We start from the raw sequence: 286,610 nt of genomic DNA on the forward strand, positions 1-286,610 counted from the left end.
TTCTCGAGCTGTTTTTCCTTCCACTGTGCTGGGGACCAAATAACACAGCTTATTTCTTCAATTGACATGCAAATAAGCATTTTATTTTCTAAAACCCTGACCCTTCTCCTTTCTAACCCCAAGTTATAAATGTCTTTGTTAAACATCAGACTTTCAGGATAAAAACAGCGCATCAAAACTGTGAATGTGTTCTTTGTTTGAGTGTGAAAAAGTAACCTTGAGAAGGTAGGGCAGGAAGCATGGACTTTTCATCTTACCAGGTGCCTGGGCCATGTTCAGATGTTTCAATTAGAAACTTGTTTGTTATATTGCATATTAAACATTAACTTTAAGCCAGGTATAGTGGGTCACACCTTTAACCCTAGCACTTGGGAGGCAGAGGCAGGTGGATCTCTGTGAGTTCGCAGCCAGCCTGGTTTACAGAGCTAGTTCCAGACCAGCCAGAGCTATATAATGAGACAATGTCTTAAGAAAAGAAAAGAAAAGAAAAGAAAAGAAAAGAAAAGAAAAGAAAAGAAAAGAAAAGAAAAGAAAAGAAAAGAAAAGAGAAGAGAAGAAAAGAAAAAAGCCTTGTCTCCTAACTGTCCTTTATAACAACTAATCATAACTTTCAAAAGACTTACTAGAGAGGAGAGTCCAACAGATTTTTAAATTACTCTGGCTGGCCTGGTACTCAGTATGTAGACCAGGCCTATCTCAAACTCACAGAGAGCTGCGTGCCTCTCCCTCCTGAGTTCTGAAATTAAAGGTGTACCCACCATGCCTAACTAGGGGGTACAGTTCTTATATGATATTTCTGTGCACACCAAATGTCCCAAATTTTTGCAATTCATATCACAGACAAGAGCAGATTTTCTAAACTATTAAATGTCCCTCCAAATAATTAAGAAACTTGGAGTCTTGAGATGGCCTGGCAACTGCTATGCAAGCCTGACAGCCTGCTCCATGCGAAAGTGGAAGTAGAAAACCAGCCCCACCACGTTCTCTGACCTTCACGTGAGCACCATGGCACAGGAGTCCACACATCATGCACACTCATACACAATAATAATCAATGCATTTTTTAAAAAATAGAAAACAAACCAACGATAGAAAATAATCTCCCAAAGTGTGACTAGTCCTCAGGAAAAAGAGAGAGAGAGGGAGAGGGAGAAATGGGTCATCTACAAATGAAAACATGTTCAACTTCATCCTAAGTCAAATGACCTGGGTGTTATGGCACATGCTTATAACACCAGCTCTTGGGAAGTGGTGACGGAGGATTGTGAGTGAAGGCCAGTCTGGGCTATGATAGCAAGACCCTGCCTCATACAAAAACAGAAAGAAGTGACATTTTTAAGAGAATGGATTATTATATTTACTTATAGATTGGTAGAGCTCTAAAAGCTTGCTGACATTGAGTTTCACAAGGCTGCAGGAAGAAGTCTCAGACGCTGCTGGTGCAAGTGTGAGCTGGTGCTACTCCTTGTTAGGAAAACACTCATCAAAATCACGGTCTGAAGATACTGATACACATAGCCAAACTTTGGGCAGAGTGCCGGAATCCTCATGGAAGAAGAGGGAGACAGAAAGTCCTGGAGGGGACAGGAACTCCACAAGGAGAACAGAGCCAAAATACCTGGGCCCAGGGGGTCCTGTAGAGACCACTACTCCAACTAAGTACCATGCATGGAGAGGACCTAGATTCCCTGTTCAAAGGAAGCCCATTGGCTGCTCAGCCTCCAAGTGGGTTGCCCAAGTAGGGAGTACAGGGGCTGTCTCTGACATGAACTTAGTGGCTGGCTCTTTGATCACCTCCCCCTGGGGCATGCAGCCTTGTCAGGCCACAGAGGAAGATAATGCAGCCAGCCTTAATGAGACCTAATAAGAGAGGGTCAGATAGAAGGGGAGGAGGACCTCCCCTATCAGGGGACTAAGGAAAAGGTATAGGGGGGAGAAGGAGGGTGGGTGTGACCGAGAGAGACAAGGGAGGGAGCTGTAGTGGGGATACAAAGTGAATAAATTGTAAAATATATATATATAATTAAATTTTAAAAAATGACTGGGTCTGGGCTGGAGGTGAAGCTCAGTGGTAAATGCTTGCTTAGCATGGGTAAAGCCCTGAGTTCACTCCCAGCAAATTATAAAGTTTGGCTATGTGTATACAGGTTTGTTCAAATGTACACTAAAAAAAATCTTTTAAGTAAATTACACCTTGATTTTTAAAAATGAAAAAGTTAATGCTGATATCTTGAAATAAATGTCATAATGACTTTAAAGAGAATGAATTTGATCTACCAGTATTATGGTATATAATGAATGTTCAGATATAGTAAATTAAAAAACTGAGGGTGAATACATAGATCTGGACATAGTGGCACCAATCTGTGATCCACTTGGGAGGCCACGGCAAAAGGATCAAAGTCAGCCTGAGCTACCCAGTAAGTTCCAGGCAAGCTTGGCTTTATAGTGAGATCCTGTTATAAAACTACTAACTAAATAAACTAATAAATGAAAACTTGAGGGCACAGAATGCCATATGAGGCATGTTCCTTTTAGCAAAACCAAGAGCTGTCATATACATAGTCATATATACATGTCTTTATATATTCATGCATTATGTGTAGAATTATGCACACAGTGATGACCTTTGGGGGGAAGCCTAGGAGACAGTGGGTCAGAGGATGGACTTTCCCTGTAATGTTTATATTCTGTACATATTAATTATGGTATGCATTGTTTTTCAAATATAATAAAACTTTAAAACTTGCGGAGAGGCCAAGCATAGTGGTTCTTTAATCCCAGCACTCAGGAAGCAAAGGCAAGTAGATCTCTGTGAGTGTGAGGCCATCCTGCTCTATGCAACAGGTTCCAGACCAGCCATCTCAATAAACAAACAAACAAGAATCTTAGAGAGAAAATTCAAACATATATACCCTTTGTACAGGAAAATAACTCCACTTGTACACATTTATTTCAAATATACACTCAAGGGCTGGGATGTATCGAAGTGTTAGAGCCCTTGCCTCGCATGCAGGAGGTCTGAGGTTCTGTCTTCAGCACTGAAAGAAATAAATAAGATGATGACACACCCAAGGTCAGATTGACATATGTACAGGTTTGTTTATGATAACATTGTTTATAATTGCCAAGTTTGGAGTCAATCAAAATACTCACAGTAGGACGCTGTCGAAACCATGTATTATGAAACTCTGACATCCTGAGAGGTGGCCAAAAGGAAGGAGGAAGCTCCGTAGGCATGAAGACGGAAGTGAGTCCAAGTCTCCTTCAGTGGGCCTTGAGAAATGGCTCAGCAGGAAAATCACTTGCTGTGCAAGTGTGAGGATCAGTTTGGACCTACAGAACCTACACAAAAGCTGGGCAGGTGTGCCAACCACCTAAAACCCTAGCACTTAAGAGTCAGACACAGGGGATCCTTAGGGCAGGCTGCCGAGAGACTCTGCTTCAAAATATAAAAGTGTTGAGCAAGTGAAGAAAATACCCCACATCAGCATCTGGCCTCCAAATGCACCTGCATGCACACTCCCACGCACACTCCCACACATGAGCACAAACATACACACATGCATATGTGTATCTACCATGCACACATGCAAATAACACACAGAGCGAGAATCTTCAGTGAAGAGTGAGCTGTCCCATTGCTGAGGTAAGCGGGAAGGTAACATTTACTCATGTTTGATTATTTTGGGAGGATGCACCAAGGGATGAAAATGGAGCCAGGTATGATGGCACACACCTCTAATCCTAGAACTAGAGAGGCAGAGGTAGGCAGATCTTTGAGTCAAGGCCAGCCTGATCTACAAGATGTCTTAGTTGCTTGCCCATTGCAGTGACAAAACACCATGCCCAGGGAAATTTAGAAAAGCATTTAATTCAGGAAGCATTCAGTTTGTGGCTCCTGATTCCAGAGGGTTATAGTCCATGGGCATCACGTTACGGAGCATGGCAGCAGGCAGGCAAGGCACTGGGGCAGGGCCTGAGGGCTCCATCTTAATTCACGAGCATGAGGCAGAGAGAGAGGTGGGGGGGAAGGGTGGGCCAACTGGGAATGACAAGGGCTTTTGAAACCTCAAAGCTCACTGCCTCCCCCACCCCGCCATGACATACCTCCTTCAATAAGGCCATACCAATCCTTCCCAAAGAGTTTCACCAACTGAGGAACCACGTATTCAAATGTATGAGCTTGTGGGGGGCCATTCTCATTCTCATTCATACCTGGCTCAAAAAAAGAAAAAGAAAAAAAAATCCTGTGCTGGCTAGTTTTCATGGCAACTTGGCACAGCTAGAATCATCTGAAATGAGAGACCCTCAAATGAGAAAAGGTTTCCACAAGATAGGGTTGTAGACAAACCTGTAGGACACTTTCTTAATGAGTGATTGATGGAGGAGGGCTCAGCCCATTGTGGTGGTTGTCATCCCTGGGCTGGTGGTCCTGGGTTCTATAAGAAAGCAGGCTGAGCAAGCCATGATGGCCCAGTCAGTAAGTAGCACCCCCTCCATGGCCTCTGCCTCGCCCTCCCCCTCCCAGCTTCTTGCCCAGTTTGAGTCCCTACGCTGACTTCCTTCCATGATGAACAGTGGTGCAGAAGTGGAATCAGAATAAACCTTTTCCTCCCCAAGTTGTTTTGGTCCCTGTGCTGCCTACTTTTATGTCAACTTGACACAAGCTAAAGTCATCTGAAGAGAGGGAAACTCAATTGAGGAAATGCCTCCATAAGATGCAGCTGTAGGATACTTTCTTAATTAGTGAGTGATGGGGAGGACCCAGACAATTGTGGGTGGGACCACCCCCTCCTCCCCATCCCCACCCAAGCTGAGCAGGCCATGAAGAGCAAGCCAGTGAGCTTGCTCTCCTCCATGGCCTCCGCATCAGCTCTTGCCTCCAGATTCCTGCCCTGTTTGAGTTCCTGCCCTGACTTCCTTTGCAAAGGACCACAAATGAAGGCATGAGCCAAACAGACCCTTCCCTCCAGCTTGCTTTTGGCCATGGTACTGTATCACAGCATCACAACAACGGAACCCTAAGACAGATCCCCTCCGGGCAGAAGAACTGCATTTATAGAGGTTGGAAATGAGAGGAGACTTTATGCCTTTGACTCTAGAGGCCTGTGAACAATTATGTATTAAAAAGAAAACTCTGTCTGGGTGTGTGGCACACACCTTTGATCCCAGGCAGAGGCAGGTAGATCTCTGAGTTCAAGTCCAGCCTGGTCTACAAAATGAGTTCTGGACAGTCAGGATTGTTACACAGAGAAGCCCTGTCTTGAAAGATAGATAGATAGATAGATAGATAGATAGATAGATAGATAGATAGATAGACAGACAGACAGACAGACAGACAGACAGATAGATAGATAGATAAAACTCTGTGTCCTGGTGCAGCCCTGTTAATACAGTTGTATGATATTCAACAGAGGAGTTGTCTATGAAGATAACTTTAACCAATAGTGTGGTCAATGTGCCTTTCAGTGCCATAAAAAGACAGAAATTGTTGTATGTTTTCCATTGTGCATAAAAGATAAACTAGAAGGCCAGGCAGTGGTGATGGCACATGCCTTTAATCCCAGCACTTGGGAGGCAGAGGCAGGTGGATCTCTGAGTTTGAAGCCAGCCTGGTCTACAGAATGAGTTCCAGGATAGCCAGAGCTAAAACAGAGAAACCCTGTCTCGAAAATCCAAATAATAACAACAATAATAATATAAACTAGAAGCAGGGCTGGAGAGGGGGTATAGCAGCTGAGTGTACTGGTTGCTCTTCTAGAGGACCCAGGTTCCATTCCCAGCTCCCACATCATGGCTCATAACTGCCCATAATTCTATAACTACTTAATAGTCCCAGTGGATCTGATAGCTATTCTGATCTCCATGGGCACGGCAATGTTAGTAGGGCACAGACACACATACGGGCACAACACACATGCATATAAAAACAAAAACAACAACAAGCAAACTGGGCCTGTTTCTGGTTATCAGTGCAGGTGGATAAACTGGTTATAGCCACTAGCCTTATCCTGTATCATCATGGCCTGCCACAAAAGTGTTCTTACAGTTCTTCCTGGGAGCTGAGGACTGAACCCAGGACCTCCTGCTTGCTAAGAAGCACTCTACTGCTGAGCAAAATCCCCAACCCCTCTTTTGGGGGCCAGGAAGTGCAGGGGTGTCACCAAGGGGAAAGCTGGCAGCACTGACTTGAGAACTTTTCTGCAGAGAAGGATTTCTCCACAATCCTGTAGACTCAAATGGCCCTCAGCCAGGCTCGGAGAGAGTGTGGCAGCTGTGGCAGCCTGCTGTGCCTGTTCCCACAAGGGTGCTGTTGGAGCAGAACGAATGGCCAGGGAACTTAAGACTCACACTCTAAGATAACTTCAGAGTGAGAGGTTTATGTATGCCAATAACTTGTCAGTATTTCTAGATATGGCCAACATTATCTTATTGCATGGTATTGAGAAATTATTTTGATTCAAAAAGAAACAAATGTTCATGCCCTGTCTTGAAAAAACTGCTCCTATGGCACATTGTCATTGCAAAGATTCGATTGCATTAAACATATACTATTAACTTAGACTCTTCTATGACAAGTGGGAATTACTACTTAGTGAGGTGGACTAAAAATTTTTGGACATTGAGCTGGGCGCGGTGGCGCACACCTGTAATCCCAGCACTCAGGGAAGCAGAGGCAGGCAGATCTTTGTGAGTTGGAGGCCAGCCTGGTCTACAAAGCAAGTCTAAGAAAGCCAAGACCACACAGAGAAACCCTGTTTTGAAAAAAAAATTTTTTTCTGGACATTAGTTATAAATATTTTGTTCCAGGTGGTGGTGGTGCAAACCTTTAATCCCAGCACTTGGGAGGCAGAGGAGGAGCTCTAAGTTTGAGGTCAGCCTGCTCTACAAAGCAAGTTCCAGGACAACCAGGGCTACACAGAAAAACCCTGTCCTGATTGATAAATAAATAGTTCCCAACTCGTTTTCTATATTAACATGAAATATTCAGTTTCTGACAATTTTCTTGTATAAATTAGAACTCTCTTAATCACGTGTAAGAAAACACAAACAGAGGCTTAAGCAAAACCAGGGTTTTCTGGATTATGTAACAAAGACAAGTCCGGGGCTTCCTCTCCTGCTTCCTCCTCTCAGTTTTGTTTACTGCTGGTTCCCACTCAAACCATCAATTTTTCCGTAGCACTTCCCAGGCTCACAATCGCTCAGGAAAAGCTGTAGCAGGACAAGGGCTGAGTGGTGTCGGGTTCCAGCATCCACCACCAGTCTCCCCAGATGAGCAGGGCCATCACTCCCACCGGAAGCCCTGTGCCGGAGCCCGGAGGGGGGGGGAGCCCCGACGAGCCCACACTGGGGAGGCAAGGGTTCCCACAGAAGCACAGAAGCGGGGCCGTGGCGGGGGACAGTGAGAACAGCTGTTTGGGCAGCTGTAGCTTGGGATAATTGGTGTGCAGTGGAGATCTAGCAGGAGTGAGGATCGGCCAAAACAAGCGAGGGCCACTGAAGGAGAGTGGGAAGGGTACAAGAGAGGCCTTCCCCAATCTCTCGTGTTAGTATTTTAAGGAAGTCCATGTTTCTGGACTTGACATGTAGTTTCAAAAGGAAAGAATAATTGCTTTATTCTTCAGAACTTAAAAAAAAAACCCTCCATAAAATAAGCTTTAAAAAGAAAATTTGATCCTGAGTCGCTGGGAATATGATTACTCTTCTAAAAGCATGTCAGACATAAAAGACGCGCTGGGACCTAGCTACTGTCAGTTCTGGGTGGAATGTCTAGTTTGAAAATGAGTTATTCTCCATGTAAGGTTCTCTCTCTTCTGTAATATGGAAATTGGAGGTGATTCGTACAACCCAATGAGAGCTAGAGTAAGAAGTTTGGCTTAGAAGCAAAGACTTTTAAAAATAGTTTTATTGTTAATCTCTATATTCATCAAGTCTCTGATGGAAGGAAATTCGGTTCAATCATTTGTCTAAGTCACCGCAAAGAATAAGTAATTATCAAAGGAAGAAAAAGCATTTCTGAATCGGCCTTGGCTCACACGATAACGTGAGGTAGAAAATCTGGCATGTGCGATTTTTTTTTTTCCTGAGCCCCTCTGGCAGGCACTATCTGTAACCTAATCCAATAGCTCTTTCCCACATCTTTCTTGATTAAAACAACAACAAACAAAAACGCTAAATATGTAAATAAGCCTTATTTGCTCAAAAGTGCAAACCACGAGCTTAGCTGCACCGTCGTGGTAGACCATGACGCTCCGTTTTCTCTCTGCCACTAAAAAGAGCCATGTGATGAAGTTGCCCATGAATTCTGCGGGGAGCCTCCATTTTTCTTTCTACTTAGGGAGACTTAAAACCAAGAGAAAGCCTCTTTGCTCGCCTTCCTTCCTTCTAGCGTAGCTCTCTGAAGCGATACTTTGAGCATTGGCGCCATCTTGTGGCAGGAACAGGAAAGCTATGCGAAGAGCTCAGTGCTTCTAGACATCTTAGATAAATGGCATATTATGGGTGGGGCTGAGCCACCTTTAGCTGCACATTTTGATACTTCTAACCCAAACAGTCCCGAAATGGCGTCTTCTCGAATTTTTTACTTGAGGCTGACATACTAAATTTAACATAGATAAAATCTGAGGTTATATACTTGCCTTGTAAAAGCTTTAAAAAAGTATCAACTCAGTCTTGAACAGGTGTTTAAGATTTCACAAATGTATATAATGTATTTGGATCTCGTTGTCTTCTCTCGTACCTTCCCTCCCCCACTGGACCCCTTAGTCTTCTTTTCTAGGGCCCCTCTGACTTTGATGTGAGATTAACTAGGGTTGCTAGAATGAGCCTACGCGGAGGGTTCTTTACCAGAGCGCAGGCTAGGAATAGCTCTTCAAGGAGGGGACGGCTGGAAGAAGTCCCTCGCCTACCCATGCTGGAATGCTGATGGGCCTGATCTTGTGCAGGTCTTTCGCAGGTGCTGGTGCTGGGAGGGTCAAATCCAGAAGACTGGCTTACATTCTTTCCACTCTCTCTTCTTTGATGTTCTCTGAGCCTTGAGGCGCGGGGGTCTCACTTAGGGCTGAGGGCTCAGCGGTCTCTGACTCTCAGCACCTGAACCAGTTGTGAGTCTCTGAAGTAGCCATCACCCACTGCAAAAATAAGCTTCTCTGACCAAGGCTGACAGTAGCACTGCTCCATGGACATAAACATAAATATTTAAAGGGCAGTTTGGTGGGCACGACAGGTCCACTTAGTAATCAACAGTCATAACTTCCTTGCTTAGGGCCTGTGGTCTCCTTGGCCACGGTCTACTGATCCGTTTTATAATACCATGCATGGACTCCTTCCAGACTGCAAACAGAGAGCAGTTGGTTACCCTGAAGACAGTCATGCCATTATTACAACATTGGGCACATCTTGCCTGGCAAGTTGTAGCTTGCAGGCCCTACAGCTGGGTAAGATCAAGTTTTTCTTTCCCCGTCACCCGGATTTTGCCTCTGTTGGCACTTTGAAAGCTAGCTAGCAGGGAGGAAGTGCCCATCTTAGTTCCCTTACTTTCTCTCCATCCTACAAGCAAAGCATGTGTACTCTTAGCATCAGGTGTGACCATCTTGTTCTTGTGTGCAACCTCAAGAGTAGCATCAATAGCTGGATTGTTTTGGGGGCCAGGGATCTCTTTGACCAACAACCCATCCCTGGCCCTGGGATTTTCATTTAAAACCTACAGCTTTCTCTGAGAGCAATAGTAACCACCCATGTAGGGCACCTCCATTCAAATACCTTTTAAAAAATAGTTTACAAAGCAGTACAGGCTTTTTCATACATTCTGAATTTTGGTTAACCATCTCCCCCTACTTCCATCTCTCTCCCAGACTCCTGCCTCCTCCTCAACAGCTGTTTTTCCAACTATCCTAGTCATTTAAATTTGATCTCAGAGTAAAAAAAAAAAAATTGAGTTAGAGTCTTTTTATCATTTCCTTTGGAATGCCATTAAATAGGTTTATTAGTAAGAGAACACTCCCTCACAGCTGACACATGTTCTCCTGTCTTAACTATGACAACCAGTGAAATCTGAGGGGGCTTATGATAAAGAATTTTCACTAAAATGTAATCTAGTTTTAAAAAATTGACTCATACATGAAACCATTAAAGTAGCACACAAGCATTGTTTGATACATTTAATGCACTAAGTAATGTTTCAATAAGATTGAACATACTTAGCTCATTAAATACTTAGCTTTCCTTTAGGGTGAATAGTTTCATAAATGCATCTAGCTTTTTGGAATGCAGAATACATTGTTAGCAATTATGCAAGAAAGAAAATTTATCAGATGGGATTCAGAACAGAGGGTCTCTATGCTTTCCTTCAACTTTTCAATTTTAAAGGTTGAAAATCTGTGTGTCCACAAATCTTAAAAATTGAAAAACAATTTCTGATTATGCAAAATGATTTTTATTATCACCATTTTCCTTAAAGGCTCGATATTTTCCCCTCCTCCCTACTCCTCATCCTTCATGCCATCCACCCTGAATTCTACTCTCACCTTAGTGGGGAGAATGTTCTTAGTTTACTACTTGACTTGAGGTTCAAGCCAAACCCAACACATTTTTTTTAACTCTATATCTTCCTTGGGCTTTGATCCAGAATGTGTTTTCCAAATAGAAACATTCCCTCACTTCTACAACATTCTAAGAATTTGTGTTTTGTTTGTTTGTTTTGTTTTGTTTTCTCCTTTGGTGTGCAATCTTAGTATAATGAATCCTTATAGGGTTGTGGGACTTTTTATAATTCTGCACGTCCAAGCTCTGTTACAAGAATTCTGGTTCAGTGGATCAAATATGGGGTATCTTTGACCAACAACCTATGATTTTAGGATTTACCTTTTCTTTAATACCTTCTCTCATCAATTTTATTTTATAATTAGAAACAAAGAGGGAAATGGATGCTGGTTAGACCACCAACTTCTGTTCAAGGATTTTATTTTTATTTACTGTAGTGATGGGGGAAGGGAGCCACATCCAAAGAATATATGTGGAGATCAGAGGAAAACTTGTGAGAGCTGGTTCTCTCTTTCTACCATGTGCAGCCTGGGGATTGAAATCAGGCTTGCCTTTATCCACTGAGCTACCTCAATGGATCCTAAACCTGGATTTTAAAATAATGAGAAATATGTGCAGCCCAAGACTAGACCCTTACACACACACACACACACACACACACACACACAGTTAAAGGGCTGGCATATTTGTTAAAATGTGGTCAAAGAAGAACCTCTCAATGGGAAGGGTTTTAAAGGAAAAGAATAAGAAGTTCTGTTCTACCTGTGTTAAAATTAGTATCATGTTTATCAAGACCCTATCCAGAAAGGAAAAGCAAATTAGAGAGTGGAAATCATAAATACTACTGAATCTAGAATGTGATTTTAAAAACGTGTAACAAGTCAGGCACACACCTTTAATTCCAGAACTTAAAAGGCAGAAGCAGGTGCCAGCCTGGTCTACGTACTGAGTTCCAGGACAGCCAACAGCTACATAGTGAGACCCTGTCTCAAACAAACAAACAAACAAACAAAAACAAAGCCCAAAATGCAGAAACAAACCCCAAACCCTCTTACCAGTAAATTTAAAAAAAATGCGTATTGATGAATTATGCAAACTCCCTTTCAGAGGGCCTTTTTCAAAAACGATCTTTCAAAAAGTTCACGTCAGCCACCTGAGACCTTTCTTAAGGTGGCTTCTTTCTGCACCGATTCTCACTTCAGTTTTTTTCAATTTGCATTCTAATATTCTAATCCTAGGTTTATTCAGCACAATCCTTTCGCTCACAAGTACAAACTCAACCTTATCTAAAATGCTATGAAATTATGAAACTCAAAGGAAATGTTGTAGTACTGACTGCACAATAAAAGCAAAAAGAGGCACTGTACTCGCTGCCAAAGTTAACCTGCAGCATCACCATGAATGGCAAGTGATGATGGGGTATCCTGGCTCCTTGAATTACTAACAGAGAACATGAGGCTAGGATGGCAGCAGAGGAGGGGGAAAGCTCTGCAGGATTACCCACAGCAGAAAGCCTAAGAGGAATCGTGCGTGCCTATCATGCTAGCACTTGGAGGGGAATCAGAGGTTCAAGATCATAAAAAAAAAAAAAAAAAAAAAAAAAAAGCAATACACAGATTTGTGCTTCCCCACGAGGGAAGGCATTTACTTACTAAAATGAATCTGGTTCCGGTGTTTTGAGTGGATTTTCACTGGATATATAACTCTAAGCTGACATCAACACATAAAGGGCCCTTGTTTGGTATTTTGGCTGCTCAGAAGTTGGCAATCAAACTATTCCTTCTGGAAATAGACAGCGGAAGTGGCTGAGGAGAAGGAACAAGGTAGGAGAGGGAGCACAGAAAGAAAGGAGCATGAAGATCAGACTGGGGGGAGGGCCTGCAGAGAGAAGAGAAACCGTGGATGGGAGCATCTCTGTGCCAAGCTGGAGACTACGACAGGGTAGGCCTCTGGGAGGATATGGGGGTGACTCTAGTTGAGACTCCTGCTAGCAGGGGTCATGGCTACTGACGTGGACACCCTCTAATGAGACAGGACTCCACCTGGTGGAGGGAAGGGAACACCAATTCACCCACAAAAACTTCCACCCAAAATATACCCTGCCTACAAGACGTGCAGGGATAAAGGTAGAGCAGAGATTGAGGGAATGACCAACCAATGCCTGGCCCAACCTGAGACCAACCCCATGGGAGAGAGCCAACCCCTGACACTATTAACGATACTCTGCTATGTTTGCAGACAGGAGCCTAGCATAGCTGTCCTCTGAGAGCCTCCATCCAGCGGCAGATCGAAACAGATGGGGAGAGTCACAGCCAAATACTGGGCCAAGTGTAAAGGAGTCTTGTGGAAAAGTGGGGGAAGAATAGAAGGATCTGAAGGTGACAGGAGCTCCACAAGACCAACAGAGTTAACCAGCCAGGGTTCAGAGGGTCTTATGGAGACTGAAGCACCAATCAAGGACCATGCATGGACTGGAACCAATGTAGCCAATGGACAGCTTGTTCTTCATGTGGGTTCCCTAGTATGGGGAGCAGGAGCTGTCTCCGACATGGACTCTATTGCCTACTTTTGATCACTTCCCCCTAGCAGGGCTGCCTTGCCAGGCCACAGGGGAAGAGGACACACTCAGCCCTGATTCAAGTTGATGAGCTGCGGTGTGTTGGTGTGTGTGGCAGTGCTCCCCTCATCTGACAAATAGAGGATGGGGGAAAGAGGGATGGAGAGAGGGACTGGGAGGAGAGAAGGTAGGTGGTTAGATGGGGATGTTAAGTGAATAAATAAATTAATGAATTGAAAAAAAAAATGCTCCTTCCACGAAGGGAAACATTTTGCTTTGGTTACCCTCAGTACCTTCAGTAAGTCTTTGGCTCATTTCCCTGCAGTGTTTCTGTGTGTGGCTTCCTTCTTGAGTGTTCCTGTGATTCACTTGTCTCCTTGAGTTTATGAGCTGATACCTAGAACTGAAGAGCTTTCAAGGGATATCTCATTAAACACTGCTCCCGCCTCGTTCTCTTGGTCTTTGGGAAAGACAAGTCAACATACTAGACACTCCCCATACTTCGTTCAAATCTTGAACTACATATAATTTGCTCTTAAACTCTACGTTAGAAAATGTTTATCTTATGCCCGAGTGTGAGTACCGTGTATGCACCAGAGAAGGACTTTGTGTATCCTGTTCTCTTGTTCTCTACCTTACTCCCTTGAGATAGGATCTCTCACAGAATCTGGCACTCTGGCTACCATCCTGCAAGCCCCTGGAAATCCTCTGGCCCTACCCTTCACAGCACTGGAGTTAAAGGCACCATGCAGCCACCTCCAGCTTTCCACATGGATGTGGAGATCTGAACTCTGTTCCTTAAGGCTGCACAGCAGCTCTCTTAACCCACGGAACTATCTCTCCAGCTGTTCATCAGTTAAAGGGCATCTCTTTAAAATTTCACTTGTTTATGTGTGTGTGCCCGAGTGTATGTATGTATACCACATGCGTGCAGGGGCCTATGGAGCTCAGAAGGCTGATCCCCTGGAACTAAAGTTACAGCTGTGTGTGAGTCACCATGTTGGTTCCTTGGATTCAAATCCAGTCTTCTGAAGATCAGCCAGTGCTTTTAAGCACAGAGCCATCTCTCCAGCCCCATAAGTGTGTTTGTTTGTTTGTCATTTCTATGATTAGAATTCCTAATTCTAAATTTAATTCTGCTAGGCATTCATTTATTTATATATGAGGACGGATGCAGAGGACCAAACCCAGGTCTTCAAGCATAAAAGGTAAGAACTGCAGCACTGAGCTATACTCTCTCCCTGTGGGTGTGGGACCATGTGGAGTTAATACTTTATAGTTAGTCATCTACCAAAATAGCCAAGCTTAGACTTAATGTGCCAGGGTGGCTTGGTACCCATGGAGGACTTCCCTCTCCGCTGAGGAGGACAGGGGAGAATGGGGCATGCGAGGGAGGGGTCTGGGAAGAGGGGTGGGGGCTTTGATCAGGATGTAAAGTGAATGAATAAATTAAATTTAAAAAACAGTCAAGCTTAGCTGGGTGTAGTGGGACATGCCTTTATTCCCAGCACTGGAAGCAGAGACAGGGTGGAGACATAGACAGATGGATCTTTGAGTTCGAGGCCAGCATGGTCTACAGAGTGAGTTCTGGGACAGCCAGGGCTATGCAGAGAAATCCTGTCTTAAAACAAACAAGCAAACAAAACCAAAAACATGGGGAAAAATTTAATTTCCATCCTTGGAAATGAAAGTCTAATTTCAACTTTTCATCTCTTCCTCTGAGCAATTCTCTACCCTTTACAGACATTAAAGACACAGATGAAAAAAGTATAAGTTGAGTTTCGGTATTGATTTCTACAGATTTTTTGTTGTTGTTGTATATTTTTGAGCAAATTATCGAACTTCTTATTTTCAATTCTGTGGGAACAAATTAAAATTAAATTCCTTGCCTTTAGAGAAATTAATGGAAAACGTAAGTTACCACTTGGTTCTGGGGGGGGGGGCACTGTGTTATTCTCCATACTGTCTTGGTCTATGTGATAAAGAAAATGGATTTATACCTTTTAAACTAGAGAAAAATAATTTTGATCATCCAGTTGTTCAGTATTCCTACATAAGAATAAGTCTGGCTATGTTGCATGTTAATCATAGCTGACATATTTTTCTTTGCACTCTTTTCTCACTAATGATGGAAAAAAATACCTTTGCTGTAAAACAAATTTCAACAAGAGCTATTTTGCTCACAGAAATGGCAACTGTTCCAATCTGTATGAATGTCTAATGTCACAGACATGGTGACTGTAATAGATAATGATGTCAAACGCTAGCTGGGATAGACTGTTTTCTTACAGTAGTAAATAATCCCCAAAACTTACTGGTTCGCTCACTTGAATATAGTTCTCACTCACTCAAAGTTAGCTGCAGGAGCCTGCATCAACTTCGAGACACATCTCTTCTGAGCTGGTTGGTTGCCATGGCAGGGAAGAAAGACAGGCTTCGAGGAACTAACGAGTGCTTTGTCCCAGAAGTGACAAATGTCACTTCCACTCTCGGATCATGTGTCATAACTCCTCACACAGACCCATCTAACAGCAAGGGAGCTGGGAAATGTGAGGGAGTGCATGGATATTCAACGACTAATAAATTATAATAAATTATTTTGCTTCAGATGTAATTGAACTTACAATGAACCCCTTGAAGTTTTTTTCCAACTAAAAGTTATTTCCAAAACAACATAACAACCTTCATGTGTGCTCCAGTGTTTGGAGAAGCAGACCCAGTGCTGTCGGCCCCCCGCAGTGGCTAATTTTTAAAGAGGTTCTTACAGCTCCAAAACATAAAACCCAGCATGGAGCTTCTTTTCTTCTTGGATAGTTGCCTTGCATTCAAAGTGAAGGAACTGGGCTGAATGGTTTTAATGCCACTTAAGAACCCTTAAAATTAACTACCCAAACTAGTTTTATTATTATTATTATTATTATTTTAACTTAAAAATGCCTCCCTCCCCTCAGAATTTGGAGTTTTTAACCAAAACTGAAATTATACACTACAAGTTCCAGCCCTTAAAGCAAACTATTGAGGGCAGGAGAGCTGGCTCCATTGGTAGAATGCTTGCCAGACATGTGTGAGCTGCTGAATTCAGATCCTCAGCACCACAGGACGACCGAGGCACCACACCTTGTGGTCTTAGCACTGAGAAGGCACAGACAGGTGGTCCCAGAGCTGTGAGCTCCAGGCTCAGTGAGAGACCCTTTTTCAAAAAAAATTAAGTGACGAAGAAATTAAGAAATAGGTACAATGTCAACATCTGGCCTCTAGACATGTGTGCACACACACACACAATGAAAAACACAAAATTAAAAATTTAAATTATTTTTAATAAAAATAAATAATGATTATTAAAATAAAATATAATAAAAGGTAAATAATAAATAAATAAAAGATAAATGGAAGAGCTGTATCTATAGCTCTTAAGATGCATAGTCTCACTCTGGTGCCTTAACTTTACTTAGAAGAGATCTTATTATTGAACAGAAAAATTTTATAAAACTATGTATGATTCAAAGCATACCTTTGTATGTATTCCTCAATTAAAAAATAAAGACTAACATCACCCACAGGGCTTTCTCTGATCCCACTCACTCACTCACTCCCTTCCTTTTTCTCTTCCTTCCTTCCTTCCTTCCTTCCTTCCTTCCTTCCTTCCTTCCTTTCTTTTTTTCTTTCTTTCTTTCTTCTTCTTCTTCTTCTTCTTCTTCTTCTTCTTCTTCTTCTTCTTCTTCTTCTTCTTCTTCTTTTCTCTCTCTCTCTCTCTCTCTCTCTCTCTCTCTCTCTCTCAAGAAATAACTACCAGAGAATAAGACAGGAGTCTATGACAGGGGGCCGTTGAAAGACTTTACCTAGCAAGGTATCGAAGGAGATGCTGAAACTCATAGCCAAACTTTGGACAGAGTGCAGGGAATCTTATGAAAGAAAGGGGAGATAGGAAGACCTGGAGGGGTCAGGAGCTCCACAAGGAGAGCAACAGATCAAAAAATTCTTGGCACAGAGGTCTTTTCTGAGACTGATACTTCAACCAAGGGGGATGGGACAGCCTTACTAGGCCACAGAAGAAGACAATTCAGCTAGTCCTGATGAGACCTGATAGACTAGGGTCAGAGGAAAGGAGAAGAGGACTTCCCCTATCAGTGGACTTGGGGGGGGAGAGGGAGCATAGGAGGAGATGAAGGAGGGAGGGTGGGATTGGGAGGAGATAAGGGAAGGGCTACAGCAGAGATACAAAGTTAATAAACTGTAAGTTCTAAAAATATAAATAAAAATTTAAAAAGTGAAAGAAAAAAATAAAGCACTACCATGGGCTGAATAGATGACTCAGCAGTTAAGAGAACTCGTTGCTCTTGCAGAGGCACAGGGTTCAGTTCCCGGCACCCACAGGACAGGTCACAACCATCTATAACCCAGTTCCAGGGGATCCAAAGCCTCTTTCAGTCTGCACAGGCAGCAATCACACATGCAGTGCACATATATACATGCAAGCACACACTTACACACATAAGGTAAATAAATCCAAAAAGGATTTTAAGAGAAATAAACACCATTCTACATTCTACATCATCTTTATATCCTTAGGGTTTAAACATCTCTTTAAAAAAATTATTTATTTATTATGCATAGTATTCTGCCTGCATGTATGCCTGCATGCCAGAAGAGGGCACCAGATCTCATTCTAGATGGTTGTGAGCCACCATGTAACCACATAGGAATTGAACTCAGGACTTTTGGAAGAAAAACCTCTGAGCCATCTCTCCAGCCCAGGGTTTAAACATCTTATACAGCGTATTTTTAGTTTTACACCCCTTTAAATTCATTTGAATGAAATAATATACTATGTACCCTGTGACGTGCTTCTTCTCATTCAATATTACATTCCTGAGATTTGTCCATACTGTTGCAGCATCACTGTTCCTAGCATTCCATTGTATTAATTATGCTGTAACCCATCATTTGACTAATGCTGGACACTGGTGCTGCTTCCAATTTTATGCTATTATAATTGCTGCCACTGTCACCTGGGACATGTCTTAGTGATAAAGTTCTCGCTTAGCTCAATCTTCAGCGCCCCCCCCCAAATTTAAAAACACTGCAACTGTGAATTGGTTTGTTCCCCCGATGCACATTTTTCAGTTTCTTTAGGATGCTAACTCGGAAGTGGGGATGTTGTGTTACATCACCTTCTACTTGACCAGCCAATGCTGTCTTTCAAGTTATTGTCTCATTTTATGCTCCTACTGGCAGAGCGTTAAGAGTTTTTATTTCTCCACATAACTGCCAAAATTCAGTGTTATTGCTAGCTTGGTTAATATAAAATCTTACCTATTTTCTTCACTTTTTGTTTTTGAGATAGGGCCTCATTCTGGTACCCAAGCTGGTCTGGAACTCGCCATCCACATGCCTCAGTCTTCCAAGTGTCCAGTGTACAGTTGTCTTACTGGATCACCTCCCTTATCATTGGATGTGGCTGAGCGTTTGTCCTTGTGTTAATTATGCAACTGTGTTGCTTCCATCGATAAATATGTTAGTCAACATTTAGTAATGTGATAAAATGCCTGAGGTGATAAACTTAGAAAGAGGAAAGGGTTATTTTTGTCTCCGTTTTGGAGGTTTCAATCCATGGCTGATTGGCCCTGTTGTTCTGGGCTTGTGACACACAGTGGCAGAGGCCGCAGAAGAAGCAAATTCATTTCAGAGCAAATGAGCAAAGGGGAAAGAGATCAAATCCCACAGCTTCCTTAGAGGCCATGCCCCCACCGACCCAAGGATGAATTCTTAATACCTGAGCCACTGGGAGACTTTCTTTGTCTACACCACAGCACCGAGTTTACATACTAGCCTTTACTCCTACTGCTTTCATTTCATAGTTCTTATTTTAATGTTTACATTAATTTGTGTGTGTGTGTGTGTGTGTGTGTGTGTGTGTGCTCGCACACACATATCTGTGCAACTGTGCATGAATGGTGGTCAGAGGACAACTTGCAGGAACCATTTCTCTCCTTCCACCATGTGGGTTCTGGGAATCAAATTTGTCAGGTTTAGTGGCAAGCAACTTTACCTACTGGATTATCTGACTGGCCCTAGGTTATTACTTTGCATATGCTGAACTTGTAATCAGGATATAAAAATTTATTCAAACAACTCATATTGTCAGAGTTTCTTGCTTCTTCCATTCCCAGTCTCCCTTGAGCTCCACTTTTCTGGGAAGATAGTATGGTGGGATCACAGGAGACTCCTGGAGGAGAAAAGCTTCAGACAAAACCAAATATCATGGCTGGAACCAGGTGAGGCTGAATAAAAAGCAGCTGACAAAAGGAATGTCCCTTCTGTGCCTGCTTTCCTGCCAGGTGGAGGACAAAGGTCAACGCAGACAACCGCAAAGTATCAGCATACACATAACAATAACTCAATCCTGGCACAGATACATAGTTGTTTTATGAATATGGGCAGCTAGTTCTAAATCTAAAAGGGTCTAAAGAGGGCAAATCACCAAAATAACTAAACGGGGTGGGGGGGTTGCCTCATCAGTTAAGAGTGATGGCTGCTTTTGCACCAGGGGTTGGTTCCCAGCAGCCTGTGGCGGCTCAAAACCATCTGTAGATCTAGTTCCAAGAGACCTGATGCCTTCTTGTAGCCTCTTATGAGCACTGCACACATGTGGTGCACAGACACACAGGAAAGAAAACATTCATACACATAAATTAGAAATATTAGAAACTAATTAACCTAAATTAAAATTTTAAATAAAGGAATAAATATATGGCACATGCCCCTAATCTCAGTACCCAGGAGACAGAGGAGGGAAGATTAGGAGTTCAAGCCCATCTTTGACTACATAGCAAGTTTGAGGTCAGCCTGGACTACATGAGACCCTGTCTCAAACGAAACAAGAGCATCCCTACCCCACAGAAAAAGAAGGAAAATGAAGGACCATTGTTGTTTCCAATTTTACTAAAGAAGACTCAGCAGCCAGATATTGGGGTGTAAGCCTACTAGCTCAGAGAGGCAGAGACAGCACCAGCTGACCTTCCTGCTCAGCTCACATCCCAGAAGGAAAAAGTCCATTCTCCATGCTCTGTTAAATACCCTTCACTTCAACGTCCCTTCTTTCTACTTCCTATGCATCTCTCTGTCCATCCTCTGGATTTCTTCTCACTCTCTATGGCTTCTTCCCATGTTCACTTTATGTCAACTGGTTGCTTGCTCCACCTCTTGACGCAGGGTTAACTTTATTTAATCCTGTTTGCAGAAATCTCTTAGGGATGAACCATACCACAACTTGAAACAGGTTTTTCCAGATCATATTCTCAGGGTTCACAATGAGATCAAATATCCTGCAACAAACCACACTATCTATTTTTGTCTTTTGTGACAGGGTCTCACCATGTAGCCTAGGCTACATGTAGAACTCTAAGTAGATGAGGCTGGCCTTGAACTCATAAGTGTCTGCCTGCCTCTGCCATCTGAATATAGCTTTCAAAGACTGTAACACTACTTAATTTTCAGACCCATTATAAAGTAATCAATATAGCTACCAAAAAAAGGTAGAGCTTTTTAAAGATAAAAGTTGTCATTTATTTATTTATGTGCATATTGCCCCACCTGATTGCTAAATACAGAAGAAGTTGCCTTTCCAACAGAAGTACAGCACTGAAGAAATAAAAAATAGGAGTGAAACTGAGTCTGCAACTAATCTATAACCATGCAAACCATGAGATCCTCACCCCCTTACAAATACAAAGTTAACTAATGACTTCTTGACAGCTTTGACCTAAGTTCCAACAGTCCGTGAGCCTCTAGCCCTGGCCATAGTTAAACTTAGAATTGTTTTTAAGTTGTACCACAGCCTGACTAACAATGGGCTCCAACCCCAACCCAACATCCTCAGAAGCCATCCTTATCACCTCCTCCCACTGCTCTCCATCTAGGATTTGCTGGTATCAGACAGGTTTTCACAGTCTCACGTGTCTCAAGATCTGTTCGTTTGCATTTTGTTTGCATTCAGGCTCGCTCAGTCTTTTCCTTGGGTTCATCTCCCCACAGACAAGCCTTCTAGACTATTGAGGGGATTAGTTGATTTTTTTTTTTTAATTTTGTGGTTGTGGGCGGAGACCTTCCACTGAAACACTGAGAACTGCATCGGGACTGGGTACTTCACCCTCTCCTGCAGGATGGGGTTTTCATAGACATTTGCTGGCACCAAGCTTCTTTTCTTCAGAAGAGGTTCTTGAAGGGCCTTGCTGTATTTCTTGATCAGTAAGTTTTGCCACGGTTTCTTGATTGGAGCAATAACTATGGAATGCGTTATATATTTTTCTCTTCATGGCAACTTTATGAATATTTGGAAAGTTTTTAGGAGCCAACACCTCATAGCTAGTAAGACTTAGTGCTTTCATGTGAGGGAAGGTGTCTCATGCGTTTCTTTCAGCCGCCTGATGGTTCATTTAAAAGAGCTGTCTTAGCACCTACACCTAGGAGCATGGCTTCTCCAGACAGTCCACTCTCAATGAATGATTCAATAAGCATGAAAGAAGTCATGCCAGCATATGCTGCAGTCATTTAGAGAAGAACTATAAAAGCACAACCAGTTGGGCCCAATGCATCATCTTGCCCATGAGCTGGGAATGTATCAAGAAAGACAGTATCAAGTTCATAGTGAGACAACCACGGAGCAGCAGCTCTGAAGGCCTCAGTGAACACTGGATCATAGTCAGTGAGCGGAGGTTGAACTCCTGGCTTTACAGTGGAACTGGCAAGAGATCTGCTGCAATAGGTTTTGTTGTGGCTATCCAATTGTGTGATACACAACTCGCAAAGCCATCTTAATTACAAGATGCCTGTATCTGGGTATGGCCCCAGGGTGCAGGGTTTCCAGTCTTCTGGAGTATAGCGCCTCTGTTTGGAGACCTGATGCAGCCTAGGACTGCTCTTGCTCTGTCATAGAACTGAGAAAGCCTGAGACCTTATAAAGCAAGCTGTTGCCCTTGTCATATTGTTTGAGTAGTGGCACTACTGCCACTTCGATGTGTGACGTGATGTGGCACAACTGCTCCATCTCGTGGTGAAAGGGCCATTATGACATCAGGCGGGTTGTTCAACTCAAGCGGTCAAACTGTATCATCCCTATTTTATCACTCCAGAATTTAGGAATGAGGTTCTCAAGAACTTACTACAAGAGCTGCAGACAAACTTAGGAATGGACTTGATAAGCACTGGCTAGTGAGCTGCAGCCAGAAGGAAGGGCAGGAGAGGGAGTTCTCAGAGAAGATTTTCCCACGTCTTGTTGGACGGGCATGTGACATCATTGGTCCTGGGGCTTGGGTTCATCGTGTGTAGCAATTTCCTTGGAATGGAAACACTCCTTACCAGAAGGAAGAAAGACTCCTGAGACTCGTGAGACTTGAGAAGGGAAGAAACCTCACAAATCTGGGAAAGCTGAAATTTACGAGGTGCCCAAGGCCCCTCCCAAAGTCACAACAGCCATGAAACAACTCCAGTTTTCCCATGGCCAAGCTGCCTGGTGACTTGCCAACGTGCAGGGGCCTAGAAGTGTGCAGGAGTACCAAGGATGCTGCCCTCAGGAACCAGCCGTGCTGGGACAGGCTTCGGCGACACAGCCGTCTTTGAGTCATTATGCCTCCTGTGAGTAAGCTCTCTCCTACACACTTGTAAGTAACACATTTTGTAAGTACCGCCATCACTTTGGCTCCCCAAGTTGGATTCTGATGGAATTGTTACTTTGGTCTGGGTTAGGTCATGTTTCTCTAGGAAAAATCACACAACAGGCATGACCAAAGGGTGTGCCAGGGACTGCTAGGAAAAGTTCCTTCACTCTTAAGAATGCCTTGGGATAGACTGGCAAGATGGCTCATTGGGTAAAAACACCTGACCCAAAGCCTGATGATTTGAATTCAAGTCCCAGGACCCACAAGATGGAAGAAGAGAACTGAGAACTGATTCCTACAAACTGTCCTTTGATCTGTGTTCACATGCTCGTGTAGACACAGACACGCATACACACACACACATGCACATATACACTACTAAGTAAGTGGAGGGAGAGAGAGAACAAGAATAAGCACCTCAGGAAGTGCTGGTTTCCTCTCTGGACACCGTGCAGAGCAGTGAGGCTGAGCTACAGTCAGGGGATTGATCAAATACACAAAAGAAGACAAATATAATAGACTAGTAAGAAGGAAATGGAGCCAGAGTCCCCAAATTAAGTTAATCTCAAATCCTACCTGTGTCTTTATTTCTAGTTTTCTATGCTAACACTATGTTATTTAAGTCAGTTGGAGTTTGGCAGTTAATTTGAAGAAAAGAGTCTAAAATAGTGTTCTCTGATGGCCTCCTTTAAACTTACTGAACCTGTTACCAGAGACCTGGATAAAGACATGGTTCTGGGGGTCCCAACAGTTTGCCCTGGTTACTCATCTCTGCAATGTTGAAGACAGGGAAGGGTTTATTTTCAGTGTAGATGTACAAGGAAGCATAAAGACTCTAGTGACCTAAGATCTGCCTTTGTGGTGTACGCAGCAGCTTTGTGGCTATATATAGACGGGAGCCAAAGTCTAGCGGATTTGCACAGCTAGTAATCCTCGTGAGACTGTGGTCTGGTTTGTTATTATCTTGGGACTGGTCACTGCCATGGAAATTCCTGCTACTTGGAGGACAGTTTCAGTTTCTGTCACATCTGTGATCCTAGAATTTAAGATAAACCAGGAGAGAGTAACTTAGAGAACAGGACAGAGAGGGAGACACAGAATCAGGCCAGTGGCTGGGTCTTCTTCACATATGCCCCTAGCAGAATCTCCTCCAGGTTTGTTACTTATGAAAGGTACCCCCATTAGTGTGGTCTTATTCTTTTATTTTAGAAGCTTGATTTTAACTGTGGGAGTTAGAGGCTCGGACGTCACAATCTTATTTTATTGTGGTTTTAGAGACTGAACCCAGGGCATCACACGTGCCAGGTGGGCCCTCTTCCAGTGCGTTACACTGCAGCCCTGAGGTGCTCCTGGTTGGCTTGTCATACAAAAGCTCTTAGTGTTTATATCTTAAAATTCCACCATTTTGTCCCTTTGTGGTTTCTCTTTTTATTTATTGACCAAATGCTATGGAAAGTTTAATCTAATTTTTTTCTTTTAATTTATTTATTTGTTTGTTTGTTTAGGGGTTAGGTTTGAGACAGGGTTTTCCTGTGTAGCCTTGGCTGTCCTGGACTTGCTTTGTAGACCAGGCTGGCCTCTTGAATTTAAAGAGATCCACCTGCCTCTGCCTCCTAAGTGCTGGGATTAAAAGCATGTGCCACCATGTCCAGCTTTCCTGTTTATTTATTTAATCACTTTACAGCGTGATCCTAGCCCCCTCCCTCCTCTCTTCCCAGTCCCACTCTCATCCTCCCTTTCCCCATGCCCCCTTCTTCTCAAAGAAGAAAAGGCGACCGAGAGGTATTAACCCACCCTGGCATCTTAAGTCGCAACTTGGACTTAGCTCATCCTCTCCTACTGAGGCCAGACAGGGCAGCCCAGCTAGGGGACAGGGATCCAAAGGCATGCAACAGAGTCAGAGACTACACCCATTGTTAGGGGGACCCACATGTTAACCAGGCTGCACATCTGTTACATATGTGTAGAGGGTCTAGGTGAAGCCCATGCATGCCCTTTGGTTGGTGGTTCAGTCTCTGTGAACCCCCATGGGCCCAGGTAAGTTTACTCTGTAGGTCTTCTTGTGATATCCTTGACCCCTCCTGCTCCCTCTATCCTTTCTCTTACTCTTCCACAGAACTCCCTGAGCCTGGCCTGTTGTTTGGCTATGGGTCTCTACATCTGTTTCCAACAGCTGGTGGATGAAGCCTCTCAGAAGACCGTTATGCCTGGCTCCTATCTGCAAGCATGGCAGAATATCATTAATACTGACAGGGTTTGGCTCTCTTTCATGGGGTGGGTCCCATGTTGTGCTAGTTATTGGTTTGCCACACCCTCAATCTTATTTCTACACTTCTCATAGGCAGGACAAATTGAGGGTTGAAGGTTTTATGGGTGAGTTGGTGTTGCCCACCCTCTACTTGAAGTCCCACCTGGCTACAGGATGTGGTGACTCAGGCTCCTTAACCACCACTGCTAGGAGTCTCAGCTAGTCTATGGTCATCCCCATAGACTCCTGGGAGCCTCCCCTATCCCAGAGATACACCCCAACCAATTTGTTCTCTTTCCCAGTGCTGCCCTCCAACCTCCAACTCCTGTTACCCTCCCCATCCCTCTCCCATCCAGTTCTCTCCCTCCATCTACTTCATCTATTTCCTCTTGAGATTCAAGCATCCTCCCTTAGGCCCTCCTTCTTTGTGTCTGTTACTGTAGTATAGTTGTCCTGTACTTTATGGCTAATATCTACTTATAAGTGAGTACATATCATGTGTGTCTTTCTGGGTCTGGGTACTTCTCTCTTCTGGTTCCATCCATTTGCCTTCTGTATTTGCTTGTACAGTGGTTGCTTGGGGCCTGGAAGGGACAGGGTCTCATTTACTCCAGGATGTCCTTGAACTCTCTGACCATCCAGCCTCCACCTCTGAAGTGTTGATATTTGTCTTAGTTAAGTTTCATTGCTGTGAAGAGACACCATGATCACAGCAACTCTTATAAAAGAAATCATTTAATTGGGGCTGGCTTACTGTTTCAGAGATTTAGTCTATTATCATTGTCAGGGAGCATGGCAGTGTTCAGGAAGACATGGTGCTGGAGGAGCTGAGAGTTCTATGTCCTGATTTATAGGCAGAAGGAGACTGTGTAAAACACTGGAGCCTAGCTTGAGCATACATAAGACCCCAAAGCCTGCCTCCACAGTGACACACTTCCTCCAAGAAGACCACACCTACTCTAATAAGGCCACACCTCCTAATAGTGCCGCTCCCTCTGGGCCAAGCATCAAACCCATGAGTCTATGGGGGCTATTCCTATTCAAACCAGCACAGTATTAAATGTGTGGCTCCTTGTAATAGTTTTTATGTCTTTATCTCAGAATTTAAGTGTCTCGGCTGCAGGTGGTTCACACAAATTTTAAAATTTTATATATGTGAATGTGTATACAGTGTATATATGCACATGTGTATGTTTGGAGGCCAGAGGTCAACATCAGCTGTCTTCCTCAGTTGCTCTTCTTTGTTTCTCTCTCTCTCTTCTCTCTCTCTCTTTCTTTCTTTTAAGACAGGGTCGGTCACTCACTGAACCTAGAACTCCACAATCAGCTAGCCCAGTTGGCCAGTGAGTCCGAAGGATCCACCTCTTTCTCTGTCTTCCCAGTGCTGGAATTATCAGGTATAAAACTGTGCTTGGCTTTTTTATGTAGGTTCTGGGACATCACACTTAGGTCTTCATGGCAAGCACCTTATCAAATAAGCCATCTCATTTGGTTAAGGAGCCTGAAGTCATCTCAGCCCCTATGAGTGCATAAAATTTAACTAAAAACACAAATACCATGGAGATAACTTGGAACCACTGCACAGATATAGGCCATGGCAGCTCAGTGTCCAAGTGGGTGCCCTAGTAAGGGGAAGAATAGGGACTGTCTCTGACATGAACTGATTGGCCTGCTCTTTGATCACCTCCCCCTAATGGGGGAGCAGCCTTACCAGACCACAGAGGGAGACAATGCAGCCAGTCCTGATGAGACCTAATTGACTAGGATCAGAAGGAAGGAAAAGAAGACCTCCCCTATCAGTGGACTGAGGGAGGGGCATAGGAGAAGAGGGAGAGAGGGTGGGATTGGGAGGTGAGGAGGGAGGGGGCTACAGCTGGGATACAAAGTGAATAAACTGTAATTAATAAAAAAATAATTTTTTAAAAAAGGAAAAAATTTAAAAACACTAATACATAAATAATTCCCACATGGAAGTTTAATTATTTCCCAATACTTAGCCAGTTGTTACAGCAATGTCCCTGGTGTTCTGTAGCTATAGTGATGGACTTTCGGTCATCAATCCAGATGGTTTACCATCCTGGTGAAGCTGAAATATCAATCTTAATTTCTCCTGTTCAAGGATATCCAGTGTGTTTCTGCTCATGTATCAGATCTCAAACAATTGAGAGTGGCTACTTTAAATTGCCTTGGGACATATCTGAAGGTCCAGTTTGTACTGATATGTAAGGAACAGATGTCCTCTGTAGACAGCGAGAGAGCGTGAGGGCTTGTTTGGAGGTTCTGTCAGGGGAATATCTGTGTGCCCTTGCCAGGAGACTGGTCCTCCTCTCTTCCGGGAAAGTCGTCCTCACCCACTGAGCCAGCAGCTTAGGAGAGAGGCACGGGGGTCAGTGAGAAAGGAAGGGGACACCCACCTAGCCAGCCAGATCATTTGAATCAACCCTGACAATCAACGCGGTGACAGATGTTGCAACAGATAGCCCTCTTGCTCATGGATGGGTAGGATTAACATAGTAAAAATGGCAGTCTTACCAAAGTAATCTACAGATTCAATGCAATTCCCATCAGAATCACAACACAATTCTTTATAGACCTTGAAAAGACAGCATTCAACTTCTTATTGAAAAAAAAAAAAAACAACCCAGGATAGCTAAAACAAACATATACAATAAAATAACTTCTGGAAGTATCATCATCTCTGATTCAAGTAATAAAATCCACATGCTATTGGCATGAAAACAGATAAATTGATCAATGGAATCAAATTGAAGATCCAGAAGTAAATCTACACACCCATGGACACCTGGTTTCTTATAAAGAAAGCAGAAATATACAATGGAAAAAAAGTGCATCTTCAACAAATGTTGCTGGTCTTAGTGGATGTCTGCATGTAGAAATAGATATCTGCAAATAGATCCATGTCTATCACCCTTCACAAAACTCAAGTCCAAGTGGATCAAAGACATCAACATAAAACTAGATACACTGAACCTGATAGAAGAGAAAATGGGGAAGAGCCTTGAGCACATTGGCACAGGAGGCAACTTCCTGAGCAGAGCAAGAATAGTGAAGGCACTGAGGTCAACAATTAACAAATAGGATCTCAGGAAACGGAAAAGCTTTTGCAAGGCAAAGAACGCCATCAATAGGACAAAACTATAGGCTACAGAATGGAAAGAGATTTTTCACTAGCTCCATATCTGACAGAGGGCTAATATCTAAACTATATAAAGAACTGAAAACACTAAACATCAACAAACCAAATAGTCCAATTTAAAAAAAAAATGGCTGAGAAACACCTAAAGAAATGTTCAACATCCTTAGTTATCAGGGAAGTGCAAATCAAAACGACTTTGAGATTCAATTTTACACCTGTCAGAATGACTAAGATGAAAAACACAAGTGACAGCTCATGCTGGTGAGGATGTGGAGGAAGGGGAACAGTCCTCCATTGCTGCAAGAGGGCAAAACTGTACTGCCACTTTAGAAATCAATATGACAGTATCTCAGAAAATTGGAACTCGATCTACCTCAAGATCCAGCTATACCACTCCTGAACATATACCTAAAGGACACTCTAAACTACCATGAGGGCACTTACTCACCTATTCATAACAGCTTTACTTGTAATAGCCAGAAACTGGAAACAACTTAAGATGTTCGTGAACTGAAGAATAAAGAAAATGTGGTACATTTACATAAAGGAATATTGCTCAGCTATTTAAAAAAATGACATCAAGAAAGCTGCATGTAAATAAATAGAACCAGAAAAAAAATCAACCTGAGTGAGGTAACCCAGATCCAGAAAGACAAACATCATATGTACTCTCTTGTAAGTGGATATTAGCTGTACAAGATAATCATGCTATAATCCACAGATACGGAGAAGCTAAGTAACAAGTAGGGTTCAAGAAAGGACACAAGGACCTAAAGGAGAAACAGATTTTGCAGGTAGACTGAGGGCAGGTGGAAATGGGAACAGGAGGGATCAGATATTAGGGGGGGATGGTGGTGAAGGGAGAGTACTGGGAAAGAGGGCTGGAATTGCGGGGGAGGGAAAGAAAGATTTCAGGGGCAAGGTAGAAACCTAGTGCAATGGAAACTTCCTGGAATCATCCTAGTAATAAGGACAGAGAGCATGAACCAGCCAGCTTCTGTAACCAGGCAAGACTTCCAGTGGAGAGATCATGACACCAACTCAGCCACAAAACCTTCGACCTACAAATTTGTCCTGCCTGCAGGAGGTGCTGAGGTAAAGGTAGCACAGAACTTGTGGGAGTGGCCTGGTCCAGCTTGAGACTCACATCAAGGAGAGGGAGCCCATGCCTGAGAGTGCCTGCAGGGCCAGGAACCAGAGTCTGGATAGACCAGAGTCCAGGATAGAACCAAACACAACTGGCAAAATAAAATAAAACAAGTCAATGAAAAGACTCCTAATGATATTCTGCTACACTGGTAGACTGAAGCCTAGCATGGTCATCATGAGAGGCTTCTCATCAACTGACAGGAGCAGATGCAGAGACCCACAGCCAAACGTTAGGTAGAGTTCAAGAGTCCCTCAAAAGAGAGGAAGAAAGGGTCATAGGAGTCAGGAGGAGTCAAGGACACCACCAGAACACAGCCCACAAAATCAACTAACCAGGGCTCATAGGGGCTCACAGAGACTGAATTGGTAATGAGGAAGCCTGTATGGGTCTGACCTAGGTCCTCTGCATATGTTATGGTTGTGTAGCTTATTGTTCATGTGGGACTCCTAACAGTGATCGAGGATCTGTCTCGGACTCTTCTGCCAGCTTTGGGAACCCTTTTTCTCCAACTGGGTTGCCTTGTCCAGCCTTGATCTGAGGTTGTGTACCTAGTCTTATTGTAACTTGATATGCCATGTTTTGTTGGTATCTCTCGGAGGCCTGATCTTTCCTGAAAGGAAAAGGAGGAGTGGATCTGGGGAAGGGAGGAGGTGGGGATAGGAACTGGAGAGGAGGGGAAATTACCATCAGGATGTAATATATGAAAGAATAAAAAAGAAAAATACAATACTGAGAGAAAAGGTGTGAAATTACAACTTCTGTTCTACTTATATATCACTCTAACTCTACTATCTTTCTTCATATTAACTTCAAATACTTGTAGTTTGTAAGTTCTGTGTGGATTTGGTTGTACAGCATTCTAGAAACATTATGCTTGTTAGGAAAGTCTGACATATAAGACAGTAGTTATTAAGATATCATTGAAGAGATCTGGAATAGAGCTTACTTGGAGGACCATTTGCCTGATGTGTACCAAGCCTTGGGTTACATCCTCATCCCCGAATAAAACTGGGTGTGGTGGCGTGAGCCTGGAATTACAGCACTTAGGAAGTAGAAGCAGGAGGATCATAACTCAAGGTCATTCTTGAGTTCAAAGCCAGTCTCGGATACATGGGATCCTACCTCAAACAAAACAAAGACCTGCAAAAATCTCCTGGCCACCTGTATCAGAATCACCAAGTTGGGATGCTTGATAAAATATAGGTTTCTCACACCAATCAAAACTACCAAAGCAAAAGGTCTGGGGATGCGTTCTTTGAATGGGCAGTTTAAACATACTTCCAAAGAGAAATTATACTTAAATTCAGTGGTGGTCTTTATGTACAATTAGTTCAACTTTACATACTTTTAAAGAAGGGGTAGTTAGGGTGGGAGAAATGGTTCAGCAGTTAAGAGCAACGGCTGATCTGGCAGATGACCTGGTTTCTATTCCTAGCACCCAAATGACAGCTAACCACCATTTGCAACTCCAGGCCCAGGGACCTGACACTCTCTCTTGACCCTGTGGGCACCACACACACATGGTGCTCAGACGTACACACAGGCAAAACACTCATACATGTAAAATAAAATATAAATAAATCTTTAAAATGTTTATTTGTTTTGTTTTGAGACAGGTTTTCTCTGTGTAGTCCTGGCTGTACTGGAACTTGCTCTGTATACCAGGCTGGCCACAAACTCAGATATCCTCGAGCCTCTGCCTCGGAATGCTGGGATCAAAAGGTGTATGACACCATACCTGGCATAAATACTTTCTTAAAAAAAAAAAAAAAGAAGGAAAGAAAGAAAGAAAGAAAAGAAAAGAAAGAAAGAAAAGAAAGAAAGGATTTATGTCGGGAATGCTGTCATACACCTTTTGACCCATTGGCTTCCCAGAATCAGAGACTGACATTAGATCAAGCAGCCCACTTGATACACTTCTATCTAGACAAAATAAAAGAAGGTAGATAAGGAAGACAAGTTTTTAAAGCATATTCAAGGATCTAGATTGAAAAAAGAAGGGTGTTTGTCAGGTTTGTGGTCAGGATGCAACATCTATGTTCAGGGAGAATGACTAGAAGGTATATTGGGCTTGTGGATAAAATCCTGTCTAATGAGCTTGATTCATTGCTTTGCAGTTTTCAATGAGATATGGATTGGAATAATGTCCTCAAGTGGTTCTCACACCTTAATATGTGTAAGAATTGCATCTCTCCCAAGGTGCTGGGGCAGGGTCCAGAAATCTTTATTCAAACAAACACAGCAGGATATTTTCTGCAGGTGCTACACAGAATACATTTGGAGAACCACTTTTTTGTTGTTTTACTTGACAGAAAGTTCTGTTGGAGTCGCTGGCTCCCTGGGTATAACATCAAAGCATACTTCAAAAATGGGTTTGACGGCCCATCTAAGCAAGAACTGAGAAAACAGCTGCTCAAAGGCAGGACATTTCTAATCCTCTGCTAGTTTCCTGGAGACAGAAAATGAAATTCCAGCTTTAGTTAAAAGCAACAAGACACCATACACAGTTGGTTCCATATCCATTCTAACCTCTAGGGGGAGTACAAGGATTTGCTTAAAAAAAAAAACAAAAAACAAAAAACAAGAATTTGCTTACACAAACTCCACTGCTGGGCGAGGGGTGGGGGGAATGGGGAGTTGCTTTATACGGGTCAAGGACACACGGGTTTTATTGCTAAGGGTGGTGCTCAGAATGGAAGGTGCTAAGCAGTAAAAAGCATTTGCCTAGCCATGTAATGGCCTTCCCGGCTGCCTCCTATTTAAGTCTTTAGATTTTAAAAAATGGTTCTCTGTGGTAACCTGGACTGGATTTGTTAAGATTATTAAAGAAAAAAAAAATATATAACAATTGTTTAAAAAAAATAGGTAGATTTTATTCTGAGGGAATACCACAATGCTGTCTTGCAGTGAGTGAAGCAATCTGTCTTAACCCTGAACACAATATGGACAGATAGGCATTGGCAGCCTCTGAGAAGGAAGGGTGTCAGTGGATAAAAACTTTCCAAGAATTACTAAGAAATGACATGATTTTTTTGTGTGGGGTAGGGTAGGTGGGGTCTATTTGCATACCCCTAACTGTCATGTAACTCACTATGTGCGGCAGGCTGGCCTCAAGCTCACAAAGATCTGCCTGCCTCTGCCTCTGGTCTGTACTGCCACACCCAGCTTTTTGTTGCTTTACTAAGTGGATTTGATAGGACTCTTACCGAAGGAAGCTGAAGACTCAAACACAAGGCTGGAGGATAAAGAATTTGATCAGATACAACTCACTTAGCAAGATTCTTGCTAACCTGGGCTAGTCAGGCCCAGCGAGGATGGACACCAAGGTAAAGACCTGCTGTAAAAGAGGGGAAAGGGAGTTTAACTAAAGTTGGTGAAGGAGACAGTCCTGTTAGGGCTAAAGGGGAAGGGTTCTTTTTCCTTTGGTTCTATTTCCTGTTCTTTCAGAACATAGTTAAGGTGTAGCCCTGAGGGCAAAGGACCCAGGGGACCTGCTTAAACTTGAAGACCTGCTCATTTTGCAGATTGTTATAGGGATGAGGGTCACGTTACTAGCCTGAAGAACAACAAACAGAACAAAACAGAACAGTAAGTAACATCTATACCCTCTATTCAAATAAGAGAGCTGTCTCCATGGGGGGGGGGGGGTAAAATATTCAGGGGTTAAGGATCCAAACTCTCTTTCACACATATGCCAACCTAGATGATACAAGCATTCCTGGATTTACAATGGTGTCATGTCCCAATAAACCCTTAATAATTTGAAATATCATATCAAAATATATTTAATGTGATTAGGCTTCCAAACATTGTAGTATGGCAACACAGCACACTCTAAAATATTGGCTGCTAAAAGCTGTGGCTTCCTGCTACTGCCCAGCAATGTGAGACAGTACCATACTGCACATACCTAGCCTGAGGAAACTTGAAGCATGGTGTCTGCTGAAGGTTAAGGCTGCTACACCATTGTAAAGCAGAAAACCCCCACACCAAATCATTATAAATTTGGAGCTGTAAAGTGTAAACACGGACATCTACACACATTCTGATTTAGAAAGTATGTGTCTAAATTCTGACCCTTCAGTTTATTATTACAGACCTAGGAAGTAAATTTAGTAACAAGGCCAAATTTAATAAGAATTCCTAGAATGGGTTTCAAACAAACTAACCCTGAAATACCTACAAGTCTGCCCTGTGGTTTCATTGCCCATCGGTGTATGAGTCGAGCAGACCCAAGTTGCCCAAGGACTGTATAAGCTGACCCAGTGTTTGAAACAAACTTACAAAGGAGAATGTAGGGCTCCTTCAGGAATGAAAAAGACTCAGAAAGCTGAAATAACCTGTCTAAGACAAAACTGCTGGAAAAGCAGAATCAGGAATTTAAATGAGGTCTAAAGGTGAACCTTCAAAATCATTTCTCTCATTTTAAAGAGATACACTTTAAACTTAAAATGAAATCATAGCAATGCTTTATAGCCCATTTTCCCCATATGTTGAACTTATCAAAAGTACTTCCAAAAGTTATTTTTTTAAAATAAAGATTTTATTCTTCTATTTCAAGCCTGGAAACATTGTGACTGATTAGCTAGTACCAAAGGTCTATACGAGTCATGTTACCATAAAAATCACTTTGCCTATAGTACCCATTGCAATAAGTACTATCATCTTACCTTTAGTGATTCAGTGTTGCCTCCTGGCCCCTCTACTCTGGGGCCCAATCAAGCCCACTACATTTAATCCATCCAAATGAGCAGCAGCATCTCCAGCCCTAAGATCTGGCACAATGAAAAGGGTAATGACAACAAAACTCTTCAGATGTGCTGGTGTTCCTCTCACCATTTTGTGTCTTATAGGACCAGTGAGGGGCATGTGCTCTGGGCCTCCCACTGTAGAAGATTAGGTTTTACATGTGGTGCCCAACTCCTTTTTAGTAGGCCCTCTTTTGACAAACACCTTTTTTTTTTTTTTAACTGTTTGAGCTTCTGTACTGAACCTAGAATCTCCACTCAGTGGGCTTTTAGTGTTCTCCAAGCTTCTAGGAGAGGCTTCAGTAAATAACTATAGTTGCTGGCACATTGGAACATTTGTTCCAGATACTTTAAAGATCCATTCTTATACTTCTGTTGCTCTAAAATCACTTAGTACCAAAACTTGGGTTAGTCAGGGTTCTAACCATCCATAGAGAAAATTTTGCTCTTCACCACTGGACTATCTTTCCAGCCCCTATGTCAAGCTTTTAAAAAGGCAAGCTTTAGCACATGTCTGTGATCCTAGCACCTGGGAGGCTTAGGAGCCTTCTGGGGCTACAAAGCCAAGATTAAGCCAGCCAGGGCTACAAAGAAAGATGCTGTCTCAGCCCCTCCTCCACCACCAAAAACAAGAGAAAGAAGGCAAGGTACAAAACTGCATTATGGTAAAACTCCATTTTTGTAATATATATATATTTGTACATATTTACTAAAATTACCCAGAGTATGTATATACTAAAATATTAACAAAATTTTCTCTATGGATGGTTATTTGTTCATTTTGTATGTGTACACACACACGTACATAAATAATTTTAAACATATATTTTCCATTTCCAGGGATTGATCCCAGGCCTTTGCACATGCTAAACCAGTGTTCTACCACTGGGCTAAACCCTTAGCTTACCCTGAAAATTTTTCTTAAATTAGTGTATATAATAATAGGTTGATATGGATAAATTTTTGAAAGTTGAAAAATCTTAGATTATGTGATTTTTTAAAAAATTAATTACAAAATGAGGTTACAATTATAGAATGGGCTTTAATAGTAAGGATTGTTAGTGCAGATAAATCAGCCTCTGCTGGGGCCAGGCCTTGGGCTGCAAACTGAGGACGGAGAAGAACTAGATACAGCCTGCCTCCAGCAGAGTAAAGGGCACATTCCTTGCTAGTATTCCTTGGTTCGAAGCCTTCTTGTCTCCAAAACCCCATTTGTCAGCCCACTTGAGAGTATATCATCACAGAGGCTGATGAACAAACTGGGAAAATGCATTTACTTGTACTCAAAGTCACCACATCATCCTAGGCCAGCCTAGTAAGCTCCATCAGCATTTTCTTCCTATGAAGTCACCTACATAAAGAACCAAATTATGAGGATAGAGGGATGGCTCGGTGGTTAAAGACATTGCTGCTCTGCAGAGGATGCAGGCTCAGTTCCCAGTACCCACACTGTGGCTCATAACCACCTGTAATTCCAGTTCTAGGAAATCTGATGTCTTCTTCTCAAGTCCACAGGCCCCAGCATGCATGTGGTATACTTACAAACATGCAGGCAAAATACTCATACACACAAAATAAAATAAATCTAAAAAGAACTTTCAAAAAAAGAGCCAAATTAAGATTAGAACATGCCTGCTCAGTCTAGGGCAGGCAGTACCTTAAAAAGTGTAAAAGATAAAAATATAAAGGGTAAAATACAGGTACTATCTCTCTGCTAAACACAGCTTTGCCGAGTGTGAGTTTTTAAATTTTTCCTCTCAGACTAGTAACTGGAAGGTGTAAGGAAAAATAAATAAATAAAACCAACTCAGTTTCTCTGCCTACCTTCTCACAGTGAAAAACAATTGTGCCACCCTGCACACCCCAGCCAATGCATTCTGCCGTAGATTCTCCAGGGAACACCCGCAGGAAGCCTCTGATTCTCTTCAGAATTCTGGCCTGGTCTACCTGGAAGCAGTAGTGTTGGGTTCCACAGGGCAAGGCTCAGCCCCATAAGAACGCTCCCCTTTTCCAGTACAGGTTTGCACCTTCTGATCAACTGTGATTATAAATTAAGATTCCAAAGATTTCCTTCTCCAGATCTCAAGAAAATACTTTATTTATAATTACCCATTTTAAATATTTTTTTTTTTTTTTTTTTTTTTTTTTTGAGGCAGGGTTTATCCGTGTAGCCCTAGCTACCCAGAAACTAGCTCTGTAAACCAGGCTGGCCTTGATTCATAGAGACCCACCTGTCCCTGCTAGGATTAAGGGTTAGGGTGTGTACTGGCGCTACCACCTGCTGCCTGACCAATCAATTATCCATTTGTAAGTACTGAGCCCCAGCCTACGAGACAGAAGACACTGTGTGCAGCTCTCTCATTGGAGGTGCTCACAGAGGTGTTGGTGCCTGAGCTGCTTCTGCTGCTGCCACCTTTCCTTCTCAGCCCACGAAGTCCAAGTCCACACACTTTTGGCAACACTCTGAAGAACACCGAGATTATCCAAGAGGCAGCTGAAGATGTTCCTATGGCAGTAGCAAAGAGAGGGTGCCTTCAGTGTAAGCGCGTCTGCATGTATTACACACGTGGCTGCACATCCACACATCTGCATGAATAGATATTTGGAAATCATTCAACATTTGAGCTTTAAAAACAAACAAACCAGCAAACAACAACAAGACGCCTTTAATCCCAGCACTTGGGAGGCAGAGGCAGGCCTGGTCTATAAAGTAAGTTCCAGCACAGCCAAAGAAACAAAACCAAAAATCCAACTGGTATTGAAATAGCTATAATGTACCAGGCTGTGATGATGCACACCTTTAATCCCAGCACTCCAGAGGCAGAGGCAGGCAGATCTCTGTGAGTTCAAGGCCAGCCTGGTCTACAAAGTGAGTTCTAGGACAACCAAGGCTAAAACAGGGAAACTCTGTCTCAAAAAAACAAAACAAAATTTTTTTTTAAATTTAGAAATAGTCATAATGCAAAGTTATGAAACAAACAAATTATAGAACTTGCTAGATTTACTGATAGTCATTTTAAGATATAATGAATTTCAAGATTTTGTTTTTTTAAACTACAAACATGGGTGCTTTAAGTGTTTGGAGACTCTAAACTCTTAGCTGACGTTTGTGACGTTAATTCGAGAGTTTCTACTGCTCTTCCATTAAAACCAAAGCATTCATGCTCATCAGGCAATTCTACTTACATATTACATATTTCAACATGTCTCAAGCACAGGATAAATTTCTGACTCCTTCTATGAAGCCGTAAAGCATTTCACATCTCACTTTCAACAGATACCAAAATAGCTCTTAAAGTTAATTATACTTAGAGTCATGGTTTTATGCCAAACACCCAATGCCTAACCATTAATTATTATTTTCCAAGAACTGAAAGTACAGTAGAAGCTGTTGAGTACATGTTAAAACCTGGTCTCTGCCTCAAGGCCTACTCTATAAAACCAAATCAATTTAGATTACACAGTACATCAAATTAAGAGCAAGGATAAACTTGAAAGGTATTAAGTTCATGGACCTTTCCGTAAATCTCTAAGGAGTCACAACAAGTCTTACCAGAACATGTTGGTATTAGAGTAGAATTTTGTGTTTCTGTTTAAATCTTCTAACAATCCTATTGCTCCTATCCTAAGACAGAACACACAAATCAAGAGAATGCTACAGGAAACAGCTGTCCCAGTCTGGGTACAGGGACAAAGAAAATGAAGTCAGTGTACAAAACCTGTGTATCCATGAATAATGCAACACCATTCTAGTCACAGCACCTAAAATGAAGACCTCCATGCCCATCAGCAGATAAAAAAAGAAAGAAAAATAAATGAACAGTGTATGTACACAATGAGGTAGTATTCATCCATAAAGAAGAAAAGTTTGTCAATTGCAACAACATGCATGGATGGATCTGGAGGACATAATGTTAAGCAAAATAAACTAGTCATAGGGTGACAAGTATCACACATTCTCTATCATTTCTGGAAACTTAAAAAAAAAAAATAAAAGTTGGGCCTTGCAAGATGGCTCAGTGGATAAAAGCACTTGCTGCTCAAGCCTGAAAACACGAGTTTGATCCTCAGAACACATAATGGAAAAGAGAACCAACTTCCCAAACTTGTCCTCTAAACACACACACACACACACACACACACACACACACATCCTTGCACATTAATAAACTTAAAATACTTTTTAAAATATTTAAAAATATTTAAGAAGACCAGAAAGTATAAAATTTCTAGGGACTACAAATGGTGCTAGGGAGAGAAGTCGGGGAGGGTAGAATCATGCGGGATATCATGCTGGATATGATTACTGGGTACTATAGTCATTTATAGAAAAATCATAGTCTATTTTATTAACTTTTACAATTTCTATATTTTAATAATGACAGAGCTGAGTATGGTGGTGCATACCAATAATCACAGCCCCAGAGTAATGTTATTAGTATTTATAGAAAACAGAAATTTGTTAAAAACAAAGAAACAAACACCTAATGATAATAACAACAACACCTATAATTTGGATCAGGTAAGAAACTGTAGAAACTTCCTTAGGGCTCCAGTCATTTGTTAGCCTTGCTGAAATACAGATAAAATTATCTTCTGTCACCATGCTGATTTTTTTCATTCCTCGGTTGCATTTACTGAATACCCAGTGGAGCCACAATCACTGTGATTGATCATGGCCTTTTCATTGAACATATTGCCAGGACATAAGATGCTACTATCAATTGGATTATTTTAGATGAGCAAATTGATTTCAAAAGAAAATGAATCCTTGTTTCTTGTAAGTAGATAATAAAATAATCTGTAAATTGAGAGACAACAGATAACAGATGATTTTAAAACACCCTTCTGAAGACTGGAGGGCTGCTTCAGTGGTTAAGAGCTTATTCTGCTCTTCAGAAGGCCTGGAGGTCAGGCCCCAGCACCTATGTCAGGTGATTTACAACTGCATGTAGCTCTAGCTCTAAGGTTTCTGAATACCTTCTTATGGCCTCTGTGGACCCCCTTCCTATGTATATACAAATAAATGAAAAATGAATGAATTATAAAATAAAATAAGCCTTTCTGAGTATATTACATAAAGAACTCATGTGAATTGATAAAACAGGAATATTAAGATAGGGGATGGAGAGATGGTTTAGTGGTTAAGAGCACATGCTGGTCTTCCAGAAGACCTGAACTTGATTTCCAGCACCCACATTAGACTGTCCACATCACCTGTATTGCCAGCTCAAGGGGCATCCAATACCTCTGGCTTCTGTGAGCACCTGTATACACATCCAAGTACATATATACTCATAATGAATAATAATAATAATAATAATAATAATAATAGATATTTTTTAAAAAAGAAAACCCATTTGGACACTGAGCTAACATGGGCTATATCTGAGCAGGGGTTCTAGGTTATATCCATACATGGTCCTTGGTTGGAGAAACAGTCTTATGAAAGGCCCCTGTGCCCTGATATATTTGGTCCTTGTGGTGCTCCTGTCCTCTCCAGGTCTTACTAACTCCCCCTTCTATCATATGATTCCCTGCACTCTGCCGAAGGTTTGGTTATAAGTCTTAATATCTGCTTTGATACACTGATAGGTAGAGTCTTTAGGAGGCCCTCTGTGGTAGGCTCCTGTCCTGTTACTTGTTTTCCTCCTATCTCCAATGTCCATCCCATTTGTCTTTCTAAGTGAGGATTGATCATCTTACCCCGAGTCCTCTTTCTTGTTTATCTTTTTAGGTGTATAGATTTCAGTATATTTATCCTATATTATAGGTCTGTATAAGTGAGTATATGCCATGTGTGTCTTTCTGCTTTTGAGATATCTCACTCAGGATGATCGTTTCTAGGTCCCACCATTTGCCTGCAAATTTCATGATTTCCTCACTTTTAATTGCTGAGTAGTATCACCCCCGAGGGAGGAACAGCCTTGCTAGGCCACAGAAGAGGACATTGCAACCAGTCCTGAAGCAACTTGATAAGCTAGAGTCAGATGGAAGGGGAGGAGGTCCTCCCCTATTAGTGGACTTGGAAAGGGGCAGGGAGAAAATGAGGAAGGGAGGATGGGATTGGGAGGGAATGAGGGAGGAGGCTACAGCTGGGATACAAAGTAAATAACCTGTGATTAACATAAAAAATAAATAAATTAAAAAAAGAAATACTACAATATATATGTGGATAGTGATTTGATCTGCCTTGAGTTGCCATAATAAAATAACACAAACTAGTTAGTGTAAAAAGTACAGGATATTCTCAGTTCTGGGTTGGGAACTCCAACATCAAGGTGCTTGCTGATTTAGTATGTGGTGATTTTGCTTAACAGTTTCCTCTGAGACTGAAATATTCCATACTGTAGGGAAGTTCCTTAAGCAGGAAGGCAAACAACTCAAAAGAGCTTCAGGAAGTTCCTGAAACCAATCAGATTCACTAGGCCCCTCCCTGTCAGAGAAAACAATAAAAAATGGGAGTCCCTCTCAGATTGAATAGTGGGCTGCAAAGAAGACTCTGAAATGGTATCAGCTACCTGGAAGAAACAGAAACCAGCTGAGCTGCCTAGAAGTTTACAGCAACAGAGAGAACTGGGAAGTACACTCTCCAACCTGGTGAGCTGCCTACTGTGTGCTTCAGGTTCCCAACTTTGTGAGTGGTCACCTGTGCTGGGGTGGCCTTTAGTCTTTGAGTAATTTCTGCTTCTGTAAGTAACCTATCACCCATATTCCTGTAACCTCAATAAAACTCATGGATCACCAAGTTGGTCTTTGATAGTATCTCTACTTCGGTCTTTTGTGTGTTCCCAGTCTAGGGTGAGTAGACATGTATAATGCTTCTCCTCAGAAAATGATCTGTCATCCAACAGGTGAGGATCTACATTTTGGTACACATGTACTATGGTCTAGCTGAGTCATTACATGGGTAAAGGCACAGAGCTTTCCCTGAGGTCTCCTTATAGAGGCACTAATCTTATTTGTGGTTAAATTATTTTAAAATCATCTCAGAAATCTCACTTCCCAAAACTATCATTTAGGGACTTAGGGTTTCAGCACACAAAATCTGAAGGAATACAACACTCAGATCATAGTAGAAAGAGTATATGAATACTTCATTGAACAAAATTATTACTAAAATATAATTTTGTTATTTAACAAAAATAATTTTAAAATGATGATCATCAGTGGATAGAAGGAAAACAAGTGAAATTTTAAAATAATTTTAATTAGCAAAAGTTTAAATAATATAAAACATAACTGAGGAGGGGACAGTAGAAGTAGTATATTCTAATACTGCTATGGTAGATTAATATACTTTTATAGAAACTATTAATAATTATTTTCACTCACTGATTAAGGTTTTGAAAGTTAATCCAAAGAATAGGCACCAAACGATGGTAATTAATCAGCCTTCCATCTCTGTGATAGCAGAAATAATCAGCCTAAAAAGAGACAAGTTTTATTTATTTATTAATTTTTAAGATAATATACAAAGTAATGGGTTTTATTATGGCAGCGTCATACATATGCAAATATTTATTTTGGCTTATAGTTGTATAGATTTCAGCTTACGGTTTCAGGGCCTAATGACAACACCAGTAGATCACATAACAAAAAGTTCACCCATGGAGGAATGGCTTTGAGGCTAAATCAATCTGCAAGTAGTCCATTTCTGCTCTTTCTTGTTTTCCTCCATGGGTCTACTGATTTAGGCAGTTCTACATTATAATAGCTACAGAAGATTTACCAATTGAATGCATTCAACAAGAAAGGAAGAAATCAGAATGGCAAATAGCACCAAACATCCACACCATAGTTACCACTAGAGTTCCCCAGCAGAAAACTCCTGATCCAGCAGCTCCTCCCCAGCCAGGGGGAGGACATGACCAGCTTCACATTGCTGATTCTAGTTTGGGCTGTAATTTCATAGCTTGGATTTTATTTTCATAAGTGAAGTCAAGACAGGGCAAGTCTAAAGGCCTATCATTTTTTAAAATACCAAGTTCAGCTTCACACTTACCTGTGTTTCCCCCTGCTACAGTGTTAGCGTTTGGGATACTTTGTGCCTACCCACCACCACTCCTGTTTTTGTTCTGTTTCCCTCACTTCCTCTCCTTCCTTTCTGAGAGTGTTTTGTAGCCAAGGCTAGCCCCAAATTTGTGACCTTCTTGTCTCAATCTTTAAAGAACTAGTAATAACACAGACATGTATCCCCCAACTCTTTCTCCCCTCTTCTTTCCCTGCCTTTCCTTGTCTTCCCTCCCATCTCCTTTCTCCCCTGCCCATTCTCTTTTGAGACAGTCTTGTTGCAGTACTCAGGCAGGCCTTAAATCCGCTGTGTAGCCCCAACAAACCCTAACCCTGTGAACCCGCCTCAGCTTTCCAGGTGGCTGGAATTACAGGCATGTACCCCAGGTCTAGCAGTTATCATTATTAAAATTCATCTCAAATAAAAAAGGAAAAAAAAAACTCTAACACTAGAAACAAAAGTTTGTTTGGTCACTCTGGATCATGCAGTGCCAAAGGATCTAATCTACTACATGCTTTAAATTAAAACACTGCTATCTGAATGCAGAAGAGCAATATCTTTTCTAGATAAAGGGGCAAAAGAAAATAAAAACTAGGCCTGAGAAAATTCTCAAACATAAGGTGAGGCCTGATTTTTACCTCTCCTTTTTACATCAATCAAGTTTAGCTGATCACAACAGAAATTTAATTCTCAACTTTGTTGCAAAAATTAACTAATTTTTTTACAAATCAGGAGCTGATAGCACAGCTCTGTGACATAACAAATGTTTAGTATGCATAAAACCCTGGGTTCCATTTGTAGCACCACAAAAATGAACAATAAAAAGGTAAAAAAACAAATGCCCTGTCTAGTGTAAAAACCTCTATTATTAGCTAGATTATTACAATAAGTGAACTGGTATCTGCTTTGTCTGCAGAGAATTACGATGACATAAGCTGAGAGCCAGGGATACACGCCAGACGGGAAGCATGTCTGACTCTTGAATGCAGGCTGGATTCCCATTTGCTGAGCTACACCTGCCAGACTGGAAGCCCCTGGTGCTTCAGTCATGAATGAGCACATCCTGTTCAGGGCTTTTGGGCCTTAGGAAGCAGGCCTTTGGCTCCACCCTGCAGTGCTGGCACAGAACCAAGTCTGGGCTGACTCCCTCCCCAGCTTGCCTGGCACTGCCTTTCCAGTACCATCTGGCTTCAAGCCAGAGTCTCAAGTTATATGCCACACCAGCAGCCTGAAAGTGGTAATACTCCTCCCATGCTAGAGTTGCAGATTCCCTTCCCACCCCTTACCCTGAGTGACTCCTGCATCCACTACTGTGCACCACACTCTAGAAAAGGGATTGTAAGGTCGAGGAAAACCCAAGAATCAGCATGTCCCACAGTCCGTGGTTATGAACTAGCAACATATGAGGTTCTGAGTAACTTCTAACTTCATGGAAACAAAGGATTCACTCAGTGACTTGACAAAGACATGTCACTGAAGGCCTAGACCTTTTCTTGGTCCTTGAACCCCTGCCCTGACCTACTTTTCATCATACATATGATCCTTATGATAAAATACTAGGGCAACCTCAACCTGGTTTCCTAGATTGAGCTGACTTTAGAGCTTCAGGTGTTAATCACTATTGTCAGTAGTTTGTTCTAAGTTTAGAGAGGAAAAAGGAACAGAGGAAGGGAAAACTCTACTTTTCACCTGTTTCTCAGAAGAGAGAGAGAAACACACACACACAGATTCTTATAAGCCACTAGAATAGATACCCTGGCTGACAGTAGACAAAAACAAGCTCCTACCAAAGAAGGTCGAAGAAGCACAACTTTAAAAAGCTCATTTCCCCAGTATTCCTATCCTCAGATGTCCTGTACACAGAGGAGAGAAAGGCCAGGGCTTTTGGTATTCCATAGTGGAACATTGTTACACTGTTGGTGCATTCCTAATGAGGTCATCAAAGACTTAAATATACATGTCAGAGGAGGACAGTGAAGCAGGAGAAGGTATTTGAAGGGATATTGAGTGATATTTTTAAAAAATTCAGTGAAAGACAGATATTTGAAGACATGAGATTCATGAAGCTGAACAAACAGAAAAGTCCATGTTGGTGTATGTCATAGCCAAATTGCTGAAAGCAAAGATACAATGCAAATTTTGAACGCTGTGAAGAAAAATAATATATGATTATAACAAACCTATCTGATCAACAGCTCACTTCTAGCCTTGTAGAAGAGAATTGAAAAACATCATTAAAATACTGAAAATAAAAAACAAATAAAACCTAGTAACTCAGAATTTTTATATTCTATTTTACATGTACTTATTATACATGGATATGCACATGTCATGGTGCATGTCTGGAAGTGACAGGGCAACTTGTGGGCACTGATTTTCTCCTTCCATCTGTGGGGTCCATAGAGCAAACTCAAGTCAGGCATGGCAGTAGGTGCCTTTATTCACTGGGCCATCTCATTGGACTTAACTCAGTATTTTACAACCATGTAAATCTACCTTCAAATATGAGAGTTGAATGTAAATTTACATTCAAACATAAAAACAAATAACATTTAAATTTTCTTATAAAACATAATAACTTATGGCCAACAGACCTGTAGTATAGCTTTAAACACTAAAGGAAGTTATTTAGAGGAAATTATAAATGGAATCTCTGGTGCTCAAGAAATAATACAGAACACCAGATGTAACAAATATCTGGGCATATCTGGACGATTTCTATAGACCATAGCCCCTTAATTTCTTTATAAATTAATTATTTAAAATTAAGATTATAGCATTGCCATAGCCAGTCTATTAATGCTAAAGGTCTTATGTAAAAGACAAGCCCCAAGTTCTCATGTCTTCTTATATGATAACATATTTTTCTTAGGGGATGGTTGAAATCTGGACATTTTACTTCTGTCTGTTCTAGCCTGTTCTTACCACAATAGTTTTGTTTTGAGGCTAGACTTGGGTAGGTTTTTAGATAAAGAATTGGATCTTTGAAAACTACAAAAGGAGAAGTTGGGAGAAAATAGGATCTATATGGCTGAGAAGAGCATGGAAGAAAAAAAGCTCGTGATTAGATGTATAAACCATTTATAAACCATGGTGAAACCTTGGTTTATAGAAATAAGCCTAAAAACATATCCTAGATTTTGGCAGAAGGGGAGAAATAAGATATGCATAGTTTACTTCCCGATTTCCCAAATTTTTCACTGCTGATCTTTTCTAGAACCAACAAGAATGTCTATGACTTAGACAGGACTTGTTATTTCATCTCCGGTCTATGCTAGTGATGAACAATTTGGGAAATTCTGAGGGAATTCACAGGCACAGTTTCAAGATCAGCCCTTGAGTGGAGGAAGTTAAAGAACTGGGAGGGAGGATGCATCACCTACCAATCACGAATTCCTAAGGCCGAAGGATGATGAGAGCTCTGGGTGGGGAGGACTGACTGACTGCTTCAGGTGCCAAAGTAGATACTGAGTGCCCTGGAATTTGGCTAAAGATATAAGAAGAGAAGAAGGGTGTTACTGGAGTTGTAAGCCTCAAAAGAAAGAACTTTTTTTTTTTTTTTTTTGGCATATGAGTGGGCAAAGATGGAGAAGCAGCAAGAACATTTCTTGGGTAGCTTCTGTGTTTGCCTCCCAAATGCCATTCTTTAGGTTGTTGAACAGAACTACTGTGGGCAAACCCTGCTCGGGAATCTGAGAATCCTTCACTTCTTTTCCTGTCATTACTCACACCTAACCACTAAATGCTAAACAGTCCAGGTTTATTCCAGAATCACATATGTAAGTATAAGAGAAGCTAGGCTATTGGAGGCCTTCATACTCCATGTTGTGATAGGAGAGATTGGTCTAAAATTCTGAAGAGAAACCTAAGTTGTCAGCATTCCAGCAGGCAGATCTCTGAGTTTGAGGCCAGACTGGTCAACAGAATGAGTTCCAGGAAGCCAGGACTACAGAAAGAAACCCTGTCTCAAAAAAAAAAAAAACAAAACCAGAGAAAAACAGGTGTGGTGGCACACACCTGTGATCCCAGCACCGGGGGAGGCAGAGGCAGACAGATCTCTGTGAGTTGGAGACCAGCCTGGTCTACAAAGCAAGTCCAGGATAGCCAAGGCTGCACAGAGAAACCCTGCCTCAAAAACCCAAAACAACTCAAAACAGGAAAAAAAAAAAAAAGAAAGAAAATAAAAAAAGAAAGAAGGAAGGAAGGAAGAAAAGAAAAGCAAGCAAGAAAGAAACGTGAGTTGTTGATTTAGTGCTTAGGATGCTGGAGGCAGAGGCATACAGAACCCCCGTTCCCGTCAGAGGTTGTCAGTTTTGCAGCCTTTTTAAGGGAGAATTTTAAATGCTCCCCCACTTCCCTGTCCTCCTCCTCCCAAGCATCGGGCAGCTTCTTCAACAGAAAGACAAGGTGAATGTCACCAAGTCCAGAACACCAAATCCAAGTGACACTTGTTAGTGAGGGGAATGAATGGAGATTAACTGTCTGCCCATGAGGAATAAAGTCAGTTTTATAGGTCAACTCCCTGCAGGACTGTGGGGAGAAGGATTCTGAGGCTTAGACCCTTCCGTATGGGCATGGGAAGGCAGCATGGGGGTGGATATGAAAGCAGATGCTTAAGAGTGCTTGTTTAAGAGACTTGTTTGGAGGCAGAGAAGTTTTATCTGGTCCCTCACCCAGGAAGTAAGGGACCTCCTAGACTGATAACAAGGAGTATTGTGTCTCTGTGTCAGTGAAGCTCAGGACCTGTCTGTCAGGTCTTAGTCAAGTCCTAATCAAAGAGTTAAGAAAAACAACATGAGAGCAAGAAAAGCCTGTTTATCACCATTGACATTTTTAGGCCTGAGCATTTCAGCCTTTTCTTTTAAGTCAGACTTGCTGCCTTCATCTGCCCCAACTGGTAAGAAATGAAGTCTGGTCTTTTCTGAGACTGATACTCCAACCAAGGACCATTCATGGAGATAACCTAGAACCCCTGCACAGATGCAGCCTGTGGCAGCTCAGTCTCCAAATGGGCTTTCTAGTAAGGGGAACAGGGGCCGTCTGGGACATGAACTCAGTGGCTGGCTCTTTGATCACCTCCCCCTTAAGGGGTAGGGTGGGGGCTGCAGCCTTACCAGGCCACAGAGGAAGACAATGTAGCCAGCCCTGATGAGACCTGATAGACTAGGGTCAGAGAGAAGGGGAGGAGGACTTCCCCTATCAGTGGACTGGGGAACGGGCATGGGAGGAGATGAGGGAGGGAGGGCAGGATTGGAAGGGGATGAAGGTGGGGGCTACAGCTGGGATACAAAGTGAATAAATTGTAATAAATAAAAATTATATTAAAAAATGAAGCCTGAGGTCATGTGATATACACAGACCTCTCACATTTTAACAAGAAGCAAAGGGATATGATATTTAAAAAAATTCATTTAGCTAGGCATGGTGGCACACACCTGTAATCCCAGGACTCCGGGAGGCAGAGGCAGGTGGATCTCTGTGAGTTCGAGGCCAGCCTGGTCTACAAAAGCGCGTCCAGGATAGCCAAGCCTATACAGAGAAAACCTGTCTCGAAAAACCAAAATCCAAAAACCAAAAAACCCCCAAACCTCAAACCGATCAATTTATTTGTGGGTTTTTGGAAACGGTTTATGTAGAGCCTAGACTGACCTCAAATTCATGATTCTTCTCACCAGTCAGATCTGGCTTTCTCTTGAGTGTGCGCAGGGATTACAGCCATGCATCCATTCAGGTTATGAGGTTTGCATCTCAGCAAAGGCCCCTCAACCGAAATTTTGAGTCTTAGACCTCCATTTCGCTCATGAGGAACCCATCATTTCTTCACCCCAATCCAAAGAAAGCCTTTTTGTCAAGGGAGTGTTGCTGCCTTTGTCAAATATGTTATGGTGACCTGAGGCTGGTCTTTCTGAGGAGTCCATATAATAGAAAGAGGTAACAGAGAGAAATTCTGAGTTTCAGTTTCTCCTGTAGGATGAGCAAGAATGCTTAGCTTCTGCAGGCAGCAAAGACTGCTGGGGAGGTCTTCCTGTGAGGAGCTTGCCCTTGCATGTGAACAGGGTTAGGGGATGGATGCTCCTTGCTGGACGACTCTCTCTCTGTCTCTCGCTTTGTCTCCCTCTGTGTCTGTCTCTGTTTCTCTGTTTGTATGTGTAAAAGGGAGACGCGGTGAAGAATAATGGGTGTGGTTCAATCCTTTAGGAGAATTCTTGAGAAGGGTCTGCCACAACAGTGGAGGCTACTCCTTCGCACCTCTAGCTTCCCCCTTCTCAGGAAATTCTTGCCCCCCTATTAACGACGAGACCATCAGCGAATAAGAAGGTTCGAGAGCGAGAGAGAGCAAGATCCACGTGTGGTCCAACAAGGATGTCCGGGACATCTCTCGGCCCTTTCCAGAAACCTTGGGGTCCAGTGTTGCAGGAAACGTCCCACCCTTGTCACCTCGAAGAGGAGGAGCCAGGTGGGTCGCAGCAGCTCCTGGAAGCGCTTGTCGGCTCCGGAGCTGCGGGACCTCGCGGGAGGAGAAGCGCCTCAGCTCACGCCTTCTCCGCCTCACGGTTCCCGGGGTGAGGAGGAGGAGGAGGGTGGAGGGTCACGCAGCGCTGCGCTCCCCACGGCGGGGCGTCCGTGCCCCGCGGCCAGGCCGGGCGGACGGGCGGGCGGGCCGTCCCTGCCCTCTCGTCGCTCGCCTCCCCGCCCCCCCGGCTTCCTGCGGAGGCCGCGGCCGCCATGTTGTTGTGGGGCTGAGGCGGCGCCGGCGGAGCCCAGCGGCCGTGACAGGCTGCGCAACAGGTCTGCTGCGGCCCGGCCTGACGACTGACCCGGCGGCAGCGGCGGCGGCACAGCAGGGTCTCGCCCGCGCCTGGGCCGCGCCCGCGCGCCGGGGCCGAGGAGCGCGCGGGGTCGCGCCGTGACGCGCGCGTGGCGCCAGGTGGGTGAAGCCGCGCGGCTGCGGGGCAGGTGCGGGCGCCGCCGCCCACGGGCTCCCGCGGGCCGCGCAGAGGGGGCCGCGCGCCGCCTGCCGCCCGCTCCGGCCCTCGCCCGCGCGAGCGGCCCCCGCCCTAGGCCCCGGCCGAGCGGCGGCGCCCCGGGCGGAAACCTCCGGCCCCGGGGTTCCTGGCCCCCCGCTCGTCTCCGAGGCCGGGACGGCGGGACCCTCCGCGGCCTCGCCTGGCAGGTGACGGCCGCCGCCTATTACTGGGGGCGACCTGGGTGCGCGTTGCCTTGGGGACCGGTTTTATTTGGCTTGGTTGATTTTTCTTTTCTTTCTTTCTTTCTTTTTTTTTTCCTTCTTGGTCAGGGTTGGTGCAGAGTGTCAGGTGAGCCGCATCCCGGTGCGTCAAAGTAGCCCGAGTCACGAGAGGACGGTGGGTGGATGCCTGGCGTCCGCTGGCTCGCCTTAGAACAGCCAAAGTTGAGAAATGTGAAGCGTTGGTTTCTGCGTTATGCACTTCCAGGGTGTATAGGAAGGCACGGCGAGAAGGGATCTCTGTAGCCAGAGTAAAGTTCATTGCCTATTTAAGGAAAGGAGGGAAGACGCTTGCAAGTGCATAGTGAATGGGGAAACCGAGGCTGCAAGTGCAGATGGCTTTCGTTCTGCAGAAAAGTCGCTGTGTTTGCATGTATCGATCATGCGCCGTGTTGTTCAGTGATTGCCCGTGGCGAATATGTTCGTTTGAAACTTGGATTCGTAATGAATAGGAACATTTTGGCTAGAGCCAGCTACTTTATGATAGGAATTCAAGGTAGCACAGAAATTACTGCCTTACTACATCCTGTTTGTCTGTTCCACAGTGTTCATTGCTTACTCAGGGGAGGCAAGATGTCACTTAGAATTTTGTGTTGTTAGCTTAATTTAGATAGCACAGAGTGGAGGCCGACCTAGCCGTTTACACGTCTGAGAAACTGCTAACTTCCCTCTGAAGGTTTGCAATATTGCCAACCAGTGATAAAACCTACAAGCAACCTAGAAACATCGCCTGCAGCCTTTACACCAATTGATGGGAGACCTGCACAAGTCAAAGTTACATGCTTACCTTTAGGTTGGGGTTATTCCTACGATTGCCTTGTAATTAAGCAAAGTGGAACCTTTTTTATTTTTATTTTTTAAGGATGAAAAAAACTGTGTTGAAAATATGTGAAGAAAAACAATGTGTGTTGCTGCCGTTTGATTTAATATTGATTTGCAGTTGAAAAATCTGTGAGTTTGTAACCATTTAATGTAGTCCTAAGCATCCCCTTTGCTCATCTTCATGATGAAAGGTAGATGGTTAATGAAAACTGGACCAGTATTTAATTATTGACTAGAAAAATGCCATTGTTCAACACAGCTCAAGGCTCAAATCCTGATTTCTCCTGAATGTGAAGAAATAGGTTATGTGTGTTCAGAGGATTGGATTTGTTCTTTTAAAAAAATGGGTTTTTTACAAAAATAGAATAGCATACACACCCATCACCCAAACTTATAAGCTTTCAAGATTTTTTTTATTTTAGTCATTTCATCCTGTAGTTACTCTATCTGTATTACAAAGCTGAAATTTCCTTATGTAATCTTAGAACTCTTAGAGGTGTGTGTGTGTTTGTGTGTGTGTGTGAATGTGTATTAGGGGGTGAACCAACCATTTCACTCATTCTGAGCATGCTGTCTGTCATCAGGGTGCATACAGTTTCAAGATATTTTGTTTTAATCTATCTTTAATGTAAAGTTTCACAGAGTTCCACCCTTTTAATAAGAGAAAATGTATTGTCCACCCTCACCTAAACTTCCTTTAGTATTACAGCATGTCTCCCATGGTGGTCATTTATAGAGCACTTAATAGCATTAGAGCCTATGCTCAGTGTTTCATATAATTATTTAAAGCACATCGAAGGCCTTGCAATAATTAATGTCCTCTAGTCAGCTAGGTAAGCGAAATGTTAAATTAGAGTTTAACTGACTGCTCTAGGTCTCAGAGCTAATGCTAATAAGTATGAGTGACCTTCAGCACCAATGCTCATGTACACACACACACACACACACACACACACACATCTCCTAAATATGGAGACACATATATGTATCTCTCTGTGTATGTATGGGCTGCCTTGGCCAGGGTTTGTGGCTTTCCTGGGTGCTTTCCAAACTGCAGTGTTTACCACCAAGCTGCAGCTCAAGTTCTGGGTTTACACAGCCAGAGTCTCATTATTTAGCACAGACAGGCCTCGAACTTATGATTCTTCTGCCTCATTCTACCCACTGTTGTATCACATGTGCACCTTCACACCTAGCACGGAAGTTTTACATGTTTATTTGTAAAACATTTACATTGGTCCCTACACATTATTAAGGATAATTATGTTACTAAAATATGGTATATTATCTAACCACCTGTTTTGGAAAAATTTTTGTATTTTAAATACTTACGGAAAAATTTTTGAAAATATTTTGCAAAAAAGGCTAAACAAGGGAAAAGTTTTTGGTATGTTAATTGTTAAAAGCAGATTCCAAGTATGAAGTGAAAAACCAAGAACATTTCAATTATCTCTGCATTTGCTTAGCTCTAAAGCTGAACACACATCAGAAATGCATTTTCTACTTGCCTCTTTAGTGTTAAGTCTGCACTATCCTACAGTGGTTGCACACGGACAAATCTTACCATTCTCTGGGCCAAAGTGTGCATATAGGTATTCTTGAGAAAGAGGAACTGAACTGGCCTTAAAGGATATGAGGCAGAGAGGAAATGGGGGAGGAAGGGAGGAAACCAAGCAGAAATAGGACAGTGAACAGACCAAGAAATAATGTATTTTTGTAACTTTAAGAATGCAACGTATTTTGTTTGCAGTGTTTTGAGAGATTCAATCAAAATGTAATTTCACAGCCATGTCAAGACAGTGCATAACTTTGTTATGTACCATGCAGCTATTCAACCATCATTATGGCAGACATGTAGGGGTCTACTACCAGATGGTAGACATTTAACTTGTTTTTTGTTTTCTGTATCCTTTTCATTGTGAATATATATTCATTTAAGAAAAGGTCTGGTTTAATAAAAATTGCATGTATATTTATAACTGTTAGATAAAAGTATAGGCTCTGTCTCTAATTAGGCCTCCCACTCTAGCTCCAGTTCCAAATAGTTGTATGATCGTAAGTTTCTTTAAATCTCTAATTTCTGTTTCTTCTTCATCTATAAAACAGGGATAACAATAGAACCCATTTAACCCATTTTTCATAGTGTTGTATACGATATAAAGTGCTTAGTGACTGTGCTTAGCGCAAGTGCCCAGTAAATAACCTGTTACCGTTCCAACTTGCCTCAGTGAGAAATTTCAAGCTAATTAGTTTGTCCTTCTCCCTGTCTCTCTCGCTCTCACTCTTGCTCTTGCTCTGGTTTGCGATTTATCCTAATAACTATAAAAAATAGCCTTTTCTTTTGGTGCTCAATTTCTAAACAGCATCAAAATGAGACACATAAGAAAGCTAGAAAATAGATTACAAGATCTGACCTTCAGTTCAATCTAACTAAGATTCTGCCCTTTAGTTCCCTTAATTTCTACTTTGCATTATCAGGTCAGAGCCTTTGAGTTCAGGTGGTTAAATTCCGTGCAGTGTGAAGTGGACGTAACTAGGAAGAGGCTGGTGTTGAGAGAGAACAGTGACAGGCGAAGGTTCCAAATAGACAAGGCACCTGCACATTTTGTACTGGTCATTAGGAAGGAGCAGCGTTTGCTTTGCCATTTTCTTTCTGCTGTTTGGAGTCTGTCCTCCTTTCTCAACCTTCTATCTAATATGCTTTTGTGCATTTGTAAAAAAGTTACTAAGCCTCATAATTTGTGTAACATTTGGTGGCATTGCTTTTTAGTAATCATGAAATAACTAATCCCTTCCAGGATTATTGACACCTTCTGTTAGTTGCTTTTCTTGTTGCTGTAACAAAATACTTGAGAAGAGGCAACTTGAGGAAGGGCCTGTTTTGACACACGGGTTGAGGGTGTAGTCCATCACAGCAGGGAAAGGAGACAGGTAGTCAGGTGCAGAGAGACATGAACTACCGTGCTTGGCCGGTTTTTTCCTCTGTATGTGGTCCATGGAATAACAGTCCATATTCTGGGTGGGTCTTCCCACTCTGTTAACCTAATCCAGATAATCCTGCACAGGCAAAGCCAAAGGCTTGCCTCCTACATTGTAGATTTTGCCAGGTTGACCTTCAGTATTAACCATCCGTTTGTATAGGAATCAGGGTTGTGTAGGAATACAAAGTAGCATTGCTTCTCTAAACCATTCTCAATAGGATCTGAAAATCCGAGTGGTAGAAGAGAAACCTTCTCACATTCTAGGTTTTCCACTGTTAAATTTTTAGTGAAACGCTTATAAATTGGTTTTCGTCTTGCTGCAGAGACAACCTGTATTGGAGTTTTCCTTGCCTTCCCCTCATTCACTCCAGTGATTCTGACTTGGAGTTTACTTCCTCATTCTAACGTCCAGGTTCCTGCAGGGTTGCCCAGGGGTTCAGAGAACTGAGTAACTTGCATGACTGAGATAAAAAGAGCCACTGGATGAGATTTGAGTAACCACAAGCTTTTCCTGATGGTACTTTCCAGGACCTGGGCTTTCTAGCTTTTTTTAAAATTTTCTATTTATTTTAATTTTATGTGCATTGGTGTTCTGCCTGCATGTATGCCTGTGTGAGGGTGTTGGATCCACTGGAACTGTTACAGACAGTTCTGAGCTGCCATGTGGTTGCTGGAGATTGAACCCTAGTCCTCTGAAGAGCAGCTGGTGCTCTTAACCATTGAACATCTCTCTAGCCCCACTTTCTAGTTTTTATATTAGCATGATGCCGACCCTCTCTTACAGAGCATTGCTGCTCAGTCTTGTGTCCACCCTAGACCTTCTCTTCTCTGGAGTAATGTTTCTTTATCGTTTTCTTTCTCTACATTCTTCATCAGCTTTCTTTCTTTTTTTGTTAAAATACATTATTATTTTTTATACATACAGTGTTCTGCTGGCATGTATGCCTGTGTGCCAGAAGAGGACACCATTAGAGGATGAGGATCTCAATTATAGATGGTTGAGCTACCATGTGGTTTCTGGGAATTGAACTCAGCACCTCTGGAAGAGCAGCCTGTGCTCATAACCATTGAGCCATCTCTCCAGCCCCAGCTTTCTTTTCGTTATTCCCAGCCACTGTCTCCTCTCTTTGAAAGTTGAGGAAAACAGAAATTACTCATCATTCAAAGCATGGAATTCATATTTTCATTTCATCATTTTGTAAATATTGCATGATTTCTTGCAAGAAATGTCCAATATACTGCTTATATAACCAGTGAATAAAATATATAACCCTGTCCTGCCATAATGTCACTTAAATTCAGGAAGGAAAGGAGAAGAAAGACAATAAAATGTCTTGAATTTAGAATTTGCCACATACTGTAGAGAAGATTAAGGCAGAAAATAGATGTCTGGAGTGTGTATGTGTGTGGAGTAATTGGGAGAAGTAAATTTTCTACATTTAGAATTATCAAGGAACCCAAGACTAAAGAAAGTCTGTGGTGTACATTTACAAGTAAATAGATGGTAGCTTTAATAAATAAATGTATTCATATTTCAGGGTACCATATTTAAGATGGTTTTATTTTTGTTGTTGTTGTTGTTGATTTGGTTGGTACCTACCAGACCTCTTCATACTTTTTCTAGTTACTGAAACCAGAAAAAAAACCTTCCCCAACATAGTGTATGCTTAAAGATGAGATTTGCCAAATGGTTTAGAATGGGCACTTAATTTGATTTTTCCTAAAAGTACTGTATTGTTTGGTTTAAAATTTTATTGACTTTATGTGTACTATTTTTATTATGATGAATAATAAATGCTCTGTGTAGAAAATTGGAACACTACAGGGAAATACAAAGACCATGATAACTTTCCAGACATAGCCAGTGCTCATGTTTTGGTAGATATCTCCTTAGAGTTTTGTCTTTGCAGATGATAGACTTATGTTGTTATAATTTAACGTGTTTTTTTGTTTGTTTGTTTGTTTGTTTTGCTTTTGTTTTTTTCTGGTGTACTGGTATGGATCCTGAGCATGTTAGACAAGTGCTTTTCCATTGAACTAGATGCCCAGTTCCTGTTCTGTGAGTCTTCTTTTTAGGTTATTAATATTTATCAAAACAATTGATAAATTGCTCTATTTTTACTATGTACTTATCCATAATACGCTTTTATTGGTGAATAATATGTCCATACTACTGAATATTAGTAATAATGTCTAATACTAATACAGCAATAGCTATATATTAGTTATTTGGGGGAAACTTTATATAAATTTATTTAGTCTTTAGTCTCCCTATAATAACTTTATAGTTGAGGAATGTGAGCAAGTATAATAATTTCCCCAAAGTCACATAAGCAGTAAGCGGGAGACATAGGTTATGCATTTGACTTTGATCTTCCACTTTTAATTGCTATCTCATTGCTTCTGTAGACCAAGGTTGTTTATAATTTTTTCTTAATATCATGCTATAGTTCGCATCCTTGTAGCTGTATTTATGTTCATGATTGTAAGCATTTTCCCAGAATAAATTTCAAGTGGTACACATTGGATCAAAGGGTGTAAGTACTTCTCAGTGCCCATGTAAGCATACTATCAGGTGCCCTTACAGGAAAATCCATTAGTATCAATGTGTGAATGGAATCAGTCTTATTTCCCCACACCCTTGAAAGCATTACCTTTTAAAAATATGCTAACTGTGGCTGGAGAGATGGCTTAGGGTAAGAGCACCCTGGCTGTGCTTCCAGAAGACCCAGGTTCAATTCCCAGCACCCACATGGCAGATCCCAAATGTCTAACACCTGTTCCAGGGGAATCTGACATCCTCACATAAACAAACATGCATTCAAACATCAATGTATATAAAATAAAAATAAATTAATTAAAAATATGCTAACTTATTAAAACTACTTTTCCTCCATTTTTCTTAAAAATGTTCATTTTCGCTTCTTTCTCACTTTCTTGGCATGTTTACTTTTTCTGTTGTTTCTTCCTTTTCTGTCCTCTTCCCTCCCCTCTCCTTTCTTTGTTTCTAATCTGTTTTGACAGGAGTCTCATATAGCCTTTCCTGGCCTCAGATGTACTGCATAGCCAGTGATAATAGAAGGAGCTGAAACTTCTAATCCACCTACCTCCACCTCCTGAATGCTGGGATTGCAGACATCTGCCACTACCCCTGGTTTATGTGGCCTTAGGGAACAAGCCTAAAGCTTTGTGCATGGTAGACAATCATTCTACCAGCTGAACATCACCAGCCTTCTTATTTGTTCCTAAGAGTCTTTGTATATTAAGAAAAGTATATCTTCCAAATAGTTCTACATTTTTCCAAGCTTGTTTATAGCTTTATTTATGGATTTAAGATAAATTATAACGATGGTAGTTAATATCTTTGTGCATTTCTCAAGTACACATATATTGTATATGCTAAATGTTTGTTATTTAATAACTAATTTAATTTTTACAGCATCATCTAAGATAGTGCTGTTATTAGCTCTTTTGATATGGTCTTTTTTTTTTTTTTAATTGAGACAGGGTCTTACTTTGTAGCCCTGGCCCTCCTGGAACTTTCTATATAGACTAAGCTGGCCCTTTCACTAGTAGAGATCCACCTGCCTCCCAAGTGCTGGGCTTAACGGCATGGTGCCTTGACATTGTCTTTTTTTTTTTTTTCAATGCAGTTTATTCAGGAACATTGAACAATCCTCGGACCCCGGGAAAGCCAGCCCACAGCTTAAATAGCCTCTGGGTAGCCAACCCAGGCATGCCATGGGGGCAATGCAGATAGGTCCACATACATGGAAGCAAGCCAGATCCTCAGCCTTAGCCAAATGTGGAATTGTTCATGACAGAGAGCACTCACCATCGGGAAGGTGGAAGGCGGAAACCAGCTCCATCTTTAAGGCACAGCATTCCGCAGCTCTCTACAGTTCCCCCTTTTTGTTTTAGACGCATCAGGCAAGAGTAGAGGTCTGATCTCTGATATTAGAAATAAATTGGGACTTTGTACAGATGTTCATTTAGGTGTCATCCACCCAAAGAGCATCAGACCCGTCCGATACCTTTTTCTCCCCTGGGGGCAATGGTCTCCTGAACCTACTCAGACCTCGGACACCACCACTGCTAGTTCTAGAACTGACGCAGGATGTTCCAACGAGGGGTTAAGGCTTCTCATAATATTTCCTATAAGCCCACACCTGTTTGACATTGTCTTTTAAAGTCTTGATTTTTCTTCTGTGCCTTTGCCTATTTCTGTTCTCAATTCCTGAAAATTACCCTACTCCCAATCACCTGCTGCCTGAAACCTGTTGTTTAATACACATTACTCAATTTAGGAGTCATTTCCTTTGGGATTACTCATCTAATAAAGTTCTAGTTTCTCATGGCAAAGTAAGGTACTCATCTTGTTTTCATTCCCACAATCCTTACATGGAATTCTAAGATTTGGAATTCTTTTTCATTCTCTCTTCTTATCCATCTAATGACTGGACAGATACAATGAGTTGATTTAAAGATGCTCATGATGCTGGTGGTGTCCAGAAGTGAAAGGCTGGGAGATGACCCAGTTGATAAAGGGTTTGCTCCACAAGCATGGGACCTGAGTTTGAATCCCAGCACCCGAATAAAAAGCTAAGTGCTGTGCACACACATACATGCCTGTATACACCCTCCTCTACCCTCCCCGTAACCCGCAAACACAAAAGAAGTCATTTCTCTTTCAAAGTAGAAACCTGAACTGAGGAAGTAACATTGAAACTGATCTGAAAGCTAGTAGGGAAAAGAGCAGAAGTCCAGAGACTAAGACTGAGCAAAAACACAAATGGTGATTTCCCATTAATGTGCAGTGAGTTGTTTAGAATGGTTTTGAGTATTACACATCTGGTTTTTGGGAAAGTCTAAGGAATAAGGCCCCGTTTGCCCCAGTATTTGTTTGTGGGCATGGATGTAGGTTTTTTGCTTTGGGGGATTGTGGGGTTTGTTTTTGTTTTGTTGTGTTTGCCTTTAGAAAGGGTCTTATGGTGTTGCTCAGGTTGTTTACAAATCGCTGGCTACAAGTAAGTTCCCCCAGCCCCACCCCTCTTGACACCTTCCCAGTAGCTGGGATCACAAGCACACACTGCTCCAGCTGACCCCCGTATACTGTTGAGAACGTTGTCTTCCTTCCAGAGTTCTACAGAACAGGGGACGATTTGTTTGCTGACTTACATCTTTTACCAAGATAGTGAAGAACCTGGAGAGTGTTGACATCTTGCTAAGATTCTGAAATGCTCATGGAATTTTGATAAACTGGAAGCCTTTGCCAGAAGTCCCAGAGAAAAACCCTGAGCTCTTGCCTGTGGATCATTTGCTCCAGTCGTGGTTTTCCTTGGTTAGTGCATAGACCAGCCTTGATTTATGCTTCTGATTTCTGTTTTGCTATCTTGGATAAGAGACATTCTATTCTTAATTTTTTTTAGTTTAATTTTGAGGTATTCCAATGGCTGGTCCTGAAAGAGGCTAAGGACTCTATAGCTATGTTAACAATTTAGCTTATATCATTTGACAGAAATACTTTTCCAAGTATTTAAACTTCTTAAGGTTAACTTTGCTTCTCAGTAGGTAACTTAGAGTCCTTCTCTGGATATGTGTGTGTATATCAGGTGCCCCAGATGTTGGAGTTGAGAACACAGATTTTGTTGTTTAGGATTTAGATTGTTAGCTTTGTAAGTGTAACAGTATCATTAATACTGCATTTTCTTTTCCTTAAAAAGTAGAGATTTGCCAGATATGGTGGTATATGCCTTTAATCCCAGCATTTAGGAGGCAGAGGCAGGCAGATTATTATGAGTTCAATGGCCAGTCTGGTCTAGACAACAAGTTCCAGAACAGGCAGCCAAGGGTAAAAAGGAAAGCCTGTATTAAGAAAAAAAGAAAAGAAAAAAGGTATTTTTTGGTTTTTCCAAGACAGGGTTTTTCTGTGTGTAGTGTTGGCTGACCTGGAACTCTGTAAACCAAGCTGGCCTTGAACTCTTTGAGATCCATCTGCCTCTGCCTCTGCCTCCCGAGTGCTGGGATTAAAAGCTAAAAGGTAGATATTTTATGTAATAGTTATGTATAGGGCTATAAAGACGAAGAGGTAACATATAGTTACTATCACTCTCTCTTGATAAACATAGCAGTCATAGTCAGCCCTGTCTTTGGTAGGTTTAATGAAGGTCTGCTGCTCTGCTTAGTAGGACTACTTAGAATGAGGGAGCAGGTAGGGCAACAGCATGTTCTCTTTTTTTGAAATAATTAAAATTTATTTTGCTTTAACATTCACAAGGGGCTTATGAAAATATAGTAAAGTCTTCTTTAAAATATAATTAAACAAATCAAAACAAACCCCAAAAGTTGACTTATCTTGGCTAGCCTCAAGGTTGTTGAGTATATGTGAGCCTGAGACCCCTAGAATGGTCCTTGAAATGGTGGCATCACTGATAACAAGGTAATCATGGTAACATAAAAACATAGTAAAGGGTCTGGCACCTTCATATTTCTAAAGTTAATTTTTAGTTGAAATACAAAGTAATGAGTTTCATAATTTCTTCATACATTTCATTATATATTTTTTGTTTCCTCCCACTGTCCTCTTCTATACCTCTCCCTCCCTCTAGCTGTTTCCCTTTCTTACCCTGGTTAGTTCTCTGCTGCTATTCTGTTGCATATGTTCCTTCACCTGCTTGCTACCTCCTTTAAGATATCTTCTCCTGCTCTCTAGCTATATATAAATACACATATATATGTGTACATATATGTGTGTATATAAATTATGTGTTTTCTATATATGAAAGAAATATGCAGTATTTGTCTGAGTTTGTTGTATTTTTTACTTAAATGATTTCACATTGCACCTGTTTTCCTGCATGTGAAGTTGATTTTGAGTGGCAGCATAACACTCAGTTCCATGGTATAGTGTTATCAGTGTGACGCTGTCTCCATGATTGCTAATGCTTCTGTGAACATCTTTGTAAAGAAGGATTTGTTGTTGTTCTTAGTGCTGCTTCCTATGACAGCTCCCTGAAGTGAAATTACTGACATAGATGTATGGATATTGGTAGGATTTTTGATGTATATTTCAGGTGCCTTGTGAAAAGCTATATATATCACTTGTACTCCCAGAGGCTGTGCCTGCACCCAGTTCTTAATGTTTTCTAGCTCGGGTGTTAGCTAGGACAAGGGATGGGATTTTGTTTTTGCTTGGTAAGATTATGAGTAGAAACAATGCAAAATGTAAATTTTCTCTCCCCCTCCCCTTTCTGTTTAGCCCTGGCTGTCTTGGAACTCTCTCTGTAGACCTAAAACTGACCTAAAACTCAGTTATCTGCCTGCCTCTGTCTCCAGAGTGCTGGGATTAAAGGAATGTGCTACCACATCTGGCTAATTTTTGTTTTCTTCATTATTAGCTAGGTTAACATTTATTAGTCAGGGTTTAAAAAAATTATTTGAAGGCTTTGTGTTTTCATTATCAAATCTTATTTATTTATTTATCTATTTATTTTTTAGGCAGGGTTTTTCTGTGTAGCCATAACTGTTCTGGATTTACTTTGTAGACCATGCTTTCCTCAAATCTGCGTGTTTCCTGTTTCCTGATGCTGGGATTATGGGTGTGTGCTACTGCATCTGGCACCTTATCAATTTTTATAACCCACTATACATTAAATAATATTAACTGGTTATCTTCTGTGTGTGATTTCCCTCACTTGATTACCTTTTACTTAATTTTTTTTTAAATAGTTACTCTACTTATTCTTTCCTTTGTGTTTTCTTTCTTCCTTTCTTTATTTTTATTTTATGTGTATTGGAGTCTTGCTTGCATGCATGTCTGTGAGAGAGTGCCAAATCACCTTGTGGCAGGATTATAGACAGTTGTGGGCTGCCATGTAGGTGCTGGGAATTGAACTTAAGTCCTCTGGCAGAGCAGCCAGTGCTTTTAGCCACTGAACCATCTCTTTGGCACCCCTCTTTGTGTTTTCTTACAAAGGTTTAAAACTTTGAAAATTAAATTGTTTCAAAGAAATTACATTTTACTTGAAAGCCAAGTATATTCTTCAGGTTTTTCCCTGCATACATTTTATTCAACCCAAGTAAATAGGTTTGTTTAAATATTTACTCTTTGTAGGAGACAAATGAGCATATAGTGCAGAGCTACCGGTTCCTCACCCTCCTTTGGGGCAGAGGCTGAGTCACAGGCTATTCTTAGGTGTGTTTCCCCTGTTGTGTTGGTGAATTGTCTTGTTCACAGTTGTTGACTGAGTCTTCTTAAATTGGTTTAAAGCCTTAGTATGAATTTGGATACCAACTCAGTATTAGTTCATCATTTCTAATCTTTATGCCCTCTGACTTCTTGTTTGTTTGTTAGTTAAACTTAACACTTATAAACACTGAAGTGAAGCCAGGCTTGGTGGCCCACGCCTGTAATGCCAGCACTCTGGGAGGCACAGGCAGGCGGATCACTGTGAATTCGAGGCCAGCCTGGTTTACAAAGTCAGTCCAGGACAGCCAAGGCTACACAGAAACCCTGTCTCAAAAAACCAAAAAAACAAAAAAAAAAAAAAAACCCTAAAAACAAAAAACAAACAAATAAAAACCACTGACATGTATACTTTATGTTTTTTGTTTTGTTTTGCTTTGCTTTGTTTTTTTTGAGACAGGGCTTCTTGGTATACCAAGCTTTCCTGGAACTCACAGAGGTCTGCCTGCTTCTGCCTCCCGAGTGCTGGGATTAACCGTGAGCACCACCACTGCCCATGTATTTTATGTTTAAACATTTTTAACTGAAGAAAGTAATTTTCCAGAACTAGAATTACAGTTTGTATTAAGAGGCTTTTAGGGATCAAAATGTTTTGAGTATTTGGAGTAAAAAACATACTCTTTTTATTAATACTGGACATAACTAATTTGTTTCAATGAAATAAAGTTGAGGAATAACTTGTAATGTTAGTAGTTACAATAGCTAATATATATATGGATATTCTATGTGCCGCACGTTTTACAGATATGACGTTAGCCTTAAAATAACCGTATCCTTTGGTACAGTTACCCACATGGATTAGAAAATTCTGTCTATGTTGTGAATAAGGCCACAGACCTGTAGAGTACATGTACTGGAATTTAACTCAAGTTAGGTGATCTGTTTTCAAAGTAACTTTAGCCTGCTTGTCCAATGTGCAGTTGAAAGTATGCTAATCTTTTAGGAGTTTGTTCTTAAAGACTATTTTAGTATCTACCTTATGGCTGAAAGCTGGACATTAGGTATATGAAAATGAAGAGATAATCACAGAGGTTGACAATCTTTAGAAGTGAGCAAATATGAAAACAAGTTACAATACTAGATGTTATATGCAAGTAGAAATGGAAGTGAAAGGAAGCTTTCATAAGTAGAAATAGAGACCCCCCTTTAAGCTTTTTATTGATGTTTTTTTGCAGCCCAGTCCCATTAATCTTCCCATCCCTTCTTACCTGCTTTCCGCCCTTGCAACCTCTCCCCAATAAGAAAATAAAAAACAAAAACGGAACAAAACTGAACCAAAACAAAACAAAGCCTCGTCATGGAAACTATAGTGTGTCACACTGTGTCCCACAGAATACCCTTTGTCTACACTTCTTTACTTGTAAATGTTCATTGCAGTGAGTCATTGGTCTGGTTTGAGGCCTCTGGCTTCTGCTACACTGTCAATAATGGATCCTCACCGGACTCCTCTTGGCTATCTTGTTGTTGCTCTGTAAATGCTTGTGAAACAAGCATTTTACCCACAGAATTATCTCCTCAGCCCAGTGTACCGTGCTCTTGTCATTACATTTGTTAGGTAAGGAAGTTTAGTTAAGAGATAAGAGCTTGGAGATTCTAAATGATTTTCTGGATTAAACCAGAGTTAGGGGTTTGTATTTAAGCCCCATCTTATTGGAATTATTCCATCCTGCCATAGTGAAAGACTTTATAGATGAAGTCCAATTTAAGGTAATTGGTAATGTCTATTTAAATTGCAACATCCAAACATTCTAACCCACTATTCATGCGTAGTATTTATCTTTGGAAATGTCACAGAAGTGTGCACATATTTATATTTGATACATACATTAAGAATGTTTTCTTTGTTGGGGCTGAGAGGTGGCTCAGCAGTTAAGATTGTATATTGCTCTTGCAGAGGTCCTAGGTTTGTTTCCCAGAACCCATGTTAGGCAGCTCACAACCATTTGTAACTCCAATGTTAGGGGAACTGATGCCTCTGGCCTCTAAGGCCATCTGCATTTGTGTGCACATACCCACATGTAGGCACACACACACACAATCAAAATTAAAGTAAATTAAAAAAACATTTTAGAAAATAAGAGGTTTATTATAGTGTTATTTGTGATGGCAAAAAATTGGTCACATGAAAAAATAGGTTGCAGAGCAATGAAATATGATCCTTCCAGCACCCCGTCCCTTCCTTTTAAACGTTTGAGACATAACAGGTTGCACAGGCTAGCCTGAACTCACTCTGTAGTTCAGGCAATCATCGAATTCTGACACTTCTGCTTCATCTTCCACAGTAGTTAAGATTATATTTATGGGCCACTGGGCCCAGCTAGCTAGCTTCCTTCTTCTCTCTTTTTTTTTTTCTTTCTTTCTTTCTTTCTTTCTTTCTTTCTTTCTCTCTCTCTCTCTCTCTCTCTCTCTCTCTCTCTCTCTTATAAAACTAGTGTTTCCTAGTATATAAGCAAGAAAATATCTGGAAAAATCTATTCAAATCTATTAATGATTGTTATCTTGATATTGGATTTTCATTTTAAAACTGTGTGAGGATATATATATGGTTTTTAAGCTAATTTTTTTCTTATAAAATACATGTTTTATTTCTATTTGACAAGCCTTTTTTTAATATCATTTATTACAATTAATTCAACTTGTATCTGGGCTGTGTCTCCCTCCCTTGTCTCCTCCCAATCCCACCCTCCCTGCCTCTTCTCCCTCAATGCCTCTTCCCTAGTCCACTGATAGGGGAGGACCTTCTCTTCTATTTGACCCTATCCTACCAAGTCTTATCTGGACTGTAGCCTGGCAAGGCTACACCCCCTAGCGGGAGGTGATCAGAGATTAAGCTTCTTTTTAGAAAGTGTTTATTTATATTTGTATCGTTAGGTTTTGGTCCCTTACATTGTGTTGTTATTATCAAATGTGAATAAGTTATCTTTTATTTTCTCAGACGACAGGACTCATCCATATTGCTTACCTACCTTCATTTACACGATCTTCCCCTTGTTCGTTCATTTAAGAAATGTCTGACAGTGTAGGGCTAAGGTCTCTTTGAATGTACACATGTTTACCTAATTCTTGGGAACTGATTTATATATGACTTTTCCTTTTTCTATCTCAGAAAGGAAATTTTCACTTAGACACTAGAAATCCCAAGAAATTAGTCTTCAGCTCTTCCTTTAAAAGAGAGGGAGAAAAAAAAGAAAAAAGAGTGGCAGAAAAGAAACCTGTTTTTCTCTGAACCTATTTGTCTGCTTCCAGTCTTGTGAATGTCCATATTCATCTCTGTTGCCGTATCTGAACTTTATTCCCAGAGCCAAGGGCATCTGTCCTATGGTGTAACTTTGTGCTCAAGAGCTAATTCCACTTATAGATAATTTTCTTTTCACTCCTTTTGGAGATTTTCATTTTCTCTAGAAAAGTAGTTTTGTTTCCCTGTCTAAAAAGTAGATACAGTATTCTTAACTCATGCCTCAGCTGGGCGTGGTGGGTGATGCAGGCCTCTACTCCCAGCGTTCTGGGAGGCACAGGCAGGCGAATCTTTGTGAGTTCAAGGCCAGCCTGATCTACAGAGTGAGTCTAGAACAGCCAAGGCTATACAGAGAAATCCTGTCTCAAAAAATAAACAAAAATGCATGCCTCTCCTCCCACCCTCTCCTTCCGTTCACAACATACCTCTTTGTGTTGTTTTGTTTTTGAGATAGGCTCTCACTATGTAGCACTGGCTGTCCTGGAGCTCACTCCATAAACCAGAGTTGGTCTCAAACTCACAGAGATTCTCCTGCCTCTGCCTCCTGAATGCTGGGATTAAAAGACATGTGCCACCATGCCCAGCAACTACATATTTCTTGAATCAGAAACACTCACTTTTCTTTACTGCATAATCCACTTCCATTTGACTTTTGAACTGTACTTGTTTTGGAACTGAACTTGACAGGTTCCTGAGACTAATAGCTTAGCCTTTATTTGTGTATCATTTGGCAATGATAACCCCTCCTCAGTTGGCTCAGTGGGTGAAGGCACCTACTTCGAAGCCTAACAGCCTGAGTTTGCTCACCTGGACCCATATAGTGGAAGAAGAGAAATAACTCTAGAGTGTTGTCCTCTGACCTCTACTTGTCTGCCTTTGTGTGTACACACCCATGTCCACACACATAAACAGACAGGTTTACAAACTAAAGGATAGTCTAATAAAAAATTTAAAATATATACCTTCAGGAACTATATTACGCTTTTGAATGCCAGGCCTTCAGTCAAATTTATTTAAACTATTATTATTCAAAGTAGAGCTGAAAAATCCACACTTCCTTCTGTACTCAAAATTAAAAAGGCTTTGGAATTTAGTGAGTAATAAATAAACTTTTAGCTCTAAAAGTATATTTAAAAGAAAAAAAAAAAGAAATCCCAACCAGTTGTAGAAGAGCCACATTGTAGGGGACAATATGGTTGATAGCAATATCCCTGATCCCTGGAGGATCAAGGGGGCAGTTCAGAGCCTGCTCTGCTTTCCTACCAGATCTCCTCTATATAGTCAGTCTTTAAAATTTTATTTTATTATTAGTGTGTATGTGTGTGCATGCACAAATATATTTATGGTATGTGTTTGTATGTCGGTGTGGGAGCATGCATGCCAGGGCATGCTTATTACAGTCAGATGACAGCTTTTTGGGGGTTGGTCTCCCCTATGATGGACTCTGGGGATTACCGTACATGTCTTACATGGCAAGTGTTTCCACCCTGTCTCTCCAGTCTGATGTGTTCAGGTTGGCATTGCCTCCCTGCTTCCTTTTGCTGCTTTCTTTTTGGTTGTTTGTAGTGTTCATTTGTTTCTATTGAGCCATATTATTTATTTACCAAATTAATTTGTTCAGCAAGTATGTAAAAGTATTTTCTCTGAGAGATTTGGTTTAAGAACTAGGCATACCAAACTAAATAAAAATGACCTGTGCCCAGGGCATGTGACACAGTTAAACAAGGGTAATGTGAAATTGAAGTGCAGTATGATAAAAGAGATTATTGTGTTTGAACAATGTTACAGACATATGTAGGAGATAGTAATTAACTCTCAAGGAAGATGAGAAGCCAGCATGGTGTCTGTGACAGACACCACTTCTTTATGAAGGAACAAGGCAGAAAAAAAGCATCCCTATTTCAAGAAAGGTTGATACCCACGTCTTTCACCGTGGGGTGATAGGTAAAGTAGGTTGGATTAAAGTTCTGAAAGGCCCCAAATTTCACCCACAAACTTTAGACCCTAACTTGTAAGTACTGGGATAGTTTAAACAGGAGTAGAACACTAGTGAGTTTGGGGGAGGGGAGACCAAAACTAGTAGCTGTGTGAGCACATTTCAGGGGTGGAGAACTGTTCTAGAAGGTTCTCCTAATGCACATAGTGACATGCTACTGATTCACAGTCTCAAGTGATGATTCCAGATGTCTGTTGAATCTTCAAAGTTCCCAGTGATCTACTTGGTCAGGTTAGGGAACTATTTTACAAACAGAACTCTGGACTGGAGGTATGTGTTTCTAGGTCCATTTTTGCTTACTAACTTGTGGGCTTGTACACTCTTTTAGTTTTCCTATCTTGAAAATTGTGGCCTTTATACTAAATGGCTATAATTTTTCCTTTCTATAATTGTGTGCTTCTAAACAAACAAAGCTTCCAACCTTTACTGAGCCACTCTTAATTTAAAATGGCTATAATTTTTTCCTGGGTCCTAAAGACCCATTATAGAAGTGTCTATGACTGTAGGTCTAGCAGTCCTACTTTTTTCTCTCTTCAGGATCGTATATTCCAATCCCAAAATTATATTTGGTGACATCTCCAGATTGCATTTGGATTAAATCCAACCAAATGAGTCTTGGCCTGATACCTGTTACCTACCAGGTAGGGTTTCTCCAGTGCTTCTCAGGAGTAAAAATCAGTTCAAATCATCACTGCAAACTGCCCGTTGTTACACATTATCCTCTCCACATGTAGAGCAGGGTATTTGTTGGACACCCACGAATCGTGTAACTGAGGAGGTGCTGGTTAGTTACTTTCCCTTCAGAGTTTTATGCCAAGAAGCCAGAAACAGTCAGTACTCCTAATTTATTTGATGTAGCCTTGGGTGCTGTGAGCCTAGACAGGCTTTTCTTCTTCCTTAAAATGTATCAACATTACTTCACTGCTGCCTGTATGAACATATGACCTTGCCATCATCATTATATTCATTTAGGATAGGAAAAAGCTACATAGAATCAAAGGGAGAAGTTCACAGGCTTTACAATGACAGAGGCTTGGACTCTCATTGTTTCATGGCATTGCATTTGGGCAAGTAATTTAGGCTCTCCATCCCTTCATCTGTGAGATGAGTAAGATATCTGCCTTGCAAGGTTTTTTCAGGAGTAATTACAGTATACCTAGCACCTGGGCATCTGAAGCTCCATGTGCAGAACTGGGATGTTGGATTCTAATGAAATTATATTTGGTGACATCTCCAGATTGCATTTGGATTAAATCCAACCAAATGAGTCTTTGCTTGATACCTGTTATCTACCAGGTAGATAATGTTCTGATTGAACATGATACATGGTAGCTGATTAATTGAAGTGTATTGAATTAATAGATAACATTAAGCAAATGTTAGCAATTATTTTAAAAATATGAAACAGACTTATGTGGTCTGTCATCTTTTTGAAAATTTCAATTATAATTATTTCTTGTGCAGCACTAGGGATTAAAACCAAGGCCTTGTGTATGCTAGACAAGCACACTATTTATGAGCTCCGTCTCCAGCCCAGTTATTAGTATTTCTGCCCAAGTCTGCTAGTAAACCATGTTAATTTAAGCATGCTGCAATCAGTGATTCTAAGATGAGACAGAAAATTAATGTAACTAAAACAGATGCAGTGGTATACTTTAAAAGCTTATTGATTTCAACAAATGTACTATATACCATAATCAGATATACCATAATATACAAATATACCATAATCAGATGGTACCAGAAGCAACTGAATGGTATATATGTGTATAAATGCTGCAGTATGGTGCTTACATACATGAATAGGTAAATTCCACATATGAGGTGGAAAAGATCTATAATACTAGTACTTTTAGCTTAGCCCAGGAGGCTTGCCCTTCCTTTTCATTGTATTATTAGGTTATTTTCTAATTTTATTTCAGGATTATAAATGTGATAATTGAGTATTCACCACATGGCATTTTGTTATCTTCACAAAATACCTGATACTCAGCCAAAAGTTCTAGACAGGTGGTTTGTAAGTTTAGACCTTAACTAATTAAAAGCTTTCTGTCTGTGTGGGATTCTGTTCTCCGTTGGTCTTTCTGTTATCTCAGCCACCATTGATACTGTGTTTGTTGCTTTAGATAATTACATAGCATGTTATATATAATGCTGTAGATGGTGACATAGTGTGTTATAGATAACGCTTTGGACAACTGTCTCCCATGTTTAAAAATTGTCTATTACAGGAGTCTAGTAAGACAGAGGTGTTTGATGCTATACTTCTAAGTGGATAAGCAACTTTCAGGCATGAATGTTATTTTTCTTTTATGTTGCTATGATCATTTACATGGAAGAAGTAAAATGTGTTGGTAGAATTGTTCTGTATTTAAGGAAATTATAGTCATAAAAAGTTGGTGAGTTCCTTTGCATTAACTTTTTTATCTGGTCATCCCAACTTAACATTATATAATTCTGAGAGTTGTCTCTCTGTTTCCTTTTATTACATAGTCACCCATTTCCAGAGAACCAGTGAGTTCTGCTTCTTTTGAACCCTGTACTGTTTTTCTAGCTTACCTTATCTCTTCCAGCTGCCTCTGTGGATACCAGGTTTTGTTTCAACTTGCCCTGGTTTCTTCATAATAGATTATCTATGTTAAATGAGATGTATGTTCCTTTCTCAAAACACTTTTAAAACTGATGCAGTTAAATTTAAGATTTTTTAAAAAAAAATTGTTTGTTTTTGTTTTTTGAGACAGGGTTTCTCTGTGTAGCCTTGGCTATCCTGGACTCACTTTGTAGACTAGACTGGCTTCAAACTCACAAAGATCTGACTGCCTCTGCCTACCAGAATGCTGGGATTCAGGCTTGTGCCACTGCGCCCAGCTAAATTCAAGATTTTTAACCTTATAATTAGAACTAATTCTTACTCATCCTGTAAGGCTCAAGACTGTACCTTCTATAGGCGTTCCGGTCACTCTACCAGAGTTTGGACATTAATTTTCTGTCAATAACTCCAATACTTGGAGTTTATCTTTTTAAAGAAAGGAATGAAGAAAACTAACAAGTTCATGATAAATTTTCTCCTACCCAAAAAAGCATAAGAGGTTTATAGTCCACTGCCATAAAGCTCATTGTCAGCTAAGGATGAGCATGTACTTTGACAGGAGGATAGACGTATAGAGCAAAATTGCCAGTGCCATCTCAAGCCTTTGTGGAGGTTTACCCATTCCACTGGCTGTCCTGGCTTTCTTTATTGTGTGGATGGATGCTTTTTGCCATTAATCATTCTAATCACTTATCCTTTTGCTCACCACATAATATGGCTAACATTTAATACATGAATTGGTTTGCTCTGTAGGAGGAAAGGCAGCTGTCAATTTTTTTGTAAATAAATTATTTGGATTTGTGTACCAGTTTTTTTTGTTTTGTTTTGTTTTTTTTGTCGCTACAAATCACTAAATAAACATGAAATGGAACCATATTTATCTAAGTCATTAGAGGATTGGATCCTCGGTAGCATAGGATGCTGGCTAGCATAGTGAAATCATTAATGTAATGGTACCGTGAAACAGCACATTTTGACAGTTCATCAGCCAGTTTTTCTGGTGATAGCTTCACGTGAAGCATTCCTGATTGCTTTGTTTAAAATCACCTAAGTATTTTTCTGAGACTCATAAAACTATTAATGATTAAATGATTTAGATAGATAGATAAGGTACTAAGTAGTCTTTTAACTGTTCCTGACTAATTCTATCTTCAAGATTCTTGAAACAAATTTTGAATTGTGCATTTATTTATAGTCAAAATGATACTTCACTTTCTCTGGATGTTTAAAAAATAGCAGTCATTTACTGAATACACACTATATATCAGGCAGTGTACTAGGTTATGTAATACTTTGACAGAGGGCTAATAGTCAGAATATATAAAGAACTCAAGAAGTTAAAAAGCAACAAATCAAGTAATCCAATTAAAAAATGGGGTACAGAGCTAAACAGAGAATTCTCAATAGAGGACTATCAAATGGTAGAGGAACACATAAAAAATGTTCAACATCCTTAGTCATCAGGGAAATGCAAATCAAAACGACCCTGAGATTTCACCTTACACCCATGAGAATGGCTAAGATCAAAAACTCAAGTGACAACACATGCTGGAGAGAATGTGGAGAAAGGGGAACCCTCCTCCATTGCTGGTGGGAATGTAAACTTGTACAACCACTTTGGAAATCTATCTGGTGCTTTCTCAGACAATTAGGAATAGTGCTTCCTCAAGATCCAGCTATATCACTTGTAGGCATATATCCAAAAGATGCTCAAGTATACAACAAGGACATTTGCTCAACCATGTTTGTAGCAGCTCTATTTTTAATAACCAGAATCTGGAAACAACACATATGTCCCTCAACTGAGGAGTGGATACAGAAATTGTGGTACATTTACACAATGGAATACTACTCAGCAATTAAAAACAAGGAAATCATGAAATTTACAGGCAAATGGTGGGAATTAGAAAAGATCATCCTGAGTGAGGTATCCCAGAAGCAGAAAGACACACATGGTATATACTCACTTATAAGTGGAGATTAAACATATAATATAGGATAAACATACTAAAATCTGCATACCTAAAGAAGCTAAGCAAGGAGGACTCTGGCTAAGATGATCAATCCTCACTCAGAATGGCAAACAGGATGGACATTGGAAGAGGGAGAAAACAGAGAACAAGATAGGAGCCTACCCCAAAGGGCCTCTGAAAGACTCTACCCAGCAAGGTATCAAGGCAGATGCTGAGACTAGTGGCCAAACTTTGGGCAGAGTGCAGGGAATCTTACGAAAGAAGGGAGAGATAGAAAGACCTGGAGGGGACATGAGCTCCACAAGGAGAGCAACAGAACAACAACAACAACAACAACAACAAAAAACTGGGCACAGGGGTCTTTTTGACTGATATTCTATCCAAGGACCATGCATGGAGATAAGCTAGAACCCCTGCACAGATGTAGCCCATGGCAGCTCAGTCTCTAAGTGTGGTCCTAGTAAGGGGAACAGGGACTGTCTCTGATATGAACTCAGTGGCTGGCTCTTTGATGACCTGAGGGGGGAGCAGCCTTACCAGGCCACAGAAGAAGACAATGTAGCCAGTCCTGATGAGACCTGATAGGCTAGGGTCAGATGGAAGAGGAGGACCTCCCCTATCAGGGACTGGGGGAGGGGCATGGGAGGAGATGAGGGAGGGAGGGTGGGATTGGGAGGGAATGAGGGAAGGGAATGAGAGCAGGGATGCAAAGTGAATAAATTGTAATTAATAAAAGAATAAATAAATTAAAAAATACTGATCCAGAGTATTCTAGACAAGCAATCTAAGACCTGAAAAAAGTTAAAACAACAACAACAACAAACCCCTTTTCTATAATCACCGTTAGGAATAGAGCCAGGTAGCTCTAAACCTAGAGCTGTTATCTACAAAGACCCTTCTCTTACTAGTGTACTATTTAAATAAACATGTAGTTTAATAATTGTGATGCTTTTTGGTAATTACTGTTAAACTTTATGTATGTGTCTGTACACTTTGCAATATACTCTTAAGACTTTTTTAAGCCTCTAGAGCTTAATTAAAAAGCAGTAGTATATTTATTTTGGATACAGTTCTTGATGGGGATTAAAGAAGAATATTATGGATTTCCATGTTATCCTTAGTATACTTACTTCATGCAGTTGGTTTCCTTAAGTCAGTCCTTGCCTAGTCATAACAGCTCTCTCTCTCCTGAGTTTATTTCTACAAAAATACTGGTTAATGCCAAGGGTTCCTGGATTTCACATTGGCTGTTGCACATACTGTTCTTTTAGATGGCCATGTACTGAAGGCAGCACTGTTGCCAGCAGAGTCCCCTCTCCATCCCCACCATGCATTCTGCCTGTTCAGCAGCAGCAGGAGCTCCGTGGTGGTTTTTGCTGGGCGTGTGTGCTAACGGGGCCAGACAGTGCTCTAAGCTGCCCTTGTGTTAATGGCATCATGTCCTCATGTTGCAGATGGCTGAGAGCTGCAGGAAAAATTCAGGACCATGATGGCTCAGTTTCCCACAGCTATGAATGGTAAGTAACTGCATGGTAGGATGAGAGGATGTGGGCTTTGCCGTGGTGGTGAGCCTGTTGTTTGAAATATTTTTGTAGATAATTTTGACTTTTCAATTGTAAAACTTGCAAGTATTCTGATTGAAAACACAGAGCATTTTAGAGCAATACATGTATTTTCTTACTGCTATGCAGTAAATTCCAAATTTCTGTTGAAGCATTTTTGGTAGTATCTGGGATATGTGCTTTCCATTGCACATTGAGAATAACTTAAAGGTATATTCTACTTGATTCATGGACTGCAGGACAAAAGCTGGGTGCCCTTAAGTCAGTGGTTAAGGGTGTTTTTAGTTGACAGATGATTGTAAATAGATCAGGATAACAAGATTGATTTAGTAATGCAAATAGAAGATTACATTTTTCTTTATGAATATTTATATTATTTAGTGTTTATAGTGTGTAATTATTTAACTTAACAACCTGTGTTTGATATCTGAGATCTATATGGTAGGAGAGAAGTGACTCCTACAAGTTGCCTTCTAACCTCACACTGCCTAACTTGTACCTCTCCCTATCAATTAATACATGTAATTTAAAACTTTGTAAGATTAAAGTGAATATTGTTTCCATTGTGGAAATGATGTAGAATTATAGGGATTGATGCTACAGACATTTTTAAAATTAAATAATTATTATTTTTCTATAGTGAGTGATATATAAGTTTAAGATTAAGACAGCAATGCTCTATCCAGGTTTGAGGATTTCTGTGCTCATATGAAAAAAGTTTTTGCTAAACTCAGTTTACTTACAAACTTCAACCAGCATATTAGTGAGGTTTGCAAATCAAATAAACACATAAGCAATATAATCCCAGTCTTTATTTCAATCCATAAATATTTGTGTATTATGTAGCCCATTATATTATATATGAAAATGATTAAAAACAAACAAAATATTCAGTGACAAAAAATGCAAGAATTGTATTAACTGTTTAAAAATTTGCTTTGAATCACATACATTTTCTGAATTTTTTTATTTTGAGGTTAACTAATTTCTAGAAATTCTTGGTATATTAATATTTTAAATTTTAAAGTGGTCCTTTGTTTTGAAAGTTATTTGAACATGATTTAACTTATTCCATGTCCTAACTCACTTACTGAATGTTTCTATTTGCAGATAATGTTAATCAGAGTAAAAGTGACTATTGTTTGTGATTTTCTTAGTGGTAGAGTCTTAAATATTAAAAAGGCTGTGAGCACCTTCAAAAAGGGGTTCATGTATTTGTTTTTGTTCTCTTTATTGAGTGAGTAAATATGAAGGGGTCATGATTGTTGCTTGGAGTCATGAGGAATTAAGCAACAAATATTAACAGGCTGCTTGAGTTTACTACTCTGAAGACAAATATCCAAGAAAAGTTGTACAGATAGTTGTATATAAAAGAGCACTGTAGCCAGGCATGGTGGTGCACAGCTGTAATCTCAGGCAGAGACATGTGGAATTCTGTTGAGTTTGAGGCCACTTCATCTACATAGCAAGTTCCAAGCCAACCAGGGCTACCTGGTGAGACTTTTTTTCCCCCATTTTTTAAAAAAAATTTAATTAGTTTTTTTAGGTTAGCATACAAAAAAGTGAGTTTTTTTAAATGAAATTTTTATATTTTTATATGTGTATGTCATTATACTTTGTGTTGTTATTCCTCAGTCATTATTTTATTGTAGGTATGTTGCATATTCCATGTGGTCTCTGTAGAAACCCTTTGAGCCAAGGTATGCCTAGGCTACAGAGGTGACTGCTATAGTACAGAGAGTTGGAGCATCTTGTCATGCTGGAGCTCATATAGTTTAGGGAGTTCAGGCTACCCCAGATCTAACCTCAGTTCCTATGTGGTTGAGTTTTGTTTTTGTGTTTTTCTCATGCTGGCATCCAAATCCAAGGCCTTGTGCAGGCTAGCCACACACTCTTCCACTGAGCTAATCCTCGGCTATCCAAGTTCTAATCTCAGTTCTGCTACTTACTGTATTATCTCAAACATTACTTTTTCACCATTACTTTTAGTTTCCTTCTCCATAGTAGTACCCTAATTTATAGTGTGCTGTTGTGGTTAATGAACTACTGCATAGAAATACATGACATCATCAGGGCTCACAGCTGTTCTCATCTTTTGTTGTCACTTTCAACTTTTTAATCAGTGTTTTCCCAAAATTATACATAGTAAATAAAACTTATGTTCTATAATACATAGTTGTCTTTCTCATCACAGGACAGTTTTTTAAATGGAATTTTTACACGTGTGTATCATTCTATTTGTTCTTAGTCATTTGTCCCCACACACTGGCCTTCTCTGTGTACTTGGTTTATTTTGCTAATATTAAAAGGTGAAAGATGATGTTTAGAGTTATGTTATTGTAGGTATATTACATATACAGGGATAAGATGCTCAGTTTCTCTGATAGTAAGCTGATAAGACCAGGAAAGTGTTACTACACATGCGTTTACTTCAGAAGTGCACGGGTTTAGCTGTTTAGATCCTTAGATCTTCAGCATATTAGTTTCTTTGTTTTTAACTCTAACTCTTCTTTTTATAGTTTTTTAAATTTAGTCATTTAGGGCTAAGAAAAATGTGTTATCAAATCAGTTTTAGCATCATCTAAAATTAGAGTAGGCCTTTCAGTGATAAATGTTTCTTGAAAATTGCCATTGTAACAGTGATTTTTTTTACTCAGTGTGGACAGTGTGTGTGTGTGTGTGTGTGTGTGAGAGAGAGAGAGAGAGAGAGAGAGAGAGAGAGAGTTTATGTATGTAAATACACATGGTTGTTGACAGATGATGAGTGAAGAGAGAGTAGCAGAAGTGATGTATAGGTGATTATCAGCCAAGGTGAATGTACAAAGCTTTCCAGTCTCCTCCAGAAGCTGCCAGTGATTGTATGTGAAGGGCAGGCAGCAAAAGGGTGAGTTTGTGAATGTTGTGTTCCCTCCAGCCTGATCTATGTAGTAGACACTTTTTTTTTCTCTGTTGATCCTTTTATAGAATCAGACAGTTTTTTTCTGAATCTTTTCTGAGTACTCCACTGGTTCTTGGAATGGAAAGGTAAACATGCAAAACCCCTGTTCCCAGGCCTCAGAGTCTGTAGAGCAGATGGTCTTCAGACAGCATCTGCAAAAGCATGGTCTCTCTCTTGAGAACGTGCAAGAGAGAAAGCAATTGTTGTCATCTAGAGATACCAGGTCCTCCTGACATCTGCCCTGACCTTGAGAGAGAGTCTAAAATGGAGGATAGGGTTATAGCTTGGTGGTAGGCATCTTACCTAGGCCAGGGAGGCCTTAGGTTCAGTCCCCAGTGATGAAGGAAAAAAAAAATGATCCTTTGCAATTAATCTAGACTAGTTATTTCCTGCCACTTTCTGTTCTCACATGCTTCCTTAGCTGGTAGTAGCCTCTTTGGTGCACTTGAAGCATCTTGCACATCCCAAATCACATCTTTTTTGTGTGAGGGAAGTGTTCTTATACTACCACGGCACATGGCAAAATGCCAAAGCTTCTGACCTCTGCTTTGGTCTTAATCTTTCCTGTTATCTCACTTCTAATGTTTCTAACTTAGACTTCCACAGCTTTTGTCATACTTCTGCTTAGGGTCTTTCATAGTTAACACAGTAAATGGTGGTACTTGTTTTCTGGGTATGAATTCTTTGAAAGTGAGAAAAATATTGTAATCTTTTTATTGCCAGTATTTACCTCATCCTTGTGAATGGTTTGCAGTTATTTTTCAATTGATGTTAACTGAGTGAGTAACTGAAAAGCCTTAGGGTTGCTGTATGTAGTTGATAGAATTCTATTTTTTATGTCCTTCAGACCTTAAATAGTTTCACCAAACAAATGGGTGCTTAATATTCATATTTGCATGCTAGAATTTTGCAATCTTACGGACATACTATTTTGAGCAGGCTCGTGTATATACTGTATGAAATACCTTGCCCTTTCATATATGTTTTAGGAGGGCCAAATATGTGGGCTATTACATCTGAAGAACGCACTAAGCATGACAAACAGTTTGATAACCTCAAGCCTTCAGGAGGTTTCATAACAGGTTTGTGTTTATCCTTTGTTATACTATTTATTGTAAATTATGTTTCTGTTCATGTATCTTATAGTTAGTTTTAATAACTGCCATGGAATTTGTATTAAGTAATAAAATCCGTATGTATCAAAACTTTAGAATTAAAAAAAATACTTTAAAAATTAAACTGTCTTAATTTGTTGATTCAGTTTGGCATATGGGAGTTCTTTTCTTGAATTCTAAATGGTGGTCAGGAATCTGATTATTTCAAGAATTTTTTTTTTTTCTTATAACATATATTTCCCAGAGATTTCCCCCCTACCTCCTGGAAACTTTTTAAATTTTGTATTTATTTAGGCTCTGTTGTTTGTTTATTGTTTTGGGAAAGGGTCTTGCTGTATAGCTTAGACTAGCCTTTCAACATGTTATCCTCCTGCCTCAGCCTCTTCCATGTGCTTGGATTGCAGGCATGTGGCATCCCAAAGCGCTGGAATCTGTTTCCATAATGCTATCTCCCTGTCTTTTGAGCCTTGTTAAATATTAATTGTTGGTGTTAACACTTGTTTTGTAGAAAGACCACCAACACAAACAAACAAACAAACAAACAAACAAACGTGATGATTTGGGTTTCATTTGTTTTTTTCCATTTCTGTGCTGCTGCATCTTAATATTTTATATATAACAGTTGTCACAGTAATGACTCTGCACCATTTGTCGACTTTGTACTATGCATTACTACATGTCATCTTTGCAGCACCCCTGTGAGGCAGAGAGTGTGTTCGTCTGTTCACACAGGGTAAAGCCTAGACTGAGACATGATATGAAATTTGCCCAAGGCTCTCATGATGACTACTGCTGATACTTTTCAGGCTGACTTTGGAATCTCTTCTCTTATTCATTATAGTCTGATGTCATTTGTATTCCTGCTATACATTACCTGCTGTCAGAGTTTGACTCTTTTGCCTCTAAGCTAATAATGACCAGTTATCATCCATGGCTACTAGAAGATCTGAGATTCCCGAATCAGGACTTTACCACTAACAGCACAGCTGGCAGCGTGGCTGTGGCCCTGTTTCTGTTGGTTTCCTCTGTTCCCTGAGTCTGACCAGGATAATACAGAGTGTCAGAAAGATACTCTGCATGCTGTGGGTGCTGCAGGAGAACACTGAGCTTGGAAAAGCTATCATTCTGTAGCAAGTTTGCTCTTTGTTCCAGTGGGAGACATAATTACTTCAGTCTTCAAGAGTTTTCATTTACAAGCCTGGTTCTGAAAACCCAAGCAAAGAGGAATTGGGTTTTATGTCTTGATGTGTACAGCAAGCATGCATAAAAAATATGGGGAAACCCATGAGGGGGATGTTTCCTTAGCACTGGGCAGTTTTAATTATAGAACTTCTTTAGGGTGAAAAATGAAAGATGAATAATAAACTATTTCTTCACTGATTAATACAATGTTAGTGGTGACTTACATTGCTCTAAAATATAAATAACCTGTATATATATTTGTAACACATATTTTTTAATGATTAGAGCTAAATCAACAGTTGGCATTTGTCAACTGTTATTATTCGTAAGTATTGGAATAATTCTATTTACTAATGTACCACTTGGCTTTTGTGTTTGTTACTTTCAGGTGATCAAGCCCGTACTTTTTTCTTACAGTCAGGTCTGCCGGCCCCAGTGTTAGCTGAAATATGGTAAAACACTTTCCTTTATAAATGCGCTTAAATTTCTGGTGGGCTGTTATTGTTTTTTAAATAATACATTGTTACCATAAAAAATTTTCATATTGTGAAAAAAGAATATTTTTATTTCATCTATTGTTAATAAGAATGTTTCTTTAGCTTTTTGAGAAGTAAATAATACTGAATAAATGATTGAAAAAAATTTGAAATTTTGGTCTATAGGACAAATTTCTAATTTCATTAGAACTCAAGAAAGAATGTATGAATTTTCACTGAAAATATTTCTGTATAATTGACAAAATCTTAAATTAATTTTTCTTTTATTTTGTTGTAGTTTTGTTTATTTTCGTTATTTGTAAACCTTAAAGTAGCCATCCCTTTCTTTGCTCTTACTTAAAAAATATTCTAGAGGGGCAGCAGAGATGATCAGTGGCTAAGAGCACTGGCTGCTCTTGCAGGGCCCCTGGGTTCAGTTCCCAGCACTCACAGGGCAGCTCACAACCATCTGTAACTCCAGTTCCAGGAGATCTGACAGCCTTTTCTGACTTCTGTGGGCACCAGGCACACATGCTGCACATACACATACGTGTAGGCAAAAGACTCATGCCCATAAAGAAATAATAAATCTTTAAAATATTCTAGAGTATCTGGGGTTGTATTTTTAAAATGTTTTTATAATAAATAATAACTTCTACCCCATTTTTTTACTTACAGAACATTTGTATGCTTGATAGAATACTAGTCACAAACATTTTCAATTATTTGAACAAGTAAATAAGTTGAATTTAGAATTTATGTACCTACATAAATATGGTAGCCTTTAGCCTTGAATGTCCTAAAACTCACTCTGTAGACTAGGCTGGCCTACAACTTGGAACAATCCTTTTATCTCTACCTCCATAATGGCTGGGATTTTAGAGGTGTGCTTTCATTCCTGGCTTATGATTATACTATATTTGAATGATTATTTTTTTGTATCTGCATCATTGGAAAGCCTCTCCAAACTGTCTAGATTCTGTATAGTGTGTGAGCCTTTTGTTAGCTACTATCTCTGGCTATTATTTCTTACTGTGGAGGTTTTCTGTTATTCATATATATATGTATATTTAATTAAGTGATGGTCTTAATGTGAATGCTTTGTCATTGTTTCTTTTTTCTCAACCTCAATAGTAATCTGTATTTCCTCACATACCACCCCACATACCAATCTGTTTACCTCATTCTCCTCCTAGGGCCTTATCAGATCTGAACAAGGATGGGAAGATGGACCAGCAAGAGTTCTCCATAGCTATGAAACTCATCAAATTAAAGCTCCAAGGCCAACAGCTGCCTGTAGTTCTCCCCCCGGTCATGAAACAACCCCCTATGTTCTCTCCACTAATCTCTGCTCGTTTCGGTATGTGTTTATTAATTTAGCAGCTCTATTTGATTGGTAAGCTTGATTCCTTAGGGATCAAGAAAGGGTTTATTAGCACAAAATGACAACCCAGACTTAGGGTTAAGTATCATGCCTTTAAGAGAAAAAAAATCTTAAATGTACTGCCATAGGTAAGTGTCTGTGTCTGCTCTGCCTGAAGCTTCTGTCACAGTTCCTTGTCATGAAATGAATTATCTGCCTCCTTAGTTGTAACTGACTCTAAATGCTATTCCTATCAGTCTCTTCTGTCTCCCATGAAAGGAGAAAGCTAATTACTAGAAGCTACAGAAGGGAGCTTAGTAGGGGGCGGAGAGGGTCAAGGAGAAACAGTCAATGGGTACAAAATTATGGTTGGGGGGAGAAATAAATTCTGGTGTTCTGTTGAAGGTAGGGTGACTATTGTTAACAACCATAACTAGACTAGTCTCCTAACAGAGGGAAGAGAACACAAACCCATCCACAAAAACTTGGAATCAAAATTTACCCTCAGTACAAGATGTACAGGGATGCAGATAGAGCAGAGAAAGAGAGAATGTCCAACCAATGCCTGGCTCAACCAAAGTCCCATCCTATGGGAGAGTGCCAACCCCTGACACTATGAATGATACTCTGCTAAACTTACAGAAAGGAACCTAACAGAGTTGTCCTTTAAAACACGCTACCCAGCAGCGCCTCAAAATAGGTGCCTAGACTCTCAACCAAACATTGGGCTATGCATAGGGAGTCTTGTGGAAAAGTGGGAGGAAAGAGAAAAGGACCTGGAGGTGACAGGAGCTCCACAAGAAGACCAACAGAGCCAACTAACCAGGGCCCAGAGGGGCTTGCTGAGAGTGTAGCATCAACCAAGGACCAAGCATGAACTGGACCTAGGCTCCCTACAAAGATGTAGCAGATGGGCAGCCTCATGTGGGTTCTCTAGTAAGGAAAGTGGGGGTTGCATCAGAGGACAAGCACTCACTTCATAGCTCTTTGATCACTTTCCGCTGGCGGGACTGCCTTGCCAGGCCACAGGGGAAGAGGATACACTCAGTCCTGATACAACTTGATGAGATGGGGTGAATGGGAAAGGGAGCTCCCTTTTTCTGAGGAAAAGGGGAAGGGAGAAGGGAAAAAAAGGGAGGGTGGTACTGGGAGGAGAGAAGGGATGGGGCTACAACAAAGATGTAAAATGAATTTTTAAAAAAATTAAAAATACTTGTAGCAGTGAAAAAAGAATGATGCTGAATTAGGAAAAAAAAAAAAAAGGAAAACTGTGTTCTTTTTTATCTTTAGGGATGGGAAGCATGCCCAATCTGTCCATTCATCAGCCATTGCCTCCAGTTGCACCTATAGCAGCACCCTTGTCTTCTGCAACTTCAGGGACCAGTATTCCTCCCCTAATGATGCCTGCTCCCCTAGTGCCTTCTGTTAGTACATCTTCATTACCAAATGGAACCGCCAGTCTCATTCAGCCTTTATCCATTCCTTATTCTTCTTCAAGTAAGTGTGTAGTGAGTCAGATGTGTAAGAAGAAACTATTATTTTTGTTGCTCAGATCTTTCCTTTGTGAAATTGCCTAGTACCAGTCTTTTCCCTTTTATCTTTTTTTTTTTTTCCTCAGCATTGCCTCATGGATCATCTTATAGCCTAATTATGGGAGGATTTGGTGGTGCTAGTATCCAGAAGGCCCAGTCTCTGATTGATTTAGGATCTAGTAGGTATGAATACTTAACACACAACTCTCTGCTTTCAATGTGGGTTTTTCTATTTCATAAGCCCTGGGCTTATCCAGGTTGTTCTTTGTAATAGAAATACTTAAGATAAGTTTTCTTTTTGTTGTTGTTTTCAGAAGCACGGTTTCCACGTGTAGCCCTGGCTGTCCTGGAACTCACTCTGTAGACCATGCTATCCTTGAACTTAAAGAGATCTGCCTGCCTCTGCCTCCCAACTGCTGAGATCAAAGGCGTACACCACCATACTTGGATGAAGTGGTAGTTTTTAAATATTAGAAAACACAAAAATATCGTTTATTACCTGCCATAGAAATCATCATAGTCTCTTCAAAGTGGTGTACAAAGAGTTAACCAATCATCCAGAAAAATATTATATTGTAACTGATTATTAAAACTGATTTTTGTGACCTTTTTTTCCTTAATATCCCTGAACCATAGTTTAACAAAGTAAAAAATGTATACAATATCTTTTAAGTATGCTTGGAAGAAAAGAAATGCCATTTATAAAGGCCTTGGCCAGTAAAATGCCTGGAATTATAGGTTCTTAATAGATGGAGTTGTATGTGTCTATTGCCATCATATTGTACATCGATTCTTAATGTCTTTGTCTTATAAAGTTTAATTAGGTGTGTTTTATTTAGTAACAACATTTTAAATATATTTTATTATAGCTCAACTTCCTCAACTGCTTCCCTATCAGGAAACTCACCCAAGACTGGGACCTCAGAGTGGGCAGTTCCTCAGCCTTCAAGATTAAAGTATCGGCAAAAATTTAATAGTCTAGACAAAAGCATGAGTGGATACCTCTCAGGTAATTGTTGTATAGTGGTTATAATGCTCTAATGTATAGAGCATTAGTGGTTTATGTAAACTTCTTTTGAAAAACCGTTACTTGAACTTGTATCTTATGTCTTATCTAAAGTTCTAACATTGAAGGCATTTCATACATAAGAATATTGTAAGTGTGTAGTTATTGAAAGATTGATTCATCTTGTTTGCTTTCTTCAGATTCTTATGCCAAGTCAAGTATAAGGGGTATACACCCACTTTTTGGAAAACCATCTCTCAGAAAGATCATAATTCATCTTGTAAGCTTAGCAGTGAATAAAACCTCCAAACCAGGGGACACGGTAGTGGCAGCAGTAAGCCTTATTAGCTTTCGAGAGAAAACGCATTTTCCTCCACTTGCCCTTTTCACTGCTCATGCTTTACACTCTAACTCAAATGTGTCTGTAGAACATTTGAGTTCAGCTTAGAATATTATGTAAATTTACGGAGGATGGGGAAGTGGTTATGCACAAGATGGATACTTGTAATAGGCAAGTATATTCAACCTTCTAACTAACTTTCACACTTCCTCTTCTCTCAGAAAAGATTCCTTATGTAGGACAAGGTGAATAACGGATGAAAGAAAAAGGGTCAGGAAAAACTTTGTGATTTCTGTCTTCAGAAATGGCATGGATAGTAATAGTAATGCAATTTGTAGAGGAGAGAGTGATTTGGAGTAAAAATTGAGAGGGGGACATGATGGAGACAAAAGTTTTAGACATACTTTTTTTTTTTTGAGGTGCTCATGAAACATGTAGGTTTTTGGTTGGACATAGGAGTATAAATATAGAGGTGAGGTTTGGGTTGCAGATGTGCTTGTAGGGGCATCAGGCTTTAGATGCTTGTTGAAAACAGAAAAGTGTGTTCAGGAGTCCTCGGAGGAATGTCAGCCTTCATAGATCATGCAGGAAGAGAGAAGGTGAAGACAGAGAACAAAGGAAGAGCTTTTGGGAAGGGAGGTGTGTGGGAGGTCAAGGCTGGAGGTCACCTCTCCACACCTGTGGCTTGCTGGAAGGACACGGAGGAGCACTCATCCTCACCAACTCTGAACCCTTTGCAGCGGACTATTTGATTCCCATAGAATGCCTCATACCTGGCCCTGGTGCAAACATTTTGATAGTAAATGTTCCAAGAAAGCAGCAGTATTATTTTCATGACTTAAAAGGGAATAAAGAAGTTTCTCTTCATGGTTTTCTCACTCAGGTTTTCAAGCTAGAAATGCCCTTCTTCAGTCAAATCTTTCTCAAACTCAGCTAGCTACTATTTGGTAAGTCTGCACATTAATGATTTCAAACTGTAAATTCTCTCTTATAAGAAATCTTCCTGGAAAACCAAACAGAAAATCATCATTTCTGTGAAAATTTGTGACTCAAGCATGCTTCATAAGAGTGGGCATTTGAAAGTTATATTCAGCTGGGCATGATGGTGCATGCCTGCAGTCCCAGCAGTCAGAGAGGCAGACAGATGGATCTCTGTGAGGCCTGGTCTACAAAGTGAGTCCAGGACAGCCAAGGCTGCACAGAGAAACCCTGCCTTGAAGAATAAATAAATAAATAGAGTTATATTCACTTAGGAAGCATATGTTCTTCAGAACCTAACCTTTATTTTATAAGTAACACTGTAGTTTTCTTTTCTATAATGACTTAGGTTGCAGTCCAGAGATTATCTTATTGTAATATAGTGAACTGAACATGAAATACAGAAAAATCACCTTCTCAGAGTGGGCATTTGCTATGATGACTCAGTGTCTTCCTTTTCTTTTGGGCTGTGAAAATGAAGGGCAAAAATTGACAAATTTTTTTATATGTTTAGATTTTACTAAAATATCTTAACTTAGCATTTATACTGTCATTATTCATAAAAAAACAAACTATACTCTTAAGATAGTTAAAACCTCTCAGTGGACTTTGTAAATTGTGAATTTTCACATTTTCTTTAGGACTTTGGCTGACATTGATGGTGACGGACAGTTGAAGGCTGAAGAGTTTATCCTGGCGATGCATCTCACTGACATGGCCAAAGCTGGACAGCCGCTGCCACTGACGTTACCTCCTGAGCTCGTCCCTCCATCTTTCAGGTGTGTCTCCGCAGAGCTATGCTTTCATCACTTAGGTGTCATTTTTACTTGGGAATTTGTTGAAGCCTCTGCTTTAGTTTAGAGGAGAGTTAAATATTTGCTCTGCCCTTCGATTTTCATACTCAATGAGTCATGCTGGGAAGTAGATAACAGAAGTTGTTTTTAACACGTGATGGAGAAGGAAAAGTTTAACGGAAGAGCAATGAGCTGAATCCGGATCTCTCTTAAGTACCCAAGTACTTTGTACATTATTACTAATGGCCATATGGTGTTTTAAATATCCCTAGAACTATATTTTAAATATTAAGTTGCTTTAATTATTGCTTATCTGTATTTTTTTAGTCTGAAAATTCTCAGAATTTGTGATGCTTTTTGTTGTTTGTTCTTCCTAGAGGGGGGAAACAAATTGATTCCATTAATGGAACTCTGCCTTCATATCAGAAAACACAAGAAGAAGAACCTCAGAAGAAATTGCCAGGTGTTAATTTTACACTTATAATTCATTCATGTATTTTAAAATCAAAATTAATTGAATTTACTTTTAAGTTCTAATTTCTGAAGTATAAACAAATATTTAGAGTGTTTATAGACTTAAAAATTATATGCTGTATGAAAAAAAATTAATGGGTGGGATTTGTGTCTTATGTGTGTATATATTACTGGGGATCAAATGCATGGCCTTAATGTCAACCATCCAAGCATTTCTGTCCCTGAGCTGTGTCACCAGATCATTGGGATATTTTTTAATTATTTATTCATTTTAATAAAGAGTAAAACTGAAAATGGTGATGGAGGAGGGGAGCATGTGTATATTTGGAAAATTAGTGTTTCTTCCACTTTAGGGAGAATCAGATCAAGCTCTATAATGAAATCTTTAGCTTTGAAAAAAAGTTTTAAATATTCATTGGAAGAATGCACACATGATTACTTTAAATTATTTAAAAGTTAGTGAAAAAACTGGGGTTACAGCTCAATAGTAGAATGTTTGGCCAGCACTAAGTTTGATCCTCAGCACTGAAAACCAAACTAAACAAAAACTCACCTTCTTCAAAAAAATCAATGACATATAAACAGATAAAACACAACCTTGGTTATTTGAAGAAGGCACTGAGGAAAGATAAGCGAGTATTTTTATTGGCTTGGATAGTCAGAGAATGTTTGAATAGATTCAAATGTAGCAAACTGTGTGTTTTTAAGTGAATATTTTTATGGAAAAGTAAATCTCTCCTAGTTACATTTAAGATAAAAGTATCCTTAGGGGAAATAAGAACACTCAAATGACTACCAAACCACGAAGTAGATAAGTAGATGGGAGATTCTGTAGGCTGTGGGAGAAGAATACAGCCCTTCCTTCCTTTCTCTTTCTTTCTCTCTCTCTCTCTCTCTCTCTCTCTCTCTCTCTCTCTCTTTCTTCCCTTTTAGTTACTTTTGAGGACAAACGGAAAGCCAACTATGAGCGAGGAAACATGGAACTGGAGAAGCGACGCCAAGCCTTGATGGAGCAGCAGCAGAGGGAGGCTGAACGTAAAGCCCAGAAAGAAAAGGAAGAATGGGAGCGAAAACAGAGAGAATTACAAGAACAAGAATGGAAGAAGCAACTGGAATTGGAAAAGCGCTTGGAGAAACAGAGAGAACTGGAAAGACAGCGTGAGGAAGAGAGGAGAAAAGAGATAGAAAGACGAGAGGTAATTTTCAAGTTATTTCCTAAGAAAATCACTGATTTAATAAATGAGTACATTTCATTTAAGAATATGCTGGTCTTTTTACTCCTATTGTGCTTTTCTGTCTGTATCATGTCACTCTTCTTTCACCTGTCCAGAATGAGTCTCCCTTCCCTTGATGAGGGAAAGAGGATCTTTGTGCATGAGGACTGTAAGGCTTCATGGTGCAGAGTTGTGGAAGCCTATATTATATGCATGTGAGGCCCCAATCAGAGGAGGACTGATTAAACAGTGGAGCTGAGTGAGGAGCTGCAGTTAATTGGACAGCAGAAAGTCAGGCAAAGGAGGTCACTGTGTGCAGGCAGGCTTAGGACTCAGATTTACAGTCAGAAGAATCGAAGGCCAGACTTAAAAGCATAGGGAGGTGAAGATACAGAGAGGAATCAAGAAGTCTGTCTAGAATTATACAAGGTTCCAAGAAACACTGGTTGTATTTTAAAGGGCCATAAACAGAGCACAGTGAATTATAGTGCTCTGAAAAATTGTAAATGGAATTGTTTCTCTGCTGATACCAGAATAAAGGGATAATTATTTCTCTTGCTTTTTATACTTATGAAGTCATCCTCTAACTTATTAAAAGAAGAATGACCATAACAAAAAGATGGTTGAACAATGAATAAAAGCCACTTTTGTGGCTATCTTAAGGCCCCTTGAGGAAACTAGATTTTCTCACCTACCCTTAGGCACTATGGGCACTCAGTTCTAAACACTGTCATCCCATGAGGTTTTGGATAATGCAGATTTTGTAAATTTAGAAGTGAATATTAATTTGTTAATTTTAGGCAGCAAAACAGGAGCTTGAAAGACAGCGTCGTTTAGAATGGGAAAGAATCCGTCGACAGGAGCTTCTCAATCAAAAGAATAGAGAACAAGAAGAAATCGTCAGGCTGAACTCTAAAAAAAAGAGTCTTCATCTTGAGCTGGAAGCAGTGGTATGGCTAAAGTTTGCATGGACTTTATCTGAACAGTGCTGCCATTTTCTCTCCAGAGTTTGCTTGAATAGAAAGGGTTCAATTGCTAAACAGAAAAAAACAAACAAATTGTGTGCCTAAATGATCTCTTACCATTTCTTTCTATTTGAAAAACTAATTTCTAACTAATATTAGTCATTCTACTTAACTGACTTTTATATATCAAATGTTAGAGTGTCAGGTTCTATGAAATGAGAAGATAAAAAGATCTAGAATCCTATAAGCCTAGCCTTGCTAGAATGGCAAGATTTCGCATGATGAATGTGTACTTATGTGCTAGAACCAAATTTAGATCTTATGCAGTGGCAGCTTAATTTTTTTTTGAGGGGGGTTGTGTGTGGCTCGAATTGCATTTAAATTATTTTTAAAAATAAAGCATCATAATGTCTTTAGTCTGAAAGATGCTATATTATGGCTTTAGATTAATTTGTATATATATACTATGATTATTAATCATGCCACTGTGCTACAACAGAGGTCTAAAACCTTGAGCTTTTGTGTGCTATATAGATGTCTTAGAACCATCATTTTGATGGTGTATTTTTTTCTTAAAAACAGGAGAAAGTGGTCTGGCCAGGCAGCTCAACAGGTGAAGGCGCTTGTTGCCATAGCTGCCAAGCTGAGATTAGACTCTGGGTCCCATAGTGCCAGGAGAAAACTGGCTCTCACCAATTGTCCTATGACCTCTGTGCACGCCCACACATACACACACAAAACAAATAAATGTAAAAAATAATTAATATAGAAAGATCTTAACATTGCCTGGTTTTCCCTAAGGTTTAGAGTAACACAACGGCACAATAACGTGGGTCAGTATCTGGAGAGGTTCTGTGTGCATTAACACATGGTGAAGATAATATGAGCTCTAGAGGTTATGTAACGTAGTCCTTTTAGTGGGTATTTTTAAATTGTAAGACATGATCTAGTCAAACTTTCATCAGTGATAACTCATTTTCTTCACCCACTGCCCTGTTGCTAGAGCCATAATAACAAAATGCCCCAGGCTGAGAAGCCAAATGGCAGAAATGCTCACACTTCCGGAGGCTGGAAGTTAAGGCTTGGTTCCCGGTGAGGCCTCACTCTGTGCTCATGTCTTTCTCTGCACATGTGCATTTCTAAGATCTTTTCTGTCTGTTTCTTCTTGTTACAATCTATTTTCTAGTTAGATTGGATTGGGCTGTTCCAAACACTTTCTTGTTTTCACCCTAATTGCCTCTTTAAAGTGTTTCTCTGAGTGTTAGACAAATTTGTCTTGGAGGGTGAAGTGGCAGTCCACTCTTTTAACACCCACTTCCCCCCTCTTTAGACCTTATTGAAAATTTCTGTTCTCTGTTTTTTGGGGTTTTTTTTGCCTCCTTCTGGAGACTGTTTAACTAAAGGAGATTAGAAAATAACATTGAAGATAGTAAAAGTAGCTAGAGAAGGAGAGACTAATGCCAAATATCACGTGTAAACATTTAAAGAATAAATTAAATATGTTTTGAGATTGTTTATGGTATTTACACATAATCCAGGAGAAAATTCAGTGTGTTGTATTTGTGCTTTTTCATCATAACATATGGGATCCTCCTCTCTGAGAATGATTTGTTTCTTGCTAATAACTCTTCACATAAATGAACGCTAAGTGTTTCCCACTGGATCATAGCCCATCACGTCAGACTGACTATGAATCGTAAATGTCATCTGAGATTTAAGTAAATAAAAATAATTTCTCCTGAAGGAAACATGCCCTCATAGCACTTATTTTTTATTATATATGTGCATATGGTCTTCCTATAGAATGGGAAACATCAGCAGATCTTAGGCAGACTTCAAGATGTCCGAATCAGAAAGCAAACACAAAAGACTGAGCTAGAAGTTTTGGATAAACAGTGTGACCTGGAAATTATGGAAATCAAACAACTTCAACAGGAACTTCAGGTACGCCTTTTGCGGCTGAATGATCTGTAAACACGCGCAGTCCTCTGCAGTTCTTCCTGTAGGTAGTGCGCTTTGGGAATGGTGAGCTCCTCAGTTTCTGGCAGTCCTGTGATAGAAAAGATCAGAAAGTCCATAAATTGCTTAAAACTGGGCTTAGGTTCTGCTTAATTTATACATAAATACTCACCACTTTGAACTTTAATAAAAATATCTTTATATATTGTTTTTGTCCATTTGCAGATCAAGGCACTAATACTGACTGGCAGGTTTACTCCACCACAAAAGCAGCATCTTCTTGCTGTGCTCTCATAGGCCAAATGAGCAAGGCAGGAACAAATACCCTTAATGAGTAACAGTCCTCATGGTTTAATTACACCCTCCAGCCTCACCCCTTAGCACTATAGTGCTGGGAGTCATGTATCAGCACTGGAATTAGGCAGGACACCTGAATTCATGCCACATTTTACATTGCAATAAAGTTGTTGCCATTCATTTTAGGAAATTTTGATTAGAAGTTTCCCTTTCAGCACTGTGTTATGAGAATATCAAGTGTTACAGAAACCTGGTACTTCTTTACTTGTGAAGTAGAGTCTGGTTCAGTTATTGCTCTTTGAGAGTAGGGACATTAGAAGTATTCTCCACCTGCAGAGTCCTCTTGTGTAACTCCTTTTACTGCAAGAATGGCCGATCAGTTTTCCCCTCGTCACAGCAAAGCCATTTATTACGTGGTTTGAAACGGCTTCCCTGTTTCTCCCCAGGATCCCAGCCCCTCTTTGATGTATACATATGTATTATGGAGTGTCATGGCCCGTTTGCACATGCTATCTAGTACATGGACACCCTCTCATTCTTTGCCAGCTGTCATCCATTGCAGTGCAAAAAAGTTTAGGTCTCTACACACTCATTGCTGAAGGCATTCTTGATTGGCTATATATTTCAGCCAGCCATTCCTAATTATTTGCTTAAATACTTTCTTTTTATATTCTATATAATTCTACACTACAACCATGTAATATTTCTATTCTGTGTAAAAGTCATATTTTAAAATATTCTTAGACATTATATTGTTTTAATCAGATTCTAATTTTCTTTTTAAAAGGAATATCAAAATAAGCTTATCTATCTGGTACCTGAAAAGCAACTATTAAATGAAAGAATTAAAAACATGCAGCTCAATAACACACCTGGTAAGTATCTAGGTTTTGTTTTGTTTCTTTTCTAAATAATTTTAATACATTATTATTTTTAAATGGCATTATTTTATTAAAATCCTTTGCCTATAAGTTAAAATTTTCAGAATAATAGGAAAAAATATTATCATAAATTGTATTAGCTACATATTTCATAGTTGTAACCAGATACCTGACAAGAAATAACTAAAGAAAGGAAAAGTTATTTTTAACTCACAGTTTAGACAAAGGTACCAAGTAATCAAAGAGAAAGCATGATCTCATATGTGAATAGTGTAAGGAAAAGTGGATAACCACATGCAAAACATTAAAATTAGCCCCGATCTTATCCCAGACATGGAAACCAACTGAAAATGAATTAAAGACCTAAGTTTGGGAATAGTAATTCATGCCTGTCCTAGCACTTGGTAGATAACTGAGGTAAGAGAATTGTCATGAATTTGAGACCAGTCTGGGCTGCATAGCGAATTCCATGTCAGCCTGGGCTGAAGAATGAAACCCTACCTCAAAACGAACAACAAAAATAGATTAAGAGCTAATATAAGATACAAGCTATAAAGCTTCCAAAAGAGAACAGATGAAACTACCTTGACATCTTTTGTGACCATTTTTAATATATTTTATTAATTCTTTGAGAATGTTATGCAGTATATTTTGATCATATTTACTTCATGCTTCTTCCAACTCCTCTCAGATCCACACCTACCTCCCCATCTCACCTTTAATTTCATAACCTCTTTTTTGTTTTAGAAGGCTTTTTAAATTTTCTGTTATGTGTTTTGGTGTTTTATCTGCTTTATCTGAGCACTACACGTGTGTGGTGCCTAAGGTAGCCAGGAAAGGTCATTAGATCTGTAAAATTGGACATACAGCTGTGAGCTACCATATGGGTGGTGGGAATCAGTGTCTGGAGGAGCAGCCACTACTCTTAACCACTGAGCCATCTCTTCAGCCCCATTAACAGTTTTTTTATATCACCAAAATTTAAATAGAAATAGGAAATTGTTATACAAGTGATTTTTTTAAAATATTATAAAAAGCTCAAGAAATATGAAAGAAGTCATTCTATATCAAAGTAAAAGGTTTCTGCACATCCAAGGAAATGCCCAAGATGACAATGCCACCCACAGACTTAGAGAAATTATCTGTATCTGTTAGGTGTTTGATATATAAAGAATTCACACAACCCAATTAAAAAAATCTCCCAAACAGAAAAACTCCACATGGCACAATTGAAAAACAAGCAGAAGACTTAAATAGACATTTTCTCCTAAAAAGATAAAAATGACTATCAAGTGTTTGAAAGGTGGTCACTGTTGTTAATCGCTGAATTATCCCCTGATACCTTTAGGATAGATGTTATCAGAAAGGTAAGAAATTTGTGTTGGAGAGAAAGAAAAGGAAAATCTGGCACACCATTGGTGGGTAGGTAAATCAGAACAGATATTATAGAAAATAGGCAGATTCTTACATAATTAGAAATTAGACTGCCACATGACCCACATCTGAATATGGATCTGAAAGAAGCAAATTGCTGTCTCAATGGCATGTGAACTCACACGTTCATTGCTCATCTTCACAACAGGGTGGAAACAGGTGTCCATCAATAGGAAAGCATATGCACACATACAAAATGGAATGTTCTACCTAACAAGAGAAAGGAAGACTGCTGTATGTGACATCCTGAGTAATCCGGACTGTAGACTCAGTAAACAAGTTAGCAATGAAGTTCAAAAAGTTCATGGTTTCACATGTCAACTCTCAACAAGTTGAGCTCAGAGAAACAGAGTAGAATGATGCTTGCCATGAAAGGGAATTTTTACCATAGAAAGGGATTAGTTACTTTTAAATGGAATAGCCATAATGTAGGCCACTGTGGAAATGGAACTAGATCTGCATGTCCTAATTGATAAAATATATTGTTAAATTTAAAACAACCTAAAGCTGGGTTTGTGGCTCAGTGGTAGAGCACACTCACCTTGAATGTATACATGAGGCCTGGTTCAATCTCTACTATCACCAAAATATAAGTAAATAAAGGCATGTATGTTATAGAATGCCATAGATACTCTGAGTCTAGTAAGTAAAAGTTAAATGAATATACATATATGTAAGTGTACATTCACTCATAACAAATGCTTAAAAGGAGAAGTTAGGGTTTCAGATGTGGGAGGACTTTTTGCTCTATATGTTAAATTTTATTCAAATTCTATACTTGATTCTGTACCCTAAAAATACAAAATTTTAGGATATGAATTTAGATGGTAGTGTTACTACTTCATTTTAAGGTAAAACTATCTTTATACCTAGTTTCTTAATCCTTGTGTAAATTAAAAAAAATCATGTACAGCAAGCCCTCTCTTTTTACCTCTTAACGTGTTATTAAATAATCCTGTTAATAATGCTTATTGGGTCCTTGCTGTGAGTGATCCTTTGTTCTTGAGCTCATTATGGGTATGTACAAAACTATTTTAACAGCACGTCCTGTTAACTGAGTACTTACTCTGAGTCACACTTTTTGCCATGGATTTTTATTCACTTCATTTAATGAGGTAGATGCTAACATGCCCATTGCATTTGGTAAAACACCTTTTCTGATGTGGAGGTTTTCAGTTAGAACCAATTCTTATATCCATTCCCTTTGAGGACCTTTACAAGATATTATCTGGGAATAAAAAGTAGTGTCTTTTCTACTCACCTATGTAATAATGTATACATTTTGTGTTTCTTTAGTTACATCGTTTTTGACCAGACAGGAAAGGACATGAACTTCTGCCAAATGTGAACTGACTTGATATTTTTGTATTTCAGATTCAGGGATCAGTTTACTTCATAAAAAATCATTGGAAAAGGAAGAATTATGCCAAAGACTTAAAGAACAATTAGATGCTCTTGAAAAAGAAACTGCATCTAAGCTTTCAGAAATGGATTCATTTAACAATCAACTGAAGGTATTTATCTTCTATTATCCTCATGTCTTTATAGCTGCTTCTTGCTTTAAAAGCTACTGTTAGCACACGTATTACATTTTCATAATTGATTATACCACAACTACTAAGACCATAAAATTGTCGTTAATGTTTTCTAAAACTTAGTAAATATTGTGTCATAAGATTAAATATTTTCCCCAAAGTTTCCAGATTTTGAGGACTATATGCTCCTCAAAAACAACTGCCGTTGTCAGGACTTCAAAAGCATTCTGAATAGAAAACAGGCTGGGCATGATGGTGCATACCTGTAAATCCCAGACGTTGGAGGGTGACACACAAGGATCAGAATTCAAGGTCATTTCTCAGCAACCTAGAGAATTTAAGACCATCCTGGGCTACATGAGCCCCTGTCTCAAAAGGGGGAGGAGGAGTGAACAGGGAAATTTCAAAATTGCTCTGATGGTAGATCTTCTTCTAGCATACTAAATTCTTTTTCTTGTTTGTTTGTCTCTTTGCTCGAATATAATTAATCTTTGAGAAACAACAAAATACTTAGTGAAATATAAAGTAAGTCTGAGACTATTAACTTCATACAAAAAGTAAAGCTCATGGTTCATGATTCATTGTTTGCTGCTGTGGCAGAGCCAATGCCCAAACACAATGTTTTCTCTATGGGGCACTGGTAATTGAATAGTGAAACCATATGAATGGAGATAATAAAATGTTAGTTGGATACTGAAGCTATGACTAGAGGTAATAAAAGCTAATCCCTAGACAAATGGCACTTCATTCTGCTGTGGGAGTGGTCTCAGTTCATCCTTTGCTAACTGTGTATAACATTATCAGAGCATGCAGTGTTATATAGTGATTCTTTAAGAAAGCTGTTTCTTCATATGGTTTTTATCTTTTTGACTTAGAGTAACATTAGCAGCAATTGCAGAATAAACGGCATGGTAAAGAAAAGGCATCATGGTGGTTTCAGTTAAGCACATAAGTTGAGAATAATGCTGATAATGTCCATTTCACAAAGGTAGAGTCTTTAGAAAAGTTATAACATGATCATTTGTCATTGGTGGTCAAACAAGCCAGTCAAGTTACCTTCCTTAAATTATTTTTTAAAATCTGTACACAGTTTAACTGGCCTTTTGTCTGCCTTATCTTACAGTGTGGGAATATGGATGACTCTCTTCTTCAGTGCCTTTTGTCTCTGCTAAGCTGTCTCAACAACCTCTTCCTCTTACTTAAGGTTATTTTCTAATATCTAGCTTCTTTTTTTTTAAGTTACTTTACTGTTTTTTTTTTTTTTAAACTGGACCATTCTTTGTTTTTATCTGATTGTCTTTGTTTGGAATAACGTATACAATAAAATCTTTTTTTTCCTTCTGTTTGCTCTAATATCCTTCTGCTGTCTAATTGCCTGTTTGAGTCAAATGCCTGAAATCAGGAAAACTGTCCACATTGCCCTCCTTCAAGAGGAACCCAACTAGTTCCCTTACATTTTCCCTGTGGACTGGGTTAACTAGTGGTGTGATTCAGGAGAAAACTAAGGGACTGTGAGATTAAATTACCCATATTCCTTAAAGCCATTGCCTAAGTTTTTACTTGCTGCAGTCTAGGGCAGGTTCATGCCTCATGTATACCAGGCTGCTTCCTAGTTCGACCATAGGGAAAATTTAAAGAATCGGTAATGCTAGGGTATCATTACTTACCAGGCTAGGTATTCTGACATACTTGCACTTGAAGTAAAATTTAATATGTGTAAATCATACATTTTGTCGTGTGTAATACACAGACTATTCAAAAATATTCAGTGAATTTCTCCTTTAATGTAGTTTAAAGAAAAGTGATTTATGTTAATCACTTGCCTACCCCACTACTCAGTGCTAAAATGTATGCAATAGGAGGTTCCACATATATTCCACAGTAACTACACCCCAGCTCCTTGAAAAGGTAAGGCAGATTGCAAAGGTAGCAGCAGCAGGGACCCAAATGTTGATCTATAGGATTAGAACACGACTGACCAGGTTATCTGGTCCTAGAATTTTATAGAGACTGAAGTATGAGTTTTTTCATGGTACAATAAGGTTCAGTGCAGATTTGTGGACTGTACTCAGCACAGAATAGTCTGATTCTTCCAGTCAGCATTGATTCTCTACAGGCCAGCAGACTATTCTGTATTGCTTTACTTTCTTCCTTCTGCTTCCTGCCTTCTGGTTTTTCACTGCTTATTGATACTTTCATCAGAGGCGATTTTGGACACTAAAGGGGTGTGAAATCTGTAAGTCAGTGGTTAGGAAACTTGACCGAGGTTACAGGGTGCAAGAAAAGAAATCTTTGTGTTCATTGCTGTAAGGTGATTCAGAGTTCACTTAACGCAGTGCTGAGAAATTCCATTGACTCTGGTATCTCCTCCAAGGGCTCCTGAAAGTGCCATTTCAGTTGAGCAGTAAGCAGAAGCTGGGTGCAGTGGGTCAGCAGTGAAATGAAGACGTGTTTAAATGTCTATGAACAACTCTTACTCAAAAGAGAGTAAGAAGGCATGAGGCTGACAGGTATTAAATGAAGGGACAAAAGAAAACTCAAAGTAGACAACAGAGAGGATGCGAGAGGAAGAGATTATAAATAAGTATGATAATTGATAAATCACAGCCCCTGGTTAAATGTCTGCCATGCATAGGGCCTATGTAAAAAAGCCAAATGTGGCACACCCTTGTGATCCCAGTGCTAGGGAGACTAAAAGACCCTACCCCCAATAAAAGGTGGATGCTGTGTCAACCTGCCTGGAGCAGGGCAGGCCCCATGCCTGGGTGTCGTCAGCCAACACAAACTGGACTCTATAGGGTGTTTGTTTGCTTTGTTTGTTTTCTTTGGTTTTAAAAGAGAAGGAGAACTGAAAGAGAAGTTGGGTGGATAGGGAGTTAGGGGAGAAGTTGGGGGAGGGGGAAATTTTTTCAAAGAATAAATAAAAGCATTAAAAGTAAGGTGGGGGCTGGGCAGTGGTGGCACACACTTTTAATCCTAGCACTAGGGAGGCAGAGGCATTCAGATCTTTGCGAGTTCATGACCAGCCTGGTCTACAGAGTGAGTTCCAGGACAGCCAGGGCTACACAGAGAAACCTTGTCTCAAAAAAATAAAAAATAAAAAATAGCCAGGCATGGTGGCACATACCTGTAATCCCAGTACTCTGGGAGGCAGAGGCAGGTGGATCTTTGTGAGTTCAAGGCCAGCCAAGGCTACACAGAGAAACCCTGTCTTGGCAGAAAAACAAACAAACAAACAATTGAATTAAATTTAAAAATAAAAAATAAGGGGGAAAACAATTGAGGAAGACATTTGATGTTGAACTCTGGCCTACACATGTATATGCATATACACCCAAAAAAAAGAAGGAAGATTTAAAAAAAGAAAAAAATCCAGAGCATAGATTAAAGAATTTCTTTTAAGAGAAAATTTTCAGATGCTAGATAGATCAGCAGGAGTTCTAATTGTCGGTGAGGTTTTTAGGGAAAAGAGTGTATGGGATATTCAAGACAGAGAGAGAGAGACATCAGCCTAAAGTAGATGCCTTGTGGGCGGGAGTGGGTGAGTACAAGCATGAGAGAAGAAAACAATGTGTTGAGCAATGTTAAATGCCTATTTCATTCCAGGTCATGAGTTTAAGTTGAAGATTGCATGCCTAATTATATAATTTTCCTTCAGTAATTTTCAGTTGCACAGAGATGGCTAGTGAAATAGGTTCATGGCATCATATAGGTTTGGGATTTTAGCAGGCCAAGATGGAAGGGAAGGGGAGTTAAAAATCATAACGTGAGAATTATGATAAAGATAATCTCTGAAATAGGGACTGGGTATAAAAGGACCACAGAGGAAGAGGTGCTGATGAAGAAAAGGAATGATAACGTCAACAGAGTGAGGGTCTCAGTGAAGCTGAGAAACCCTTGAAGTGGCAAAGGCTCAGAGGCTTATGTGTGAAGAATAGGATATGTAGCCAGTGGTTGTTCTTGTTTTAATGATAATAGAACTCAAGGCATACTAGTAGGAATAGTCCCATTAAGAAGCATTTGAAAGGTTTGACCTCAGAGTTAGGTTTTGATTGAACCATCAGTACAGAGGTCAAAGAATAATATGAGAACTGAATAAATGAGAATCGATGACCTGGTGATCAACAGGTGATGATGAAATAGCATACACACACAGACACAGGGTGGGATACTTTGTGAACCCCATGTGCTATACAAATAATTTTGTTGTTCTTATCAGGGAAAGAGTAGCCTGTGGTAGCTCAGTAACCAATTGGTTTCCCAAAGTGAGGGGAACAGGGACTATTTCTTACAGGAACTCAATGACTGGCTCTTTGGTCTCCCCACCCCCGAAGGGAGGAGCAGTCCTGTTAGGCCACAGAGGAGGGCTTTGCAGCCAGTCCTGAAGATACCTGATAAAACAGGATCAGATGAATGGGGAGGAGGTCCCCCCATCAGTGGACTTGGAAAGGGGCACGGTGGAGATGAGGGAGGGAGGGAGGGAGGGACTGGGAGGGAATGAGGGATCGGGACATGGCTGGGATACAGAGTTAATAAAATGTAACTGATAAAAAAAAATAAAATAAAATAAAAAAAGAAAAAAAAAAAAGAATTACGCTTAAATGCTTAGTGTGATAAAAAAGCATCACATTGACTCTCCATAGTAACTGAGGCAGTGCTTTTCCACAGAAGGAAACCAGAATCTGCCAACACCAGAATTGTTAGTGGTACCCTCCAGGTGGCAAGGGGTAATTTGGGTGTCAGGTTTACATCTTCTCTCCAAGATGAGGTATAATAGCAGGAAATGTGGAAATGAAGAATTGCTGCCAGGCATGTGATAGGAACTTTGGTTTCTGAAGCAAAGCATCTTATCCATGTTTATGCTGTGGACTCCTCTCTAGAGTTCATCTCACAGTATTTTACATGAGGGGCTGGGCTGTAACTCAGTGTTAGAGCACTTGCCTAACATGCACTTAGCCCTAGTTCTAAGTCCCAATACTACCAAATATATTTTTAATAAGTTATCAAATATAGAAGTTCAAGTATATGTGATTCTATGTTTATGAAGTAAATAAAATCTAGTGACAGGTATACCATCTTTAAGTAAGATATCAAGTAATCTAGAACTATACTTTTTATATAGTAATATATAGTAACCATATTCAGTTTGCTTTTGAAAACATCATAAATATGAGTAATATCATGGTGGTTTATTGCTTTCACTTGACATTGATGGAAATGCTGGATTTTAGAAAAAAGCTAGTGAAAATAAAAATCAGTTTTGTTCCTGGCCATGTCATGGAATTCTGTACTCTACTAAAAATAATTTTAAAACCTTAGACGTGCATTGGTCCTCGAGTTAAAAGCTGTTGCCCCAGTGTGAAGGCAAAGTGGTTTGATGTGCTCATTTCCTGTCTGCTTTTATCGCTCAGTTATAGAGGTTGGGATGATAGGATGCTCCACTTTGATGAGTATCTGTCTTCTTAAATTTTGTTACTTTGTTACTTACAGACCTTGAAGCTATGTTGCTAGTGTGAGTAGATTTACAATTGTTGTAGTTTACTGGTGCATAGGTCCATTTGTCATGATGTCCCCTCTAGAGATGCTTCTTGCCTTAAGGACTAGTTTTTCAACCTGTAATCTCAGATTGGACAGGAGGGCTGCAAATCCTAGGCCACGTCGGGGACATAGCTCACTTGGCAAAGTGCTGGTTATGCAAGCACGAAAACCCAAATTCAATCCCAACTATCCACAGAAAAGTCTGGTCATAGTGGTATGCTTATACTCCCCGTGAAGGAAGTACTAGATACAGTGTGGGAGGGGAGGCAGACACAGGGTTATCCCTGGGGCAGTCTGGCTAGCCAGCATATCCTAATTGGTGAGCCCCAGGTCCCAGAGAGGCCCTGGCTCAAAACTAAGGTAGAGAGTCCTGAGGAAACATAGTCAAGACTGCCATCTGCCTGCAAGCCTGTGTTCATGCATATGTACAGGAGCATGCACGCATACACATACAAACTTTTTCAAAGATAACATTTCCTGATATAGTAGTCTAACTGTGCTGGCCTTCATTCACATTTTATCTTTTAAGTAACATAGTTATGGTTTATAATTTCAGCTTAATATTTAATCAGAGTAGTTGGTCTGTTTAATATATTTACTGATAAATTTGGACTGAAAAATGTATTTTTTCCCTTCTGTTATTTATTTTGTGTTTCTTTTTCTTACCTTGGCCTTTTTTAGTACATTTATTTGTTTGTTTGTTTATAGTTTCACGCACATATATTAATGTACTTTGAGCATAGCTTCCCACGATCATCCTTCTTATCTTTACTAAAAAGTCTTCTTCCTCCTTGTGCTTTTAAAAGCCTAGTTCATTTAATTAGTATTCTGCCTGAGCATGGGTGGGGAGTTATTTACTTAAGCTATGGCAGTTTAACAATGGCTACACCCACCCCTGCCGCAGCGACCATTAACTGTCTGTAGTTCCTTCAGGGAAGGATGGCAACTGAGCATTATTTCTGTTGAGCTCTACTTCTTCCTTCCCTGTTAACCTTGTTATGCCTTCTTTTATTTTTCTGGTAGTGGGTATCCTCAGGTCATAATTTGCATCCTTGATTTATTTATTGTCAATGTTAATTTGCTAATGTATATACTCTGTATATGCCCAGTGCCTGCAGAGTCCAGAAGAGGGTGTTAGATCCTCTGCAACTGGAGTTGCACATGATTGTGAGCTGTTGTGTAGGTGCTGGGAGTCAAACCTGAGTCTTCTGGAAGAGCAGCCTTAACTGCTGAGACATCTCTCCAGCCCTTTTTCTTAGTTCATTGACTTTTGGTACACTTCATAATTTTTTTGTTAAATTCCACCCAAGCTTTTTATATGAAAAAAAAAGCACAGACATAATTTGGATATTCATTTGTAATTTGATAAACAAGCTCATCTTCATTCCAGCGGCAATTTTCTTTTGCTTCTGGCAAACAAAATAGAACAAATTACCTTAATTCAATTACTGGCTGAGCTGATTGAAAGTGGGACTGCTATACCTCTGTGGTGGTTTGAACGAGAATGGCCCTCATAGGTTCCTATATTTAAATGCTTGGTCCTCAGTTGGTAGGACAGTTTGGGAAGGATTAGGATGTGTGTCCATCTTAGAGGAGGTGTGTCACTGGAGGTAGGCTTTGAGGTTTCGAAAGCCCACACCATTCCCAGTTAGCTCTCCATGCCTCACACTTGTAGATCAGATGTATGTTCTCAGCTACTGTGTTCCATACAATGATGGGCACAGACTGTAGCTCTCTGGCACCCAGAGGTGGATGTTCTGCTTAGCTCCATAGCCACTGCTTTCTTTCTCTCACCTTCTCAATTGGATGCGTGCCTGGAAGGAGAAAGTACTGGGTGTCAGGTGTCTTTCTCAGCCTCTCTGGTTTCCTCTCTTCAGGCTCTTAACATCTCCGGTGCCTTGACAGTGTTCCAATACATGTAAATAAGTAGTTTTATATCTATTCAACTTCCTAGTTTTTGGCAGAACTTGAAACTGTAAGAATTACTCAGACCCTAGTTACTAGACTTTTTGCCCTGGGTCAGCCATTGGAAGAAGAACCATTCAAGGACTCGGGGCTTGAAATAAAAATCTCCCTGCAAAGTTATTGCAGCTCAATCTTAAAGGACGAGCTGGAGAGCTAATGTCATACAGGTTAAGATCAGACATTAGTTGGTTCCTCTTTATACTCCCTCCAGATGTAATATTCTCCTAGTCCTGGCTCCTGCCACTAGTAATAGCTAATATTTACTGAGAATCTAAGTATGTAGCATGCAATACTGTAAGCATTTTCCCTGAGTTAATTCATTTTACCCACATAGCAGCTCTGTGAGACACATTCAGATAAGGAAACTGAACTTTGCTGAGATTATTGACAGAACCTTCCTCACACTTCTGTGGACTTCTCCTAGAGGCATGCTTCTTAACATTAAACCAGCCTGCTTCTGCATATAACCATCATGGTCTTTTGCTTTTCAGTTGAATTTAGAGGCAAAAATAACAAGTAAAATCTTGGACGCTAAGCCCTGTGTGAGACTAAGCCTACACAGCATTTGTGTAAGTCCCAGATACTTGGACAGTCTCAGTCACCACACTACCCTTTGGCCAGGTATATAGCTCAGTCAGTTTACCTGTGGCTTAGCTACAGTCTGGAAATATACAGGTTGGCCTGGTTTGGGTGTAGAGTTTTGTGACTAGAATGGTGAGAAGACATCATACACTAAAAACAAAACAAAGAAACAAAAAAAACTATGTTCAGATATTATCTAGCTCCCTCATTTGCTATTATTTTTTTATTGTGTTAAGGTTTTCCCCTTTATTTTATTTTCTTTCTCTTTTTTGTTTGTTTGTTGTTGTTTTTTGCTAATTAGTTGGTTGTTCTTAGTTTTATCTTTCCTTCAAATTTGTTTTCTTTTTGTCTGTTTGTTTGTTTCCTTTTTTTCCTACTCTTGTTAATTATTCTGTAGATTCCAAGGGAAAGAAAACCAATTCAAAGTGGTGGCTGTTGAAAGGATACCACGATGAGTGAGTGGAAGGATGGCAGCTGGAAAAGGGCATTCCTACAACACTGAGCAATGGAGTTGAAGACTGGGTTTCTCTAGTCCTCTTCTCTACCTCTGTCTCTCATCTTTAATTCTCTGCTTTATATGGACTTCATTCCTGTCACTTCTGGTACCACTTAGTAGTAAGGGAGCCAGATTTAGTTTATCTCAGTTTAATGAGCCAGGGAAGTTTCTCTTTACCTAATCAAGATATCTGTATCCAGGAAAAAGTTCTGACCCAGCTTGGATCATATGTATGTTCTTTTGACTAGTCATTCTGAGAAGGGAAATAAAGTTCTGTGATTGTTTATACCAAGAGAAATGATTGCTTCTGAATGGAAATACTAGGAACACTGAGACCTGCAAAACCCACATGTGGGGAAAAAAAAAAAAAAAAAAAGGCCATTGTGTATACTTGTGATCCCAGCACTGGGAAGGTGGAGATGGACAGATCCTTGAGGCTCCATAGCCAGCCAGCCCAAACTACTAGGCAAGTTTCAGGCCAATGAGAGATTCTATTGAAAAAGCAAGGAATTTGGTGCCTGAGAAATGATATCCAAGGTTGACCTAGGCCTCTGGCCTACACCATACACACTCACACACACACACACACACACACACACCCCTACACATATACACTTCACAAAAATTTTTCTTTAAATGTTATCATAATCAATTTTTTTTCTTATTTTAATGAATTGCATTTCTATTAAAAATAACACTTCAGATAATTGGTTTATTAAATTTTTATGTTCTATATGAACTGCTGTGAAAATAGGTGAATTTAGCATGTATTTTCTTAGTAGATGCATGAAGTACTTATTGTATTTTAAGACTTATATTATTTAAATAGATCTTTTAAACTTTTAAATCTTTTAACTATACTTGTCTTAGTAATTTTTAATGCAAATGCTACATTATTAAATATGATTAAAATATTTAAGTGTTGACTTACTTGTATTTTATCCTTAGGAACTAAGAGAAAGCTATAATACACAACAATTAGCCCTTGAACAACTTCATAAAATCAAACGTGACAAATTGAAGGAAATTGAAAGAAAAAGATTAGAGCAAATTCAAAAAAAGAAACTGGAAGATGAGGCTGCAAGGTAATTAAAATAACCTTGTATTATACTATATTATTATTATATGAATGTATTGTACTATATTGCTATTAAAATTCTGCTGGGCAGTGATGGCACATGCCTTTAATCCCAGCACTCAGGTAGAGACAGGATTTCTATGAGTTATATATAGGCCAGCCTGGTCTACAGAGCAAGTTCCAGGTCAGCCACTGCTACACATAGAAACCTTCTCTCTGTAAAAAATGTGGAACAGAGTTAAACAGAGAATTCTCGACAGAGGAATATCGAATGGCAGAGAAACACTTAAAGAAATGTTCAACCTCATTAGCCATCAGGGAAATGCAAATCAAAACGGCCCTGAGATTCCATCTTACACCCATCAGAATGGCCAAGATGAAAAACTCAAGCGATAACACATGCTGGAGAGGATGTGGAGAAAGGGGAACCCTCCTCCACTGCTGGTGGGAATGTAAACTGGTACAACCACTCTGGAAATCTATCTGGCGCTTTCTAAGACAATTAGGAATAGTGCTTCCTCAAGATCCAGCTATACCACTGCTAGGTATGTACCCAAAGTTTGTTCAACTTTGGGAGTATAAAGAGCAACCAACTAATGTCTGATCTTAACCTGTGTGACATTAGCTCTCCAACTCGTCCTTTAAGATTGAGCTGCAATAACTTTGCAGGGAGATTTTATTTCAAGCCCGAGTCCTTGAATGGTTCTTCTTCCAATGGCTGACCCAGGGCAAAAAGTCTAGTAACTGGGGTCTGAGTAATTCTTACAAAAGGGATACTTGCTCAACCATGTTTGTTTTTTTTTTTTTTTTTTTTTTTCCAGGGACTTTATTTTTTTATTTTTTTATTTTCAATGCAGTTTATTCAGGAACATTGAACAATCCTCGGACCCCGGGGAAAGCCAGCCCACAGCTTAAATAGCCTCTGGGTAGCCAACCCAGGCGTGCCACGGGGGCAATGCAGATAGGTCCACATACATGGAAGCAAGCCAGATCCTCGGCCTTAGCCAAATGTGGAGTTGTTCGTGACAGAGAGCACTCACCATCGGGAAGGTGGAAGGCAGAAACCAGCTCCATCTTTAAGGCATAGCATTCCGCAGCTCTCTACAGTTCCCCCTTTTTGTTTTAGACGCATCAGGCAAGAGTAGAGGTCTGATCTCTGATATTAGAAATAAATTGGGACTTTGTACAGATGTTCATTTAGGTGTCATCCACCCAAAGAGCATCGGACCCGTCCGATACCTTTTTCTCAGAGGCGGGACCTGGCCTTCAACCATGTTTATAGCAGCTTTATTTTTAATAGCCAGAACCTGGAAACAACCCAGATATCCATCAACAGAGGAATGGGTACAGAAATTGTGGTATTTTTACACAATGGAATACTACTCAGCAATCAAAAAGGAGGAAATCATGAAATTTACAGGCAAATGGTGGGATCTAGAAAAGATCATTCTGAGTGAAATATCCCAGAAGGAGAAAGACAAACTCAGTATATACTCACTTATATAGCCCTATAAGATATGATAAACATAGTGAAATCTATACACCTAAAAAAGATAATCAAGAGAGTGGACATGGGGTAAGATGATCAATCCTCGTTTAGAAAGACAGGTGGGATGTGCATTGAATGTATGACACGAGTCTACTGAGCGCATCTGAAAGTCTCTTAACTAGCAGTGTTGTCAAAGCAAAGACTCATGACCAAACCTTTGGCAGAGTACAGGGAATCATAAGAAAGAAGGGGAGTTAGTCTGATGGGGAAAGGATAGGAGCTCCACAAGGACCAAATATATCTGGGCACAGGGTCTTTTCTGAGACTGACATTCAACCAAGGACCATGTATGGATATAACCTAGAACCTCCGCTCAGATGTAGCCTGTGGTAGCTCAGTAACCAATTGGTTTCCCAAAGTGAGGGGAACAAGGACTAGTTCTAACAGGAACTCAATGACTGGCTTTTTGGCCTCCCCACCCCCAAGGGAAGAGCAGTCCTGTTAGGCCACAGAGGAGGGCTTTACAGCCAGTCCTGAAGATACCTGATAAAACAGGATCAGGTGAATGGGGAGGAGGTCCCCCCTATCAGTGGACTTGGAAAGAGGCATGGTGGAGATGAGGGAGAGAGGGAGGGACTGGGAGGGAATAAGGGAGCGGGACACGGCTGGGATACAGAGTTAATAAAATGTAACTGATAAGAAAAAAATAAAATTCAAAAAAAAAGAAATAAAAAAAGAAACCTCTCTAAATAAATAAATAAAATTTTAGCTTTGTTGCATATTACTTTTTTATGAAAATTTACATACTAATAAGATTCTAACTTTTATTAATTCAATTCTCCTTTTAGGTATTGAGTTTTCATTAATCAAGTATATGGCTTATTAATGAAAGAAAAGGACATGGGAGTCAGATCTGGATTGGGATTCTTAGTCTTCCCCTTACTCTCTGAGGAACCCTAGCAAGCAGACCATTTATCTTTCTAAACCTTGGTTTCTCTATTTGAAAAACAAAAATTACCCTTTACCTCATCGATAATTGTAGTCTCTAAACAAATAATGCAGCTGGAATCATGTATAGCTTTCACATAACACATAATAAACCCTCATTAGTTCTCTATCTTGCTAATAAGTCTGTTGTTCATTGGAAGATCATTTAAAAAAAAACATAAAATGATTTTACTTTTTAAAGAGACTATCACATGCTGCTGATGCAGTTTTGTGTTTGCCACTGAGATATATTGAATATCTCCATTTAGAGCAGAGGGAAGAGGGCCAGGACATCTGACACATAGACCTTTCCCTTAGAAGCTGTATGTAGCTTGTTTGGTTTTTTTTTACTTTTGTCAGTAAAATCTTTTGTTTCTCCCAAGTTCTCCAGTGTCAGAAATTAGTGTAACTAGTAAACAAGTATTAATGAGCCAGTAATTCTCTTCCCTAGTAAAGAGCAGATGCTAACATCTGTGGAGTAGCTAACAGACACTGTGGAGGTAAGAATCACATCCCCGCTTAGCCTCCATCCTTAATGACCACTGTCAGGCTTGTTTGTGGAGTGATACAAATCCACCCAGGATTCCTCCTCCTCCTGGATTCCTCATTTATGTAGTTGTGGGGTCACACAGTTAAAGAGCTTACCATCATTCAAGGTACCTATATCCATGACCTCCTAGCCAGAAAGCATAAAATAATGCAGAAGGGAGGGCCTCAGTCAGTAAAGGGCTTGCCTTGCAAGTATAATAATTCAAATTTGATCCCCATAGTTTAGGTAAAATTGTGGTGACACATAGTTCCAACTCACTGGCCAGCCAATCTAGCCTAATTGGTGATTTCCAAGCCAATGAATGACAGTGGCTTAAAGGAAGTGGACAGGGTTTTTGAGTATGACACCTGAAGTTGTCCTCTGGCTCCTACCTGCACACATACAGGCATAAGCACCTGAAAACATATATGCATGAGAACATACACATACAAGCATGATCACACACATACATAAATGAGCATTTGTGCATATACATGCATGAGTAGACATACATGGATGCATGAATACATACACATAAATGCATTAGCACACATAAGGGCATAAGCGCACACATAATACCATGAGCACACACACATATCAGCATGAGCATACACCTGCATTTTTAAAAAGAATAATATAGAAATACAGACAGTGAAGCTCTTCATTTGACACTGACATTATATCATTTAACACACTGAACAGGAGATCAAAGCAATGGTCACACAGTCATTGGATAAGAGTTTTCTGTTGATACATGCATCTCACAGTTCCTTACAGATTAGAATTCTTATTAGTAATACATATTCTCATTTTGTTCACCTTTGTACATTTTGTCTTACTGTAGTAAACCAAAGAAACCAAAGATAATACAAGTATTGTAGGATCTTCTCAGTTCAGAGCTTTATGTTATTGCTGCAGCCTGAGTTTTGGCCATTTGCCTAGGTGCGTTCCTCTTCTTCTTCCAAGCTATTAGTAATAGTAGGGCTTCACATTGTAGAGGAGGTATCACCTGTTTCTGGGCTAGCTTTTTATTCACTCGCTAGCCTAAGACGACTTACCAGAATTTAATGAATTTTCTGGAGTTGTTTATGATAATGTGGTATAATCAAACAAGGTCAGTAGGTCATCCCTGGCTTTGTAGTCACACCATCATATCTAGTCCCCATTTAGGGCATTAAGTCACGGCTGTGGATAGGAGAAAATGCTTCTAGAAAGGTAACTTATTATCACACCAGAAGTCTTTATAGTCACCTAGACAGCAGCATTTTCCTTCACTTCTAGCCATGTTTCTATGACATGACAGTTGAGTATTGGAACTAATATATATTATAGTTCTCTCAAATACATTTTTATGACCACATTCAGAGAAAGAGTTGTTACTACTACATTTAGTATCTTCCCCAAACCTCAGCTCTGTCAAAATAGCAGAGATTGTGGCTAGATACATCTCTGGGATTGCACCCCATCACAGTGGAAACTTTCGCTTATTTTGAGGTCTCTATTCCTTAATTGCTGAAGAAATTTAAAAATTCTGGGTAATTAAAAACCTAGAAGGCTCTTAAATTGCTTTATACTTCATTTTCCTGGTTCATTATCCTGAATGCAAATCTCACTCAAAGTTGTGTAAAACTTCTAGAGGAAGCATGCTGTGATGGGACAGAGGTTGAAGGGTTTGAAAACATTGAAAGAAAGCTGGTCCAAGGGTTCTGTCTATCTGCAGTCTCTCTTAGTCTAAGGCTTAGGGAGTACAAGCCACAGGGAGGATCTGTGGAGAGTCTAGACAGGAAGAAGTTTTAGATTTGCTGTAATAGTTCCTTCCTCCTTTTTTCTGGAATTTAGAGGGAGTTTGAAGTCTGGAGTGTTGTCATTTGTGCTTTCCAGCTCACCTCAGTCAAAGGTTTCTCTTTGGCTAACTGGTTTCCCCTTCCCCATCCTCAACCCCTCTTTCCCCATCCCTCAGCACTCCCTTGCTAGTTCTCCAGCCAGTGGGAACCAGATCTTCCAGTATGCATGCTAGTTTGTTTCGGTTTGGGTGTTCCACGTATTCAGATATTATGTAAACTCTTCGTTTCTCTTATTTAAAGGAAAGCAAAGCAAGGGAAAGAAAACTTGTGGAGAGAAAGTATTAGAAAGGAAGAAGAAGAAAAACAAAAGCGGCTTCAGGAAGAAAAATCACAGGAGAAAACTCAAGAAGAGGAACGAAAAGCTGAAGCAAAGCAAAGTAAGAATATGGGTAGATCTGCTGAGAGCAAATGAAATAAAAGTAATAAACAGAAAGATACTCATTGTAAATGTGGGTGAAGAATGTATAGACACGTGAGAACTGACTGAGGGTAGAAACCTTACATAAGACAAAGAGGATAGTTTAACTGACTAACATGAAAGATCTGCTATGCTTCTCGGGGTTGATGTAATCTTAAATGTTTATGTTACTTAGCCAGCACAGCTGACCTACTCATTTGAGTGAAGCAGCAATAAAAATATGTCTTTTATCACATCAACCTTTTCTCGGAAGACATGTTTCCTTTTACAGCTTAGAGTCCATTCCTAGCTTCAGTAGTACATCTGCTTTAGATGAGTAGACTTTTGGATCCATAATAATGACGCATGCAGTGTGTTCAGATTTTTAACAAAATAGTTACCAACTTACCAAGTCCAATATATCTGTGAGTCCTTCTGTTTTCCCTTTAGAACAAACTAGTAAATCTATAGATGTTTCTTCATCCAATACTTTTCACTCCCTAGTCTCATTTGTGGCTTCCCCTGTGTACATCACTTCTCTGCTCCAGTCTCACCTCCACAGGTTTAACCATGTCTCTCTCCCTGCTTCGATGCCTTCCACCGCACATGGCTTGGTCTGCCTGACTCCCACACCTTCCCTTGGATTCATGTGCTCATGTCAGTCTGTGAGGCCTCACTTTGTTTAGCTGCACCCTTCCTCACTTAAGATGAACATTCTTCTTTGCTTTATATTGACTCTATGATGAGTCAAGATATTTGGATCCTAACAAGACTAAATCAAGCAGATTTTCATTATACTGTTTGATGCTCCTTTTTTCTTTTAGATTTTAGGAGCTCTTTATTGAGTCATAATAAAGATGTGTATACTCAAAAGTAGCAAATTATGAGAATTATCTTTTCTTCAGGTGAGACAGCTAGTGCTTTGGTGAATTATAGAGCTTTGTATCCCTTTGAAGCAAGGAACCATGATGAGATGAGTTTCAATTCTGGGGATGTAATTCAGGTAAGAAAAGAAGCCTTTTTTTTGCTCATGAGTAAGCTAATCACAATACATTGTGCTGTGTTTTCTATAATATTAGCTCTGATTTTTATATACTTCTAAAAATGTTTTTGTCACTCAGAGCTGCACAGAGCAATAATTACTACCATAATACTACCACTAAAGAAAACTTACATTCAGACAATTATAATTGTCAGCCAGCCAGTGACAGAGTGGAAGGAAAGTATGTCTTTTGGTTCTGAGTCCAGTGTTCTTTCTATTCTGCCATATAAGTTCATATCATAAAAGATGGTACCACTTGAAATGTTTTAATAAGTGAACTGTAGGATTTTGAGGGGCTAATTATTTTCTAGAAACTGTTAAAAGAGGTAAAGTTAAATTCTATAATCCCGACTGGATTTGAACCTTTGTTTCTTGGAACAATCTTTGTTGTATTATCATAATACACATGAGACAAATGAAAAAAAATACATAGGAATCATGCTGATAAAAATAATATATATTGGAAAAGCACAGGCTTTAAAAGTCACCCACTGAGATTTTAGTCCCCAAATGATTTCAAGGTAATACTCAATAAGCCATGATTAAAACAAAAAGAACTATGACCTACCTATTCATTATACTCTTAAGTATCTACTTCAGAGAATAGAAAGCACATGTCCATGTGAACGCAAGTGCCCAAAGCATCCTTGTTTGGAATAGCTAAACACTTGAAACAATTCAGATGTCCATTATTAGCAAAAGCATGAACAAATAACTTCCAATAAGGAGGAATGACACTCATATTCCAACATAGATGGATCTAAAAATAGTTACTTTACATATAGGAGACAAACAAAACAAAAAATATTATAAGATTTTATCCATTGAAAATGCAAGCTAATCTATAGTAACAAAAAGCAGGCCCAGGAAGTTTAGTGAACCAGGAAAGAGAACTTAGAGTGAAACAAGAGGAAACTGGAGGTGATGGGCACCTTATAATCTTGGCTGTTGTGGTTTATCAAAGGCATATAAATAAACCAAAACATTACATTAGCACCTTTAATATAAATTTATATTAATTACATCTCAAACAGCTGTTTTTAAAAATTTTTGGAGGAAAGGAACCAGTAGAGGTGCGAAGAGCGCAGAGCATAGAGGATGGAAATTAATTAGAATCCAGCAAATGACATACATGCATGACAATACCATGATAAAACCCACTACTTTGTATGTTAACTTTAGAAATTAATTTTAAAAATCTAGTGGAAACTGTATGATTTGATGAATGTAACATCGTCAGGAAAAAAAAGTATGTTGTGGAAAGGTATAGAAAATAGCGATGAGAGATGGTTGGCATATTCACTTATTCATTGATGTAAGCAGATGTGTACTGTGCTAAATGGAGTTGATAAAGAGTCACACACAACTAGAAGAAAAATGCTGATTATGACAGTATGTAACTAATACAGTATGATCATGTTGGTTACAACAGCTTATATGAGAGAACACCAGCTTGAGTTGGAGTAGTTTAACCAAATCTGTATGTGAGTAAAGATTATAATAATTGATATTATATAAAAAGGCTGCTATTACTTATTGAACATAGAATTTTAAAAAAAGAGCTGTTTTAGTGACAAAATCAACCATTTGGCTATAGTTATATAATAGAGATAAGAGCCACAGATTTTTGTTTATAAGGGCTTAAGCTTTTGATGATAAGAATAGTAATAATTAAAGATGGCTCCAAAATCAAAGAAGGAAGGTCCTGTCCCTCCCAAACCCCAAGTGAAAGCTAAGGCCTTGAAAGCCAGGAAGGTAGCACTAAAGTGCATCCTCAGCCACAAACAGGAGATCCTTATGTCACCCACCTTCTGCTGTTCCAAGACCCTGTGTCTCTGGAGGCAACTCAGATACTCTGAAAAGAGTACTCCAGGAGAAACAAGCTTGACCACAATGCCACTATCAAATTCCTTTGACCACTGAGTCAGCTGTGAAGAAGACAATAGCATACTTATGTTCATTGTGGACATCACAGCCAAGAAGCACCAGATCAAACAGGCTGCAAAGAAACTCTGACATTGATGTGGCCAAAGTTAATACCTTGATAAGGCCTGTTCGGTTGGCTCCTGATTTATGATGCTCTGGATGTTACCAACAGGACTGGGATCATCTAAACTGAGTCCAGCTGGCTAGTTTTAAATACACATTTTTTTTTTCACCATTAAAAAAAGAAGAGAGCTAGAAGATGGCTCAACCTTTAAAGGCTAGGCTCACAACCATAAGTATTAAAAAAAAAGGAAGAAGAAGACCTATCTGGAGAGCTTAGGCCTAGGACCAGGGAGAGGGGCTCAATCTTAGACTTGAGGTGGATGTTCCCAGCCAATGTCTAGGTAAAGATCTCATGCAAAGAGTTAGAAGTGTAAGACTGCCCCTTTGGGTAAAGAAGTCCATCCTGAGATTAGAGCTTGAGAATACAGTATTCTGTAAGAGCATTGACCAAATTTTAGGAGCAGATGGGCCTTTTCAGGAAGTATATAGCATGAGGCAGGGACACTGACCGTAAAGTTTGAGGTGCCATCAGTGTTTAAGGTAGTAACCAGGAAGAGGAGCAGGAGGCATCAGGTGAGGTTGGAGGCTCTTACACTATAGGGAAAAAATGTTTAAAGGAAAAAAAGAAATTGGTTTTTGCCACTTGGAACATAGTACCCAGAGGTTTCCCAGTTCAGCTAGACCCTGCAAAAATGACTAACTGTAGGATATTGAAAGTTTACAAGAATGTAAAATGTAATCAGCAGACTACTGTGTAAGTTGGGTATGAGAGGGTTATATAGCTAAAACATACATGTTAATTGTACTTTAATAAAAATTATATATCAATATTAATTGAGTAAGAATACAGTGAAATAGAGGCGAATATTTATTTTTATAACCAAAACCCAATAGATAATATCTAAAGACTGAAAAACAAAATCCAAGAAGTAACACTAAATAATTTTTGAAGATAGGCATGGTAGCTTAGAACTATAAGCCCTGTACTTGGCAGGATAGGCAGGAGGATTGCCACAAGTTTAAGGCCAAACAGGACTTTGGGAGTTCCACTTAAAAAAAAAAATGCCCGCTCAATTGATTATCTTTTTTAGGTGTATAGATTTCATTATGTTTATCATATCTTATAGGTCTATATAAGTGAGTATATCCCATGTTTGTCTTTCTCCTTCTGGGATATTTCACTCAGAATGATCTTTTCTAGATCCCACCATTTGCCTGCAAATTTCATGATTTCCTCCTTTTTGATTGCTGAGTAGTATTCCATTGTATAAAAATACCACAATTTCTGTACCCATTCCACCGTTGATGGACATCTGGGTTGTTTCCAGGTTCTGGCTATTACAAATAGAGCTGCTATAAACATGGTTGAGCAAGTGTCCTTTTTGTGTACTTGAACAAACTTTGGGTATATACCTAGCAGTGGTATAGCTGGGTCTGGAGGAAGCACTATTCCTATTTGTCTTAGAAAGCGCCAGATAGCTTTCCAGAGTGGTTGTACCAGTTTACATTCCCACCAGCAGTGGAGCAGGGTTCCCCTTTCTCCACAACCTCTCCAGCATGTGTTATCGCTTGAGTTTTTCATCTTGGCCATTCTGATGGGTGTAAGGTGATATCTCAGGGTCGTTTTGATTTGCATTTCCCTGATGGCTAATGAGGATGAGCATTTCTTTAAGTGTTTTTCTGCCATTCGATATTCCTCTGTCGAGAATTCTCTGTTTAGCTCTGTTCCCCATTTTTTAATTGGATTACTTGGATTGCTGCTTTTCAGCTTCTTTAGTTCTTTGTATATACTGGATAGTAGTCCTCTGTCAGATAAAGGGTTAGTGAAGATTCTTTCCCAAAATCAATTGAGCGGACATGGGGTAAGATGATCAATCCTCATTTAGAAAGACAGATGGGATGTGCATTGAACGTATGACAGGAGTCTACTGAGCGCATCTGAAAGACTCTAACTAGCAGTGTTTTCAAAGCAAAGACTCATGACCAAACCTTTGGCAGAGTACAGGGAATCATAAGAAAGAAGGGGAGTTAGTCTGATGGGGAAAGGATAGGAGCTCCACAAGGACCAAATATATCTGGGCACAGGGTCTTTTCTGAGACTGACATTCAACCAAGGACCATGTATGGATATAACCTAGAACCTCCACTCAGATGTAGCCTGTGGTAGCTCAGTAACCAATTGGTTTCCCAAAGTGAGGGGAACAGGGACTATTTCTAACAGGAACTCGATGACTGGCTCTTTGGTTTCCCCACCCCCGAAGGGAGGAGCAGTCCTGTTAGGCCACAGAGGAGGGCTTTGCAGCCAGTCCTGAAGATACCTGATAAAACAGGATCAGATGAATGGGGAGGAGGTCCCCCCCATCAGTGGACTTGGAAAGGGGCACGGTGGAGATGAGGGAGGGAGGGAGGGAGGGACAGGGAGGGAATGAGGGATTGGGACATGGCTGGGATACAGAGTTAATAAAATGTAACTGATAAAAAAAATAAAAAAAAAGAAATAATGCAAATAAAATCATATTTTATAATATAAAAAAAAAAAGAAGAATTAAAAAAAAATGCATGGAGTAAGGAAAGAATTTTTCCATTGTAACTGTGTATAATGCTGCTTTGTTATAGTTTACTTTTAGTATTAACTTTGTGTTTTTCTTTTGTTTTGTTTTGAAGACAGTGTCTCACTATGTAACTCAGGCTAGCCTAGAACTGGTTATATAGACCTGGCTGGCCTCAAACTCACAGAAATCCTCCTGCCTCTGCTTCCTGAGGGCTGAGATTAAAGGTATGGACCACCATACCTGTCTTTATATATTAACTTTGGTAAAAATTTAAAAAGGTAATTTGTCCATGATGAGAAATAGAAACCTAATAATTTGTAGGAAATGCCTTTTTATTTCAAATGGGCTTAATTCTGAATCTGAGACTACCAAGCAGTAGCCCACACTCTTATGATTGTATACATTTCTAAGGACTGAACTTTTTTCTTCTTTTTCTTCTATAGGTTGATGAAAAAACTGTAGGAGAGCCTGGTTGGCTTTATGGTAGCTTTCAGGGAAAGTTTGGCTGGTTTCCGTGCAACTATGTAGAAAAAATGCCGTCAAATGAAAAAGCTCCATCTCCTAAGAAGGCCTTACTTCCTCCTACAGTATCTCTCTCTGCTACCTCAGCTTCTTCCCAGTGAGTTGGGAGATAACAATGGAATTCTTGTAGTTCATGTGTGAATACTAATGCATAGCTGTGTCCACCTGATTTTGATCACAGGTTTAGTCTGGGCTGGCCCTTCCAACATGTTAATACTGAAATTTAGTAAGTGAACTCAGAGTGCCTAAGTTCGTCTTATGTGCAAATCATGTTTGAACATAGTGTATAATAGATGTGGAAAAACTGGTAGTATTTAATGAGGTTCTAAACAATTAAGTATACTGATATTAAAGTTTTACATTTGCAGACCACTTTGTTCAAATCAACCAGCATCAGTGACTGATTATCAAAATGTGTCTTTCTCAAACCTTACTGTTAACACTTCGTGGCAGCAAAAGTCAGCTTTTACTCGCACTGTGTCCCCTGGATCCGTGTCCCCCATTCATGGACAGGTATGTGATCTGTAGCTCTGTGTGCTTTATTCTTGACTTTGGTCTGGATACCATACAGAGGCTTCCATCCTTCCCTCATTCAAGCAGAGTCCGTAGCATTCAGTATCTCTTCTTATTTGTAAGTGATATATAGCTGAAACATGGTTTCTAAGTACTTGTTCAACATTTTAGTCCCCTCAGGGTTGGTCTGGGAAAGGGCATTGGTTTTTCTTGTCTTGGAACCTTGCCAGTTTGGTGTATGTAATGAGATACATTAATACTACTAAAAAGAATGGCAGGCTTCATCACAGTAAAGCCAGAAATACAGATTTCATCTTTGCTTAGAAATCCTTAGTACATGGTTATAATTTCCAGCATTTTATTACAGGCTAGAAATTCAAGAAAAGCGTGTTAGAAAAAAAGCCTCTGCCATTAAGTAGTTTATAACCTATAAAGGAATCCTACATACGTGTAATTGTGAAGTGTGAGGAAACAATACATCTGCAAAGTTCTGAGGGCATATGGAGAAGAACATCTCATATAGTCTGTGAGATTAGAGTGTGCTCCATGAGGGGATAGTATTTATGTTGGACCCTCAGCAGAAGCAAGGCTTCAGCACACCTGGAAATCTTCTAGTGACAGCAACGTGAGGATGGTCGCTGGGGCTCATACTCATACTCTGCAGTGTCTGCAAAATAAGACTTGTTTCTATATAGCTAGGTTACACAAGGTTGAGGAAAGGCTGAAGAAGTCAGGTTGGTGTTGGTGTGTCCCGTCAGCAATTAGGAGGCTGAGGTGGAAGGACTGGGATTTTGAAGCCAGCCTTGACTATAAAAAGTATTAAAGGCTATCCTCAGCTGCATAAACAAGATACTCTTAATCAGTAAACTATCAACCAGCAATTAACGTTTTAAGGTAAGCAGTTAAGAGTTTAAGGGTTATTAGTGAGGTAGTTAATACACACTAGACATTTTGACAGTGAGAAACCAAAAGAGGTTTTGAGAGAAGCTTACACATGTAAAAGATTTACACTTAAAAACTGTGGCCAGGTTAACGGTTCAGTGGGTAAAGCTTGTACAAGCCCAACAACCCACCATTCATATCTTTAGAATCCACATGAAAGCTTGATGCAGTAATGTGGAAACACGATCAGCCAGGCGCTCATGGGCCTGCTGGTCTGTAGAATATACAACATGGCAGCACAAACAAGAGCTCATCCCAAACAAGGTGGGAAGGCAAGGACTGCCTGCCAAAAGTTGTCCTCTTAGCTCCATACTCATGCTGTGGTACATAATCTTTCTCTCTCTAACACACACAAATAAAAAATAACTTTTGTTGCTGGATGTGGTGGTGTACGTCTTTAATCCCAGCACTCAGGAGGCAGAAGCAAGTAGATCTCTGAGTTCAAGGCCAGCCTGGTCTTCAAGGACAGTCAAGGCTACACAGAGAAACTCTGTCTCGAAAAATTGAAAAAGAAAATACATGGAAAGGAAAGACTATTAAGAATTGACACAAAATAATCTGTTGAATGTGGATAGTGAAGGGAAAATTGAAGTTAAAATAGTTCTTCAGGGACTGATGGCTCAGCAGTTAAGAGCACTCACTGTGCAGTTATGACAAGTAGGATTTTGATCTAGCACTCACAGAACAAGCTGGGTGTCCTACAGATGCCTGTAACTCCAAGCCTCGGGGTCCATACACCTTTGAGCCTCTGTCTGTTGCATAGGTACATACACAGACAGACAGGCGGAGATTCTTTTCAAAGGCTAGAGAGATGGTTCAGCAGCTAAGAGCATGTACTGCTGCTTCCAGGGGACTTTTTTCTAGCACCCATGTCAAGTGGTTCACAACTGCCTGAATTCAACACCCTGGGAGCATTGAACTCACATTCACACAAATTTTTAAAATGTTAAAATATTATAAAAAAATAATAAGCAGTTATTATGAACAACTGAAAGAATAGTAACATAATTCCCTGGTAGATGGCACAGGAGGAGGGTTTAGGTTTTAGAAATGATTAGCTTCAGGCACACCAAGACAACCCAATGGGAACAGTTAATGTGCATTTTGATGTGCACATCTTGAGTGCAGAAAGTAAAGTTACCCTGAAATTATAGGTTTTTCAAAACCACAGGCATAAATTAGATTATTCAGGAAAGTCATACTGGAATCATAAATAAAGTTGAATGGAGAAAAGGTAAGCTCAATGCAGAGCTTCAGAAACTACAAGGATTTTAGTAATGTCTGCAATGTTAAGAGATTGAGAACAGTAAGGGTTTTGGAAACCTTTGACCTGATATTAGTGTTGACAACCTCCTAAAATCAAAGGACAGCACCTAAATCAGAAGGAATTGAGGCATGGCATAAGAAAGCAAGTTGATGACACCTTCAAGAATTTAGATGTAGAAGAAAGTGATGAAAGAATAGTATGGAGAGAATAGTATAAAGAAAGTGATGAAAAAGCATGAAGGCTATGGAGCAGGACTCAGTGTTACTACCAGAAGGTAGTGAGAAGGCAGTGAGGACAGTGAGTACCAAGCTCATCTGTGAGGGGAGGAGGAGGAAACAGCAAGGGAGATGCTGAGTGTGACCATTCCTCCTGGGGTAACCAAGATAAGGTGGAAGCCATCGGAAGCTGGAGGAGGGAAAAGTTGCAATAACTCCTTTTTTCATTTCATTTCATGGATGTATGTCTACATCCTTGAGTCTGCACTTTATCAGTATTCCTGAATGGTGGGATGTTCAAGAAGGCCATGTATCTATGCCATTTTAAGGTCATAGATTGACCAAGTTGATGTGTCCTCTGTTACATGCTAGAAATTAGAACTCACAATTACCATGATCAGCTTTTAAGTTTTGGTGGCTTTGTATCCTAGGGGCAGGCTGTAGAAAACCTGAAAGCTCAGGCACTTTGTTCTTGGACGGCAAAGAAAGAGAATCACTTGAACTTCTCAAAGCACGATGTAATTACTGTCCTGGAGCAGCAAGAAAATTGGTGGTTTGGGGAAGTGCACGGAGGAAGAGGATGGTTCCCCAAATCTTACGTCAAGATCATTCCTGGGAGTGAAGTAAAGCGAGGAGAGTAAGCGCCTCTATGTACTTACTGAAGTGTGGATGTTGATGTCCTCACCACACAAGCTGTGGTTTGAATCCCGGGGGTGATTCCTGTCATGAAAAATTGCTTTACATTTGTATCTGGTTCAGAATCTTTCATTCTAGCCATCTCAAATTTGTGATGTTTTCAAAATACTCAATTTTTAGACCTTTGTTTTCTTTTTATCATAAGACTAGTTAGAGAAGTTCTCCTTTCACTTGAAGTATTTCTCTGTTGTTCACTGAAAATTTTCCATATTTAAAGGATTCTTTACTGAGGTCTCCCTTTCAGACTGGAGCATTCCCAAGCCTGGGCCCTGGGCTCTTTAAATATAACCTCCCTATTGTTCAGAACACATGTCTTTATAGTTACTGACTTTTTTGACCCATATTTTTTATTAAGTCATAAGCCTCATGAAGCTATAATCTGTCACTTTTGACCTATTTTTTTTCATGTCTACTATAAAATTAATACATAGTAACTGTTGAATCATCTTAATGAATGAGGACAGGAGAGAATGAGTAAACAAATGAAATTGTAAATATCCAAAATCTAAAATTCTAGCTAGACTTACCTCTTAAGTCTGCAAGGGTGTCAGGTTGCCTTACCATAGGTGAGTCAGTGCCACTGCTAGCTGTGGGCAACTGGAAGGGGCCTGCAGTAGAGCAGGCTAATACTTGAGGATCTGGTCTTGGAGGTCAAGAAGCTTATGGATGTCCTAGTTCCACTGTCCTCAACAGCCTGCTTTGTCTCAGATTTCTGGCTGGATGAAAAGTTAACTAAGCAAACTGTAAGGCACTTCAGTGCTGCGTGTCTGTTTACTAGTATCTGGATCCGATGTAGACTTACTTCTCAGATTGACCTGGAATTTTGGAAGTGAAAGTCACAATATATATCTGGCATCTTCATGAGAGAGCCTTTACAGCAATTATTTTACTATCCATATAACATATTACAGAGAAGAAAGCTTAAGCAAAAAATAGGTTAAATGTTTTAGAGGCAGTTTTCCCCCTAAATTTCTGTTTTATTTCTGATCCTTTCTAAGAGATGACTCATGTTACTTAAAAGCCTGCAGTCAGGGTAGGCATGGTCGTGCCTCTTGGTTGCTGTAGGTTCAGCAACTTAGGAAGTTGAGGCAGGAGGATTCCAAGTTCAAAACTAGCATGGGCAACATAGAAGACCTTGTCTCAAAACACAAACCACAAAAAATAACAACCAACGCCTGCATTAATGGAGTATTATCATTAACCAAGGCAGTCCCATTATGAAGCTTAATAAAGTTTTCTTCTGTTCCTCTCTGTAATTCAGCCACAGGTCCTGGGGAGTCCTCTGCACCCCCTTGGTATCTATATCTTAAACATGACAGTTCTTCCAAATTTTTGAAACGAGCATCGTAGATTAACATGCAAACTACTTTTTACCTATTATAAGATTTTAGAAGAAGGGTAATTTTTATATTTTAAGATATAGTAAGCTAATCAAATAATAACATTCATATATGTATCTTGTTTATCGTTAAGCCATGACAGTCTCTGTATGTGCTTTATCAAAACACTGCCCACTTATTAGTGTACACATGTCTGTTAAGTTCCTTACAGAGATGAAAGCTATGTCCTACTAAAATTATTTCAAAATGTAGTGGTTTATAATGAGCTCTTAGTCTAGAAGGATTTTGTATCTAATATTCCTGGTTTGTAGACAGAGAAAGTTGTTTAGTTGAGAGAGCAGTAGATGCTTCTAGCCCTGTTGTAGTCTTCCGCTCACCTTGTTGAGCTTCTGCTCCTGTGTATGCATGTGTCTTATCCCTCTGTTTGGTTTGGTAGGCCAGAAGCTTTGTACGCAGCTGTAAATAAGAAACCTACCTCCACAGCCTATCCAGTTGGAGAAGGTAAGTTCCTGGCAGGTTGCTTTCAATGGGAGTTAGTTTAGTTATTATTTGAACATTTGTTGTTCTTTTCTCTTTCTATTTCTTTGATGTTTTTAAGATTAAGAAAGCCTGCCTCTCTTTACTTCATATGAATATTGAAGACACAGAAACTACATGGCTGAAAACTAAGCATATTTAGAGATGGTGTTGCAGAATCAGCACAGGGCCTGGGGTGATAACTCTGTGGTTAAGAGCACTTGCTGATCCTGCAGAAGACCTGCGTTCAGTGCCCAGCACTCATATCAGACTCCTCACATCTGCCTGTAACTACAGCTCTGGTGCCCTTTCTGGCCTCTGCAGACACCCTACACAAGTCTGTATACACCCTCACTCCCCCCACCCCCACCCCACCAACACCACACCCAAATAAAAACAATCAGGTGTGGTGGTGAATGCCTTTAATCCTAGCACTAACCAAGAATGAGAAAGAGCTTCTTACAAAGAAAAGAGAATGAGCCAAGGCATATCCATGCACCTTAAAGAAACGAGGTCACCAGAGAAGCTGATGCCACATCTGCACAGCAGAACAAGTATGAGGAGATGAGTGTAGAAAAGCAGTAGGTAGAGCTTGGAGTGACTACACTGTGATTTATTCGGACCCTGTCATTACTTTTAGTTGTATTAAGTCAGCTAGGCAGAGTGACTCTGGAAATGTGAATAAATGGGTCTCAAGAGTATGTTTTTGATCATCTCTACTTATGCTAAAAGATCAAGTTTTGTGTTGACAAATATACATAAAGATAGAAAGAAAAAACCCCAAAGACTTCTAAAACCCAGTTGCCATTTCTTCAAAGTAGTAGCAACCACAGGAATGAGAATCAAAGATAATCTAAAACTGCAGACCTATCCCATGAGGTCATTCAGTGACAGAGAGTCACTGAGCATGTGCTCAGAGCCAAGCACTGTGCTAGGTGCTGGGGCCCTGTGGCAGAAGTTGATGTTTCCATAACTGTACAGAACAATTAAACAACATTCAGCACATTGGGGTGTCTTTCACATAAAAGGTTTAAAAATTGTTTTGGCTCCATTAACACTAAGTGACATTCACATTAAGCCTCAGTTCCATTATTTGTCCAGATACTGCATATCTGTTGTTAGAAAGGAAAATATATATATATATATATATATATATATATATATATATATATATATATTTACACACACACATATATTTATTGCAGGGTTGGGCAATCTCTCTGAGTTCCAGGCCAGCCAAGGCTGGCTACATAATAAGATTGTATCTCAGACTGAAGTAAGAGATTGACTGTTGCTACTTTTGTTGCTGCACAGCCCATTGTTCCTGCAGCATAAGCAACAATCCTTCCTTTCACAATGTACCAGCAACTGAAAAAAAAAAAATAAAGCCCTTGATAAAGTTGGTTAGCCTTCACCTAGACAGTTATTAACTAATTGCGTTCATTCTGTTTTCTACCTAAAGACTTTGAGGTTCTGTAAGGCACAAGGTCTTTTAAATTAACCTCTACCTACATCTTAGAGATTAACTTTTTCTTTTTTTATGTCTATGGTCTCATTGTTGTTGTTTTCCTAACTTCCAAACCACTTGCTTTTGCTTGTTCCCTACAGAGTATATTGCACTTTATCCATACTCAAGTGTAGAGCCTGGAGATTTGACTTTCACTGAAGGTGAAGAAATACTGGTGACCCAGAAAGATGGAGAGTGGTGGACAGGAAGTATTGGAGATCGAACTGGAATCTTCCCATCCAACTATGTCAAACCAAAAGATCAAGAGGTAGTGTTCTTTGCATTAAAACAAAAGCATTCCATTGTTACCAATCAAGATTTATGCTAATAACAGAGATCTGTGTTTGCTGGCGCTGCTGTCATTACAAGGGACCTACTCATAATCACTTCAGTCACATAGGTTTATTTTAGGGCCCGTTAGAAGACAAGGGCCGCAGATGTCATAGACTGAAAAGAGCAGGAGCCGTAGGTAGGGCTGAGTGTGATGTTAACATTGGCAACAAGTCCTGTCAGCTCTTTTCCTTGAAGTGACAAGCATGCTGAATTCATTTTTTGGGAAATTGTTTACTAAACCCAAGTCTAGATATTTATCTGTCTGTTCTTTGAAGTAAACTGAAAAAAGATGTATAATCAAGATTAAGAGTTGGGGTTAAAAAGATGGCTCTGTGGTTAAGAGCACTTGCTGTGCTTATGGAGAACCCAGGTTTGGTTTACAGCACCCACATGGTAATTCACAGTCATCTCTAACTCCATCTCCAGGGGATCTGGCAGCTTCTTCTGACTTCCATTGGCAACAGTCATGTACTTGTTGCACATGCATGCAGGTAGAGCACCATACACATAAAATAAAACAGAAGAGAGAGAGAGAGAGAGAGAGAGAGAGAGAGAGAGAGAGAGAGAGAGAGAAGGGAGGAAGGAAGGAAGGAAAGAAGGAAGGAAGGAAGGAAGGAAGGAAAGAATAATAATAAACAAAAAGATTTCTATCCAAGGACATTGTCAAGTGAAGCTGGCTTTGTATACTGCATGCCAAATTATTAATATGGTTTGATGATGCTAAGTCATTGGTATTTTACCCACCATACTAACTGTAAACACAGTGAAAAGACAGTTTCTAGTATTTCCATGAAAGCTGTTTACATTCCACAGACTCCTGCAGGTGCCCAAGGACTACAGGGACCTGTGAACCGATGGTGTAGTAGAACCAGGCTGCTGGGCCTCCACCACTGAGAGGCTAGATGACCTTGAAGAGTTGCTTTGCTTGTTAGTGCCTCACGGACAGTCATAATTACTTACCAAGGTTATTATAAAACCGCATAGCTGAGTAAATCTATACCCATGTAGAGCACACTTGCTCCGTACACTCACAAATGTTAGTTTTGACTTCAGACCTTCACTGAAGCTGTGTACACTAATAGAAAAACCTTCTTAACTCCTCTCTTTCATGCAAACTCCTAAAAATAATAAAGCTGACCAATTCAGTTTATTTTTTATGTTATTCTGCAGTCCTGGGGATTGAACCCAGGGCCTCACAAATAGAAGGCAAATATTCCACCATTGAGCTGCATTATATCCCCAGTTTATCCCTTAAAGGTAAACAGAAGTCATAGTTGCTACCCACTATGAATTTCCTTTTAATCAAATTCAGTAATTTTAGAGAACATATAATAATAAATAGATACATATTGCCTCCTATTCAGCGATATCTATGGGTGAGTCAGTGTCCCTTATAGAAAACAGAAAAAAAAAACAAAAACTCTTCATGCCTTCACAAATTTGCAGTTTGTAAGTGTTTATATATACTTAGCATTAATGCTAGCCCATTCATAAATAGGGCAGCCCGTGAGCCGGCTAGTTAGTCATCTGAGATGAGGGGCCTCAACTGAGAACCTGCCCCAGTCAGATCAGCCTGTGGGCATGTCTGTTGGGCATTTTCTTGATTAACAATTGTTGGGGAGGGCAGCCCATTGTAGATCACCAGCCCGGGGGCAGGTGGTCCTAGTGTAGGAAAGCAGGCTGAGAAAGCCAGGAGAAACAAGCTAGTAAGCAGCAGCCCTCATAGCCTTTCCACGTTCCTGGTCTGCTCTCCAGGTTCCTCCTGCTCTGTAGATTCCTGTCCTGACTTTCCTCAGTGATAGGCTCTTATCTGGAAGTATAAAATGAAAAAATAACTCTTTCCTCCCCGAGTTGTTTTTGGTTACAGTATTACATCATAGCCCAGAAACTAAACCAAGATACTTCAGCCAGTCATGTTTAGTGTCAAGAAAGCTTCAACGAGCACTTTCTGTTATATAGTGCGTGCCAACTTGAGCTACGCGCATGTGAAACGTGCAGACCAAGTCTCTTTCTCAGTGCTGGGCTCTTTGGTTATTTGACTAATATAAAATCCAGTGTCATTTTGTTCTTCGATTAAAGAAATGTTAATCCTGGATGTTAGAAATCTTTAATTTCTAGTAAAGTTGGATTGTCATGTTTGGATTGCTGAAAATGATATAAAAAAAAACTATTTTTTTTCTTTGTAGAATTTTGGGAATGCTAGCAAATCTGGAACATCAAACAAGAAACCTGGTATGTATAACAGCAGCCTTAAGATCTGACTAGTGTTTGCTCTGTTTGTAGTCTTGGATTCACAGCTCTGTTTTCTTTTCAGAGATTGCTCAAGTAACTTCGGCATATACTGCTTCTGGTGCTGAGCAACTCAGCCTTGCACCAGGACAGTTAATATTAATCTTAAAGAAAAACACGAGTGGGTGGTGGCAAGGAGAGCTACAGGTAACTTTCTTTTCTAGGTATTAATTCTTTATAAAAAAGACCGAAGAAAAACCACCCCCAAGCATAACATTTGGAGGCAACCAGTCAACATTTAAATATATTGTTTTTCCCTCCAGTTTTCTGCTGTTTTTAACAGTTTAGTTGACCTACTAAGTATTTTCCACTTACTAGGCCGTAGGTCCTTTTCTTAAAGGAAAGAGAGTATTATGTCATCTCTTCCTGGGATACCTAGCTTGCCATACCCCTCTGAAGAAAAAAAAAGGCTGGTGCTGACTAAATACTCTCCAATGGACTGTTGCTTCCTTCACCACCGAGGTCTCAAGCTTCGGAAGCAGCAGTGCAAGGAAACAGTGCAGACATAACATGAGCATAGTTTTTCTGAAAATGTTAACAGATAGGTGCCACATGTATTTTTATAGAGAAAAAGTCGCCTCTTTCATAGCTAATACTTCTTCCAAGCCTAAATGCACTTTAGGGATAAAAGATGATAAAAGAAATGAAAGCTATGTTTTTATATAAGTTTGCATGTGGTAGAAATACATTCAGTTCTGGCATTGTAGTCTTAGAATTCTAAAGAACAGAGGTGTGCAGATTCAGTATATTCTTAACTGAGCCCCTCAATTTCCACCTTCTGATTTGCTTGAGCTAACTAAATGGGAAACATGACCCTCCAGAAATGCTTTTATGACTTCCTGATTATTGACAAGGCTCCAGGTGTGCTTTCATTGAGCCAAACCCTTCAGTTGACTTGAGCTCACAAAGAGCTCTGGGAAGCTCTCTTTAGACTGTAAGTGTTACTTGAGTTGAATAATCAGAGAAATCTTAGCCTGGAAGTTCTCTAGAGACATCCATGGCTGGCATTGTCAGCAGCACTTTCAGATGCATATCATAGTGAATCTTCCCATGTTTAATGTTGACTTAAAGGGCTAATGATAAGTTCAGGAGTTCCATGACAAGTCCCCAAGACTGTTCTCAAATTTGGTAACTCACTAAAAGGCTTCTTGTTGCTCCTTGAAAGCTGTTACCCTGTTTGTTATTATGAAACAGTACAGATGAATATTAGCCAGTGGGTCAGATGCAGAGGGCTCCTAGAGTGGAACTTGTGGTTCCCTTCTCCAGCAGAACAGTGGGCAGCATTTCTTCTTCCTGGTAGGAATCTGTGACAGCACACATAGTTACTGCGAGCCAGTGGAGGCTGTAGGAGCCTGCTGTCTGGAGTTTTTGATGGGGGCTTTATCACATGGCTATGGTTTGATGTTCAGATGGTAAAGCCATTCCAGGCCCTGTCGTCAGAGTGAGCTGATACAGCATGACACAGAGCACCAACCACAGGTCACATTGCTGGATTTAGTGTTGCCCAAACCTCATTGGTAAACTAAGAGGCTTGCCAGTAACGCTATACCAAGGACTTAGATTCCATCTGAGGAGCCAAGTGCAAAAGCCAATATATAGCCAAGGTTAACTTGTTATTAGAAAGCCTAGGTTTTTCAGTTTTAAGTTGTAGCTCAATAATTGTTTTTAATTGTTTCTTTTGCTAATTTTATAGGCCAGAGGGAAGAAACGACAGAAGGGATGGTTTCCTGCCAGCCATGTCAAACTACTGGGTCCAAGCAGTGAGAGGACCACACCTGCCTTTCATGCTGGTATGAAAGTGGGTTACCTTGTATTTTGTCTTAGATGACTGTTACAATATAGGATGTCTTAGATTAGCCAGCTCCTCAGAAGGCTTGGAAAACTTGCCTTTCCTTCCCTTTGCAAAAGAGCCTCAGTGCCTCTGGGAACGTCTTTCTACAGAGTTCTGCTACTCTTTGAAATGTGAAATCGCTGCTTCGTCATATTAGAGTGAAGAGGTTCACCTGGGTTTTTACCTGGAGTTGCTTAGGCTTGGGGGATTGTTTTGTTTTGTGAAACAGACTTGGGGAAGAAGATTGTGGGAGAGAGCATGTAAAAGAAAATTTTAGCCTAATTTTAGGATTTAATAATAATTTAAGTTGTACAGGCAGGATTGATCCTTATAGGAATACTTATTTTATTATTTTGCTGTTCTTTTGCTAGTATGTCAAGTGATCGCTATGTATGACTATATAGCGAATAATGAAGATGAGCTCAATTTCTCCAAGGGACAGCTTATTAATGTTATGAACAAGGATGATCCTGACTGGTGGCAAGGAGAAATCAATGGGGTGACTGGTCTCTTTCCCTCAAACTATGTTAAGATGACAACAGACTCGGATCCAAGTCAACAGTGTGAGTAATATCAAATTACTTATTTCTTATATTAAATCTTTAATGTGCTATGTTGCATGCATTATTATTCTGGGTCATATCTTAAACTCATCACTCACAGTAGATGTAATTAATATTTCAAGTAAAAACCAAAAGATAACAGTTTGCAAGCTCAGAGGTTGTGCTGCTTTATCATGAATGCTTTCTTCTAGCTACAGACCTAAGTGATATGGTTTTTAATTTTTATAAATATGTAATTTCTTGTGTGAATCCTTGCGGTGTGATGGCATCAAAACTGTAACTTCCATTCATCACCACCATTGCAGCACCCAGTGTTATCAGCTCAACAAAAAGTAGCTGGTACTATAATTTCCTGTACTGTAGTGTGTCCTTTTAGTGTATACAGCCCATTAATTTTGGAATCCCCTCATTTAGTTTCTTTTTGTTTATATATCATCCAGTTTGGAAAATTTAAACAACCCATTTTAAATGCTTGCAAAACTCTCACTAGGTGATTCTTTAGACTATCTCATGCCACAAAATATGTGTGAATCAAGATCAGTTTCACAGTTACACCTGATACATACAAAGGGGAGAGGAAGAGTAAAAGAAAGCCATTACTTTAAAAAAATCTACTTTAAAAAAATAGAAAAAAAAAAAAAAGAAAGCCATTACTTTAAAAAAATAAAGAGCTCTTAAAGTAACCTAACTTCAGTGACAGCTTTTTTAAAAGTTGTATTGGTCTTTATGTATCCCGGATTGGCCTCATACTTGCTGTGTGCCTGAGAATGACCTTGAATTCCTGATCCTCCTGTTTCCGGTTTCTGATTCTAAGTACCTAGATTATAGGCCTGTATTACCATGCTCAAGTAAAATTCTCTCTCTGTCTCTCTCTCCTTTTCCTCTTCTTCTTCCTCTTTCTCTTCCTCCTCTTCCTCCCTGTACTAGTAGTGCCTGTAGTGGGGTGATTGAACCTAGGGCCTCATGCACTGTAGGCAAGCGTTCTACCACTGAGCCATGTTCCCAATTTCTAATTAACAGAATTTGAAGTTTGTTTGGTACACAAATTATACAGAAAGCATGAATTAGTTATTCAAGGAAAAATTAACTTTTGGCAGTCTAGGTGTGGTATACTCCTAGAATTCCAGCATTCAAGAGGATCATAAGCTGGAGCCCAGTTTAATTTAAAACTAGCCATCATGGCTAGTGGCTGCTGTGTTAGCACAACTCTATAATATAACTAGTTTCATGGCTTCACTGAAATAATAATCGTGAAATTACAGTATTTGAACAATAAGAGGAAGAAAATCTTTAAGTTATTATTGTTCTACTCAGATTTAAAGAAATGAAGTTCTCATTTACTTTAGTCAGTAAATTTGTTGATTTTATAAATATTCTTTAAGTGTCCACCACATACTTCCAGATATTAAAATCCAAATAGTCAGAGGATGCCGTGCTCTAAAGTAGCTTTGGACTGGAGTTTGAACCAGTCAGGTAATGCAACAGTTGCCATAGTGAATATTTATACAGATACATACCCTAAAGTTCCCTAAACCTGTGTGGGAAGAAGGCTTGCTGTTGCAGAAGCCAGCACGTGGCTGGGACAGAGAGGAGAGGTTACAGTTTGCTAGGAAGGCAAATGGGGATGAAAGTTATCTTCTTGATCATTTTACCTAGTTAGAGAAGAGGAAACAGAACAGTCGAGGGACTGGGTCAAAATAGAGCAATTCCAAAGTGCTCTTTGTTATAAAGTTATTCTCTATAGCTCATACCTTAGTTTGTGCTAAGATATATGGGGTTTTGTAGTTTGATTATATCTAAAAACAAGACTTCTTTCTTTCCTAAATGAACAGCAAAGTTTGTCATACATTCTGGAATAAAAGAATTCTCAGGGGATAGTTTCCAAGTAGACCCTCTGAAAAGTTTGTTTTTCATAAAAGAACTGTTTAAATCACCTAGGAGACAGCAGAGTGTCTTATGTTTGCTCAAAACAGCTGTTTACTAGCAACTGTAGAATCATAATTGCTTTTTGGCAATGTCCAGAGTTCATTTAATCGGTAGTTGTGAAATTCACTTAACCCAAGTTTACATAATTCTACAGCTTCCACAGGATATGCTCTAGAAAATACTTCATGCTTATACTCAGGAATTCATTTGAGAATGTAATTATAGTTCCTCAGCTACTTTAGAAGTAAGTCATTTATGAATAGTCTTTTTTTTTTGAGGCATTAGTGCTGGTTAAATTGTGAATTACCATTTGTGTTTCTCTAGACCTTATAAACACTTTTCGTTTTAAGATACAATTGGGATTTTTTAAGGTTGAGGATTATTTAGTTGATGTTGCATGTGACTATTAGTCAAATTTTTTCTCACCCGCCTAATTTACAGTATGTTCATTTTATTCCTCATTTTTCTTTTTTTAGGACCCAATGTTGTCTTCCAGTTGTGAAAGCACCCCAGAGACCCACTATCCAAGTTTGACTCTAGCGTGGAGGCAGGGCAGGCAGCCCTGATCAAATATCTCCTACACAATTTGTTTACTTCGTTTGAATGTTAGAGCCACTTGTGATTATTTCTATGTGTTTCTAATTTTTACAGTTAAAATTTATTTGTAACAATTTCAAGGATAGTGGGTCTTTGTGTGGCTTTCCCTGCTGTTCACTCTGGCATCCTTTAGCATTTTTCTTCTTTTTAATTTGGCACTTACAGGTCATTAGCATGCATATTCAGGCTGCCCTACATGGTGGGAGTACAAACACACAAAGACCCACTATTTGCACCAACTGTTCTCTCCGATTTGGAATGCTTTGCCGATGCTTTTGCAAATTGTATATTCATTACGGAATTCAGGTGATGTTTGCTTATGTTCTGCTATTATATTTAATCTAATCCTAATCACAGGGCCCATAATTGGCCCAATCTGTGATTCGCTCTCAAATAAGCACTGTTTATTACGTTTTTTATTACGTGCCACTATGAGTACCAATAGTTAGGTTTGTTTGAAGGCCAAGAACTGGAAACAGCTTTCTCTGTGTTATCTGTGTGATCTGAATAGGAGCAATAACATTGGGGGAGCCTCCCTTGTCTCACAGAAGGGAGTGCAGTGTGCTCTGGTCAGTGAATGCAGAGTAGTATGTTCAGTCTGTCTCAGCTGCCCACAAATAAGTGCAGGGCTGGGGCAGCTTCCTGACGACCTTAGGTGCTCCAGGCTGCAGAGCTATGCTCCAGCTCAGTTACTGCTTCATTGATGACATAAACATAGATTGTTTTCAGGAATGCAAAGTGTCCATCACTGTGAGGTGAGAGACCGTCCTTACAGAGCACTTCTATCTACAATATATTCTAAAGTAGAATTTATGTTATCTCTTGTAGTCAAGTGAATACTTACCCTAGTATACAAAATGACACTGTTGGCATTCATAATGCACTTAGTAAAATCCCATAAGGAATCCTTGAAGACTGTAAACCAGACCTGAAGCAGGCATGCAGGCCCTAGCCAAGGATCCACAGTAAGGGGAGAGCACATGAGAGCTGGCATTCCTCTGTGCCCGTGAGGCTTCTTTGAGGCTAGAACATTGACATTACTAGCTATGCTTTCCTGGCTAATGTTTTTCTCCCACATTGCCTACTTTGACATAGGATTTTACTTCTTGCCTTGAATAGAAAGCACTCTACACATAATAGACATTATTATAAACTAATATGTGATAGCACTTAGCTGAAATGAAAAAGTTTTAATACAGTATTAAACCATATTTGAAAATCATTGAGCGGTTTATGCAATTTAAAATGTTTACAAATTGCCGTGCAATCTACTGTTCATGAAATGTCAGATACTTGTGTATACAATCACAGAGTCTTACTCTTCACTGAGTTCTTTGAGAAAATGAAACATGCTTTTATACCTCTCACTTTAATTTAAAGGCATATCTTGTGCAATATTTATGTTAATGTGCCTATATATAATGAATGATTTATTACAGTCGCACATTGCCTAAATCATGACCTGAGGGGGAAAAAAACCAATAGTTTAGTTACAACTTTATAAACCCTAATATCTGTTCTGGAAAACTTTACAATATTGGTATATAGGGAGATGAGTGTGTGCTCCCTGGGGTGGGGGTCTCTGAGGGTTCTTAGACCACCTCCATTTTAGCATTTGCCATCATGACAGTATTTTGTATGACATTCATAGGAAAGCAATAATATCAATTTATAGATGGAAAAAGAGAATTGCCAGTGGTCACTAAGAGACGGTGCAAAGACTGAGTCCACGCTGACTTTTCCACAGTATATAGATTACCTGATCTTCTTTTTTTCTTTTCAATACCCTGCATTTACAGCCTTGAGTTTATTGTGTGGACAGCTGCTAACTTCAGCACTGCTAATTACAATGTTTCATAACTCACCTTTCTCTTTACAATTTTTATTTTGGGCTTCTCCATTGGATAAATTATTCCAAAAGTGTCTTTATAGATCAAATCACTTTACTTCTCCATCACTAAAAGTAGATATATAGAACTGGCATTCAGGTTGCGCTCAGCAGCTATAGTCAATCTGAATATAACGTGTTCGTCAGGTACCTGTGGATTAAGTCACACACTGGCCCAACAGTTAAGCAAGAAAACTGACTGCGTTAACCAAATACTACTCTGTAGGTATTTTGTCACATATCTGATAGAAAGCTGTAAGAAAGGAAATTGAATGACCTAATCATTTAAATCATTCTGACAAGTGCATGCAGTCTGTTGCAATACCTCATTCAGCCAATGTATTTGCTCTCTTCCTGATTTAATATAAGGCAGCTTTCTGTTGCTTAGAAGGAAAGACTTTATTGGAGACATAATTTAAAAATGAGAATACAGTGAAATCAACTGGAAGTTGTAGGAAACTCCTATTTAAGAGCACACTGTGGCAGGTGTCTCTAAAGCATGTGCTTGAACTTGATGGGTTTTCCAGCAGCAGGGGGGAAAAGGCTACAGCCAAAGCTGTTATTTTAGAAAGTTAAAAACTAAAAGTTAACCTTATCAATTACATAGTTTCTTTGAATCTTTGAGTCATTTTGAAATAATGCAACACTTAAAACAGTAACTGTTTTAAAATACAATATGATAGTGGAGTTCAAAACAAAGGGATTGGGAGAGGAAAGGCAGAGAAAGAAAGGCCAAGTCTAGTCCAAAGCTTTATTTGCCAAGTTTTCTTAGAATGAATTTTACCAAGTTACAATTTCTTGTAAATAAATAATGGAAATATGAGAACCCTTTGCCTAGATGGCATTATTAGATGCTGCTGTGATGCTACTGTAATGTAATAAACTATTAAATTGTTGCAAAGTGATGTATCTGCCTTAAATTTTTATTTTGTGTGTCTTGAAACCATAGTATTAAAGGTATTGATTGTACAAATGCTGGGCACGCTTGGCATGAAATAATCTGTTTTTATTTTTACACAATTGTAATATAACTATGCAAGTGTGTTTATTAAAAGGACACAAACTCCATTACTTGTATTGTGTATTTCTTTTGAAGCATCCTTTTAAAACTTATTTTAAAACTTAATTTAATTGCTTAGATAAAGTGTGATTAAATGTCTTTGGGACTTTGCTTTTCTCTTAATGTAATCTCGGAGTACAGACAAATGGCCAATTTGAGATAATTACACATATCTCAAAAGCAAAAGAGATACTTATTTTGCTATGCTGCTGCATAGCAAATAATAATACGAATATTTTTATTTATAGTTTTTTCACAATTTTTTTTCTAAAAGTATCGAAAGAAACTTAGAAGCCATTTCAGTTCAAAGAGGCTAATAGAAACCTGCACTAGTTCTTCATGTATGGGACCTCAGGGTTGAACAGAGTACTGCATTTGATAATCAAGTCAGTGTTTTTGTAAGTTGATGAAAATAAAAATATGGATCTAAATGTAACTAGCATAAGCACCCTCTTTCCCAGATCTTTCTCTGCAGAGTTATCCAGCTAATGTGTGTTGATGATTTGTTTGCATAAGGCCAAGCAGAATACCAGCTGTAGTAATACCTAAGTGAGAGTGAAGACAACCCACCGTGACATTGTTGTGGGACAGAACAGAAGTGCACAGTTTAGGTCCAAGCACTGTGGCAGGGCTTTTTGTTTTTTGTTTTTTTTCCCTGCACATCAAGGAGAGAAGATGAGGAATGCCTAGTTGCACCATAGATTGGTGAGACAGAGAAGACTTTCTGGCTGGAGACAGCAGCTGGCAGACGCAGGAGATAAGTGGTAGTAAGCCAGACTCGGGCAGCTGAGGGGTTTACTCCACACAGTCAGTGCTGGGGTGGGCAGGAGGTGTGGGGTGGGCAGAAGCTTTCAGTATTGCGAGGATGGAACTTTTGTGAAGCCAGCAGTGAAAGTAGAGGCACAAGAGCTAGGGGTGCAATGATTCTATAGCCTGCCAATGTTGGAATCACCTAGAAGCTCTAAAGTATTTCTGAGTCCTGGCTGGTGTGGTCTGAAGTTTAACCTGAGCAAGGGGACGTTTTCCAAGTTTCTCAGATGATTCTCAAATGCATCAGAGGTGAAGAAAAAAAAAGAGTGTCAAAACTCCGAGGGAAAATTGGCAGACGTTAGGCACTGACAAAATGGGAGGGAAGGTAGAAGTGGCTTATTCCCAAATTTTATCTTGAGTGGCAGAGTGGGATAATAGATTAACTGTGTCACATATGGGTCCAGAGTCGAGGGAAGAAGGTGAGGCTTTCCAGATATAATTGCCTAGCTCTTTAGAAGGACAGCGTCCTGATGGACAGGGTTTGCTATGCATGAGCTGGGAGTGGGCACCACCGTGCATACTGGTAGCTTTTGGAACACCACAGGTAGCAGTGGTTCCTTAGGGAGAGGATTAGCGGAGGAGAGATTCTCAGGCTAAGGGCTGGGAAGTACAAAAGACCAGGACAACAGGCAGCAGGTATGTGAGTCTGGAGCATGCTGGGGGGCTACATTTAGAAAACAAGGGTTCTGCCTGTGTGGAAAAGGACTCATTAGATACTTTCCAGAGATCCACAAACAAAGTAATTCATTGTTTCATTTTTACAGATGGGAAAATTAAAACAGATTAAAGTCCCAGTAAGGGACAAGTTGGCTTAATGATCTGGCTTCTGAATTCATGCTATGAACCTTATATACTTGTGTGCTAATGCTACCACCATCTATATAATCATGAGGTCTAGCGGTACACATTGCTCATACCAGTAAAAGAGGAAAAATACACAGAAGAAGCAAGGTGGCTTATAGAAGCAAGAGCCTGTAGTGAGAGCATCCAGAGGAAAAGGCTGCCCATAATCAGTCTTATTAAGATGCAATTCATACACCTCTTTAAAATGTGCAACCAGGCCCGGCATGGTGGCACACTCCTTTAATCCCAAAAGGATTAAAAGAGTCCAAGGCAAGCAGATCTCTGTGAGTTCAAGGCTAGCCTGGCCTACAAGTGAATCTAGAACAGCCAGGGCTCTGTTAAACAGAGAAACTTTCAAAACCCAAAAATGAATAGATGAATGGATGGCTGGATAAATTAATTAATTACTTAATTTAAAAATGTACAATTCAGTAGGTTTTAGTATATTCACAGTCATGCAGCCATTGCTATAATCAATTATAATATATTTCCATCACCTCAAAAAAAAAAAAAAAGCTAAATTGTCCCTTCCTATCTCCCTGGAACCACACACAAGCTTACAACACACAGCATACACAGTCCTTAGCCCTAGGAAACTATTAATCCACTTTCTATCTCCATATGTTTGCCTGTTGTAGTTATAAGAAGTGTGGGATCCTGTAATTGGCTTATTTCACATAACATCATCTATGTAGTAGTATGTATCAATGTGTTATTCCTTTCTATGGCCAGGTTAAAGTTTTTCTTGTTTGGCTGTGTCATGTTTTATGTTCCTTTGGTAAATGCATGGTTTCCAGATGATGTAGTTATGTTCTTTTCTAACAGTTCCAAAGTGCATTGGTCCCGCTCTCGGGGAAGGAAGGAGTCTGTTGCTCTGGTCCTTCCAGCGTTTCCTGTTGTGTTGTGGCTTCTGGCCAGGCTGGTGTGTATGGCTGCACTTGTAAAAACTATTTTATTTACGTTTCTTATGCCTCTACCTCCCTTCTCCACCCCAATCCCTTCCAGTACTCCAACACCAGGTAGGAGAGAAAGAAGTGGGAAAGGGGGCAGAGTTCTCTTTGGTTACTTGCTGCTGGTTAGGGTCATTGGGTTCCTTGGGGCAAGTCCAATCTTCATTTCATGATACCTCCAACTTCTTCTCAAACTTCTTCTCAAACTCCATCAACAGCAACCAGGAGCAGCAGGGAGATCAGCAGCAGCCTTCTCTCTCGGAGTTCCCTTTGTCTCTATGGGATTTGGCCTTTATTCCCTCTCCAGAGTCCTCAGCTGGCAAAGAGCCCCTCTCAGAACCCGCACGAGGCAAATAGTTTGCTGCTGTGGGCAGTCAGAATCAGTCCCATATCCTATGTCTGGGATCAAAACAAAAAACATGTTTATATATCATAACTGAGTCTTTAAAGACACCAAAACTTTCCACTACCAGTGTGTGTGCTGGTGTCTTATATGCATTTTCCTGAAGAGAGATGGTATACAAAATCCCCTTTAGGGGGAGGGATCTCACTAAGTAGCCCTGGCTGGCCTTGAACTCAGAGAGTCACCTGCCTCTGCTTCCCAATCGCCAGGCTTAAAGGTGGCTGCCGCCCAGCTGCAGCATCTTTCCATGGATTCATTTGCCACCTGCATATCCTCTTTGGTAAGGTGTTAAGTTATGTGGCCTGTTCTTTTTTTTTTTTTCTTTTAATTTTTTTTATATTAAATACAGTTTATTCACTTTGTAGCCCTCTTTAAGCCAGATATTTTTGTTTATTGTTAAGTTAGTTGTGTACATGGAGTCGACAATCGTGTATCAGATGTAGGTTTTATAAGTATTTTCTCACAGTCTGTAACTTGTCTCTTTTTTCTCTTGACCCTGTCTTTCATGAAACAAATTTTTTTTTAATTTGGTGAGGTCCAATTATGAATTTTTTTCATGGATTATGCCTTCTGTGTTTTAAGTCATTACTTAACCCAAAGTCATATAGATTTTCCTTCTTCGTGAGTTACGTTTTGTGGCTCACATTTGGTACTTGAGCATGATGTGTTTTGACTTAATTCTGATCAGAAATAGATCTGTCTGGAGCAGCAGTTCTCAGCCTGCGGGTCACAACCCCTTTGAAGGTCGAACAGCTCTTTCACAGGAGTCACATGTCAGATATCCTGCATATCAGATACTTACATTAAAATTTCATAACAGTAGCAAATTCAGTTATGAAGTAGTAACAAAAATAATTATATGCCTGGGGGCATCATAACGTGAGGAACCGCGGTAAAGGATCACAGTGTTGGGGAGGTTGAGGGCCACTGCTCTAGAGTCTTACATGTGTAGCTCTCACACATCACAGGACCATCTGTTGTGCTCTTTTGTGCCTGTTCTGAGGCAAACAAAGGTCAGTGGGCCGTTGTGTGAGTCAACTTCTGGGTTTTCATGGGAGCCAGCGGTCAGTGTCTGTTCTCTGGCGCATCCCACACTGTCTTGGTTCCTGTCCTGCAGTTCCATGCTGAGAGTTTTCCCCTTTGCCATACTGCAGTGGCCTTTCTGGGTCTTCTGCCTCTCCACGTAAACTTCAGAATTAATTTTGAATCACTTTTCTTCATCTTAAACAATAACAGGAAATTATGAGGTGTTCTTAAGAGAGAGACTTCATGCTATTGTCAAAAGGCAACAATCACTCAGTGTCTCCAAACAGGTGAATAAGCAGAACTCCCTGGGGGTCCACGCCTTGCTCCATCACTGAGGATGAAAGCCACATCACACATTGGGCATTTAGGAAGCACTAGTTCACGGCACATAGTAAGTTCTAGAATAATAGCTGACGTGTTGTAAGCACTTTTTGTGCAGCACACAGTGAACCAGGCATTTGGGGATGACCGATTGGAGCTCAAGTCCTTCCTGACTCTGTAATATGTTCCTGGTTACCCAGTCTGCTTTTCCGTAACCAGGACCTGCTTTTCTCCAATCCAGAAAAGCAGAACCATCACCAATCGATCTGAGGTGGGATGAAATGAGGGTGATGAAAGGCACAGCTTCAGGTGAATCCAACCACTGCGAAACCAGAGTGAGGAGTGAAAGAATAGCTGAGTCCTAAGCACAGCAGGGTAGGGTGCCCTCCAGTTACAGAATCATGGGCACTGGAAATAGGAAGTGTATGAATATTCCACGGGGCACATGAGAGGTGTGTCAGTGATAACAAGGAAGGATAGACTTATGAAAGCCCTCTGCCCACAGTCAGCACTGTTTGATTGAGTACTGCTGCAAAGTGCTGCAGCAAGAGGCTACAAGGTTCTAACTGTGTGATGGGGTTAGAGGCTGTATAAAGGACCTACTGGGTCACTAAGACACAGAAAAGGTAAAGGAAAGAAAAGGCCATGTTGGTTTTGTTTGCAGTGCCTGAAGATATTTGACATGCCAAATACTTTTTTTCTAATTCCTTTTTCCTTGAGAAATCAGTTCAAGGTCAAACCAGGTCAAGTCTGCATCTGGCACCCAGTGAGTGTGGTGTAGTCCCCACTGCACCCTGCCTTTCCTTCCCAGGAGAGACGCCTGGTAGCTCTGAGGTGCTGCTCAGCCACCCAGCTACAGAATGCCGTCCTCAATTCAAGAGGCTTCAGCGTTACATTAGTCAGAGGCAGCTCACACATTGTTAGAGTCGAAACTTCTGGACTGGGAGCAAGGAAGGAACTACCCCCCCTTGTTCCATCTCCTGCCTTCAGCCTGAATTCTAAAGAGCATGTGGGTGAAGTCCGTGGTGAAACAGGCAGGGTAGGGAGCACACAGACCCTAGCCTGAAGTAACAGCCAGTGCCCTGGGGAGGCACTGGGAGGCTTGGGAGGATGCACAGTGTGTGAGGACTGCCCTTCAGATTCCCCAGTGCCACATAAAAATGTAATCCAAGTGCTGGGGAAGCAGAGACAGGGATCTAGCTGGCTAGGCTAAACTCTGCAGGCACCAGGTTCAGCAAAGACTCCGTCAAAACGAGTGGAGCATAATCAAGGACAACACCTCATATCAGCCTCTGGCCTCCAAAGGTCCTCACGCATGCACACACACGTGCACCCGTCTTTATGAACATGCATTCATAAACCACACATACTTGTACACAGAGAAAAAGAGTTCTCTGTTGCCTTACGATCTTTCACAGCAGATTACAAAATAAAACTAAATTCGATAAATGTGTCAACAAGGCTGCTTCAGGGACGTTCTGATATACTATTATATGGTAATCTTTTTACAGTTCTGAAACATTTCAGTACAGTTGCATCTAAATACGCAACTTCAGGCTGGATGTACAGCTTGGTAGACATCAGAAAGATACAGGAGCCCAAGCTGGTGGAGTACATGGCACATGAATTTAATCACAGCACTTGGGAGTTAAGGCAGAGTGATTAGAGTTTAAGGTCAGTCTGAACAATACACCTAGCCTATGTCTCCCACTCCCCCCCCAAAAAAAAAATACCAAAAAACTTTTAAATTCGTTTTTAAAGGGCTGGGGTATACTTTAGCTGTAGATCACTTGTCTAGAGTATGCGTGAAGCTGCAGGTTTGGGTCCCACCAGCACCAGCAAATAAATAAAAATTTGTTAAAGAATTATTTTAAATTTTCAAAAAAATATGTACCCATCACTTTATGGTAGAAACATACTAGTTGAAGCATTGTTTTTCCTTAATAAATCTTTACCAAGTAGGTACAAAAATACTGTTTTCTATGACAGCGGTTTTCTAGAGCCCTGATAAGACAGACTTATTTGTGCACGAGACAGCCTGCAGAGCGTCACACAGTTAAGTCTTGCGGGTTTTCTGTTGGAAGCTTGCCTCTTCCTAGAGCTTCCACACAGTGCGAAGGCCATTCTGCAATCCTCAGAGGGCTGCGCAAAGCAGAGCGCACAGAGGGCGGCATTGTTCGGTGGCCTTGCTCTCCTCAGAACCGGCAAGGCCTTTCTGATACTTATGACCTAATCTCAACAAACACAGCCTGTCTCAGCCAGCACAGGCTATCCTTTGTCCTCGCCTTTTGGGGGCGTCCCAGGTCTCTATCTCCTTCTTAAGAATCCTTCTTTTTGCTTCTTGTTTGCCCAGGGATTCAGAACAGAAGTTCACAGCCATCACAGTGGGACAGAGTTTTCATTAGCTGTGACTCATAATCTGTCTCCACATCCACCCACGCTGTGAGGGCCTTGTAGTTCAGCTCACTCCAAATAGCTGTCCCGGAACTTTGATCTGCCATTCTTTTCTATCCATTCTTCCTGTCCATCAGTGCCTACGAGGAGATTTCCATCACTTTTTGTGGTCTGTAGGTCAGGGTCCATCTCCTATCATATTTTACCAATCCTTGAAAACCTTCTTGAGGTGCCAGGCACTGCAGATATGGCAGATTATAAAACAGACAAAAATACTGCCCTTTGGCAGTTGACAGCAGAAAATAAACAGATGCTGTATCCCAGGAAAACAAAGTAAGGAGGGAGGAGAAAGTGCTGGGTGGGGGTGGAAGGATTTCATTTTGAACCAGACACTCAAACACATCTCCAGATTGATACTGTCGGAGCAAAGACTTGAAGGGCGCAGGGGAATTTGGGGAAAGGACCATTCCAGGAGGAGGGGACAGCACACCCTAGGACCTGCCATGAGAGTGTCCCTATGATGTTCAAGGAACAGGGCAGTGACCAGTGACCTGGAACAGAGGGGACAGCAAGAGGGGGAGAGGAGAACAAGGAGTTTTGGGGAGCTGTTTTATAACTTTGTCTTTCAGGGGTCTTAATAAAAGGAGAGCCATGATCTCATGTGTTCCAACAGGGTCACCCTGCTAGATTACAGTGAGGGGAAGGGACCAGAAAGAAGCAAGGAGGTCCACTAGGAACGTGCTCAGTGATCCAGGCAAAGGAATGGACTAGAGTGGCTTGAGTCTGGATGGTAATGGATGTGGTGCAAACTGGTCAGATTATGGGTATGTTTTGGCATTAGGGCCAGTGAGTAAGAAGGGTAAGAAGGTCTGTATCCAGAGATCTTAGCATGAGCTGGGAAGAAATGGTGCTGGTAGTGAGTTAGAAGGTGATGGAGGGGGGCTAGAGAGATGGCTCAGAGGTTAAGAGCACTGGCTGCTCTTCCAGAGGTTCTGAGCTCAATTCCAGCAACCACATGGTGGCTCACAACCGTCTATAATGGGATATAATGCCCTCTTCTGGCAATGTACACAGAATGCATACATAAATAAATAAATCAATTAAAAAAAAAAAAGAAGGTGCTGGAGGAAGAGCTAGTTAGGCAGCAATGGTAAGGATGTGGCGTTTAGCGCTGTCTTGATGAGGGAGATCCTGCATAGGCAAGAGAATGTACAGTCGCGTGCAGAGTGTAAATGTGGGAGTGGGCCAACACATCCTTACCCAGATCGCTGAGTCCACAGAAAAGAGTCCCAAGGCCAGAAACAAGACACTCACTCACCATGAGGAGTCCGAATGGCTGCAGAGGATGAGGAAGGGAGACCTAGAAAGGCAGGGCAAGGAGGTAGCACAAAATTAGGAGAGATGCTGACCTAGAGGAAGGAGGGGGTGGGGTGGGACTCTTGCCTGGCCCTGGGAGGATCTACAGAACCGGAAAGAGGGATCCTAAGAGTTAGTGGTGAGTCAGCTAAAATGAGTTCCTGCTACTAGTGAAATAACCACGGGGGACATTAGGAAGCTGCCTTTCTTTCAGCAAAAAATATTTGGGGCCAGCAAGGTGTCTCTGCAGGTAAAGGCATACACAGCAGAATCCTGAAAACATGAGTCCAAAGGAAGGAGAAAAACTAAATCCACAGAGTTGTCCTCTGACCTCTACACATGCATCATGGTATGCATGCTCATGCACAAACATCACACACACACATAATCACAGTTACAGTAAAAACACGTGAAGAGCTGGTGAGACGGCTCAGTGGTAAAGCAGGGCCACACAAGCCGTATGGCCTGCGGTCAATCCCTGGAGCCCACCTACAGGTGGGAGGAGAGCACCAGCTCCACAGAGCCGCCCTCTGCCTGCAGACAGTGGTGTACACACCAGACAGAATGATAATAAATAAAAGGTTTTCATTTGTTGTTTTTTTTTTTAATGTGTGGGGGAATATGTGCATGTGAGTGCAGGTGCCTGTAGAGACCAGAGGAGAATGCTGGGTCCCCTGGAGTTTCAGGCAGCTGTGCACAGCCTGTTGTGGGTGCTGGGAACCCAACTCAGGTCCTCTGCAAGAGCAGCCAGTGCCCTTGGTCCCTGAACCATCTCAACAGCCTCATAAAGAATTTTAAAGAGAAGCACTTGAAAGTAGTGTTAACTGTTCACATTTCCTGTTATGTTCAGTAAATGTTTTCCCATAGACACTGGTATTTGTTGAAATGTGTATTCTCTTACATGTGTTCACATGTCAAGCTTATTAACTGTTCAAACTGCTCACATTGATAATTTTCATTTAAAAGTATTAGCTTTACCATTATTGTTGCCTTTTTTCTTTTTCCTTTTTCTTCTTTTGCAAGGACGCATATTTATTTTCAGAAAAAAATTCCACCTTTTATGTTACACTTTGAGGCTTTTTGTGCATTACAGACAAGCTCAATATTGTCATATCTCCCAGGTGATGGCTGACAGCGTCTCATGTGGATCCTTTGGGATTTGCTTTATTCTATTTTGCTTTATTTTTCTGTTTGATTCTAGTTTTCCAAGATAAAAGTTTTACAGTTTCACACAAGCCTGAAATTCAGTATATAGTCCAGGCTGACCTCCAATTCATCTCAGTGCCTCTGTCTTAGTCTTCTGAATCCTGGATTACAGCCAGGAGCTGCCACACCCAGCCTGGTGATGACTCTGTAGATACGACATTAGTGATGCAATCCGTAAGAGAGAGAACTGTTGTGATCTCAGCGCTGCCTTCCTTTTATCCTCCCTGCCTCAAGCACTGCTCAGGGTGTGCTGTGTCCCGCGTGCTGGCTTTGTCATCGTTTGTGTTTTCTGTCTTTCTTTCTGAGCTAGTTTCTAAACACTTGTCTTTACATCTCACACTTAATAATTCTTAGAGGGATTTAATTTGGTATTTTATCCATTAACGTATTACTTCGGTGATAATATTTACTGTTTGCCTTTGCTTTTTTAAAATCTGTGCGTTTTGGGTGTATTGTATGTGGTGCATGTGTGTGTTAATGTATGTGTTCGTGTGGGTGCGCATGTACACTGGTGTGGAAGCCAGAGGTCAAAGTCAGGTGTCTTCTGTTGCTTGCCACCTTATTTTTTTGAGATAAGTTCTCTCGTTGTGTTGTGTGTGTGTGTGTGTGTGTGTGTGTGTGTGTGTGTGAGAGAGAGAGAGAGAGAGAGAGAGAGAGACTTTTGTACTTTGAGCTCTTCTTTAGTAGGACATGGTTTCCTGGCGGTGAGAGTAACCCTCCCAACACGTTATACACTTTCTTTGGCTGAGCACTCCTGAATTACCACAAGCTGGGGGACAATTTTTGTGTTCAATCAATAGTTTGAGAATTTTTAAAATCCAAGTTTTGGTGATGCTTAAGCCAACATCTCCATTCTTCCCCCAGCAGGGACAAAGCCGTTTCTTAGTCCCTCATTCCAGTAGAAGGATTTATACCCTGTCATCTCTAATCCCCTGCCAGACCCAGGCAGAAGCCAGCTACAGCAAGAGCACAGAGAGAGCAGCCTACAGGCTCTGCCTCTGTGCAAAGGTCAAGGTGAAAGTGCACCTGGGAGCAAATGGCCCAGGCCCAACACCATGTTCTCACCGCTTAACAAACGTGGCTGGTCCCTGGGCTCAGAGCACCATACCTAGTCTGATACTTAGACCTGTGTTAGACATAGACCAGGGGGCCTATCACTTTATGGACTAAGGACGATACGAGCTAGTTTATATAGCATATTAAAATACAGGATCAGGGGCCGGAAGTGTAGGACCAGGGCAGAACAAATGCTACCACTACCCACAGTGGCCACCGACTGTGGACACAAACCAATAACAAGGAGCCACAGAGAAACAAGCCTGGGTATCAGTGGGACGAAGGATGGGAAAGGATTTTTCCCCACAGTGGTGCCCCTCGAGCCTCACTTTGAAGGATTCTCTGTGGGAACCAGACTGTGAAGGAGGAAGGAAAGGCAGAACTCCGCAGAGCTGCAGGAAGACTGTGGGCCACACTGTAAGGATGAGCCCCAGGCAGGAGGTGGGGGCAGGATGGGGGAGATGGCAGAGCAGTCAGTGCAGAAGCTAGGAAGCAACCTGGAGCTGGACAGTGGAGACCCTGGAGCCGTGCTGCTCAGTTAGAACTTCATTCTGTAGTCAGTGGGAGCCATCTAACATTGTGTGAGGAAAGGAACATTAAAAAATGTATATATATATATATATATATATATATATATATATATATATACATACAGTGGCTGGCTAGAACTGTTCAACAGAAATAAGGGAGTAGCTGGAGAAGCCCCATATTTAAATTTTTCCAGTAGTCATATTTTTAAGTAAAAATACACAAAATTCCAGTAGTATATAATCTGTGTATCCAAAATATCATTCTGATATACAGTAAGTTTGGTTGGTTAGCTAGCTGGTTGGTTGGTTAACTGGGTTGTTTTTGAGAGTCTTACTGTGTAGCCCAGGCTGGCCTGTTAACTCCAGATCCACCTGCCTCCATCTTCTGAGTGTTAGAATCACAGAATTCCACCAGCATCTGGCCAATATACTACTGATGCAATATTTTAAATTTCATACTTAAATATGTCTTCAGAGTCCAGTGTGTGGTTTACATCTGCAGCACCTCTTTATTGGACAGGCTCCACTGGATGGGTTCAGGCACACGCCTCGTTGATGAGTATAGGGACAGGGCTTCTCAGAATCAAATAGGCTGATGGCACTGTGGCCCACGAAGAGCAAGAAGAAAGCTTCCCCCGCAGTGTGGCCAGATTCCTGTGACCTTACAGGACAGGAATGCTATCTCCTATTTTGGCCTTTGCCAGTTCAGGAGAAGCAGAGAGCTTGGCAGCAGACAGAGGGAGACATTCAGAAAGGAGGTACCAGGAAGAAGAACATCGCAAAGGCTGAGAAGGGACACAGCAAGACTCTGAAGGGGCAGCATTTCCGAGGTATCAGTGCAGGGGCAGGTGGAGGAGGCTGTGAGCTTGAAGAGGGCACTGAACCCAGCAATATTGGGGTCCTTCCTGCCTCCCCCCCGATGGTGGTGTTAGCACAGCTAAAGAAAGGAAAGGGAGTCACAAGTGTAGACCTTCTGGTGACTTTGTCAATGACATGAAAAGGAGAGATGCTGGAGAGGGAATAGGGCTGAAGGAAATGTGCCAGTGTGCTTGTCTTTACTAATGAGCAGGAGGGACATCTAACTCTTTATGGCTAAAAATGAAGCTGTGAAAACTGAATATGGGGTGGGGTGCATCTGCAAGAGAAGACCAGTTAAGGATTCTGGCCCTACAGAGAAATAGGATTTCTGGTACCCTGACCAGAAAAGAAATATGAGTGAGAGAGTAAAAGGCAGAAAGTTTAGGGGAGACTGGCCCCCTGAACACAGGAAGTGAATGGTCAGAAACCGAACCAAGAATAGGATTCGAAGGGCCATTGGAATGAAATGCAGGGGGTCAGGGTGGTGCAGTGATGAGTCAACCCCACCCTCATCCTTGCGAAGCATACGCCATGTACTTGTCAATGTACATGGATGCTGCTTGAGGCTCTTCCTGAGGCTCTAAGCTGTTCTAGATAGGTGGTGCTGGTGCATGTTAAGGGAAATCACTGAAAGTGAGATACAGGCACAGAGGTACAAATGCAGTGCTCTACAGAATGTGTCCAGGCTCAGGGCTGGGGCTGGGGCCCAGTGGTAGAGTGCTTGCCCAGTGCGCACAGCCTTCTGCATTTGAGCCCCAGCACCACAGACTCACGCAGACTCATTTTAATGATTATGTATCCACCTTAATGACTTACAAAAACCCACAAGTACACTTCACTCTAAACATGAGTGAATATAAAGAAAAGCGTGGAGGGCTGGTGAGGCCGCTCAGCTGCTCAAGGGGGCTGCCCAACCAAGCATGGCAGCCTGAGCTCAGTGTCCAGCGCCCACGTGGTGGAAGGAAGAGCCAACTCCTGAACGTCCTCCAACTTCCACTCTTGTGCTGTGGCACACGCATACACAGACACACAATAAATAAATGTACAGTGTAAGTAAAAATTGTTTAAAGCTAGAGGTGGCAGCACATGCCTTTAATCCCAGCACTCTGGAGGCAGAGGTAGGAGGATCTCTGTGAGTTCAAGGCCAGCTGGTCTACAAAGTGAGTTCCAGGACAGCCAGGGCTACACAGAGAAACTCTGTCTCAATAAAACAAGGGAAAAAAGGAAGAGAGAGAGAGAGAGAGAGAGAGAGAGAGAGAGAAAAGAAAAAGAAAGAAAGAAAGAAAGAAAGAAAGAAAGAAAGAAAGAAAGAAAGAAAGAAGGGAAGAAAGAAAGAAGGGAAGAAAGAAAGAAGGGAAGGGAGAAAGAAGGAAGAAAAGAAAGAAAGAAAATTTTTAAAGAAAAGTACTACACAATAGTAGAGATTGAATGCAGATATTTCAAAAACTCCCAAACAAGGAACATGAATGACTGAGGTTATAAAACACCATAGGCCCTGGGCTGGCTCAATGGTTAAGAACACCCACATGGTGGCTCACAGCCAGCTGGAATCCAGCTCTAGGGGATCTGGTGCCCTCTTCTCATTTTGTGAGTTCCAGGCACTCACCTGGTATACAGACATACATGCAGGCAAAACACCCATACACATAAAATTTGATTTTTTTAAAGTAACAGGTGCAGTAACCTCATCAGAGGTTCTGATTGCTTCCGGCAGTCACTTGGCCATGACCAGTGTCTCTGATGACGCAGTGAGTAGCACTGCCCATGAGCCGTCAGCCACACTTGTCCTCCATGCTAGACACAGTCCAGTCACGCCCGCATCCAACTGGTCTTCATGTGTATATGCTGCTTGCAGTTCTCCTTGGCAGACAGAACAAAATTCAGTGCTCCAAAGTTGGCAGTTTGAGGATGACAGTAGCACTGTGGTTTCTGGTTGGCAGCGCCCCATGTCACCCACTAAATTGAGCAATTTTTTTTAAATAAACCTGTCATTCTTGCCTGCAGAATTAGAAAAAAAACTGTCCTCACTAAACCGTATATTAGCCCAAATCTGTACAACACACAAACACCCGTACATGTGCACTGTTGGTTTCTTTCTTTCTTTCTTTTCTTTTTTGAGACAGGGTTTGTCTGTGTAATCTTGGCTGTCCTGGAATTCACTCTGTAGACCAGGCTGGCCTCAAACTCACAGAGACCCACCAGCCTCTGCCTCCTGAGTGCTAGCATTAAAGATGTTCACCACCACACCCGACCTCATGAGAGGGTGGGAATACAGCTCAGTGGTAGAGCGCTGGCCTAGCATGCACAAGGTCGTGAGCTCAGTCTCTAGTCCTGCAGTGGAAAGAGGTCAGAAAGGGTGTAAGCCGCCTGAGTGCTCGCCAAGGTCAGAAAGGGTGTAAGCCGCCTGAGTGCTCGCCTCATGGGCACCACCCTCCTGGTCCCCCCCAGCAAGGAGGAGGAAGGAGTTGGATCCCTGTGTGCTCTCCCTCTGGCCAGCGCTCTTTCATTGCTTTGGGCTCCCTGTGGGGACCTCTGCATCCTCCACCACTGTCTTCATACCCAGCCTGTGCTAGGGACAGCTCTCTGCTGCCTCAGGGGAAGAACACTCCACACTTCATTGTCTTCTCCCAGCTTAGCTCTAAAAATGCAAAACGAAACAAACGAAAGTGTGTGTGTGTGTGTGTGTGTGTGTGTGTGTGTGTGTGTGTGTAAATCAGGGGACAACTTGTGGGAGTCAGTTTGTGTGTGTGTGTGTGTGCGTAAATCAGGGGACAACTTGTGGGAGTCAGTTTTCTCCTCCTATCATGAGTTCAAGAGCTCAAACTCAGGGCATCAAGCTTGTCAGCAAGCACCCTTACCTGCTGAGCTAGCTCCCTGAACCCAGCTTTTTCCCCCCTGTGATTTTTTAATTTTCACTTATTTATTATTAGCTTACAAAGAATTATTTTTCATTATGGCTGGAAATACTTTACTGCTGCTTCACGTGGCAGCATCCTGGATACCATTTAGAGGGAAAGGGAAATTTCTTAAGCCAGTTCAGTTTAGTAGCATTTATTTCAGCAAATAACCACAAACTAAAAATGATTCCTGAGTAGCATTTACCAGAACTACTGAGACTTTAGCTAGCAATGTTATCCAATAACATTTATCTGAAAACAGAAATGAGGTCTACAGAAAACAGCTACAGTGGTCATTTGGTTACAGTTTAATTGGTGATTGGGCTGGAGGGATGGCTCAGTGGTTAAGACACTGCATTCTTGCAGAGAACCTGAGTGCGAATCCCAGCATCCACATTAGGCAGTTCACAACTGTGACTAAAGTTCCAGGAGACTTTACATCTCTGTGACCTCGTTGAGTTCATACACATAAATAATGGGGAAAAAAGATTTAAACAATAATAATCATGAGTTAATTGACCACAGGGCCTCCTGCCACCAGCCAGAAGCCAGTTAGTGTGATTAAGTTCCACATTGGTTTGACCTGTTAGCTGCCCCCATCCAATCACACAGCCTCCTACAAATCTGGCTTTGCGATACCTGTTTCTGCGTTTTGCCTAAGGAAGGGCTGCCTGAAGGATAGTTCCCGGGACTGCTGGGCCGAGGCTTTGCTTCGGCTGTGATATCAGTCTCTGATGTGCCTGTGAACGGATGCAGTGCCTGTGAGCTGCTTGTGACTCCTCTGAGTAGCTATGTCTGCATCCTATGGTGGGTCCAGGCCTGCAGGCTTGCTTTCAGTGGGCTTATTGGGTCTTGTTGGGTCCTGAGAACTTCAGACCTTCTATCCTTAGATCTTTCCTTGGAAAACTCCGGAAACAGGTTCTCCGGCCTTTTTGTTGTTGTCGTTTTCCTAACAGTACTTCAAAGTGAATTTGGGCATTTTATATCATCTAAGCACTTGCCAGCACCATGTGAGTGATAGACTGTACTTCTTTTGTGAATGTTGGGCCAAAATTGATGACCCAGCGATGGCTCATGAGCTGTAGTTTGGAAAACATCGGTCTCAATACTGATTTATTTAATCATTTCAAGAATTTTTGGGAGCCATGAGATGCTGAAATTCTGGTCTGTTTGAGCTATTTCTAGAATCCCGAATTCTCCCACTGTTGCTCAGCAAACAGGAGCATGCTCTAACTCCACAGCTGTGGTAAAACTGACCTGTGGGAGCACTGAGCAGTGTCTCCCGCCAGCTCTCTGCAAACGTGTGACACTCCTGTGGCGGCCCGGCACGTCTGCTGAGAAATGTCCGTTTCCTGTGAGGTGACTAAAGCGGTGCTTTAAGTTCTACAACTCTTCTCTTGGCAGGGTGTGCTGATCTCCAAGCCCTGGACACGATGCAGCCCATGGAGAGGAAGAGACAGGGCTACATTCACGAGCTCATCCAGACGGAAGAGCGCTATGTGGATGATCTGCAGCTGGTTGTTGAGGTGAGGGCTGTCGCTGGCTCCAGCAGGAGACGGAGGTTGGCCGTCCCTGCCACTCTCACTTGGAAGCACTGTGAGCCATCTTTATTGCAGGGCTGGGTCAGAAGCCCAGGACCTCTCACATGCCACACACCTGTGTTACCATTGAGCTGTGTCCTCTGTCTGGGCATCACTTCCATGTGACCCCCAGACAGTGACGGGACCTCCTGTAGCTGTTAGCTGCCCCTGTTCGCTGATAAGGCAGAAGACTAAGGTCCTAATGCAGGCACAGGCTCTTCCCCAGCTGAGTCCGCTCAGTGTAGAGCAGGGAGAAGGGCACCGGGGTATGTCCTAGGTGGATGTTTGAAGGAGAAGGGCATGGAGAGGGTGTGAAGGCCTCCATGGGCTTGGTCCAGTTCTTGCCTAACTGTATTTACAATGCCATTTGGAAACCTGACGTTTCCCTTGGCTTTGCTACCTCTAGCTAATGTTTATGTCAGCTTAGGAAACCAAACGGGAGCAACCTGTAAAAGTTTCCCAAGTCATGTATATACTGTGTGTACCTGTACACATGGCCAGTGGCATCTAAGCTGATGACAGCGTCCTCTTGAGAGGCACACTTGACAGTGGCTTGTGTCTGAAAGCACAAAAGGCGACTCTGCTTCTACACTGCTTCTACTCTGCTTCTACTCTGCTTCTGCTTCCATGGCTTTCAGTTGCCAGGAAACGTACCAAGGTACATACCTGCTGTGACCTGGCGAGCAGAGTGGAGCAGGGGATGCATCTTTCTGCATCTGCCCCAGTGGGGCCTGCCCTCAGCCAGCTGCAGCACCTCCTGCACACATATACTGCCCTCACTCCTGCACTGGGAATGCCTGTTTTCCTCACACCTGTGAGCACTATATATATATATATATATATATATATATATATATATATATATATATACACACACACACACATACATACATATACATATATGTATACATACATATTCCACTGTTTGGTTGGTTGGTTGGTTGGTTGGTTGGTTGGTTGGTTGGTTTTGAGACAGGGTCTCATGTAGCCCAAGCTGGCCTTGAACTTGTTATATAATTAAAGATGACCTTAAACAGCTGATCCTCTTGCCTCCATCTTCCAAGCACTGGGGTTACAAGCATGTGCCATCATACCCAGTTTATGTGGTGTTGGGGACTGAACCCCAGACTTCATGCCTGCTAGGCAGGCATCTACCAACTGAGTTAAATCCTTCGCCCTATCTGTCTGTCCTTCATTCTTCATTCCCAAACTTAGCCTGGCCCTGGTCAGCCTTTGAATTGAGTGATTAGATGCATTTTTCTCTTACTTCCCTATACCAGTACAGATGGCCTAGAAGAAAAGCCCATGATCCCAACCAACCTCCTAGGAATGTCAGTGCTGCTGCCAGGCACAGTCCAGGGGGACTGCAAATGGCTGTGGGGTCCCAAGTACTCACCCAGAATATAAGCAGACATGGGGTGCTTGCCTACTCCAGCTGGGCACCTCAGGAATGTCCATTCGGCCCTCCTCACCCAGTATTCTAAGAAGCTGTCAGGGATCTAGGGTGGAAGCACTATGCCAAAATGACTTTCTCGTGGACGTTTCTAAAGACTACCATCTTTTTCCCTCTGCCTTCCTCCCTGAGCCTGCTCCCGAGGCTTCTGCATAGATAAGCAACTCAGCAGTGAATTAAGAACAGAGGCCTTGCCTCCCCTTCAGAGGCAGCCCAGGAGCAGGAGGACAATGTTTGCAGGGTTGTTGTAGGTGTCCCCCGTGTTGTGTGGAGCTCAGACATCACCCCAGGTTACAGCATTTCTACTGACAGCTGTGGCCCACGTTAACACACAAACATTCCATAAGGTTCTATGGCAGAGACCACAGGTAGCCAAGGAGTTCCTGTCTTTCTTTTGCACAGTCATCCTGTTGGAGAAAGACCAAAAGAGGGACAGTAATCTAATCAAGCCCAGAGAATAGGTCCGGCCCCAACCAGGAAGGGCTCACCAGGTATGGTCAGACCACCATTGAGTCTGCGCTGCCAGGAGGAGGAAGAAGTGTGGCTGTATAGAGGGGGCTAGGGACCTACGAGTTACACTGCAGTGTCAGGGCCTGTGGTGAGGTCTCAAGGCCTGTGAGCCTCAGGGGGCTGCACCTCATCCCCTGGCGAGTGTGCAGCTTGTGTATGGTATAAAAGAGAGCCTTGTATTCACGGACCTTGGGCAAATCACTCTGTGAGCTGCGGCTTCTTCATAAGCCAATGAGCGATGCCAGGAGCTGAGTCGCTTCACCTGTGCTATCCATGCAGTTAAGCGGGAACCCCGTATACACGTGTATGCTTGTGGAATTCAGGTGGAGAGTATTTCTGCTGCCGGCTTCTGCTGGGCACATCTGCTCAGGGTCATTATGGGGTGGCAGAAGGCAGCACTGTTTTCCAGCAAACTCAGAGGGTCCCAAGAATTCCAAAATGCTCAGCTCCACAGCAGTCACTCTGTCTGTTCTGTGGGTTCCACTGTGCAGGGCTCTGTGCCCAGCGCTGCTTGGTCCCCTCGGCAAGCCTAAGAAGGAGGCAGGAGATTCAGCCCTAAAAAAATCAGCCTTAATAGAATTCTAACTAGGAAAAGTAGGGAAGTTGTGCAGTTTCAAATCTAATAGTGAGCCAGCATGGCTCAGCCGGTCAAAGCTTTTGTCCTGGAGTTCAGTCCCTGGGGTCTGTAATATCTGTAATATCCTTTGGGTGGCGGACACAGGAGAATAGCTCAGAAGCTTGAAGGCAGGTGCACTGCTCAGTGAGATCCTTTCACCTCGAAAACGTGGAAGGAGCAAACCCACCCACAAAAGCCGCCCTCTACACTGTGACATACACGCCCCTCCGGCTCCATCTTAGTTTCTGCCTCTTCTCCCTCACATGCACACATGCGCAGTAACGACAAGTAGCCCTTTAAAAATCTCCAGCCGTAAACCTGCTGCTTTGAAGTGCCGCTGTCTTGCTGTTTGGGTGCAGGAAGTCACAGGTGGCTGAGTACCCACACTCCGGCTAAGCTAGGTCTATGTTTTGAACTCAGGTTTTCCAGAAACGGATGGCAGAGTCGGGCTCCCTCACTGAAGCAGAAATGGCCTTGATCTTTGTGAACTGGAAGGAGCTCATCATGTCCAACACGAAGCTGTTGAAGTGAGTTGTGGGTGTCACGTGCCGGTGTCATGTGCCGTCATCCCCGGAGCCCTTCAGGGACCGTCCAGCAAGGGAACTCTCAGCTCTGTTCTGCCCCTGTACGCCTTGCAGTCCAGTAGCCTTTGCTGAGATGCCCGGTAACTTAAACACGTAATTGTTGAGAAAAGTAAAGAAGTATCTTGCCAAACTACTTTGATTGAACAGGGAAAGCTGCCAGTGAGCGATCCCAAGCTGGTACAGCACGGGCTCGGCAGGAGGGGAGGGACAGGCAGAAGAGGGCTGTAGCCACAGCCAGGTGACTGCACAGGGCTCATGTGCTGTTCCCGCCCTAGAGAGCTTTCTGTCCTTATACAGTGTTGCAGGCCAGCTGGCCAGTTTAACCCTGCCCGCATCCCTGCCCTGCCAGGGCCACAGCCACCATGAAGACACCGGTCCTCTCCAACCCCTAGCCACTGTGGTCCCCTTCTTGGAAATTTCTTTCTCATGGATTTAAATGAGGAAAAACAGATTTTATCTTTCAAAAGGAACTTTGTCAAAAAAAACTGAGGTGAATTGAAGACTCTCCCAAAGGCCTAGAAAGCACCCTGATGTATAGACCTCATTGCCTTTTTCTTCTTTGCTAATGTTTCCATCACACTGGCTCAGCCAACAGAGCTTTAGGCCACACTTCTGCCCCTTCCTACCAGCCATTTATTCCCAGGGTCCAAGGTTCCTAGGTCATGTGCTGGGTGCCATTGTTTTTGATCTCCGTAGCTTTCGCCCTTTAATTGCCAAGGAAGGACATTTGTGGAGAAGAGAGTGACCTGTCAGTTCCTTTCAGGGCCTTGCGGGTACGGAAGAAGACTGGGGGTGAGAAGATGCCAGTTCAGATGATTGGGGACATCCTGGCGGCAGAGTTGTCCCACATGCAGGCCTACATCCGGTTCTGCAGCTGTCAGCTGAATGGGGCAACCCTGTTACAGCAGAAGACAGATGAGGACACGGACTTCAAGGAATTTTTAAAGGTATGCCCAGCCTGGGACATCTGGATGTCTGTGCTGCGGGCAGTACAGGCCTCCTCAGCCTGGAGGCAGCGGCACGCCTCCCGCTGTGGCATCGCAGCAGCCGACAGGAGTGTCCGGTCAGTTTCCAAAGGAGGCACAAACATGGTGAGCAGCTTCCTGAGTGTGACGGTGTCCCAGGTAGAGCTTATTTCCCTTGGCACTACAACTATGATTTGTGCACCCTGGATAAGTAGGTGCTGTTTTGTTTTGTTAACAACCATATGTATCAACTGCTTTGTTTTTCCAAAGAAACTTCCATAACGCCACATCTTTTTTAGTTATTTGTGTGTATGGGTGTTTGCATGTGCCTACGTCTATGTCTGTGAACCACGTGCATGCCTGGCACCTGTGCAGGTCAGAAAAGAACATTGGATTCCCTGGGACTGGAGTTACAGGTGGTTGTGAGCCCCCATATGGGTACTGGAAACCAAATGCAGGTCCTCTGCAAGAGCAGCCAGTGCTCGTAACGGCTGAGCCAGCTCTCCAGCCACCTGTAATATCACTTCTTAATTTTGCAAATTATGTTTGTTTAATAACCATCTTATTCCAGAAGAAAAAGAGCTTGCTTTACGTTATTGTTGGCCTTGCTCATTCTAGACAAGAATCCTTCCTCTGAGCTACAACCCTAGCCCCCAAATATGACTTCTCAATAGAAATAAAAAAAGCATGGAGATACCTTCATAGCAAAGTAGGTGGGTGCATGTCTATCAAAAAACCAAAAGGAGGACAGTCTTCCTGTCTGTGACTGGAGTACATGATTTCGCAGTCACTTACTGCGGTCGCTTACAGCACTTACAAAGGTGCTCACCCCAGAGTGCCAGTGACCGTCTTCAGCTGCTGCGCCATGTCCTTACAGTCTGATGGAGGAGACACGAAAGCATGATGCACCCTGTATGACCTGGTGCCCAGAGGAGCCACAGAGAGGAGGGAGGGTGTCCCAGGGGAAAGTAGCCACAGAGAAGCATGGACTGGGACTTAAGAAGTTAATGTTAACATTTCTGTGTTTCTCTGCCATTTGAGATTCCTCTGTGGAGAATTCTCTGTTTAGCCCTGTACCCCATTTTCAATTGGATTATTTGTTTTGTGGGTATTTACTTTCTTGAACTCTTTATATATTTTGGATATTAGCCCTTTTTCAGATGTGGGGTCGGTAAAGAAATTTTCCCAGTCTGTAGGCTGTCGTTTTGTTCTGATGACAGTGTCCTTTGCCTTACAGAAGCTTTTATTAATTGTTGATCTTAGAGCCTGAGCTGTTGGTGTTCTGTTCAGGAACTTGTCTCCTGTGCCAATGAGTTCAAGGCTTTCTCTTCTAATAAATTTAGTATATCTGGTTTTATGTTAAGGTCCTTGATCCACTTGGACTTGAGTTTTGTGCTGGGTAATAAATATGGCTCTATTTGCATTTTTCTACATGTAGACATCCGGTTAGACCAGCACCAGTTGTTGAAGATGATATCTTTTTTCCGTTGTATGGTTCTGATTTCTTTGTCAAAAATCAAATGTCTGTAGATATGTGGATTTATTTCTGGGTCCTCAGTTGATCCACCAGTCTGTTTCTATGCCAGTACCATGCAGTTTTTATTACTGTTGCGCTGTAGAACAGCTTGAGATCAGAGATGGAGATACCTCCAGAATTTTTTTTATTGTACCTAGGCCCCCTACACATATGTACACTGACAGCTTGGTCTTCTTCCCTAGTGAGAGGAATGGGGCCTGTCCCTGACAAGGACTCTCTTACATTCTTTTTTATCATTTCCACCTGGGGGGGGGCTGCCTTGCCTGGCCACCATGGTAGAGGATGTTCAATCCTGATATGACTTGATATGCTGGGATGGGTGGGGGTGGGGGTCTCCCCTTTTCTGAGGGGAAGGGGAAGAGGGAAAGAGGGTGGGACCAGGCAGAGAAGAATGAGGGGCTATGACTGGGATGTAAAGTGAATGAATGAATAAATGAATGAGATTAATGTTGAATCAGGCATGTAAAAAAGGGCAGTGGAGACAGTGCTGGCAAAGGTTCATACATTCATTACCTCAGTTGGCAGTTGTGGTTGTTTCTGATGAAGCAAGAATGGTAGACATGCTGAAATGAAGGAAATCAAGAGCTGTCAGCAGACAGATGAAGTGAGGACTCCTGGGTAGGAGTGTGGGTAGGTGAGTGGGTACATTATGGAGATAGAAAATGTAGCTCAATGTAACCTCATGTGGGGTTACGTTGAGACTGAGGCAGGTACCTTTGGAACATCTAATGCGAAGTGTAATGATAGAACTCCAGAGGATGACTGGTTACAGATGCTGAGCCTCAATTTTTTGAACCTGGGGCAGCAGCTACATTGAGAGAAAATGGAGGGGAAAGATGTGCTGAAGATGGGAGCCAGTGGGCTGGGGCTGGGGTGGGATGGCCAGGGGTGAGCAGTTCTAGAAGCAAAGGAAGAATGAACTGCACAACACATGAGAAAGCTAAGCCGGGTGGGGCTGGGCTCATGAGCTGAGGGATTTCAGATCCTGTTGTTCTGTCTGAAATCTGGACGGTGGTCCCAGCAGGAGTTCTGGCCAGTGTTTCTGTTGTTTTCTCACAGGCTCCTCTCTTTTGCAGAAGTTGGCCTCAGACCCACGGTGCAAGGGCATGCCCCTGTCCAGCTTCCTGCTGAAGCCCATGCAGAGGATCACTCGCTACCCCCTGCTCATCCGAAGTGTGAGTCCTCGGGTGGTCTGACTCAGGAAAAGGATCCACCTGGCTGGCCAGAGTCAGACAGCCAGCGATCCCTCTGCCCTGCCCCAGGCTCCTATGTGTGTAAAGGCTAATGTCTTGAAGTGGGAAATAAAAGCAGGATCTGATGTCATCCCCCTCCACGGGAGCTGCCCTGGCATTCCATGGTCACTGTGTTTGTAGGGCAGGAGGGTAAAGGCGTCTAGCTGAGGAGCCATCAACCCAGAGAGAACACCATCAGCAGAACTGTGGGCTCTAACCTTTCTTCTAAAGAGAATACAGGTTTTAGCAAGCACCATAGTGAATTTTCTGCCAGCTTGGACTTCAGGGACCCTAACTCAAAAAGCCAAAACCACGCAAACAAAAAGCATGACTTCAGTTGCTGGGGAGATCTGAGAAGGCACCTGGTGGCCTGTTATCAGGACTCAGTCAGACCCCCTACCCTTCTGTCACCCCTTGTTTGTGTAGCTAGCAGCCCCTGTTCCCCCAAGGATGGTGGGACTCTGTGCTTCCCAGGGCAGACGCCATTACCTTTCCTCTCACTGGGGTTTCGCCTAAGGCCACACTCAAGTAAGCAGCAGGACAGGGCTAACAGAGTCCGTGGACGACTGGTGGGCAGGCTAAGGGCACAGTGTGACCCACCTGCCAATGTCTTCTGCTCCAGATCCTGGAGAACACTCCGCAGAATCACGTGGACCACTCCTCCCTGAAACTGGCCCTGGAACGAGCTGAGGAGCTGTGCTCTCAGGTGAACGAGGGGGTTCGCGAGAAGGAAAATTCAGACCGGCTGGAATGGATCCAGACGCATGTGCAGTGCGAAGGCTTGGCTGAGGTGAGGCTGTGAGCTGAGCTGGCTGTACCACCCTCGCCTAGCCTGGACAGGCCACACTCCACTGACGGTTTGGGTTCACCGTCCAGCCCTGCAGGACACCGCTTGGGTCGCCTTCCTGCCTTGGGCAGGGGTGCATTGGGGGTTTTGTTGTAAGCAGAAATCAGTAGACTCAACTACTGATTTTCCACAGGGTCAGTGAGAGTTCTAAAAAATGATAAATGGGAAGGTTTTTATTTGCGTGTGTTCTGGAAAGGTAATTCTGTGTCACCATGTAGAAGATGTTAACACAGCACCCTCAGGTGCGGGGCACTGGGGTCATTTGTGTTCACTTACAAAGTGCATTTTTTTTCCTCTAAGCAACTTATTTTCAACTCCCTCACCAACTGCCTGGGTCCCCGGAAGCTCCTGCACAGCGGGAAATTATATAAGACCAAGAGCAATAAGGAACTGCACGGGTTCCTCTTCAACGACTTCCTGCTGCTCACCTACATGGTCAGGCAGTTCACCGCTTCCTCTGGCTCTGAGAAGCTCTTCAGCTCCAAGTCCAGTGCTCAGTTCAAAATGTATAAAACGGTGAGTCCACCGTCTGCCGCCGATGGGACCTCCGTCTGAGCACACCCTCCCACTGGTCCTGCCCTGTTCCCGGGGCCTCCTCCCCTGCTTCAGGTGGCTTGTGTGTCCTTTGCCACTTCCTAAGGGAAGGAGCCCTGTGCGCCAAAGCTCAGCTGCCTGCTACTGTGACAGCAGGAGCCAGCCCCTGAGTGTGGCTTCCTCCTGGCAAACATGACATCACGCCACAGCCAGCATCCATGTCTCTGTGACCAGGGACACCAAGCCAGGTGTCAGATCAGCAGCCCAGGCACTTGTCCCCAGATCCGTGACACTCACTTAGTCCTGGGTATTTGTCAAACAGTCTTGCTTTTCTTCCTGGTTATAGACCTTGGGCACCAGGCCGCTTTCTGATTCTCCACAAGGCTTTTCAGAACTTTTAAAAGAGCTCTCTGGACACAGGTGGGTGGGTGGACTGCTGGAACCCATCTCACAGCCAGTATTTTGGCCCTAATTCTTTCAGCCCATTTTCCTGAATGAAGTGTTGGTGAAACTTCCCACCGACCCTTCCAGCGATGAGCCTGTCTTCCACATTTCCCACATTGATCGGGTGTACACCCTCCGAACAGACAACATTAACGAGAGGTCAGTCCTGATCATGTGACCTATCCTGAACTCTAGGAGGAAGCACGGCCATGTCCCAGTGCCATAAGTCATCTTCACTCACGATCAAGCCCTACTAACGCTAACCCCAGCCTCTCCAGCCCACAGTAGCCCGGTGTGGATACACTAGTCACACAGCTGCCTAGTAACAGGTGCCTTCTCCGCAAATGGCAGGTCATGCTGCCGTCCCCACTAACCGCAGATCTGCACCCTGTAGACTTGCACTTGACCCTCCCTACCACATGCCCGCCAGCCATGCTTCCCTTCCGGGGAGCTCCCGGGGCAGGTGCCTCTGACAAGCCCAGGGAACACTGCTGCTCTGCACAGTTCTCCAGCCAGCAGCCAGCATGTCAGGTTGCCACCAGTGTGGCTGTGTCTCCCAGCTCTGAGCTCCCAGGCCCTCACTGGGGCCTCATGTTGTTGAGAGCTGTTTTTAGGAAGTCTCTGCTCCTCTTTAATTAGCAGTCCAGTCTGCCACCTGGGCTAAGATTAGGTGTATGACTGGAAACCTGCTAAGCAAGCTGGAAGCCAAGGTTAGCAAAGGAGAGAAGGTGTGGGGCTGGGGAATATGCTTGAGCCCAGGAGCTGCCCGGCAGTCCTCAGGCCACCCTTCTGCTTCCTCTCCAGGACAGCCTGGGTCCAGAAGATCAAGGCTGCCTCGGAGCAGTACATTGACACTGAGAAGAAGAAGCGGGAAAAGGCTTATCAAGGTAACTGCGGGTGCCCCTGTGGGTAGGAACCAGCTGCCAGGGGGTATGGGCAGACTGGAGCCATGTCCTAGAACACCAGCTGCTCCCCCAGTGCGGCCCGGGAGATGGATTCAGGTCACAGCGGAAGGGCCTGGACACCTCCCCTGCCCATGGCAGCCGTGCCAGCCTGCCCTGAGCTCTCACATGCTATGGGACAGATGCAGGCCCTGCCTTCTCTCTGCAGCCAGTCCTGCCCCTACTCCTTCCTCCACTCTAATGGCTAACCTCACTCTACGGGGCATGTCTTGTCGCTCCTGGCTCCATTTGCTGGGAATGCTCCATTTGCTGCCCCTCTCCTCTCAGCCTGTGCCTCCCCCCCTGTCTCATTCAGCACCGAGTAAAGTTCACCCACATCTTTCCCCCATTGCTGTGTAAATGACACTTTTAGGAACACTAGTAACCTACCCATTGCTTGTTCTAGCTTCCTCTACTCACTCACACACACACACACACACACACACACACCCTTTTCCCCACCCTCCTGGACTGCCCCATATCCTGAGGCTCCTCCACACAGCTCCATCCAAGTTCTCAGCTCTCTTTGCTCCTGTCTTCCTGGAGTCTACCCTCCTCTGAGCATTGTACCCCTCAGACAACCCTCCCATGGAACATGCATTCTGCCAGGCTCAATGATGGGTTAGGGTTACCCTCTGCAATCCCAACATTCCAGACAAGCCCTGTCCAACAGCTCTATTGCCCTCCTGGGGCCTGTATCCTCTGCAGAGGCTCCATTTGGCCTCAGATAGATTTTCTTAATCCCAAACTCGGGCTCATCCCCAACGTTTCTTCTCGCTTAGCCTGTTTCCCACCATTTCTCCCATTGCTGTGTCACAGTGCACTACCAGGCCTTCCCCCCTTAGGAAGTACTCTTCCCATTCTTCAAGGCCCAAGTAGAACCCTGCCTCCTCCATGCACCTACAGCAGCCCTGCTGCGTTAAATCTGCACTGTTCTCCAGACTTCACGTCTGTTCTCTGAAGTCACCACTGACTCCTGGGGAGCCTGTACGTGTCCCACTGTGTCCTCTGTTCATGGGACAGATCACCAGCCCAGTGTCCTAAAGGACCCTTGGAAAGCATCCTTAGTCCCCAACCTCCATGCGAATTCCGAGCTCCATCTTCCATCTCCCCTCAACCTCTTTGCCCAGAGTAGGCCTGCCCTCCCCCTCCTGCTCTCCCAGCCCCTCCCAAACCTCCCTCCTTTCAGTGCTACCACTTAGCTTCCCACTGCTGAAGCCAAAGCCTTTTATGTGTTTTTATTCAGGTTCCCCTTGTTTTGTTCTGTGCTCCTGAAGGTATGTGTAAATCACCTTTTCCTAAATGAATACTATTTTAAAAGCTTGCTGTTGAAAAATCAATGATTGAATCATTTCACAAAACATTCAATGATCTCCTAATTTGTCAAAAATCAAAGTTTCTCCTGAGTTTCTCGCTGTCTGTGTATGTTGTTCTACATTCTCGGTGGGTACCGTCCCTTCAGACACAATCATTTGCTGTGTGCCAGGCCCTGTGATGTACATAACGGGCCTACAGAGGTAGGACGGCCAGGCTGTACCTTCAGAGAGCAAGGGTCTGACCCATGGTAGAGACATAGGGACACTAGGGAGCATCCCAGTATTTATAGACCAAGCTACACCCCACTGAGGCTGAGGTCAGCCAGCCTAGGATACCTAGCAATACCTTGTCTCAAAAGGTGAAGGCTGCACATGCCCGTATACCAAGCATCCTTTCTGTTTCAAGCCTTTTGTATGCTTGGCTGAACCTCATGTTTGCCTGTACTATGAGCACAGGACTCACTCTGTCCACATTAAAATAGCTCAGGAACATTTCTAAGTAGATCAAACCTGAAATGGAACTGCTCACCAAGACAGAACACTTACAGGCAATTGAAATTTTAGGAATAGTACACACTTTGTTATTTGATGTTTACATTTTAACTGAGCCATTTAAAAACTCTGGGCCAGGTGTAATAGCACACACCTTTAATTCTATCACTCTGGAGGCAGAGGCTGTAATTCCAAAGCTAGCCTGGCCTACATAGCAAGACAGGGCTACTTAGGGAGTCTCTGTCTCAAAATGAAAAACAAAAAGGAGATAGCTGGGCATGCCTTTAATCCCAGCACTCTGAAGGCAGAGGCAGTTGGATCTCTGTGAGTTCAAGGTCAGCCTCGTCTACAAAGCGAGTCCAGGACAGCCAAGGCTACAGAAAGAAACCCTGTCTTGAAAAACAAAAACACAAAAAAGAAAGACAAACTCCTGAGTTGAACAGTCAGGTCAATGAGACAGAAAGATTCCAAATTCAAAGCCAGCAGCTTGGGCTAAAATGAGATGCTCTCTTTAAAGCCTGTGAGCTAAGCACATGGTCCTTCCTAAGATCTAGTTTTCCTCATCTGTAAAATGGGAACTACCTTGTAAGGCAATTATGAAATTAAATATAATCTGTGGGGCTGGAGAGATGGCTCAGAGGTTAAGAGCACTGGCTGTTCTTCCAAAGGTCCTGAGTTGAATTCCCAGCAACCACATGGTGGCTCACAACCATCTATAATGAGATCTAATACAGGCAAAATATGTATAATTAATAAATTTTAGATATATATCTGTGTATAGATCCAGTACATGCTGAACATGAAGTAACCAGCAAATATTATTTGCAAGAAGCACTGAAAATAGTATGCATTTTAAATCAATATTACTGTTCATAGGCCTATTTTAGGAGTTACTAAGCCTAGATAAAGCAGTCCTTTTGACACCGTGGCTCCTCCCTGGCAGAGGAGACAGATGGGGTGCAGAATGTCAGGCCCAGCAGGCTGTGGGATGCTCCTCAGTCAAGGCTAGTGGTACAAGGATGGAAGGAGGCTGAGGTGACTGAGATTAGCCTGGGTCTTGAAGCATGAGTGGGATACTATTGGGCAAAGGTAGCCAGAAAGGCATCCCTAGCCTAGGGGAAGAAACAAATGCTGGGCTGCTAACTCAGCAGATATCATTAGTCTAGGGCTAAAGCTCTGGTTGATGACAGTGGGAGCTGGAAGCATGACCACTGGCAGAGCATGGTTAAGGAACACGGTCTCCAGCATCAGAGAAAGATTATGTGAGAACAGACTGAATCCATACAGCATTGCTTCTTCACTGTGGTTTCTGTGTACATTCTCAGATGAGAAGTTAACACGACTCCTTTCCTCTTTTGTAGCCCGTTCTCAGAAGACTGCAGGTATCGGGCGTCTGATGGTACATGTCATTGAAGCAACAGAATTAAAAGCCTGCAAACCAAATGGTAAGTGTTGCTTTTATAGCACCCTGTTCCTTACTGGTACCTCTTTTGAACATGGAATGATGGGTAGTGTTTAAAAGGTAGTTTCTGATAAGAACCCTGATAAGCTGTGTATTGGATCCTAGCTACCCATTCATGGTTTCCCAGTAAGAGCCGGCACCCACCATTTTGATTGCTACTGCATGAAAATACACAAAGCATGCCACACAGGTGCCTGCCCAGGCTAGAAGGGAGCAGTCCTACTCTTAGAATGTGTACTTGTTCCCCAGGATTGTGGAATCATTGGGAACATGGCGCCATACAGCTGCTAGACTCTAAGGGATATGTGCTCCCAGGCAGTGGTGCTTCCTGCCACGGTCTCTGGTGAAGCAGCCCCTGCCCTGGTCGCACTGGGTACTTACCATGCTGCATGTGCCCTTGGGTTGTCTCTGTGCAGGGAAGAGTAATCCTTACTGTGAAATCAGCATGGGCTCCCAAAGCTATACCACCAGGACCCTCCAAGACACACTAAATCCCAAGTGGAACTTCAACTGCCAGTTCTTCATCAAGGATCTTTACCAGGATGTTCTGTGTCTCACTGTGTTTGACAGAGACCAGTTTTCTCCAGATGGTAAGTAGAGGCTGGCATGAAGATCTAAAGGTATTCCCAGTTTTCTGGGCTCTGAGTCTGCACCCAGGGTCCTAAGCTGTGCTTACACCCCATGACACCTGAAGAAATGACAGGCCCATGGCACTCACTTTGGCAGGAGCTGGGTGCTGGGAGGGCATGGCCTCTGAACACAGGTACTGCCTGCATACCTGGGAAACACTGGTGAGTCCTGGATGGTAGAACATTCTCTAGTCAGTAGATTTGAATACCGAGTAGGCAGCTGTTGTGGTACATATGTCCACTCTCTATATCAAAGACCCAGGAGCGAACTTCAGTGTTTGAAAGCTTGCTAAATCCTAGTTCAGGATGTAGATGTTGGGACATTTTAAAAATCTTGAGAGGAACAGAAATATTTGATTCTCACATGCTCTTTATTCCCCAGACTTCCTGGGTCGTACTGAAGTTCCAGTGGCAAAAATTCGAACGGAACAGGAAAGCAAAGGCCCGACAACTCGCCGACTGCTGCTGCATGAAGTCCCCACTGGAGAAGTCTGGGTCCGCTTTGACCTGCAGCTTTTTGAACAAAAAACTCTCCTCTGAGGCCTAGAGCAGCAGCGCCAAGGGGGCTGCCCTCAAGGCGGGGTCTGGAGAGTGTGTGGTTGCTCTCCTGGGCCATGGAGCATCACATGGCTTCATCCATCACAAAGCCACACATGCTGGGCCTGCATTTTATTGCACACTAAATCGCTAGCAATCTATGCAAACATGACCTTTTAAACAAACGCCACAGCACAGTGCCTTGTAATAGTGTTAACATGTTTAGCTGGGTTAGATGCCAGGGTTTCCATTATCAGGGCTATAAAAGTATTATGTGGAAATGAGGCATCAGACCACCACATGTTACCACTTGGCGAATGTGTCCACTGTGGAGTTGGTGATGTTGGACCCATTCCACACCATGTGACCTCTGCTGGGTCACAGCACTCAGGAGGTGAAGGGCTGGGGTGAAATGCTGCAGCCCTGGGGCTTATGCAGCCTGATACTGAAATAGCATCCACTTGTGCACTGAATAAGCAGAAACTTGATCGTTTTATTCTGATTAGAGTTTATCATTCTCTGCTAAGACAATATAGTTTGAAATATGAGGAACGCTTGATATACTTTAAATATACTGTGAACTCTAATAATGTGGGAATATTTTTCAACTTTAATTTTCTGAAGTATAAATTATTTATGTAAATCCCTTGTTTTGCATATTTCATAGAACATGCATCTTTAAGCTTTATCATTGCCAACATGTACAGAAAGAGAATAAAGGTTAAGTTTATGAATGTAACTCCTTTCTAAGCTTGGTCCTCTATGTGAAAGGCTTTTAACAGTTAACCTTCAGAAGTCGCTTATAATGAAGCCAGGAGGATAGGGTGAGGTGGGGCCAAGAGATCTGCCTAACCCTCCCGCTAACTTGCCCAGGGCTTTTTGGGCATCTCTGTCAGGCTTCTGGGGCTTGGTGTCACTGGTGGCTTTTGTGGGTGGGTGAACTGCATAGGCATTATGCTTGGCCCTTCTAAACCAAAGGGGTGATGTACAAGGAAGGGTGCAGTGCAAAGGTCAGGGCTAGCTGCAGCTCTGTGCCCTGCGGCTCCAGTAACCCAATCACATCCTGTCCCTGTCCTATCACAGCCATACTCACTGCTTATTTGGCTTTTGAATACTGAAATATGAATTTTTTAATATTTAACTAAGACTTTGAACACTGGCCTGCTCTTTGATCACTTCCCCCTGAGTGGGGAGCAGCCTTACCAGGCCACAGAGGAAGACAGTATTGCCACTCCTGATGAGACCTTATAGACCAGGATCAGAAGGAAGGGGAGGACTTCAGTGGACTTGGGGAGGGACATGGGTAGAGAAGGGCGAGGGAGGGTGGGATTGGGAGGGGAGGATGGAGGGAGCTACAGGGGGAATACAAAGTGAATAAACTCTAATTAATTTTTTTAAAAGAAAAAGACTTTAAACACAAAATCCTCCAGTGAAGATAACGAAGGAAAGGTCCATCCTTTCAAAGAGTCACTTGGACTGCTAAGGCGACAGATCTTTTTCCAAGCAGCTGGAGTAACCAGAAGGGGCTCAGGGCTCTTCCATTCTCCCCATTTTTGTTTAATATAACCACTTGGCAAAATCACAGTACAGCAGATTGATATTTTAAAGACTCATCCTTTACTGACTCCAGATACTGACCTACAACCCACTGGTTAGAAAAGAGCCTTTATCTGGCACATAAAACCAAAACAACCAGCATTTTACTTATCTACAGGGAGCTTTCAAGAACCAGGCACAACCCTCCTGAGGAGGCCGACTACGGCTCTCCTGGGTTTGCGGAGCATGTTTTGTTGGTGCAGAAGCAAGAGGGAACTGATGTCGGGGAGAGCTGCTGCATGACATCTGGGGCAACCCAGCAAGTGTGAAGCTCTGAGGTACCTGTGGCTATAGCTACACAAGCCTTCCACCCTTCCAGGGCTGTGGGGACTTTAATCCTCACCAGGGTAAGTAAGTGCAGCTAGTGTCATGTCCCTACCCCTCAACAGTCATGATCCCTTGGCCAGATTCAGGACACAGGAGCCCTTGGGATCTGAGTCATAGGACTTTGATGACTAGAGAGTGTACATCGGTTGTCTTCTTTACCTAGTGACCAGATCTGCCTCTCAGGAAGTCAAGTTCTCTTCCCCACTGAAATGGGAGCCGAAGTTCCTAGAGGATATGAGGAGAGGCTTTCCAAGAAGCAGGTAGTCCTCACAAGGAAGTCTCCCCTTGGTGAGAAGTCCCCGTCAAACCCCTTCAAGTGCCCAAAGAGAGGCAACATGCAGTAGCAGACCAGGGAGATCTCTGCAGTTTGCCTCCCAATGCCACACCTGAGCATCTGTGGGGACAGTGTGCCCCAGAGTGTGGGCAGGCCTCAACTTGAATAAAGCCCTGATACCTTTGAGCTGCAGTCTGGCCCCAAGCCAGGCTCATGGCCCCTTTGAGCAACAAGTACTGGGAGATGAAATAGCTGTCTAGCTGTTAAACCCCTCAGTGAAACGAAAGCACCACACAGACTTCCTAGCTCACGGCCAGAGCTCGAAAAACTGAGTGCTGTTATCTGGATATTTCTTGCAATAGCTTCCTTCCTGGAAAAAAGCAGCAGTCTCTGTATTTTGAGTGTTGTATGTGCAATGTGAAGGAGACACTCTATGACCACTGGAGGCCTGACTTGGCTGCCCCATGCAGGGAGGCCAGATGCATCCCCAGCAGCTCCGCGGTCATTACTTTTCTTGTCACCGGCACTGGACCCTGTGAGTGCCGAGCCGCTGTCCAGGAGTGTGGTCTGGCCTCTAAAGTCTGTTCACAGAAGAAAAGAACTGTATGTAGTGTTGATTAAGCAAGTCCCCAGGGGAGAAAGGACCCCACAGACCTTGCCACAGACCCAGCCCTCCTGTCCTCTCAGACAGGTTCCCAGCTACTCTGCTTGCCTCACTGCTCTGTTGGTTTGTGCCGTTCTCACATGGGCCTTTCTATCTTCAACTCCACCTACCTTTACAGTATGGCAGAGATGCTAAGCTATCCCCAAAACAATCCCCTCCACTGTATTCAGACCCTCCAGAGGCTGCTTTCCTTAGCACCTTTGCACCCTCAGGGACAGCCATGTGACTGGGTCCTAGCCCAGCAAATATAAGAGAAAACAAAAACAAAAACAAACCAACAAAACTTGCTGCCTTCAGGCCTGTCCTACATAAAAATCATTAGCAGGAATGAGTCCCTGGAAGCCAGGTGCTGAAGATGGCAAAGACCTGAAGGGGGACAGTCTGCTGACCTGTAATCCTCTCACTACTGGTACTTGGACAGGAGGATATGTATAAGTAAGCTTCCATCCCAGCATACATGTCTAACCTGTGGCTTGTGGGCCACAGTCACTGGGGATTACAAGGAGCCAGGCCTAACACACACACACACACACACACACACACACAAACCCAGAAGCTTAGTGAAACATTAGATTTTTGTTGTTGTTGTTGTAACTTAACAGCCTAGTTCTTGAGTGTGACCTCCTTACATGACAATGTCCTGTCTCATTATCAAAAGGCTGGCTCTGCCCTGAAGGGAGGATTTGTTTCTAAAGAGACTGAGAACAACCCAACTGTGTAGAAGTTGGGTCACAAAGCATCCGATTCAGTGCTGAGATTTGAGGGCCAAGCCCTAAATGGTGCTCCATTCTCTGTCCCCAACTACCACCCAGGCTCAGGGGATACTCAGGAAGAGGAAATAGAATATAAGAGCCAGGGTTAGTGGCACAGCAGTAGGGAGGTAGAGGCCAGTATGGTCTACATAGGTAGTTCCAGGACAGCCAGGGCTGCACAGTAAGACTCTGTCTCAGAATATATATATATATATATATATATATATATATATATAGAGAGAGAGAGAGAGAGAGAGAGAGAGAGAGAGAGAAAGTTGTATATATGTGTGTATGCCTGATTGATAATGGGGAAGAATGCTGTGAACTTGGCCTGTTGCCCTCACAGTAGCTGTGGTACTTAGTCAATCCAGACAGAATTCTGGCACAGATGAAGGGGCGAGGGGGGTGACTGCCAGACCCCATGCTTACTGAGGCACTACTGGCAGTTTATGGCTGCTGAGGCAGATTTTTTTCCCCTTGCTTTAACGTTGCCGGTGGGAGGTTCCCCCACATTGCGGATGGCCCCACAGGCACACACATATGGGCAGCTGGAAGAGCACAATGACATGGATGTGGGGAGGGACTGTTGAGAGTGGTTTGGGGAGAACTGGGAGAAATACGGGGGAGGTATGATGTTTCACTGTATATCGTATGAAATTCTCAAGAATAAAGAACGTTAATGTAATAACTTTTGAGGTTTCAAGCTGAAAACATGGCATGAGGCAGAGGGAAGAGGAACCAGAAGAAGAAACATGCACCCCTCTAAGCCTCAGGCTCCACAAGGGAGAAGGGGAGACCAAGAAGCCAGGGGCCCATGCATTTGTTAGCCTGTATGCAACTCTGTGCTGGGAAAATTGCTTTTTTTAAATATGTAAAAGCTCACTTTGCCCTCCTCCATCCCTTTTTCATATAAGTTAACATTTTTAAATTTCCTATTAGAACAATTTTTGTTGCTGCTGGTGGCCCTGTTTTGAGACAGGGTCTTATTTTGTGACCAGGCTGGCCTCAAATTCTTTTTAATTTTTAAAAATGTCATTTTATGTGTATGGGTGTTTTGCCAGCACGTACATCTGTGCAGAGTACACACACAGTATGCCTGTGTCAGAAGAAAGCGTAGAAAGCGTCAGATCTCCTGAAACTGGAAGGTTGTTAGTTTCTGTGTACGTGCTAGAAATCAAACCTGGGGCCTCAGAAAGAGCAGCCAAGTGCTCTTAGTAGCTAACCCATCTCTCCCCTGGTCTAGAATTTTTTATTCTCCTGCCCTCAGCTCCCAAGTGCTAGGATTAGAGGTGTGCACCACCATCCCAGGCTAAGAACAAGTGGTCAGTGTGGTGAATAGTAAATGGTAGAAAACTGTCAGAGGGACGAAGGCTCAAGGAAGAGGAGAGCTGAAGTTATTGGTGAACAAGCTCTGGCCAGTCTTCTTGGCCCCACTTTGTAAGGATTCTGCACTTGCGGGGTTCAGGGATCCACACAGGCTGTCTTTCCAGTTCCCTTCTCTGCTCAGTGGCCAACAGGGCAGAGAGGAACTGAGCACCTGGCCACCTGCCCCCTCTCCCTGCTGCCTCTACATTTTCACTTCACACCCTGGCTACTGCCTCCTCTGTGAGGGTGGGTGGGCTTTGTCAGGATCCGTCTGCACGTGTGCTTGCTGCATAGTGAGTGTTGCAAACCACACCCACCCAGCCCTACTCCCAGACCTTCACAGCCTCTCTGTTCTCCTGGCAGAGCTTTGAGGACCGGAACTGCCTTTCAAAAGCAAGCTGGCTGTGGTTGGTGAAGCTCTCTTCCTGAGGCAAATGCAGCTTTTCAGAACTGAAAAGAGAAAAACAAAACATAACAAAACAAAACAAAAAACTCAACTCTGCACAAACAATTCTACCGCTCAAAAGTTATTGAACAGGTTGGAATAATGTTCCCTAAAGGTCCATATGGGAAGGCTTGTGCTCCAGGGTGGGAATGCTGTGGACCTTTAAAGGATGAGGTTAGAGCAAAAGGTCCTGAGGTCTGGGGATGCAAGGGACTGTAGAACCCTGGTCTCTTCCTTTATCTTTCTCCCTGCTTCCTGAGGGGTCTAACCCTACAGAAACTCCTGCCATGGTGTTCTACCCTATTAGAAGCCTAAAGCAACTGGGGCTACTTGATTGTGAACTTATCCTCCCAAACTGTGAGCTAAACAAACCTTTCATGAGTCAAGTGCCTCAGGTGATGTGGGCTAACACAACTACCAGAAGAGTCACAGGATCTTCTTCCAGCAGTGGCTGCGGTAGTTTCTTGTTCCTGAGACCTGGGATGGGAACAGGGGAGACATGAGGCAGCCTGTTGGTACTCAGACCAGGGAGCCAAGGACAACTGCACATCTCCCTAGCAGCACATGCACAGAGCAGAGCAAACAGAAATGGAGTAGCTTCTCATGAAGAGATGGTGAGAACCACAAAGTCTCCAAGAGGAGAAGACAGGCATTGTGGTCCCTCAAACAGCCTGGCTTTCTTGCTCACTATATAAGGGGACTCTCTAATACAGCTAGCCTTCTCCCCTTTTTCACTGGAGAAAGATTCTGCTTTCTGTAATCAACTGCCCATGGTTAATCTAGCATATTACCCTTATATTCTTGCTTCATCAAACAAAGCACTCTCCGGACATGTCCTTTCAGAGAGCTGTTGCCACTGCTGCCTATTCCTACTGATGAAATAAGCCTTCTCTCTCCTTCAGCCCCTATTCATCTCAAAAGAATTTGCTCATCATCTATCCACTGGAACTTCAAGCTAAATAGGACACAGCCTAGCACTCAAGGTCTGCTGTTGGGGGTTGGGGGGTTATATTTGCCTGTAACAGGCAACAGAGGAACAAAACCACACAACAGCCTGGCAGACTGGAGAATTGTAAACAGTTGATTTAACCCTGACACTTTTGTGACTATTATGTATTTCTTTGCTTTACGGAAAAGGGATTTTTTTAGCTTTCTAGCCAGGCTGGTAGCAGGGGTCAGACAGTGTCTCACAGGCTATAAGGACCAGACTCCACTGTGAGAGTATTGGGAAGCCACTGAAGAGCTTTTCAGTGGGAAGCAATTATTCAACCTTTTTGATGGAAAAGGCCAGACTAAAGGAAGGCTACTGGAGGGCTGGAGAGATGGCTCAGTGGTTAAGAGCACTGTCTACTCTTCTGAGGGCCTGAGTTCAATTCCCAGCAATCACATGGTGGCTCAAAACCTTTTATACAGGGATCTAGTGCCCTCTTCTGGCATGCATGCAGGTGTAGATGCAGACAGAGCACTCATCTATGTAAAATAAATAAATATTAAAAAATTTTTAAAAAAAAGGAAGCTGAGCTGTGACAACAGAAGCTGAGAGGGAGGGTAAGGTAGGAAAGTAAGACAAAGCCTCCTCCTCACTGAGGAGTTATATACTTGTTATTTTAAATAAAAATGGGTCTTAAAGTTGAAAGAAACTGTTAAAGAGCAACAAAACACAAATGCAAATCACTGGAGGATGAAATGAAGCAGGCATTGCTTTTTCCAGTGATTCAGGATAGAGAAAGAAACCATCAGGAGAGCGTGATGCCAGGAGTGATGTAATCGTAGCACTTGAGAAGCAGAGGCAGGGCATGGTGTTTGAGGCATTAGTTATAATGCAAACCTGCCTCAAAAAAAGGGGAGGGGTGAGGTGCTTGTGCTTGTGCACCTGGTGCAACAACTAGAAAGAGCCAGGAAACTACCTGGAACACTCAGGACTATGAAGTCACTGGATAGCCACAGAGACAGTGCCAGGGAGGAGGCTTCCAGGAGGGGGTTCACGCATGCGTGCATGCATGCATGTCTGTATGTATGTACTTTGTTTGTTTCAGAGATCCGTTCATTTTTATGTGTGTGGTTGCTTTGCCTTTATGTGTATCTATGTACCACACATACACAGTCCCCGTGGAGGTCAGAAGAGGGCATTGTAGAAGTAACTTTTATTCGCCTGATTTAACCATTGTCTTGGAGGCTTACTGCTTCCATCTGCCTACCTATGCCTAGTACTGGAAGCTTCTAGCCTCAGTAAAATCTAGGCATAGAATGCTTTCAGCCTCTGAGACTTAGTGCTGAATAAGCTCACCCTTTCTAGTTCTTTTTGAGCTCTGGCTGGTTGGTTCAACTCAGCTATTCAGCTCAAACCCCTCTCCTAGATGACTGATTCAACCTGACTTCTCTCAGTTTCTCTCTGAATAGCCTCAAACTTAGTCTAGCAATGTGCTCTAATCTTCTGTCTCCTTCTCATTCTCTGGTTCATTCTGTCTTTACCTATGTCTAGTTGGTCTTCTCTTCAACCTCTGATCTGTCATCAGCCTCTCTTTGGGAATGAAGCGACGGGACGTGAGCATGAACTTGGGCGATCTAGTGAATAGGTGGGCCTTCTCAGTTTCTTTGGCTTCTTTTTTTGTGTCCTCCTGTTTTCCTACAGGAAGACACAAGAACAAAATCAAGCTCTTTAAAAACAAGCCTAGGGCTCTCAGGGTAGGGATATTCACGACACTTAGCTGTGTCGTTGATACACCCTCTGGTCCCAAAGCACCTGTGCCATACTGGTGACTGCTTCCTCTCACTTCTAGGAGCTTTTTCTGTCTTTGTAACAGACATTCACACAATGGAGAAACTTCAGTCTACAGGAAAAAAAATGAGACTCTTTGAAGTCCCTTCTACAGTGAGCTGTTTAAATCTGCTACTAAGTACAGAAGTATGGCTTCACTCTACCAAAGCCGCCAGGCAAAAGACTTAGTAATAATGAAGGCCCACAGCACCATGGAAGAACCTGCCTCCATGGGGCTGTTTCACTGACTGTAAATGCTGATAGAAGGGGGGAGCTACCCACATGGAAGAGCCAGCTTCTACTTGCAGTTTTACTACATCACTACATCGGTCAATGGTATTCACTTGGCCATTCCAGGCTACACAGGGGCCAGGTTCTTTCCGCAGGGGTTTCCCCGTCTAGAACAGATGAGCTACCCCGTGTAGCAGCTCCCACCTTTACTAGCACACTGTTCTAACCAGTACCAGAAGAGTCCTCTTGGGGACACCGCCCACTGCCCTTAAGATGTCAAGAGCAGGGTTAAGGAATGTAAGTGTGCCGGCAGGTGGGAGACACAGAGGCCATTAAAAGGGAATGTCCTCCCCTAACACTGAGCATTAGACCTTTTTGCTCTTTTCCTCTTCTACACTCCTGAAAGATCAGTCTTTGATTTCAAGACACTTAGATTACATCTTGAGTTCCAGCTCTTAAGACATTTAAGACATTAATATTCAACACACATTTTCTGAAGTTTTGTGCATAAATATTCTCGATAATCCTCAATGTCTCTAACATTGTACCTAAGCTCTTCTTTCTCTCTAGCAAATACCTGGGATGTGGGGACCCAAAAAACCAAAGAGCAAAGACCCTAGAGGGTACACCTAAAGCAGCAGACTTAAATTTGGTGGAAGTGAGGAGGACATAACTTCCCAAAGGGGTTCCTGACCTCAAAGTGAAAAACAACTTTACAATCAGACACTGAAGTGCTGTTCTGTAAACCCCCCCCAAAAAAGAAAAGAGGTGCCCATCCCAAGCTTAACTGTCTCCTGACTGCATTGCTATGCAGTCCACTTCTCCTACTTCCTATCTCAGGGACTACAAAGGCACACATTCTCCTAGACCTACACAGACTTGCCATTGACCCAGCCCTGGTAATGAGAGCTGAAAGGTCAGCCTAGGGACTGCTGGAGATTCTGTGCTTCCTGATAAAAGGACCAGGGTACAAAGATCCTGGATACCTTCCCCTCCGTCTTCCTACCCACCACCTGGTGCTGTGAGCAGCATCAGGCAGATATGAGAATGATGGAATGACCCAGACACATTAGGACAGCAGGAGAAAAAGAAAAACAATGACATCATAGTTAAGTAAAGAAGTAATAAAGCCCAGTACCGGTTTATTTGTGTACTTTAAACAGTATTCACATTTCACTTGACTTTTTCCAGGTCTTCTGTATGACATTACTTCTATAATTCTCTGCTGAGTAGGCTGTGACACATTTTCAACCCATTTTTTATGTAACATCTCTTTTCTTCTTTCCTTATAAGCATCTAGATTCTGAAAATATGTATCCAATCTCTAACAAAGTAATATAAACAAGACAAATTATGAAAAAATTCACTTATCATTTTATTAGTGCAGGAGAAAACATCCATTCCTAAGCTCCCCTATTCATACTGTCTATGCATCACACTAAATAACTGCGATGCAGACTAAACTTCAGAGAGTTAACAAGGGAACACGGGGCAGGAAGAGAATATGGAAAATTCTAAATCATCCTGAGCCTTCAAGTTAAACTGTCATCCAACTCATAAACTCAATTAAGCCTTTCCTAACTCACCAAATTCTTATTTCTTTTTATAATTTTCAAAGTGTTAACCAGTCATGCATTCTGTATCTAGGCTTCCCCACCACAAGGTCTGTGCCTGAACTGGAAGAACAAAGGCTTACCTTGATACCTCTGACCCACGACAGTAGGCTAAGCCTGTGCTCCTTTTGATGTGCAGACTAGAACTTATGGGCACGTGATTTAGTTACCGCCTAGCCCACTGCCCTCTTACAGTGTACTCAATAAACTATTTTGAGACAGAAAGAATATCTGTCTATATCCATCTATTTTGTAAATTACAGATCACAATAAAAACGTCTAGGTATTGTTATAATAATAAATTTCAGTCTTTTAGATGGGAATTAACTTCTTTAAAGCATATTAACCCCATAGAGATTATTGGTCACTTAAATGGTCATCATCCTTAAATACTAATTAATTTCTGATGATTTTATATAGCCCAATGCAATATGGGAAAGTGGGGGGGGGAGGAAGAAATTTCTATCTAGTACAAGTCAAAGAGGGGGCACACTGCTCAGATTCCTTAAGGGCAGAGCCAAGCAAGACGTGGGACCTCAGTGACCCTGTAGGGGGTATTTGTAATCTTGGGGCTGCACAGTGTAAAAGTGTAAACCAGAGGTGTGGCACTCTGCCTGCAAATCAGTCCCTCTGACAGAATATTAGCCTGAATGTTAAATGTCCCTCAAAACTCATGTGTTGATTTGTGTTTCCAGGTGATAGGGCTATCGGGGGTGAGGCAGAAAGTGTAGGAGGCAGGTCTGGTAGCCGGAAGTTAGGTTGTTGGGAGCATGCCTTTGATAAAGATACTAAGACTCTGGCCCCTTCACTCCTTTCATTTTGCTTCCTGGATGTCCAGAGGTGAGCAGCTCTGGCTCCCCCTGCCATTACGCTCTGCTCTGCCACAGACTCAGAGTGATAGAGTGAAGAGACTGTGGGCAGAACCCCTGAATCTCTGAGCCAAACATCTTTGCTCTATTAAGCTGTTTAATCTTCACAGCCACAGAGCATGACATCAGCTCTTGGTCATGCCTTTCTGCATCACTCCTGCTCCTCCAGAACATGCTCAGAACAAACTATGCAGCCAGTTCTTACCTTTACGATATGGTTTTCTCTAAATAATATTGCATGTACAGCTTCATCAATGTCTTCTCTAGCTAATACCTAAAAACAAAATTGAATGGTAGGTCAAAAATTTTGAAGGAACAATTGGAATGACAAATCCCAGGCAATCTTCCAATATCGCTACTGCTAATCTAATGCCTGTCTCTCAAAACATAATTTTAACTCATTACTGTAGAAAAAATTTAAATACTATTCTTTAATAACCCATAACCTAGTTATAATAAGTAGCAATTCAGTATCATTTCATATAAACCCCTACTCACTTTTCTGCCATTCTAGTTGACTATTTTGAAACACATCCCTGATATTCTATCATTAAATCATATTTGTTAAAGTTTCAAGAAGTTGGGGCTGGAGAGATGGTTCAGCAGTTATAAGCATATACTGTTCATGCAGAGGTCCAGGTTTGATTCCCCACACCTATGTCCAACCATTCAGTTCACAACTGCCTGTAACTCTAACTCCATAGGGCCCAACATCTCTGGCCTCTGTAAGCACCTGCACTGAAGTGCACATACCCACATAAAGCACATAATTAAAAATGTAATAAAAGAATAAAGTCCCAAGAAGCTTACTAATCATTTTCATAGAGAATGAGCTCTCTTTTCAGACGATCACATAATTGTATTTTAGGAGACTCTTGAAGATTTGCTTTCTGATAGGTCTTTTCATACACCAAACCTCAAGGGTTGGGGATGCGGTCCAGTTGGTAAAGCAGACATGAAGCCCTCTAAGCCCTCAGTAAAAGCCACAAAATGGCACGAAGTAGGTGTGTTGGTGCTAAAGGCTAGCTTGGGTTACATGAGACCTTGTCTCAAAAAACAAACAGCAAAACTCAGAAATTTCAACTTAGTGCTGGACTCAAAAAGCAGAAAATTCGACTTGGTGAGGCTGGCCAGGAAGGAGCTCTGAGCTGGTGCAGAAGCTGCTTTCATTTTGAGTTAGAGAATGAATGGTGTACCGAACCCTCCTCTCTATGGCGCTCTCTCATCACTGTGAACAGACCAGCTTTTATTCTTAAATGACTAAAGAGCAACAAATGAAGAGGCAATGCAAATCCAGTGTCTGGAAGACATACACTATTACCTAAAATAATGGCCTCTAGTGAAAACTCAGGATTTCTTAGAATTTTGCTACTCATGTGTGACCTATCCTTCTATTCTACCACATTGAATACATCAAGACCAACTAAATCCTAAACTCAGACACCATATATGTTTATAAGTCTCAAAAGCAGAGTTGCATTTTGTACCTGTAATTTAATATATTCATATGAAATCCAAAATTATACCTGAACTGGATCTTCTCCAATGTAAGTTCTAGAATATGCACAATTCTACCTAAAGCTTGGTTAGAATCACCTTAAAATGGCAATGAAAAAAGTATGAAAAACAAAATATTCCCCTGAAAGTATACTGTAAACATAGAATGACTGCTATTTGGAGAAGTAGGAACATACAAGTATCATTGGGAAATCACATTTTTTAGCCTTCCTAGTAAGATTATAACTAAGTTAACAAATGTTATATGCACTCTTGGTCAACAACCTTTTTATTAAAGAAAAAGAGAGAGAGAGAGAGAGAGAAAGAAAGAAAGAAAGAAGGTGGGATAGGGCGGTGCATGCCTCTAATCCCAGCACAGAGGCAGGCAGATCTCTGTGAGTTCCAGGCTAGCCTGGTCTACAGAGCAAATTTCACATCAGCCAAGTCTACGATGAAATGAAGAAGAAGAAGGAGAAGGAGATGAAGGGCTGTCAAGACAGCTCAGCCAGGAAAGGTGCTTGCCACCATGTCTAACCACCTGGGTTCAGTCCAGTCCCTGGAGCCCACATGGTAGAGGGAGAGAGCCCCTGCTGAAAATTGTCCTTTGGCCTCCTGTCCCTGTGTGTTTGCCTTCTGCATATACATACATATAAATAACTGTAATCTAATTCAAAGAGAGAGAGATCTAGACAGCCATTGTCATTAAAAGGCATTCTTTGCAATTTTTCAGAACATTTATACATGTTAACAATTCATAGCAGCACCTCTGAAATCCACTGTTCACAAACACAAAAATATTAAACTCATATTCACACTTCTTATTGCCACCATGGCAAAGAGGGAAGCTAACTTCTCAAGAGCTTTCTTTACAATGAGGAAAACCACAGAAACTATAAAACTAAAGCTTTATGAGCAAATCCTTATCAGCCATGGAAGGGCAAGCTCTGAGCTGTCCTGTTTACCTACTAAGCTATTACTTAGCTACGTTACCTACCCTGGCAGCCAGTTGGTGCCCTGTCCTTCAGGTTGGCTTTTGGCTGAATCCGGATCCAGGCATTTCCACTCACTGTACCCTTCCGCATATCTAATCTAAGCCAACCACTGTTCCAATACGGAAATACACACATGAGACCAAACTGGTCCTAAACTCAAGGGAGTTTGTGTCTCATTGAAAGACAATGTCTCAAAAAGAAAATCAAGAAGCCTTTAAGTACTCTTCCCATGTCAATCTTGACAATAAATCCATGATAGGAACTATCACTTGGCTCCAAATAAAATATCTAGCTTCTTATGAAGAAAAAAGGAAGGAAGGAAGGAAGGAAGGAAGGAAGGAAGGAAGGAAGGAAGGAAGGAAGGAAAAAAGGAAGGAAGGAAAAAAGGAAGGAAGGAAGGAAGGAAGGAAAAGAAAAACAAAACAAAACTTTAAAAAGCTGTGCTGTTACCTCCATTAAAGAAACAGACTCTGGCTCTGGCCATTCCTTTAATTTCTCCACACTGAAATGTTCATCACAGTTGGAAGATGGTGGGGCAGCCATAAATAGTAGATTCTCTGAGCAAGAAAAACTGAGAAGATTTAGTATATCAATGTGGAAAAAAGCATGGCCTTAGAGGCTTGGGATTCCTTTTGGCTGCTCCTCTTTCTTTTGTTCTAGAGACCCCTCCCACCTGTCCTGGGAACAGAAGCATGTATGAACATTGACTGCATAGCCTGAGGCTAAGGTGAGGGCCCTCAGCAGGGAAGGGTGGCTGCCTCAGGCTGTAGACCAGCCCCTCAGCTAGATGTTCCTGGGCTGGTGAGTGGGAAGGGTGGGACCTCAGGCCTCAGAAAGAAGCTCCTGCACTGGCGGCTCCATCTTTGGCCCTACAAGCATCAGACTGTCGCTCCTGTGCTGCTGGCTGCTTACTTCAGCGCTGCAGGCCTCACCTCAGATGGAGGCTCCTGCGCCTTTTGCTGGTCCCCTCAGGCCGCAAGTCCCCCCTCCCATCAGATGGACACTTCTGTGGGTGTTGGCTGGTTACCTCAGACCTGAGCGCCTCCCCTCAGGTGAATGCTCCTGTGCTGGTCACTGGTCACTGGTCACTTCAGGCCTTCAGGCCTCCCAGGATGCCTTGGGGTTGGTTTGCTGCTCAGCGCACGCGGCACAGCCTCAGCCAGTTCCGGTGGTGGGTGTTCTCTCAGCCCCAAGGGGTGAGTGTATGGAGCAAGGCCGCGCGCAGTCTAGCTGGCCAGCGACACCAACGTCCCTGGAAAGGAATAAGGATGGCGTATCCACATAAAACTAGAACACCTAGAACACTATCTTTAAACTTAGCCTTTCACCTTGCCTTCCCGGGGGCGATTCTCCTCAGCTTGTTCGGTGTAGTGGGATGTCAGAATTTCTGGTTGAAGCTTATAATGTTAGTAGCTATTCATATAAAAAATAATAAAAATTATGAACACAAATGTATTTAACGTGTCACGCTAGCAAATCAAACACCTCACAAATATTAAGTATTGTAAAATATATAATGTAACAGTATCGCATTGTGTGGCAGTTGTCCAAAAACCTTTCATATTTCATCTTAAGCTTCTCTATGAACCCAGAGGCTGGCCTAGAACTTGGGATCCTCCTGCATCAGCTTCCAGAGGGGAAAATTACAAGCATGCAAAACCAGGTTCAGGCTTTCAAAGGACTTGTGAAGTATTTGGAATTGCTACTCCTAAGGACAGGGAAAGAAATGGGGTCTAACTCCCCACCATCTGGGAAGGCAATCTTTGGAAATATATCTTACTGCTTCCACATTCAATTGTGGTTGAAAACTAGCTATGGCAATAGATAAAGCAAGACAAACTGTCATTATTGAAACTGGATCTCTATTTGTATATGCTTTTCTGAAGTTTCCCATAATATATTTTTAAATTTTTAATTTTTTACCTGGAACCATGTGCAGATTGGAGGCAAGATTCTAAAAGACTGGAGAATTGTACTGCTAGAATAAGGCAGATAATAAATATGGATTGAGACAGTACAACTGATCTCTTAAAGCTCATTTTTTATTGGTTTTTATTTTGTAAAGGGACAGGGTTTCTCTGTGTAACAGAGTCCTAGCTGTTCTGGACTCTCTTTGTAGACCAGGCTGGCCTTGAACTCACAGAGATCCACCTGTCTCTGCCTCCCAGTGCTGGGATTACAGTCATGTGTCACCATGTCTGGCCTCTTAAAGCTTAATTTCAATGGTGAGAGAGCAGAAAGAATAACTTAGCCACAAACCAAGTGAATTGAGACAGGCATTCAGTGAATTCACCATTTTTATTGGATCCTTCCAAGACAGTTTTTAACTTCAGAGGTAAATATATTTCTGGGGAAAGGTGTTGTCATTTCTTAATCATCACAGACACTGAACTCAAAATTAAATGAAGTTTATTGCAGGAAAGAACAGAATGATTGTTAAGTGTCCTCCTTGGTCCCTCTCAGAAGGATGGCTGCCAGCAGGTAACGTCGCCTACCCTTGGCGGACCCTTGCACGGATGAAGAATCAGGATGTGTAGCTGTCATAACCTTTTGAAAGTGGCAAAAGAAAAGAGTTCAGTGTGCCATAGGGATAAAGGGCTTACAGGAGCAGAAAGTTCCCTGCTAAGGGGAGCCAATCCTCTGAAGCCACTCTGGCCATAGCTGACTCCACTCACAAAAGCTAGCCCTCTGCCCTTTTTGACATTCATTCTCAGGTTATCTCATGACTTCAAATAACGTTATCAGGATGATTCAAATATGATGTCCAACCTGGTATCTCCTGTGACCTCCAGACTAATCCACCTGCCTACTTCACTGTTCCATGGGAGATTAAGTTAAAAGCTAAATGTAGGTGACTATTATTACTACAAAACACAGTATATTTTTAGGGACTAAATGTTATATTCTGTATTTGTGAAGGTGAGTCTTACAGGATTTACAAAACAATCAAGAACGTGTGTGTGTGTGTGTGTGTGTGTGATCTTCCTTTAATCCTACCATTCTAGAGGCAGTCTTTGAATCTGAGGCCAGCTTGGTCTGTACATCAAGTTCTAAGGCTAGGAAAAGCATCACAGTAAGACCCTGTCTCAAAAACCAACCAGCCAAACAATAAACACATCCATACCAGTTTTTTTTTAAAAAAAGTAAGAGAGTTAATGAAAGAAAAGGATTTTTTTTTCTTGAAAAATGTGTTTTCTGGATCCCTTCCCTTGAACACCACTAAAAGTGAATGGAGGAGTCCCAAACTCCCTCTTCCAGGCTTGAAGTGGCTTAAGAAAAGGCCCGGAGTCTGCTCCCCACCACTGCATAAGCTGAGCATGCGGGAAGCATTCAGGAATTGGGAACAAAAAGATCCGAAATTCACGTTCATCCTTGGCTAGATAGTGACTTTGAAACCAGCCCAAGTTACATGAGACCTTTCCCTGTCTCAGAAAAATAACACACACACACACACACACACACACACACACACACACCTTAACCTAAAGGTTCAACAGTCCCTAGCATCACCTGTGTCAACATATCAGATGATTAGAAAATGAATCTAAGTTACATATCTGGAGAAGCCTGATCACTAGATGAAAGCAATGGAAGTTCCAGTAGAGGCTTAGAGGCAGCGACATTAAGAAATTAACTGGAAGGAAGTCATGGTGAGATCTCCCAGCTCTAAGAGTTTTCTCTTAGTGCAGATGAGAGGAAAAAAGAGCCTGCTTTTAACATGTGCCACGCTGGGCTAAGGGGCTTCCTGCCCTACTACACAGATTTCCTTCCTCCTACCAAGACTCTAAAAAGATGAAGAATCACAGTGTTAAGACACTGAGATCAAAAATGAATGAAGAAAAATGAGGAAAGAGAGATGTCACCTCACTCTCTTTAGTTATAACAAGAACTGCAGTACCCACCCAACGACACTGACTTGTTGATCATTATAGTACCTGGACACATTAACTGCTGAAGTGAGACCGTTTACCATCAGAAGCACTTAGCATTTGAGAATACTGAGCACTGGAGAACTGTCCTTAATAGAGCATGTGTATTGCTTACTTGTTCATGTGTCTTTTTTTGAGATGCAGGAGACTGAACTTTGCACATGCCAGGTAAGTGCTTTAAAGTAGACTACATCCCAAGCCCCACAACATGTTTAAATGAACAGCTAGAGAAAAAAAAAACAACTACATTGCTTAATAATCATACCCTATAAATGTGTGTTGTGATAGTAAAAGGTATCTTTAATTCAGCCCCAGGAAGCATTATCTTTATTTTTGCGCTTCTTCCCTAAGCTCACCCTGAGTTCCACTCAAATTTCTATAGTCGTGAGTCATCCATCCAGACCCCTCAGGACAAAAATCTCAAGAACATAGTTGTCTTTGGTTCCTTGCTTTCACTCATTTCTCATGTCAATACCCTCTGTTAGCTTGCAAACTCCTCAGGTCCCTATGACCACACTGCCATTCTAGGCCTCAGGTCATTATGTTCCTGCCCCACTGGCCTGGCCTGACAGTTATAGTCCCAGCTTCTGTTCTGGCTTGCGTAGAACTGGCTAGAAAGCAGCCATATTCTTCATTTTATAACATTATTTTGCCAGGTATAGTGGTGTACACCTGCAATCCTTGCACTTGGAAGGTGGAGGCAGAAAGAAGAAGAATTTCTTGGCTACATAAAGAGTTCAAGACCAGCATAGGCCACATGAAGCTATCATACCCTGCCTCTAAGAAATTAGACAACAACCAATTTTAAAGAAAGAGGGGTGGGAAGAACAAAATAAAAACTACCCCCAAAAGTTATTTATATATGTTTCCCTACTCAAAGCTTTTGAATGGCTTCTATATGAGTGGGCATCTACCTCCTCTACAGGTCCCTCTTGTCAACCTTATTGTACCTCAATCTGCTATGTGCACCCACCTTTCTTCCTGGATACTCTTCCCCTAAAACTCTTCCTGGCCCACCCTCAGTTTCTAAGGCCTTGTCCAATGTCATCTCTTCCAAGAAGCCTTTCCTGATTTCTGCATTTAAAACAGTGCCCTTATCCATCCCCTTTCTTGCTGCCCCTTATCTGTTTTCTTCTCCTCGCCTCATTAATTTACCTGCTAGGCATTTATTTTGATTGTTTTCTATCTTTACAATCAAAACGTAAGCTCTACAAGAGCAGAGATTTACCCGTTTTGTTCACTACTATGGCTCCAGTCTCTTATATACTGCCTGACTCAGAAAAAAATGTATTAAAATGTAGGGGAACAAAGTAAGCAACCATATGGAAAAATGCTAAAACATGGCAGGAAAGGAAGGCAAAACACAGTGCTGACAGTTTAATAAGCATTTATGAGTAGATTAAAAAAAACAAACATTTTTTAGGGGTCAAGCCACTCCTAAAAGAGACTGTCTCCAGGTAGGTGCAATGGCACATTCCTGTAATCCCATCACTCAGGAGACAGAGGCAGGCAGATCTCTGGGAGTTTGAGGCCAGCCTAGTCTACAAAGTGAGTCTACAACAGCCAATGCTACACAGAGAAACCATGTCTTGAAAAACCAAGAGAGAGAGACAGAAAAAGAGACAGAGAGAGAGACACACACAGAGAGGCTGTCTCCATAGAATGCAGAAATGGGAAGGAAAACTGAAGTGTAAAAGTACCCTCCATACCTAAATATGTGGGATTGGGTGTCAGACAAGGTCTCGCAAATGACCACCACAATACCATAGCTACCTTGGGATGAGAAGTCTCTATAAACACTTGACATTTGGAAGCTATTACTTTCCTTCTTAAAGTTTACTACTTTTAGTATTGGTCCTTTTGGAAACTAACTCTTGATTGAATTAAAAGAAACCATTTGAGGGGCTTGGCTTGGCTATAGGTAAATGGGAGAAAGAGGATAGAGATGGTATAAAGATTGAATGTCAATCAAGCGCCAAGGAAATCCTAGACAGCTTGGAAACCCACTATTGGGCATGTCCATTATGGCTCCACCAAACTGCAAGGACACTCCACTGGCTCTGAATAAGGACACCTGTCTCAGTTTCTTCTACTCTCTCACCCACTGGAGAGGTGCTCCATTGTCGCCTCTCTTCTAAGAAGCCTGCCATGTCAAGAAGCTTAGACTGAGATGTCAGCAACGCTGCCCTGGATATCACAAGACAGGACTGTAGTCCTGATCAGTTCTCAACTGATCCCCATCTCATTCTACCTCCTGGCCTAGATTTGCAGAATGGTGACCTTCACAGTTGATCACTTTGGAGCTTGGGTTCTTTCCCTCCTGGAGGCACGGCGCTTCAATGTCCAGAGAGGAGAGTCCTTTTTCTCTGTAGCGAAGAACCAGGAGACATCCTTTTAATATTTAACTCAGTAAAAGAACTTAGTATTTTTATTTAAAAACCAAAGTTTATAGCCAGGCATGGTGGCACACACCTGTAATCCCAGCACTCACAGAGGCAGAGGCAGAGGCAGGAGGATCTCTGTGAGTTTGAGGCCAGCCTGATCTACAAAGTGAGTCCAGGACAGCCAAGGCTACACAGAGAAACCCTGTCTCCGGAAAAAAAAAAATTTGAAGTTTATGAAGTCTGTATGAATTTACACTTTATGAAAACAAAAAAGTCACCTTTCTCTAGCATTATTTTTGTCTGAAACCTCTGTGCTACGTACTTAAACAGCTAAATGATGGTCCTTTGTCCTGAACAAGCCCCTTCAGAGTTGTACATTTGCTGTCCCTGAGAAGGTCTAACTTGATGTAAAATATGCCTGCTGTAGTGACACTGGTCCTCCAAAACCTGGCCAGAGTGACCCTGTCTGCAGCAAGCTGCTGTTTAGCTCTTCTTCATGCCTGGCAGCACTAAACAAGCCATCCCCCATGTCTGTACAGTATCTGCCAAGAACACAGTCCCTAAGAAGGAGGATGGAGCACACATGAATGCATCTTCCCAGAATCTGTGCCTCCTACTGTCCAAGCCTCTTATGCTGCTTTAATACTAGCTTGTATTCTAAACCCAGTGTTACATGAGTTCTATTTTATACTTAAAAGTCATACACAGAACAGGGGCTGGTAAAGGGAGTTAGTGACTGGATGGAGAGAGGGCAGAATGGAGCTGTCCATACTTACTGCTCCATAAGTAACCTCTAATAAATCCATTTTACTCATTAACATGAACTAGAATAAGTCATTTTGGGGTTTGTTGACAACAGTCCAGTTTGGGGCAAATGTTAATTTTATATCTCCCACAAATTTACATGATACCTACCTTATCCACACCTGTTGCCACCAATGGGTTACTTCTCTCACTCATAGAAGCTAGTCTTACTCCTTTTCTAGGGGAAGGTGGCAGACATAAGCCTCTAGTCTAAAACAGAAGTCCCTAAGCACTCAAAAAAGCAATATTCTTTTTTTATTTTTAAATTTTTATTATATTATATTTTTATTATTGAGAACCATTTTAAAATTTATTTTGATCATATTTCCCCTCACCTAAGTCCTTTCTAATCCTCCCCATCCACCTGACTTGAAGTTCTTTCTTAAAAAACAACAGTGATGACCACCCCCCCAAAAAAAATAAAAAATAAAAAATAAATCAAACAAAGCAAACAAACAAATCCCCAATATCTGAAAACCAGAGCAGTGGAAAACACATACTGTCTGAAAGTGAACCCTGAAAAAGGAGCAGGTGTGAGGGAGAATGCGACATTAAACCAAGAAAAGCAATATTCTTAATCTGGGTCATACTGAGGTTTATGAAAACAAATCCACCCTTTGTAAAGAAAGTTTTGGTTTCTTTAAAAGCTCAGTTACGTCATATAAATGTTTTTGTTTTAATCCTAAGTGTGGGGTTTTCATTTGGGCTTTAGTTTGTCCACAGTTGATAATTGCCTCCTGTGGGGCGTGGTGTTTGCCAGCTAGTAATGGCCTGCCTCGTGCAGCATGGAGAGGGGTATGGCCTAGAACTCTGTGGGATATAAATATGAGGGCCCAGAAAAAGAAAGTGTGGTGTGTGGCAAGTGGCAACTTGAGGAGACCAGAGAGGACAGTGTGGTGTCTTAGAGACAGACAGAGAATCATTTTTATGCAACAGCTTGGAGGAGACTGCTGGCTGCTTCTGCTGTTGAAGAATTGGTACAGCCCTAAAAGAACCCACTGACCCTAAACAGCAGGGAGAAGTAAAGGGGTCTGCACCTCCTTTACTAAGGTAGGAGAGGTTACCCCACTAACCTCCTCTCTCCTACCTAGGGTTGGGAGGCTGAAAAGGAGGAGCTTTAAAGAACCCCAAATAAAATAGAGTGTAAAAATGAGCACACCACCACTTTTTGTGTCATTGATAGAAATTACAATTAAGATGTTGATTTCTGGGTCAGCGAGATAGCTCGGTAGGTAAGAACACTTGCTGACAACTCTAATGGCTTGAGTTTGACCATGGGACATACATGGTGGAAAGAGAAAACTAAATTAGGCAGTTTCCTTTGACTTCTACCTGTGTGCTATGGTACACACTGGCATGCTCATTCTCATTCTTCCCTCCCTCCCTCATCTCCTTCTCCTTCCATTCCTTCTTCTTGATTTCCCTCCCTTCGTATCTCTCAATAAATGCATAAGTAAATGTAATTTAAATGGAATATTATTAATTTTTGTTTGGTTGGTTTTTGAGACAGGATTGCTCTGGGTAGTCCCGGCTGTCCTGGAACTCATTCTATATACCAGGCTGACCTCAAACTCAGAACTCAGAGAGCCTCCTGCTTCTGCCTCCTGAGTGCTGGAATAAAGGAGTACACCAACACTGCCTGGCCTGGAATATTATTTTTAAGATGCTAGCTAGCTAAAATCTTACTCAAACATATTCACTCTGTTAGAAAGTGTGGCACTTAGGGATTATGGAGGAATTGGCTTCTTTCAACCCTAATGCACAAGTAAACAGGACCTAGTTTCAACATTTTTTTAATTCCTCATTCCCAGCCCCTATCCAATGAACAAAATATCAGATTATTAAGCTGTACAACCAAAACGCTGATAAGGCCACAATGGCCAGCTTTATCCCTAACGTTATCTGTTTCTACACAGTGGTTGTTTTTGTTTTTGTTTTTTCTGAGATAGGAAGCTGGTCTCAAACTCCAGGATTCAGCCTCCAATGCAGTTGGATCACAGGCGCATACCACTGCACACAGTTCAATCTGTTTTTACTTTAAATCGCTCCAATGCCTATGAGACGATTACTCATGTCAACATCAAGCGTCTCCAATAGCCCACCAGCTCCTGCCACAGTGTATTTAATTAACACTTTCTGAGCTTATTAAGGAAAAGTAAAAGAAAGCGGCTGCAGCTAAGTTCAGCACCTTTAGGAACAGAATTACAGGCCAGCATCCCATAAAAAGGAGCTCTCTTCTGTTCTACCTTGCTGGTTTTTTATTTTAATTCTGATCAGTAATTAAAGTGATGCATTTAGGATACTTGGATTTGTGCAATCATCAGCACAGTATAACTGTAGAACATTTCTATCCCACTCTCACTCCCAGCCCTAGGTAAGCTTTGTCCCTATAAGAGTTTTTCCTTTTCTCAACATTCATATGAAATAATCACATAATATGTGGGCTTTGACGACTAGCTTCTACTGAGTGTGATGGTTTTGAAGTTCATCCATGGTGTACACAGTACTTCTTTTTAATGGCCAAATAATGTATCATATAAGTACACAACACTGGGTTTATCTATCATTAGCTGATAAACATTTGAGTTTCCAGTTTTTGTGAATAATGCTGCTATGAATACACTTACAGTAGCCTGCAGATGGGTCTATGTTTTCACTTAAACCTAGCAGTAGGCTGGGGATAGTGGTGTAGGCCTTTAATCCCAGTACTCAAGGGGCAGAGGCAGGTAGATATACAGAGTGAGTCCCAGGTTAGCCAAGGCTACGTAGTGAGAAAACTCTCTTCTCTCTCTCTCTCTCTCTCTCTCTCTCTCTCTCTCTCTCTCTCTCTTTCTCACACACACACACACACACACTGCCCAAATAAAATCAGTAGAACTTCTAGGTCACTTGGTAACTTAGTGTTTACCATTTTGGGAAACTGACAAACTGTTTCCCAAGTTTCTGCACTATTTTATAGTCTCCCTAACAATGATGAGGGATCATACTATTTATAATCAGAGTATAGTTAAGTTACTTTTCTCTACAGTTATGTAGAGAAATCTCTATCCCCAAGATTCTTACACATGATCTTGCTATATAGCCCAGGCTGTACCCGAGATCTTCCTGTTTCAGCTTCCCAAGTACTGGGAATACAAGTGTATACTACCACATGCAGTTCTTTCTATGTATGAAATCTCTCATTTTTAACTCAATACCTAGATAACTGATTTTCCACATTGCGTGCATAGTCCTCTGAACTACTCCTCTGCTGTACCTTCTCACCTTTGGTACAGTACTTTTTTACTACTACCTACCAAACTAAAACTCAAACTAAAACTCTCATAACTTTTGTACAAGTTGTCAACCATTTCCCCCAGCCCCATTTTTGTACTTTCTGCCTTTGTGCTATTTATTCCTTTAAACCATAAAAACTGAAGAAAAGTTACCCTGAATGGTGGTGTGGCCTTGCCACTTACTCAAGCGATCTGAAAGAATGGTAGGGGAAGGCAACACAGCTAAGCATCTTAAATGAAAGGAGAGCAATTTTTAAAAATAGTGGACTTGGAGAAGAGCATGGAGGAGATGAGGAAGGATGGGATTGGGAGAAAATGAGGGAGGGGGCTCCGCTGGGATACAAAACGAATAAACTGTAATTAATACAAAAAAATAAAATAAAAATAAAAAATAGCAGGCTTACTTGTAACTGACTGTCTTTTTTTTCCTCTGGTTTTCCAGAATATGAGGTACACTTTTCAACGGGTCCAAATCAAAACTACTAGCATTAAAATTCATCTTCACTTTCAACCTTTATCAAGAGAACATGTGTCAGGATTTGCAAAACAATGCTCATCTGCATTTAAGCATTAATTATTGTTAGAAACAAACTGCCAAAAATATGGTCCAAAATACCATTACTTGACACTGCTGTACCTTCTTAATGATGGAGACTGACGTGCTATTGTCTGAAAACCAAGATTAGTTAGTTAGGCAAAGTTGAAATTCTTCCTCTATATACCGGGAGGGTATACTCTAATATAAAAATGTCATAAAGCCAGATGTGCTAGAGCAGGCCTGTGTTCCCAGCCCTTTGGAGGCAGAGGTGGGAGGACTGCCACAAGTATGGCAGCCTTAGGTAATCAACACATATGATAATATCTCTTAGAACACTGGGCTGGAAACCTGGTTCAGCATTAGAGCACTTGCCCAACAAGCATGAGGCCCTGCATTCAGTATACATGGTGCAACTCTGAATTTTCTCTGACTTTCTTTCTGGTCCTCCCAAGTCGTGAAACTATATAAATCTTTTCTTTTATCACATCAATCTTTTTATTTTATTCTTTTACCATCATCCTGAGACCCCCACACAACATTCCTACTTTAAAAGAAGAAGGGCTGGAGAAATGGCTAAATTGCTAAATCTGCTTTTCTGAGGGACTTTGAATTTGGTTCCCAGCACCACTCTGACAGCTCACAATCACCTCATAACTCCAGCACTAGGATGCCCATACTCTCTTCTGCACTCTTCAGGAACCTGCATGTATGTTCACACACCCACACTCAGGTTCACACATGTACACATAAGTAAAACAAAAACATCTTTCTGGAAAAAAAAAAACTCTTCAGGGGTCTGGAGAGATGAATCAGCCATACAAAGAACTAGCTGCTCTTCCAGAGGACCCAACTTCAATTCCCAGCATCCACATGGGCAGCTCAAAACTGCCTGAAACGTCAGCCCTACGGGATCTGACACCTTTTTCTGGCTTCTGTGAGCTGCATACGCATGGCATGCTTTCATCCAGACAAACATAAATAAAATAAGTCTCTGTTTTCAAGGTTTGTAGAGTGCTAAAGGCAACAACTATAATAATACCCAAAGTTAGATCAGCTTCTGACTAATAAATCAAATCTCCCAATGCTAATGTGTGGCAAAAGAGGCATGCCAGTTTCAACAGAAAAATACTGAATCTTTACTATTTTTCCATTCCAAATGTCTGATATTCAATTTAAAAAATCTAAAATAAAGTCAGGTGTACTGGTGCAGGCCTTTAAACCCAGCACTCAGAAGCAAAGGCAGGAAGATCTTTAGAGTTGAGTTTGAGGCCAACCTGACGTACATAGGGAATTCCAGGACAGCCCATGGCATAGTGGAAACATGTCTCAAAAAACAAACAAACAAACAACACTTGGCCAGAGAGATGGTTGAGCAGCTAGGAACAGTGGCTGTACTTCCAGAAGACCTGGGTCAATGCCTAGCACCCACATTTAACTCCAGTCTCAGAGGATCCAATACCCTCTTCTGACTTCTGCAGGCATCAGGGACACACGTACTATTTAAACAGACATACAGGCAAAACACCCATACACATAAAAATAAACAAATCTTTAAAATTATAAAATCATAAGGCATACAACAATAGGTAAAATAAAATGCCTAGCCAAGATATAAAGGAATCAACAGAACCAGACTGAACCAAATTTAGAAATAATCCTAATATTGGATCTATTTGATTGGAAATATAAAGTAACTAGTTTGGCTTTTGAAAAATCTGGTTGAAAAATGGACATTGTGCACTACAAGATGAAGAATTTCAAAAAAGGTAAAAACCATTAAAAAATCAAATGGAAGTGCTAAATAGTGTGACATCACAGATGGTTTGTTTGATGAGTTCATCAGTAGACAACACACAACAAGGAGATTCAGTAAACTTGTAGAAAGCTCAGTAGAAATCATCTAACCAAAACATGAAAAAACGGGTAAAGTCAACTAATATCAAAGACTGACAGAACTGTGGATGTTACCCATGGTTACACATATACAGGGTCTCAGAAATTAAAAGCAGATAGAATGGTCCATAAGAAATGTTTGAAATGATAATGGGCTAGTTTTCCCCAAAACTAATGAGCGATGTATAATGACAAAAAATAAAAATGTTAGAGGACTCTAAGAGGAAAAAAATAAAATAAGCTTAGATACCTCAATAGTGTACCTGATGAAAACCGAAACTGGAGAATCTTGACACTATCCAAGAAAAATATCACATCCAGAGGAACCAAGAATTACAGTAGACTTCATTTTAAAAATCATCACTGAAATATATCACTGTCTCAAGAAAGAATTTTCCAAGTCTAAGAAGATCACACCTTCCATTACATCACGTATTACCTGCTCCTTTTACAAAATTCACTTTCTATATATTTCAAGGGCACTCTAAGCCATTCATTTGGAGTTATACGTTGCCTTGAATTAGAAATACTTGGGAATCTGGAATTCAACTGAACCGTCTCAATCTCTTTAAATTCTTTCATTGTGTAGATTTTGCCTGCAAGAAAATTAGTATCCTAAATCAGCATGCTCAAACGCAACTGCCATTGCTTATGGGCTAGGAAACTATCTAAGAATTAAGTACCAGTTTCACACTGAAGAAGAGTTCTTTTTTCATCATCCTTGTCATATTGTGCCTTTTTCAAAGGGTCACGAAATGGTGGCATGACAACCTACAAAAGAAGAATTCTTTGAGGACTGGACTGCAGGTCTGAGTATTAACATGCAGTTCATCCTAAGCACCCATGTGTGTTCTTATGTCAGAAGAGTTAAGAATATGGGACCTATAAACTCTATACCTGCTTTATGTATTTATTAACACATTACAAAGAGAAGGGGGGCACTCTGACACTTCTCCTATGAGGTCATACAGGTCATATAGCCAGAGGAAAGGTTAGCTGTGTATGGGGAGGGGTTATGCACATGTTCATGTTAATGTGGGTGTATGTGTGTATGTGTGCAGATGCCTACATGTGTACCGGTCTGCAGAGCCCGGAGGTTGATGTCAGCTGCCTTCCTCTACCTCTCCCTGAACCCGAAGATCACTGTTTTGACTAGACTGGATGGCCAATGAGTTCTAGGGCTTACAGATTTATGATATGATTTCTGTCTTTCACAAGGTGTTAGGGACCCGCAGTTAGGTCCTGTGCTTCTGCAAGTAGGTATTTATTAACTAAACTATCTACCCAGCCCAAAGCAAGGTTAGCTATTATTTCAAAGTTTGGGTTTAGTCTTCAAAAACTCTCTTAAATTTAAAAATCCACTTTTCTTAAATTTAAAAATCCACTTTTCTTTAATAAATGGAAACATATATATGTATGTTCATCTTCATCCTAACATAATCAGCAACATAATAAGTATATAAAACTTAGCATGATATTTAACATGCATATTATCTGTAAAGCATTAAAGGACTGTCTTTTGCTAGCCAATATTACTAAAATAAAAATTCAACACAAGTCAACAGCATTTGGAATCTGTCACAGTCATATTCTAGTCTGCTCCTGCTCCTGTGAAATGTCTTTCCAGTCATGATTAGACTTATTTTCTTGGTAACTGTAACACAGAAACAGAACATGACTATTCAAACTGAACAGTGAGCAGACTGCTTTCTATAATTTTGCTTTTACACAAGTTATAGAGTGCTACTTACAGGATGAGCAAACATTAACTTGCTGTAAAAAGACAAAAACAGCGCTATCATCTTCATTATTTGTCTATGACTTTTTGACAAATGAAAACAAAAACTTTTAAATTCTAAAGAGAGTAATAACATCTAAAGTTTAATCAACAACCATGTCACATTTCCCTATGTCTACTAAATGTTTACTTTTGGGGATATATAATAAAGACTAAGTTTTTAGTTCGTGCTCACTTTGGCAACACATATACTAAAACTGGAACAATACAGAAAATACTACCATGGCCCCTGTGTAAGGAGGACACAGAAAATCATGTAGCATTTTACATGTCTGGTTTGGTTGAAACAGGGACTCATGTAGCCCAGGGTGGCCTGGAATTCAAGTGTATGCCACCATGCCACGTTCTGTATTACATATTTTTCCATGTGTAAGAAACAAACAATAAAGACTTATTAATAGCTCCAAAGAACTTGCATCCATATCATTTAGATATGCTGATATTAGATACACATTTATATTTGAAATTGACTAAGAAATCTCTTTTATTAATTTAAAACAATTAATAATCCTATCATATTTGAAATATCTTCTATCTAAAAACTGTATTTTCTAAACAAAAAATTAGTTAGAAAAGCACTGCTGTTTTACATTTTTATAACATTCTTTAATGTGTTGCTTAAAATAAACCAACTAATTTTTGTGCCTATTTCTGCATACAGTCTGCTTTGATTTGCTGTACTTGAACAAGACGAAAATGCACACAACATACACATTTGGAAGGAAGCATTTTAACAGCCTTTTCAGATCACTGTGGATAAGCTTTTTTAAAATGTGTATTTGTATTACTGCCATTATCACTTCACCCATTTTCCAAAATTGTCTGCCAACCAACCAAAATATAATAACCACCGTTTGTAAGCCATTCTATCAGGTAAAAATGGTGTCTTGTGAAAAAGAAGAAAGCTAGCCTGTTTTGTTCTCAATTTAGGTAGCCATACTTCATTTCATCACAGAGAAGTGCTTTTATTCATCAAATATTAAGACAGTTTTGTATGCTGAAAGAATATGATTTAATGAAATTTTCTAAGATTGATTTTTATGTTTTATTTATATGTGTGTCTGTGTACATACATCATGTTGGGGGAAGGTGGTCCCTTGGTAGCTAGAAGAAAGCCGTGGATCCCCAGGAACTCCAGTTATAAACCACCTGGTGTGGGAATCAAACTCCGATCCTTTGAATGTGCAGCAAGTGATCTTGAACATGTAGGCATCCCTCCAGCCCAATTTTGACGCTGTTGTTGATTTGCTTTATTTCTTGAGATGTATCCCAGGATGTTCTTGTGAATGTGCCCACATGCCCATCTCTAAGTTGAACAATTCTTAAGTAGAGCTACACATTAGATACTGATTTGAAAGAATCAATTTTCTGCACTTCTAAAACTCAGGTCCTTCCCATGCCAGGAGAGAAAATGGGTTCATTCTGATTGACCTAGGCTGTCTCTGGACCATTGGCAGCCCTATTACTAAGAGCAAAATGAACCATTTTCTACACAATGGAGGTCAAAGTAGGAAAGATGAGTAACAATGGATATCTCTATTTAGAAAGCCAGAAGTGAGAATAAAAACAGTATTTTGTACTGCAGCGACTCAAAGCAAGGTCTTTAAGGAGCTAGCATATGTATAAAGAGCACATTAGAAGCCCAGTCTCAGGGAGTGTCCCCTAGTTTCTCTCATCTGAGGCCTCGATAGAACCTGAGCAAGGGCCTGGGCTTGAGGGCATGGAGTCACAAAGATGACCAGCATTTGAGCCACAGCATCGCAAGGCCACAAGAATGACTAGTGTGACTTTGAATCTGTCCCAACCAGGAGTTGGGTTAGAAGGCTTCGGGTACTCTTTTCAGGATCTACTATAAAACACACACACACACACACACACACACACACACGATTTATATATGTTGGTTTGGATTAATTGTAGATACCTCCATGATTTGGAAACATGCACACTCACATTAGTTCTAATAAGATGCCTCTCAAAAATTATAAAATTCCTTGATGGCATAGTTGTAATGGTGGGAATTGGACAAAGGGCCTTACACATGCTGATTAAGTGTTCTACCACTGAATTACAAACCCATCCCTTTTAATTTGTAATTAAAAAAAACCCACATATAGGTGGGTGTATAGATGACATGCATGTAGAAACCAGAGGTCAATGTTGGGTGTCATTCCTCAGGAGTCATCCACCTTACTTTCTGATCCCAGATCTCTCATAAGAACCTGAAGCCCACTGATTAAGCTGGACTAGCTGACCAGTGAACCTCAGAGATCTGTCTCTGGGAGTGACCTCTGGGAGTGCACATCATCATGTCCAGCTTTTTATAAGAATGCTAGAAACTGAACTCAGGTCCAAATGTTTGAGCAGCAAACATTTTACCAACTAAGTCTCTCTTTTTTATTTTAGGGTATCTCTAAGTTGCCCAGGCTAGACTTCAATTTGTGGATCCTCCTGGTCAGCCAGAGGAGTAAACATTTTACCAACTAGTCTCTCTTTTTTATTTTAGGGTATCTCTAAGTTGCCCAGGCTAGACTTCAATTTGTGGATCCTCCTGGTCAGCCAGAGGAGTTAGAATTAGAGGCAAGCAAAACCACACCCATATGTAAACATCATTAATAAATTAGTTATTTGAATGTAACCCTAAATTTTCTTTCAGATCGTGCTGAATGTGATACTTCTGACAGGAGCAGATTGAGCTCTGTGAATCCCAGGTTAGCATGGTCTACAGAGAGCTTCAGGAGCCAACCAGGATAATAGAGTGAGACCCTGTCTCAAAAAACGGGTGGGATGGAGCGTTGGCTTAGCAGCAGTTCAAAGCACCTATTTTCCTTCCAGAAGTCCTGAGTTCAGACTCTAGCACTCATGTTAGGCAGCTCCTAACAGCCTGTAACTCCAGCTTCCAAGGAGCTAACACCTTCTTCTGGCTTCTGTGGGCACTCACGTGCACACAAATATATAAAATTTAAAAAACACATCGAAAATAAAAATTTACTGTGCAATACGGTAACTATAGTTAACATTAATGCTTTTTATTACTTAAAATTGCTGAAAGTAGATTTAAAGTATTCTCTTTAAAAGTGATAAGTGAAGCCAGCAAGATGGCTCAGAAGTAACAGTACTTGCCACCCAAGCCCAATAGCCTGAGTTTGATCCCTGGAATCCACTGATAAAAGGAGAAAACTCACTCCCAAAGTTGTGCTCTTAACTCCACATACAGCATGACATGTATACACATACACACAATAATAATAATACAAATTTCAGAAAGTAATAAATATGCAAGAAAATGCAGATGTTAATGAGCCCTATTTAGCTATCTCACTACGGATTTCCAGATAACATATGACAAACTATAACACCAATTTTTGTCTGTTTTTTAAAATGCAAGAGCAACAGTTCAGCTGACCATATATGAAATTTGTTTCAAAATATATAAGAAAAATACAACAATGTAGTTTCCATGTATCAAAATTTTAGCTGCTTTTTCAAGGATGAATAAAATTACATTCATTTTTACTGTGTATGACAACATACTACTTACTGTAAGCATAATCTAGTGCTGGGACATATTATCCTATAGTGGGAACAGTTTTCCTCCCATGGCTTTTGACCCATCAGTGCAAATTTCATCACAATAGGAAAGGCAAATACTTCACACTATTATGGAAACAGCTGACCTTAATGGATCCCCTAAAAGAGCTTTGGGGATTCTATGTCCACAGAGATCAATCTAAAAATAGCTGCTAAAATTCCAAGTATTCAGATTCCTTTAAAAAGGAAATATGGAAATACAGAATTCAGTATAAAGTACAGTCTGAATGTCTGTGTCCCTCACTTAGTTCATCTGTTGATAACTCATCACCAGTACACTGTCATAAAGAAGAGGGCTCTTAGGAGGTGATTACATCAAATGGCTGGAGCCTCCTGAAAGAGGTTTGTTTATACCTTATATCATGTGAAGACATACAGAAATTGCCATCCTTTAAGAATGGGTTCCCACTAGACACTGAGTGTGGTTGACTTCCTCATCTTATACTTCCTAGATTTCTTGGTTATTTTTCTATTAGTGTGATAAAACACCATGACCAAGGCAATTTAGAAAAGAAAGAGTCTAACTGGGCATACAGTTCCAGGGGTTTAGAGTTTATGATGGCAGATTAAGGGCACAGAGGTATGTGGCTAGAGCAGCAGCTGAGAGCTCACATCTTAATCCATAACCACAAAGCAGAGAGCACATTGAGAACAGCACTAAATCTTCTGAAACTTCAAGTCCATCCCCACTGACACAACTCCTCCAACAACGCCCGCCACACTTTCTAATCCTTCCCAAACAGTTCCACCAAATTAGGACCAAATATTCAAATATGAGTCTATGGGACCATTCTCATTTAAGCTATCAGACTAGCTTTCAGAATCATGGGCAATAACTTTTTGCTTTTTGTTAAAGCAGCAGAAATGGACAAATAGAATATCAAAAAATCCAGTTTCAAATCACAGTTCTATCTCTATGTTACTATATGGTATGTTTAAGACTTTAAACTCTAGTTCTCACCTATACAAATAGGGTCTATAGTACATGAACATGTATATATGTGCACACACACACACAAACACAAATTCAGAGGAAAGTGGAACAGTGTAAAACTGTCAGCAGATTAAAAGTGTCTTATGACCCAAGATAGTTTTATTGGAAAGTTTCTTTATTTTATAATATCCACTATTAACAAAATATTTTTAAAAAGTACTCTGTTGATGGTATCAGTGCATACACCCTATCGTGCAGACAGTTTGGTAATGTGAACTTACTAATTCTACTTCTATTACCACTAAGGGAAAATAAAGCCTAGCTACAGAGATAAGTATCAAAAAATCATTTGGGCAATACTCAAGTCTATGGGAAAAGGACAGCAGAGCAAGTTGTGCTAAATAACTAGAGACTCGTTTATGCTCTGCTGTTCACAGGTTAACTTTGACAAATAATCTATCTGTGCTTTAATGTCTAATCTTGAATTAACTTACACAGCAGCAATAGAGATTAATTTCCTTAACAGACCATAGGGCTGAGCTAAGGGTATAGCTCAGTGGGAAAACATATGCTTAATACAAAGAAAGAAAAGCAAACATTTGCTTAACACAAACTTAGTTTAAAAAAATAAATACATACAGAAAGTTATAAAAATTACTAATGAGTTAGTTTTGGGTAATTAGATTTTTAGTATTTTAAAATATTTTTTTAAATCAGGTTTTTCATTTATTATAAGAATGTATCATACTGGGTGTGGTGGTACATGTCTTTAATCAAACACTACGGAGGCAGAGGCAAGTAGATCTCTGTCAAGTCAGCCTGGTCTACATAGTGAGTTCCAGGACAGCCAACACTACATAAAGAGACCCTGTCCCAAAACACATGCAAACTAACAAACAAATAAAACAAAACAAAAATATATTTCTATTGCAACAAATTTTAAAGTTTTTAAAATGTTTAAATATTTCCTATTATTCAGTCATTACACAGCATTTTCATGCTTTCTGGAGATTAACTTATTAACCTTTGGGTTATTTACTTCTTTCTAAAATATAAAGATAGAAAACCACTCTAACAATGCCACTAAACTTTAATGAATCACTAAAGGTCAGGCAATGTATATGTTAAGGCTACACAGAATAGCTAGACACATACCATCACATTAAGAAACCTACCTTCAGAAAATCGGGGTCTTCTTTGTACATATAAAATGGATCATATTCTTTTGGATCATAATGCTTTATAAATGCATTTCCCTATTAAAAAGGAAATAAAACACATAAGAAAGAGGTACAGAATTAATTTTGAGGACAGAACTCAAAAGTTAGATAGTTTGCACTCTGTACCCCTCAGTTATAAAGGATAAACCTGGAATTGATACAGTTCCAGACCCATACAGTTCTAGTCTTGTGCTTCAAAACAGCATCAATGCATCAATGTCATCCCTTCATGCATAAGATATCTCAGTGTCATAGAAATACGGCACCAACAGAGAGCAGCTATTCTACTACAATATAATTCCCATCAAATTATCGATACAATTCTTTACAGAACTTGAAAGAGCAATGCTCAAAATCATACAGAAATTAAAAAAAAAAACCTAGGGTAACTAGAACAATCCTGTCCAATAAAAGAACCTCTGGAGGTATCACCATTCCTGATTTCAAGCTGTACTACAAAGAAATAAAAAACCATATGGTATTAGTATAAAAACAGACAAGTTGATCAATGGAATCAAACCGAAGACCCAGAAATAAACCCACACACCTACAAACACTTGATCTTTTACAAAGAAGCCAAAACTATACAATGGAAAAAAGAAAGCATCTTCAACCAATGGTGCTGGCCTTAGTGGCTGTTTGCATGTAGAAGAATGCAAATAGATCCATATCTATTATCCTGCACAAAACTCAAGTCCAAGTAGATCAAAGACCTCAACATAAAACCGGATACACTAAATCTGTTAGAAAAAAAAAGTAGGGAAGAGTCTTGAACACATTGGTACAGGAGACAACTTCCTGAAGAGAACACCAAGAGTTCAGGCACTAAGATCAACAGTTAATAAATGGAACATGAAACTGAAAAGCTTCTGTAAAGCAAAGGACACCAACAATAGAGCAAAACAGCAGCCTAAAAAAAAATGGGAAAAGATCTTTACCAACCCTATATCTGACAGAGGGATAGTATCCAAAATATATAACAAACTGAAGAAATTAAACACCAACAAACCAAACAGCCCAATTAAAAAATGGGGTACTGAGCTAAACAAAATTCTCAACTGAGAAATCTCTAATGGCTAAGAAGCACTTAAAGAAATGTTTAACATCCTTAGTCATCAGGAAAATGAAAATCAAAATGACTCTGAGACTCTATCTTATACCCATCAGAATGGCCAAGATCAAAAACTCAAGTGACAGCACATGCTGGCAAGGATGTGAAGCAAAGGAGCACTTCTACATTGCTGGTGAGTGTACAAACTTTGAAAATCAACCTGGTGTTTTCTCAGAAAATTGGGGAAAGTTCTACCTCAAGACCCAACTATACCACTCCTGGACATATACCCAAAAGATGCTCTGCCATACCTCAAGGACACTTGCTCAACTATGTTCAAACAGTCTTATTTGTAATAGTCAGAAATTGGAAATAAACCTATATGTCCTTCAACTAAAGAATGGATAAATAAAATGTAGTACATTTACACAATGGAATACTACTCAGCTATTAAAAACAAAATGGATGGAACTAGAAAAGATCATCCTGAGTAAGGTAAGCGAGATCCAGAAAGACATGCATGGTATGTACTCACTTATAAGTAGATATTAGCCACAAAGTACAGAATAAACATGCTACAATCCACAGAACCAAAGAAGCTAAGGAAAAAGGCAGGCCCAAGGGAGGACGCTTGAATATCACTCAGAAGGAAAAATAAAATAGACATCTGAAGTAGATGGAGAAAGGGGATGGGAAGGAAAATGGGGGTGGGGGTCAGATTTAGAGAGAGGAGGGAGGACTGGGAGAGAGAATGGAAATCATTGGGTGTGGTTATACCTTTGGGAGGTGGAGGCTCCCAGGAGTCTATGGGTATATTCCTAGCTTACTCCTAGGAGTGGGGGTTATGGAGCCTATGGACATCACCTCCTGTTGCCAGGTGGGACTTCCAGTGGAGGGAAGGGGACACGAAACCACCTATAAAACCTTCAACCCAAAAACTTTGTCCTGCCTATATAAGAAGGGTGATAAAGATGGAGCAGACATTGAGAAGGGCAACCAAGCCTGGCCCAAGAGAGGGCCAACCCGTCACTATTAATGATGCTATGCTTGCAGACAGGAGGCTAGCATAACTGTCTTCTGAGAGGCCTCATCCAGAAGCTGATAGAAACAAATGCAGAGACTCACAGCCAACAATAGGTGGAGTTCAGGGAGTGCTGTGGCAGAGTGGGAGGAAGGATAGAGGGAGCAGGATGGGTCAAGGACACCACAAGAAGACCTACAGAGTGAACTAACCTCGGCCCATGGGAGCTTACAGAGACTAAACCACCAACCAAAGAGCATGCATGGGCTGGACCTAGACCCTCTACACATATATAGCAGATGTGCAGCTTGGTCGTTATGTGGGTCCCCTAACAATTGGAATAGGGCTGTCTTTTACTCTGTTGCTTGCCTTTGGATTCCTTACCCCAAGATGGCCTCAGTGGAAGAGGATGCACTTATTACTGCTGGACTTGATGTGTCTGGGTGGGTTCATACCCACAGGGGACTCCCCTTCTCAGAGAAGGGGAGGAAGGAATGGGGAAGGGGTGTGTGAGGGTGGGACTGGGAGGAGAGAGGAAAGGAGCTTCAGTCAGGCTGTAAAATGATTAAATAAATGAAAAAAAAAAAAAAAGACTGCTCAGTGGGTAAAGGCTCTTTACCACCAGACTGATGTTCAGTTCAATCCCCAGAACATGGTGGAAAGAGAACTGTAACTTCCCTGAGAGCTCATAAACACATACACATACACCCACACATGAAGGCACATAAATAAATACAATTTAATTTTTTAAAGAATATATTTTCTATATCAGAGTACAGATTGTATATAAACAGGAAAAAAAGAGGCAGACTGCTTGGATGACTAAACAGGAAGGGAACAAAGATAACCTTGATTTTGAAACCACCATAAGAAGCATAAAATGATCTCTTATTACCTTCTTATTTACATATCTCAAAAAATCATCTGATTCTTGTCGTCTCCTCTTTTTAATCTTCTTTTGTGAACATACTTTTTCTATAATTTTCTTCTGGAGAGGATCTGACACACATTCAACCCATTTTTTATACAACATCTCTTTTCTTCTTGCATTTAAGAAGTCATGATGATATAAATACTTATCTAGTTCCTAGTAAATAGTGAAAGACAAACATATCATCCTGAAGCTTTTACTTCCTAAAATTTTATAAGATTCAAACTTCATAAGCCTAAATTGTTCCTAAGAATAACCCATTCATTCATTCATTCATTCAGCCCTTTATTTGGCTTCCACCAAAAAAAAAGAAAACATGAACAATTCAGGCACTGTACCTACCCTTCCTGATAACCAAATATATGGGGCCAGTGAGATAACTCTGCAGGTGAAGACACTTGTCACTCAAGCCTAGCAACCTGAGCATCATCCCCCAAATCCATATAAAGGTGAAGAAAACAAATTCCACAAAGTTGTCCTCTGACTTCCACATGGCATGTGTGTCCACATCATACATAAATACACATATATAATAATAATAAATAAAATCTTTATTTAAACAAATTAAATGTACCACACAGTGGGAAGTGAGGCAATATAGCAATACAGTATACAATGTAAGTGAAGTCTTACTAGAAAAATTATTTTCTGTGTGTGTATGTATTATGTGCATGTATGTGCATGTGCAAGTGTACCAGCCTTGTGGGGTTGAAGGAAGTTCTCCCAAGTTCAGGAGACTAGCACTTATTCAAACACCTTCAGAGATGTCTTCCACTTAATCCCAATTGTTAATGAGTGTTTTTAATTCTATTTTCTATATTATTTAAAAGTTTGAGTTTTACTCAAAGTTGTTGGGTAAACACTACATTGAAAATGAAAAAAATCAAGATGCATTTTGTAGCCAATTCTTACCTTCATTATATAATTTTCTCTACATAATATTGATTGAACAGCTGCATCAGTATCTTCTTTAGCTAAAGTCTAAAAGAACAGAATTAGTCTAAAACTCAAATCTTAAAAAATCATTAGCATTATCTGTGCTTATTATATTTTTATGTGACAGGCATATCCTTGAAGCGTTCTCTGCAAATCCAATTTTTCTTTATCCCTAAGCACTTTTTCAAATGCTATTTTGATCATTATGCTCTTCATTACTCCTCATTCCAGGGTAAGAAATAATTCATCTCACAGATATTTTCAGCCCTGGGACAGTTAAATAACTTTCCCAGAGTCATGTCATAGTTAGAACCATCTTTTCCCATAGCTGATAAAATGTTTTATCTTTCTGGACTAAGACAGATATACACAGGCCTCTATTCGAGGTATTTTAACCATACAAGATAAACTAATCTTGCTATACAACTAATATAATCACTATGCCAGCTTAACATCACCTTAGGCAAAACTATACCTAGAAAAAGCCACCAACATAAAACAACACAAGGTCCATTCCATTTCTTGTTCCCCTTCTTACTCTTCTACAATAAATTTACCTATTGATTTGTTTTTGAAATTGCTTTTTTAAAACCAAAATGTAAAGATTGTGGGTAAAATGAATCACGGATTAATTTTTATCCACAAATTTACAAATATACATATGAAAGTATAATCAAATAGATAGCTGGATCTTTATAAACTTTAAGAATGGTATATTGAAATACAAAAACATTTGTTCTTAAAGTCTTCTTATGGGGGCTGGAGAGATATCTAAGAGGTTAAGAGGACTGGCTGTTCTACCAAAGGTCCTGAGTTCAATTCCCAGCAACCACATGGTGGTTCACAACCATCTATGGTGAGATCTGATGCCCTCTTCTGGCGTGCAGCTATACATGCAACAAACAAAACACTGTATACATAATAAATAAATAAAAATATCTTTTTTAAAAAAAGTCTTCTTATATTATTTTAATAAAGGATCTTATAATGTAGCCCAGGCTGTCCAGGACTCATTATATAGCCCAGGCTGACATCAAACCAATTATCAGTCCATTCGTTGTCTCAGTCTCCTGAGTGCTGGGATTACAGTCCTAAGCCACAAAGTCCATCTTATGTTCCTTTATCTAATTTTCCAAGACAATTGGCCAGTTACTTGATAGACTGAGACTTTTTTTTTTCTCAAAGGCCATAGGGACAAATATAATTTAAATGCACACATTTATCATTAGTCAAGACCTTGCAAACACCTAATAAATGTATTTTTTTCTGTGGGTTTGGTAGGATTTTTTTTGTTTGTTTCTGAGACAAGGTCTCACTATATAGCCCTGGTTGTTCTGGTACTCACTATTCACAGAGATCTTCCTGCCTCTGTGTCCTAAGTACTGGGATTAAAAATATTCACCACCATGCTCAAATGAACCACAATTCAAACTCAAATGTGTGTCTAATATTCTGGAGGTAGGAGTGGGGCAGGGTCTGTCTATTCTATCATGGCCTAAAACTTGCTAAGAAGTCTCAGACTTATGATCTTCCTACTTCAATCTCCTGAGCACAAGTATCACAGGTGTGAACCAATACCCTTGACTTCAGAATTCATTTTCTTTCCTCCTTTTACACAGATACTTGCTGATTCTGACAAGACTGCTATCCCCAACTAAGATGGATAGATTAATATTCTAGCTCCAGACAAAAATATAAACACACACACACACACACACACACACACACACATACACACACACAGAAAAAGTGGCCACACAGTCCCATTGCATTATGCCCGACTAGTTTCAACTAGAGCTAACAAAGGCAGCCTTCTGTATGTAAGCAAGTGCTCCACCACTGAACCACATCCTTAGCCCAACTATTAAGAGATGAGAAAGGAGATATCGCTAAGGAAGCCATAGACAGGGTGCCACAGATTCCACAAATGAACTGGCCAAATCTCCAGTAAGTACTTGAACTATGTGTAGACAGGGTTCTATGCAGCCCAACCAAAGTTTAATAAAAGTAAAGTGGTTTCACGAGCTGCTAACTGGTGGGCAAAGTGTAGAGCCTGAACTCAGCGAAGTTAACTTTCTGGTAAGTTCAATGTTCTTTATAATGACATAAGAGAAGCCAGGTCCTCTATAATACATCATTCATAATGTCTAAAATAGAATCTAAAATTACTAGAAACAAAGGAACAGAAAAATGTGAGCCATACTTAAGAAAAAAAAAATCAGCAGAATCTGGGTTGGTCCATGTTTATAACCAAAAGCTAAAGACTTTGGGATTATAGGATTGGTACATATGCCTTAATTCTACTTATTTCAGGTACTTAGGAGGCTGAAGCAGGAAGACAAAGAGTTGAAGGCCAGGCTACACAATACAGTGAGGTCCTCTCTAAAAGAAAAATGGGAGGGGATATTTTGGAATAGCTGAAAATATGTTAACAATGAGTGGACAGACTTAGCAAAAGAACAGAAGCAAGAAAAGAACCAGTAGAAAAATCTAATTCTTAAATTTTAAAAAGAAACAAATTTCAGTGAGTTGATAAGAAGATTGGAGATGACATACACAAGAATCAGTAAATTTGAAAGTACAGCATTAGAAATAAGTCACTTAAGATCCAGGCTTAGGGACACATGCCTGAAAATCTAGCCCCAAGAAGGCTGAGGCAGGAAGACCAGAGTTTGAGGACAACATGGACAACATAGAGACCTTGTCAGAGAGACAGAAGTGGGGGTGCCAAGAGAGGGAAGGAAATAATACCTGAAAGAGAAAGGACATTTTTGGAAACTGTAAGCCCACAGATACAAGAATTTCAATGAACTCTAAGTAGTGGAGAAACTGAAGCCATCATACATTGCTCTGAATATATAATGGTATACTTGCTATGGGAATCTCTTTACTGTTTTCCTAAAAAATTAGGTATAGAGTTATTTGACCCAGCAAGCCCAACCCTATGTTACAAGAGAAATGAAAACATGTTCAAACTAGAAGTTGTACACAAATGCTCATAAGAACAATGTTCATAACAAAACACTAGAAACAATTCCAATGTTCAGCCACTGATGAAATAAAATGTGGTATACAAGCACTGTGATAGTATTTCATCATAAAAAGGATGAAGTGGGGACTAAGAAACAGGTTGGTGGTTAAGAGTGCTTGCTGCTCTTCCTGAGGACAGGAGGGAGTCCAGTTCCCAGTCAGGTAGCTCACAACCATCACTAATTCTAGCCTCAGGGAATCCAATACTTTCTTCTGACTTAGTAAACACCGGTAAACACGCATAATGTAAAATTTTTAAAAAACATGAAGTAATACATGGTACAACATGGATGAACCTTGAAAACATTATTCCAAGTGAAAGAAGCCAGGTCACAAAGGACTACACATTATATGCAACTCATTTGAATAAATGTCTAGAATAGGCAAATCCACAGAAATAGAAAGTAGATTACTGTTACCAATAACTAGTGGAGTGACTTCCAAAGGATATAGCTGCCTCTTAAGAATCATGAAAATACTCTGGAATTAAGAGGGGAGTGGTAGAAAGCAGAGGATGGTAGTGAATCTCAGACCTCAGGAAGGCAGAGGCAGGCAGATCTCTGAGTTCAAGGTCAGCCTGGTCTACAAAGTGAGTCTAGGACAGCCAAGGATATTCAAAGAAACCTTGTCTCAAACACACACACACACACACACACACACACACACACACAAGGATTCCTTAGTAATGGGTACAGGGACTGCCTCTGACATGAACTCAGTGGCTGGCTCTTTGATCATCTCCCCCTGAGGGCAGCCTTACCAGGCCACAGAGGAAGACAATGCAACCAGTCCTGATGAGACCTGATAGGCTAAGGTCAGATGGAAGAGGAGGAGGACCTCCCCTATCAGTGGACTGGGGGAGGGGTATCGGAGAAGAGGGAGGGTGGGATTGGGAGGAGATGAAGAAGGGGGCTACAGCTGGGATACAAAGTGAATAAACTGTAATTAATAAAAATAAATTTTTAAAAACACAAAAAGAGAGTGGTAAAAGTTATATAGCCTTGTGAATAGACTAAATGCACACTGAATTGTATACTTTAAAGTAGTGACTGTTACGGTTTATAAATTATATCTCAATAGTAAAATCTCAGTAATAAAGAGCCTAATTTTAGAAAGAACAAAATATTTGAACAAACTTCACCAAAGATATAAATAACAAGCAAGACTTGAAAAAAATGCCTATCAAATCAAGGTCTGATTAATAATCTTTTAACTATATAATAAAACTTAAGACTAAAGAAAATATTGGCTAGAACATGAAAAAAAATGTAACTGTCATTGTAATTTAACACTGCTAATGGGAATGTAAAATAACAACTCTGAAAGGTTGAAAGATTCATAAAGTTTACTTAATTCACCGTATGACTGATGATTTCACAACTAAATGTTACCCAAGGAAAATAAAAACATGTCTATACAATGGCATAAATGTGAATGCTTAGAAGAGCTTTTAATAGCCCCAAACTGAAAACAACCCAAATATCCATCAACAAGATGGAAAATGGGGATATATCCATTGAACTGAAAGCAGTTGTTTTTTAAAAGGACTGGAATATTGATACATTCAACAGCACGAATGAGCGGGGCGTGGTGGTGCATAAGTTTAGTCCCAGTACTCTGGAGGAAGAGGCAAGTGGATCTCTATGAGTTCAAGGCTAGCCTGGTCTACAAAGTGAGTTCCCAGACAGCTAGTGCTACATAGACAAACCCTGTCTCAAAATAACAAAAACAAAACAAAAAAAACCCAACAACAACAAAAACCAGTATGGATGAACTGAAAAATAAGTTTAAGTGAAAGAAGCCAAATTAAAAATACATAGGAGGCAGGCATGTTAGCACACACCTTTAATCTCAGCACTCTGGAGGGCATAGGCAAGCAGATCTCTGAGTTCAAGACCAACATGGTCTACAAAGCAAGTTCTAGGATAGCCAGGGCTACACAGAGAAACTCTGTCTCAATAAAGAGATAGATAGATAGATAGATAGATAGATAGATAAGAACAAAACAGAATATGTAAGTTTTCATTGCATAAAAAAGTTTTTAAATAAACACAACCACCAGACGGGGTGACACACACCTGTAATCTCAGCACTCAGGGAGGCAGAGACAAGAGGCTACCTGAGTTGGAGGCCAGCCTGGTTTACGAAGCCAGTGCAGGACAGCCAAGGCTACCCAGAGTAATCCCGTCTCGAAAATAAATAGTGGTTCCAGGAAATGAGGGAAGTGTGAAGGGGTGCTGCAAAAGGACCGGATGACGAAACTGGGAATACTGAATATAGGTGTAATATTGGTTTCAGGAGCATACACATGTCAAAACTTATCAAATTATGCGCTTCAAGTGTATATATTAACTGCATATCGATTACATACCAATTATACCTTAATAAAATTGTTTACAAAAAGTATAACATGTTGACATTTAAGTAGGTTTTTAACAGTTTTGTTATACAGGAAAAAATTTATAATCAATGGTTTATGATTCTACTTTACATGAAGAGCAAAGTAAGTACAAAGTTAGCAAAAGGGATAGACTCTATCCAATAGAGTAAAATGGAAAAGAACAACAGAAAACTTTGTGCGAGGCATCTCTTTCAAGCAAGGACCCTCAAAAGCCACACAACTATACCTCCATAAAAGAAAGCGGCTGTGGTTCCAACCATTCTTTGGAGCTCTTGCGCTTGGGAAGTGTGTCAGTTACCAGATCATCTTGGCTCCCATTTTTCATTGTGGTCACCAAGTTAATAGAGCCCCTAGAAAAGCTAAAAAACCATTTATTTCGTAATTAAATTTTACAAGAATTTTCTCTTGTTGTTTAGTAATCAACATTCAGTTTGGGCACCTACGAAAACTGACCATGTTTCCCTTCCGGTCGCCTTGAAACAGGATTCTCTTGGAACCTTCATGCCTACAAGGTGCTATTTTCAAGCCAAGGTAGTCATCAGAAGGTAGCAATCTAGTTCCCTGCCATTTTCTGTTTGATATGTCACGCTGGAACTTTCAAGCTACTGACAAATGGAGTCTTGGGAAAGGACGGGAATTCTGGTCAAAATTCAGGCCTTCAAGCTCCGAGAAGCCCAAAGCCCTCCCCAGGGCCTGCAGGGTGAGGGAGAAGGGGACTTCTGAGCCTGCGCCCAGGCTGGTCCTCAGGCATCAGGCTGCTCACCAGGGGGCAGGGCCCTAGAGGCCCGGTCCCCGATTCGCCGACCCCGTGCGCGAGCCGCCCTGCTGTAGGGGCCTCGGCCTCGAGCAGGGCCCTTGACTCTCCGGCCCCACAGTGCGTCCGCGACCTCAGCCCGCGACCGTGGCTTCAGAACGCGCGAACGTTCGGGGCCCTCTGTCTCCCGGACGCGGTCCCTACGAGGGGCTGAGACGGCCAAGGCGCGCACACCTCGTCGGGCCGCAAGGCGGGGTGGTGGCCCTCAGGCCGCGGCGGGCGGCGGACCGAGAACGAGGCAGCGCGCCAGTCTCGCTCTAACGGGCAGCTGTCGCAGCCAATCAGCTCTCGCCCGCGACCCGGACCCCGCGCTACGCCCGCCCCCCTGGCGGAGCGTGGCCCCCTCGGGGCTCCCGCGGTGGCCGGTGGTTAGTTGGCGGCCCCCGTTGGGCTGCCCGCCTCCCATCGGTCACTCCCCAGAGGGGAGCGGCGAGAGAGGGCGCTCTCCCCGCTAGGCACCTGCGGTGAACGAGCGTTTGTGGCGGTTGCTCCCGGGAGAGCCGTCCAAGATGGCGGCACGTGGCGGTGGACGCAGTTGTACAGGGCCTCCCGTGTGGTCTTAGAGCTCGCGTCTGTGGACCAGTGTCTGGTCAAGGAGGAGGAATGAGACGGTTATCCATTCTAACTCGATGTTTCTCCTTCGTGGGCGGCTTTGAGATTTTTTGGATGACTGGTTGTTTCTTTTTGTTTCTGCTTTACTTTGCTTTCATTTATTTACTTGTTCATTTTTGCGGGTCTGCGGACTGATTGGAGGATCCCCGAGCTTCCCTCGCAGATCTGTATAGAGTCTCCGCAGATCTTTTTTTTTTTTTTTCCTTTAAGGTAGGGTCTCTTTGACCTTTAACTTAGGACTTTCCTGCCCCTAGAGTACCTGAGATAACAGGCTTGGACATTTGTTTTTGAATCTCAGTAAATCATTACATAGCCATTTTGTTTGTTTTTTTGGTTTGTTTGTTTGTTTGTTTTTTCCCATCTGAGTATTGGTAAGCACTGGGTGGTGGACCACCATTTTCACTTTTCCAACATTTTAAAGGACACACACAGATACTACCACTGAAGTGTCAGAGGCACTTGGATTCTCACACGAGGAGCCTTCAACTACAGTTTCCGGTTCAGAGCTGAGGAGCCATGAGTCACTTGCAAAACTTACTGCTAGACACCCTACTGGGGACGAAGCATGTGGACAGTGCAGCCCTCATCAAACTCCAGGAAAGGAGCCTGTGTGTGACGTCACCAGGATTTAATGTAAGAGGGAAAAAAGGTTTTAAGATATTTTTTAGATTAACATACAAAATATTGGTTTCATCATGACATTGTCATATATGTAGTGTGGGTGAACTATGTAAAACTATGAACATGTTTGTATTTTTTTAAGATTTATTTATTATTTATATAATGTTCTGTCTGCATGTACACCTGCACACAAGAAGGCACCAGATCTCATTATAGATGGTTGTGAGCCACCGTGTGGTTGCTGAGAATTGAACTCCTGACCTCTGGAAGAGCAACCAGTGCTCTTAACCTCCGAGCCATCTCTCCAGCCCATTTGTATCTTTTTTTTTAAACTTAATTTTATTTATATATTTATTTATTACAGTTTATTCACTTTATATCCCTGCTGCAGCTCCCTCCCTCATATCCTCCCAGTCCTACTTACCCTCCTCCCTCTTCTCCCCCGATGCCCTTTTCCTAGTCCTCTGATAGGGGAGGACCTCCTTGCCTTCTATCTGACCCTAGCTTATCAGGTCTCATCAAGGCTGGCTGCATCATCCTCTGCAGGGCTTCACCCCACCCCCATCATCTTCCTCTGTAGCCTGGCAAGGCTTCACCACCCCCCCACCCTCAGGGGGAGGTGATCAAAGAGCCAGCCACTAAGTTCATGTCAGAGACAGCCCCTGTACTCCCTACTAGGCAACCCACTTGGAGGCTGAGCAGCCAATGGGCTTCCTTTGAACAGGGGGTCTAGGTCCTCTCCATGCATGGTACTTAGTTGGAGTAGCGGTTTCTGCAGGACCCCCTGGGCCCAGGTATTTTGGCTCTGTTCTCCTTGTGGAGTTCCTGTCCCCTCCAGGACTTTCAGTCTCCCTCTTCCATAATTCCGGCACTCTGCCCAAAGTTTGGCTATGAGTCTCAGTATCTCCTTCGATACCCTGGTGGATAGAGTCTTTCAGAGGTCCTCTGTGGACTGCTCCTGTCCTGTTCCTTGTCTTCAACAATGTCAAAATTTATTGAGTAATGATAACTTTGCAAGGTATAATAGTTTTGTGACATCAATTTCGTAGATATGCCTGTTTTCCTTGGTAACCCTAACTGGAGTGATTACAGGGTTTTTATTCCTATTTTAATTACTAATATCAACTCTTGGATCACACAATTATATGTGTGTATGTACGTTTATATATTACAGAATGGCAGTAAAGTGTTAAGATGGCACAGCAGAGTTCAGGAGTTTGTGCAGTCCTGAGAAAAAGGGAAGTTGGTAGAAGATCAGTAGATATTTTATAATATATACTGATAAACTAACAGAACCAGAGCTTCAGGAAAGAATCTGGGGAAACTTCAGTGGTGGCGTAGGCTCCTTCAGATCACAAATTGGAGAGTGAAGTTGCAGAGTTAAGACCAGCTCCAGTAGGCACATGCCTGTAATCCCAGCACTCTGGGAGGCAGAGGCAAGTGGATCACTGTGAATTACTGGCCAGCCTCGTCTACAAAGTGAGTCTAGGACAGCCAAGCCTACGCAGAGAAACCCTGTCTCAAAACAAAGTAAACAAACAAAAGATCAGCTCCAGGAACAGAGGGACAAGGAGGGTCCAGACAGATTGGTAGACAGACAGATGGGACAGGTCCAGGTCAGTAGGAACCAGTACTATCTCAGTGCTAAGCAAGGGAGTCACATCCTTTCCTTGGTCTGTTGCATAATTTCTTGGGCCTGGTTTTTTCTGATATTTTAATTTGTCCATATGCTTCTTCTGTCTCAGCACAGGAATAAATCATTTTTCAGTCTTTGTTATGTGGGTAGTGCTGGACAGATGGACTGTTTCTATGTCCATCCAGGTATGAAGGCATCCTCTATCTTCAAAATGGAGTCTCTCAGAGCCAGACACACTGAAAAAAAAACACTGTTTTACAAAATACGGAGTAACTTAGAGCAAAGTACAGCCTGATCCCAACATGTCATTATACCTGTTTTCATTCATTCCCATTACCAGTTCCCTTCTCTGTACCATCTTCTGCTTCAGCTTCCTCCCTTAATTCCTGCTGTTTTCTTATCATGTGTCCCACTCTTCTATTTCCCACATTCCTTAAGAGATCTGCCTCCCCTCTCATGAGCCCCTTCCTAATTTTGTCACTTACACACATTAGCAAATATATATATGTGTGTGTGTGTACATATATACATATACACACATAACTGTAAAGATTTGTTTTATACATATAAGTGTTTTGTCTGCGTGTATGTTTGTGCACCATGTGCATGTAGTGCCTACAGAGGATAAAAGAGGGCTTCAGATCTCTAGAACTAGACAGTGTGGGTGGGCAGTGGGAACTCAGCCTGGGTCCTCTTCAAGATCAACAAGTGCTCTTACCTGCTGAGCCATCTCTCCAGTTACATCCACATAATTTTTTTGCTTTCTTTTGTATTATTTTTATTTTTTACAATTTATTCATTGTATATTCCGATTGAAGCCCCTTTCCTCAACTCCTCCCAGTCCCACCCTCCCTTCCTCTTCTCCCTTTTCCCCATCCCCTAGTCCACCCTAAAGGGGGCGTTCTCTTCCCCTGCCATCTGCCCATAGCTTATCAAGTCTCGTCAGTCTTATGGAAGAAGGAGGGGATAAAAGGACACATAATTTTAAACCTAGATTCTATATATAAAAGAAATTGTGATGATTATTTTTCGGAGTATGGTTTATTAACCCTTAATGCAATCATTTCAACTACAGCTATTTTCTGCAAATGTCATGATTTTCACCCTGACCCCCAAACAGGTCTCATTGTGTAGGCCAAGCTGGCCTCAAACTCACAGGGATCTTCCTGACTCTACCTCCCTAGTGCTGGGATTAAAGGCGTGTGCCACCATATCCAGCAATTTAAATTTCTTTATGTCTGCATAAAATTGCATTGTGTATGTGTACTGCATTTTCTTTATCCATTCATATACTGGCAGGCATCTAAGTAGGTTCCATTTCCAGGCCATTGTGAAAACCACAACAATAAAAACCTACTGTCTGAGGTGACAGATTTTGTTGATTCAAAGTCCTTCAGCTATATGTACCCAATAGTGGTCCAGCTAGGTGCAGTTTTTTGAGAACTTATTCATTTCCATAGTGGCTGGACAAGTTTACATTTATTCCAGCAGTTAATTAAGAGTTCCTCCTATCAGCAGCCAGGCGTGGTGGCCCACACCTGTGATCCCAGTACTCAAGGAGGCAGAGGCAGGAAGATCCCCGTGAGTTGGTAGCCAGCCTGCTCTACAAAGCAAGTCCAGGACAGCCAAGGCTAAACATAAACCCTGCCTCAAAAAAAAAAAAGAAAGAAAGAAAAGAAAAGAAAAGGAGTTCCTTCTATCTTTCCCCACATCCTTGCCAGCATTTGTTGTCATTTGTTTTCTTCTTTATTTTCTATTTTTTGAATAAGGTTTCATACAGCCCAAACTAGCCTTCAACCTGCTGGGTAACCAAAGATAACCTTGAACCTCCTGCCTCTACCTTTGAACGTGCTAAGACCATATTCATGGAATACAATGCCTGGTTTATGCAGTGATGGGAACTAAACCCAGAGCTTTGACATGCTAAGCAGGCTGTCTGTTGAGCTAATCCCTGACCTCATTGGTTTCTGTTTTCTTGATACTCTGACTGATACATGATGGAATCTCAAAGCGGGGTTTTTGTTTGTTTGTTTGTTTGTTTTGTAATTTTTGTTTTGTGTCTGAATGTTTTAACTGCATTTATGTGTTTGTGCCATGTGCATGCCTGGTGCCTTCAGAACTATAAGCCACCATGGGGCTGCTAGGAACTGAATATAAGGCCTCCTCATGAGTAGCAAGTGCTCTTAACCACAGAGCCATCTCTCCAAAACTATTTCTTCATTTATGTATATGCATCTGAGTACAGTGCTCTTGGAGGCGAGAAAAGGGCTGCAGATCCTCTGGAGCTGGAGTTGTAGGCAGTTGTGAGCTACCTGACATGGATGTTAGGAACTGAACTCCTGTCCTTTGGAAGAGTACAAGTGCTCTTAAGTACTGAGCCATCTTTCCAGGCCCTCAGAGCAGGATGGGGGTGGGGAGGTTGGAGACAAGGTTTCTGTGTGCAGCCTGGCTTTCCTGGAGATTGATTTATAGAACAGGCTGGCCTCGAACTCACAGAGAGCCACCTGCCTCTGCCTCCTAAGTGCTGGAGTTAAAAGTGTGTGTCACCACTGCCAGGCTCAAATCAGTTTTTAATTTGCATTTCTCTGAAAGCTAAATCACATTTTTTCAAGTATCTGTTCAAGTTCTTTTCCTATCTCTTTCAATAACCATTTATTCAGTTTATTGATTGGTTGATTGATTGGGTGATTTGGGCGTTTTGGTGTTTGAGTTTTGCAGTTCTTGAGATACCTTTGGTATGTTAATCCCTGTCCAGTATGTAGTTGGTTATTTTGTGTTTTGTGTTCTGTCACTTTGCTCTGGCTATTGTTTTCTTTGCTGTACATTGCTTTTTAATTTCACGTGATTCCATTTGCCAATTTCTGAGGTTATTTCCTTTGCCCCTGAAATCCTTTTCAGAAAATCTTTTCCTGTAGATGTGACTTTTAAACAAAAAGGACTATTCTACTAAAAACCATTGCAAGTGCTTTAGGACCACATAGTCTGTAAGAATAAATAATTCTGAGGCCGGGTAAGGTGGCACACACCTGTAATCCCAGCACTCAGGAGGCAGAGGCAGAGGATTGCTGTGTTTTCAAGGCCAGCCTGGTCTACAAAGTGAGTCCAGAATGGCCAAGGTTACACAGAAAAACCCTGTCTTGAAAAACAAGACAAAACAAAAAGTAATTTTGTGAATTCTGTAGTTGTGGAAGAGCAGCCATAGATAATGCACAAAAGAGAAGGTGTGGGTATTTGCTAATACAATTTTATGAATAATGAAACTTGAATTTCATGTAATGGTATTATGTCAAACTGCTTTCTTTCCTTTTTTTTTTCCCCTAGTCATTTTTTACAAAGTGTAAACCTTGTTGTGCACTTGAGCATCTTTTGGGTATATGCCTAGGAGTGGTATAGCTGGATCTTGAGAAAGTGATATTCCTAATTGTCTGAGAAAGCACCAAATTGATTTCCAACGTGGTTATGCAAGTTTACATTCCCACCAGCAATGGAGGAGGGTTCCCTTTTCTCCACATCCTTTCCAGCATGTACTGTCACTTGAGTTTTTTATCTTAGCCATTCTGATGGGTTTAAGGTGAAATCTCAGGGTCGTTTTGATTTGCATTTCCCTGATGACTAAGGACATTGAGCATTTATTTAAGTGTTTCTCTGTCATTTACTATTCCTCTACAGAGAATTCTCTGTTTAGCTCTGTGCCCCATTTTTTTATTTGGATTACTTGATTTGTTGCTTTTTAACTTCTTTATATATTCAAGATATTAGCCCTCTTTCAGATATAGGGTTGGTGAAGATCCTTTCCCAGTCTGTAGGCTGTTGTTTTGTTCTAATGACAGTGTTCTTTGCTTTACAGAAGCTTTTCAGTTTCATGATGTCCCATTTATTGTTGATCTTAGAGCCTGTGCTATTGGTGTTCTGTTAGGAAGTTGTCTCCTGTACCAATGAGTTCTAGGCTCTTTCCCACTTTTTCTTCTAACCAATTTAGTGTATCTAGTTTTATGTTGAGGTCTTTGATCCACTTGGACTTTAGTTTTGTGCAGGGTGATAAATACAGATCTATTTGCATTTTTCTACATGTAGACATCCAGTTAGACCAGTATCATTTGTTGAAGATGCTGTCCTTTTTCCATTGTATGGTTTTGGACAGTTGTTCAACCATGTTAGTAGCAACTTTATTCGTAATAGCCAGAACCTGGAAACAACCCAGATGTCTGTCAACTGAGGAATGGATACAGAAATTGTGGTACATTTACACAATGGACTACTACTCAGCAATTAAAAACAAGGAAATCATGAAATTTGCAGGCATCTAGAAAAGATCATTCTGAGTGAGGTATCCCAGAAACAGAAAGACACACACAGTATATACTCACTTATAAGTGGATATTAGACATAAAATATAGTATAAACCTACAAAAATCTGTACACCTAAACAAGGTGAGCTAGAAGGGAGGACCCTGGGTAAAATGATCAATCCTCACTCAGAATGGCAAATGGGACAGATATTAGAAGAAGGAGAAAACAGGAAACAGGACAGGAACCTACCACAGAGGGCCCCTGAAAGACTCTACCCAGCAGTGTATCAAAGCAGAAAATGAGACTCATAAACAAACTTTGGGCAGTGTTCAGGGAATCTTATGAAGGAAGGGGGAGATAGTAAGACCTGGAGAAGACAGGAGCTCTACAACCATAGCAAGAGAACCAAAAATTCTGGGCACAGGGGTCTTTTCTGAGACTGATATGCCAACCAAGGATCATTCATGGATATTACCTAGAACCCCTGCTCAGATGTAGCCTGTGACAGCTCAGTATCCAAGTGGGTTCCCTAGTAAAGTGAACAGGGACTGTCTCTGACCTGAACTCCATGACTAGCTCTTTGAACACCTCCTCTGGATGGGGGAGCAGCTTTGCCAAGCCACAGAGGAGGACAATGCAGCCAGTTTGGATGAGACCAGATAAGCTAGGGTCAGATAGAAGGAGAGGAGGACCTCCCCTATCATGGACTTGGAGAAGGGCATAGGAGGAGATGAGGGAAGGAGGGTGGGATTGAGAGGGGAGAAGGGAGTGGGCTACAGCTAGGATACAAAGTGAATAAACTAATGTAAGTCTCTTGTTTAATTATATTTAAAAATAATATATGGCTTACAATTTAATTAGCTATATAATAAATTGAAAATATGATATATTACTTTATTAAAGCACCTAAGTTAAGATTTAAAAAAAAAAAAGTGAAAACCAAGCCAGGTGGTGGTGGCGCATGCCTTTAGTCCCAGCACTCAAGAGGCAGAGGCAGGTGGATCTCTGTGAGTTTGAGGCCAATCTGGTCTACAGAGTGAGTTCCAGGACAGTCAGGACTGCTACACAGAGAGACCCTGTCTCAAAAGAACAAACAAACAAAACAAACAATTTGAAAACCATTCTCAGCCTTCAGGCCATTTAGAAAACAGACAGTCGACCAAATTTAACTATTCAGTGGCTATGATCTTTTGACTTGGCCTATTTGTTTGCAGATAATGCCCAGTGATGTTCGAACACTTGTGAATGGATTTGCCAAAAACCCATTGCTAACCCGAAGGGAAGGGTTGTATTTCAAGGAAAAGGATTACAAGTGTGTCCGGGCAGATGACTCTTCTCTCTATGCTAAAAATGTAAGTATTCAAGGTTTGACAGATGGGTAAAAACTTAAGAATTTTACTTAAATTTTCTTTAACCCTCCTATTGCTCTCTGCAAAACAGAATAGGTCATTACGATCTTGAGTCATGCAGAAAGCAACGTAGTACCAGGAAGGCATATCTGAAAAATACTCCCAGAAGGGCTGGGAACTTGCCTAGAATGTGAAAATCTCTGGGTCTGATAGAAAGCACTGAAATGAAGTGAAGGAAAAGAAAGGAATTGTCTGAAGTATTCTCAGTGAGATGTGCTGTTATAAATGTTCTGCACTGTCAACTGAGCTATCTCTTCCTGATCCTTCAGGGTGCTACAATCACAACCTGTTTGCCTTGGGTCCTGAAACCCTGACTAGCGCAGTGAGGGAATAAAGAAAGGACAGACACACAGATACAGACAGTAAAGCTAGGATCAGGTGGGCATGTTTAAACACATTCCAAAAGTTTATGCCCGTTAGGCATAAGAATGTTACATCAGACACAGAGGTGGGCAAAGTTTGCTTACTAAGGGGTTAAATTATCCCAGAATACATAGTTATATCTGGACCTTCAACACTCCAATGTCTACACAGTCAGTGGAGTTCTAATCTGTACAGTTTCTTTCCAGGAACCTTTCTTCACAATATGCATGATATTAATACAAAAAGCTGAAACCTTTTCAGAAGACACTAATAAATTTATAAAAAGCAGTGGAAGACTAAAACACACATACATGAATACAAAGAAGTCAGGAAATAGCTTCTTTTTTTTTTTTTTTTTAAGTGTCTGTGGGTAACTTATGTTGGACCAAAGGCAGAATGTTGGGTTTTCTTCTTTACCCAGGAAAACACTGGCGTGGTGGTGGTGAAGACCCACCTGTACCTTCTGGTGGCTACTTACATTGCAGGCATGTATCCTAGTGTCTGTGTAGAAGCCACAGAGAAGCTGGGTAAGTTCACTTCCCAGCGAGGTTTGAGAGCCTGCGCAAACCAGCTGGGGGAGAAAGGGGGAATTGGGGGGGGGGGCAGAGGTGCTTGACCCAGGGGAGCCATGGGAAATGCCAGCCACAGCTAGGAGCCCTGCTGGGATTCTGCCTCCTCTCTGCTTCTCAGGGAGTCAGCGTTGTCTGTCCCCTTACAGTGCAACTGCTTTCTTCCCTGGTTTGGGATCATGGTGAAGCCTCCACCCTGCCTCTTATTTCCTCTGAGGACCCTGATTTGTTTCATCTAGTTTATCCCTATTCCCACTTTAATAAGACATGCAAGAGAGATGAGCAAGGGAGCAGAGAGAAAGCAGGTTAAAAAGCAAGGAAATGTTAGGGGCCCACCCTGTAGGACAGAGAAGCTAGTAGAGAAACAGCTATCTTGTTTGTGTGTACTCCAGTCCCCTTACCTGGTTTACACTTGTAAAAGAATAAAAATAAGATTTAATAGAGAGCCAAAGTGAGGGTTGATCATAGCAAATGGAAAATCACATTGTTTTATTTTGCATCTTTTTTGAATTTCTAATCTTAGAATTGCTTAAAACAGTCCTTTGAAATAGTAGGGCCTTCTAGCAAGAAAAGCAGCCATTCATTCATTCCTTCTTACATTCCTTCTGCAGTCCAGTCATGTGCCCTACACTATCTCAGACCAAAGCTGGATAAGACATATCCTCTGCCTTTTATGCCTCTGTAGATGTCATCCTATCTGCCAGATACACATTTCTGTTCTGTTCATGCCCCTCACAATTCGTTAGCACATTCATAATCATAACCGAAGGTCCAACTCAGATCTGAACATCTCTTCCACAGTGCTGGATAGTTTTTGCACACTACCATCATTATTCCCATTAGAGCTCTTTGTCAATCTGGATTATGAACCCAGAAGGCAATATGCCTTTTAAATCATCCTCCTTTCTGATATCTAACACAGTGCATAATTTTGAGTAGGAAATTAATATATGTTGATGATAAACAGAGAAGTGAATGACTTTGCCTTACAGAATCTGGGAAAGCTCTAGTGAGCAAACCTCAAATGAATATCTGAGAAATTAAGTACCAGAAAAGGAGACCCAGTTTCAGCAGAGTAGGAGCAGAAACCAGAACAGAGACCTATAATCTGAGCTAAAGTATCCCATTAAAGCATCCATAAAATGAAAGTAGGTTTTCAATAAGCCAGGCTTTAGCCTATCAGCTCAGATCCAAGGATAACTCCATAGAGAAGACCAGAAAGTTCCCTGATTTCATTATAATGAGGATTTTATGAGCTTTTGTTCTTTTTAAATCAAGGTTACAAAAGACTTCAAATAATAATACAGCTAACACTATCCCAGTTAGAGCCCACTGTTGGAAGAAGGGATCCTGTGTGTTAGTGTTTGGATACTCCTACAGAATGGACCAAGCTGCTGCCAATCCGCCACTTGTTGTCACTCTACTTAATTATGTTTCCTTTATCACACTGACTCTCTCTCTCTCTCTTTGAGATATGGTTTCACTGTGTACCCCAGACTGGGCTCAAACCTGCAATTCTCCTGCTTTAGGCCACTAAATTTTGGGATTACAGGCATGTGTTATACCCAACAATTGTCTTTCTCTATCAAAAGGTATGTGATTATTATAGGAAATCTGAGAAATAAAGAATCATGGGGATTAATTATTTTTTAATCTCTGGGTATAGTAGCATATGCCTTTAATCTTAGCACTCGGGAAAGGTGAGCAAATCTCAGTGAGTTCAAGGCCAAACTGATCTACGTAGTTTCAAGCCAGGCAGTTACATGGTAAGACCGTGTCTCAGGTTTTTGGTGTTGTTGCTTTGTTTGTTTGTTTGTTTATGGAAGATTCTAACAACATGACAGCAACAGCTTTAAGACGTAAATAGACAAATAACTTCACACAAGTCAGTCAGGGTTTTTTATTATTTATTTATTTAATGTTCCTGAGTCCTCTATTTCATGTGTACCTACATCCCAGAAGAGGGCATCAGACCACATTATAGATGCGGTTGGCAGGACCTGGAGTCAGGGCCTCTGGGAGAACAGACAGTGTTCTTAACTGCTAAGCCGTCTAGCTTAGCTCATCTAGCTCCCATCAGGCTTATTTTAAAACAACTACTTTGGTGGGTCATAGGCATTGGTAAAATGAAAACATTGCTAATTCTAGACCTCAGTCTTAAAAGATTAGTATGAAATTATTAAAGAACTATAGTTTGTCCTTAAACTTCCTATGACAATTCCTAAATAGACAACCAAAGGCTCCTTCATGTGAGAGTTGCCTCGATCTTAATTAAATCCACATGTGAGAACTAGCCTCTTTGTGTTGACATCCACATGGAAAGAAACAGATGTTTCATGGTTTGGGCATTTTGTTCATTCTCCTGAGAATATCATCTAAGACTTTATTGCCAGATTTATAACATACATGAATTAAAAAAATCATTCATTTTGCTGAATTTGCCTGGCAGTAATTTTTATAGTCTACATTTTAAAGGTCTTACTTTTTTTTTTCTGAGACAAATCTTGCTATATAGCCCTGATTGACTCAACAAGCAGATAAGATTGGCCATAAACTTGATGCAATATTTCTGCTTCTAACTCTCAAGTGCTGGGATTACAAGGGTATGCCACCATACCTGACCAAATGTCTACTGACACTTAATACAGACCTTATCTCCCACCATTTCGTCTGTTATGGTTGCAGTAGAGGAAGGCAAGTGGATTAGGAACCAGCAGTTGGCTTAAGAAAACAAGTAGAGGGGCTGGAGAGCAGTTAAGAGCACTGGCTGCTCTTCCAGAGGTCCGGAGTTCAATTCCCAGCAACCACATGGCGGCTCACAACCATCTATAATGTGATCTGATGTACCCTGTTAGCATGCAGGTGTACATGCAGACAGAACACTAATTTACATAAAATAAATAAATCCTAAAAAGAAAACAAGTAGATTTTTTTTGATGAATGAACAGCTTTCAAAATTTTTATTAACAGAATTTTTAATTGAAGTGCTATTGACCAGTTATAAATGTAGATATAAACTAGTCATAAGGACTGCGCAGCAGGTTCTACTGTTCCTTTAGCCCTCCCCCATCCTGTGTGCATTCACAGTTATGTACATCCTGTGATAAGTATGTGCACCTTCATTCTCTGCATGGAGAACCAGTCATCTGTAGAGCAGATCAAATACCCATATCACTGTGAAATAGAATTGAGGAGTGCATACATCTGTCTCTCCTCATAGACACAGACGTCTACAATACACTGTAATGGCAGTTCACTACTCCCTAAGTTATTAACATGCTGTGTTTTCTTTCAGGAGACTATCTAAGAAAAAAAGGAAACTAAGTCATCAGACAACTAGTGAAGACAACTTTGTTATTTTGGAAGAAAAGTATAGATCCTTAAGAAAAAGATTTTGTGGTTGAAAAACACTGAATTTGAGATTAAAACAAGGACTGAGTTAAGGAAGCAAGTTTTCTTATCTCAAGAGGTCACCATCTCTGACTAGAAGGACCTCACCAGCTCATTTTTCTTTAAGCATTGGTCACTGACCTGAAACCTGAATACACTAGTAGTCTTTCACACGGAAGTCTGTTGGGAGTCTTACCTCCACACTGCATGATCAGGACAATGAGAGAACCTATTTTAATAATTTAGGGTTCTGCTGTAGACACTCCTGTAAAGGAAGCTTCTTTCTTTCCCTGATAGCAGCCCCAGGCTAGGCTGGTCATTGAACCCGTTGGTATACCTTTCAGTACACAATCTGTGCACCCTTCAGTTCACCCTTCGTAACCCTCTATACACCCTTCAGTTCAGTGCACTGTTCAGTATACCCTTCATTACCCCCTTCGGTATGCCCTTCAGTGCACCCAAGAGCGGATCCTTCTGCACCCTTTAGGCATTGCTTCTAGGGAGGAAATGGTTTGCTTCTTTGCTCAAGAGAGGGCTTAGGAAATACAAACCTAACTCTACTTTGGCCATATTGGATTATTATTATTACCCTTAAGGATAATAATCATTTAAATGAATATACTGTCCTCCAGGTCCCTCTACATATGCTCTACATATGCTTTACCTGAGTCAAGAGGGACATATAGCAGGTCTCTATTCTAAGAAACCACTGCTCACATCTGACTCTTCTAAACAGAATGTCTGGATGCAAACAGACTAGTTGGGACTGGGTTAGATGGTGAATCCCAATGGTGACAGATCCCCACTTATACAATGAGTGGACATAGAAGGCCTGGCACCCAGGGAGGTGACGTTAGAACCTCAGAGGCTGGGCAAGTGGTGGGGCTCTTTAAATTATTTTTGTCTCTTAGACTCAATACTACAATCTTGCAAGATAACTGCTTGGTCTAACTTTTCGCATTGATAGAGTAAAATCAAATCTAAACCCTTTGCAGTTTTGACATTGTCAGGCAGAAAGATAGATACAGTGTTCTGAATCCCAAAGACATTCTATTCTGGGAAAAAAAATCTTTTGATGCTTATAAAAATATTCATTTTAAAAATATTTTTACTAATTATTTGGGAATTTCACATCATGGACCCTGATCACACTCACTTCCTAATCCTCCCAGGTCTTCCTCCCCAACTCTTGTGCCCCCACCAAAAAAAAAAAAAAAAAGTCTAATTTGTGTTGCTCATATACTCACTGGAGCACAGTCAAACACTGGGTGGTCAGCCTCTTAAAAAATGAGTTCTTCCCCACCCTCACCCACACCAGAGGCCACCAGTTGTAGACTGCTACACTTCAGCCTCCTGATCACAATTTTTAAGAGTTCTCTTCGATGGCTTTCTATCTAAGCTGTTACTTTGGGAGTGGAGGGTAGGGGTTGTCACATAAGCCTTTTTTGTCCATCTTTCTCAACTGTCAGGAATCATCAATGCCACTGCAAAAATAGCTTCTTTGCCCTTTGCAGCCATCGAGAGCACAGATTATGGACTTCCAGATGGTCCCTGGCATCAGCACGAGCCATAGACCTCAGCATGGTCTCTGGTAGCAGTACAGACCACACACATCAACACAGCCTGCTGCCACAGCATGGGCCGTAAGCATTAACATAGCCCTTGGTGGCAGTGCTGGCTAAAGACAGCAACATGACTTCAGGTGGCAACACAGGACCCCCTAGTGTTCGTACAGCCACAGACATCGGCACAGCCCCCAGCTGCAGTAGGACCAGGGGCTCACACGTGGCCCTCAGTGGCAGCATGGACCACGCACATCAACATGGTCTTAGGTGGCAGTTCAAGCCATTCACATCAGTATGGTCGCGGGGGCAGCAGCAACATCCCTTCAGGCAGCTGCACAGACCATCGGCATTAGCGTAGGCTTCCTGGTAACTCAGGCCATGGACATCAGCACATCCTCTGGCTGCTGTAGGACCCCAGACACACATGAACCTCAGCCTTCAACATGGCCTGGGGCAGTGGACCACAGACACCAAAGCGGCCTCCAGTGGCAGCATGGACCACAGAGGTCTTTCAAGGAAGTCCAGTCCAGAAAATGAACCTTTCTTCACCTTGGACATCCTGTTGTTGCTCAGAACCAGGGTGATCTTGTGTCTGTGCAGCATGTTTGAGGGATGAGTCTGCACAAGCTCCAGGCTGCATCACCTCACCCTGTTGGTCCTACTCAGCAACATGTTCCTCCTGTACCACACAGCTACTTCATATCTGTCATTCTAGTTCCACCTCTCTCCACTCTGCACTCACTCTCCGTTCCTCTATCGTTTCCACCTCCCCATCGCTTATTTGTTCACCATTAATGGCATTGGAAACAGCAGTGTGTGTATAAATATATATATATTATCCTATATATATGTATATATACATAGATATGCCCTAACAGCTTTACATGCAAATACTCATTGCCATCAGTCTGGTTCAAGATTTCTGGTTTCTGAAGCATCATAAACACTGAACCATTGTCGAGACTCTTCTCAGATACCTTGCTGTTTGCTGTTTGAGTCGGGGTGATGTTGCTGCTAGGCAGGGCATTCTGGCTACTGCATACCTCCCTATTGGAGGCTGCTCTGGTGCTGTGTATTCACATGCTAAATTCTGGGCCCCAAGATCTGGTTGCTGTCCAGATGGGTGAATTGTCAGGTATAATACACTGAACAATACTGTATAAACTTTGCTCCCCTGTTATCTCTGATTGGATAATAAAGACAGGCAGGACAGCCTGTTACTGGATAGGAGAGAGGTAGGCAGGGCTTCGGTTCCTGGGCTTGGGAGAGAAAAGGAAAAAAGGGAGAGGAAGGAAGAAAATAGAGAAAAATTATGTGGCCTGATAGAGCAAATGCCTCCAGACAGGACCAAATTTAACAAGTAATTTGGGGCGTGTGGCTGGGAAGTAGCCAGACTAGCTTAGAAAATTAGTATAAATCCTACCTTCCCAGTGATTGTGCTTAAGCTTGTTAAAAAAAAAAAAAATAGATCACTTTCTCAACTATTTGGAAGCTAGCTGGATTAGAAAAAAACCCTCTAGAAGCCAGGTGTAGTGGCATATGCCTTTAATCCCTGCTTTTGGGAGGCAAAGACAGGCAGATAGCTGTGATTTGGAGGCTAGCCTGTGTTGGTGCTAGTTTTTTAAACTATTATTTAAACTTCTTAATTCTCTTCCTTCTCCAACCCAATCCCTTCCGACACCCCAACACCATGTAGGAGGGAAAGGAGGTTAGTGGGGAGAAGGAGTTCTCTTAGGCTGTTTCCTGCCAGTTAGGGTCACCGGGTTCCTTGTGGGTATCCAATTTTCATTTCAGGATATCTCCAACTTCTCCTCACACTGCAGCAACAGTAACCAGGAGTGGCAGAGGGAGCACCAGCAGCCTTCTTTCTCGGAGTTCCTCAGCGCTCTCTGGGCTCCAGCCTTTATTCCCTCTCAGAGTCCTTAGAATTAAACTATCTTCAGCTGGGAAAGAACCCCTGTCAGAGCTGGCATGAGGCAAATAGTTTGCTGCTGTGGACAATCTAAATCAGTCCCACATCCTACATCTGGGATCAAAACAAAAATATGTTCACATCCTCTTCATACAAAGCCTGGTCTACAAAGCCAGTCCAGGACAGCCAAGGCTACACAGAGATACCCTGTCTCTGGGGAAAAAGAAAAGCCCTCTAGAATTAATAAAATTTCCACACTATCTCCCTGCCGGATGTCTGCCACCCTGAGGTTTGCCCGGCTTGACTTTTGTGCTTGAGCATTGCCACCCCCAATGCTCTCTCCATCTTCCGGCAGGGCAAGCACCCCAAGTCAACCACAAGTCACAGCTGCAGCGGCTCCATGTTGGGAGCCAGTGGGCCTGGGGCCGGCCTTGTTCCATCAGGCCATGGGAGCTACAGAATGCCCACACATCACCCTGTCCTCCATACTGGCAGCCCATGGCTCATCAGGCACAAAACTTTGTGCTTGCAGAGGCAAAGGGTGTAGAGTCGTCATTGTCCACCAAGTTCCAGAGTCCATTCTTTAAAAGCATTTTCCCTTTTGTTAAAAGTCTTGCCCTGTTGTTGTTCTGGAGCTATTGCCGCTCTGTGGACTCCATTACCACTGCCGGGTCGCCCTTCAGAGCTTCCATGGGTCTTTCAGACTCTTTGTTTTGTTTTTCCCAGACAGGGTTTCTCTGCATAGCTCTGGTTGTCCCGGAACTTGCTCTGTAGCAGGCTGGACTTGAACTCAGAGATTTGCCTCCCAATTGCTGGGATTAAAGGTGTGTGCCACCACACCGGGCTCATTTCCAAGTTTTATCTCACAACCTTTCAAAGAGCTTCCTTTCAACATCAGTCATTTTCTGAGCGTAGATGCTAAGGGTCACGGATTAGTTCTTAGCAGTCAACCTTCCCACTGAAACCATTTATTCATCCAATTGTTTGGTTTTTGGAAGAGATACGTTTAAAGTTCATTTATTTCATAGTGTATAGCTTACCAAATACTAAGTAGCAGTGAACCAAAAGTAAATAAATGCCTCATCCACTCCACCACTGATAGGCTCAGAACTTAGCACAGAAGGCATATTTGAGAGTCATATGATCATGTGATGAGCCTGCATAAGTTCAGATATAAAACAAGTTCAGAGCATAGAGCTTAGTGCAACCGACTGTCCCATAAGGCTCCTTTATGGCGTTTTAAGGATCTGAAACTGACATTAGAAGTGAGTTTGAAAGAGTAAGCATAGAGGGCTGGAGTGATGGCTCAGAGCTTAAGAGCACTGGCTGTTCTTCCAGAGGTCCTGAGTTCAATTCCCAGCAACCACATGGTAGCGCATAACTATAACGAGGTCCAGTGCCCTCTTCTGGCATGTAGGCACACATGCAGGAAGAATACTGTATAATTAATAAATTTAAAAAAATAAAAATAAAAAAGCAGCAAGCATAAAAAATCATTTGGTAAGTCTTCACAAAGCTTTGTCTAATTCTAAAACTGAGAGCCTGGATGACACTTCCAAATAGGGAACAAATCATATATTGAATGGATGATCTCTAAATCTTTGCCATTAGCAAAACTGAAAAGGAAGGCTTAATTAAATTGTCATCTAATAGAGCATTAACAACCATTTTCAATGACAGATCATTTTAAAATTTTTATCCTATAACTCAAAGGTATTTGAAGAAGTGGCTGGAAGCTGGGCGTGGTGGTGCATGCCTTTAATCCCTGTACTTGGGGAGGCAGAGGCAGGTAGATTGCTGAGAGTTCGAGGCCAGTCTGGTCTACAAAGTGAGTCCAGGACAGCCAAGGCTACACAGAGAAACCTTGTTTTGAAAAACAAAAGCAAAAACAAACAAGTGGCTGGAATTTCTATAGTGAATCTTTCTTTTCTAATTTATGTAAACTGGGCTTCTCAGAGATTAAAAGAGAACCAATATTAAACCTAGTTCCATTCTAGAAATAGTCATCCACAGGTTAATAAGTATTGGGAAAAATTCATCCCTACTAACTGTCATTAAATGATGGGTGCCGGGCCAGGAATAGTGACGTACACCTTTAATCTCAGTACTTGAGAGGCAGTGGCAGAGAGATCTTAGTGAGCTTAAGGCTATCCTAGTTTGTATAGCAAGTTCTGGGCCAGCCAGGACTACAAAGTGAGACACTATCTCCAAAAAGAAGTGGGGGGGGGGAAATGTCATTCCAATAAAAATTTTCTTTCTATATTTAATAACTAGTGATGTTTAAAATAATAAATGTTTTCCTAAATTGTAAACTAATTACACTAAATTGTGAATATTACACTATTACTTAATTTGCTAAAATTTCTAGAAGACATTGGCTTTGACAACCTATGGTCATGGGAACTAATTTAATAATTTTGAAGCAATGATTAATCAGTAAAGAATAAAAGGATGCTGGATATAATTCTATGACAAAAGTAGAATAAAAATATGGTCATTGCAGGAAAAATAAAGCTTTAAAATTTTTAAACGGTAAAGAACTTGCTTGAGTATTTTTTTCCAACTTTTTATTCTTTATGTGTTTCACCTGGCCCCTCGTATCCACCCCTCTGCCCTTGCGACCTCCTCCCAGAAGAAAATAAAAAACAGAAATAAACAAAACAAAGCATAGAAAACATGTCACCATGAAAACTGTAGTGTGTCACAGTGTGTCCCACACTTCCTCGCAAATGTTCATTGCAATGAGTCATTGGTCTGTTTTGAGGCCTCGGACTTCTGTCACAGTGTCAATACTGGATGCTCACCAGAACTCCTCCTGGATATCCTGTTGTTGACCTGTGTCATGGAGATCCCGCAGCTTTGGATTAGCAAGACCAGCCCTTTCACATGTTCCAGCAGTTCACAACAGTTCCAACAGATGTTGATTTTGGGGGTAGGCCAACTCAAAGCCTGGATGGGCCCGGGTGGTGGCTAAGCTGGTCAGCCCAAAGGCTCTCTCAACTCCACACCACCAGGACAAGCTCTCCGGCACTGCTCCGGCTAGCCCACCCAACAATGCCACCAGCAAGAGACAGGGTCAGCTCACCAGCTCTCATGCCCTCGGGGCCTGGCTCACCCGCACCCACGCCTCCAAAGCCATCTCCACCGTGCTGCCCAGGTGAGATGCAGGGCCCTCTCTCCCAAGTGCTATAGTGAGGGGCAGGGAGAGCTCATGACCGCGGGGCCAGCTCTCCTGACTCCTGCAGGTGGTAAAAAGGGCAACCGACTGTCCCATAAGGCTCCTTTATGGTGTTTTGAGGATCTGAAACTGACATTAGAAGTGAGTTTGAAAGAGTAAGCATAGAGGGCTGGAGCGATGGCTCAGAGCTTAAGAGCATTGGCTGTTCTTCCAGAGGTTCTGAGTTCAATTCCCAGCAACCACATGATAGCGCATAACTATAACGAGGTCCAGTGCCCTCTTCTGGCATGCAGGAAGAATACTGTATATTCCACCTCACAGTCACAGCAATAGACGGGGCCAGCTCTCCCAATCTCCTGCCCTCAGGGCTGGCTCACATGCACCCATTCCACCAGGGCCAGCTCTCCTGTACTGCTCAGGTAAAGTGCAAGACCTGCCCTCCTGAGTGCTGCAAGCATGGAAGGGCAGTGACATCTCTCCTGCACACTCACACCCTTGGGGTCAGCTCACCTACACCACTGCACCTACACCACTGCTGTGCTCTTGGGGAGGTGCAGGGCTCTCCTGAGTGTCAATGCTGGTGTGAGATAGGGAAAGTCTTCAGGCCAAACCTGCTGCAGTTATTTCATTTGTGCCATAATACAATGTTTATATTTTATATATTTGTATAATTTATTTATATATCTAATCTTGGTATTTTTTTTTATTCCTTGGTTATATGATACCATACTGGCCCCATATGAGTTAATTTTTCTAAGAAAGAATGGGTCTTAATATTTTATTATTTTATCATTAATTCATACCATTCTTTGTCCAACAGTAGTAGGAAGAGGCTTTTAATTTGAACTGCTGCCAACTTCTCTAGCCTACCCTGTATTGTTTACCGTCTTACTTTGTTTTGATTATCTCGTTCCTGAATAAGATAATCCAGGGGCAAATGTGCCAAGAGTATCTGTGAGTCAGAGCCTCAAAAGGAGGTCTCTGGTATAGTTATTTGAGTCACAATCTCCAGGGCATAAGGAAGACCTTCAAATAGGGCCAGATAAGCATCTCTCCCTAAAAGTGGGAGGGTTAGTACAGTCAGGACATTCCTGGGAGTGCACTCCTGGGAGGAGGCGCGAATGATTCAGAAGAAAAATTCTGTCAATACAATATCTCCAAGTTGTACAAATAATGAAAGACCCCCGCAAGCAGGCATCACGTAGAGATCAAGGCCAAGAGAGTTCGAGACTGTACTGCAGTGATTGCATCACTAGGCTCAGCTTTGCTGGAGCTTTGTCAAGCAGCTGTGCTGGCTTTATGACTTTCACTGTTCCCGTTAGAGATAGCTGTGCAGTACTGCATTTCTTGTTCACCTTGGGGAATGGTCGTTTCTTAGAAACACTAGACTCTGACCGTCAGGTAGCAAGATATGCACACTGTGTGAACTCCAGAAAATACTTCCCATGGAGGTGTTTGACTTTCAAGCCTAGCTGTGGTGGGGGGTGGGGGTGCACTCCTTTAATACCAGAGCTAGCTCCAGGACAGCCAGCACTTCACACGGAAACTGGGTCACAAAAAAACAAAAACAAAAACCAAAACCAAGGTCTTCTGATCAAAATACGTTGTATTCATATGTTGCTAAGTCTCCTTACAGGGGAGACTTAATGTCCACCACCCCTTTTTCTAAATTCCCAAAACAAACAGAGGAATGATCCTAAGTTTACTTCGAGGAGCCAATGAGTCTTGGCTTCCTTAGAACACAGGTGAGGGGTTACTTACAAAAGTATGACACATCACAGTCATTAAGCCCTTATCCAGAAGGGATGAAGACTTCCCCATTGAGGAATAGCTGGAGCCCCTCAGCCCTATTCCTGGCCAGCCTATATAGTCGAGTCCCTTCTCAAGGTCATATTCAGTCACTCACAACAGCATGTTAAAATTCTTAAGTAATAAATAAAAACAGTTAATTGAAAATAATAAAATGGTGGCAAGGCCTCTCGTTGATGCCCAGCTTGGCTTTGAACTGATGACACTCGTGCCTCATCCTCCAGTGTAGCTGAAATTACAGGCAAATGGCTTCCTCTAATCAGGTGGTGCCCCAGGAGAACCTTTTTGGTGGGGGCATCTGATCTTGTCTGAAGACAGTTGTTATCAACACCACTTAGCGGGATCTAAACTTCATACAGTGAAGAGGACCATCTCCCACAACAAGAATTACCTATTCCTAAATGTCAATTGTATCAAGGTCAAGAAAGCCAGATACAGGCATGAGAACCCCCTTTTGAGTTTTTGGTCAGGGTTGTCCAAGAGGCTCATAAATGATTAAAGTCATTAATACTGCCTTTGGTTGCCTTCCAGAGCTGGAAGGTTAAAAAACAAAAAAAATCCCTACTGCGGAAGACACCATGTACTTCAGACATAAGACCTAGAAGCCCCTGAGCTGGAACTGACCTGAATGCCTCCTTCATGAGTGTTATGGGTTTAGGAGTGTCTAACATTACTGCCTATCTTTCTCCTTTCAGTAGGAGCTGACGTTAGTGGGCCCCTGTTTTCAAAACTACCTTTTAAACGAGAAAGTCTGATCATTACGTTAGTTTACTGCTATCTAGGGATAAAGAGTAATAAGTGAAAGGAAATTATGACCGTCACCCCGAAAACTTTTTGTATAAATCCAGTCATAGCTCACTTTAGGGAGCCTATAAAGAAACCTGCCACCCTGTGGACAGATGGGTAACTGTGTTCAGAGAATTAATTCAGATTAGCCAACAAAAGCCTCAGGCATTCATTGTTCATAAATACAGCTTACTATCAGGACAAAATAAAACATCATCTGTAGTATTAGGTCTTCACAAAGGTCCAAGGCTTTGTTTTCCGGGTAGACCTCTTTTCAGCGTCTTAAGAAACCCTTAATCAGGGGAGTAAGTTTGTACCTTCAACAAGTTTATGTTCCAAAATTTTTCTGTAGCATTCTAGCAGGCACCAGCTTTAGGAATGTAGTCCATTAATTTTGCACATAATAGGGAAGATAAAGCTTAAACATTGCTTCTGTATTGGCGCTATGTGGCTGTCTGTTGCACTAGTATTTTATTGCAGTCTTCAGTCTGACTTGGTTGCACATTTCAAACGTGGTTGCGCATTTGAAAGCATGCTCTTCCATGATGGGAAATGAAGGGATAAGCTGTTTCAGATGCTCAGAGAGCATTAAGGCTAAGCAGGCTGGGGAATGGGTGGGTGAGGCCTCTCTTCAGGTTAACGTTCTTTTCTTTAGTACAAACAAACTCTGGTGAAAACTTTGGCGGAGTAGATTCTGCCCTACTTCTCCACCGCCCGCCTGCAACGTCTGCAGCCGGTTCCGGACAGAATCTGCAGGGCGACTGATATTCAAGAGGTCCACGAGCACATGGAGGCCAACAAGAACGTGGGCAAAATCGTCTTGAAGCTGCCCCAGTGTAGGAGACCCCAGAGCCAACTTGGGAGTGGGCTCTAATCCCAGATCCGCCCCTGTAAAACTGGTCTAAGGAACTAAAAGAGTGTGTGTATGTCAAGTGCGGGGCGCTCTCTGTCGGCGCGGACAGAGGCCGAGGGAGACGAGTGAAGGAGTCCTGCCATCAGCTGATGCGCAACCTGAGGCCACCGGACCTGTGCTCCCGGTAAAGTTCCGTTTGGGAAACGTGGGAACCACAAGGCCTGCAACAGGCGCGCCACGCCCACCTCCGAACTAAGCCGCAGCCCCGGGGGTCTTGACGCTCTCCTAAACCCCGCCCCTCAGACCTAGCCCCGCCCCTTCCGGTCCTGTACCCGGAAGCTTCCTGGAGCTCGCCTTTTCGCCGTCCGGCCTGAGAACGCTCTCCCGGTAGTTTGGTTTGGAGGGTGTTTTCTAGGACGTCAACACGTCCTAGATTGAGACGCGGACTTTCCGTCAGTGCTGTAACAGCTTCCGGCTCTACCTGGCTGTTGATACTCTGTATCTGAGGCGGTGTCCCCTGGAAGGAGACCGAGCTTTATAGAGATATTCGGAGGAAGCCTACGGTAACCTACATCAGCCCGCCAAGATGGCGATGCAAGCGGCCAAGAGGGCGAATGTGAGTACCCCGCTTTCCGTGCGGGAGAGAAGCGATCTCTTTGCTTGACTGTCGCCGCGGGGGTGAGCGTTGTCCTCCGCCCGCAGGTGGGGAAGCCCATATCCTAGCCTGTCAGAGGAGACGCTGTCCCGGCCTTCTCCTCGGGCACGTTTCGCCCCCATTCCTATCGAGAGCTCCCTGGTGTCATTGACGTGTAAGGTCTACAGTCTCTTGTGCTTGACCTACATCTAGAACCAGGCATTATATAGTCTAAAAAGTCGATAGCACAGACGTACTCGGTAACTATATGGTTCATTGTCAGCTGGACCCTGGCATCTTTCTCCTATGTAGAGCTTTGGGAATCCTCTGTTAATATATTTAAGCACGTGCTGTGTCTTTGGTCTTAGAAATGGGAAACAATTAATCAGTTGTATATTTATTCAACACCTACTATGTTCTACACGCCATTGTTAGGTGTTGGGGTACAGCAGTGAATTAAACGGAAAGTCATGCCTATTTTCTGTTGTCAGAGAGCAGAGTGTTCTCAAAATCTTTAAGGAAAAATAACTTCTTTTAAGAAAGTAGGCACAGAGCTGGTGCCATGGTGCACGCCTGTAATCTCAGCACTCTGGGAGGCAGAAGCAGGCGGATCTCTGTGAATTCAAGGCCAGCCGGGTCTACTAAGCGAGTCCAAGACAGCTTCGGCTATTACGCAGAGAAACCCTGTCTCGAAAAACGAAGTAAGCAAGCAAGCAAACAAACAAAGTAGGAAACCGTTAAAACTTAGAAATATACCAAAGCAAAGACAGACCATAGGATATGCTGATGAAGATTTTGGTTTTCCTTGATTATTTGAATCATTTCAGTGAATGAAAACATGGTTTCTGTAGGAAGAAAAGGTGGTGGAAATTAAGAAAAAGAAAGCTTTTTTTTAGATGTATTTATTTATTATGTATACAATGTTCTGTCAGCATGTACACCTACACTCCAGAAGAGGGCAACAGATCTCATTATAGATGGTTGGGAGCCACTTTGTGGTTGCTGGGAATTGAACTCAGGACCTCTGGAAGAACAGCCAGTGCTCTTAACCTCTGAGCCATCTCTCCAGCCCCGAGTTTTCTTATTAATAAAGAAATTGAATTGTTCTAAAGCTACCTAAAGTGTTTTTTATATGCCAACAAGAGTGCACCAATAGAATGGGAGAAAAGAAAAACACTGTATTAAATTCTGGAGTGAAGCTGGAAATGTGGCTCAGTGGTAGAGTGCTTGCCCAGTGTGCATGAGTCTGTGAATTTGATTCCCAGGACCTCAAACCACAACAAAACCAAAAATAAAGAAATGGTTTTGAGTAGGTGAGTGGTTGGTATAGCAATAGAAGAAAAATGGATGGACATAGGAATAAAATTTAGCAATAGGAATATGTAGTACTTACCATTTGGTTATATGTTTTCCTCAAGAAGCATGGAGCCAGAGTTGTTTCCTGAGCTGGCTGAGAAGAGTACATAGTCCTTTCAAATTTTACAGGGAATGATGATGGTGAGGTTTTAGGATAGAAGAGAGAGGGCTACAATGTTTTGCAAAGTGAGAAAGCAGATTTAATAGAGAAACATATTTGTCTGGCAGTTGTTGATTATAAACGACTTGATCTGGAAATCTTACACTTACAACAACAACAACAACAATAATAATGTTTAAATGGGAGAAAGTAGATCTCTACCTTCAAATGAATACTAGCCAGTGCTGTATGATGCAAGGCACCTTGGTAATAGAATGTGTTATCACTTTTGAGCTGGGTAGGATGAAATGCTTGTTAAGTAGGTCCTGTTGGTTTGAACCCAGGGCCCTCTGAGCTCTAACAGCAACCTCACTATATTTTTATAATTTCTCTGAAATGAGCAGTGTAGTACATGCATATAACTTCAGCTCTTGAGAGGTGTAGGCAAGCGGTCAAGGACATCCCCAGCCATACAGTGATTGTGAGGTTAGACTGGACTTCTTAAAATCATATCTCAACAAAAGGAGGCAAAACTTTCCTTTTTATCACCTGAGAGCCTTCTTGGCTTTTAGGACTATGAGAGTCTGAGGACTTTGCATTTGAATGATCACCATCTCTCTGGGGAGTAAAGCAATTACTGGGAATACATCATTATCACCACTACGCATGTGACATAGGGAATAAGCTTTTACATTTTATTTTTTTATTACTGAATGTGTATGCTCATGTGCCTCAGAGCACATGTAGAGGTTAGAGGACAGTTTTGGAGAGTCTGATCTCTGATGTGTGCATTCCAGGGATTAACCCAGGTCATCAGGCTTGCTGGCAAGTGCCTTTTACATGCTGAACCATCTCACCAGCCTGAGAGTAAATATTTTATCCTTTCATTCATGTAATACTTAGCTCAGTGCCAGTTTAATAAGTAGCTATAGAAAAAATTTTGTCTGGTATATAATTGATTATATTAGCAAAAAGTGAGCTGTGAGTCATCAGTGTAGAGTAAGAAGATTACTAAGAGTGAGGAATGCATAACAGTTGGCCAAGAAAAGTAACAAACTATGGACCAGTATTTTAATATCAAAGATTGTGAGGAAACACAGGTGTTAGGAGGAAATGGAGTGTGGAGGAGCAGCAACAGCCAGGCACCCTAGAAGGTTGAAAGTTGAACACCAGAATGTAAAGAAATCAGTAAAAGCACTTTCAGCAGAGGGCTGGGTGGTAGCTAAGTCTGGGTGTCTAATAAAGCAAATGAGTCAATGTGTAGAGACTTTCCTTTTCTACTGACATGACTGGGGAAAAAAGCAAGATAAAATAAGTAGGGAGAGCTAGAAAGTGCAGGGAAGGCAGACATCTTGTTTTTTCTTCAAGCTCTCGCTAATACCTAGCCCACTGTGTACATTTAAAAGGCACTTGGTAACTATTTGATGAGTGAAAAGGAGCCCACTATTTTGTTTTATGTAGGGATTGGGAGGGCCAGATCAGCTGCTCAGGTGAGGACTAGAAGCTGGTGGGAAGGGAAAGCCTTAAAGAACAAGAGAAGCCATAACACAAGTTCTTAAAACATAAGAAGGCTGATGAGACTTGAAGTACTGGGGTAGGTTGATATGGAGTGGGGGCTCCCCTTTTGTGAGGGGAAGGGGAAAGAGTGTGGGAGGGTGGGACCAGGAGGAGAGGAGGGAGGTAAGAGGCTTCAGTCAGGGTGTACAGTGAATAAACAAACTTTTAAAAAGAAGCCATAAGAAGGCTTATGAGTGCGATTTTATTGTCTCTTCTTTCCCAGGAAACATTAAGGGTTTGTAAGTGAAGTGGGAAATGCTTGTTAAGTTAGACTGACTGAAAGCCTGGGTTCTAGTCCTACCAATAGTCTTCCCTCTGTTGTTTTCTGAAGAGCATGCCACCTCAAGTAGCAACCGACATTAGTTCTTATCAGTGGCTTCTTATTTGATATCATTGGGCTCTTTTTAATGGCAGCACTGCTGTCCTTCAGTATAATGATACATATTTCTCATTTTAGATTCGCCTCCCACCTGAAGTAAATCGGATTTTGTATATAAGGAATTTGCCATACAAAATCACAGCGGAAGAAATGTACGATATATTTGGGAAATACGGACCTATTCGTCAAATCAGAGTGTAAGTCTTCCTGAGACCTAAAATGTCACTTAAAGGATATGGCTGCCTAATTTATAATCTCACATTTGTGGCTGGCAGTAGACTGTACTACGTGGTGTGTAGTGATGTGTCTGTTGTATAGTGAGTAAAAGTGCCCTTGAGTTTAAGTACCTTTCTAGTACCATGTCATGTTTAGTGATAAAATCCTTGAATCTTGAATTGAACTATAAATATTTAGACAGTTTAACTATAACCCTTTTAGTAAGGCACCTGTAAGTAGGTCCTGTTGGTTTGAACCCAGGGCCCTCTGAGCTCTAACAGCAACCTCACTATATTTTTATAATTTCTCTGAAATGAGCAGTGTAGTACATGCATATAACTTCAGCTCTTGAGAGGTGTAGGCAAGCGGTCAAGGACATCCCCAGCCATACAGTGATTGTGAGGTTAGACTGGACTTCTTAAAATCATATCTCAACAAAAGGAGGCAAAACTTTCCTTTTTATCACCTGAGAGCCTTCTTGGCTTTTAGGACTATGAGAGTCTGAGGACTTTGCATTTGAATGATCACCATCTCTCTGGGGAGTAAAGCAATTACTGGGAATACATCATTAGTACCCAAATAAGGATAAAACAAAAGTACTATAGAACAGTTGCTCTTTTTAGGTCTCAGTCTGAGCAGCTGCTAAGGGCTTTGGACTCCTACAGAATACATTTTGTATATGTTTTGAGGAATGTAAGAATTCCAGGTCCTTCCAAGTACAAAGAATAATATGTAGATGATCTTTGGCTTGGGAGCTGCTGATCAAGAGTTTTCCATTAAAGCCTGGAACTAGCTCTGTGACAAGTAGCCAGACTTGTTAGTTTTGTTGTTGTTGTTTTGAGACAGGGTTTCTCTGTGTATCAAACCCTGGCTGTTCTGGACTGGCTTTGTAGACCAAGTTGGCCTTTAACTCACAGAGATCCATTTGCCTCTGCCTCCCAAGGGCTGGGACTAAAGGTGTGTGCCACCATGCCCAGCCTTGTTAGGTTTTTCTTCTGTAAGCTAATCTAGATGGTGGCCCCTTTGGTTCTTTTTTTTTTTTTTTTTTTAAGAATTATTAATTTATTTTGTGTAAATGAGTGCTTAAAATCAGGTTAAGGGCTGGTTGTCTATAGCTCAGTAGTAGAACAGCTTGCCTAGTATGTGACAGGACTCCAGATTAATCCCTGGATTAAACAAAACAAAAAGGATGTGGTTAGGCTCTGTCACTTAGAGTTTGTAAGGAGGAATAAGAGGAAAGAATAGGGAATAAATATATGAAGGAAATAGGAGAAAGGGTGAGCAGCTGAGCAGGTAGAGGCATCCTGCTGGGAACCCAAAGGGGCAAGACAGAAGTGCTGGAGGACATCCTCTGGCCTCCACATCCATGCTATGGCACATGTTGAACCCTCCTATGGCATATGGCATACACTTACAACAACAACAACAATAATAATGTTTAAATGGGAGAAAGTAGATCTCTACCTTCAAATGAATACTAGCCAGTGCTATATGATGCAAGGCACCTTGGTAATAGAATGTGTTATCACTTTTGAGCTGGGTAGGATGTGCCTGGAATCCCAGCACTTGGGAGGCTCCCAAGGCTAGACTGCGTGTGCAGCTGGCTCAGGCTGCGTATGTACAGCCTGTTGGAAAGAAAAGAAAAAAAAACAACTTACCTTTGCCCTTAAGGAATGCAAACTCTTTTTCGCTGTTTGTATAGTTCTCAACTTCCATACCTAATACAATCCTGAAAATGATTAACCTGTTAATAGTTATTAATACTATACCAAGAGAATACAGCATATAAAAATCCCGAGGAACATGGCAGTGCCCTAGAGACTGAGACAGGAAGATTGCAAGGCAAGGCCAGCCTAGACTTCATAGGGAGTACTTGTCTGAACGTACATTCTCTGCCAGACCCCAGCAACTTAACAGAGTGAGTTCATTGGTACTGGACTCTCCAGCCACCCCCATCAACTTTGTCTGTTATTTCTCTTTTATAGGAAACATACCTCTGAGCAGGGCCTCAATTAAAGAATGGGAGTAGGAGTTACAATTTTGTTTTGTTTTGAGAAAGGGTCATTGTGTTTCCACAGCCCTGTATTTATTTTTATTTTTTTGTATTTTGAGACCGGGTCTTTCTGCATAGCTCAGTATGTAGACCAGACCAGCTTTGAACTCACAAAGATCTACCTGCCTCTGTCTCCCAAGTTCTAGGATTAAGGTATTTGCTACTGTGCCCAGAGGTACAATATTTTTTGTTTGTTTTTGTTTTTCGAGAAAAGGTTTCTTTGTGTAATAGTCCTGGCAGTTCTGGAACTCTCTATGTAGACCAGACTGGCTTTGAACTCACAGGGAGCCTCCTGCCTCTGCCTCCTGAGTGCCAGGATTAAAGGCGTGTGCCACCACCTCTAGCTCCAGAGGTACAATTTTGAAGTTAGACTTTTACATGTTTTAACTTGTCCTTCTGTACCAGAATACTGTTTTGCCATAGGCTGAGTCTGGCAGGTGGTCATCTGCTGCAGAGCTGCTGCCTCACCTCTGCCCATGCAGGGACTTTGGCAGGTGGAGCATGAGCCCACATCCCAAACCTCATCCCAGGGCTGCATAGGGGTCTGTTTTGTACTCCAGACCATTAGGAAAGTGGGCTCTCTGACAACTATAGACATTCACAAGCCCCTGGCCACCTGCTGCTCTAGGTCGGTGTTGCTGTTGCTTCTCTTGCTTCTCCACCTCTCCAAGGAAGCCTCTAGGGTTAGGGGAACGTATGGCAAGCAGCACTCACCCCAGAAGCAGCCATAGCTGTGTGTAAAGGGCCAGCCGCCTGCCAGCATTTTGCCTGGCTCACAGATAACTGCCAGCTAGTATACTAATGCCCTGTTAGCAGACTCTTATTTTCCTAACCAAGGGGCTGCAGAATGAGTACACTAGAACTTTAGTTGGTTTAAAAACAAACTTTTAAAAATGAGCTTAAGGCTCACATAAAGGCAAAGTGAGAAAAGTGCAGAAAGCTGAGTATATAGGCCCATGCTCTGAATTTAGAATTCAGGGGTTCAGGGCAGGGAAAGCATGAGTTTGAGGCCATCTTGGTTATAGAGCAAGACCACTACTCAAAAAACAACAAAACAAGGGCTGGAAAGATGGCTCAGCAGTTAAGAGCACTGGCTGATCTTCCAAAGGACATGGGTTCAAATCCCAGCACCCACATGACAGCTCACAACTGTCTGTAATTCCAGTTCCAGGGGATTTGACACTCATACAGACATATGTGGAGACAGAGCACCAATATAAATAAAATTATTAAAAACAAAAACAACAAAACAAGTGTGATGGCTCATACCTATTACATAATCCTAACAGTTGGGTGACTGAGGTAGGAGGAATTACCAGTAGCAATCTGGGCTACATAGTGAATCCCTGGAAAAAGTCTGGGCCACAGAGAGACTGACTCAAAAAAACAAAAAGTAGAAAGAAAAAAAAACTATATCTCTGTTTACTTTAGAGGACATATTTCTGTCTGCCCATCCCCTCTCCCACATACAGGATGATTTTTTTTCTCTTTCTCTTTCTCTGTTTCTTTCTGGTTTTTTGAGACAGGATTTCTCTGTGTACCCTGGCTGTCCTGGACTCAGGCTATAGACCAGGCTGGTCTCAAACTCATAGAGATCTACCTGCCCCTGCCTCCTGAAGGGAGGGATCACAGGCATGTGCCACTGCCCCCCACTGATTGTTGACTTTTCTAGAATACTTAAGATCTTGCCATCTTGGTAGAGGCTTTCTCCCCACTCCCCTACATACTAAGTAGGTCTTATTATTATGAGTTTTATAAGCCTTGGTAAAATATTACGTAGAAATAATATATGGCCTGTGTCATAGTTTGTCTTATTTTTAAGAATTCAAATTAGGGACAGCAAGAAGGTTCCGTAATTAGAGATGCTGGTGTACAGAGACCTGATGACTTGAGTTTGATTCCCCAGATCCCACAAAATGTCTGGAAAGAAGCCACTTGCCAAAGTTGTCTCCTCACCACCACATGTGCACCTGAACACACACCTATATGTTTTTTAAAAAACATTTTTTTAATTTTTTTAAAAAAAATTCCAACTACATGCTGAATATGGTGGCCCAAACTAATATCCCAGTACTCAGTATTCTGTGGTAGTAGGATCTTAAGTTTGAGGGTAATGTAGGCTACCCTGTCCAAAATGATTAAATGAGTAAGTAAATGAATAAGAGAGAGGAGAGATGGTTGGTTGATTTCTAGAATCTCTGCTCTGAAATTCAGAATACTCTGAAGTCTAAATCTTAATACTGCAACGGCTTTGGGTTGGGGTTCTGCAACAAGTGAAAACCATGCAAGTACTCTAAAATCTGAAACCCTTTGGCTCCAGGAATTTCTGATAGGGATAATCAACCTGTATAACTGAGCTAGGATATGGGAGAAAAATGGCTTTAGAAACAACTGACTGTGTTTGGTGGCTAGCAGGCCCTCCGCCCTAAATGCTGTACTCTCTACTTCAAGACTGAAGTGTTACTCTGAGCCTGAGAAACAGGGAAGACGAGAAACATGAGCAGTATGTGCTGGCTTCGCACAGCTTTGAATTGTACTCATGTTTTGCAGCTTCGTTCTTTGGCCTTGAGATATTTTACTTCAAAACACGGTAGTTTAAAAAATTACGGGCTCGTTTAGCATACCTATTCATAATGTTTATTCTCTGTGCTGTTTTTCAGGTTAATTTTCAATTCCTTAAAATGTATTTATGTTGAGTGTCTCCAAGAGATTGTTAGAGTGCTGGGGGTAGAGTTCAGTGGTAGAGCACTTGGAATAGAGGGCTTGAATATATAGTTTATATTTTTAAAAATCCATTGCCAAAACAAAACCCAGTTACAGGTTCAAAAAGACTACAAATTGTTGCTCTTTGGGCAAATGTGTCTTCTGACCGTTCTGCAGAGGGAACACACCTGAAACCAGAGGAACTGCCTATGTAGTCTACGAGGACATCTTTGATGCGAAGAACGCATGTGACCACCTCTCGGGCTTCAACGTCTGTAACAGATACCTCGTGGTTTTGTATTATAATGCTAACCGGGTGAGTACAGCCCACTGGGCAGGGTGGCTGGTGCAGGGAAGTGTGTGGGTTTCCTCCTGCCGTGCTGCTGGGGAGCTCCTTTCACTGTAGCTCAGTACCAGTCAGCTGTGGCGCTTTCACACCTGCAGGCCTTCCAGAAGATGGACACCAAGAAGAAGGAGGAGCAGCTGAAGCTTCTCAAGGAAAAGTACGGCATCAACACAGATCCCCCCAAATGAGTAACAGCCATGCCCAGCCCCGGTTGCTCTTCTTTTTAATTAATACTGAATATTGTGATTTCTTATTTGAGGCCAAGAATGACTTGTTTGAAACTTTTCTAAACACTAGAATATATTATGTTAATAAACTGGTAGCTTTTTGTAAAACATGTCAGTGTTTTCTCTTCTCACGCCTCTTTAATACCAGGGAAAAACAACAGGAGAACCACATGCAGGATTGTGGATGAGCCTACGGACTGAGGTCCTTGAGAACACTAACTCTTTTCTTCCTTTTTTTAATACTTGTTTATTTGTTGTGTATGTGTCTGTGAACGGGCACACGTGTGGCAATCAGAATGACTTGTAGAAGTTGATTCTCTTCTTCTACCACATTGGTCTTGGGGATTGAACTCAGGTTGCCAGGCTTGATAACATATGCCTTTATGAAACTCTGAGCCATAAGAGGAACTAGTAGACTTGTTTAATTTTGTCTTGTTTTTTGAGACAGTCTCTCCATGTAGACTAGGCTGGCCTCCAACCCTGAGATCTCTTCCTGCCTCGGCCTACAAGTACTAGGATTAAAGACATGAACCACCAATATCCAGCCTAGACTTGTCATTTTTAACTAATAATACCCACGAGGTAGGTCACATTTGAGGACACACAAGTTCATCCTGTTGGTTGAATGCCAGGGTGCATGCCTGTTATCCCAGCACTTAGGGGGGCAGAAGCAGGAGGATCTCTGTGAGTTCAAGACTAGCCTGGTCTACAAAGTGAGTACAGAACAGCCAAGGCTACACAGAGAAACCCTGTCTCAAAAAAACCAAAAGAATGAAAGAGAGAGAAAGAAACAGAGAGAAAGAGAGAGAAGGAAAGAAAGATAAAGAAAGGAAGAAGAAAGAGGAAAGCTGGTACACAGGTTATAATCCCAGCACTTGGGAAGCTGAAGCAGGGGGTTCACCATGAGTGAATTACATAGACCTTCCTAGGCTATGTAGTAAATTCTAGGCCAGTCTCAGCCTGGGCTATGGAATAAGACTGGTCACAAAACACAAAGGCGGAGACGTGAGAGGACTGGTACGAGAACCACAAAGAACCAGACACCTGTCAGTGTGGTAGCCTTCATCCTTACAACAGAGGTCATTATCCTTTGCAGAGGTCTGTCATAGAAGTGATCACTCAGAGGCCAGCATGTTGTTAGAAACTTGAGAACAAGCTGTTTAGGCACCGATGCCATTACAACGATGACATTGTACTTATGTAGACTCGCCTTTTCATTATTAACTATCCATATATTTTGGACTAGGCTCACAGTATGTCTTTGTCATAAATAAAATGCTTAATAGTAGGAGTTTCCATGACATGGGAAGACTGTAATAATTGTCACATTCACTTGGCTTGGCAGCCTGGGAGAAAACAGCTATAAATTTTCTTTTTATAGTTCAGGCACAGGCCAAATGGAGGCATGTGGATTGATTGTTTTGTGAACCTAGAGTCACTTGGAAGGCTACATATACTGACTTGTGTGGACAATCAAAGATATCCTACTTTTAAATCCATGTAAAGACTCATTACTTTTAAGAAAATAGGCTTTTCTATGTTTTGTACTGTCTTTTCAAAGCTCGCTCGAAAATGAAGAAATGACTTATTATGTCTGAGTGGTTTTTGAAAGCACTGTAAAAAAAATTTCCATTTTGGTTTTTTGAGACAGGGCTTCTGTGTGTATGTAGCCTTGGGTGTCCTGGAACTCAGTCTGTAGAGCAGGCTGGCCTTGAACTCATAAAGATCCACCTGGAATTAAAGGGGTGTGCCACCACAGGCAGCAAAAAGCCATTTCTAAGAAGGGTAGGCAGAGAAGCCACACTTTCTGGTGAGCGCCTTTATGATTTCCTTACTAATTCCATAATGCATGCTGTGTCTTCGGTGTTCGCAGACATAGATGGTGGTCTGAAAGACCCTTGTCAGGGGAACACAGAAATTAGACTACCTGAGAGGGACGTCTCCGAGCGGCAGGCCAGCTCACCTCTAACAGTGTTAATAACCAGGAAAATTCCTTCTATTGGCAGTAAGGAACAGTCCGTCATTCAGATTATGTGTCTATTAGCTGAATTTCCTGACCCAAAGTTAGAGTTTTAAAACCAGGACTGGGGATATAGCTCAACAGGAGGGCTTTCTGAGCCAGTTGCTATAGCACTACAGAAAACAAATTTGTTTCTAGGTGTTTGGAATTCTGTAATTTAGTTACGAGAACTCAGACTTGGGACAGACACTGAGCCTCTCTGTAGGAGGTATGTTGCTAAATCTGAGGCTTTAGTTGATGATTGTCTTGTGCAGCAGCCATCTAAAGTTCAGTTTTTTAAAATCAGGTTAAGAGTGTAAGGAACAGAGCTGGTCATGTGGGTACACACTTGTAATCCAAACACTGAAGAGGCAGAGGCAGGAAAATCATACATTTGAGGCCAGCCTAGGCTACACAGTGAACTCCTTACTCAAAAAACAGAAAATGCAACAGGTGATTGCGTTCCCATATTCACCTTTGCAGGTGTGTCCAAGTTGCTTTACTTTGAGTGAGGCCAAGTCTCAAGTTTCTTGACTCATGAGATTCATTGAGCAGCAGTTTGAAAACAACTGATAGGGTATGGATCTTATTACTGGTCTATTGCTTACCAACCTTTAATGGCTCTCTCAAGACACTGTCTAAACTCTTTGGCATATGTCATAATTTCCTACATCATCTTCCAAATACTTGAGAAAGCACCCATCTCTCTGCTTACCTGTAAAGCCTAGTGTATCCTTCAAGGGCTAGCTAATCGGTGTTCTCATTTGTAGGGTTTCTTCAGTGTCATTATAGCCTCCTGGCACCCAGTCAATACTACTATAGACAGATCTTTTGCATGCCCTACAGTGGGCCCACGAAATAGTCTTTGGTGTCATTTTTGCTCATCCTGTTGGTATCACAGAAGAAAGCATGGGCATGTCTTCTAGTCAGGCTGGCTTCTGAGGAAGTACAGGTGTTGGAATCATCAAGGAGAGTAAGGAAGCAGGACATTTCAGAAGAGACACCCCGGAGAGGATGGCTCCAGCATCCTTTGGCCGATGTAGTCACACAGACTAAGTAAAAGCAAATTTTCATTCATGATTTCATCCAAGGCACTGCCTTCTCATGCACCCCTCAGCCCTCAGCAGAGGAATTCATCCATGACTTCCTGGAGATGAGGGGTAGAGACGGTAGCCCCAACTGTGGCCCCACATCCTACCTAGGATGTTACCTGATGTAAATCAGTGGGTCTTTAATCCTAACACTTGAGAGACAGAGGCAGACAGATCTCTTTGAGTTTGAGTTCAAGGCCAGCTTGGGGGGAGGAGGGACAACAGTGAGGTCCTGTCTCAAATAAATAGATAACACACAGTGAGAGCCTTTCTCAAGTAAATAAGTAAACAAGATGATGGCTCCTGAGTACTAACACTATAGGTCGTCCTCTGGTCTCCCTATGCTTGTGCATACACACACACACACACACACACACACTCTACATTATTATCAGAAGTAACTTCTTGGTAAGCCAGAGCAAATCTTAAGTGGTGCCTATGAAAATAAGCCTCAGAATCAAACATTCTTTTCAAAAGTAACTTCCTGGAGCTTGTGAGTCCAAGGTTTCAAGCCTTTAACACATTCATTTGCTCAGACACATATGGTTCCTGTCCGGTGAGGGAAGCTCAGCCCTCACTCTCTTCAAACAGATGAAGTTGCAGGACCACCTGGACATCAAACCCATCCAGGGTTGCTAGGACGCTGGCTTAGTTATGCAGAGGACTCAGAGCTAGTGAATCTAGTAGGGTAACAGCTAATTTACAAAGATGCTTAGAGGATTTGTGATCATTTTATTGAAAAAGTAAAGCTAGACGTGGTGCTGTGTATGCACCTGTAACCCCACCAGTCAGCAGGCTGGCTGAAGGAGTGAGGTCAGCCTGGCCTCTGAGAGCCTGTCTAAAAGCGCGGGAACAAGGTTCAGCATGAACAGCTGGCTCACACAGCTATCATGTACACTCCCGTCTACTTGGAAACCCCCTTTCACCAAGGGCAGTTGGCTTGTGTGTCATTAAAGGACTTCCCACAACATGATGGACAGGAAGATGCCAAGCACGGAACCTTTATTTTACATAGTGTTTCCAGAGAGGGCACTGCTTAACGTGAGCAGACAACAAAAGGTAAGAAAGTGACAGCAAAGGTAGCTTGCTCAAGTCCCTCTGTGTGACCACGTACAGTGCATGTCTGAGCACCTTGTATGTCCGGCTTAAGTGCAGCTAAGGCAATATAGATTGTGCAAACAAGATCTGTGTCCTGTGATCAGGAATGGCTACTACATGCAACACACAAATTGTACAGCCTGAAATGTTTGGCTCTGTAACTAAAGTTCCTTCAAGCAAAGAGGTATGGGGATGGTTAAATGGTGGGCACATACAAAGCAAGTTGGGCAGAAGGAACAGATAATGAAGAGAAGCGGTGGGATCACACTGATCAAGAGCCCTACAGAGGAGGAGCCATCCCAGTGGTAGAGCAGGCTAGAACAGAGACCAGGAGCCGTCTCCAGCCACTTTGAGTTCCTTCCTGCCTTCACTCTAAGTTCAGCAGCTCCACGTCAAAGATGAGGGTGGCATTGGGAGGGATGACACCAGGGTGGCCCGTAGCTCCATATGCCACATCAGGGGTGCAGGTCAGCTTCGCCCTCTGCCCCAAGCTCATCTAGCAGGGATGGGGGCAGATGGGGAGAGGAGAAAGAGGACCCAGCTTGATTTAAAAGAAAAAAGTAAGATAACTATGGCATTTTCCCCAAACCATCATTACGGTAATTCCAAAGATCTGAGATTAATTTTATACATGGCACACTATAGTTAAGCTAAGAGCTTAAATATGCAGATTCTGCCTCAAAATAGACTCGACTATGGGGCAGTTAACAGCCACAAAGTAGTCTCAGATTCATTCAAGCAGCAAATGTTATTGGTTATCCTGCTAGAGCATGGCCCAAACACTTGTGTCTGCTCATAATTATTCCTGGGCCTCTTCCGAAGTAGCCTAAAAGGAACAGCACTGACGACACCGTGACAAGAATAGTTGAGATTCAGCAACTCAAGGCCACAGCAAGGTGACAGAGACAAAGTTACAGGAGTGGAGCATCTTACAACTTCCCACAGAAACTGAGGGAGCGCTGGAACCAAAACCCGTCAGCGCTGTCCACCACCAGCCATTCACCAGTGGGATAGCTGGGAGGTATGCATTTCAAAGAATTCCAGAAATTCGAGCTGACTGGCTAATTGTGTCGATGTTAAAGTTCTAGCTGAATCACTGAAGTATGGCTTATATATGTTAACATTTGAGGAAGCCTGGTGAAAATTATATAGGCGCTTCACTAAAAAAAAAAAAAAAAATTATATCTGAAATAGCTTCAAAACTGTTAAAAAGCAAAAACCAAAGCACTTCTTGGCTTATCCATTTCTAGTTCTTTTTAACTCAGACAGCTTGTTGGCTCAAGCCAGCCTAGGAGGGATGCTTGGGATGAGACACAGAGGTGCCAGTCACAGAAAAGGGGGAGGACAGAGGCAGGAGTGGGCACTAGGTGGCGTTGCTGCATCCTGGCGGCGGAGTCAAGGCAGTGGTCTGCGTTAGGGCCCCTGGAGAAGGGGAGGGCCCAAATCCACCGCTCTTTACAGCGCACAGTGGTAGAATCCTCAGCCTCCCTCAAAACCTCACTGCGCATCCTCAGCCTACCTGGGCAGCGCCTTCTTCAAAGCCCTTGATGACTTCCTGCTTGCCAATTCGGAACTTGAAAGGTTTGTTTCTGTCTCTGGATGAATCGAATTTCTTGCCATTTTGGAGCATTCCTATCAAAGCAAGAAGAGGGTAGAAAAGAGCTGTGGTTGTGGGTGAACTAACAGTAGGACTCAGCAGTCTGCAGGAATTCCTCTTCTCTTCAGCCTAAGTCCGCTCCTCTTCGACCCTCCCCATCAGACGCCCTGACAAGCAAGCGGGAAACCTGGACCCATCTTTCTGCCTCACCCCCACATGCAGCCTGTCACCAAGTCCTATATCTCTTTAGAATCCACCTACTTTGGTTTCTGCTACTGCCACCGCTCTGGTCTCACTGAGTCACCACATCTCCTCGGGGCCAGGGACGGCCTCTAGAAGCTGGCGCGTGCACGCCTCGCCTGGCTTTCCCTCTCCACAGCGACAACTTTTCTTTGTTTTCCCTTTAGACACAGTTCTGATATTTACTTCCCTGCTTAGAACACTTCAATAGCTCCTGGAACAGAATCCAAAGCCTATTCAAAGCACACCATCCTCAACTTCCTCTACACCTCCTAAACTTCTCACGCTACTTCCTCGGGCCTTCTGGTCTCAGGACCAGCCCTCACCTAACGTTCTCAGTGCTTCCTCAGAATGCAAAGCCCAGAGATCACATTGCTGTATCACCCCCTGCTGCAGTGAAAGCGCAAGGTGACTCGGCCGATCTGTGTTACCTCCCAGCCCCCATACAAACAGCTGCTTTATCCTGGAGCACGCAGGTATGACCTCTGGCGGTTTGTACGGGCCGTTAACTTCTTCACATGGTGTCTAGTGATCCCCGACATCAGTGTGTTGTCGCCGTCCATCAGCCCAAGGACACAGAGCACCACTGCTTATCTGTCCTCTCACTCGAAGACTAGAGTTTCCTCTTAAATTTTAATTTTATTTTATGTGTATAGGTGTTTGCCTGCATGTATGCCTGGGCACCATAGAAGTGTCTGATGCCCCTGACGGGAAGAATATGGCATCAGATACCCTGGAACTGGAGTTACAGATGATTGTGAAGCACCATATCAGTGCTGGGAATTGAAGCCACGTCCACTGCAAGAGCAGCTAGTACTCTTAACCACTGAGCCAGCTCTCCAGCCCCAGACTCAATTTTCTGTATACCATGCTATTCCACGACCTCTGTAGTTGCTAAACCACCACGTAAGAGAATTTGGGACTATACGAAGACCTGGCCTGGTTATGTTCAAAAACTGAGTTCTTATTGTTTTGAGGTTTTGTTTTGTTTCAACAGAGTTTTACTCTGTAGCTCAGGCTGGCCTGGAGTTCAGTATGTAGCCCTGGCTGGCCTTGAACTTGCAGGAGTTTCCAGGTGCTCACCTCCTCATGCGTGAGTCACACACCCAGCTGACACAGGGATTTGACTGCAGTCTGGCACTGACTCACTGGGTGATATAGGAGATAGTTTCCATGTTTAACGGAGGCTTTGCCAGCTTAAGCGTCTAAGCATCTATTATTTCTGAACTCCAGCAACTTGAGTGTGTACTAGAGCGTCTTATTTACCCACCTTCTGTGTAGAATAGATTGGGCTCCTGCCCTAAGTTCTAAATGTGGCAAAAGAGAAACCCTTCTGGCTACCCAGAGATACACACAGATGGATGCTACAGAGATCAAACACAAACTCATGCACATACACAGTTGCTAAGATATCCACATTCGCAGAGACATTTCTGCTGCTCACACGCACATACACACACACACACTCAGGAGAGAAGCCCTGATGGTCAAACAGATGCTAAGAAAATATTTAGATCGACAGACCTACGTATATCCATACAGACATGCGCTTGGACAAATACATGCTTGAATATGGCACATTCACAGTCTGTTTATAGACTGGCTTTCCCATTCCCCAATGCCTTCAGGTTTCATAAAGCTGAATCTACTTGAAACCATGAAACCGTTATCTGTGACTGTAAATTCAGCCAAAGCCACAAAATCCAGAAACAGGCTCACATGAATATGTTTACTTCCTTTATAAAGATGCCACTGTAATACATCAAATAGAGGATGACTTTTTGGATTAACACTACTGGATCAAATCTGTATCCACATGGGGGAAAATGGACTTAAGCTTCTAGCACCTCCACACGCAAAAATCAATTCCAGGTGAATCATAGACCTAAATATGAAGATAATATCATGAAACTTCAGGCTTGGGCTGTAGTATAGTGAGGGGATACTCAACTGTAGTTTCAAAGATCTGAGTTCGATACTTAGCACCACAAACTACTACCACTACTCAAAGTTTCTACAAAGTAGTTGGACTTGATGGTGCACACCTGTAATCCCAACACTCAGGCAGAAGGTAGGAGGACCAGGAATTCAAGGCCAGCCTTGACTATAGAACAAATTCAAGGCCAACATGGGATCCTGTCTCAAATGAAAAAACAACAAAAAGAAAAGAAAAACAACACCACCACCATTTCTACTAGGTGACAAACAGAAATAAATGAGTACGTTCATAATATAGTGAAGGATTTCTTGAAGTGAACACAGGAAAAGGTGTAAGCATGATGGAGAAGACTGGTAAGTATAAGGTCATTAAATTTAAGAACTTCTGCTCAAAAGATACTATTAAAAGTTCAATGGCAGAGCCAGAGAACCGGGGTTCCCAGCCCACACAGCAGCTCACATCTGTCTGTAATTCCAGTTTCCAAAGATCTGATGTCCTCTTCCAACCTGTGAGCTAGCTTCACAAACTCACCTTGTAGCTGAGGTTGGCCTTGAGCTTTTGATTCTCTTGTTCCCACTCCCAAGTGTGGGTATTATAAGTGTGCAGCTTATATTTAATTTTTTAAAAGTTCGCCAGAAGTTTCTTACATATAGTCCCCTGCTGTATTTTCTAAGACAGTTTCTCCCAGGGCAGAGCCGTCAGTAGCTGATGTTAGTGTTTAAGGCACACAGCCTACCTGAGGTATATAATGTCGGGAAACTTTGCAAAAGGACATCCGGTTTCATTAACTTGATAAACAGTGGTCTGTCCACAACATGGAGAACAGACAAATCAATTACCCTGGCCAGAGACTCCAGAAGCCCCAAGGTAATTAGGCCACATCACCAAGAGATTAGACAGCCCTGGTGTGCTGACATCAGCGACTGGAGATACCGCTGTTAAAAAACAGCCATGTCATCTGCTAGAACCAATCTGGTGCTTCACACTGGCCTAGAGAACTGCTAAAAATGGCCCCATCTGAATATGTCCTAGGAATTAAGCTGGCCTTGCTGTATGCTAAATGGCTGTCACCCTAAGAGTTAGCCACATTGGGAAGCGAGTCACAAGGCAGGATCCTTACACCTCTTAGAGCAAACGCCTGCCAACAGTCTTACTGCCTGCAGTCCGAAAGAACTCATCTAGAACGTTTCTGGGGGTGGGGAGGAGGGAGATGGCTCAGCGGCACTTCAGTTCCAAGCACACGCAGGGTGAATCAGAAACATCCATAACCCCAATACCACGGGATCTGACACCTTCTTAGCTCCACCAGGCAAGCATGTGGCACACAGACATACATGCAGCCAGAACACCCATACACACAAAGTAAAATAAATAAATATAGAATGTCCCTTGGTCCATGGGTTTTTCAAACGCATCCCCCAAGAAGAGAGAGCAGAGGTGTGGCAACCTCCTCTGGATTCTCCCAGCACACTGTCCCCATCCCTCCCACTGCAGTGGGGTTTGGTGGGTGTGGGAGGGCACAAAAGAAGAAAAATAGGGGGAAGGGGGATTTTTGAGGGTGCTCGGATATTTCAGAATAAGTTTGAAACATCAGACAGGAGCAGGAGGGTCAGGGTAGCATCCTGCCCACCATCAGGGAATGAAACTAGAGGTGTTTGGTTCTACCACAGGCTGGCACCATTGATGGTCTTTGTGGGTAAGGAAAAGGTATATCTGGTCACAGGAAACTTGGCTGCCTTGGGCTTTGAGGATAATCCATGGACAAGACCCTCTGGAGAGGAGCTTAGAGGACAGCCCTGCCTTGGGAGAGGGGCAGGCCTGGACCAGAGCAAAACCTACCTGTGTAGTGCACCACGCATATCTGACCCTTCTTGGGGAATGTCCTTCCTGTCGGGAGAGATGGAGGCAGATGAAAACCTAGGGTATTAGGAAAAACTCACCAAGGCGGGCAGTGGCAGCACGCGCCTTTAGAACCAGCAATTGTGAGGCAGAGGCAGGCAGATCTCTGTGTGTTTGAAGCCAGCCTGGTCTACAGAGCAAATTCCAGGACTTCCAGGGCTACGTAGTGAGACCCACTCTCAAAAAACAAACAAACAAACAAAAGGGGGGCATAGGAGAAGAAGGATGGGCGGGATTGGGAGGGGATGAAGGAGGGGGCTACAGCCAAGATACAAAGTGAATAAACTGTAATTAATAAAAAAATAAATTTTAAAAAAGGAAAGAAGAACTCACCTGACCATCCAAGTTTGATCATGACCCTGACTGACTCACTTCTCTTTACCATAGAGAAGCCTATCTCTGTGCCTTGTATGAGCCAGACCTAATGATGTCTCCTTTCTGGCTTGTATTTGAACTTTGTTATTGATCTCAATTTACTATTCTCAAAAACAAAACAAAGCAAAACAAAAAAAGCCCCATTACTTTTTATTGCTCCCTTTACTTTCATCTATTCTACAAGTATTCACGAATAGCCTACTATGGTCAGACCTGAAGTAGGTTCCAGAGACAGAGAGTAATATATGAACTTATGAAGAATAGAAGCGGAAACATAAATCTCAGATCACTAAAGAGTGATGACCCCCGTCAAGCAATCATTTACAAGAAATTGATAATGGCCAGGCCAATGTGCCCTAATGTCGGAGATCCAGCAGAGAACAATAGATAGATCTCCTGCTCTTCTGGGGTCTCCTGGGGTCTACATTCTTTCTTTTGTATATGTGGGATGGTCATGTGGTGTGGGATGAGGTGGTGGTGGTGGTGGTGGTGGTGGTGGTGGTGGTGTGTGTGTGTGGTGCATGCATTTGAATGCACAGGTGTGCATGCCACATGCCCATGAGCTTGCTTGCAGGACAGAGAAAGATTTCGTGTCTTCCTCTATCCCCTTCCAATTTATTTCCTTGAGATAGGCAGTCAATGAACCAGAAGCTATGCCACAGAGCTCACAGGATCTGCTCCCCAGTGCTGGAGTCACAGGCACTAGCAGTCACACACAGCTCTTTTGCATGAATGATGGAGATTCAAGCTCAAGCCTTCATGTTTGCATAGCTAGAGCTCTAAGCCATCTCCCCAGTTTACATTCTAATGGAAGGAGACAATGCTCATATAAATAAGATAATTATAGATGATGATAAGTCCTCTAAAGAAAATTAACACACTGATGAATTTCAGAGACATGGTAAGCCAGCAATTTCAGAAAGGGCATGCCAAGAAGGCATTTTGGAGATGGTGATGTTTGAGCTGGTACTTTAGGAAGGAACTAACTCAAAGACCATGACGCAGGAAAGGATTGCTATGTTTTCAGACTAGAAGAGAGGAGGGTGAGATGGAGGCGAGGGACATGAAAGAGATGCACCATGCAGCTTGCAGAGATGGGTTTAATACTAAATGCAATAGGAAACCGCTGAAGGGTTTAAAAGCATGGGAATGACCTAATCTGAATTAAGATTTTATAAGATCACTCTGGCTCCTGCCCGTGGGATGGGTGGTTAGACATCTGTTGCAATAATCTAGACAAGAAATCAATGGTGGCACGAATTAAGGTCGTGGCAGCAGAGAAGGGAGTGAAATAGGCTGAAGATGTATGTTGGAGGCAGGGCTGACGAGGGCATGCAAACGGACGGGAGAAGCGGCCCACCACCCTTCTCACCATTGGAGGAGGGAAAAGAAGAAAACAAGGAAGATGCTTGAATTTGGGGTTTGGGTAACTGTAAGGTGGTAGAGCTGTTTTGAGAGATGAAAACACTGGAAGGGAACAGATTTGTGCGGGTGGCAATCTTGAGCTGCCTATTAGACATGCAAGTTTTCACTGCAGGCAGGCAGATGCAGAGCTGACACACTGGATAAGCACATTGGGTGGAATATAAAATCACGAGGCTGGATTACGAGCTTGGGAACATAACACAGTCAACATCTAGTGGACTGTAGGAGCCTGCCAGAGGAAGCCAAAGAAAGCCTTGCAGAAAATAGTTCAATTGGCTGTTAAAAGATGAGCAAAAGTCTGTCTGGAGAAGTTAAGGGATCTGGGAAACGACCTGTAAGACCTGTTCAGAAGCCTGGAATCCGGAGTTGGGATGTACGGCAGTTGCCTAGCATGCACAAGGCCCTGGGTTCCAGCCCAAAGCACACAAAGTCTTAGGGTCCTAGATAGTCCAGTTATAGTGGGAGCCCATTGGTCCCATAGGTATCCGGGGGGCCCAGCACATATTACACATTCCATAAATATTTGCTAAATGAGTGCTGTGTTTAGCAACTCAAAAGTGGCTTGGCGAGGTTGGTTGTGGGCACAGGGACAGTAGGGAAAGAGGAGGGAGCAGCGTGGTCACTCTCACCCTGTCTATCACTAAGGGGCCAGACTGCTAGCAGAAGTAGGGGCAAGAATCTTTTAATACTTTTCTGCCTGAGGGAGGGGCCTGTTAAGTCCTGTATTTTAGAAGGAGACTGGTGAGGAAACGAGGGGGGGTGAGGAGAGGAGGTTAAACGGAAGTCAGGGAAATGAGAATGAAGATGGGGCGAGAGCTCAGAGCCTGCCTGGGTGACAGGGCCTGAGAAAGGCTTCCTCAACCTTAGCACCAAGATTCTTTGCATGGGCAGAGAAACCTGTACCCCGAATGAGTGATCTGGGTAGCAGCTGGTACTTCCGGGAACCCCTCGTTTTGTAACCAAGAAGCCCCTTCAATTTCCTGAGGAGGAGCCAATAATATCTAACAGCAAGTTTGCTTGTTAAACACTTGTAGACCTTGGGGTGGCTTTGGGTCTGGATTAAATTTCACTTAAGAAATAACTACTCCTTGAATATCGATAGCCAGGTTTCTAAGTAGTTGAAAAAAACTTGGTTCTCTTAACAGAAGACAGGGGACCCAGAGACAGACTTGAGGGGTGAACAAAGTTAGGGAACACGAGTTCTGGTTGAACTAGCTAAGGCACCATGGGTCAAGCAAGCAAGTCCAGAGGCTGGGTTTTGAGGTTTGACTGTGGAGGTCAAGGTAGCGGGCAGATGACCAGAGAGGCTGAGGAGGACCAGGACGGTGAACTAAGAAGCAAAAGCAGCCAAAGGCGTGGCACGCACCCAAATTGGCTCTCTTTCTACAGCTTACTGCTTGCTGCCCAGACCTGAGGGCTGCCAGACAAGGGGACCGGCGGGGTGGGGTGCATTAGGAGGGGTTTCCCTGTGCAGCAGGGACCCCCAGAGAGGGTCGATCCCTGGTGCCGAACTGGGAAAACGGAGCTGAAATTCGAACCTGGAAAGTCAGCAGCAGCGGATAATGGAGAGGTTGCAGCTCAGGCATCAGCAGCCACAGCCTACGAGAGTGACACGGACCCCCTTGCCCCAAGGTGGCCACCTTCACTCCCCAAGGCGAGCGGGCGCTGGAGGAGGATGGTGGAGAATTGTTCTCTAGAACCCTCAAGAATCAGAGTCGTGTGTGTGGGTGTGTGGGGGGGGTCTCTTCTTGCCGCACGCATCTTTAACCCCCTCCCCTTCAGGTCCCCGGAGCCACCTCGGAATCAGATCCCTGCCGCGGACTCCACCCCGGGACCCCTCCTCCTCCCGGGCCCCGTTGCCCGGTACCGTCTCCCGGGGAGATGGTCTCGATCTCCACGCCCATCGTGGTCCCACAGGCCCCGCCTCCAGGGGGGTCCTCGCGGTTGCCCCGACCCCGGCTCCGCTCAGGCCCGACCCCGCAGGTGCTCTGGCTCGCCTTCTGGCCGCCACTGCAGAGCCGGAGGAGGTGCGGCTGGAGTCAGGACCTGCGCGGGGAGGGGCCGCCGGGAAGGGGGCGGCGGGGTGGAGCCGTGCGACAAGGTGGGGTCGGCCGGGGCGGGGCCCGGGGGAAGCGACCCTGACGCGGCTGCTCTGGAGCCTGGGCAGACTAACCACCATTAACCCACTGGCGGAGGGGAGGGCGGCTGAGCGAGGCGTGCCGGCACCGGCACAGCCACACTTCCATCCGCTCAAGGCGTATTTACTTAGCACCTACTCGATGCAAAGCTCCAGGGAGTCCACCGGTCCTACAGACTAGGGAGAGAAAGCCGGTAATTAAACTAACACTGTAAATACATGTGCTCAGTCCCGTAGGGTTGAGAGCACAACGGAAGCACACAAGACCGATGCCTATCCTGGCTAAGATTCCCGAATCCATAGGAGCAGAGCCAGGGGGAGGGGGAGAACGGGCTGAGACCAATAATAATTGATGATTCTACCCCAACCACCTTAAGCTCGTATTCATCACCCCTCCAAGTTCTCCGGCGGGTATTTGTATTGCGGGGAAGGGGGTCTATTTTTCAAGGCAAAGGACTGCTCCATTGGGGATTCCAATTGAAGTAAAACAGGATCGCTGAGGACACAGCCGGGAGTGGCGAGTGTGGTAGAATGAATGAATGAATTCCTTTTCCCAAACCAGGCCTGAATCTAGAAAGTTACTTCTGTCCTTCCGGCATCCTCTGCCTCCGTGGTGCAGGGAATGGAGCCCAGGGAAACCAGGGTCTCCTCCACACCCTAGGCTAACAGAGGCTACAGACCATAGTCCCTAGAAGGGACTGGGAGGAGGTAGCATTTGCTTGAAGGTTGGAGGAGACTAAGAAATGTCCCCCAACCCTTTCTACACGTTGCAAAAATCGACATGATTTTGATTCTGACAAAAGACCCTGGGAAGTGGGTATGGGAGAAAGACCTTTTCAAAGGCCAGGACAGGAACTTAAGGCGTTTTCCTCGGTTTCTCCACCTTCTCTCTTCCAGGTGGCTAGGTCGCAGATGAAGTGGTCAGCGTTCAGGAAAGAGAAGTGAAGTTGGAGCTCAGAAAACAGGGTCTGCGGTACTGTCAAAAGCGGGGAAACCCCGCAGGTTTAGTCTAGAGGCTTCATGGCTGCAGAAGCTTGAACCTCCCCCCCCCCCAACCTTACTGTTAATGGCTTTGGGTTGGTACTTTTAGATTAGGGGTAGAACAGACCGGCTATTTGGGCAGGCCTAGGAAGCGGCTTCAGGTGAACGGATGCTATTTGCATTTTGGGAGCGATATTTTATGGGGTTTTAAATGCGGAATCCCTGACGCTTCTCTCCCAACCAAAAAAACAATTGACCCATTATGGACCCTACAATTCCGATCCCTTATTACAACCTCTTTCAAAAGAGGAGACTTGCAGGGGAGACAGAGGTAGAAGCACTTGAGACAGCGCCTGAAGATTTACGGGCGGCGATTTCGTGGGAACTACAACTCCCAGAAACCCTCGTGGCAAAACCCGCGCTTACTGGCCAGCGGAAGGACCCGCCGCTAACGCGACGCACTCAATAGCCAATCGTCTAGAGGCATTGCCCAGGACCTAGGGCAGAGGCTTCCGTTAGTTGCGGGGGACTTCTGATCCCGTGACGCCAGCGGCCCCGGGATTTTTATGTGTGGGGCGGGGAAGCAGAAGGACCAAGGTATTCCTAGCTTTTTGCGGCCAGGCCGTTGGCTGTAGGGAAGCTGGGATGGGCAGGGAGGGAGGCGGGAAGCACAAGAGGCCCAGGGATGCAGGAGTGGGGAAGAGATTGAGGAAAATGCGGCGGACGGGGTGTGAGGGACAGTAAGTCAAGAGCTAGGCTGCAGGAGTAGAACCTGGTGTGGGTTTTAGCAAGTGAATACATCCTTTGGAACGCACGAGTGATACTTCTGATAACAGAGTGCAAGGGATATACGCTTCTTTGTGACAAGGTAAAGTCGCCAAGCTTTTAGTTAGTTAATTGCAGGAGGCTCTAACCGGCTAATTAGCTCAGCTGTAGCCAGTGTCTCTCCTTTCTCACATCCCTTTGGGGAGGCAGAAGGGGGTTTTTGTTACTGTGTTCTTTGGTTCTGGTTTGGACTTTTTGAGACTGGGTGTCCTTTTCCAGCTAGCCTGAAACTCACTGACCTCCCACTCGAGGCACTGTGAGTGCCTCCGCGTTTGTGCGCGCACGTGCACCTGATTTGGTGGAAGTCAAAGGACAACTTTTGTGAATTGGTTCTCTCCTGTCGTTTTGTGGGATCCAGAGATTAAACTCACGTATTGGGCTCGTGCACAAGCCCCTATGAACTGCTGGGCCATCCTGGCTGGCTGGTTTTATTTTTGTTTTTTAATGATGAGATGCTTTGCTTGATTGCTTTGGCTTTGCTAATCTTATGTCACTGACTCCCATATCCTTCCCCGTGACTGCCTAAGGTACAGCCATTGCTACCTTATAGGCATCTTACGTGAAACACATTTAATACTGGATTTTGCCACACCTGGCTGTCACTCGGTTGGTGGAATGTTTGCACAGCATACACAAGGTTCTCGGTTCTATCCTCAGCATCGCATAAACCGGGCCTGTAGTAACTTCAGCACTCGGGAAATGCAGACAGGAGGATAAGTTCCAGGCCAGTCCAGGCTACCTGAGGGTCTGTGTCAAAGATGAATGCACTAGACCCTACACACCTCCCTACACACCTCCCTCATCTTGGAAGCGTGCTTGCCTTCTGCATCTCTGATTAATGGTTCAGCTGTTTTCCAAGCTAAAAGTGTGCATGCTGTCCCTTGGGTATTGTTCAGTACTCACATTGTGTCTGGTTATCATTCTCTTTGCCTCTGCTAGAGAAGCATCTTCTGTACCTATTCCTCTTTCTCTGTGGAAACAACTGCAAACTTTGTTTCTTCTCTTATTTTATTCTTTGTTTGTTTGTTTCTTTCCATTTGGTTTTGGGGTTTTTGTTTGCTTTTGTGTCACTCCCACCAGCACCACCACCACCCCACTTGAGAGGCAGAGGCAGGCGGATCCTGTGAGTTTGAGGCTGGTCTGGTCTACAGAGCCAAGTCAGTGCCAGGACTACATAGAGAAACCCTGTCTTGAACTCCCCCCCCAAGAAAAAAATTAAAAACAAACAAAAAGCCAAATGAGGATCAGCAAGATGGCCCAGCAGTTAAAGGGCAATTGCTGCCAAGCCTGACAACCTAAGTGTTTATCCAGGACTCATCGTGGAAGGAGAGAACCAACCCCTAAAACTTGTCCTCTGACCTCCACATGTGTGTCATGAATGTACACACAGACACACACACACAAATATAATGAAAAAAAAATTAATTTAATCTTGTGCTTTAAAAACAAATCTGCCTAACAACACATAATGCCCAAATTCATTTGGAAAAAAAAAAGACTAGAATGAAGGTGGTGTCTCTCCATTTGCCCTGATAAAAAGGAAGAGATGATGACGAGGTCCTGTGTTAGTTCAGGAGAAGGAAATAGCAGTTTTTTGTTATTGTTAGAGTTTTGGGAAAATATGTCAACCTTCTTCTTAAAGGCAATTGTGCTAATATTTACTCTTCTAACAGCCCCTGCTTTTCCCTGACCTCACAAGTCCCTTTCCTGTGTCCACACACACATGGCCAGTGACATCAGACTGAAGGCTTAAAATATGCCATCTACATTGTTTTTTATTTAATTGGTCCATTAGGAATTTCTCTGCCTAACAAAATGTTTTATGTATTATTTATCAATAAAACTCATCTAAAGGGGCACAAGTAGTTGCCAGAGAAGAACCACGTTTTGTAGACCAGTGGGATAGAGGTTCCAGTTTGACAAGGGACTCATCTCCGTTCACTGTAGAGCCACTTCACATGACATCATATAAATGGAGAGCAGAGTGTTTCTCCTTAGTACAAGATCCCGAGAACAGACGCTTTTAAGTTAGTAAGAATCTAAAGTTTGCAGATTGCCAAATAGTTCTGTATTGTATTTATTACTTTGGATAGAGTCTAAAGGCAATTTCTAAAGTCCTTCTTTGACATGTTACTCACCAATAAAACAAGCTGAACCATGTCCAGTAGGGTGGAGGACAAGAATGGCTGGCGCTAGCCTTTGTGAGAGCCTCCTTACAGAAGGGCTCTCAAAAGGAGCCCAGCCAGGGTGGGTGAAGGAGTTAGTGGTGCAGAAACAGGTATGCAAGGTGGATGGTTCTTAAACATTCTATGTTTTCCTGTTGGTAGTGTTCACCACGGAGCCCAGAGCTGTAGCGTAAAGCTTCACCTCTAAACCCCACCCCCAGCCTCTACATGTGTTCACTTATCCATGTTGGGATGCCTGCTAATGGGGCGTGGGGTCTAGCTAGTTCACAGGTAGAGCGGTTGCCTCTCATGTCCAGGTCCTGGCTTCAACCCCCAGTGATGAACAAAACATTGTTGATATTCTTTCACGATTTCAAAGCTGAGGGTTTTTGTTTTTGTTTTTTTTTAAATCTTAAAACTCTTTATGAAATAAGTATAGTTTTATGTATTAATGTTTTACTACTATAAGAAGATAATTTGAATACATGACTGTTAAAAATCCTCCCCCCAAATACAGAAAAGGAAGAGCCCCACTCTTCTCTTACGCCACCCTATCTCACTGTCTGTTGTGAACAGTTTGCTGTCATTCCCTATCTTATGTAAGCGCGCGCGCACACAGGCACACACGAATAGACACACAATGGTGCATATTTTTCTTAAATTGCACATATTAGACAGGTTATCGTACGAGTTCCACTCTTCTTTGAGATTTCTCACTCGTGGAGGTTCCTTTTCCCTCTCTTTTTTGAGATCTTACCCAGGCTGGTTTCAGACTTACGGGCTTAGGTAACCCCCTGCCCCAGCCTCTTGAGCATCTGGGTCTACTTGTGGGTACACCCCTACCTATGATTGTCCAAACCAGTGGTTCTCAACCTTTCCAATGCTGCTGACATAGTTTCAGACCTCACACATGCTAAGCAAGCCCTCTCAAGGGCTTACTTCAAGCCCTGAAATACCTGTTCTAGTTACTCTTTTTGTTGTTTTGTTTATTTGTTTCAGACAGGGTTTCTCTGTGTAGTCGTGGCTGTCCTATAACTCACTCTGTAGATCAGGCTGGCCTCAAACTCAGTGACCTGCCTGGCTCCTGCTCCTAAGTACTGGAGTTAAAGGTGTTTGCTACCACCGCCTGGCTAGTTGTTGAAACAGGGTCTCACGGAGCCCAGGCTGTCCTCGCATTTGCTATGTAGCTGAGGATGCCCTTTAATTCCTGATCTTTCTGCCTCCTACTCCAAGGTATTGAGGATATAAGCCTGTACCTCCATGCTTAATTAAAACTTAACTTGTTTGCTTGTTTGCTCTGTGAGTGAACTCAGCACCGGGAAATCCAGCATGTCCTCTGTCAAGGAGCTCCTGTGCTTGCTAAGATTGTTGCTATGAACATTTTTATGCATGGTTGACTTACTGCAACATTGTAAAATAGTCTTGTATTTTGCAGACTTGCTTACTCATTGTTTTATTCACTTAGGTCTTTAGCCATCTGGAGTTTATTTCGTTGTAAATTTTTTAGCTTTTTGGAACTTTCAGCTTTATTCACCCGGCATGGTGGTGCATGCCTTTAATTCCAACACTCAGGAAGCAGAGGCATAGGCAGAAGCAGGAAGATCTCTCTGAGTCCAAGCCAGCCTGGTCTACAAAGCAAGTTCTAGGACATCTGGATCTACATTCTAGAAAGGCCTTGTCTAAAGACAAACAAAAACAACTATTCTTCCTTTTCACAAGGTAGTTGTACTGACTCATGTCCAGTCAGCATCATATAATGGCACATACAAGCTACCTTGATTCTATTCTCTCCTCCAGCTTAGCCAGCAGCCCAGCTAGTCTCTAGATTATGTTTATAGAACTTAGTCAGTTTTTACATATTTGATGCTAATGTTTCTCTGATTTTCTCGTTTGAGACAGGGTGTCACTATGCGGCCCAAGCTAGCCTTGAAACTTAAATTCACTAAGTTTACCTGTCTACATTCCTCCATTTTACAGCTCATGGAAAGACTGCTAGCAAAATTTTAGTATCAGAATTGAAGTTAATTCAGTTATAAAATAGTGTCAGGGCTCAGATTGTAGAGCACTTGTGTAGCTTGCACAAGACCCTGGGTTTAGTACCCAGCACCACACAAAAAGACAAAGCTAAAACTCCTGTACTGATGACTAATAAGAATTTTTTCTTTTTTTCTTTCTCTCCATTTCAACATAAAGAATTTGAAAGCCTTAGCAAATACTGGGTGTGGTGATCAAAAGCCGACCCTAGCACTTTGACCCTCAGCATTTGGGAGGCTGATGCAGGGTGACATCAGAGAATTAAGAGCCTCAACAACTTAGTGAGGTTCAGGCTGGCTAGATTACAGGGTCAGCAAACTGTTATCTACAAAACAAAACTAAGGCTGATGCCATGGCCCAGTGGGTAAAGGCACCTACTGCCAAACCTGAGTGGGTGAGTTCAATCTCCAGGCACACATAGTAATAAATAAGTATAAACAAACATGGCTAGTGAGATGACTCACTTTTTTTTTTTTTTCCTACCCAGTCTCAGTTGATTTCTGTTTATTTTCAGAGCCTGGTTTTATTTTTGTTTTTGTTTTTTTTTTTCAAGGTTTATTTTTATGAGTATGTGTGTGTGTGCGTGTGTGTGTGTGTGTGTGTGTATTGTGTGTTGTGTGTGTTCGAATGCAAGTACCCTACGAGACTAGAAGTGAGCATTGGATTCCCTGAAGATAGTTGTGAGCTACTGTGTGGGTGTTGGGGATTGAACCTGTGTCCTCTGGAAGAGCAGCAACTGCTCTCAACCACTGAGCCTTCCCTTCAGCCCCCAACTCCTGCTTTGAATCCAGTCTGTACCTGTGGTTAAATACATAGATCTATTATCCTAACCACTTCTAAGCATTTGTTGGTGTTAAATACCCTTGTGTTGTGCAGCCACAACTGCCATCCATCTCTGTTAATTCTTCATCTTGTAGAAACTCCCTCCACCTCCCAAGAGAAGGTTTCTGTGTGCAGCCCTGGCTGTCCTGGAACTTGCCCTGGGGACCAGGCTGCCCGTGAGTATTGGGATTAAAGCGGTGTTCCACCGTTCTCGGCAGAACTCAAACTCTGTCTAGTGTGCTTCTTTAGTAGATTCCTGGGTGGGGGTGGTAGTACCTACTCAGTGTGGGAAAGCTGACGCTTTGCAATTGTGAAGAATTGCTGCAAAGAGCAAACCCAACAGAGATGTAGAAGTCCTCTGAAAATTAGTGAGTGCTGTTTGGTTGACATGAAGGAGAAATCAAATAGTGATTTTTGAATGCCATTTCAATAAAGATAAAAGCCATTTTGAAAAACTGAGGAAGTAAGTGCTAATAAAGCCAGAGGTGTGAATATTACTGATTTGACATGAAAGGATGAGTGGAAATTAGATAGTAGACTTTCCTTAACCTCTAATTTTTAATTAAAATGTTTCTAACTTGAAAGTACTATAAATAACTAGATATGGTTACCCACACCTTTAACCCCAGCACTTGGAAGGTTGAGGTAGGAAGTTTAACAAGAATTTGAGCCAGCCTGGACTACATAGTGAGTTTTAGGTCAGCTTATGATGCAGAGTGAGACTGTCTCAAAAGCAGTCAAGAAAAAGAAAGGAACTGGCAAGATGGCTCAGTGGGTAAAGGTGTTTGCTGCCAAGCCTGAAGATCTGGAGTTTGATCTCCAGAACCCACGTAGTGGATAGGCAGAATGGATTCACCAAGTTGTCATATGACCTCTGTATCCTTGAGTACATGCACACTTACACATAAACTGAGATTAATAAACAGAGGGTTGTTTTTACAATAAAAACAGCCAGGCAGTGATGGTGCACGCCTTCAATCCCAGCACTTGGGAGGCAGAGGCAGGAAGGGCTCTGTGAGTTTGAGGCCAGCCTGGTCTACATACTCAGTTCCGGGACAGCCAGGGCTACACACAGAGTTGTCTCACAGTCTCCTGGAGAGACTGTTCTATGGTTTACAGCACTTGTTGCTCTTCTGGAGGACCTGGGTTTGGTTTGAGCATTCACATGATGGTTCACAGCCTATAGCTCCAGTTGCAAGAGATCTGATAGCGTCTTTTGACCTCCTCCGACACCAGACGGTGCACACACGGAGCATCTGCATATGCGCAGACAAATGTTCACACTCATAAGATAAATAAATCTGAAAAAAAAAAACAGGGAAAGAGGAAGAAAAGGAAAAGAACTATAAATACCAGGATAAACTCTAAATCTAAATCCAATAATTGTGTGTGTGTGCACATGCACCTGTGAGTGTGTGTGTTTGTGCATGCATGTGCATGTGCGTGCTGTGTTTTAAGACAGTCTCACTGTCTAGACTGTAACTCACAATGTAGACGTGAGATTAAAGGTGTGCACCACCATACTGGGCAATTTTGGTGTATCTTTAATAATTCTACATACTAAATATTTTTGTGCCGTGCCAGATTTTAATCTAGGGCTTCCCACACACTAAGCACATGCTCTGTCACTGAGCTACCGCCCAAGCTTAATATCTTCTAACATCCATTCCATACTCAGGTTTCTCCAGTTCTAGCGTGCTTCGTTCTTGACTGAAAGTCTCACTTCCTAGCATTGCTTAGCATGCTTACTTTGGCATAATAATCTCTTAACTTTCCTATGTCTCAACAATATTAGCCTATGAAGGTCCAGGTCTCTTGTAAAGATCTCCTAACTTTGGCATACTGATTATTTTTTCAGGTTGTAACTTTTCTTCTCGCCTCCCCTCTCTTTTGAGACAAGGTCCCACTCTGGCCTGGAACTCACCATGTAGACCAGGCTGATCTGAAACTCACCAAGATCCTCCTGCCTCGGCCTCCTGAGTGCCGGCCTATCGCCTCCATGCCATTCTGTAACTTTCCTTCTTAATCATTTCAGAGAGCCTCTGTCAGAAAGGATGGATTTGGGAAACGGAGAACTGCTTAGGACCGGACTGAACTCACTAAATCAAGCCGTACATCCAACCCAGGGCCTCGCCTGGACTGATGGGAGTCGTGTAGTGCTTACTGATTTACAGTTTCATGGTGGGGAGGCCACGTTTGGGGACTCCCAAGTCATTGGGAGATTTGAATATGTCTGTGGGGTCTCCTGGAACCCGGTCAGCACAGCTCACACATTGCCTCTGCTTGCCGTCCAGCACAGGAAGCATGTCTCCGTGTGGCAGCTGTGGCCCAGCACTTCAGGATCAAGCAAATGGCAGATGTATCAGGCCTCTGAGATCAGAGAATCGCTCCCTGTCCTCCCTCAGGGCTGCGTATGGCACCCAAAAGACACTGTCCTGACTGTGCTCACCGCACGGGACGTTTCCATTTTCCCTGACGTGCACAGCAGTGGTTCCAGGGTAAGCGTCAGCGCCGAGGGCCGCATTTACTGTGCCTGCTGGACGCTGGACGGCCGGAGGCTGGTGGTGGCAGTAGACGACAGCCTCCGCTCTTACATTTGGGACAGTGCTCAGAAGTCTGTCCACAGCTGCTCCCTCTGCCCCGTGTTTCCCGTCAGCTGCTCTGTCCGCTCCATCGCAGCCACCGCCGACTCACAGGTTGCTGTAGCCACCGAGCTTCCACTCGCTAAGCTCTGTAGCTTAAACGCATCCGAAGCCTTTGACGGTCCAGCAAATGGTGAAGATGGCGGTGTGCACACTCCTTCTGTGAGTGAGGCGCCCCCCGTGGGTGAGGAGGCGGCCGCTTCGGAAATGGGTGCTGGAGTGGCCGACTCTCCCTTCTCAGCTCCCCTGGATCTGACTCACATACATTTCAGCCAGTCACAAGCGGAGGAGAGTTCTCTCATTTGTTTAAGAAAAAAGGACTACTTGACAGGGACTGGCCAGGATTCTTCACATTTGGTCCTGGTAACCTTCGAGAAAGCAGTTACCATGACAAAAAAGGTTGCTGTTCCAGGCATTCTGGTTCCTGACTTGATAGCGTTTAACCTGACAGCCCAGCTCGTGGCTGTGGCTTCCAATATGTGTAACATAATTTTGATCTTCTCTGTCACGTCCTCTGCTATGCCAAACATCCAGCAAATTCAGTTAGAGAGTAACGAAAGGCCAAAAGGCATGTGTTTCTTGACAAACAGATTATTACTAATTGCTGTAGGGAAACAAAAGCCCACCGAAACAGCGTTTCTTCCTTCTTCAGAGTCTGATCAGTATATGGTTCACCTGATAGTTAGAAAAGTGTCGCTGGGAAGAGAATCTCCCGGAGCGTCTCCTCAAAGCCAGCGTGCTAACTGTACACTCAGTGAACTAGAGAGTAAAGCAGAGAGAGAGAAGTTGGTTGAAAGCCTTTCCTTGGGTTCGAGTCCCCTGAGCCAAGGGCTCCTGCTAACAGCTAACTGCAGCACTCAGAGCGAGAAGTCTGGAAGAGCCCTTATCCAAGAACTTAAAAGTCCCTTTCCCCCTCTGTGCCGTGATTCCGCTGTCCAGGAAACCCTGCACAGGCCTTCTGGGCTTTGGACAGCAGGGTCTAGACCCAGCAGCACCCCAGACCACACCAGCACCCCAGAGCCAAAAGTACCTCAAAGAGAGAACCTACAAAAAGAAAAGGAAACCTGCCCACTCTCTGGGGAGCTGGCGATCTTATCTCGTCATCTGGTTGGAATGCAGCAGCATCTTCTTGAACTCATGGATTTTCTTCACAAGGAGAAACGGTTTTCTCCCGTGTATCCACTCTCTCAGGAGCCTCCCTACATTCACCTCATTTACCAGGTAAAGTCTCTTTTGAGGAACCCCCACTGTGCATGAAGTTCTTGCATCCAGTGGGTCCTCCCAGAAGCACTGCCCTGGGGGGCTCCGAGTGAAGCTGGGTGACGGGGTGCTGGGGGGGTCTGAGTGAAGCTGGGTGACGGGGTGCTGGGGGGGCTCCGAGTGAAGCTGGGTGACGGGGTGCTGGGGGAGCTCCGAGTGAAGCTGGGTGACGAGGTGCTGTGAGGGGGTCTGAGTGAAGCTGGGTGACGGGGTGCTGTGGGGGGGTCTGAGTGAAGCTGGGTGACGGGGTGCTGGGGGGGTCTGAATGAAGCTGGGTGACGGGGTGCTGGGGGGGTCTGAGTGAAGCTGGGTGACGGGGTGCTGGGGGGGTCTGAGTGAAGCTGGGTGACGGGGTGCTGGGGGGGTCTGAGTGAAGCTGGGTGACGGGGTGCTGTGTTACAGACAGGTTGGCAGAACCAAGTATATATGAAATATACTTGGTTGGTTGTTAACCTACCAAATGTGGTCACACCAGGGTATGGAAACTAATGACTGCATTCTGGTGACTTATATTTAGGGGGAAAAATAGGTTTAATTATGACATTTCATTGTGAAAACCTTTTCCGTGTGTGTGTGTGAGAGAGAGAGAGAGAGAGCATTTAAAATGTTTTGACTGCATCTCTACACATGAACATACAAATACATCACATTGACTCTGGCTCTGGTCCACCCTGTCCGTCACTTCTTAGAACCAGCAGCCTAATGTGGATCCCTGCACGTTTGCCTCTACACCCATAATATCTAACACTGGTCCTCGTGTTCGTACATGCACACAGCAGGTGTGGAGTGCTTTGTCTTTGTTTTACAGCAGGGCAGTCCTGGGGTGCACTGGACCTCAAACTGAGTACATGTTTACTCAACTTCCTTTTCAGTCAGGCAGCTCACGTAGTACTAAAATAATGTATTTATTAATTTGGTTTAATACCTTTATTTTTGTTGGATTGGGTTCCCAGAAGTGAAGTGCAAATTTGAACAGTATATTTCTACCATATTTTGGTTCTAAGATAGGATCCTGCGTAGCTCAGGTTTGCCTCTCAAGGATGACCTTGCACTTTTCTGTGTGTGTGTGTGCGCATGCGAGTGCGCATATGTGAGTTGTGTGCAGGTGGAAGACACGCACATTGTGTTTGGAGGTAAGAAGGTAGTCATGTGTCCATGTGTCTTCTAAGATTGCTTTACACCTTCTGTTTCTCACTGAACCTGGATTTCATTGATTGGGTCAGTGAGTTCTAAGAGTTACCTGTCTCCACTCCAGCCAGCACATTCCCTGCATTTTTTTTTTTTAAACGTGTGCTGTGAATTCAAGCTCAGGTTCTCATAGTTCTCATATTTTTTGGTCAGGTACCATCTCCCCAGACTATGACCTTGAACTTCTTACCCTTCTGCCTTTGCCTCTGAAGTGCTAGGATTACAGGCATATCCCTGCACACCTGGTTTTATGCCGTGCCAGGGGCCCAACTCAGGGCATTTTGTGTGCAAAACCAGCATTCTACCCTTTGAGGAGAGTTAATTAATACCTCTTAATTAAAACCCAATTAATACCTCCTTTTTTGTATTTATTTAATTAGTGTGTGCATTTAAAAAGTGATTAGGATCCGGAGAGATAGTGGTTAAGAGCATGAACGTGGCTGGCCATGGTGGCACACTCCGTTCATTTCAACACTTGCGAGGCAGAGGCAGGAGGAGCTGTGTGCGTTAGAGGTCAGCCTGGTCTACATAGTGCATTCAGGACAGCCAGAGCTATAATGGTGAGATCCTGTCTCAAAAGCAAAAACCAAACATACTAAAACAAAAACTCGTAAAAATAAAGGAAGGCAGGAAGCAAGCACGCAGGCACACACACACTGCTCTCACAGAGGTCTAGAGTTCGGCTCCCAGCACCTGTAACTCCAGTTCCAGAGCTGCCAGCCCTCTTCTGACCTCTTCTGTGCTGTGCAGACAGGTGTGCAGCAGAACACTCCCACGCATAAAAATAATTCAAGCCGGGCGTGGTGGTGCACGCCTGTAATCCCAGCGCTCTCGGAGGCGGAAGCTGTTGGATCTCTGCGAGTTTGAGGCCAGCGTGGTGTACAAAGTAGTTTCAGGACACAGAGAAACCTTGTCTCAAAAAAACCTAAATAAATAAATAAAAGAATTTAAATTTTTTAAAAATGATTAACAAATAAAAACAAACAAACAAAACAAACAAACAAACAAAAAAACCATGCAGGTTGAATGTCCCTAATCCAAGTATCTGAAATCTGAAATGTCCTAAGTATCACAACTCTGCCAAACTCAGCTCCTGAGACTGTGTGTGATTGGTACACATCAGGCCCCGTAGCTGTCATCCCAGCACCCGGGAGGTGGGAGTGGAAAGATGTCATTCTCTAGGTATAAATCACTTCTAAAATGACTTCACTCGTTCATGACTTTAAAAAAAAGTTTGTGTTTTGAGACAGGGTCTCACTGTGTAAGCCTGGCTGGCCTCAGCTTGCCTTGTAGACCAGGCTGGCCTTAGGCCCACATAGCTCTGCCCGCCTCTGGCCCTCAGCCTCCAGTGCTGGACCCAAGGCGTGTTCCACATCCCAGCGCCATCTACATAGATGGGCTGGAGAGATGGCTCAGAGGTTAAGAGCACTGGCTGCTCTTTCAGAGGTCCTGAGTTCAATTCCCAGCAACCACATGGTGGCTCACAACCATCTATAATGAGATCTGGTGTCCTCCTCTGGAGTACAGATTATAAATAATAATTAAATCTTAAAATTAATATATATATATAAAGAAATGTAATTGCTTACTCTTACAGTCGGTTAACCATGTTTGCTTTTACTTGAAGAAACCTCCCTCTTTCTGTCCTGCTGAGAAAAGAGCAGTGCTTCTCTGCGATGGCAAACTAAGGCTCAGTACAATTCAACAGATGTTTGGCCTCAGTCTTGTTGAAATGCTGCACGGTAGGTTAAAGCCAGAGACCCTCCCCCTCTACCTTCCATTTTTCTGCTTTAGGAATGGAAATGCTGCTGTCCAACCATTCAAGTGATTCCCTAGGTAGTTAATAAATATATTTAATTGCCTACTGTATACTTAGACCTACTAGAAATATTATAGCCCATTGAAAACGAGTCTTTTCCTGGGGGAACTTATACCAGCTGGGAAAATGCACTCCTTTTAAAAAGTAGCAATGATTTGCAAGGCAGTATCTACAGCTGCAGTATGCCTGTTACAATCAAACGCAGCGGTCGTAGAAACAGGGAGATGTGAAAGACGCACACAGGAGGCCTGCCTGATGCTCGGCTCATCATGTGTGGAACATGGTTGCTTCCTTATGCCTTGCTTCCTTAACAGCAGCCACCACATTGAACATAAGACATTTTACTTTTCTTTTTAACATTGTAACACTATTGCGTTTTGATGGATACATTTATGATACAGCTTTACAATTGTCATTTTTGACAGATACATTAATATTATTTCTGAGGTACCATTTTTGTTTCCTCATATTTTCTTGGTTATTTGTTTTATTTTGCTTTTTAAAATGTATTATTTTCATTTTTGTTTCTGGGCATGTATAGGTATATAGGACCATGGAGGCTAGAGGAGGGCATTGAATGCTCTGAGGCTGATGTGGCGGGTATACATTCGCCCTCACGTGGGTGCTAGGAATTTAACCCTGGTCGTCTGGAAGAGCAGCTGGTGCTCCTACCTGCTGAGCCAGCTCTTTCAGCCCCATTTTAATTTTACATGCATGAGTGTCTTGCCTATACATATATCTGTTGCCTAGGAGACAAGAGGGCGTTGGATCCAATCTTTTGTCCATGGATGGCACTGCACTGAATGTTCAGTGTGTACATACACACATACATATAAGTAAATCACCCATATCTGTAAAATCAAATAAAAAATACACATTTAAGTCATTTTCAGTTTTTCACCATTATAAATAACACCAAGAAAGACTTCCCTACATATTTGTCTGTTGCTTTTAGGAGTGTAGACTTTTCAGAAGTGAAAGCACAGGGTCTCTGAGACTTGAAGGAACTAGAGATGGTCCAAGTACTTGTCATACTAGTGGCCCCTGGGAATTTTCTAGGTCACTGTTTTACTTCTAGTTGGCTCACCCTCCTTGGATAGCTACAGTTGGTACTAATGGCGTATGCCTGTAATCCCAACACTCAGGGAGGCAAAGCCAGGTGGATCACTGTGAGTTCAAGGCCAACCTGGTTTACAAAGCGAGTCCAGCACAACCAAGGCTTCACAGGGAAACCATGTCTCAAAAAACAAAAAACAACAAACCTCTGTAAGGTGGGTCCTCATGAAGTTTCTCGAGAAACAGTGAACATCCTAATGTGTACAGACGCATACTCACGAACCTTGTAATGCATAGCACATATGATAAGTGTCAGTCCTAGGGAAAACTGTGTGTTCTTAGCCTTGAGTGACCCACTTGACGTGATTGTCTTTGCCACCGCTTCCTGCGCAGTCATGTGACCTGACCCTAATAAAACTCCGTCCTTTTTTCTCCATGTTTTCTGAAAAGTGCTAGATAATGATAAGGTTTGGTAACAACTCCCGTATTTCACTTTTAAAAAGTTTGACCTGATGTAGTGTGCACCTGTGATCCCAGTGCTTGAGGCCGAGGCCAGCCTTGGGCTACATGGGCCACAGCTACAGACTGAGAGCTGACAACAGGAACAATACAAGTTTTGCAGTCATCTGTCTGTCCGTATGGAATTGTACACTAGCCTAAATTGCTGTGCGTTTATTCTCTTTGTAGATTCCCACTGGATCCTCCTCTGTGCTGACAGCCAAGGTTTCATCCCACTGACTTTCACAGCTGCCCAGACAGTGGTGGTGAGGGATGGCAGCTGCTGGGGAGCCCAAGCTTCAACTCAGCCTTTTAGTCCAATCCCTGAGGCAGCAAGGATCCAGTGCAACGGAAGTCAAAGACCCTGCTTCCGCTCTCAGGAAGTCAGAGCTTCCCCCAGCAAGACTTCCATTCGAAGAAGGAAGTGATAAACATGCTTGAAAGTGCTGAAATGAGCTAATGCAAGACAAGTATATAAATCCAAGTTTATTGGAAGCATCTCTGGGCTGCTATGCAGGGACAGGGGAAGAGACAGAGAGAGGAAGCGCAGAAAGAAGGAAGAGAATGAGCAAGCCAAGAGATCAAGGGGAGCCAAAATGTCTGGATTATGCAGTGAGGGGGAGGGGGGGCAGCTTTGCCCATTTGGCTGGGGAGTTCAGGGTAGAGGGCAGAGTATACCAGCCAACCTTTGCAGCAGGTAGAGAGCAAGGGAGGCTGGGAGACCTGGGAGCCAGTGCACTTTGGTCCAAAAGGCATCTTAGTTGCTTGTCCGGGTCAGAAGTCCAACAGGAAGTTCTGAGGCTGGCCTGCCCTCTCCAGATCTAAAACCAACCCTCTTGCTTTGGTAAAATTTGCTCTGGGCAAATTTTAAATACCATTTCAAGATTTGACTCTGCTGGAATGCACGGCTGCTCACTGGTTAAGACCCAGGCCTTGTTTTCTTGCCTTTGCCACTCACGCCTTCTCCTTGAGATCATTTCTTTTCTTTTCCAGTCTGAGGGTCACAAAATTTGCCATTTTTCCCTTCCAGGAATCACCCTTCTTTGTTGACTTTTCATCTGTTTGTGTGTTTTTGAAGCAGGGGCTCAGACCTGTCTTGTACATGCCAGGCAGGAGCTCTGCTTTCCCCAAACGCCTTCCTCTACCCAGTTGGTCATTTTAACTTAACTCCTTTCAAACCTAAGAGACCAGTGTAGAACAGAAAGTGTCTCAAAAGTTGAAAGTTTCACAAAATCTAAACAATGAGTTCTGGAAAGCCTCAGTTTGTGTGCAGTGGGAAGGACCCTGGTCCCTTAAACTGGACACCTTGCTGCTCCAGGCAGTACCCCACTCACTGCAGATTGACCAGGCCGGGGAGGGGGGCAGCACATCAGCCATCCAGGTTCCATTAACACATGTTCTCCCCCTCCTCTTTCCTTGAAAATTACCCAGAGAGGAAATATCTTGTGCCTTTGGGGGCTCTTGTCTGTCTGCGGCAGTTTATGAAGATGGAGCTGGGCTAGGAAAGCCTATTTTGTGGTTCAGATGCATTAGACAACTGCTGGGATAATGGACGGGAAAGGCTGCTTGTCTGTAATCAGTGGCCTGACGACTGGTGACTGAGGGGAGTCTGAGGCCTGGCTCCATCTGCAGAGGAAGTGTCTGGGGTGTGATGAAATCACTGCTATTATGAATCCTAAAGAGAGGGACTAAGGGACCCCAAGTGAGATCACTGTGAATGCCTCAAGATGTACTTTATACTCAGGGCAAGAATACTCAGAATGAGTCTTCAGTAAAATCTATAGCGGCTGTGGCTGTTTTGAATGCTCTGATGATATGGTCTTTATGAGTATTCCTGGTATAGAGAAGTATTCTGGATTTGCACATGTATAATTTGTCATTTTTGTATTTCTTCCTCTGGTGGACATTGTGCAAAATGTTAATTGTTTCTTTATAATAAATCTGATGACAACTCTTATACAGGTGTTTCTTTGGCCACTGCTGTTACAGTCATTGGAACAATAGAAGGGAGTCCAGTATTCACTGGCTTTCGAGAGAAGCACTAAGTCCTTTAGCATGCTTAATGTTGCCCTAAAAAGATTTTGCAGGGGCTGGAGAGATGGCTCAGCAGTCAAGAGCACTGGCTGCTCTACCCAGTTTCAATTCCCAGGTTGAATCCCAGCACCCACATGGCAGATCACAGCTGTCTGGAACTCTAGTTCTTAGAGACCCTACGCCCTCAGGCATACATTCAGGCAAAACCACCGGTGTATGTGAAGTAAAAATTAATAAATCAAAAAGAAAAAAAGCTTTTGCAGGGGCCAGGTGGTGGTAGTGCTCGCTTTTAATCCCAGTACCCAGGAGGCAGAGGCAGGCGGATCTCTGTGAGTTGGAGGCTAGCCTGGTCTACACAGTGAATTCCAGACTATCCAGGACTACATAGTGAGACCCTGTATTAAAATAATGATAATAATAATAATGATCATTCTCAAGAGCTGAAACATTTCTAGAATCCTTCTAGAAATTTCCTGTGTGTGCCTTCTAGCCCTGTCTCCATAGCACCAAAGGTGACTGGTAGATGCCTTGATTGTAGTAATTATTGCTTCCTCTGAGGCCTCTCTATAAAAATGTATGTGCCCACATGCTCACACACAAAGAGAATCAGAGAAGACTGTATATAATATACTGTTTGTTTAAAGCTCCAAAACAAGAAAAATAAGCATTAGGTCTAGGCCAATGTGGTTGATGCATATGTGATGCATATGTATGTGCGCATGTCCTTGCCCGTGTATCTGTGTAGAGGTCAGAGGTCAGCACTGGGCATCTTCCTTGATCAATCCTCACCCTATTCAACGTGTGTGCCTGTTTTACCTTCAGGTTTCTGGGTTTCAGATTTCCAGCAACTGGAGTTCCTGATGACACGAGCCACCGAGTGAGTGATGGGACCTGAACCCAGGTCCTCAGGGAAGAGCATCCAGTGGTCTTGACCATTGAGCCATCTTTCCAGCTCTTCCGCCTTGTCTGAGACAGTGTCTCTCAGTGAACCTGGAGCTCACCGTTTTGGTTAGACTGGCTAGCCATTGAGCCCCTGAGATCTGCCTGTCTCCCTCACCCACCCACCCAAACCCTGGGGTCACAGGCAAGTACTGTCTTGCTGCCCCAAGTTTTTACTTGGGTGCTTAGGATCCGAACTCAGGTCGTCACACTTACATGGAAGCACATTCCCCAACTCAGCCATCTCACATGGCTCAATACTATTTCTAAGATGCATCCTCTTTATGACTGTTATTTTTTACTGTTGTGAGTTGGCACAATTCACAATACTGCTGGCATGGACATTTGGTTGTTTCCTGGCTTCATTTTTGAAATTATGAACCATATTGCTTTGGATACTTTTGTAAATATCTCCATATGCAAATATTTGAGAAGTCTCTCTGAGGTCTTTTATCTAGAAATGACTATCACTGTTATGCTGTTTGCTTACTACAAATTGCTTTATAATGTATTTTGAGGCCAGGTGTTGCAATGCTTTTTTTTTTGTTTTTTTCCTCAAGATTGATGTAGGGACTAGTATTTTCCTGTGTTTTCCTATGAATATAAGGATTGCTTTGTTTTCTTCTTCTATGAAGAAGACAAATGTACTAGAACTATGTACTAGGGACATAGTTCAGAAGCCGTGTGTGTGTGTGTGTGTGTGTGTGTGTGTGTGTGTGTTTCGTAGCCCATCTAGCATATACTTCAGGCCTTGGGTTCAGTCTTTACCCAGGGGTGAGGGGAACAAGCTGGGCACATTTGCAATTCTAGTGTTTGGCAGGGTAAGCCTACTTTTGGTGAATTTGAAGCCAACTTGGACTCTCCAGCAAAGTCCTGTCTCACACATAGGAAAGAAAAATGGTATTTGCTGTAGGGATTTGGGGCAGGTATTTCTTCCAGGAAGAAGTATTTCTTTTTGCTCTTGGTACTTCTCTTATGGATGCATTTAGTTTTTATGAAGCATTTCTTCATGGGGGAAGGGTGATGAGTTCTGTTCGCATGCATGCCGTTGGGACTGCCTGAAGAGCACTGGGGAGGCATTGGGTGTGCGGAGCTGAAGCTCAGCCAAGAGCCCTGGGTTGGAGGTGGAGTCTGCCGCAGCTTGTGCAAGGCTGTGGCGAAAGCATACTGCCCTGAGGAGCCTCAAAGAAACAGAAGCAGAGGGCGGAAGTGTGGGTCCGAGACGGTGGTGAGCAAGGCAAGGGAGGTTAGAGTTTTGAGGTGCAGACTCAGCATTAGCCTGTCCCCTTGCATCCACAGTCAGGAAGCGGAGGGCGGGGGATGCTTGTGCTCTGTTCGCCCCCTCCTTTTTCTTCAGCCTCAGCCCCCAGCCTGTGTAATGGTGTCAACTGCAACGGGCAGGCCTTCCCACCTCAGTTATCCTCATCAATCTAATTGCCTCCCAGTTAATTCTAAATCCTTCCCAGTTGCCAGTCAGCATCAACTGTTCTAGTCTGATGCTCTGCCAGGCATTATTAATTTGACTGACATATCCATCCTGAGATGTACATGAGATGTTTGTTCAAACAATAAATAACCATCTATTCAGTCAGCTGAGAGAGAAAGATTGCCTGAGCCAGGAGTTGAGCCAGCTTAGGCAACACGCCTCTAATCTAAACTAAACTGGGGGTTTTAAAAAACAAGTTATCCAGATCTGTAATCCTGGCACTGGAATGGTAAAGGCAACAGGATCAGCTCAAGGACAGCCTCGGCTACACAGTGAGTTGAGGCCAACCTAGGCTACACGAGACCCTGTCTCACACAAACAATACAGTAACAGATAAAAGGCCAGAGAGAGAGAGAGCTCAGTAGTTAAGAGCATTTGCTGCTCTTCAGACGGCCAAGGTTTGGTTCTAGCACCCACACTGGGCAGCTTACAACCACCTGTGACTATCACTCCAGAGGCTCTGCTGCTCTCTGCTGGCATCTACATGCACGTGGCACCCAAGTACACTCGGGCACAAACACAAACACATTAAAAAGAAAAAGAAAAAAACAACTTTAGAAAATAAATAAGGCAAGCAGTTACTTGTGGCGAAAGTGGAGACAGTATACAAACGCTGTGTGATGGAGTTTTGTCCTGCCAGGCTGCACGGTCTCCTCTGTTACGGAGGCTGGGGGCAAGCTTAGTAGGTTAAGGAGGGGCAGGTAAGGAGGAGATCGGAATGGCAAGAGATGAGGAGAGCAATAAGAAAAGTAAGCTGTTTTGTTTTGAGGTGAGAGTGGCCCAGATGTTTACTCATTCATCCAGGACACAACATGGTGCCCAGTCTATGAAATACATGGCTGGGGCAGGAGCCATGCTTAATGGCTTCTCCTCAGGGGATGCCAGCATGGGATGGTGAGCTGTCCACAGTCACACTTTACCCACTATGTAGGAAATAAGCTCTTTAGCTTTTGTTTGCTTTTAAGACAAGGTCTCAGGTTGTTCAGGCAGGCTTCAGACTTGCCTGAACAACCTGAACTCTTGATTCTCCTGCTTCTCCCTCCCAAGCGATGGGATTACATGTGTGTATCACCAAGCCCAGCTAGATTTGTTTTTGAAAAAAAAATAAATAAATAAACTGGACTGGAGAAATGGCTCAGAGGTTAGGAGCACTGGCAGTTCTTCCAAAGGCCCTTAGTTAAATTCCCAGTAACCACCAATGGTGGCTCATAACTATCTATATAATGAGATCTGGTGCCCTATTCTGGCTTGCAGGTATACAAGCAGGCAGAACACAGTCTGTATGAATAAGTCAATTATTTATATATTTAAATATCCCAGTGAATCTTCCCCAAAGACACAGAGCCTCGAAAACTAGAATCCTTATTGTGTATGCTGTTACAACATAGAATTTGAGAAAATATATTCATATTTGTTTGTAAAGGTGGCTGGCCTCTGATAGCTCCATGTCATCCATCCTCTGTCTATTGATAGAATCAGTGACCTCAACTCCTATGAACAGAACAAAATGCTGGCCAAGCACCTGCTTAGCCTCCGACATGTCATGTGTCCTCAGTCTGCCCGTTTGCACCGTGTCCCACTGTCACTGGAGTCTCAGTGCAAGCCAGGTCGGCATGTATACTCCTGTGTGGAGCTCTGCCATCTAGCAAAGGGAGTGTAGGCAAGAGATTCCTGGTGCCAGAAATCGTTGAAGAGGATGCTTTCAGAGTCCGAGGTTTCTCAAAGGTGGAGCAGTCTGGGATACAAGCCTGAAAGGGTCCAGGTTCAACAGATAAGGGGGTGTCCGTGGGGTTCCTGGAGCCTGGGCCAGCCCCTTCAGGAGATGTCTCTAAAGTCTCCACAAACAAAGGAAATTGCCATGTGCTAAGCTGCTAGCATGTGCCCGGGGCCTGGGCGGATAAGAGAAAATGCAGGTTTCTGTTTTTCCAGCTCACAGAAGTCTCCTTAAAGTTCAGGCGATGCTGTAGCTAGTCCTCCTGAGGGAAGGAAAGAAGCCAAGGAGGAAGAGAGAGGTGAGGTGAGGTTCTTGGCCCTGTCACGGAGTGCCACAGAAGTTTCAATGGCTGTTCTGTGTCTTACCAGCAATTCTCCACTTACAGCTCTGCTAAAGCCACAGTCCAGTCCCCTTTCTCCCGCCCCAATTCCCGTCAGGCAAGCCTCCCTCCTCTAAGCATTGCTAGAGTGAAAAGCATGATCTCTGGACCCTTTGCTGAGGGCTGACATTATCAGCCATGAGACGGGAGGGGCTGCTGATCATGTTGCCTTGGACATAACACACTAACGTGTGCATTTGTAAGTAGGAACATCTGTAAGCCAGATGTGAGTTGGTCGTGCCAGCACACACTCCCTAAGTACATATTTGGCCTTGGGCTCTTCGCTGAGCTCCTGGGATACGGGGATTAATGTAACGTATCCCCAGCTGCAAGATTCCTGCACTACCCTGGGAAGGCCAGGCAGTGCACACATCCTCCATGGAGCGTCCTGGGATGTGCGGTAGGGGAAGGACAAATCGGACAGCCACTTAGCAGTCATGGAGGGAAGAGCAGGGAGATCCCAGGCTTTGGAACTGGGGTAGACAATGAGATGATGGATCTCTGAGATGGAGACCCAGAAGGAGAAGCCTATGGAGAAGGGTGAGCTCAAGTCAAAGCTCCTGCACCTGGCTGACATGCCGGCGAGGCAGTGAGTACAGCTGTGCAATGAATGATGCTCCCAGATGTGGAACTTGGCAGACATGCAGGGTGGAGGGGAACAACATACCAGGTGTGAGGTGGTCTAGGTTACGTGAGATCTAGGGATCCCTCACCACCCCCCATCTACCAGGTAGCCCAAGGATGAAGACTAGAGCTAGAAGGAAATCTAGCAACAAAGAGTTATCAGTGAAGCTAAGACGGGTAGCCTGAAAATCAGATGGTTCAGGTGGCCAGGGCAGCACATCTGCAGGCTGCTGTTAGCTGTTGGGCATTGGGGTACATGTGTGTGTGTGTCCCTTGGATTGGTAACCCTGCCCATGTGTGCCCATGTACAAGCACTGCCCACCTCCGAAGACTTAGCTGGGCAGAGATGTCCTGGCTTGGCGTCTTGGGCGTGGGGCCCAGCAGGAGGATGCCCAGACCGATAAGGACCATACAGGTGGGCACAGCACTGATGAGGACCTTGAGGGTGACCACCACTTCTTCTGCTTGCTGGCAGGCTCCCGCCTCATACCCTGCGAACCTGGGGAAACACCACGCTTTCCTTTCCATCAGCTTTGCTGAGCAAATGACTCCTCAGGCGCAGAAGTCACGGGCGTGTCAACCCAGCCCTCTCCTGAGAACCCATTTCTCGACAGATTAGCCTATTATGCAGTGTGTGCGAAGAGCCAGAGCGGTCAGGACCCCTCAGTCCTGGTGATGGAGTCCCCCCACACTCCCTGGAGTGGAGCGTGCACACCAGGCTCCTGGGTGGCTCTATGGCAGGGGCTCTGACCAACTCTTCCCAATCCCCTGGCTTTTTGTGCTTTTCCCAGACCCCACCCCCTAGGACTGACTCCAAACTGAGGGTGGAGATGCCCAAGGCGCCTGCTCCTGACAGCTTGGTGAAGAAGACATAGGATGAGTAGAAGATGGTCTCCACGCCTGGGCCGTGCTGGTGCTGCAGCTGGAAGTCGTCCACCACATCTGGCAGCATGGACCTAGGGGCAGGTACATGGAGTTAGCCCTCTTCCCTTTGAAAATCCTCAGGAGGCTGGAGGCTAAGGTGGAGCCTGCTCTGTCCAGAATGACCCACAGCCATCCAGCGGTCCCAGGCAGGGAACAGGACAGCAGCAGGCGGAGAGGCTCCCTAATGGAAAGCTAGAAATTTCCCGACTCCCCTTCCCTTCATCCAGCCTACCAGGGTAGCAGCAGGGACACAGCAATGCTCAAGCCAGAGACAAAGGCCACAATATAGGCCACCGGTGCTGAGGGCACAGCAGCCAACAAGATAGAAAAGGGCACCATCACCTGGGGAGAGACACCTGTGAGCTGGCCCCTCCGTGATCTCCCTGGCTGGCTTTTTCATCAAGAGTCTCAGCCTTTGTTATTTATGATAAGCCCGCAGCTGGTCCTATGCTAGGCCCAGCAGACACAGGGAACACAGGTCCAACCCTGCTGGGCTCCGGCTCCCTGGTTACCTCCTCAGCCCCCCTCAGGCCTTGCTTCTTGCTTCACTCACACAGATCCCCAATGCGGATGTCCTCTTCCCAAATCGCTGGAGAACCCACTCCCACAGTGGGGTGCTCAGCACAGCAGAGATCTGTGAGTAGACAGCGTCATCCGACCAGGGCCCTGAAGTCCACAACTTCTCCCAGATCTCATAGCCCTTGCTTTGACACCCAGCCTCGGACTGTCTGGTTTGAACAGTAACTATCAACTTTGAGCCTGGGCCCCAACTCCACCCTCTGCTGGAATGAGACTAAGATAAAATATAACTGTTAGAACTTTAGCCATTGGGGTTTTCCACTCAGTCTCCCAAGGGCCCCAGCCTCCACCTCCTCGGTCTCCTTACCAGGATGGTTAGTACCAAGTTCTGGACATGATCTTGGAGCCGGGAAGCATGTGTGCAGAACAGGACCAGGTAGCTCTGTTCCACCTGAGGAAGTGTATGAGAGACAGTCATACACAGGGAAGGGCAGGAATTCAGGAATCATGTGTCCGGTAGGAGAGTCCTTGAACTCAAAAGATTCCCCCAACATATATATGAGCTGTTCCTAGTGTGCTGTTCCCCTTTGCATAGCTAAGGTCAAATGGACTTTACTAGACTTCAGGTAATAGGAGAGGATGCCATCCACTACCATCACATGACCACACCCACATTTTTTCTTTTGGCACCAGCCTCTCTCAGCCATGTGTCATCTCCCATAAAACTAGGTACCCTGATGCATGCTTATAACCCCAGCAGTTGCATGGATGACCAGAATCAGCTAGATAGCAAGTTCAAGGCTAACCTGGGCTACATGAGACCCTGTTTCAAATGCCTGTTTACAATAAGCAGAGCCAAAGCAAATCAAAGGCCATTTGGCCAGCAGTACCTGGACGGCGGCTGAGATGAACAGGAAGGAGACCACCAGGCTCAGGTAGGGAGGGTGTCGGGAAGTCATGGCCAGGCCTGTGAAGAAGCTCAGGCCTTGGCCTGAGGCTGGGGCAGAAGTATCTACAGGACAGGAAGTTGATAGCCCGCATGGGGGTGAGGAATCTATACCTCCCCCCAGGAGGAGTCCTGCTCCCACCTTCTGCCTCTCATGTCTTCCCTGCACCCCCATACCTGGCTTCTCCTTCACTCCTAGGCACAGCAAACCGCCACACACAGGGTAAGTCAAGGCAACCACAGCAGCTGCAATGCAGTAGAGGCGAGCCTGCAGGACAGGACAGAACTGCACTGGGGGTAATGTCTCCAGCCCACCGAGAAAGGCAGGGAGGGGTGCTTTTCCACACCAGTGAAAAGATCATCACCCCAAGCCCAAGGATGCCAGCTTCCGCTCCTTTGGTTTGCTCAGTTAGCTCTACAGGCTCGGTACTGACTTGCTTTTCTGCTGACTCTGTGCCTCCGTATGGAAGGAGCATCCAGAGGTCAGCGTGCTCACTGCCCCACCTTCATCAGCGAATAGGCATTTCAGCTAACTTCTGTGTCCCAGATGCTGAGGTTACAATGAGGAGTGAGTGGCCTCTCGTCCACCATAAGGGCTGGGCCTTGGGAAGGGGTGGGCAGAGCCCTAGACAGTTAACAGTAGTGTGATGTCCGGTGACCCAGATGAAATACAAAGAAAATAAAAATGCAGACAAAGAGATGCAGGCGGTGATAGCCAATGAGAACAGGGGGCATTTCTCGGAAGAGGAGGGGAATGCAGAACAGCTTTCCCACCTGCGCTCCAAGCAGCTGTCCTGGCCTCATCCGGGAAGGCACACTGTGCTTGGCTCCAGTGCTTTGCTCTTTGTGTTCTGAAACTGTTGTTTGTGAATTCTTTCTTTGAGGCATCCTCTTTGAGTTGCCCATGCTGGCCTATGACTCACTGTGTAGCCAAGGACGCCTTTGCACTTGGGGTCTTCCTGCCTCTACCGCTTGGGTGCTGGGATTACAGCTGTGAGCCATCATGCCTGGCTTATGAGGTGCCGAAGGACTTCACACTTGCCAAACAAATACTCCGTCCGCCAGCTGAGCTGTAACCCAGCCCCTGCGTTTTCTGTTATTGTTCTTGTCTATTGGTGGGTTTTCTCTTTTCTTTTTTTGTTTGTTTATTTCTCAGAATCACACACACTGAATACTTTGGGTCTTCTTGAGACGGGTTTCATATAGCTCAGGCTAGCCTTGAACTAAATGACCAAAGATAGCCTTGGACTCCTGCTCCTCCTGTCTCAATTTCCCAGGTGCCAGGATTACAGGTGTGTACCACCATGAAAGAAATAGGAAAAGGGTGAGGGTACAGTAAGCACCGCCCCCAAAGGAAGACCAGACGGAAGAGCATCCCTGTTGGATGGAGTTGGCCCTGCAGAAGGGAGAGAGGGGGATTCTGGGTATCTCAGATACTTACTGCATCTGGGGAGACAGCAGGACTCCTGGGGTACACAGTATCCTCACACCTCTGGGACCCGTGGGCCCTGGACACAATGAGCCCGTGGACAGTGGCTCCCATCAGTGTCCCCGCCATCTCCATGGTCATCCCTGGAGACAGAGCATGTGCGAGGTGACATGGCAAGCTGCAGGATCTCAAGGACCACCTGCTCCCAGCCTGAGCACAGAACTGTACTCACGGTATGCGGTGGCAGAGTCTCGCTCCCTGGGGCTGGGGGTGAGGATCATAGTGAGCGCCGTGTAGGGCACCTGGAAGAACTGGGATGGCCCCTCAGAGCTTAGGATGGCCTCTGCCACCCACACCGTCACTCAAGGACTGTGGTCTCCCCACCCCGCCGCTTCGCTATGCAAGAGCTGGCAACCACCCTGTCCCACTGAGGGTCCTAAAAGGCCAAGTCATCTGAACCTCAGAGCTAAGGGCTCAGAAGCAAGGGCCCTGAGCAGGGCCAACAGTGGTAATGACAGGTTTCCAAGCAACTGTGGGCAGGTCAGAGAAGAGTCCAGGCCCCTAGTACCCTTAATCTGGAAAGTAATCAAAGGCAGCAGCAAGGCTCAGCACGACATACTTACTGTAGCCAGGGCCTGGAACAGGCAGTAGAAGGTGGTATACCAGAGCCCACGCAGGTTGGTGAACGGGGGCAGGAACCACAGGAGGAAGTAGGCCAGTGCAGTTAAGGGCATGCAGCCCAATACCCTGTAGAAGCACAGCTGACGTACTGTACCTACAGCTCCGGGGCACCCAGGACCCAGGAGGGACACATTCAGTCTGTCCCTGCTCCTTGAGAGGCCCTCAAGCTGGGGCTCTTAGGGAGCCATGAAGACAGGGAGAAAAGAGGGTGATGGATGGAGGGGCTTTCACTGTTGGGACTCCGGCCAGGGCTCTTCGGGGTGCTCTTCCCTGAAAACACTTGAGAACTGGGGCTGTACTTAGTGGCAGAGCATTTGGCCAGCACATAAGGCCCTGAGTTTGATTTCTTGGAGCACGGGCAAGTTGCTCTTGCTCCAGGGCAGTGGTTCTCAACCTGTGGGTCATGACCCCTTTGGGGGTCAAGTATCAGCTATCCTGCATATCAGATGTTTACATTACAGTTTATATCGGTAGCAAAATTGCAGTTATGAAGTTGCAGAGAAATGATTCTATGGTTGGGGAATCACCACAAGGTGGAGGCACTGACTTCAAAGGCTGCAGCATGGGGAAGGTTGAGAACCAGTGTTCTAGGGCCTGCCAGCCCAGTCTCACCACACCGAGTCACAAGCCAGACCGACCTGGGAGCCCTGAAAGCTTGTCCAGCCCCGGGCCAACTGGTGAGAAACAGATGATTTCCAAGCCTGTCTCTGAACTCATGTATGAGTCATGCTCTGACCTAGCTCGTCTACACTGCACAGGCTTGTCTTCTAACCGTCCACAGGGACCAACTAGGAAACAGGCTATGGTAGTGACAAAGGGCAAAGGGCAAGGGGGTCCAAGCACCAAGGGACTGCTCACCAAGGCATTAGCCGTCCAGATCCTGTCCTCCTGCTTTTGTTGATGAAGAAACCAGCCACGGGGTCTGCAACTGCCCCAGACACCTTCCCTCCGAACAAGGCAAGGGACACCTGGGCAGCGGGGATCTGGAACCATCAGGAGGGGACAGCCAAGGGTCCACAAAGTCAGACAATACTTATGTCCAGGCCTGCTTGCCTGTTGGGATGAAGATCTGGGAACTCATCTGGGGCTAGAGACATGGTGGAAAAGGCTCCTGTCCAGGATTTACATTCCAAAAAGCTCTGAAGGACATCAGAGCCAGTGAGGAGAGGGGTCAAGCTGAGGCCTTTGCACAGGCACTCCTGCCACTATTTGGCGGTTTGTTTTTTGTTTTTGAGATAGGGCAGTGGTCCTCAATGCGTAGATTATGATTCCCACATATCCTGCATATCAGATGCTTACATTCACAACAGTAGCAAAATTCTGGTTATGAAGTAACAGTGAGATAATTTTACAGCTTGGGGTCAGCACAACATGAGGAAGTGTACTAAAGGGGCACAGCATTAGGGAAGTTGAGCACCGCTAACAGGATTTTATGTCTCAAGCTCACTATGTAGACAAGGATGACCTTGAACTTCCAACCCTGTCTCTACTACTGAGATTACAGGCTTACACCACTGAGCCCCATTTTGCGCATACTAGGCAAACAGTCTGTCTGTTGACCTACACTCTTAATCCCCATCTTGTTTTGTTTTGAGACAGGGTCTCATGTAGCCAAGGCTAGCCTCAAACTAGCTATGTCGCTGAGGTTGGGTTTGAGTTCTTGATCCTCCTCCTTCTGTGCTTCTACCGGAATGACTGGAATGCTGGGATTACAAGTGCCTGTCACCACACCTGACTATTTTCTCTTTTTCCTAGTGCAAGCAGGAAATGATGAGTATCCTTGAAGAGGCTGCCCTCTGTAGCATTTTTTTTTTGTCGCTGTTATTAAATGTGGGTCAAAGGGTTATCTACCAACCAAAGTGCCAGCACGGGGGCCAGCGAGGTGGAGATGAGGTAATAGGACCGGGGCCCCGGGCTGCTGCCCACACTCACCTGTGCTACATCAAGTAAGAAGAGCTGCAGGTAGAAGGCCGAGGCGCTGGAGGCCGCCTGGCTGGGGACCCCACCAATGCCATAGCACATCTTTGTACAGACTGAGAGGCGACCATCTCTGTTGTCCTGAGGGAGACACAGGAAGCAGCTCCTATCTCTACAGGCACAAACATCTCTCCACACCCCAGTGACTTCCCTAAACACCCTGTATTCCCTGAAGGCTTGAGGGCTCCGCAACCTCAGCCTCATTTTGCCCTCACATCATCCTATGGGGAAGTGAGAGAGAATTACGAAACAGAATTCTAAACCATTCCAGGGGAGAAGTTCTTTCTTGCACACTGCTCCCACCATGCCGTGCTTCCTGTGGCAGCCACTTTCTGTGCTGAGTTAGTGATCAGAGTGAGCTGTGGGTCCCTGTGTGACCGTGAATAAATCCCTTCATGCTTCTAGGACTTGCTCTCCTCATCCGTCAGAGGCAATCTTCCTGCCCGCCTCATAGGAATGTTGTGATGAAGCTCTGAGGGAGAACTGACTGCTCAGTGTTTGGGTTTATTTTGTACTTATTTTGTGTGTGGAGAGGCGTGTATGTACCACAGCAGACATGTGGAGGTCATAGTACGTCCTCTCCTCCCATCATGGTATCAAACTCAAAGTGAGTTCGGTATCGAACTCAAAGTGTCTGGTTTGGTGGCAGGTGCTTTCACCTACTCAGTCGTCCAGTGTCTGTGACTTTTGCAAGCCACCTGCTGAGCCCCTGGCACCAGCTGTGATGAGGGTGTGTACCCTGTAGACAGCAGCAAACCTTACAAATCAGAGCTCTCCCCTTTTCTCCTGGAAAGGTTGTCTCTCCACGGCAGCATCACCAAATAGTCTGAGAACCGGGAAGGTAGACTAGCACAGTTCCCCAGCCATCCCGTGGAGTCCTAAACATTTGCTTGCCAACTCACAGCCGCACATGCTCTAAACACAGCTCCTTGCTACTGTCCCACTATGAAAACCAGCTCCGAACCCCATTTGCCACATTGCATTAAATAACACTGATGTTTGCTCAGTGGCTCAGGCCACCAACCTTGGTTGTTCTTGGTTCTTCCCAAAGGCCCCTGCCAAATCTATCAGGTGAGCCCCCTAAGTGGCCCCTCTGCCTCTAGAGCACTCTCCCTGCGGCAACCGGTGCTCTTTGAATAAGATAAACGAGGTGACGTATGTCCTCTGCTTAAAACGCACAACTTGTCTGTCTTCATTGTCTAGTAAAAGTCCAAGTTCTCCAGATGGCCTACAGGACCCCACTCTGCTCCCTGGGATAATCTAAACTTAATTAAAACTTAATTCTGTCTGTTGCTAAATTTCCCTCTGCTGCTGCATTCAGATTCCAGGAACCTGCACTATCTGTGACCCAATGAAATTCAAGCAATTTGCTCCCAAAACTCAGTGATGGGAACAGGCACAGGATAACAGCACAGACATTTATATTAAAGGGGGAGAGGGGCTTAGGGAGAGCATGGGGGTACCCTACTTGTCTAGCACGCACAGAGCCTTGGGTTTAGGACATTTCAAATAGCTTTGAAATGTCAAATTAGGACACTTCAAATAGCTTTCTCTGTTGGGGTTCCTTTTTTATATATAAAAATATAAATTTAATGTTCTCCTACTTCTTTTTACATTTTTTTAAAGTTTTCTTTCACAATTTATTCATTATGTATTCCAATTGAAGCCCCCTCTCTCAACTCCTCTCAGTCCCACCCTTCCTTCCTCTCCTCCCCCAACCCCTTCCTCTAGTCCACTGAAAGGGGGAGTTCTCCCCTGCCATCTGCCAAAGCTGTCAGCTATTCAAAACAAGGAAGATCACGAAATTTGCTGGCAAATGGATGGAACTAGAAAAAGATCATCCTGAGTGAGGTAACCTGGAAACAGAAAGACACGCATGGTGTACGTTCACTTATAAGCTGATGTTAGCCACATAACATAGGACGGTCATACTAATGCCTACAGATCTGTTGGGGTTTCTTATTGTTCAAACCTTTTGAGACCTTTGCTCTCTCCCAGTCTTTGTATCTCTAGAAGGTACCTGTGTGTCCTTCAAGAAGAGTTCAGTGCTTCCCACTGGGTATGAGTTTCGATGTTTTTTCCTCAGAGGAATTCCCTGACAACCGTGTTGCCCAGACTGCTTGGTATACTCTCATTCATTCCCTGCCACCACCATGGAAGCTGAGAGCTTAACCGCTCTCACTCACTGCAGTGCCTCTAGTACACATTTATTGTTTTAAAAGTGGTCACTGGCCATTAGGACACTGTAAAGTACTCTATCTTCAAATAATGCTAGGAATCCCTTTTCCATCATTTGCCTGAGGACAGAAGTGGGGTGGGAGGGAGCTAGGATCATTGTCCATTTCAGTATCTTGAAGACACCACAGGCAGACTGCATGGAAGGGAAGGTCCTCCTAGATAAGGCTTATCACACACTTCACACATGCTTCCTACCCTAGGAGAAAAACCTCACTCAAGGCTGAGTGCATTCTTTTTCTGACATTTATGTGAACACTGCTGCATCTTCCAGAAAAACTAAATTGGCAGAGTCCAGTGCGAGTAGATTGCCATCCCATAGTGAGCCTCCTTCCCCTAAATGGGCCTGTGGAGGTTTTAGGTAACAGAGGGCCATCGGAACAAATTCCAGTTTAAACTAAGATGATACAGTTTTGTGTCTTCTGTTCTCCTTATCCCATTAGCTTCTGGAGTCCATAGAATCTACACATTACAGACTCACAAACTGGCTGTGTGACTTAGGCAAGGGATCCCTGTTGAGCTTCAGTTTCTTGACAAGCAAAATGCAGAAATGTCCATATCAAGTAATTTTGGGAAAATTAAACACTGCCTAATGGCAGTCTCAATTTTTTTGTTTCTGTTTTTTTTTCTTTTCTTTTCTTTTCTTTTCTTTTCTTTTCTTTTTTCTCTCTCTCTCTTTCTCTCTTTCTTTCTTTCTCTTTCTTTCTTTCTTTCTTTCTTTCTTTCTTTCTTTCTTTCTTTCTTTCTTTCTTTCTTTCTTTCTTTCTTTCTTTCTTTCTTTCTTTCTTTCTTTCTGTCATTAATATCACCTCAATTCTCCAAATTCCCCGGGAAAATGAGAGTTCCCGATGGTCCCACTCCCACCCTCAGTATAGGAGTCTTACCTTGCTGGACGAACCCTCTGCCAGTGGGCTACATCTTTACTCATCGAGATTTTCTAATTGTTAAGGCAGGGGGTCTTACTATGTTTCCCAGAACATGATGGGATCTTTCTACCTCAGCCTCCCCAGTCAGGAACTGGGACTACAGGCACCCTGAGACATAGAGGTCTTCCAGTTTTTTCCTCTGAGATGCCTAAAAACAAATTCTGAGTCAAAACAGGGGATGGAGTCAGTTGAAGCAGCAGAAATATCTTGCAGGTGGAACTGGGGTAGATTCTGAAATTTGCAAGACACAGCCCAGAGGCTCTTAACTACTCTTTGGCATTGGCACCAGCCTCACAGCTCCCAGGACTAGCTCTATCCATGAAGAGAACGCAGAGGGTCTAGGAATACTTTGGGTTCCCATCCACCTGTAAAGCAGCCTGCCTGGGCGCGCCAGGGGAATCGTCTTTCTCAGGAGAACCTCCAGCATTTCAGAGGGAGGCTAAATTCACAGGGAGTTTGGTGAAGGGAAGCAGCCCATTTACCAACATGTGCAGGTCCAGGAGGACCTGCAGCAGGCCTGTGGTCGGGGCACTAGAGATCTGGTCCTTCCTGCCTGTCTTGAACGAAGCGCTGTTACCTCAAGTCGGGACTCAGGGTGCCTTCCTATTTTCTCTGGGGCATCCCAGCGGCAGCAAACTGCACTCTGCCCAACATCTGGCCAAAGTGCTGTGGCAGGTGCCTTTCTTTCCTGACCGTGGGAGCGCTGAGCAGCACAGCTTCCCATTCAACAACCTCCCACCCCCACCCCCGCCCCAGGCGCTCACCGAGCCTGGCTCCACGGTGTGAGGCTCTGCGACAGGAGCCTGGGTGGGTCCTTGGGGCGACGACATGGACATCACGCAGGCTGCTCCGCTCTGACTGCAGCAGCGCTGGGTGCTATCATCCCGAGGGGTGGACCTGGCCTAGTGGGCGCGGCTGGGGCCCATGCAGGAGCCCCAGCCCCCGCATGCAGCTTGCCCAGCAGCGTGGGGATCCCAGGGACCTCCAAGCTTCAGGGATTCTCCTCTCCAAGAAGGAACTCACCCATCTCCACACACATGGGAAAGCCAAGTCCTCAGGGACGATTTTTTTTTTCTTGGTAGACTTGTGTTGTAGACAGAAACCTTCAACTAGTCCCCTGCCCCCTCTCCAGTGGGTGAAAGCCAGCAAATAAATTTACTCTTTATATGAAGCAATACACTCCACTTGTTCTGATTAAAATATGGCTGAGAGGGTTTTCAGCCTGAACTACACATTTCCCAGGCTTCACTACAGTTATCTTGTAGGTATGACTGTGCAACCAAGTCCTGTAATCCCAACATTCTGGGAGGCAGATAGCTCTGAGTTTGAGGCCAGCCTACAAAGCGAGTTCCAGGACAGCTAGGACTACGCAGAGAAACACCGTCTTGAAAAACAAAACAGGCTTCCAAGTGAGTACCTATCATTGTGTCTTGAAGACACAGGGGATATCAGGAGACTAGGGAAGGAGCACAGAGGGAGAAGAGGGTGTGGGACTGGGGAAGACAAGGGAGGAGGCTGCAGCCGGGATACAAAGTGAATAAACTGTAATAAATGAATACATAAAATTAAAAGACATAACAGGCAAAGGACTACACTGTATAAAACCCTGAAAACAGTTTTATACCAGTCTTCCTTGTATTATCAGACTGCTGAAACAAGGGCCCCCAGAAACCAAAACCAAAACTCTCCCCAAAAAAGCAAAACCAAAAAATTTCTCCTTGGAGAAAAGGACAGAGGAACTTTTTTAAAAAATCTTTATTAATTACAATTTATTCACTTTGTATCCCCACCTGTACCTTCCTCCCTCCTCCCCACCCAATCCCACCCTCCCTCTTCCCCATTGGTGTCGCTCTCCCAGTCCACTGAAAAGGGAGATCCTCCTCCCCTTCGAGGAGGAACTTCTTAAAAAGAAAGATTTCCAACTTGTCACCCTTGCTGAGTCCACCATGGCTGGAGTGCTGAGCTACACTCTCTTGGAGATGGACTTGGGAGGCCACTGGATCTTTGAGTTCGGCTCCCCAGTGTGCTCACATTGAATACACCTCCCTTCTCACTTTTTCAGTACTCATTTGACTTTGGTGTATGGAGGGTGGATGATTCAACCTGGCTGGTTGGGGGCATAGGCTGTGACCTAAAGTCAGGCAGCAATAGGTCAGTGTACACATCAAACAACTGTTCCT

The 286,610-nt window shown here is 42.5% G+C and overlaps 8 protein-coding genes, 1 long non-coding RNA gene, 1 other non-coding gene and 1 pseudogene across 42 annotated transcripts; 6 read left to right on the plus strand and 5 right to left on the minus strand.

The window, feature by feature from the left end:
- Positions 1-2,764: 2,764 nt before the first annotated feature.
- Positions 2,765-48,107, minus strand: LOC132646798 (uncharacterized). Of its 4 annotated transcripts, XR_009585059.1 has the most exons (6): positions 47,725-48,107; positions 45,459-45,562; positions 41,397-41,488; positions 4,111-4,218; positions 3,157-3,308; positions 2,765-3,041 (listed from the first exon to the last, which is right to left on the minus strand). It is a non-coding gene; the product is annotated as an uncharacterized LOC132646798 (long non-coding RNA). The 4 variants fall into 4 exon arrangements; XR_009585058.1 differs by lacking the exons at positions 2,765-3,041; positions 3,157-3,308; positions 4,111-4,218 and adding exons at positions 27,012-27,372; positions 33,984-36,567; XR_009585057.1 differs by lacking the exons at positions 2,765-3,041; positions 3,157-3,308; positions 4,111-4,218 and adding an exon at positions 29,572-36,567.
- Positions 48,108-48,401: 294 nt separating this feature from the next.
- On the plus strand, positions 48,402-162,769 carry Itsn2 (intersectin 2). Of its 9 annotated transcripts, none has more exons than XM_060365277.1 (40): positions 48,402-48,532; positions 72,618-72,680; positions 76,653-76,745; positions 78,349-78,412; positions 79,633-79,796; positions 81,090-81,296; positions 81,418-81,514; positions 82,201-82,340; positions 83,561-83,624; positions 84,297-84,434; positions 84,827-84,912; positions 85,857-86,119; positions 86,938-87,087; positions 88,906-89,046; positions 90,146-90,233; positions 93,048-93,187; positions 94,332-94,412; positions 102,738-102,874; positions 107,957-108,093; positions 109,019-109,116; positions 114,140-114,315; positions 114,587-114,731; positions 117,587-117,792; positions 119,628-119,692; positions 121,316-121,482; positions 123,734-123,779; positions 123,862-123,983; positions 125,530-125,626; positions 126,039-126,230; positions 147,756-147,877; positions 150,931-151,037; positions 151,858-152,041; positions 154,673-154,771; positions 155,451-155,618; positions 155,976-156,191; positions 156,691-156,812; positions 157,458-157,540; positions 160,764-160,847; positions 161,281-161,454; positions 161,876-162,769. In XM_060365277.1, the coding sequence occupies exons 2-40, from the start codon at positions 72,650-72,652 to the stop codon at positions 162,031-162,033; spliced, it is 5,052 nt and encodes a 1,683-aa protein (XP_060221260.1). In that variant the 5' UTR covers positions 48,402-48,532; positions 72,618-72,649; the 3' UTR covers positions 162,034-162,769. The 9 variants fall into 9 exon arrangements, 8 of the variants coding, with proteins under 8 accessions (XP_060221260.1, XP_060221256.1, XP_060221252.1 ...); XM_060365273.1 differs by lacking the exon at positions 48,402-48,532 and adding an exon at positions 48,535-48,638; XR_009585029.1 differs by lacking the exons at positions 48,402-48,532; positions 161,876-162,769 and adding exons at positions 48,778-49,003; positions 158,841-158,871 and having other exon boundaries at positions 161,281-161,334.
- LOC132646797 (large ribosomal subunit protein uL23-like) lies at positions 109,124-112,354 on the plus strand (annotated as a pseudogene).
- Fam228a (family with sequence similarity 228 member A) lies at positions 162,504-176,576 on the minus strand. Of its 2 annotated transcripts, none has more exons than XM_021644977.2 (9): positions 176,441-176,576; positions 175,864-175,970; positions 173,130-173,198; positions 171,581-171,766; positions 170,197-170,284; positions 169,926-170,079; positions 167,826-167,930; positions 167,344-167,458; positions 162,504-164,808 (listed from the first exon to the last, which is right to left on the minus strand). In XM_021644977.2, exons 2-9 carry the CDS (start codon positions 175,954-175,956, stop codon positions 164,659-164,661), a joined length of 960 nt encoding a protein of 319 aa, XP_021500652.1. In that variant the 5' UTR covers positions 175,957-175,970; positions 176,441-176,576; the 3' UTR covers positions 162,504-164,658. The 2 variants fall into 2 exon arrangements, with proteins under 2 accessions (XP_021500652.1, XP_060221404.1); XM_060365421.1 differs by having other exon boundaries at positions 175,864-175,984; positions 176,441-176,553.
- On the minus strand, positions 176,532-206,193 carry Fam228b (family with sequence similarity 228 member B). 10 transcript variants are annotated; one of them, XM_060365376.1, is made up of 10 exons: positions 205,603-206,191; positions 205,376-205,508; positions 199,695-199,763; positions 198,747-198,938; positions 195,735-195,815; positions 188,920-189,007; positions 188,676-188,832; positions 186,210-186,317; positions 181,623-181,708; positions 177,693-177,960 (listed from the first exon to the last, which is right to left on the minus strand). In XM_060365376.1, the coding sequence occupies exons 1-10, from the start codon at positions 205,650-205,652 to the stop codon at positions 177,938-177,940; spliced, it is 987 nt and encodes a 328-aa protein (XP_060221359.1). In that variant the 5' UTR covers positions 205,653-206,191; the 3' UTR covers positions 177,693-177,937. The 10 variants fall into 10 exon arrangements, 8 of the variants coding, with proteins under 8 accessions (XP_060221384.1, XP_060221359.1, XP_021500646.1 ...); XM_021644971.2 differs by having other exon boundaries at positions 181,594-181,708; positions 205,603-206,187; XM_060365379.1 differs by lacking the exon at positions 198,747-198,938 and having other exon boundaries at positions 181,594-181,708; positions 205,603-206,189.
- LOC132651162 (U6 spliceosomal RNA) lies at positions 190,202-190,308 on the plus strand. Its single transcript, XR_009589008.1, has one exon. It is a non-coding gene; the product is annotated as a U6 spliceosomal RNA (small nuclear RNA).
- A 112-nt stretch (positions 206,194-206,305) lies between the features above and the next one.
- Positions 206,306-218,914, plus strand: Pfn4 (profilin family member 4). Of its 2 annotated transcripts, XM_060365448.1 has the most exons (5): positions 206,319-206,785; positions 206,997-207,208; positions 214,337-214,474; positions 215,316-215,421; positions 218,759-218,914. In XM_060365448.1, the coding sequence occupies exons 2-5, from the start codon at positions 207,092-207,094 to the stop codon at positions 218,785-218,787; spliced, it is 390 nt and encodes a 129-aa protein (XP_060221431.1). In that variant the 5' UTR covers positions 206,319-206,785; positions 206,997-207,091; the 3' UTR covers positions 218,788-218,914. The 2 variants fall into 2 exon arrangements, with proteins under 2 accessions (XP_021500645.1, XP_060221431.1); XM_021644970.2 differs by having other exon boundaries at positions 206,306-207,208.
- Positions 218,915-229,296: 10,382 nt separating this feature from the next.
- Sf3b6 (splicing factor 3b subunit 6) lies at positions 229,297-238,635 on the plus strand. Its single transcript, XM_021644958.2, has 4 exons — positions 229,297-229,572; positions 233,061-233,179; positions 238,132-238,270; positions 238,399-238,635. The coding sequence occupies exons 1-4, from the start codon at positions 229,543-229,545 to the stop codon at positions 238,486-238,488; spliced, it is 378 nt and encodes a 125-aa protein (XP_021500633.1). The 5' UTR covers positions 229,297-229,542; the 3' UTR covers positions 238,489-238,635.
- Positions 238,636-242,592: 3,957 nt separating this feature from the next.
- On the minus strand, positions 242,593-252,393 carry Fkbp1b (FKBP prolyl isomerase 1B). Of its 2 annotated transcripts, none has more exons than XM_021644973.2 (4): positions 252,058-252,393; positions 248,331-248,378; positions 244,235-244,347; positions 242,593-243,256 (listed from the first exon to the last, which is right to left on the minus strand). In XM_021644973.2, the coding sequence occupies exons 1-4, from the start codon at positions 252,092-252,094 to the stop codon at positions 243,212-243,214; spliced, it is 243 nt and encodes an 80-aa protein (XP_021500648.1). In that variant the 5' UTR covers positions 252,095-252,393; the 3' UTR covers positions 242,593-243,211. The 2 variants fall into 2 exon arrangements, with proteins under 2 accessions (XP_021500648.1, XP_021500647.1); XM_021644972.2 differs by having other exon boundaries at positions 242,593-243,211; positions 252,058-252,378.
- Positions 252,394-253,788: 1,395 nt separating this feature from the next.
- Positions 253,789-269,574, plus strand: Wdcp (WD repeat and coiled coil containing). 7 transcript variants are annotated; one of them, XM_060365484.1, is made up of 5 exons: positions 253,809-253,905; positions 259,250-259,330; positions 261,190-263,017; positions 265,872-265,986; positions 267,807-269,574. In XM_060365484.1, the coding sequence occupies exons 3-5, from the start codon at positions 261,209-261,211 to the stop codon at positions 268,043-268,045; spliced, it is 2,163 nt and encodes a 720-aa protein (XP_060221467.1). In that variant the 5' UTR covers positions 253,809-253,905; positions 259,250-259,330; positions 261,190-261,208; the 3' UTR covers positions 268,046-269,574. The 7 variants fall into 7 exon arrangements, with proteins under 7 accessions (XP_021500634.1, XP_021500636.1, XP_060221467.1 ...); XM_060365487.1 differs by lacking the exon at positions 253,809-253,905 and adding an exon at positions 253,966-254,176; XM_021644959.2 differs by lacking the exon at positions 259,250-259,330 and having other exon boundaries at positions 253,789-253,905.
- Positions 269,575-273,357: 3,783 nt separating this feature from the next.
- On the minus strand, positions 273,358-286,061 carry Mfsd2b (MFSD2 lysolipid transporter B, sphingolipid). 4 transcript variants are annotated; one of them, XM_021644964.2, is made up of 14 exons: positions 285,195-286,047; positions 281,225-281,350; positions 280,151-280,275; positions 279,235-279,358; positions 278,844-278,922; positions 278,624-278,754; positions 277,360-277,450; positions 277,127-277,248; positions 276,604-276,687; positions 276,271-276,351; positions 275,950-276,059; positions 275,606-275,749; positions 275,116-275,292; positions 273,358-274,052 (listed from the first exon to the last, which is right to left on the minus strand). In XM_021644964.2, the coding sequence occupies exons 1-14, from the start codon at positions 285,264-285,266 to the stop codon at positions 274,028-274,030; spliced, it is 1,491 nt and encodes a 496-aa protein (XP_021500639.1). In that variant the 5' UTR covers positions 285,267-286,047; the 3' UTR covers positions 273,358-274,027. The 4 variants fall into 4 exon arrangements, with proteins under 4 accessions (XP_021500639.1, XP_060221502.1, XP_060221497.1 ...); XM_060365519.1 differs by lacking the exons at positions 273,358-274,052; positions 275,950-276,059 and having other exon boundaries at positions 275,132-275,292; positions 285,195-286,053; XM_060365514.1 differs by lacking the exons at positions 273,358-274,052; positions 275,116-275,292 and having other exon boundaries at positions 275,302-275,749; positions 285,195-286,061.
- Between the last annotated feature and the right edge of the window lie 549 nt (positions 286,062-286,610).

This window comes from Meriones unguiculatus, chromosome 1 (assembly GCF_030254825.1).
Source record: "Meriones unguiculatus strain TT.TT164.6M chromosome 1, Bangor_MerUng_6.1, whole genome shotgun sequence".
Classification (NCBI taxonomy): domain Eukaryota; kingdom Metazoa; phylum Chordata; class Mammalia; order Rodentia; family Muridae; genus Meriones; species Meriones unguiculatus.

Bases quoted from the DNA above. Each gene is read 5' to 3' on its own strand.
- Itsn2 (XM_060365277.1), top strand. From the start codon at position 72,650: ATGATGGCTCAGTTTCCCACAGCTATGAATG. The intron at 119,693-121,315 runs GTAAGTTCCTGG...TGTTCCCTACAG, and splicing joins AGCCTATCCAGTTGGAGAAG to AGTATATTGCACTTTATCCA. The intron at 123,780-123,861 runs GTATGTATAACA...TTTTCTTTTCAG, and splicing joins AACATCAAACAAGAAACCTG to AGATTGCTCAAGTAACTTCG.
- Fam228a (XM_021644977.2), bottom strand. From the start codon at position 175,956: ATGGCTGCCCCACCATCTTCCAACTGTGATGAACATTTCAGTGTGGAG. The intron at 167,931-169,925 runs GTAAAGACAGAA...TTCCCATCCCAG, and splicing joins AGAAGACCAACTAGACATAG to GTCTCAGGAACAAGAAACTA. The intron at 167,459-167,825 runs GTTTGTTTAGCT...TTCTCTTTTCAG, and splicing joins AGGCACTTGACTCATGAAAG to TTCTGAAAAGCTGCATTTGC.
- Fam228b (XM_021644971.2), bottom strand. From the start codon at position 205,652: ATGAAGGTTCCAAGAGAATCCTGTTTCAAGGCGACCGGAAGGGAAACA. The intron at 181,709-186,209 runs GTAAGCCTGCTA...TCTTCGCTACAG, and splicing joins AAAAAGACAGTCAGTTACAA to AGAAAAAGGACTCTCCTCTC. The intron at 177,961-181,593 runs GTAGAATGAGAT...CACTTTCAAAAG, and splicing joins CTGCAAATCTAGGCCAGGAG to GTTATGACAGCTACACATCC.
- Pfn4 (XM_021644970.2), top strand. From the start codon at position 207,092: ATGAGTCACTTGCAAAACTTACTGCTAGACACCCTACTGGGGACGAAG. The intron at 207,209-214,336 runs GTAAGAGGGAAA...ATTTGTTTGCAG, and splicing joins TGACGTCACCAGGATTTAAT to ATAATGCCCAGTGATGTTCG. The intron at 214,475-215,315 runs GTAAGTATTCAA...TTCTTTACCCAG, and splicing joins CTTCTCTCTATGCTAAAAAT to GAAAACACTGGCGTGGTGGT.
- Sf3b6 (XM_021644958.2), top strand. From the start codon at position 229,543: ATGGCGATGCAAGCGGCCAAGAGGGCGAAT. The intron at 229,573-233,060 runs GTGAGTACCCCG...TTCTCATTTTAG, and splicing joins AAGCGGCCAAGAGGGCGAAT to ATTCGCCTCCCACCTGAAGT. The intron at 238,271-238,398 runs GTGAGTACAGCC...TCACACCTGCAG, and splicing joins TGTATTATAATGCTAACCGG to GCCTTCCAGAAGATGGACAC.
- Fkbp1b (XM_021644972.2), bottom strand. From the start codon at position 252,094: ATGGGCGTGGAGATCGAGACCATCTCCCCGGGAGACG. The intron at 248,379-252,057 runs GTACCGGGCAAC...CTCTCCCGACAG, and splicing joins GACCATCTCCCCGGGAGACG to GAAGGACATTCCCCAAGAAG. The intron at 244,348-248,330 runs GTAGGTTTTGCT...TTGCTTTGATAG, and splicing joins ATGCGTGGTGCACTACACAG to GAATGCTCCAAAATGGCAAG.
- Wdcp (XM_021644959.2), top strand. From the start codon at position 261,209: ATGGATTTGGGAAACGGAGAACTGCTTAGGACCGGACTGAACTCACTA. The intron at 263,018-265,871 runs GTAAAGTCTCTT...TTTTACTTGAAG, and splicing joins ACATTCACCTCATTTACCAG to AAACCTCCCTCTTTCTGTCC. The intron at 265,987-267,806 runs GTAGGTTAAAGC...TTCTCTTTGTAG, and splicing joins TCTTGTTGAAATGCTGCACG to ATTCCCACTGGATCCTCCTC.
- Mfsd2b (XM_060365514.1), bottom strand. From the start codon at position 285,266: ATGTCCATGTCGTCGCCCCAAGGACCCACCCAGGCTCCTGTCGCAGAG. The intron at 278,923-279,234 runs GTAAGTATGTCG...GGGCCATCCCAG, and splicing joins TGTTCCAGGCCCTGGCTACA to TTCTTCCAGGTGCCCTACAC. The intron at 276,060-276,270 runs GTGAGTGAAGCA...GTCTCTCCCCAG, and splicing joins CATCCGCATTGGGGATCTGT to GTGATGGTGCCCTTTTCTAT.